Source organism: Dama dama, unplaced genomic scaffold (genome assembly GCF_033118175.1).
Source record: "Dama dama isolate Ldn47 unplaced genomic scaffold, ASM3311817v1 ptg000094l, whole genome shotgun sequence".
Lineage (NCBI taxonomy): Eukaryota > Metazoa > Chordata > Mammalia > Artiodactyla > Cervidae > Dama > Dama dama.
This window is the reverse complement of record NW_026870909.1, coordinates 6,093,847-6,382,204: the sequence shown is the minus strand read 5'-3', so window position 1 is coordinate 6,382,204 and position 288,358 is coordinate 6,093,847.

Here is a 288,358-nt window from a genome sequence, read left to right as displayed (position 1 = left end):
TCTTCATATTTTTCACACGTTTTCACGCTCTTCATGTTTTTCAACACCGCTTCTTGATCCACCTATTTTTCAGACCGTTTCATTCTCCTCATATTTTTGACACGTTTTGAATCTCTTCATATATTTCACACCTTTTCAGGCTCTTCATATATTTGAACAACGCTTCATGCTCCTCCTATTTTTCAGACGGTTTCATCCTCCTCATGTATTTCACTCCTTTTGAAGCTCTTCCTATTTTTCACACCTTTTCAGGCTCTTCATGTTTTTAAACACTGCTTCATGCTCCACCTATTTTTCAGACCGTTTCATTCTCCTCATATTTTTTACACCTTTTGAAGCTCTTCATATTTTTCACATCTTTTCAGGCTGTTCATGTTTTTCAACACAGCTTCATGTTTCTTCTATTTTTCAGACCATTTCTTACCCCTATGTATTTCACACCTTTTGAAGCTCTTCATATTTTTCAAACCTTTTCAGGCCCTTCGTGTTTTTCAAAACCGTTTCATGCTCCTCCTATTTTTCAGACCGTTTCATGCTCCTCATATTTTTGACCTCTTTTGAAGCTCCTAATATTATTCACAACTTTTGAAGCTCTTCATATATTTTACACATTTTCAGGCTCTTCATGTTTTTCAACACCACTTCATGCTCCTCCTATTTTTCAGACCGTTTCATGCTAATCTAATTTTTGATACCTTTTGAAGCTCTTCATGTTTTTCACACCTTTTCAGGGCCTTCATGTTTTTAAACACCGCTTCATGCTCCTCCTATTTTTCAGACCGTTTCATGCTTCTCATGTATTTCACACCTTTTGAAGCTCTTCATTTTTCACACCTTTTCAGGCTCTTCATGTTTTTGACACGGTTTCATGCTCCTCCTATTTTTCAGACCGTTTCATGCTAATCTAAATTTTGACACCTTTTGAAGCTCTTCATGTTTTTCACACCTTTTAAGGCTCTTCATGTTTTTAAACACCGCTTCATGCTCCTCCTATTTTTCGGACCGTTTCATGCTTCTCATGTATTTCACACCTTTTGAAGCTCTTCATATTTTTCACACCTTTTCAGGCTCTTCATGTTTTTCAACACCACTTCATGCTGTTCCTATTTTCCAAACCGTTACGTGCTCCTCAAGTATTTCACAACTTTTGAGGCTCTTCATGTTTTTCAACACCACTTCATGTTCCACCTATTTTTCAGACCGTTTCATGCTCATCTCATTTTTGACACCTTTTGAAGCTCTTCATATTTTTCACACCTTTTGAAGCTCTTCATATTTTTCACAAGTTTTGAGATCTTCATGTTTTTCAACACCGCTTCTTGATCCTCCTATTTTTCAGATTGTTTCATGCTCCTCATATTTTTGACACGTTTTGAAGCTCTTCATATTTTACAAACATTTTCAGGCTTTTCATGTTTTTGAACACCACTTCATGCTCCTCCTAATTTTCACACCTTTTGAAGCACCTCAAATTTTTCACACCTTTTCAGGTTTTCATGTTTTTCAACACTGCTTCATGCTCCTCCTATTTTTCCGACGGTTTCATGCTCCTCATGTATTTCACATCTTTTGAAGCTCTTCATATTTTTCACACCTTTTGAAGCTCTTCATATTTTTCACACCTTTTGAAGCTCTTCATATTTCTCACACCTTTTCATGCTCTTCATGTTTATGAACACCGTTTCATGCTCCTCCTATATTTCAGACCGTTTCATGCTCCACATATTTTTGACACCTTTTGAAGCTCTTTATATTTTTCACCCCTTCTCAGGCTCTTCATGTTTTTCAACACCGCTTCATGCTACTCCTATTTTTCAGACCGTTTCATGCTCATCTCATTTTTGACACCTTTTGAAGCTCTTCATATTTTTTTCACCTTTTCAGGCTCTTCATGTTTATGAACACCGTTTCAAGCTCCTCCTATATTTCAGTCCGTTTCATGCTCCTCATGTTTTTGACACCTTTTGAAGTTCTTCATATTTTTCACACCTTTTCAGGCTCTTCATGTTTTTCAACACAACTTCATGCCCCTCCTATTTTTCAGACCGTTTCATGCTCATCTCATTTTTGACAGCTTTTGAAGCTCTTCATATTTTTCACAACGTTTCAGGCTCTTCATGTTTTTGAACACCGCTTCATGCTCCTCCTATTTTATACACCGTTTCATGCTCCTCATGTATTTCACACCTTTTGTAGCTCTTCATATATTTTACACCTTTTCAAGCTCTTCATGTTTTTGAACAGCGCTTCATGCTCCTCCTATTTTTCAGACAGTTTCATGCTCCTCATGTATTTCACATCTTTTGAAGCTCTTCGTATTTTCCACACCTTTTCAGGATCTTCATGTTTTTGAACATCGCTTCATGCTCCTCCTATTTTTCAAACCGTTACATGCTCCACATATTTTTGACACCTTTTGAAGCTCTTTATTTTTCACACCTTTTCAGGCTCTTCATGTTTTTTCAACACAGCTTCATGCTCCTCCTATTTTTCAGACCGTTTCATGCTCCTCATATTTTTGACACCTTTTGATGCTCTTCATATATTTCACAACATTTCAGGCCCTTCAGGTTTTTCAACACCGCTTCATGATCCTCCTATTTTTCAGACGGTTTCATGCTCCTCATATACTTCACACATTTTGAAGCTCTTCCTATTTTTCACACCTTTTCAGGCTCTTCATGTTTTTGAACACGGCTTCATGCTCTTCCTATTTTTCAGACCGTTTCATGCTCCTCATATTTTTGACACCTTTTGAAGCTCTTCATATTTTTCACACCTTTTCTGGCTCGTCATGTTTGTGAACACCGCTTCATGCTCCTCCTATTTTTCAGATCGTTTCAGGCTCCTCATATTTTTGACACCTTTTGAAGCTCTTCATATTTTTAACACCTTTTCAGGCTCTTCATGTTTTTGAACACCGTTTCATGCTGCTCGTATTTTTCAGACCGTTTCATACTCCTCATAGTTTTGACACCTTTTGAAGCTCTTCATATTTTTCACACCTTTTCAGGCTCTACATGTTTTTCAACACCGCTTCATGCTCCTCCTATTTTTCAACCGTTTCATGCTCCTCAAGTATTTCACACCTTGAGGCTCTTCATATTTTTCACAGCTTTTCAGGCTCTTCATGTTTTTGAACACCGTTTCATGCTCCTCCTATTTTTCAGACCGTTTAATGCTCCTCATATTTTTGACACATTTTGAAGGTCTTCATATTTTTCACAACTTTTCAGGCTCTTCATGTTTTTCAACACCACATCATGCTCCACCTATTTTTCAGACCTTTTCATGCTCATCTCATTTTTGACACCATTTTAAGCTCTTCATATTTTTCACACCTTTTGAAGCTCTTCATATTTTTCACACGTTTTCACGCTCTTCATGTTTTTCAACACCGCTTCTTGATCCACCTATTTTTCAGACCGTTTCATTCTCCTCATATTTTTGACACGTTTTGAAGCTCTTCATATTTTTCACACATTTTCAGGCTCTTCATGTTTTTGAACACGGTTTCCTGCTCCTCCTATTTTTCAGACCGTTTCATGCTCCTAATATTTTTGACACTTTTTGAATCTCTTCATATATTTCACACCTTTTCAGGCTCTTCATATATTTGAACAACGCTTCATGCTCCTCCTATTTTTCAGACGGTTTCATCCTCCTCATGTATTTCACTCCTTTTGAAGCTCTTCCTATTTTTCACACCTTTTCAGGCTCTTCATGTTTTTAAACACTGCTTCATGCTCCACCTATTTTTCAGACCGTTTCATTCTCCTCATATTTTTTACACCTTTTGAAGCTCTTCATATTTTTCACATCTTTTCAGGCTGTTCATGTTTTTCAACACAGCTTCATGTTTCTTCTATTTTTCAGACCGTTTCTTACCCCTATGTATTTCACACCTTTTGAAGCTCTTCATATTTTTCAAACCTTTTCAGGCCCTTCGTGTTTTTCAAAACCGTTTCATGCTCCTCCTATTTTTCAGACCGTTTCATGCTCCTCATATTTTTGAGCTCTTTTGAAGCTCCTAATATTTTTCACAACTTTTGAAGCTCTTCATATATTTTACACATTTTCAGGCTCTTCATGTTTTTCAACACCACTTCATGCTCCTCCTATTTTTCAGACCGTTTCATGCTAATCTAATTTTTGACACCTTTTGAAGCTCTTCATGTTTTTCACACCTTTTCAGGGCCTTCATGTTTTTAAACACCGCTTCATGCTCCTCCTATTTTTCAGACCGTTTCATGCTTCTCATGTATTTCACACCTTTTGAAGCTCTTCATTTTTCACACCTTTTCAGGCTCTTCATGTTTTTGACACGGTTTCATGCTCCTCCTATTTTTCAGACCGTTTCATGCTAATCTAAATTTTGACACCTTTTGAAGCTCTTCATGTTTTTCACACCTTTTAAGGCTCTTCATGTTTTTAAACACCGCTTCATGCTCCTCCTATTTTACGGACCGTTTCATGCTTCTCATGTATTTCACACCTTTTGAAGCTCTTCATATTTTTCACACCTTTTCAGGCTCTTCATGTTTTTCAACACCACTTCATGCTGTTCCTATTTTCCAAACCGTTACGTGCTCCTCAAGTATTTCACAACTTTTGAGGCTCTTCATGTTTTTCAACACCACTTCATGCTCCACCTATTTTTCAGACCGTTTCATGCTCATCTCATTTTTGACACCTTTTGAAGCTCTTCATATTTTTCACACCTTTTGAAGCTCTTCATATTTTTCACAAGTTTTGAGATCTTCATGTTTTTCAACACCGCTTCTTGATCCTCCTATTTTTCAGATTGTTTCATGCTCCTCATATTTTTGACACGTTTTGAAGCTCTTCATATTTTACAAACATTTTCAGGCTTTTCATGTTTTTGAACACCACTTCATGCTCCTCCTAATTTTCACACCTTTTGAAGCACCTCAAATTTTTCACACCTTTTCAGGTTTTCATGTTTTTCAACACTGCTTCATGCTCCTCCTATTTTTCCGACGGTTTCATGCTCCTCATGTATTTCACATCTTTTGAAGCTCTTCATATTTTTCACACCTTTTGAAGCTCTTCATATTTTTCACACCTTTTGAAGCTCTTCATATTTCTCACACCTTTTCAGGCTCTTCATGTTTATGAACACCGTTTCATGCTCCTCCTATATTTCAGACCGTTTCATGCTCCACATATTTTTGACACCTTTTGAAGCTCTTTATATTTTTCACCCCTTCTCAGGCTCTTCATGTTTTTCAACACCGCTTCATGCTACTCCTATTTTTCAGACCGTTTCATGCTCATCTCATTTTTGACACCTTTTGAAGCTCTTCATATTTTTTTCACCTTTTCAGGCTCTTCATGTTTATGAACACCGTTTCATGCTCCTCCTATATTTCAGTCCGTTTCATGCTCCTCATGTTTTTGACACCTTTTGAAGTTCTTCATATTTTTCACACCTTTTCAGGCTCTTCATGTTTTTCAACACAACTTCATGCCCCTCCTATTTTTCAGACCGTTTCATTCTCATCTCATTTTTGACAGCTTTTGAAGCTCTTCATATTTTTCACACCTTTTGAGGCTCTTCATATTTTTCACAGCTTTTCATGCTCTTCATGTTTTCCAACACCGCTTCATGATCCTCCTAATTTTCAGACAGTTTCATGCTCCTCATGTGTTTCACACGTTTTGAAGCCCTTCATATTTTTCACACCTTTTCATGCTCTTCATGTTTTTGAACACCGTTACAGTCCTCCTCCTATTCTTCAGACCATTTCATGCTCCTCATATTTTTCACACCTTTTGAAGCTCTTCATATATTTAACACCTTTTCAGGCTCTTCATGTTTTCAACACCGCTAAATGCTCCTCCTATTTTTCAGACCGTTTCATGCTCCTATTGTATTTCACACCTTTTGAAGCTCTTCATGTTTTTCACACCTTTTCAGGCGCTTCATGTTTTTCATCACCATTTCAATCTCCTCCTATTTTTCAGACCGTTTCAGGCTCCTAATATTTTTGACACATTTTCAAGCTCTTCATATTTTTCACACCTTTAGAGGCTCTTCATGTTTTTAAACAACGCTTCATGATCCTCCTATTTTTCAGGCCGTTTCATTCTCCTCATATTGTTGTCACCTTTTGAAGCTCTTCATATTTTTCACAACTTTTGAATCTCTTCATATATTTCACACTTATTCAGGCTCTTCATGTTTTTCAACACCACTTCATGCTCCTCCTATTTTTCAGACCGTTTCATGCTCATCTCATTTTTGACAGCTTTTGAAGCTCTTCATATTTTTCACACCTTTTGAAGCTCTTCATATTTTTCTCACCTTTTCAGGCTCTTCATGTTTATGAACACCGTTTCATGCTCCTCCTATATTTCAGACCGTTTCATGCTCCACATATTTTTGACACCTTTTGAAGCTCTTCATATTTTTCACCCCTTTTCAGGCTCTTCATGTTTTTCAACACCGCTTCATGCTCCTCCTATTTTTCAGACCGTTTCATGCTCATCTCATTTTTGACACCTTTTGAAGCTCTTCATATTTTTCACACCTTTTGATGCTCTTCATATTTTTCACTCCTTTTCAGGCTCTTCATGTTTTTGAACACCGTTTCATGCTGCTCCTATTTTTCAGACCGTTTCATGCTTCTTATATTTTTGACACGTTTTGAAGCTCTTAATATTTATCACAGCTTTTCATTCTCTTCATGTTTTTCAACACCGCTTCATGATCCTCCTATTTTTCAGACAGTTTCATGCTCCTCATGTGTTTCACACCTTTTGAAGCCCTTCATATTTTTCACACCTTTTCATGCTCTTCATGTTTTTGAACACCGCTACAATCCTCCTCCTATTCTTCAGACCATTTCATGCTCCTCATATTTTTCTCACCTTTTGAAGCTCTTCATATATTTAACACCTTTTCAGGCTCTTCATGTTTTTCAACACCGCTAAATGCTCCTCATATTTTTCAGACCGTTTCATGCTCCTATTGTATATCACACCTTTTGAAGCTCTTCATATTTTTCACACCTTTTCAGGCGCTTCATGTTTTTGATCACCATTTCAATCTCCTCCTATTTTTCAGACCGTTTCAGGCTCCTAATATTTTTGACACATTTTCAAGCTCTTCATATTTTTCACACCTTTACAGGCTCTTCATGTTTTTAAACAATGCTTCATGATCCTCCTATTTTTCAGGCCGTTTCATTCTCCTCATATTGTTGTCACCTTTTGAAACTCTTCATATTTTTCACAACTTTTGAATCTCTTCATATATTTCACACTTATTCAGGCTCTTCATGTTTTTCAACACCACTTCATGCTCCTCCTATTTTTCAGACCGTTTCGTGCTCATCTCATTTTTGACAGCTTTTGAAGCTCTTCATGTTTTTCACACCTTTGAAGCTCTTCATATTTTTCAAACGTTTTCAGGCTCTTCATGTTTTTGAACCCCGCTTCATGATCCTTCAATTTTTCAGACCGTTTCATGCTCCTCATATTTGTGACACCATTTTAAGATTTTCATATTTTCACACCTTTTGAAGCTCTTCATATTTTTCACACGTTTTCACGCTCTTCATGTTTTTCAAGACCGATTCTTGATCCACCTATTTTTCAGACCGTTTCATGCTCCTCATATTTTTGACACGTTTTGAAGCTCTTCATATTTTACACACATTTTCAGGCTCTTCATGTTTTTGAACACCGCTACATGCTCCTCCTTTTTTTAACACCTTTTGAAGCTCTTCATATTTTTCACACCTTTTCAGGCTCTTCATGTTTTTCAACACCGCTTCATGCTCCTCCTTTATTTCAGACAGTTTCATTCTCCTCCCATTTTTCACACCTTTTGAAGCTCTTATTATATTTCACACCTTTTCAAGCTCGTCATGTTTTTGAACACTGCTTCATTCTCCTCCTCTTTTTCTGACCGTTTCATGGTCCTCGTATTTTTGACACCTTTTGAAGCTCTTCATATTTTTCACACCTTTTCAGGCTCTTCATGTTTTTGAACATCGTTTCCTACTCCTCTTATTTTTCAGACCGTTTCATGCTCCTCATATTTCTGTCACATTTTGAAGCTCTTTATATTTTTCACACCTTTTCAGGCTCTTCATGTTTTTGAACATCGTTTCCTACTCCTCTTATTTTTCAGACATTTTCATGCTCCTCATGTGTTTGACACCTTTTGAAGCTCTTCATATTTTTCACACCTTTCCAGGCTCTTCATGTTTTTGAACACCGTTTAATGCTCCTCCTATTTTTCAGACCGTTTCTTGCTCCTCATATTTTTGAACACCGTTTAATGTTCCTCTTATTTTTCAGGCCGTTTCTTGCTCCTCATATTTTTGACACCTTCTGAAGCTATTCATATATTTCACACATTTTCAGGCTCTTCATATTATTGAACACCGCTTCATGCTCCTATTTTTCAGACCTTTTCATGCTCCCCATATTTTTGACAAATTTTGAAGCTCTTCATATATTTCACACCTTTTCAGGCTCTTCATGTTTTTCAACACCGCTTCATGCTCCTCCAATTTTTCAGAAAGTTTCATGCTTCTCATATTTTTAAACATCTTTTGAAACTCTTCATATTTTTCACACCTTTTCATGCTCTTCATCTTTTTCAAAAAAGTTTCATGCTCATCCTATGTTTCATACTGTTTCATGCATCTAATATTTTTGACACCTTCTGAAGCTCTTTATATTTTTCACACCTTTTCAGGCTCTTCATGTTTTGACCACCGCATCATGCTCCTCCTATTTTTCAGTCGTTTCATGCCTCTCATAATTTTTACACCTTTTGAAGCTCTTCATGTTTTTCACACCTTTTCATGCTCTTCATCTTTTTCAAAACCATCTCATTCTCATCCTATTTTAAAGACTGTTTCATGCTCCTCATATTTTTGACACCTTTTGAATCTCTTCATATTTTTCACACTTTTTCAGGCTCTTCATGTTTTTGATCACCGTTTCATGTTCCTCCAATTTTTCAGACCGTTTCATGATCCTCTTAATTTTGACACCTTTTGAAGCTCTTTATATTTTTCACACCTTTTCAGGCTCTTCATGTTTTTGAACACCGTTTCATGCTCCTCCTATTTTTCAGACCGTTTCATGCTCCTCATATTTTTCACACATTTTGAAGCTCTTCATATTTTTCACACCTTTTCAGACTCTTCATGTTTTTCAACACCAGTTCATGCTCCTCATATTTTTCAGACCGTTTTATGCTCCTCATATTTTTGACACCTTTAGAAACTCTTCATATTTTTCACACCTTTTCAGGTTCTTCATGTTTTTCAACACCACTTCATGCTCCTCCTATTTTTCAGACCGTTTCATTCTCATCTCATTTTTGACACCTTGTGAAGGTCTTCATATTTTTCACACCTTTTGAAGCTCTTCATATTTTTCACACGTTTTCAGGCTCTTCATGTTTTTTAACACCGCCTCATGCTCCTCCTATTTTTCAGACCGTTTCATGCAGCTCATATTTTTCACACCTTTTGAAGCTCTTCATATTTTTCACACCTTTTCAGGCTCTTCATGTTTTTGAACACCGCTTCATGCTCCTCCTATTTTTCAGACCGTTTCATGCTCCTCATATTTTTGACACCTTTTGAAGCTCTTCATATTTTTCACACCTTTTCAGGCTCTTCATGTTTTTGAACACCGCTTCATGCTCCTCCTATTTTTCAGACCGTTTCATGCTCCTCATATTTTTGACACCTTTTGAAGCTTTTCATATTTTTCACACCTCTTCAGGCTCTTCATTTTTTTCAACACCACTTCATGCTCCTCCTATTTTTCAGGCCGTTTCAGGCTCATCTAACATTTAACACCATTTGAAGCTCGTCATATTTTTCACACCTTTTGAAGCTCTTCATATTTTTCACACGTTTTCATGCTCTTCATGTTTTTCAACACAGCTTCATTCTCCTCCTGTTTTTCAGACCGTTTCCTGCTCATCTCATTTTGACACCTTTTGAAGCTCTTCATATTTTTCACACTTTTTGAAGCTCTTCATATTTTTCACACGTTTTCAGGCTCTTCATGTTTTTCAACACCGCTTCATGCTCCTCCTATGTTTCAGACCGTTTAATCCTCCTCATGTATTTCACACCTTTTGAATCACTTCATATTTTTCACACCTTTTCAGGCTCTTCATGTTTTTGAACACCACTTCATGCTCTGCCTATTTTTCAGCCCGTTTCATGCTCCTCATCTATTTCACATCTTTTGAAGCTCTTCATATTTTTCACACCTTTTCAGGCTCTTCATGTTTTTGATCACTGTTCCATGTTCCTCCTATTTTTCAGACCGTTTCATGCTCATCATATTTGACACCTTTTGAAGCTCTTCATATTTTTCACGCATTTTCTGGCTGTTCAAGTTTTTCAACACCACTTCATGCTCCTCCTTTTTGCAGACCGTTTCATGCTCCCCATATTTTTTACACCTTTTGAAGCGCTTCATATTTTTCACACGTTTTCAGGCTCTTCATGTTTTTCAAGATCGCTTCATGCTCCTCCTATTTTTCAGAGCCTTTCATGCTCCTCATATTTTTGACACTTTTTGAAGCTCTTCATATTTTTCACACCTTTTCAGACTCTTCATGTTTTTGAACACCACTACATGCTCCTCCTATTTGTCAGAGAGTTTCATGCTCTTCATGTATTTCACACCTTTTGAAGCTCTTCATATTTTTCACACCTTTTCAGGCACTTCATGTTTTTCCACACCACTTCATGCTTCTCCTATTTTTCAGAACGTTTCATGCTCCTCATGAATTTCATGCCTTTGAAGCTCTTCATATTTTTCACACCTTTTCAGGCTCTTCATGTTTCTGATCACCGTTTCATGCTCCTCCTATTTTTCAGAACGTTTCATGCTCATCTCATTTTTGACACCTTTTGAAGTTCTTCATATATTTCACACCTTTTGAAGCTCTTCATATTTTTCACACGTTTGCAGGCTCTTCATGTTTTTCAACACCGTTTCATGCTGCTTCTGTTTTTCGGACGGTTTCATGCTCCTCATATTTTTCACAGCTTTTAAAGCTCTTCATATTTTTCACACCTTTTCAGGCTCTTCATGTTTTTAACACAGCTTCATGCTCCTCCTATTTTTCAGAGAGTTTCATGCTCCTCATGTATTTCACACCTTTTGAAGCTCTTCATATTTTTCACACCTTTTCAGTCTCTTCATGTTTTTCCACACCACTTCATGCTCCGTTTTTTCAGACCGTTTCATGCTCCTCATATTTTTGACACTTTTTGAAGCTCTTCATATTTTCACACCTTTTCAGGCTTTTCATGTTTTTGAACACGTTCATGATCCTCCTATTTTTCAGACCGTTTCATGCTCCTCATATTTTTGACACCTTTAGAAGCTCTTCATATTTTTCACACCTTTTCAGGCTCTTCATGATTTTCACCACCACTTCATGCTCCTCTTATTTTTCAGACAGTTTCATGCTCTTCTCATTTTTGAAACCTTTAGAATCTCTCCGTATTTTTCACACCTTTTCAGGCTCTTCATGTTTTTCAACACCGCTTCATGCTCCTCCTATTATTCAGACCGTTTCATTCTCCTCATATTTTTGACACCTTTTGAAGGTCTTCATATATTCACATCTTTTCAGGCTCTTCTTTTTTTTTCAACTCCACTTCATGCTCCTCTTATTTTTCAGACCGTTTCATGCTCAGCTCATTTTTGACACATTTGAAGCTCTTCATATTTTTCACACCTTTTGAAGCTCTTCATATTTTTCACACGTTTTCAGGCTCTTCATGTTTTTCAACACCGCTTCATGCTCCTCCTATTATTCAGATCGTTTCATTCTCCTCATATTTTTGACACCTTTTGAAGATCTTCATATATTTCACACCTTTTCAGCCTCTTCTTTTTTATCAACACCACTGCATGCTTCTCTTATTTTTCAGACCTTTTCATGTTCATCTCATTTTAGACACATTTGAAGCTCTTCATATTTTTCACACCTTTTGAAGCTCTTCATATTTTTCACAACTTTTCAGGCTCTTCATGTTTTTCAACAACGCTTCATTCTCCTCCTATTTTTCAGACCGTTTCATGCTCCTCATATTTTTGACAATTTTTGAAGCTCTTCATATTTTTCACAACTTTTTAGGCTCTTCATGTTTTTCAACACCGATTCATGCTCCTCCTCTTTTTCAGACCGTTTCATGCTCCTCATATTTTGACACATTTTGAAGCTCTTCATATTTCTCACACCTTTTCAGGCTCTTCATGTTTTTGAACAACGCTTCATGCTCCTCCTATTTTTCAGACCGTTTCATGCTCCTCATGTATTTCACACCTTTTGAAGCTCTTCATATTTTTCACACCTTTTCAGGCTCTTGATGATTTTCAACACCGCTTCATTCTCCTCCTGTTTTTCAGACCGTTTCATGCTCATCTCATTTTGACAATATTTTAAGCTCTTCATAATTTTCACACCTTTTGAAGCTCTTCATATTTTTCACACCTTTTGAAGCTCTTCATATTTTTCATATTTTTGAAGCTCTTCATATTTTTCACACCTTTTCAGGCTCTTCATGTTTTCCACACCACTTCATGCTTCTCCTATTTTTCAGAACGTTTCATGATCCTCATGAATTTCATGCCTATGAAGCTCTTCATATTTTTCACACCTTTTCAAGCTCTTCATGTTTCTGATCACCGTTTCATTCTCCTCCTATTTTTCAGACCGTTTCATGCTCATCTCATTTTTGACACCTTTTGAAGCTCTTCATATATTTCACACCTTTTGAAGCTCTTCATATTTTTCACACGTTTGCAGGCTCTTCATGTTTTTCAACACCGTTTCATGCTGCTTCTGTTTTTCAGACGGTTTCATGCTCCTCATATTTTTCACAGCTTTTAAAGCTCTTCATATTTTTCACACCTTTTCAGGCTCTTCATGTTTTTAACACAGCTTCATGCTCCTCCTATTTTTCAGAGAGTTTCATGCTCCTCATGTATTTCACACCTTTTGAAGCTCTTCATATTTTTCACACCTTTTCAGTCTCTTCATGTTTTTCCACACCACTTCATGCTCCTCCTTTTTTTCAGACCGTTTCATGCTCCTCACATTTTTGACACTTTTTGAAGCTCTTCATATTTTCACACCTTTTCAGGCTTTTCATGTTTTTGAACACCGCTTCATGATCCTCCTATTTTTCAGACCGTTTCATGCTCCTCTTATTTTTGACAGATTTTGAAGCTTTTCATATTTTTCACACCTTTTCAGGCTCTTCTTTTTTTTAAACTCCACTTCATGCTCCTCTTATTTTTCAGACCGTTTCATGCTCATCTCATTTTTGACACATTTGAAGCTCTTCATATTTTTCACACCTTTTGAAGCTCTTCATATTTTTCACAACTTTTCAGGCTCTTCATGTTTTTCAACACTGCTTCATGCTCCTCCTATTTTTCATACCGTTTCATGCTCTTCTCATTTTTGAAACCTTATAACCTCTCCATATTTTTCACACCTTTTCATGCTCTTCATGTTTTTGAACACCGCTTCATGCTCCTCCTATTTTTCAGACCGTTTCATGCTCCGCATATTTTAACCACCTTTTGAAGCTTTTCATATTTTTCACACATTTTCTGGCTGTTCAAGTTTTTCAACACCACTTCATGCTCCTCCTTTTTTGCAGACCTTTTCATGCTCCCCATATTTTTTACACCTTTTGAAGCTCTTCATATTTTTCACACGTTTTCAGGCTCTTCATGTTTTTCAAGATCGCTTCATGCTCCTCCTATTTTTCAGAGCCTTTCATGCTCCTCATATTTTTGACACTTTTTGAAGCTCTTCATATTTTTCACACCTTTTCAGACTCTTCATGTTTTTGAACACCACTACATGCTCCTCCTATTTGTCAGAGAGTTTCATGCTCTTCATGTATTTCACACCTTTTGAAGCTCTTCATATTTTTCACACCTTTTCAGGCACTTCATGTTTTTCCACACCACTTCATGCTTCTCCTATTTTTCAGAACGTTTCATGCTCCTCATGAATTTCATGCCTTTGAAGCTCTTCATATTTTTCACACCTTTTCAGGCTCTTCATGTTTCTGATCACCGTTTCATGCTCCTCCTATTTTTCAGAACGTTTCATGCTCATCTCATTTTTGACACCTTTTGAAGTTCTTCATATATTTCACACCTTTTGAAGCTCTTCATATTTTTCACACGTTTGCAGGCTCTTCATGTTTTTCAACACCGTTTCATGCTGCTTCTGTTTTTCGGACGGTTTCATGCTCCTCATATTTTTCACAGCTTTTAAAGCTCTTCATATTTTTCACACCTTTTCAGGCTCTTCATGTTTTTAACACAGCCTCATGCTCCTCCTATTTTTCAGAGAGTTTCATGCTCCTCATGTATTTCACACCTTTTGAAGCTCTTCATATTTTTCACACCTTTTCAGTCTCTTCATGTTTTTCCACACCACTTCATGCTCCGTTTTTTCAGACCGTTTCATGCTCCTCATATTTTTGACACTTTTTGAAGCTCTTCATATTTTCACACCTTTTCAGGCTTTTCATGTTTTTGAACACGTTCATGATCCTCCTATTTTTCAGACCGTTTCATGCTCCTCATATTTTTGACACCTTTAGAAGCTCTTCATATTTTTCACACCTTTTCAGGCTCTTCATGATTTTCACCACCACTTCATGCTCCTCTTATTTTTCAGACAGTTTCATGCTCTTCTCATTTTTGAAACCTTTAGAATCTCTCCGTATTTTTCACACCTTTTCAGGCTCTTCATGTTTTTCAACACCGCTTCATGCTCCTCCTATTATTCAGACCGTTTCATTCTCCTCATATTTTTGACACCTTTTGAAGGTCTTCATATATTCACATCTTTTCAGGCTCTTCTTTTTTTTTCAACTCCACTTCATGCTCCTCTTATTTTTCAGACCGTTTCATGCTCAGCTCATTTTTGACACATTTGAAGCTCTTCATATTTTTCACACCTTTTGAAGCTCTTCATATTTTTCACACGTTTTCAGGCTCTTCATGTTTTTCAACACCGCTTCATGCTCCTCCTATTATTCAGATCGTTTCATTCTCCTCATATTTTTGACACCTTTTGAAGATCTTCATATATTTCACACCTTTTCAGCCTCTTCTTTTTTATCAACACCACTTCATGCTTCTCTTATTTTTCAGACCTTTTCATGTTCATCTCATTTTAGACACATTTGAAGCTCTTCATATTTTTCACACCTTTTGAAGCTCTTCATATTTTTCACAACTTTTCAGGCTCTTCATGTTTTTCAACAACGCTTCATTCTCCTCCTATTTTTCAGACCGTTTCATGCTCCTCATATTTTTGACAATTTTTGAAGCTCTTCATATTTTTCACAACTTTTTAGGCTCTTCATGTTTTTCAACACCGATTCATGCTCCTCCTCTTTTTCAGACCGTTTCATGCTCCTCATATTTTGACACATTTTGAAGCTCTTCATATTTCTCACACCTTTTCAGGCTCTTCATGTTTTTGAACAACGCTTCATGCTCCTCCTATTTTTCAGACCGTTTCATGCTCCTCATGTATTTCACACCTTTTGAAGCTCTTCATATTTTTCACACCTTTTCAGGCTCTTGATGATTTTCAACACCGCTTCATTCTCCTCCTGTTTTTCAGACCGTTTCATGCTCATCTCATTTTGACAATATTTTAAGCTCTTCATAATTTTCACACCTTTTGAAGCTCTTCATATTTTTCACACCTTTTGAAGCTCTTCATATTTTTCATATTTTTGAAGCTCTTCATATTTTTCACACCTTTTCAGGCTCTTCATGTTTTCCACACCACTTCATGCTTCTCCTATTTTTCAGACCGTTTCATGATCCTCATGAATTTCATGCCTATGAAGCTCTTCATATTTTTCACACCTTTTCAAGCTCTTCATGTTTCTGATCACCGTTTCATTCTCCTCCTATTTTTCAGACCGTTTCATGCTCATCTCATTTTTGACACCTTTTGAAGCTCTTCATATATTTCACACCTTTTGAAGCTCTTCATATTTTTCACACGTTTGCAGGCTCTTCATGTTTTTCAACACCGTTTCATGCTGCTTCTGTTTTTCAGACGGTTTCATGCTCCTCATATTTTTCACAGCTTTTAAAGCTCTTCATATTTTTCACACCTTTTCAGGCTCTTCATGTTTTTAACACAGCTTCATGCTCCTCCTATTTTTCAGAGAGTTTCATGCTCCTCATGTATTTCACACCTTTTGAAGCTCTTCATATTTTTCACACCTTTTCAGTCTCTTCATGTTTTTCCACACCACTTCATGCTCCTCCTTTTTTTCAGACCGTTTCATGCTCCTCACATTTTTGACACATTTTTTGAAGCTCTTCATATTTTCACACCTTTTCAGGCTTTTCATGTTTTTGAACACCGCTTCATGATCCTCCTATTTTTCAGACCGTTTCATGCTCCTCTTATTTTTGACAGATTTTGAAGCTTTTCATATTTTTCACACCTTTTCAGGCTCTTCTTTTTTTTAAACTCCACTTCATGCTCCTCTTATTTTTCAGACCGTTTCATGCTCATCTCTTTTTTGACACATTGAAGCTCTTCATATTTTTCACACCTTTTGAAGCTCTTCATATTTTGCACACGTTTTCAGGCTCTTCATGTTTTTCAACACTGCTTCATGCTCCTCCTATTTTTCATACCGTTTCATGCTCTTCTCATTTTTGAAACCTTATAACCTCTCCATATTTTTCACACCTTTTCAGGCTCTTCATGTTTTTCAACACCGCTTCATGCTCCTCCTATTATTCAGACCATTTCATTCTCCTCATATTTTTGACACCTTTTGAAGGTCTTCATATATTCACATCTTTTCAGGCTCTTCTTTTTTTTTCAACTCCACTTCATGCTCCTCTTATTTTTCAGACCGTTTCATGCTCATCTATTTTTGACACATTTGAAGCTCTTCATATTTTTCACACCTTTTGAAGCTCTTCATATTTTTCACACTTTTTCAGGCTCTTCATGTCTTTCAACACCGCTTCATGCTCCTCCTATTATTCAGAGCGTTTCCTTCTCCTAATATTTTTCACACCTTTTGAAGCTCTTCATATTTTTCACACCTTTTCAGTCTCTTCTTTTTTTTCAACACCACTTCATGCTCCTCCTATTTTTCAGACCGTTTCATGCTCATCTCATTTTTGACACATTTGAAGCTCTTCATATTTTTCACACCTTTTGAAGCTCTTCATATTTTTCACGACTTTTCAGGCTCTTCATGTTTTTCAACACCACTTCATGCTCCTCCAATTTTTCAGACCGTTTCATGCTCCTCATATGTTTGACACTTTTTGTAGCTGTTCATATTTTTCAAACCTTTTCAGGCTCTTCATGTTTTTCAACACCGTTTCATACTCCTCATATTTTTGACACCTTTTGAATCTCTTCATATTTTTCACACCTTTTCAGGCTCTTCATGTTTTTCAACACCTCTTCATGCTCCTCCTATTTTTCGGACCGTTTCATACTCCTCATATTTTTGACACCTTTTGAAGGTCTTCATATATTTCACACATTTTCAGGCTCTTCTTTTTTTTAAACTCCACTTCTTGCTCCTCTTATTTTTCAGACGGTTTCATGCTCATCTTATTTTTGACACATTTGAAGCTCTTCATATTTTTCACACCTTTTGAAGCTCTTCATATTTTTCACACGTTTTCAGGCTCTTCATGGTTTTCAACACTGCTTCATGCTCCTCCTATTATTCAGAACGTTTCATTCTCCTCATATTTTTGACACCTTTTGAAGGTCTTCATATATTACACACCTTTTCAGCCTCTTCTTTTTTTTCAACACCACTTCATGCTCCTCTTATTTTTCAGACCGTTTCATGCTCATCTCATTTTTGACACATTTGAAGCTCTTCATATTTTTCACACCTTTTGAAGCTCTTCATATTTTTCACGACTTTTCAGGCTCTTCATGTTTTTCAACACCACTTCATGCTCCTCCTATTTTTCAGACCGTTTCATGCTCCGCATATTTTAACCACCTTTTGAAGCTTTTCATATTTTTCACACATTTTCTGGCTGTTCAAGTTTTTCAACACCACTTCATGCTCCTCCTTTTTTGCAGACCTTTTCATGCTCCCCATATTTTTTACACCTTTTGAAGCTCTTCATATTTTTCACACGTTTTCAGGCTCTTCATGTTTTTCAAGATCGCTTCATGCTCCTCCTATTTTTCAGAGCCTTTCATGCTCCTCATATTTTTGACACTTTTTGAAGCTCTTCATATTTTTCACACCTTTTCAGACTCTTCATGTTTTTGAACACCACTACATGCTCCTCCTATTTGTCAGAGAGTTTCATGCTCTTCATGTATTTCACACCTTTTGAAGCTCTTCATATTTTTCACACCTTTTCAGGCACTTCATGTTTTTCCACACCACTTCATGCTTCTCCTATTTTTCAGAACGTTTCATGCTCCTCATGAATTTCATGCCTTTGAAGCTCTTCATATTTTTCACACCTTTTCAGGCTCTTCATGTTTCTGATCACCGTTTCATGCTCCTCCTATTTTTCAGAACGTTTCATGCTCATCTCATTTTTGACACCTTTTGAAGTTCTTCATATATTTCACACCTTTTGAAGCTCTTCATATTTTTCACACGTTTGCAGGCTCTTCATGTTTTTCAACACCGTTTCATGCTGCTTCTGTTTTTCGGACGGTTTCATGCTCCTCATATTTTTCACAGCTTTTAAAGCTCTTCATATTTTTCACACCTTTTCAGGCTCTTCATGTTTTTAACACAGCTTCATGCTCCTCCTATTTTTCAGAGAGTTTCATGCTCCTCATGTATTTCACACCTTTTGAAGCTCTTCATATTTTTCACACCTTTTCAGTCTCTTCATGTTTTTCCACACCACTTCATGCTCCGTTTTTTCAGACCGTTTCATGCTCCTCATATTTTTGACACTTTTTGAAGCTCTTCATATTTTCACACCTTTTCAGGCTTTTCATGTTTTTGAACACGTTCATGATCCTCCTATTTTTCAGACCGTTTCATGCTCCTCATATTTTTGACACCTTTAGAAGCTCTTCATATTTTTCACACCTTTTCAGGCTCTTCATGATTTTCACCACCACTTCATGCTCCTCTTATTTTTCAGACAGTTTCATGCTCTTCTCATTTTTGAAACCTTTAGAATCTCTCCGTATTTTTCACACCTTTTCAGGCTCTTCATGTTTTTCAACACCGCTTCATGCTCCTCCTATTATTCAGACCGTTTCATTCTCCTCATATTTTTGACACCTTTTGAAGGTCTTCATATATTCACATCTTTTCAGGCTCTTCTTTTTTTTTTCAACTCCACTTCATGCTCCTCTTATTTTTCAGACCGTTTCATGCTCAGCTCATTTTTGACACATTTGAAGCTCTTCATATTTTTCACACCTTTTGAAGCTCTTCATATTTTTCACACGTTTTCAGGCTCTTCATGTTTTTCAACACCGCTTCATGCTCCTCCTATTATTCAGACCGTTTCATTCTCCTCATATTTTTGACACCTTTTGAAGGTCTTCATATATTCACATCTTTTCAGGCTCTTCTTTTTTTTTCAACTCCACTTCATGCTCCTCTTATTTTTCAGACCGTTTCATGCTCAGCTCATTTTTGACACATTTGAAGCTCTTCATATTTTTCACACCTTTTGAAGCTCTTCATATTTTTCACAACTTTTCAGGCTCTTCATGTTTTTCAACAACGCTTCATTCTCCTCCTATTTTTCAGACCGTTTCATGCTCCTCATATTTTTGACAATTTTTGAAGCTCTTCATATTTTTCACAACTTTATAGGCTCTTCATGTTTTTCAACACCGATTCATGCTCCTCCTCTTTTTCAGACCGTTTCATGCTCCTCATATTTTGACACATTTTGAAGCTCTTCATATTTCTCACACCTTTTCAGGCTCTTCATGTTTTTGAACAACGCTTCATGCTCCTCCTATTTTTCAGACCGTTTCATGCTCCTCATGTATTTCACACCTTTTGAAGCTCTTCATATTTTTCACACCTTTTCAGGCTCTTGATGATTTTCAACACCGCTTCATTCTCCTCCTGTTTTTCAGACCGTTTCATGCTCATCTCATTTTGACAATATTTTAAGCTCTTCATAATTTTCACACCTTTTGAAGCTCTTCATATTTTTCACACCTTTTGAAGCTCTTCATATTTTTCATATTTTTGAAGCTCTTCATATTTTTCACACCTTTTCAGGCTCTTCATGTTTTCCACACCACTTCATGCTTCTCCTATTTTTCAGACCGTTTCATGATCCTCATGAATTTCATGCCTATGAAGCTCTTCATATTTTTCACACCTTTTCAAGCTCTTCATGTTTCTGATCACCGTTTCATTCTCCTCCTATTTTTCAGACCGTTTCATGCTCATCTCATTTTTGACACCTTTTGAAGCTCTTCATATATTTCACAGCTTTTGAAGCTCTTCATATTTTTCACACGTTTGCAGGCTCTTCATGTTTTTCAACACCGTTTCATGCTGCTTCTGTTTTTCAGACGGTTTCATGCTCCTCATATTTTTCACAGCTTTTAAAGCTCTTCATATTTTTCACACCTTTTCAGGCTCTTCATGTTTTTAACACAGCTTCATGCTCCTCCTATTTTTCAGAGAGTTTCATGCTCCTCATGTATTTCACACCTTTTGAAGCTCTTCATATTTTTCACACCTTTTCAGTCTCTTCATGTTTTTCCACACCACTTCATGCTCCTCCTTTTTTTCAGACCGTTTCATGCTCCTCACATTTTTGACACTTTTTGAAGCTCTTCATATTTTCACACCTTTTCAGGCTTTTCATGTTTTTGAACACCGCTTCATGATCCTCCTATTTTTCAGACCGTTTCATGCTCCTCTTATTTTTGACAGATTTTGAAGCTTTTCATATTTTTCACACCTTTTCAGGCTCTTCTTTTTTTTAAACTCCACTTCATGCTCCTCTTATTTTTCAGACCGTTTCATGCTCATCTCTTTTTTGACACATTGAAGCTCTTCATATTTTTCACACCTTTTGAAGCTCTTCATATTTTGCACACGTTTTCAGGCTCTTCATGTTTTTCAACACTGCTTCATGCTCCTCCTATTTTTCATACCGTTTCATGCTCTTCTCATTTTTGAAACCTTATAACCTCTCCATATTTTTCACACCTTTTCAGGCTCTTCATGTTTTTCAACACCGCTTCATGCTCCTCCTATTATTCAGACCATTTCATTCTCCTCATATTTTTGACACCTTTTGAAGGTCTTCATATATTCACATCTTTTCAGGCTCTTCTTTTTTTTTCAACTCCACTTCATGCTCCTCTTATTTTTCAGACCGTTTCATGCTCATCTATTTTTGACACATTTGAAGCTCTTCATATTTTTCACACCTTTTGAAGCTCTTCATATTTTTCACACTTTTTCAGGCTCTTCATGTCTTTCAACACCGCTTCATGCTCCTCCTATTATTCAGAGCGTTTCCTTCTCCTAATATTTTTCACACCTTTTGAAGCTCTTCATATTTTTCACACCTTTTCAGTCTCTTCTTTTTTTTCAACACCACTTCATGCTCCTCCTATTTTTCAGACCGTTTCATGCTCATCTCATTTTTGACACATTTGAAGCTCTTCATATTTTTCACACCTTTTGAAGCTCTTCATATTTTTCACGACTTTTCAGGCTCTTCATGTTTTTCAACACCACTTCATGCTCCTCCAATTTTTCAGACCGTTTCATGCTCCTCATATGTTTGACACTTTTTGTAGCTGTTCATATTTTTCAAACCTTTTCAGGCTCTTCATGTTTTTCAACACCGTTTCATACTCCTCATATTTTTGACACCTTTTGAATCTCTTCATATTTTTCACACCTTTTCAGGCTCTTCATGTTTTTCAACACCTCTTCATGCTCCTCCTATTTTTCGGACCGTTTCATACTCCTCATATTTTTGACACCTTTTGAAGGTCTTCATATATTTCACACATTTTCAGGCTCTTCTTTTTTTTAAACTCCACTTCTTGCTCCTCTTATTTTTCAGACGGTTTCATGCTCATCTTATTTTTGACACATTTGAAGCTCTTCATATTTTTCACACCTTTTGAAGCTCTTCATATTTTTCACACGTTTTCAGGCTCTTCATGGTTTTCAACACTGCTTCATGCTCCTCCTATTATTCAGAACGTTTCATTCTCCTCATATTTTTGACACCTTTTGAAGGTCTTCATATATTACACACCTTTTCAGCCTCTTCTTTTTTTTCAACACCACTTCATGCTCCTCTTATTTTTCAGACCGTTTCATGCTCATCTCATTTTTGACACATTTGAAGCTCTTCATATTTTTCACACCTTTTGAAGCTCTTCATATTTTTCACAACTTTTCAGGCTTTCATGTTTTTCAACAACGCTTCATGCTCCTCCTATTTTTCAGACCGTTTCATGCTCCTCATATTTTGACACATTTTTAAGCTCTTCATATTTTTCACACCTTTTCATGCTCTTCATGTTTTTGAACACCGCTTCATGCTCCTCCTATTTTTCAGACCGTTTCATGCTCCGCATATTTTAACCACCTTTTGAAGCTTTTCATATTTTTCACACATTTTCTGGCTGTTCAAGTTTTTCAACACCACTTCATGCTCCTCCTTTTTTGCAGACCTTTTCATGCTCCCCATATTTTTTACACCTTTTGAAGCTCTTCATATTTTTCACACCTTTTCAGGCTCTTCATGATTTTCACCACCACTTCATGCTCCTCTTATTTTTCAGACAGTTTCATGCTCTTCTCATTTTTGAAACCTTTAGAATCTCTCCGTATTTTTCACACCTTTTCAGGCTCTTCATGTTTTTCAACACCGCTTCATGCTCCTCCTATTATTCAGACCGTTTCATTCTCCTCATATTTTTGACACCTTTTGAAGGTCTTCATATATTCACATCTTTTCAGGCTCTTCTTTTTTTTTCAACTCCACTTCATGCTCCTCTTATTTTTCAGACCGTTTCATGCTCAGCTCATTTTTGACACATTTGAAGCTCTTCATATTTTTCACACCTTTTGAAGCTCTTCATATTTTTCACACGTTTTCAGGCTCTTCATGTTTTTCAACACCGCTTCATGCTCCTCCTATTATTCAGATCGTTTCATTCTCCTCATATTTTTGACACCTTTTGAAGATCTTCATATATTTCACACCTTTTCAGCCTCTTCTTTTTTATCAACACCACTTCATGCTTCTCTTATTTTTCAGACCTTTTCATGTTCATCTCATTTTAGACACATTTGAAGCTCTTCATATTTTTCACACCTTTTGAAGCTCTTCATATTTTTCACAACTTTTCAGGCTCTTCATGTTTTTCAACAACGCTTCATTCTCCTCCTATTTTTCAGACCGTTTCATGCTCCTCATATTTTTGACAATTTTTGAAGCTCTTCATATTTTTCACAACTTTTTAGGCTCTTCATGTTTTTCAACACCGATTCATGCTCCTCCTCTTTTTCAGACCGTTTCATGCTCCTCATATTTTGACACATTTTGAAGCTCTTCATATTTCTCACACCTTTTCAGGCTCTTCATGTTTTTGAACAACGCTTCATGCTCCTCCTATTTTTCAGACCGTTTCATGCTCCTCATGTATTTCACACCTTTTGAAGCTCTTCATATTTTTCACACCTTTTCAGGCTCTTGATGATTTTCAACACCGCTTCATTCTCCTCCTGTTTTTCAGACCGTTTCATGCTCATCTCATTTTGACAATATTTTAAGCTCTTCATAATTTTCACACCTTTTGAAGCTCTTCATATTTTTCACACCTTTTGAAGCTCTTCATATTTTTCATATTTTTGAAGCTCTTCATATTTTTCACACCTTTTCAGGCTCTTCATGTTTTCCACACCACTTCATGCTTCTCCTATTTTTCAGACCGTTTCATGATCCTCATGAATTTCATGCCTATGAAGCTCTTCATATTTTTCACACCTTTTCAAGCTCTTCATGTTTCTGATCACCGTTTCATTCTCCTCCTATTTTTCAGACCGTTTCATGCTCATCTCATTTTTGACACCTTTTGAAGCTCTTCATATATTTCACACCTTTTGAAGCTCTTCATATTTTTCACACGTTTGCAGGCTCTTCATGTTTTTCAACACCGTTTCATGCTGCTTCTGTTTTTCAGACGGTTTCATGCTCCTCATATTTTTCACAGCTTTTAAAGCTCTTCATATTTTTCACACCTTTTCAGGCTCTTCATGTTTTTAACACAGCTTCATGCTCCTCCTATTTTTCAGAGAGTTTCATGCTCCTCATGTATTTCACACCTTTTGAAGCTCTTCATATTTTTCACACCTTTTCAGTCTCTTCATGTTTTTCCACACCACTTCATGCTCCTCCTTTTTTTCAGACCGTTTCATGCTCCTCACATTTTTGACACATTTTTTGAAGCTCTTCATATTTTCACACCTTTTCAGGCTTTTCATGTTTTTGAACACCGCTTCATGATCCTCCTATTTTTCAGACCGTTTCATGCTCCTCTTATTTTTGACAGATTTTGAAGCTTTTCATATTTTTCACACCTTTTCAGGCTCTTCTTTTTTTTAAACTCCACTTCATGCTCCTCTTATTTTTCAGACCGTTTCATGCTCATCTCTTTTTTGACACATTGAAGCTCTTCATATTTTTCACACCTTTTGAAGCTCTTCATATTTTGCACACGTTTTCAGGCTCTTCATGTTTTTCAACACTGCTTCATGCTCCTCCTATTTTTCATACCGTTTCATGCTCTTCTCATTTTTGAAACCTTATAACCTCTCCATATTTTTCACACCTTTTCAGGCTCTTCATGTTTTTCAACACCGCTTCATGCTCCTCCTATTATTCAGACCATTTCATTCTCCTCATATTTTTGACACCTTTTGAAGGTCTTCATATATTCACATCTTTTCAGGCTCTTCTTTTTTTTTCAACTCCACTTCATGCTCCTCTTATTTTTCAGACCGTTTCATGCTCATCTATTTTTGACACATTTGAAGCTCTTCATATTTTTCACACCTTTTGAAGCTCTTCATATTTTTCACACTTTTTCAGGCTCTTCATGTCTTTCAACACCGCTTCATGCTCCTCCTATTATTCAGAGCGTTTCCTTCTCCTAATATTTTTCACACCTTTTGAAGCTCTTCATATTTTTCACACCTTTTCAGTCTCTTCTTTTTTTTCAACACCACTTCATGCTCCTCCTATTTTTCAGACCGTTTCATGCTCATCTCATTTTTGACACATTTGAAGCTCTTCATATTTTTCACACCTTTTGAAGCTCTTCATATTTTTCACGACTTTTCAGGCTCTTCATGTTTTTCAACACCACTTCATGCTCCTCCAATTTTTCAGACCGTTTCATGCTCCTCATATGTTTGACACTTTTTGTAGCTGTTCATATTTTTCAAACCTTTTCAGGCTCTTCATGTTTTTCAACACCGTTTCATACTCCTCATATTTTTGACACCTTTTGAATCTCTTCATATTTTTCACACCTTTTCAGGCTCTTCATGTTTTTCAACACCTCTTCATGCTCCTCCTATTTTTCGGACCGTTTCATACTCCTCATATTTTTGACACCTTTTGAAGGTCTTCATATATTTCACACATTTTCAGGCTCTTCTTTTTTTTAAACTCCACTTCTTGCTCCTCTTATTTTTCAGACGGTTTCATGCTCATCTTATTTTTGACACATTTGAAGCTCTTCATATTTTTCACACCTTTTGAAGCTCTTCATATTTTTCACACGTTTTCAGGCTCTTCATGGTTTTCAACACTGCTTCATGCTCCTCCTATTATTCAGAACGTTTCATTCTCCTCATATTTTTGACACCTTTTGAAGGTCTTCATATATTACACACCTTTTCAGCCTCTTCTTTTTTTTCAACACCACTTCATGCTCCTCTTATTTTTCAGACCGTTTCATGCTCATCTCATTTTTGACACATTTGAAGCTCTTCATATTTTTCACACCTTTTGAAGCTCTTCATATTTTTCACGACTTTTCAGGCTCTTCATGTTTTTCAACACCACTTCATGCTCCTCCTATTTTTCAGACCGTTTCATGCTCCGCATATTTTAACCACCTTTTGAAGCTTTTCATATTTTTCACACATTTTCTGGCTGTTCAAGTTTTTCAACACCACTTCATGCTCCTCCTTTTTTGCAGACCTTTTCATGCTCCCCATATTTTTTACACCTTTTGAAGCTCTTCATATTTTTCACACGTTTTCAGGCTCTTCATGTTTTTCAAGATCGCTTCATGCTCCTCCTATTTTTCAGAGCCTTTCATGCTCCTCATATTTTTGACACTTTTTGAAGCTCTTCATATTTTTCACACCTTTTCAGACTCTTCATGTTTTTGAACACCACTACATGCTCCTCCTATTTGTCAGAGAGTTTCATGCTCTTCATGTATTTCACACCTTTTGAAGCTCTTCATATTTTTCACACCTTTTCAGGCACTTCATGTTTTTCCACACCACTTCATGCTTCTCCTATTTTTCAGAACGTTTCATGCTCCTCATGAATTTCATGCCTTTGAAGCTCTTCATATTTTTCACACCTTTTCAGGCTCTTCATGTTTCTGATCACCGTTTCATGCTCCTCCTATTTTTCAGAACGTTTCATGCTCATCTCATTTTTGACACCTTTTGAAGTTCTTCATATATTTCACACCTTTTGAAGCTCTTCATATTTTTCACACGTTTGCAGGCTCTTCATGTTTTTCAACACCGTTTCATGCTGCTTCTGTTTTTCGGACGGTTTCATGCTCCTCATATTTTTCACAGCTTTTAAAGCTCTTCATATTTTTCACACCTTTTCAGGCTCTTCATGTTTTTAACACAGCTTCATGCTCCTCCTATTTTTCAGAGAGTTTCATGCTCCTCATGTATTTCACACCTTTTGAAGCTCTTCATATTTTTCACACCTTTTCAGTCTCTTCATGTTTTTCCACACCACTTCATGCTCCGTTTTTTCAGACCGTTTCATGCTCCTCATATTTTTGACACTTTTTGAAGCTCTTCATATTTTCACACCTTTTCAGGCTTTTCATGTTTTTGAACACGTTCATGATCCTCCTATTTTTCAGACCGTTTCATGCTCCTCATATTTTTGACACCTTTAGAAGCTCTTCATATTTTTCACACCTTTTCAGGCTCTTCATGATTTTCACCACCACTTCATGCTCCTCTTATTTTTCAGACAGTTTCATGCTCTTCTCATTTTTGAAACCTTTAGAATCTCTCCGTATTTTTCACACCTTTTCAGGCTCTTCATGTTTTTCAACACCGCTTCATGCTCCTCCTATTATTCAGACCGTTTCATTCTCCTCATATTTTTGACACCTTTTGAAGGTCTTCATATATTCACATCTTTTCAGGCTCTTCTTTTTTTTTTCAACTCCACTTCATGCTCCTCTTATTTTTCAGACCGTTTCATGCTCAGCTCATTTTTGACACATTTGAAGCTCTTCATATTTTTCACACCTTTTGAAGCTCTTCATATTTTTCACACGTTTTCAGGCTCTTCATGTTTTTCAACACCGCTTCATGCTCCTCCTATTATTCAGACCGTTTCATTCTCCTCATATTTTTGACACCTTTTGAAGGTCTTCATATATTCACATCTTTTCAGGCTCTTCTTTTTTTTTCAACTCCACTTCATGCTCCTCTTATTTTTCAGACCGTTTCATGCTCAGCTCATTTTTGACACATTTGAAGCTCTTCATATTTTTCACACCTTTTGAAGCTCTTCATATTTTTCACAACTTTTCAGGCTCTTCATGTTTTTCAACAACGCTTCATTCTCCTCCTATTTTTCAGACCGTTTCATGCTCCTCATATTTTTGACAATTTTTGAAGCTCTTCATATTTTTCACAACTTTATAGGCTCTTCATGTTTTTCAACACCGATTCATGCTCCTCCTCTTTTTCAGACCGTTTCATGCTCCTCATATTTTGACACATTTTGAAGCTCTTCATATTTCTCACACCTTTTCAGGCTCTTCATGTTTTTGAACAACGCTTCATGCTCCTCCTATTTTTCAGACCGTTTCATGCTCCTCATGTATTTCACACCTTTTGAAGCTCTTCATATTTTTCACACCTTTTCAGGCTCTTGATGATTTTCAACACCGCTTCATTCTCCTCCTGTTTTTCAGACCGTTTCATGCTCATCTCATTTTGACAATATTTTAAGCTCTTCATAATTTTCACACCTTTTGAAGCTCTTCATATTTTTCACACCTTTTGAAGCTCTTCATATTTTTCATATTTTTGAAGCTCTTCATATTTTTCACACCTTTTCAGGCTCTTCATGTTTTCCACACCACTTCATGCTTCTCCTATTTTTCAGACCGTTTCATGATCCTCATGAATTTCATGCCTATGAAGCTCTTCATATTTTTCACACCTTTTCAAGCTCTTCATGTTTCTGATCACCGTTTCATTCTCCTCCTATTTTTCAGACCGTTTCATGCTCATCTCATTTTTGACACCTTTTGAAGCTCTTCATATATTTCACAGCTTTTGAAGCTCTTCATATTTTTCACACGTTTGCAGGCTCTTCATGTTTTTCAACACCGTTTCATGCTGCTTCTGTTTTTCAGACGGTTTCATGCTCCTCATATTTTTCACAGCTTTTAAAGCTCTTCATATTTTTCACACCTTTTCAGGCTCTTCATGTTTTTAACACAGCTTCATGCTCCTCCTATTTTTCAGAGAGTTTCATGCTCCTCATGTATTTCACACCTTTTGAAGCTCTTCATATTTTTCACACCTTTTCAGTCTCTTCATGTTTTTCCACACCACTTCATGCTCCTCCTTTTTTTCAGACCGTTTCATGCTCCTCACATTTTTGACACTTTTTGAAGCTCTTCATATTTTCACACCTTTTCAGGCTTTTCATGTTTTTGAACACCGCTTCATGATCCTCCTATTTTTCAGACCGTTTCATGCTCCTCTTATTTTTGACAGATTTTGAAGCTTTTCATATTTTTCACACCTTTTCAGGCTCTTCTTTTTTTTAAACTCCACTTCATGCTCCTCTTATTTTTCAGACCGTTTCATGCTCATCTCTTTTTTGACACATTGAAGCTCTTCATATTTTTCACACCTTTTGAAGCTCTTCATATTTTTCACACGTTTTCAGGCTCTTCATGTTTTTCAACACTGCTTCATGCTCCTCCTATTTTTCATACCGTTTCATGCTCTTCTCATTTTTGAAACCTTATAACCTCTCCATATTTTTCACACCTTTTCAGGCTCTTCATGTTTTTCAACACCGCTTCATGCTCCTCCTATTATTCAGACCATTTCATTCTCCTCATATTTTTGACACCTTTTGAAGGTCTTCATATATTCACATCTTTTCAGGCTCTTCTTTTTTTTTCAACTCCACTTCATGCTCCTCTTATTTTTCAGACCGTTTCATGCTCATCTATTTTTGACACATTTGAAGCTCTTCATATTTTTCACACCTTTTGAAGCTCTTCATATTTTTCACACTTTTTCAGGCTCTTCATGTCTTTCAACACCGCTTCATGCTCCTCCTATTATTCAGAGCGTTTCCTTCTCCTAATATTTTTCACACCTTTTGAAGCTCTTCATATTTTTCACACCTTTTCAGTCTCTTCTTTTTTTTCAACACCACTTCATGCTCCTCCTATTTTTCAGACCGTTTCATGCTCATCTCATTTTTGACACATTTGAAGCTCTTCATATTTTTCACACCTTTTGAAGCTCTTCATATTTTTCACGACTTTTCAGGCTCTTCATGTTTTTCAACACCACTTCATGCTCCTCCAATTTTTCAGACCGTTTCATGCTCCTCATATGTTTGACACTTTTTGTAGCTCTTCATATTTTTCAAACCTTTTCAGGCTCTTCATGTTTTTCAACACCGTTTCATACTCCTCATATTTTTGACACCTTTTGAATCTCTTCATATTTTTCACACCTTTTCAGGCTCTTCATGTTTTTCAACACCTCTTCATGCTCCTCCTATTTTTCGGACCGTTTCATACTCCTCATATTTTTGACACCTTTTGAAGGTCTTCATATATTTCACACATTTTCAGGCTCTTCTTTTTTTTAAACTCCACTTCTTGCTCCTCTTATTTTTCAGACGGTTTCATGCTCATCTTATTTTTGACACATTTGAAGCTCTTCATATTTTTCACACCTTTTGAAGCTCTTCATATTTTTCACACGTTTTCAGGCTCTTCATGGTTTTCAACACTGCTTCATGCTCCTCCTATTATTCAGAACGTTTCATTCTCCTCATATTTTTGACACCTTTTGAAGGTCTTCATATATTACACACCTTTTCAGCCTCTTCTTTTTTTTCAACACCACTTCATGCTCCTCTTATTTTTCAGACCGTTTCATGCTCATCTCATTTTTGACACATTTGAAGCTCTTCATATTTTTCACACCTTTTGAAGCTCTTCATATTTTTCACAACTTTTCAGGCTTTCATGTTTTTCAACAACGCTTCATGCTCCTCCTATTTTTCAGACCGTTTCATGCTCCTCATATTTTGACACATTTTTAAGCTCTTCATATTTTTCACACCTTTTCATGCTCTTCATGTTTTTGAACACCGCTTCATGCTCCTCCTATTTTTCAGACCGTTTCATGCTCCGCATATTTTAACCACCTTTTGAAGCTTTTCATATTTTTCACACATTTTCTGGCTGTTCAAGTTTTTCAACACCACTTCATGCTCCTCCTTTTTTGCAGACCTTTTCATGCTCCCCATATTTTTTACATCTTTTGAAGCTCTTCATATTTTTCACACGTTTTCAGGCTCTTCATGTTTTTCAAGATCGCTTCATGCTCCTCCTATTTTTCAGAGCCTTTCATGCTCCTCATATTTTTGACACTTTTTGAAGCTCTTCATATTTTTCACACCTTTTCAGACTCTTCATGTTTTTGAACACCACTACATGCTCCTCCTATTTGTCAGAGAGTTTCATGCTCTTCATGTATTTCACACCTTTTGAAGCTCTTCATATTTTTCACACCTTTTCAGGCACTTCATGTTTTTCCACACCACTTCATGCTTCTCCTATTTTTCAGAACGTTTCATGCTCCTCATGAATTTCATGCCTTTGAAGCTCTTCATATTTTTCACACCTTTTCAGGCTCTTCATGTTTCTGATCACCGTTTCATGCTCCTCCTATTTTTCAGAACGTTTCATGCTCATCTCATTTTTGACACCTTTTGAAGTTCTTCATATATTTCACACCTTTTGAAGCTCTTCATATTTTTCACACGTTTGCAGGCTCTTCATGTTTTTCAACACCGTTTCATGCTGCTTCTGTTTTTCAGACGGTTTCATGCTCCTCATATTTTTCACAGCTTTTAAAGCTCTTCATATTTTTCACACCTTTTCAGGCTCTTCATGTTTTTAACACAGCTTCATGCTCCTCCTATTTTTCAGAGAGTTTCATGCTCCTCATGTATTTCACACCTTTTGAAGCTCTTCATATTTTTCACACCTTTTCAGTCTCTTCATGTTTTTCCACACCACTTCATGCTCCTCCTTTTTTTCAGACCGTTTCATGCTCCTCACATTTTTGACACTTTTTGAAGCTCTTCATATTTTCACACCTTTTCAGGCTTTTCATGTTTTTGAACACCGCTTCATGATCCTCCTATTTTCAGACCGTTTCATGCTCCTCTTATTTTTGACAGATTTTGAAGCTTTTCATATTTTTCACACCTTTTCAGGCTCTTCTTTTTTTTAAACTCCACTTCATGCTCCTCTTATTTTTCAGACCGTTTCATGCTCATCTCTTTTTTGACACATTGAAGCTCTTCATATTTTTCACACCTTTTGAAGCTCTTCATATTTTTCACACGTTTTCAGGCTCTTCATGTTTTTCAACACTGCTTCATGCTCCTCCTATTTTTCATACCGTTTCATGCTCTTCTCATTTTTGAAACCTTATAACCTCTCCATATTTTTCACACCTTTTCAGGCTCTTCATGTTTTTCAACACCGCTTCATGCTCCTCCTATTATTCAGACCATTTCATTCTCCTCATATTTTTGACACCTTTTGAAGGTCTTCATATTTTTCACACTTTTTCAGGCTCTTCATGTCTTTCAACACCGCTTCATGCTCCTCCTATTATTCAGAGCGTTTCCTTCTCCTAATATTTTTCACACCTTTTGAAGCTCTTCATATTTTTCACACCTTTTCAGTCTCTTCTTTTTTTTCAACACCACTTCATGCTCCTCCTATTTTTCAGACCGTTTCATGCTCATCTCATTTTTGACACATTTGAAGCTCTTCATATTTTTCACACCTTTTGAAGCTCTTCATATTTTTCACGACTTTTCAGGCTCTTCATGTTTTTCAACACCACTTCATGCTCCTCCAATTTTTCAGACCGTTTCATGCTCCTCATATGTTTGACACTTTTTGTAGCTGTTCATATTTTTCAAACCTTTTCAGGCTCTTCATGTTTTTCAACACCGTTTCATGCTCCTCATATTTTTGACACCTTTTGAATCTCTTCATATTTTTCACACCTTTTCAGGCTCTTCATGTTTTTCAACACCTCTTCATGCTCCTCCTATTTTTCGGACCGTTTCATACTCCTCATATTTTTGACCTCTTTTGAAGGTCTTCATATATTTCACACATTTTCAGGCTCTTCTTTTTTTTAAACTCCACTTCTTGCTCCTCTTATATTTCAGACCGTTTCATGCTCATCTCATTTTTGACACATTTGAAGCTCTTCATATTTTTCACACCTTTTGAAGCTCTTCATATTTTTCACACGTTTTCAGGCTCTTCATGGTTTTCAACACTGCTTCATGCTCCTCCTATTATTCAGAACGTTTCATTCTCCTCATATTTTTGACACCTTTTGAAGGTCTTCATATATTTCACACCTTTTCAGCCTCTTCTTTTTTTTCAACACCACTTCATGCTCCTCTTATTTTTCAGACCGTTTCATGCTCATCTCATTTTTGACACATTTGAAGCTCTTCATATTTTTCACACCTTTTGAAGCTCTTCATATTTTTCACAACTTTTCAGGCTTTCATGTTTTTCAACAACGCTTCATGCTCCTCCTATTTTTCAGACCGTTTCATGCTCCTCATATTTTGACACATTTTTAAGCTCTTCATATTTTTCACACCTTTTCATGCTCTTCATGTTTTTGAACACCGCTTCATGCTCCTCCTATTTTTCAGACCGTTTCATGCTCCGCATATTTTAACCACCTTTTGAAGCTTTTCATATTTTTCACACATTTTCTGGGTGTTCAAGTTTTTCAACACCACTTCATGCTCCTCCTTTTTTGCAGACCTTTTCATGCTCCCCATATTTTTTACACCTTTTGAAGCTCTTCATATTTTTCACACGTTTTCAGGCTCTTCATGTTTTTCAAGATCGCTTCATGCTCCTCCTATTTTTCAGAGCCTTTCATGCTCCTCATATTTTTGACACTTTTTGAAGCTCTTCATATTTTTCACACCTTTTCAGACTCTTCATGTTTTTGAACACCACTACATGCTCCTCCTATTTGTCAGAGAGTTTCATGCTCTTCATGTATTTCACACCTTTTGAAGCTCTTCATATTTTTCACACCTTTTCAGGCACTTCATGTTTTTCCACACCACTTCATGCTTCTCCTATTTTTCAGAACGTTTCATGCTCCTCATGAATTTCATGCCTTTGAAGCTCTTCATATTTTTCACACCTTTTCAGGCTCTTCATGTTTCTGATCACCGTTTCATGCTCCTCCTATTTTTCAGAACGTTTCATGCTCATCTCATTTTTGACACCTTTTGAAGTTCTTCATATATTTCACACCTTTTGAAGCTCTTCATATTTTTCACACGTTTGCAGGCTCTTCATGTTTTTCAACACCGTTTCATGCTGCTTCTGTTTTTCGGACGGTTTCATGCTCCTCATATTTTTCACAGCTTTTAAAGCTCTTCATATTTTTCACACCTTTTCAGGCTCTTCATGTTTTTAACACAGCTTCATGCTCCTCCTATTTTTCAGAGAGTTTCATGCTCCTCATGTATTTCACACCTTTTGAAGCTCTTCATATTTTTCACACCTTTTCAGTCTCTTCATGTTTTTCCACACCACTTCATGCTCCGTTTTTTCAGACCGTTTCATGCTCCTCATATTTTTGACACTTTTTGAAGCTCTTCATATTTTCACACCTTTTCAGGCTTTTCATGTTTTTGAACACGTTCATGATCCTCCTATTTTTCAGACCGTTTCATGCTCCTCATATTTTTGACACCTTTAGAAGCTCTTCATATTTTTCACACCTTTTCAGGCTCTTCATGATTTTCACCACCACTTCATGCTCCTCTTATTTTTCAGACAGTTTCATGCTCTTCTCATTTTTGAAACCTTTAGAATCTCTCCGTATTTTTCACACCTTTTCAGGCTCTTCATGTTTTTCAACACCGCTTCATGCTCCTCCTATTATTCAGACCGTTTCATTCTCCTCATATTTTTGACACCTTTTGAAGGTCTTCATATATTCACATCTTTTCAGGCTCTTCTTTTTTTTTCAACTCCACTTCATGCTCCTCTTATTTTTCAGACCGTTTCATGCTCATCTCATTTTTGACACATTTGAAGCTCTTCATATTTTTCACACCTTTTGAAGCTCTTCATATTTTTCACACGTTTTCAGGCTCTTCATGTTTTTCAACACCGCTTCATGCTCCTCCTATTATTCAGATCGTTTCATTCTCCTCATATTTTTGACACCTTTTGAAGATCTTCATATATTTCACACCTTTTCAGCCTCTTCTTTTTTATCAACACCACTTCATGCTTCTCTTATTTTTCAGACCTTTTCATGTTCATCTCATTTTAGACACATTTGAAGCTCTTCATATTTTTCACACCTTTTGAAGCTCTTCATATTTTTCACAACTTTTCAGGCTCTTCATGTTTTTCAACAACGCTTCATTCTCCTCCTATTTTTCAGACCGTTTCATGCTCCTCATATTTTTGACAATTTTTGAAGCTCTTCATATTTTTCACAACTTTTTAGGCTCTTCATGTTTTTCAACACCGATTCATGCTCCTCCTCTTTTTCAGACCGTTTCATGCTCCTCATATTTTGACACATTTTGAAGCTCTTCATATTTCTCACACCTTTTCAGGCTCTTCATGTTTTTGAACAACGCTTCATGCTCCTCCTATTTTTCAGACCGTTTCATGCTCCTCATGTATTTCACACCTTTTGAAGCTCTTCATATTTTTCACACCTTTTCAGGCTCTTGATGATTTTCAACACCGCTTCATTCTCCTCCTGTTTTTCAGACCGTTTCATGCTCATCTCATTTTGACAACATTTTAAGCTCTTCATAATTTTCACACCTTTTGAAGCTCTTCATATTTTTCACACCTTTTGAAGCTCTTCATATTTTTCATATTTTTGAAGCTCTTCATATTTTTCACACCTTTTCAGGCTCTTCATGTTTTCCACACCACTTCATGCTTCTCCTATTTTTCAGACCGTTTCATGATCCTCATGAATTTCATGCCTATGAAGCTCTTCATATTTTTCACACCTTTTCAAGCTCTTCATGTTTCTGATCACCGTTTCATTCTCCTCCTATTTTTCAGACCGTTTCATGCTCATCTCATTTTTGACACCTTTTGAAGCTCTTCATATATTTCACACCTTTTGAAGCTCTTCATATTTTTCACACGTTTGCAGGCTCTTCATGTTTTTCCACACCACTTCATGCTCCTCCTTTTTTTCAGACCGTTTCATGCTCCTCACATTTTTGACACTTTTTGAAGCTCTTCATATTTTCACACCTTTTCAGGCTTTTCATGTTTTTGAACACCGCTTCATGATCCTCCTATTTTTCAGACCGTTTCATGCTCCTCTTATTTTTGACAGATTTTGAAGCTTTTCATATTTTTCACACCTTTTCAGGCTCTTCTTTTTTTTAAACTCCACTTCATGCTCCTCTTATTTTTCAGACCGTTTCATGCTCATCTCTTTTTTGACACATTGAAGCTCTTCATATTTTTCACACCTTTTGAAGCTCTTCATATTTTTCACACGTTTTCAGGCTCTTCATGTTTTTCAACACTGCTTCATGCTCCTCCTATTTTTCATACCGTTTCATGCTCTTCTCATTTTTGAAACCTTATAACCTCTCCATATTTTTCACACCTTTTCAGGCTCTTCATGTTTTTCAACACCGCTTCATGCTCCTCCTATTATTCAGACCATTTCATTCTCCTCATATTTTTGACACCTTTTGAAGGTCTTCATATTTTTCACACTTTTTCAGGCTCTTCATGTCTTTCAACACCGCTTCATGCTCCTCCTATTATTCAGAGCGTTTCCTTCTCCTAATATTTTTCACACCTTTTGAAGCTCTTCATATTTTTCACACCTTTTCAGTCTCTTCTTTTTTTTCAACACCACTTCATGCTCCTCCTATTTTTCAGACCGTTTCATGCTCATCTCATTTTTGACACATTTGAAGCTCTTCATATTTTTCACACCTTTTGAAGCTCTTCATATTTTTCACGACTTTTCAGGCTCTTCATGTTTTTCAACACCACTTCATGCTCCTCCAATTTTTCAGACCGTTTCTTGCTCCTCATATGTTTGACACTTTTTGTAGCTGTTCATATTTTTCAAACCTTTTCAGGCTCTTCATGTTTTTCAACACCGTTTCATGCTCCTCATATTTTTGACACCTTTTGAATCTCTTCATGTTTTTCACACCTTTTCAGGCTCTTCATGTTTTTCAACACCTCTTCATGCTCCTCCTATTTTTCGGACCGTTTCATACTCCTCATATTTTTGACCTCTTTTGAAGGTCTTCATATATTTCACACATTTTCAGGCTCTTCTTTTTTTTAAACTCCACTTCTTGCTCCTCTTATTTTTCAGACGGTTTCATGCTCATCTCATTTTTGACACATTTGAAGCTCTTCATATTTTTCACACCTTTTGAAGCTCTTCATATTTTTCACAACTTTTCAGGCTTTCATGTTTTTCAACAACGCTTCATGCTCCTCCTATTTTTCAGACCGTTTCATGCTCCTCATATTTTGACACATTTTTAAGCTCTTCATATTTTTCACACCTTTTCATGCTCTTCATGTTTTTGAACACCGCTTCATGCTCCTCCTATTTTTCAGACCGTTTCATGCTCCGCTTATTTTAACCACCTTTTGAAGCTTTTCATATTTTTCACACATTTTCTGGCTGTTCAAGTTTTTCAACACCACTTCATGCTCCTCCTTTTTTGCAGACCTTTTCATGCTCCCCATATTTTTTACACCTTTTGAAGCTCTTCATATTTTTCACACGTTTTCAGGCTCTTCATGTTTTTCAAGATCGCTTCATGCTCCTCCTATTTTTCAGAGCCTTTCATGCTCCTCATATTTTTGACACTTTTTGAAGCTCTTCATATTTTTCACACCTTTTCAGACTCTTCATGTTTTTGAACACCACTACATGCTCCTCCTATTTGTCAGAGAGTTTCATGCTCTTCATGTATTTCACACCTTTTGAAGCTCTTCATATTTTTCACACCTTTTCAGGCACTTCATGTTTTTCCACACCACTTCATGCTTCTCCTATTTTTCAGAACGTTTCATGCTCCTCATGAATTTCATGCCTTTGAAGCTCTTCATATTTTTCACACCTTTTCAGGCTCTTCATGTTTCTGATCACCGTTTCATGCTCCTCCTATTTTTCAGAACGTTTCATGCTCATCTCATTTTTGACACCTTTTGAAGTTCTTCATATATTTCACACCTTTTGAAGCTCTTCATATTTTTCACACGTTTGCAGGCTCTTCATGTTTTTCAACACCGTTTCATGCTGCTTCTGTTTTTCGGACGGTTTCATGCTCCTCATATTTTTCACAGCTTTTAAAGCTCTTCATATTTTTCACACCTTTTCAGGCTCTTCATGTTTTTAACACAGCTTCATGCTCCTCCTATTTTTCAGAGAGTTTCATGCTCCTCATGTATTTCACACCTTTTGAAGCTCTTCATATTTTTCACACCTTTTCAGTCTCTTCATGTTTTTCCACACCACTTCATGCTCCGTTTTTTCAGACCGTTTCATGCTCCTCATATTTTTGACACTTTTTGAAGCTCTTCATATTTTCACACCTTTTCAGGCTTTTCATGTTTTTGAACACGTTCATGATCCTCCTATTTTTCAGACCGTTTCATGCTCCTCATATTTTTGACACCTTTAGAAGCTCTTCATATTTTTCACACCTTTTCAGGCTCTTCATGATTTTCACCACCACTTCATGCTCCTCTTATTTTTCAGACAGTTTCATGCTCTTCTCATTTTTGAAACCTTTAGAATCTCTCCGTATTTTTCACACCTTTTCAGGCTCTTCATGTTTTTCAACACCGCTTCATGCTCCTCCTATTATTCAGACCGTTTCATTCTCCTCATATTTTTGACACCTTTTGAAGGTCTTCATATATTCACATCTTTTCAGGCTCTTCTTTTTTTTTCAACTCCACTTCATGCTCCTCTTATTTTTCAGACCGTTTCATGCTCATCTCATTTTTGACACATTTGAAGCTCTTCATATTTTTCACACCTTTTGAAGCTCTTCATATTTTTCACACGTTTTCAGGCTCTTCATGTTTTTCAACACCGCTTCATGCTCCTCCTATTTTTCAGACCGTTTCATGCTCCTCATATTTTTCACACATTTTGAAGCTCTTCATATTTTTCACACCTTTTCAGGCTCTTCATGTTGTTCAACACCAGTTCATGCTCCTCACATTTTTCAGACCGTTTCATGCTCCTCATATTTTTGACACCTTGAGAAACTCTTCATATTTTTCACACCTTTTGAAGCTCTTCATATTTGTCACACCTTTTGATGCTCCTCATATTTTTCATATTTTTGTATCTCTTCATATTTTCACACCTTTTCAGGCTCTTCATGATTTTCAACACCGCTTCATGCTCCTCCTATTTTTCAGACCGTATCATGCTCCTCATAGTTTTCACACCTTTTGAAGCTCTTCATACTTTTCATATTTTTGAAGATCTTCATATTTTTGACACGATTTCAGACTCTTCCTGTTTTTCAACACCGCTTCATGCTCCTGCTATTTATCATACCGTTTCATACTTCTCATATTTTTGACACGTTTTGAGGCTCTTCATATTTTTCACACCTTTTCAGTCTCTGCATGTTTTGAACACCGTTTCATGTTCCTCATGTATTTCACACCTTTTGAAGCTCTTCATATTTTGCACACCTTTTCAGGCTCTTCATGTTGTTGAACACCGCTTCATCCTCCTCCTATTTATAAGAGGGTTTCATGCTCGTCATATTTTTGACACATTTTGAAGCTCCTCATATTTTTCACACCTTTTGAAGCTCTTCATACTTTTCAAACCTTTTCAGGCTCTTCATGTTTTTCAACACCACTTCATGTTCCTCCTATTTTTCAGACCCTTTCATGCTAATCTAATTTTTGACACCTTTTGAAGCTCTTCATATTTTTCACACCTTTTGAAGCTCTTCATATTTTTCACACCTTTTCAGGCTTTTCATGTTTTTGAACACCGCTTCATGCTTGTCCTATTTTTCAGACTGTTTCCTGCTCCTCATATATTTGACACCTTTTGAAGCTCTTCATATTTTTCACACCTTTTCAGGCTCTTCATGTTTTTCCACACCATTTCATGCAGCTTCTATTTTTCAGGCCTTTTCATGCTCCTCATATTTTTCACCCCTTTTGAAGCTCTTCATATTTTTCACACCTTTTCAGGCTCTTCATGTTTTTCACACCACTACATGCTTCTTTTTTTCATCTCGTTTCATGCTCCTCATGTATTTCACACGTTTTGAAGCTCTACATATTTTTCACACGTTTTCACTCTCTTCATGTTTTTCAACACCATTTCATGCCGCATCTATTTTTCAGACCGTTTCATGCTCTTCATATTTTTGACACCTTTTGAAGCTTTTCATATTTTTCACACCTTTTCAGGCTCTTCATGTTTTTCCACACCACTTCATGCTTCTCCTATTTTTCAGACCGTTTCATGCTCCTCATGAATTTCACACCTTTTGAAGCTCTTCATATTTTTCACAACTTTTCAGGTTCTTCATGTTTCTGATCACCGTTTCATGCTCCTCCTATCTTTCAGACCGTTTCATGCTTCTCATATTTTTGACACCATTTGAAGCTCTTCATATTTTTCACACCTTTTCAGGCTCCTCATGTTTTTGATCACCGTTTCATGCTCCTTCTATTTTTCAGAACGTTACATGGTCCTCATATTTTTGACACCATTTGAAGCTCTTCATATTTTTCACACCTTTTCAGGCTCTTCATGTTTTTCCACACCACTTCATGCTTCTCATATTTTTCAGACCGTTTCATGCTCCTCATGTATTTCACAACTTTTGAAGCTCTTCATATTTTTCACATCTTTTCAGGCTCCTCATGTTTTGATCACCGCTCATGATCCTCCAAATTTTCAGACCGTTTCATGCTCTTCATATTTTTGACCCCTTTTGGAGCTCTTCATGTTTTTCACACCTTTTCAGGCTCTTCATGTTTTTGAACACCGCTCATGATCCTCCAAATTTTCAGACCGTTTCATGCTCTTCATATTTTTGACACCTTTTGAAGCTCATCATATTTTTCACACCTTTTCAGGCTCTTCATGTTTTTCCACACCACTTCATGCTTCTCATATTTTTCAGACCGTTTCATGCTCCTCATGAATTTCACACCTTTTGAAGCTCTTCATATTTTTCACACCTTTTCAGGCTTCTCATGTTTTTGATCCCCGTTTCATGCTCCTCCTATTTTTCATACCGTTTCATGCTCTTCATATTTTTGACGCCTTTTGAAGCTCTTCATATTTTTCACACCTTTTCAGGCTCTTGATGTTTTCCACACCGTTTCATGCTGCTTCTATTTTTCAGACCGTTTCATGCTCCTCATATTTTGACACCTTTTGCAGCTTTTTATATTTTTCACACCTTTTCAGGCTCTTCATGTTTTTGAACACCGCTTCATGCTCCTCCTATTTTTAGACCGTTTCATGCTCCTCATATTTTTCACACATTTTGAAGCTCTTCATATTTTTCACACCTTTTCAGGCTCTTCATGTTGTTCAACACCAGTTCATGCTCCTCACATTTTTCAGACCGTTTCATGCTCCTCATATTTTTGACACCTTGAGAAACTCTTCATATTTTTCACACCTTTTGAAGCTCTTCATATTTGTCACACCTTTTGATGCTCCTCATATTTTTCATATTTTTGAATCTCTTCATATTTTCACACCTTTTCAGGCTCTTCATGATTTTCAACACCGCTTCATGCTCCTCCTATTTTTCAGACCGTATCATGCTCCTCATAGTTTTCACACCTTTTGAAGCTCTTCATACTTTTCATATTTTTGAAGATCTTCATATTTTTGACACGATTTCAGACTCTTCCTGTTTTTCAACACCGCTTCATGCTCCTGCTATTTATCATACCGTTTCATACTTCTCATATTTTTGACACGTTTTGAGGCTCTTCATATTTTTCACACCTTTTCAGTCTCTGCATGTTTTGAACACCGTTTCATGTTCCTCATGTATTTCACACCTTTTGAAGCTCTTCATATTTTGCACACCTTTTCAGGCTCTTCATGTTGTTGAACACCGCTTCATCCTCCTCCTATTTATAAGAGGGTTTCATGCTCGTCATATTTTTGACACATTTTGAAGCTCCTCATATTTTTCACACCTTTTGAAGCTCTTCATACTTTTCAAACCTTTTCAGGCTCTTCATGTTTTTCAACACCACTTCATGTTCCTCCTATTTTTCAGACCCTTTCATGCTAATCTAATTTTTGACACCTTTTGAAGCTCTTCATATTTTTCACACCTTTTGAAGCTCTTCATATTTTTCACACCTTTTCAGGCTTTTCATGTTTTTGAACACCGCTTCATGCTTGTCCTATTTTTGAGACTGTTTCCTGCTCCTCATATATTTGACACCTTTTGAAGCTCTTCATATTTTTCACACCTTTTCAGGCTCTTCATGTTTTTCCACACCGTTTCATGCAGCTTCTATTTTTCAGGCCTTTTCTTGCTCCTCATATTTTTCACCCCTTTTGAAGCTCTTCATATTTTTCACACCTTTTCAGGCTCTTCATATTTATCCACACCACTTCATGCTTCTCCTATTTTTCAGCCCGTTTCATGCTCCTCATGTATTTCACCCCTTTTGAAGCTCTTCATATTTTTCACACCTTTCAGGCTCTTGATTTTATTCAACACCACTTCATGCTACTCCTCTATTTCAGACCGTTTCATGCTCCTCATATTTTTGACACCTTTAGAAGCTCTTCATATTTTTAACACCTTTTCAGGCTCTTCATGTTTTTCAACACCGTTTCATGATCCTCCTATTTTTCAGACCGTGTCATGCTCCTCATATTTTTGACACCTTTTGAAACTCTTCATATTTTTCACACCTTTTCAGGCTCTTCATGTTTTTCAACACCGTTTCATGATCCTCCTATTTTTCAGACCGTTTCATGCTCATCTCATTTTTGACACCTTTTGAAGCTTTTCATATTTTTCACAACTCTTTAGGCTCTTCAGGTTTTTGAACACCGCTTCATGCTCCTCCTATTTTTCAGGCCTTTTCATGCTCCTCATATTTTTCACCCCTTTTGAAGCTCTTCATATTTTTCACACCTTTTCAGGCTCTTCATGTTTTTCACACCACTACATGCTTCTTTTTTTCAGCTCGTTTCATGCTCCTCATGTATTTCACACGTTTTGAAGCTCTACATATTTTCACACGTTTTCACTCTCTTCATGTTTTTCAACACCATTTCATGCCGCATCTATTTTTCAGACCGTTTCATGCTCTTCATATTTTTGACACCTTTTGAAGCTTTTCATATTTTTCACACCTTTTCAGGCTCTTCATGTTTTTCCACACCACTTCATGCTTCTCCTATTTTTCAGACCGTTTCATGCTCCTCATGAATTTCACACCTTTTGAAGCTCTTCATATTTTTCACAACTTTTCAGGTTCTTCATGTTTCTGATCACCGTTTCATGCTCCTCCTATCTTTCAGACCGTTTCAAGCTCCTCATATTTCTGAAATTTTTGAAGCTCTTCATATTTTTCACACATTGTGAAGCTCTTCATATTTTTCACAACTTTTCAGGCTCTTCATGTTTTTCAACACCGCTTCATGCTCCTCCACTTTGTCAGACCGTTTCATGCTCCTCATATTTTTGGCACCTTTTGAAGCTCTTCATATTTTTCACAACTTTTCAGGTCTTCATATTTTTGAACACCATTTCATGCTCCTCCTATTTTTCAGACCGTTTCATGCTCTTCATATTTTTGGCACCTTTTGAAGCTCTTCATATTTTTCACAGCTTTTCAGGCTCTTCATGTTTTTCAACACCGCCTCATGCTCCTCCTATTTTTCAGACCGTTTTATGCTCCTCATATATTTGACACCTTTTGAAGCTCTTCATAATTTCCACACCTTTTCAGGCTCTTCATGTTTTTGAACACCATTTCATGCTCCTCTTATTTTTTTTTTATTGTTATTTTTTTTAATTTTTTTTTATTTTAATTTTTTTTTCCCAGTCGGTTTTGTCATACATTGATATGAATCAGCCATGGATTTACATGTATTCCCAATCCCAATCCCCCCTCCCACCTCCCTCTCCACCCGATTCCTCTCGGTCTTCCCAGTGCACCAAGCCGGAGCACTTGTCTCGTGCATCCTACCTGGGCTGGTGATCTGTTTCACCATAGATAGCATGCATGCTGTTCTTTTGAAATATCCCAACCTCGCATTCTCCCACAAAGTTCAAAAGTCTGTTCTGTATTTCTGTGTCTCTTTTTCTGTTCTGCATATAGGGTTATCGTTATCACCTTTCTAAATTCCATATACATGTGTCAGCATGCTCTAATGTTCTTTATCTTTCTGGCTTACTTCACTCTGTATAATGGGCTCCAGCTTCATCCATCTCATTAGGACTGATTCAAATGAATTCTTTTTAATGGCTGAGTAATATTCCATGGTGTATATGTACCACAGCTTTCTTATCCATTCATCTGCTGACGGGCATCTAGGTTGCTTCCATGTCCTGGCTATTATAAACAGTGCTGCGATGAACATTGGGGTGCACGTGTCTCTTTCAGACGAACCTATGGACACCTTATCTTTGACAAAGGAGGCAAGGATATACAATGGAAAAAAGACAACCTCTTTAACAAGTGGTGCTGGGAAAACTGGTCAACCACTTGTAAAAGAATGAAAATAGAACACTTTCTAACACCATACACAAAAATAAACTCAAAATGGATTAAAGATCTAAATGTAAGACCAGAAACTATAAAACTCCTAGAGGAGAACATAGGCAAAACACTCTCCGACATAAATCAAAGCAAGATCCTCTATGACCCACCTCCCAGAATATTGGAAATAAAAGCAAAACTAAACAAATGGGACCTAATGAAACTTAAAAGCTTTTGCACTACAAAGGAAACTATAAGTAAGGTGAAAAGACAGCCCTCAAATTGGGAGAAAATAATAGCAAATGAAGAAACAGAGAAAGGATTAATCTCAAAAATATACAAGCAAATCCTGCAGCTCAATTCCAGAAAAATAAATGACCCAATAAAAAATGAGCCAAAGAACTAAACAGACATTTCTCCAAAGAAGACATACAGATGGATAACAAACACATGAAAAGATGCTCAACATCACTCATTATTAGAGAAATGCAAATCAAAACCACAATGAGGTACCATTACATGCCAGTCAGGATGGCTGCTATCCAAAAGTCTACAAGCAATAAATGCTGGAGATGGTGTGGAGAAAAGGGAACCCTCTTACACTGTTGGTGGGAATGCACACTAGTACAGCCCCTATGGAAAACAGTGTGGAGATTTCTTAAAAAACTGGAAATAGAACTGCCATATGACCCAGCAATCCCACTTCTGGGCATACACACTGAGGAAACCAGATCCTCTTATTTTTCAGACCGTTTCAAGCTCCTCATATTTTTTACACCTTTTGAAGCTCTTCATATATTTCACACCTTTTCAGGCTCTTCATGCTTTTCAAATCCGCTTCATGCTCCTCCTATTTTTCAGACTGTTTCATGCTCCTCATATTTTTGACACCTTTTGAAGCTCTTCATATTTTTCACACGTATTCAAGCTCTTCATCTTTTTCAACACCGCTTCATGCTCCTCCTATTTTTCAGACCGTTTCAGGCTTCTCATATTTTTGACACTTTTTGAATATCTTCATATTTTTCACACCTTTTCAGGTTCTTCATGTTTTTGAACACCGCTTCATGCTCCTCCCATTTTTCACACCGTTTCATACTCCTCATATATTTGACACCTTTTGAAGCTCTTCATATTTTTCACAAGTTTTCAGGTTCTTCATGTTTTCAACACCACTTCATGCTCCTCCTATATTTCTGACCGTGTCATGCTCCTCATATTTTTGACATCTTTTGAAGCTCTTCATATTTTTCATGCCTTTTCAGACTCTTCATGTTTTTCTACACCGCTTCATGCTCCTCCTATTTTTGACATCTTTTGAAGGTCTTCATATATTTCACACCTTTTCAGGGTTTTCATGTTTTTGAACACCGTTTCATGCTCCTCATATTTTTCAGACCGTTTCATGCTCCTCATATTTTTGACACCTTTTGAAGCTCTTCATATTTTTCACACCTTTTCAGGCTCTTCATGTTTTTGAACACCGCTCATGATCCTCCAAACTTTCAGACCGTTTCATGCTCGTCATATTTTTAACACCTTTTGAAGCTCATCATATTTTTCACACCTTTTCAGGCTCTTCATGTTTTCCACACCGTTTCATGCTGCTTCTATTTTTCAGGCCGTTTCATGCTCCTCATAATTTTCACACCTTTTGAAGCTCTTTATATTTTTCAAACCTTTTCAGGCTCTTCATGTTTTTGAACACCGTTTCATGCTCCCCGTATTTTTCAGACCGTTTCATCCTCATCTCATTTTTGATACCTTTTGAAGCTCTTCATAATTTTCACACCTTTTCAGGCTCTTCATGTTTTTGAACACTGCTTCATGCTCCTCCTATTTTTCAGAACGTTTCATGCTCCTCCTGTATTTCACACCTTTTGAAGCTCTTTATATTTTTCAACCCTTTTCAGGCTTTTCATGTTTTTGAACACCGTTTCATGCTCCCCCTATTTTACAGACCGTTTCATGCTCTTCATATTTTTGACACTTTTTGAAGCTCTTCATATTTTTGACACCTTTTCAAGCTCTTCATATATTTCACACCTTTTCAGGCTCTTCATGTTTTTCAACACCACTTCATGCTCCTCCTATTTTTCAGACCATTTCATGTTCATCTAATTTTTGACACGTTTTGAAGCTCTTCATATATTTCACAACTTTTGAAGCTCTACATATTTTTCACATTTTTGAACCTTTTCATATTTTTCACACTTTTTCAGGCTCTTCATGTTTTTGAACACCGCTTCATGCTCCTGCTATTTTTCACACCGTTTCATACTCCTCATATTTTTGATACGTTTTGAGGCTCTTCATATATTTCACACCTCTTGAAGCTTTTCATATTTTTCACATTTTTGCAGCTCTTCATATTTTTCACACCTTTTCAGGCTCTTCATGTTTTTCAACACCGCTCATACTCCTCCTATTTTTCAGACCGTTTCATTCTCCTCATATTTTTGACACCTTTTGAAGCTCTTCATATTTTTCACACCTTTTCAGGCTCTTCATGATTTTCAACACCGCTTCATGCTCCTCCTATTTTTCAGACCGTATCATGCTCCTCATAGTTTTCACACCTTTTGAAGCTCTTCATACTTTTCATATTTTTGAAGATCTTCATATTTTTGACACGATTTCAGACTCTTCCTGTTTTTCAACACCACTTCATGCTCCTGCTATTTATCATACCGTTTCATACTTCTCATATTTTTGACACGTTTTGAGGCTCTTCATATTTTTCACACCTTTTCAGTCTCTGCATGTTTTGAACACCGTTTCATGTTCCTCATGTATTTCACACCTTTTGAAGCTCTTCATATTTTGCACACCTTTTCAGGCTCTTCATGTTGTTGAACACCGCTTCATCCTCCTCCTATTTATAAGAGGGTTTCATGCTCATCATATTTTTGACACATTTTGAAGCTCCTCATATTTTTCACACCTTTTGAAGCTCTTCATACTTTTCAAACCTTTTCAGGCTCTTCATGTTTTTCAACACCACTTCATGTTCCTCCTATTTTTCAGACCCTTTCATGCTAATCTAATTTTTGACACCTTTTGAAGCTCTTCATATTTTTCACCCCTTTTGAAGCTCTTCATATTTTTCACACCTTTTCAGGCTCTTCATATTTTTCCACACCACTTCATGCTTCTCCTATTTTTCAGCCCGTTTCATGCTCCTCATGTATTTCACCCCTTTTGAAGCTCTTCATATTTTTCACACCTTTCAGGCTCTTCATGTTTTTCAACACCGTTTCATGATCCTCCTATTTTTCAGACCGTGTCATGCTCCTCATATTTTTGACACCTTTTGAAACTCTTCATATTTTTCACACCTTTTCAGGCTCTTCATGTTTTTCAACACCGTTTCATGATCCTCCTATTTTTCAGACCGTTTCATGCTCATCTCATTTTTGACACCTTTTGAAGCTTTTCATATTTTTCACAACTCTTTAGGCTCTTCAGGTTTTTGAACACCGCTTCATGCTCCTCCTATTTTTCAGAGAGTTTCATGCTCCTAATGTATTTCACTCCTTTTGAAGCTCTTCATATTTTTCACACCTTTTCAGGCTCTTCATGTTTTTCACACCACTACATGCTTCTTTTTTTCAGCTCGTTTCATGCTCCTCATGTATTTCACACGTTTTGAAGCTCTACATATTTTTCACACGTTTTCACTCTCTTCATGTTTTTCAACACCATTTCATGCCACATCTATTTTTCAGACCGTTTCATGCTCTTCATATTTTTGACACCTTTTGAAGCTTTTCATATTTTTCACACCTTTTCAGGTTCTTCATGTTTTTCCACACCACTTCATGCTTCTCCTATTTTTCAGACCGTTTCATGCTCCTCATGAATTTCACACCTTTTGAAGCTCTTCATATTTTTCACAACTTTTCAGGTTCTTCATGTTTCTGATCACCGTTTCATGCTCCTCCTATCTTTCAGACCGTTTCATGCTTCTCATATTTTTGACACCATTTGAAGCTCTTCATATTTTTCACACCTTTTCAGGCTCTTCATGTTTTTCCACACCACTTCATGCTTCTCATATTTTTCAGACCGTTTCATGCTCCTCATGTATTTCACAACTTTTGAAGCTCTTCATATTTTTCACATCTTTTCAGGCTCCTCATGTTTTGATCACCGCTCATGATCCTCCAAAATTTCAGACCGTTTCATGCTCTTCATATTTTTGACCCCTTTTGAAGCTCTTCATGTTTTTCACACCTTTTCAGGCTCTTCATGTTTTTGAACACCCCTCATGATCCTCCAAATTTTCAGACCGTTTCATGCTCTTCATATTTTTGACACCTTTTGAAGCTCATCATATTTTTCACACCTTTTCAGGCTCTTCATGTTTTTCCACACCACTTCATGCTTCTCATATTTTTCAGACCGTTTCATGCTCCTCATGAATTTCACACCTTTTGAAGCTCTTCATATTTTTCACAACTTTTCAGGCTTCTCATGTTTTTGATCCCCGTTTCATGCTCCTCCTATTTTTCAGACCGTTTCATGCTCTTCATATTTTTGACGCCTTTTGAAGCTCTTCATATTTTTCACACCTTTTCAGGCTCTTGATGTTTTCCACACCGTTTCATGCTGCTTCTATTTTTCAGACCGTTTCATGCTCCTCATAATTTTGACACCTTTTGAAGCTTTTTATATTTTTCACACCTTTTCAGGCTCTTCATGTTTTTGAACACCGCTTCATGCTCCTGCTATTTTTCAGACCGTTTCATGCTCCTCATATTTTTCACACATTTTGAAGCTCTTCATATTTTTCACACCTTTTCAGGCTCTTCATGTTGTTCAACACCAGTTCATACTCCTCACATTTTTCAGACCGTTTCATGCTCCTCATATTTTTGACACCTTGAGAAACTCTTCATATTTTTCACACCTTTTGAAGCTCTTCATATTTGTCACACCTTTTGATGCTCCTCATATTTTTCATATTTTTGAATCTCTTCATATTTTCACACCTTTTCAGGCTCTTCATGATTTTCAACACCGCTTCATGCTCCTCCTATTTTTCAGACCGTATCATGCTCCTCATAGTTTTCACACCTTTTGAAGCTCTTCATACTTTTCATATTTTTGAAGATCTTCATATTTTTGACACGATTTCAGACTCTTCCTGTTTTTCAACACCGCTTCATGCTCCTGCTATTTATCATACCGTTTCATACTTCTCATATTTTTGACACGTTTTGAGGCTCTTCATATTTTTCACACCTTTTCAGTCTCTGCATGTTTTGAACACCGTTTCATGTTCCTCATGTATTTCACACCTTTTGAAGCTCTTCATATTTTGCACACCTTTTCAGGCTCTTCATGTTGTTGAACACCGCTTCATCCTCCTCCTATTTATAAGAGGGTTTCATGCTCGTCATATTTTTGACACATTTTGAAGCTCCTCATATTTTTCACACCTTTTGAAGCTCTTCATAGTTTTCAAACCTTTTCAGGCTCTTCATGTTTTTCAACACCACTTCATGTTCCTCCTATTTTTCAGACCCTTTCATGCTAATCTAATTTTTGACACCTTTTGAAGCTCTTCATATTTTTCACACCTTTTGAAGCTCTTCATATTTTTCACACCTTTTCAGGCTTTTCATGTTTTTGAACACCGCTTCATGCTTGTCCTATTTTTCAGACTGTTTCCTGCTCCTCATATATTTGACACCTTTTGAAGCTCTTCATATTTTTCACACCTTTTCAGGCTCTTCATGTTTTTCCACACCGTTTCATGCAGCTTCTATTTTTCAGGCCTTTTCATGCTCCTCATATTTTTCACCCCTTTTGAAGCTCTTCATATTTTTCACACCTTTTCAGGCTCTTCATATTTTTCCACACCACTTCATGCTTCTCCTATTTTTCAGCCCGTTTCATGCTCCTCATGTATTTCACCCCTTTTGAAGCTCTTCATATTTTTCACACCTTTCAGGCTCTTGATTTTATTCAACACTACTTCATGCTACTCCTCTATTTCAGACCGTTTCATGCTCCTCATATTTTTGACACCTTTAGAAGCTCTTCATATTTTTAACACCTTTTCAGGCTCTTCATGTTTTTCAACACCGTTTCATGATCCTCCTATTTTTCAGACCGTGTCATGCTCCTCATATTTTTGACACCTTTTGAAACTCTTCATATTTTTCACACCTTTTCAGGCTCTTCATGTTTTTCAACACCGTTTCATGATCCTCCTATTTTTCAGACCGTTTCATGCTCATCTCATTTTTGACACCTTTTGAAGCTTTTCATATTTTTCACAACTCTTTAGGCTCTTCAGGTTTTTGAACACCGCTTCATGCTCCTCCTATTTTTCAGAGAGTTTCATGCTCCTAGTGTATTTCACTCCTTTTGAAGCTCTTCATATTTTTCACACCTTTTCAGGCTCTTCATGTTTTTCACACCACTACATGCTTCTTTTTTTCAGCTCGTTTCATGCTCCTCATGTATTTCACACGTTTTGAAGCTCTACATATTTTTCACACGTTTTCACTCTCTTCATGTTTTTCAACACCATTTCATGCCGCATCTATTTTTCAGACCGTTTCATGCTCTTCATATTTTTGACACCTTTTGAAGCTTTTCATATTTTTCACACCTTTTCAGGCTCTTCATGTTTTTCCACACCACTTCATGCTTCTCCTATTTTTCAGACCGTTTCATGCTCCTCATGAATTTCACACCTTTTGAAGCTCTTCATATTTTTCACAACTTTTCAGGTTCTTCATGTTTCTGATCACCGTTTCATGCTCCTCCTATCTTTCAGACCGTTTCAAGCTCCTCATATTTCTGAAATTTTTGAAGCTCTTCATATTTTTCACACATTGTGAAGCTCTTCATATTTTTCACAACTTTTCAGGCTCTTCATGTTTTTCAACACCGCTTCATGCTCCTCCACTTTGTCAGACCGTTTCATGCTCCTCATATTTTTGGCACCTTTTGAAGCTCTTCATATTTTTCACAACTTTTCAGGTCTTCATGTTTTTGAACACCATTTCATGCTCCTCCTATTTTTCAGACCGTTTCATGCTCTTCATATTTTTGGCACCTTTTGAAGCTCTTCATATTTTTCACACCTTTTCAGGCTCTTCATGTTTTTCAACACCGCCTCATGCTCCTCCTATGTTTCAGACCGTTTTATGCTCCTCATATATTTGACACCTTTTGAAGCTCTTCATAATTTCCACACCTTTTCAGGCTCTTCATGTTTTTGAACACCATTTCATGCTCCTCTTATTTTTTTTTTTATTGTTATTTTTTTTTAATTTTTTTTTTATTTTTATTTTTTTTTTCCCAGTCGGTTTTGTCATACATTGATATGAATCAGCCATGGATTTACATGTATTCCCAATCCCAATCCCCCCTCCCACCTCCCTCTCCACCCGATTCCTCTCGGTCTTCCCAGTGCACCAAGCCGGAGCACTTGTCTCGTGCATCCTACCTGGGCTGGTGATCTGTTTCACCATAGATAGCATGCATGCTGTTCTTTTGAAATATCCCAACCTGGCATTCTCCCACAAAGTTCAAAAGTCTGTTCTGTATTTCTGTGTCTCTTTTTCTGTTCTGCATATAGGGTTATCGTTATCACCTTTCTAAATTCCATATACATGTGTCAGCATGCTCTAATGTTCTTTATCTTTCTGGCTTACTTCACTCTGTATAATGGGCTCCAGCTTCATCCATCTCATTAGGACTGATTCAAATGAATTCTTTTTAATGGCTGAGTAATATTCCATGGTGTATATGTACCACAGCTTTCTTATCCATTCATCTGCTGACGGGCATCTAGGTTGCTTCCATGTCCTGGCTATTATAAACAGTGCTGCGATGAACATTGGGGTGCACGTGTCTCTTTCAGACGAACCTATGGACACCTTATCTTTGACAAAGGAGGCAAGGATATACAATGGAAAAAAGACAACCTCTTTAACAAGTGGTGCTGGGAAAACTGGTCAACCACTTGTAAAAGAATGAAAATAGAACACTTTCTAACACCATACACAAAAATAAACTCAAAATGGATTAAAGATCTAAATGTAAGACCAGAAACTATAAAACTCCTAGAGGAGAACATAGGCAAAACACTCTCCGACATAAATCAAAGCAAGATCCTCTATGACCCACCTCCCAGAATATTGGAAATAAAAGCAAAACTAAACAAATGGGACCTAATGAAACTTAAAAGCTTTTGCACTACAAAGGAAACTATAAGTAAGGTGAAAAGACAGCCCTCAAATTGGGAGAAAATAATAGCAAATGAAGAAACAGACAAAGGATTAATCTCAAAAATATACAAGCAAATCCTGCAGCTCAATTCCAGAAAAATAAATGACCCAATAAAAAATGAGCCAAAGAACTAAACAGACATTTCTCCAAAGAAGACATACAGATGGATAACAAACACATGAAAAGATGCTCAACATCACTCATTATTAGAGAAATGCAAATCAAAACCACAATGAGGTACCATTACATGCCAGTCAGGATGGCTGCTATCCAAAAGTCTACAAGCAATAAATGCTGGAGATGGTGTGGAGAAAAGGGAACCCTCTTACACTGTTGGTGGGAATGCACACTAGTACAGCCCCTATGGAAAACAGTGTGGAGATTTCTTAAAAAACTGGAAATAGAACTGCCATATGACCCAGCAATCCCACTTCTGGGCATACACACTGAGGAAACCAGATCCTCTTATTTTTCAGACCGTTTCAAGCTCCTCATATTTTTTACACCTTTTGAAGCTCTTCATATATTTCACACCTTTTCAGGCTCTTCATGCTTTTCAAATCCGCTTCATGCTCCTCCTATTTTTCAGACCGTTTCATGCTTCTCATATTTTTGACACCTTTTGAATATCTTCATATTTTTCACACCTTTTCAGGTTCTTCATGTTTTTGAACACCGCTTCATGCTCCTCCCATTTTTCACACCGTTTCATACTCCTCATATATTTGACACCTTTTGAAGCTCTTCATATTTTTCACAAGTTTTCAGGTTCTTCATGTTTTCAACACCACTTCATGCTCCTCCTATATTTCTGACCGTGTCATGCTCCTCATATTTTTGACATCTTTTGAAGCTCTTCATATTTTTCATGCCTTTTCAGACTCTTCATGTTTTTCTACACCGCTTCATGCTCCTCCTATTTTTGACATCTTTTGAAGGTCTTCATATATTTCACACCTTTTCAGGGTTTTCATGTTTTTGAACACCGTTTCATGCTCCTCATATTTTTCAGACCGTTTCATGCTCCTCATATTTTTGACACCTTTTGAAGCTCTTCATAATTTCCACACCTTTTCAGGCTCTTCATGTTTTTGAACACCATTTCATGCTCCTCTTATTTTTTTTTATTGTTATTTTTTTTAATTTTTTTTTTATTTTTATTTTTTTTTTCCCAGTCGGTTTTGTCATACATTGATATGAATCAGCCATGGATTTACATGTATTCCCAATCCCAATCCCCCCTCCCACCTCCCTCTCCACCCGATTCCTCTCGGTCTTCCCAGTGCACCAAGCCGGAGCACTTGTCTCGTGCATCCTACCTGGGCTGGTGATCTGTTTCACCATAGATAGCATGCATGCTGTTCTTTTGAAATATCCCAACCTCGCATTCTCCCACAAAGTTCAAAAGTCTGTTCTGTATTTCTGTGTCTCTTTTTCTGTTCTGCATATAGGGTTATCGTTATCACCTTTCTAAATTCCATATACATGTGTCAGCATGCTCTAATGTTCTTTATCTTTCTGGCTTACTTCACTCTGTATAATGGGCTCCAGCTTCATCCATCTCATTAGGACTGATTCAAATGAATTCTTTTTAATGGCTGAGTAATATTCCATGGTGTATATGTACCACAGCTTTCTTATCCATTCATCTGCTGACGGGCATCTAGGTTGCTTCCATGTCCTGGCTATTATAAACAGTGCTGCGATGAACATTGGGGTGCACGTGTCTCTTTCAGACGAACCTATGGACACCTTATCTTTGACAAAGGAGGCAAGGATATACAATGGAAAAAAGACAACCTCTTTAACAAGTGGTGCTGGGAAAACTGGTCAACCACTTGTAAAAGAATGAAAATAGAACACTTTCTAACACCATACACAAAAATAAACTCAAAATGGATTAAAGATCTAAATGTAAGACCAGAAACTATAAAACTCCTAGAGGAGAACATAGGCAAAACACTCTCCGACATAAATCAAAGCAAGATCCTCTATGACCCACCTCCCAGAATATTGGAAATAAAAGCAAAACTAAACAAATGGGACCTAATGAAACTTAAAAGCTTTTGCACTACAAAGGAAACTATAAGTAAGGTGAAAAGACAGCCCTCAAATTGGGAGAAAATAATAGCAAATGAAGAAACAGACAAAGGATTAATCTCAAAAATATACAAGCAAATCCTGCAGCTCAATTCCAGAAAAATAAATGACCCAATAAAAAATGAGCCAAAGAACTAAACAGACATTTCTCCAAAGAAGACATACAGATGGATAACAAACACATGAAAAGATGCTCAACATCACTCATTATTAGAGAAATGCAAATCAAAACCACAATGAGGTACCATTACATGCCAGTCAGGATGGCTGCTATCCAAAAGTCTACAAGCAATAAATGCTGGAGATGGTGTGGAGAAAAGGGAACCCTCTTACACTGTTGGTGGGAATGCACACTAGTACAGCCCCTATGGAAAACAGTGTGGAGATTTCTTAAAAAACTGGAAATAGAACTGCCATATGACCCAGCAATCCCACTTCTGGGCATACACACTGAGGAAACCAGATCCTCTTATTTTTCAGACCGTTTCAAGCTCCTCATATTTTTTACACCTTTTGAAGCTCTTCATATATTTCACACCTTTTCAGGCTCTTCATGCTTTTCAAATCCGCTTCATGCTCCTCCTATTTTTCAGACTGTTTCATGCTCCTCATATTTTTGACACCTTTTGAAGCTCTTCATATTTTTCACACGTATTCAAGCTCTTCATCTTTTTCAACACCGCTTCATGCTCCTCCTATTTTTCAGACCGTTTCATGCTTCTCATATTTTTGACACCTTTTGAATATCTTCATATTTTTCACACCTTTTCAGGTTCTTCATGTTTTTGAACACCGCTTCATGCTCCTCCCATTTTTCACACCGTTTCATACTCCTCATATATTTGACACCTTTTGAAGCTCTTCATATTTTTCACAAGTTTTCAGGTTCTTCATGTTTTCAACACCACTTCATGCTCCTCCTATATTTCTGACCGTGTCATGCTCCTCATATTTTTGACATCTTTTGAAGCTCTTCATATTTTTCATGCCTTTTCAGACTCTTCATGTTTTTCTACACCGCTTCATGCTCCTCCTATTTTTGACATCTTTTGAAGGTCTTCATATATTTCACACCTTTTCAGGGTTTTCATGTTTTTGAACACCGTTTCATGCTCCTCATATTTTTCAGACCGTTTCATGCTCCTCATATTTTTGACACCTTTTGAAGCTCTTCATAATTTCCACACCTTTTCAGGCTCTTCATGATTTTGAACACCGCTTCATGCTCCTCCTATCTTTCAGACCGTTTCATGCTTCTCATATTTTTGACACCATTTGAAGCTCTTCATATTTTTCACACCTTTTCAGGCTCTTCATGTTTTTGAACACCGCTCATGATCCTCCAAATTTTCAGACCGTTTCATGCTCGTCATATTTTAACACCTTTTGAAGCTCATCATATTTTTCACACCTTTTCAGGTTCTTCATGTTTTTCCACACCACTTCATGCTTCTCATATTTTTCAGACCGTTTCATGCTCCTCATGAATTTCACACCTTTTGAAGCTCTTCATATTTTTCACACCTTTTCAGGCTTCTCATGTTTTTGAACACTGCTTCATGCTCCTCCTATTTTTCAGAACGTTTCATGCTCTTCATATTTTTGACGCCTTTTGAAGCTCTTCATATTTTTCACACCTTTTCAGGCTCTTCATGTTTTCCACACCGTTTCATGCTGCTTCTATTTTTCAGGCCGTTTCATGCTCCTCATAATTTTCACACCTTTTGAAGCTCTTTATATTTTTCAAACCTTTTCAGGCTCTTCATGTTTTTGAACACCGTTTCATGCTCCCCGTATTTTTCAGACCGTTTCATCCTCATCTCATTTTTGATAGCTTTTGAAGCTCTTCATATTTTTCACACCTTTTCAGGCTCTTCATGTTTTTGAACACTGCTTCATGCTCCTCCTATTTTTCAGAACGTTTCATGCTCCTCCTGTATTTCACACCTTTTGAAGCTCTTTATATTTTTCAACCCTTTTCAGGCTTTTCATGTTTTTGAACACCGTTTCATGCTCCCCCTATTTTTCAGACCGTTTCATGCTCTTCATATTTTTGACACTTTTTGAAGCTCTTCATATTTTTGACACCTTTTGAAGCTCTTCATATATTTCACACCTTTTCAGGCTCTTCATGTTTTTGAAAACCGCTTCATGCTCCTGCTATTTTTCACACCGTTTCATACTCCTCATATTTTTGATACGTTTTGAGGCTCTTCATATATTTCACACCTTTTGAAGCTTTTCATATTTTTTACATTTTTGCAGCTCTTCATATTTTTCACACCTTTTCAGGCTCTTCATGTTTTTCAACACCGCTCATACTCCTGCTATTTTTCAGACCATTTCATTCTCCTCATATTTTTGACACCTTTTGAAGCTCTTCATGTTTTTCACACCTTTTCAGGCTCTTCTTTTTTTTCAACACCACTTCATGCTCGTCCTATTTTTTAGACCGTTTCATGCTCATCTCATTTTTGACACCTTTTGAATCTCTTCATATTTTTCACCCTTTTCAGGCTCTTCATGTTCCCTAACACCGCTTCATGCTCCTCCTGTTTTTCAGACCGTTTCGTGCTCCTCCTATTCTTGACAGCTTTTGAAGCTCTTCATATTTTCACACCTTTTCAGGCTCTTCATGCTTTTCAACACCGCTTCATGCTCCTCCTATTTTTCAGACCGTTTCATGCTCCTCATATTTTTGACACCTTTTGAAGCTTTTCATATTTTTCACACATTTCAGGCTCCTCATGTTTTTCAACACCATTTCATGCTCCTCCTATTTTTCAGACCGTTTCATGCTCCTCATATTTCTGACACTTTTTGAAGCTCCTCATATTTTTCACACATTGTGAAGCTCTTCATATATTTCACACCATTTCAGGATCTTCATGTTTTTCAACACCACTTCACGCTCCTCCTATTTTTCAGACTGTTTCATTCTCCTCATATTTTTGACACCTTTTGAAGCTCTTCATATATTTCACACCTTTTCAGGCTCTTCATGTTTTTAACACCAATTCATGCTCCTCCTATTTTTCAGACCATTTCCTGCTCATCGATTTTTGACACCTTTTGAAGCTCTTCATATTTTTCACACCTTTTGAAGCTCTTAATATTTTTCACACCTTTTCAGGCTCTTCATGTTTTTGAACACCGCTTCATGCTCCTCCTATTTTTCAGACCCTTTCATGCTAATCTAATATTTGACACCTTTTGAAGGTCTTCATATTTTTCACACCTTTTGAAGCTCTTCATATTTTTCACACCTTTTCAGGCTCTTCATGTTTTTGAACACCGCTTCATGTTCCTCCCTTTTTTCAGACCGTTTCATGCTCCTCATATTTTTGACACCTTTTGAAGCTCTTCATATATTTTAAACCTTTTCAGGCTCTTCATGTTTTTGAACACAGCTTCATGCTCCTCCTATTTTTCAGACCGTTCCATGCTCCTCATATTTTTGACACCTTTTGAAGCTTTTCATATTTTTCACAACTTTTCAGGCTCTTCATGTTTTTGAACACAGCTTCATGCTCCTCCTATTTTTCAGACCGTATCATGCTCCTCATAGGTTTCACACCTTTTGAACCTCCTCATATTTTTCACACGTTTTCAGCCTCTTCGTGTTTTTCAACACCACTTCATGCTCCTCCTATATTTCAGAGAGTTTCATGCTCCTCATGTATTTCACACCTTTTGAAGCTCTTCATATTTTTCCTACCTTTTCAGGCTCTTCATGTTTTTCAAAACAACTTCATGCTCCTCCTATTTTTCAGACCGTTTCATGCTCATCCCATTTTTGACACCTTTTGAAGCACTTCATATTTTTCACAGCTTTTGAAGCTCTTCATATTTCTCACACGTTTTCAGGCTATTCATGTTTTTCAACACCACTTCTTGCCCCTCCTAATTTTCAGACCGTTTCATGCTCCTCATATTTTTGACACGTTTTGAAGCTCTTTATATTTTTCACACCTTTTCAGGATCTTCATGTTTTTGAACACCGTTTCATGCTGCTCCTATTTTTCAGACCGTTTAATGCTCCTCATATTTTTGACATTTTTTGAAGCTCTTCATATTTTTCACACCTTTTCAGGCTCTTCATGTTTTTGAACACTGCTTCATGCTCCTCCTATTTTTCAGACCGTTTCATGCTCCTCATGTATTTCACACATTTTGAAGCTCTTCATATTTTTCACACCTTTTCAGCCTCTTCATGATTTTGAACACCGCTTCATGATCCTCCTATTTTTCAGAATGTTTCATGCTCCTCATATTTTTGACAACTTTTGATGCTTTTCATATTTTTCACAACTTTTCAGGCTCTTCATGTTTTTGAACAGAGCTTCATGCTCCTCTTATTTTTCAGACCGTATCATACTCGTCATATTTTTCACACCTTTTGAACCTCTTCATATTTTTCACACCTTTTCAGGCTCTTCATGTTTTTCAACACAACTTCATGCTCATCCTATTTTCCAGACCGTTTCATGTTCCTCATGTATTTTACACCTTTTGAAGCTCTTCATAATTTTCTCACCTTTTCAGGCTCTTCATGCATTTGAACACCTTTTCATGCTCCTCCTATTTTTCAGACCGTTTCAAGCTCCTCATAGTTTTGACACCTTTTGAAGCTCTTCATATTTTTCACACCTTTTCAGGTTCTTCATGTTTTTCCACACCGCTTCATGCTCCTCCTATTTTTCAGACCGTTCATGCTCCTCATATTTTTGACACCTTTTGAAGCTCTTAATATATTTCACACCTTTTCAGACTCTTCATGATTTCCAACACCGCTTCATGCTCCTCATATTTTTCAGACCTTTTCATGCTCATCTCATTTTTATCACCTTTTGAAGCTCTTCATATTTTTCACACCTTTTGAAGCTCTTCATATTTTTCACACGTTTTCAGGCTCTTCATGTTTTTCAACACCACTTCCTGCTTCTCCTATTTTTCAGACCGTTTCATGATCCTCATATTTTTGACACATTTTGAAGCTCTTCATATTTTTCACACCTTTTCAGGCTCTTCATGTTTTTCAACACCGCTTCATGCTCCTCCATTTTTTTCAGACCGTTTCATGCTCCTCATATTTTTGACACCTTTTGATGCTCTTCATATTTTTCACACCTTTTCAGACTCTTCATGATTTTCAAAACGGCTTCATCCTCCTCATATTTTCACACCATTTCATGCTCATCTCATTTTTGACACCCTTTGAAGCTCCTCTACTTTTGACCCCTTTAGAAGCTCTTCATATTTTTGACAACTTTTCAGGCTCTTCATGTTTTTCAACACCGCTTCATGCTCCCCCTAATTTTCAGACCGTTTCATGACACTCATATTTTTGACACCTTTGAAGCTCCTCATATATTTCATACCTTTTCAGACTCTTCATGATTTCCAACACCGCTTCATGCTCCTCATTTTTTTCACACCGTTTAATGCTCATCTCATTTTTGACACCTTTTGAAGCTCTTCATATTTTTGACACCTTTAGAAGCTCTTCATATGTTTTACACATTTTCAGGCTCTTCATATTTTTCAACACCGCTTATTGCTCCTCCTATTTTTCAGACCGTTTCATGCTCATCTCATTTTTGACAACTTTTGAAGCTCTTCATATTTTTCACATATTTTGAAGCTCTTCATATTTTACACACCTTTTCAGGCTCTTCATGTTTTTCAACACCGCTTCATGCTCCTCCTATTTTTCAAACCGTTTCATGCTCCTCATATTTTTGACACCTTTGAAGCTCTTCATATTTTTACACCTTTTCAGACTCTTCATGTTTTTCAACACTGCTTCATGCTCCTCCTATTTGTCAGACCGTTTCATGCTCCTCCTATTTTTCAGACCGTTTCATGCTTCTCATATTTTGACACCTTTTGAAGCTCTTCATATTTTTCACAACTTTTCAGGCTCTTCATGTTTTTCAATACCGCTTCATGCTCCTCCACTTTGTCAGACCGTTTCATGCTCCTCATATTTTTGGCACCTTGTGAAGCTCTTCATATTTTTCACACCTTTTCAGGTCTTCATGTTTTTGAACACCATTTCATGCTCCTCCTATTTTTCAGACCGTTTCATGCTCCTCATATTTCTGACACTTTTTGAAGCTCCTCATATTTTTCACACATTGTGAAGCTCTTCATATATTTCACACCATTTCAGGATCTTCATGTTTTTCAACACCACTTCACGCTCCTCCTATTTTTCAGACTGTTTCATTCTCCTCATATTTTTGACACCTTTTGAAGCTCTTCATATATTTCACACCTTTTCAGGCTCTTCATGTTTTTAACACCAATTCATGCTCCTCCTATTTTTCAGACCATTTCCTGCTCATCGATTTTTGACACCTTTTGAAGCTCTTCATATTTTTCACACCTTTTGAAGCTCTTAATATTTTTCACACCTTTTCAGGCTCTTCATGTTTTTGAACACCGCTTCATGCTCCTCCTATTTTTCAGACCCTTTCATGCTAATCTAATATTTGACACCTTTTGAAGGTCTTCATATTTTTCACACCTTTTGAAGCTCTTCATATTTTTCACACCTTTTCAGGCTCTTCATGTTTTTGAACACCGCTTCATGTTCCTCCCTTTTTTCAGACCGTTTCATGCTCCTCATATTTTTGACACCTTTTGAAGCTCTTCATATATTTTAAACCTTTTCAGGCTCTTCATGTTTTTGAACACAGCTTCATGCTCCTCCTATTTTTCAGACCGTTCCATGCTCCTCATATTTTTGACACCTTTTGAAGCTTTTCATATTTTTCACAACTTTTCAGGCTCTTCATGTTTTTGAACACAGCTTCATGCTCCTCCTATTTTTCAGACCGTATCATGCTCCTCATAGGTTTCACACCTTTTGAACCTCCTCATATTTTTCACACGTTTTCAGCCTCTTCGTGTTTTTCAACACCACTTCATGCTCCTCCTATATTTCAGAGAGTTTCATGCTCCTCATGTATTTCACACCTTTTGAAGCTCTTCATATTTTTCCTACCTTTTCAGGCTCTTCATGTTTTTCAAAACAACTTCATGCTCCTCCTATTTTTCAGACCGTTTCATGCTCATCCCATTTTTGACACCTTTTGAAGCACTTCATATTTTTCACAGCTTTTGAAGCTCTTCATATTTCTCACACGTTTTCAGGCTATTCATGTTTTTCAACACCACTTCTTGCCCCTCCTAATTTTCAGACCGTTTCATGCTCCTCATATTTTTGACACGTTTTGAAGCTCTTTATATTTTTCACACCTTTTCAGGATCTTCATGTTTTTGAACACCGTTTCATGCTGCTCCTATTTTTCAGACCGTTTAATGCTCCTCATATTTTTGACATTTTTTGAAGCTCTTCATATTTTTCACACCTTTTCAGGCTCTTCATGTTTTTGAACACTGCTTCATGCTCCTCCTATTTTTCAGACCGTTTCATGCTCCTCATGTATTTCACACATTTTGAAGCTCTTCATATTTTTCACACCTTTTCAGCCTCTTCATGATTTTGAACACCGCTTCATGATCCTCCTATTTTTCAGAATGTTTCATGCTCCTCATATTTTTGACAACTTTTGATGCTTTTCATATTTTTCACAACTTTTCAGGCTCTTCATGTTTTTGAACAGAGCTTCATGCTCCTCTTATTTTTCAGACCGTATCATACTCGTCATATTTTTCACACCTTTTGAACCTCTTCATATTTTTCACACCTTTTCAGGCTCTTCATGTTTTTCAACACAACTTCATGCTCATCCTATTTTCCAGACCGTTTCATGTTCCTCATGTATTTTACACCTTTTGAAGCTCTTCATAATTTTCTCACCTTTTCAGGCTCTTCATGCATTTGAACACCTTTTCATGCTCCTCCTATTTTTCAGACCGTTTCAAGCTCCTCATAGTTTTGACACCTTTTGAAGCTCTTCATATTTTTCACACCTTTTCAGGTTCTTCATGTTTTTCCACACCGCTTCATGCTCCTCCTATTTTTCAGACCGTTCATGCTCCTCATATTTTTGACACCTTTTGAAGCTCTTAATATATTTCACACCTTTTCAGACTCTTCATGATTTCCAACACCGCTTCATGCTCCTCATATTTTTCAGACCTTTTCATGCTCATCTCATTTTTATCACCTTTTGAAGCTCTTCATATTTTTCACACCTTTTGAAGCTCTTCATATTTTTCACACGTTTTCAGGCTCTTCATGTTTTTCAACACCACTTCCTGCTTCTCCTATTTTTCAGACCGTTTCATGATCCTCATATTTTTGACACATTTTGAAGCTCTTCATATTTTTCACACCTTTTCAGGCTCTTCATGTTTTTCAACACCGCTTCATGCTCCTCCATTTTTTTCAGACCGTTTCATGCTCCTCATATTTTTGACACCTTTTGATGCTCTTCATATTTTTCACACCTTTTCAGACTCTTCATGATTTTCAAAACGGCTTCATCCTCCTCATATTTTCACACCATTTCATGCTCATCTCATTTTTGACACCCTTTGAAGCTCCTCTACTTTTGACCCCTTTAGAAGCTCTTCATATTTTTGACAACTTTTCAGGCTCTTCATGTTTTTCAACACCGCTTCATGCTCCCCCTAATTTTCAGACCGTTTCATGACACTCATATTTTTGACACCTTTGAAGCTCCTCATATATTTCATACCTTTTCAGACTCTTCATGATTTCCAACACCGCTTCATGCTCCTCATTTTTTTCACACCGTTTAATGCTCATCTCATTTTTGACACCTTTTGAAGCTCTTCATATTTTTGACACCTTTAGAAGCTCTTCATATGTTTTACACATTTTCAGGCTCTTCATATTTTTCAACACCGCTTATTGCTCCTCCTATTTTTCAGACCGTTTCATGCTCATCTCATTTTTGACAACTTTTGAAGCTCTTCATATTTTTCACATATTTTGAAGCTCTTCATATTTTACACACCTTTTCAGGCTCTTCATGTTTTTCAACACCGCTTCATGCTCCTCCTATTTTTCAAACCGTTTCATGCTCCTCATATTTTTGACACCTTTGAAGCTCTTCATATTTTTACACCTTTTCAGACTCTTCATGTTTTTCAACACTGCTTCATGCTCCTCCTATTTGTCAGACCGTTTCATGCTCCTCCTATTTTTCAGACCGTTTCATGCTTCTCATATTTTGACACCTTTTGAAGCTCTTCATATTTTTCACAACTTTTCAGGCTCTTCATGTTTTTCAATACCGATTCATGCTCCTCCACTTTGTCAGACCGTTTCATGCTCCTCATATTTTTGGCACCTTGTGAAGCTCTTCATATTTTTCACACCTTTTCAGGTCTTCATGTTTTTGAACACCATTTCATGCTCCTCCTATTTTTCAGACCGTTTCATGCTCTTCATATTTTTGGCACCTTTTGAAGCTCTTCATATTTTTCGCACCTTTTCAGGCTCTTCATGTTTTTCAACACCGCTTCATGCTCCTCCTATGTTTCAGACCGTTTTATGCTCCTCATATTTGATACCTTTTGAAGCTCTTCATAATTTCCACACCTTTTCAGGCTCTTCATGTTTTTGAACACCATTTCATGCTCCTCTTTTTTTTTTATTGTTATTTTTTTTTTAATTTTTTTTAAATTATTTTTATTTTTTTTTCCCTGTTGGTTTTGTCATACATTGATATGAATCAGCCATGGATTTACATGTATTCCCAATCCCAATCCCCCCTCCCACCTCCCTCTCCACCCGATTACTCTCGGTCTTCCCAGTGCACCAAGCCAGAGCACTTGTCTCTTGAATCCTACCTGGGCTGGTGATCTGTTTCACCATAGATAGCATACATGCTGTTCTTTTGAAATATCCCAACCTCGCATTCTCCCACAAAGTTCAAAAGTCTGTTCTGTATTTCTGTGTCTCTTTTTCTGTTCTGCATATAGGGTTATCGTTATCTCCTTTCTAAATTCCATATACATGTGTCAGCATGCTCTAATGTTCTTTATCTTTCTGGCTTACTTCACTCTGTATAATGGGCTCCAGCTTCATCCATCTCATTAGGACTGATTCAAATGAATTCTTTTTAATGGCTGAGTAATATTCCATGGTGTATATGTACCACAGCTTTCTTATCCATTCATCTGCTGACGGGCATCTAGGTTGCTTCCATGTCCTGGCTATTATAAACAGTGCTGCGATGAACATTGGGGTGCACGTGTCTCTTTCAGACGAACCTATGGACACCTTATCTTTGACAAAGGAGGCAAGGATATACAATGGAAAAAAGACAACCTCTTTAACAAGTGGTGCTGGGAAAACTGGTCAACCACTTGTAAAAGAATGAAAATAGAACACTTTCTAACACCATACACAAAAATAAACTCAAAATGGATTAAAGATCTAAATGTAAGACCAGAAACTATAAAACTCCTAGAGGAGAACATAGGCAAAACACTCTCCGACATAAATCAAAGCAAGATCCTCTATGACCCACCTCCCAGAATATTGGAAATAAAAGCAAAACTAAACAAATGGGACCTAATGAAACTTAAAAGCTTTTGCACTACAAAGGAAACTATAAGTAAGGTGAAAAGACAGCCCTCAAATTGGGAGAAAATAATAGCAAATGAAGAAACAGAGAAAGGATTAATCTCAAAAATATACAAGCAAATCCTGCAGCTCAATTCCAGAAAAATAAATGACCCAATAAAAAATGAGCCAAAGAACTAAACAGACATTTCTCCAAAGAAGACATACAGATGGATAACAAACACATGAAAAGATGCTCAACATCACTCATTATTAGAGAAATGCAAATCAAAACCACAATGAGGTACCATTACATGCCAGTCAGGATGGCTGCTATCCAAAAGTCTACAAGCAATAAATGCTGGAGATGGTGTGGAGAAAAGGGAACCCTCTTACACTGTTGGTGGGAATGCACACTAGTACAGCCCCTATGGAAAACAGTGTGGAGATTTCTTAAAAAACTGGAAATAGAACTGCCATATGACCCAGCAATCCCACTTCTGGGCATACACACTGAGGAAACCAGATCCTCTTATTTTTCAGACCGTTTCAAGCTCCTCATATTTTTTACACCTTTTGAAGCTCTTCATATATTTCACACCTTTTCAGGCTCTTCATGCTTTTCAAATCCGCTTCATGCTCCTCCTATTTTTCAGACTGTTTCATGCTCCTCATATTTTTGACACCTTTTGAAGCTCTTCATATTTTTCACACGTATTCAAGCTCTTCATCTTTTTCAACACCGCTTCATGCTCCTCCCATTTTTCACACCGTTTCATACTCCTCATATATTTGACACCTTTTGAAGCTCTTCATATTTTTCACAACTTTTCAGGTTCTTCATGTTTTCAACACCACTTCATGCTCCTCCTATATTTCTGAACCGTGTCATGCTCCTCATATTTTTGACATCTTTTGAAGCTCTTCATATTTTTCACGCCTTTTCAGACTCTTCATGTTTTTCTACACCGCTTCATGCTCCTCCTATTTTTGATATCTTTTGAAGCTCTTCATATATTTCACAGCTTTTCAGGGTTTTCATGTTTTTGAACACCGTTTCATGCTCCTCATATTTTTCAGACCGTTTCATGCTCCTCATATTTTTGACACCTTTTGAGCTCTTCATATTTTTCACACCTTTTCAGGCTCTTCATATTTTTCAACAAGGTTTCATGCTCCTCCTATTTTTCAGACAGTTTCATGCCCCTCACATTTTTGACACCTTTTCAAGCTCTTCACATTTTTCAAACCTTTTCAGGCTGTTCATGTTTTTGAACACCGTTTCTTGCACCTCCTATTTTTCAGACCGTTTCATGCTTCTCATATTTTTGACACCTTTTGAAACTCTTCATATTTTTCACAATTTTTCAGGGTCCTCATGTTTTTGAACACCGTTTCATGCTCCTCCTATTTTTCAGACCGTTTCATGCTCCTCATATTTTGACACCTTTTGAAGCTCTTCATATTTTTCACACCTTTTCAGGCTCTTCATATTTTTCAACAAGGTTTCATGCTCCTCCTATATTTCAGACCGTTTAATGCTCCCCTTAATTTTGACACCTTTTGAAGCGCTTCATAATTATCACAGCTTTTCAGGCTCTTCATGTTTTTCAAATCTGCTTCTGCTCCTCCTATTTTTCAGACTGTTTCATGCTCCTCATATTTTTGACACCTTTTGAAGCTCTTCATATTTTTCACACCTTTTCAGGCTCTTCATGTTTTTCAACACCGCTTTATTCTCCTCCTATTTTTCAGACCGTTTCATGCTCCTCATATTTTTGACACCTTTTGAAGCTCTTCATATTTTTCACACTTTTTCAGCCTTCACGTTTTTCAACACCGTTTCATGCTCCTCCTATTTTTTAGACCATTTCATGCTCCACATATATTGACACCTCTTGATGCTCTTCATATTTTTCACAGCTTTTCAGGCTCTTCATGTATTTGAACACCGATTCATGCTCCTCATATTTTTCAGACCGATTCATGCTCCTCATATTTGTGACATCTTTTGAAGCTCTTCATATTTTTCACACCTTTTCAGGCTCTTCATGTTTTTGAACACCACCTCATGCTCCTCATAATATTCAGACCGTTACATGCTCCTCATATATTTGATATCTTTTGAAGCTCTTCATATTTTTCACACATTTTTATGCACTTCATGTTTTCAACACCACATCATGCTCCTTCTATTTTTCAAACCGATTCATGCTCCTCATATTTTGGATATCTTTTGAAGCTCGTCATATTTCTCACACCTTTTCAGGCTCTTCATGTTTTCAACACAGTTTCATGCTCCTCCTACTTTTCAGACCGTTTCGTACTCCTCATATTTTGACTCCTTTTGAAGCTCTTCATATTTTTCACACCTTTTCAGGCTCTTCATGTTTTTCAACACCGCTTCTTGCTCATCCTCTTTTTCAGACCGTTTCATGCCCCTCATATTTTTGACACCTCTTCAAGCTCTTCACATTTTTCAAACCTTTTCAGGCTCTTCATGTTTTTGAACAACGTTTCATGCTCCTCCTATTTTTCAGACAGTTTCATGCCCCTCATATTTTTGACACCTTTTCAAGCTCTTCACATTTTTCAAGCCTTTTCAGGCTCTTCATCTTTCTGAACACCGTTTCTTGCACCTCCTATTTTTCAGAACGTTTCATGCTCCTCATATATTTGACACCTTTTGAAGCTCTTCATTATTTCCCAACTTTTCAGGTTCTTCATGTTTTCAACACCACTTCATGCTCCTCCTATATTTCTGACTGTGTCATGCTCCTCATATTTTAGACACCTTTTGAAGATCTTCATATTTTTCACACCTTTTCAGGCTCTGCATGTTTTTCTACACCTCTTCATGCTCCTCCTATTTTTGACACCTTTTGAAGCTTTTCATATTTCTCAAACGTTTTCAGGCTCTTCATGTTTTTCAACAGCCCTTCATGCTCATCCTATTTTTCAGACCGTTTCATGCTTCTCTCATTTCTGACACATTTTGAAGCTCTTCATATATTTCACACATTTTCAGGATCTTCATGTTTTTCAACACCACTTCATGCTCCTCCTATTATTCAGACCGTTTCATACTCATCTCAATTTTGACACATTTTGAAGCTCTTCATATTTTCCACACCTTTTGAAGCTCTTCATATTTTTCAAACGTTTTCAGGCTCTTAATCTTTTTCAACACCGCTTCTTGCTCCTCCTATTTTTCAGACCGTTTCATGCTCCTCATATTTTTGACACGTTTTGAAGCTCTTCATATTTTTCACACCTTTTCAGGCTCTTCATGTTTTTGAACACCGTTCCATGCTCCTCCTATTTTTCAGACCGTTTCATGCTCCTCATATTTTTGACACCTTTTGAAGCTCTTCATATTTTTCACATCTTTTCAGGCTCTTCATGTTTTTCAAAGCCAATTCATGCTTCTCCTATTTTTCATACCGTTTCATGCTCCTCTCATTTCTGACACCTTTTGAAGCTCTTCATATATTTCACACATTTTCAGGCTCTTCATGTTTTTCAACACCACTTCATGCTCCTCCTATTTTTCAGACCGTTTCATGCTCCTCATGTATTTCACACCTTTTGAAGCTCTTTATATTTTTCACACCTTTTTAGGCTCTTCATGTTTCTGAACACGATTTCAGGCTCCTCCTATTTTTCAGACTGTTTCATGCTCATCTCATTTTTGACACCTTTTGAAGCTCTTCATATTTTTCACACCTTTTGAATCTCATCATATTTCTCAAACGTTTTCAGGCTCTTCATGTTTTTCAACATCCCTTCTTGCTCATCCTATTTTTCAGACCTTTTCATGCTTCTATCATTTCTGACACCTTTTGAAGCTCTTCATATATTTCACACATTTTCACGCTCTTCATGTTTTTCAACACCACTTCATGCTCCTCGGATTTTTCAGACCGTTTCATGCTCATCTAACTTTTGACACATTTTGAAGCTCTTCATATTTTCCACACCTTTTGAAGCTCTTCATATTTTTCAAACGTTTTCAGGCTCTTCATTTTTTTCAACACGGCTTCTTGCTCCTCCTATTTTTCAGATCGTTTCATGCTCCTCATATTTTTGACACGTTTTGAAGCTCTTCACATTTTTCACACCTTTTCAGGCTCTTCATGTCTTTGAACACCGTTTCTTGCTGCTCCTATTTTACAGATCATTTCATGCTCCTCATATTTTTGACAGATTTTGAAGCTCCTCATTTTTTTCACACCTTTTGAAGCTCTTCATATTTTTCACACCTTTTAAGGCTCTTCATGATTTTGAACACCACTTTATCCTCCTCCTATTATTCAGACCGCTTCATTCTCCTCATTATTTTTGACACCTTTTGAAGCTCTTCATATTTTTGAACACCTTTTGAAGCTCTTCATATTTTTCACACTTTTTCAGGCTCTTCATGTTTTTCCACACCGCTTCATGCTCCTCCTATTTTTCAGACAGTTTCATGTGCCTCCTCTTTTTGACACCTTTTTAAGGTCTTCATTTTTTTCACACCTTTTCAGGCTCTTCATGTTTCTCAAAACCGTTTCATGCTCCTCCTATTTTAAAGATAGTTTCATGCTCCTCATATATTTGAAAACTTTTGAAGCTATTCATATTTTTCACACCTTTTCAGCCTCTTCATGTTTCTCAACACCACTTCATGCTCCTCCTGTTTTTCACACCGTTTCATGATCCTCATATTTTTGACACGTTTAGAACCTCTTCATATTTTTCACACCTTTTCAGTCTCTTCATGTTTTTCTACACCACTTCAAAGTCCTCCTATTTTTCAGACCGTTTCATGCTACTCATATTTTTGACACTTTTTGAAGCTCTTCATATTTTTCACACCTTTTCAGGCTGTTCATGTTTTTCAACACCGCTTCATGCTCCTCATATTTTTCAGACCCTTTCATGCTCCTCATATTTTTGACACCTTTTGAAGCTCTTCATATTTTTCACACCTTTTCATGCTCTTCATGTTTTTGAACACCGCTTCATGCTCCTCCTATTTTTCAGACCGGTTCATGCTCCTCATATTTTTGACACCTTTTGAAGCTCTTCATATTTTTCACACCTTTTCATGTTCTTCATGTTTTTCAACACCGCTTCATGCTTCTCCTATTTTTCAGACCGTTTCATGCTCCTCATATTTTTCACATCTTTTGAAGCTCTTCATATTTTTCACACTTTTCAGGCTCTTCATGTTTTTCAAAACCACTTCATGCTCCTCGTATTTTTCAGACCGTTTCATTCTCCTCAAATTTTTGACACCTTTTGAAGCTCTGCATATTTTTCACACCTTTTCAGGCTCTTCATGATTTTCAACACCACTTCATGCTCCTCCTATTTTTCAGACCGTTTCATGCTTATCTCATTTTTGACATCTTTTGAATCTCTTCATATTTTTCACACCTTTTGAAGCTCTTCATAATTTTCATATTTTTGAAGCTCTTCATATTTTTCACACTTTTTCAAGCTCTTCATGTTTTTCAACAAAACTTCAGGCTCCTCCTATTTTTCAGACCCATTCATGCTAATCTAATTTTTGACACTTTTTGAAGCTCTTCATATTTTTTACACCTTTTCAGTCTCTGCATGTTTTTGAACACCGTTTCATGCTCCTCATATATTTCACACCTTTTGAAGCTCTTCATATTTTGCACACCTTTTCAGGCTCTTCATGTTTTTGAACACCGGTTATGCTCCTCCTATTTTTCAGACCGTTACATGCTCCTCATATTTTTGACACCTTTTGAAGCTCTTCATATTTTTCACACCTTTTCAGGCTCTTCATGTTTTTCAAGATCGCTTCATGATCCTGTTATTTTTCGGACCGTTTCATGCTCCTCATATTTTTGACACCTTTTGAAGCTCTTCATATTTTTCACACCTTTTGAAGCTCTTCATATTTTTCACATTTTTGAAGCTCTTCATACTTTTCACACTTTTTCAGACTCTTCATGTTTTTCAACACCGCTTCATGCTCCTGCTATTTTTCTGACCGTTTCATACTCCTCATGCATTTCACACATTTTGAAGCTCTTCCTATTTTTCAGACCGTTTCATTCTCCTCATATATTTGACACCTTTTGAAGCTCTTCAGATATTTCACACCTTTTCAGGCTCTTCATTTTTTTCAACACCAATTCATGATCCTCCTATTTTTCAAATCGTTTCATGCTCATCTCATTTTGACACCTTTAGAAGATCTTCATAGATTTCACACCTTTTGAATCTCTTCATATATTTCACACCTTTTCAGGCTCTTCATATTTTTGAACACCGCTTCATGCTCCTCCTATTTTTCAGACCGTTTCAGGCTCCTCATAATTTTCACACCTTTTGAAACTCTTCATATTTCTCACACCTTTTCAGGCTCTTCATGTTTTTTATCACCACTTCATGCTTCTCCTATTTTTCAGACCGTTTCATGCTCATCTAATATTTGACACTTTTGAAGCTCTTCATATTTTTGACACCTTTTGAATCTCTTCATATATTTCACACCTTTTCAGGCTCTTCATGTTTTTGAACACCGTTTTATTCTACTCCTATTTTTCAGATAGTTTCTTACTCCTCATATTTTTGACACGTTTTGAGGCTCTTCATATTTTTCACTCCTTTTCAGGCTCTTCATGATTTTGAACAACGTTTCATGATCCTCCTATATTTCACAACGTTTCATGTTCCTCATAATTTTGACACCTTTTAAAGCTTTTCATATTTTTCACACCTTTTCAGGCTCTTCATGTTTTTGAACACCACTTCATGCTCTTCCTATTTTTCAGACCGTTTCATGCTCCTCGTATTTTTGACACCTTTTGAAGCTCTTCATATTTTTCACAACTTTTCAGGCTCTTCATGTTTTTGAACACCACTTCATGCTCCTCCTATTTTTCAGACAATTTCATTCTCCTCATATTTTTCACACCTTTTCAGGCTCTTCATGTTTTTGAACACAGCTTCATGCTCCTCCCATTTTTCAGACCGTTTCATGCTCCTCATATTATTGACACCATTTGAATCTCTTCATATTTTTCACACATTTTCAGGCTCTTCATGTTTTTCAACACCGCCTTATGCTCCTCCTTATTTTCAGACTGTTTCATGCTCCTCATGTAATTCACACCTTTTGAAGCTGTTTATATTTTTCACACATTTTCAGGCTCTTCATGTTTTTCAAAACCACTTCATGCTCCTCCTATTTTTCAGACCGTTTCATGCTCATCTAATTTTTAACACCTTTTGAAACTCTTCATATATTTCACACCTTTTGAAGCTCTTCATATTTTTCACATTTTTGAAGCTCTTCATATTTTTCACATGTTTTCAGGCTCTTCATGTTTTTCAACACCATTTCATGCTGCTTCTATTTTTCAGACCGTTTCATGCCCCTAATAGTTTTGACACCTTTTGAAGCTCTTCATATTTTTCACACGTTTTCAGGCTCTTCATGTTTTTGAACAGCGCTTCATGCTCCTCCTATTTTCCAGACCGTTTCATGCTCCTCATATTTTTGACACATTTTGTAGCTCTTCATATTTTTCACACATTTTCAGGCTCTTCACGTTTTTCAACACAACTTCATGCTCTTCCTATTTTTCAGACCGTTTCATCCTCCTCATATTTTTGACACCTTTAGAAGCTCTTCATTATTTCACAACTTTTCAGGCTCTTCATGTGTTTTAGCACCACTTCATGCTCGTCCTATTTTTCAGACCTTTCATGCTCCTCATATTTTTCACACCTTTTGAATCTCTTCATATTTTTCACACCTTTTGAAGCTCTTCATATTTTTCACACCTTTTCAGGCTGTTCATGTTTTTGAACACCTCATCATGCTCTTCCTATTTTTCAGAATGTTTCATGCTCCTCATGTATTTCACACCTTTTGAAGCTCTTCATATTGTTCACACCTTTTCAGGCTCTTCATGTTTTTGAACACCGCATCATGCTCCTCCTATTTTTCAGAATGTTTCATGCTCCTCATGTATTTCACACATTTTGAAGCTCTTCATATTTTTCACACCTTTTCAGGCTCTTCATGTTTTTGAACACCATTTCATGCTCCTCCTATTTTTCATACCGTTACAAGCTCATCTATTTTTTGACACCTTTTGAAGCTCTTCATATTTTTCACACCTTTTGAAGCTCTTCACATTTTTCACACCTTTTCAGGCTCTTCATGTTTTTGAACACCGTTTCATTCTCCTCCTATTTTTCAGACCCTTTCATGCTCCTCATATTTTTTACACCTTTTGAAGCTCTTCATATTTTTGACACCTTTAGAAGCTCTTCATATGTTTTACACATTTTCAGGCTCTTCATATTTTTCAACACCGCTTATTGCTCCTCCTATTTTTCAGACCGTTTCATGCTCATCTCATTTTTGACAACTTTTGAAGCTCTTCATATTTTTCACATATTTTGAAGCTCTTCATATTTTACACACCTTTTCAGGCTCTTCATGTTTTTCAACACCGCTTCATGCTCCTCCTATTTTTCAAACCGTTTCATGCTCCTCATATTTTTGACACCTTTGAAGCTCTTCATATTTTTACACCTTTTCAGACTCTTCATGTTTTTCAACACTGCTTCATGCTCCTCCTATTTGTCAGACCGTTTCATGCTCCTCCTATTTTTCAGACCGTTTCATGCTTCTCATATTTTGACACCTTTTGAAGCTCTTCATATTTTTCACAACTTTTCAGGCTCTTCATGTTTTTCAATACCGATTCATGCTCCTCCACTTTGTCAGACCGTTTCATGCTCCTCATATTTTTGGCACCTTGTGAAGCTCTTCATATTTTTCACACCTTTTCAGGTCTTCATGTTTTTGAACACCATTTCATGCTCCTCCTATTTTTCAGACCGTTTCATGCTCTTCATATTTTTGGCACCTTTTGAAGCTCTTCATATTTTTCGCACCTTTTCAGGCTCTTCATGTTTTTCAACACCGCTTCATGCTCCTCCTATGTTTCAGACCGTTTTATGCTCCTCATATTTGATACCTTTTGAAGCTCTTCATAATTTCCACACCTTTTCAGGCTCTTCATGTTTTTGAACACCATTTCATGCTCCTCTTTTTTTTTTATTGTTATTTTTTTTTTAATTTTTTTTAAATTATTTTTATTTTTTTTTCCCTGTTGGTTTTGTCATACATTGATATGAATCAGCCATGGATTTACATGTATTCCCAATCCCAATCCCCCCTCCCACCTCCCTCTCCACCCGATTACTCTCGGTCTTCCCAGTGCACCAAGCCAGAGCACTTGTCTCTTGAATCCTACCTGGGCTGGTGATCTGTTTCACCATAGATAGCATACATGCTGTTCTTTTGAAATATCCCAACCTCGCATTCTCCCACAAAGTTCAAAAGTCTGTTCTGTATTTCTGTGTCTCTTTTTCTGTTCTGCATATAGGGTTATCGTTATCTCCTTTCTAAATTCCATATACATGTGTCAGCATGCTCTAATGTTCTTTATCTTTCTGGCTTACTTCACTCTGTATAATGGGCTCCAGCTTCATCCATCTCATTAGGACTGATTCAAATGAATTCTTTTTAATGGCTGAGTAATATTCCATGGTGTATATGTACCACAGCTTTCTTATCCATTCATCTGCTGACGGGCATCTAGGTTGCTTCCATGTCCTGGCTATTATAAACAGTGCTGCGATGAACATTGGGGTGCACGTGTCTCTTTCAGACGAACCTATGGACACCTTATCTTTGACAAAGGAGGCAAGGATATACAATGGAAAAAAGACAACCTCTTTAACAAGTGGTGCTGGGAAAACTGGTCAACCACTTGTAAAAGAATGAAAATAGAACACTTTCTAACACCATACACAAAAATAAACTCAAAATGGATTAAAGATCTAAATGTAAGACCAGAAACTATAAAACTCCTAGAGGAGAACATAGGCAAAACACTCTCCGACATAAATCAAAGCAAGATCCTCTATGACCCACCTCCCAGAATATTGGAAATAAAAGCAAAACTAAACAAATGGGACCTAATGAAACTTAAAAGCTTTTGCACTACAAAGGAAACTATAAGTAAGGTGAAAAGACAGCCCTCAAATTGGGAGAAAATAATAGCAAATGAAGAAACAGAGAAAGGATTAATCTCAAAAATATACAAGCAAATCCTGCAGCTCAATTCCAGAAAAATAAATGACCCAATAAAAAATGAGCCAAAGAACTAAACAGACATTTCTCCAAAGAAGACATACAGATGGATAACAAACACATGAAAAGATGCTCAACATCACTCATTATTAGAGAAATGCAAATCAAAACCACAATGAGGTACCATTACATGCCAGTCAGGATGGCTGCTATCCAAAAGTCTACAAGCAATAAATGCTGGAGATGGTGTGGAGAAAAGGGAACCCTCTTACACTGTTGGTGGGAATGCACACTAGTACAGCCCCTATGGAAAACAGTGTGGAGATTTCTTAAAAAACTGGAAATAGAACTGCCATATGACCCAGCAATCCCACTTCTGGGCATACACACTGAGGAAACCAGATCCTCTTATTTTTCAGACCGTTTCAAGCTCCTCATATTTTTTACACCTTTTGAAGCTCTTCATATATTTCACACCTTTTCAGGCTCTTCATGCTTTTCAAATCCGCTTCATGCTCCTCCTATTTTTCAGACTGTTTCATGCTCCTCATATTTTTGACACCTTTTGAAGCTCTTCATATTTTTCACACGTATTCAAGCTCTTCATCTTTTTCAACACCGCTTCATGCTCCTCCCATTTTTCACACCGTTTCATACTCCTCATATATTTGACACCTTTTGAAGCTCTTCATATTTTTCACAACTTTTCAGGTTCTTCATGTTTTCAACACCACTTCATGCTCCTCCTATATTTCTGAACCGTGTCATGCTCCTCATATTTTTGACATCTTTTGAAGCTCTTCATATTTTTCACGCCTTTTCAGACTCTTCATGTTTTTCTACACCGCTTCATGCTCCTCCTATTTTTGATATCTTTTGAAGCTCTTCATATATTTCACAGCTTTTCAGGGTTTTCATGTTTTTGAACACCGTTTCATGCTCCTCATATTTTTCAGACCGTTTCATGCTCCTCATATTTTTGACACCTTTTGAGCTCTTCATATTTTTCACACCTTTTCAGGCTCTTCATATTTTTCAACAAGGTTTCATGCTCCTCCTATTTTTCAGACAGTTTCATGCCCCTCACATTTTTGACACCTTTTCAAGCTCTTCACATTTTTCAAACCTTTTCAGGCTGTTCATGTTTTTGAACACCGTTTCTTGCACCTCCTATTTTTCAGACCGTTTCATGCTTCTCATATTTTTGACACCTTTTGAAACTCTTCATATTTTTCACAATTTTTCAGGGTCCTCATGTTTTTGAACACCGTTTCATGCTCCTCCTATTTTTCAGACCGTTTCATGCTCCTCATATTTTGACACCTTTTGAAGCTCTTCATATTTTTCACACCTTTTCAGGCTCTTCATATTTTTCAACAAGGTTTCATGCTCCTCCTATATTTCAGACCGTTTAATGCTCCCCTTAATTTTGACACCTTTTGAAGCGCTTCATAATTATCACAGCTTTTCAGGCTCTTCATGTTTTTCAAATCTGCTTCTGCTCCTCCTATTTTTCAGACTGTTTCATGCTCCTCATATTTTTGACACCTTTTGAAGCTCTTCATATTTTTCACACCTTTTCAGGCTCTTCATGTTTTTCAACACCGCTTTATTCTCCTCCTATTTTTCAGACCGTTTCATGCTCCTCATATTTTTGACACCTTTTGAAGCTCTTCATATTTTTCACACTTTTTCAGCCTTCACGTTTTTCAACACCGTTTCATGCTCCTCCTATTTTTTAGACCATTTCATGCTCCACATATATTGACACCTCTTGATGCTCTTCATATTTTTCACAGCTTTTCAGGCTCTTCATGTATTTGAACACCGATTCATGCTCCTCATATTTTTCAGACCGATTCATGCTCCTCATATTTGTGACATCTTTTGAAGCTCTTCATATTTTTCACACCTTTTCAGGCTCTTCATGTTTTTGAACACCACCTCATGCTCCTCATAATATTCAGACCGTTACATGCTCCTCATATATTTGATATCTTTTGAAGCTCTTCATATTTTTCACACATTTTTATGCACTTCATGTTTTCAACACCACATCATGCTCCTTCTATTTTTCAAACCGATTCATGCTCCTCATATTTTGGATATCTTTTGAAGCTCGTCATATTTCTCACACCTTTTCAGGCTCTTCATGTTTTCAACACAGTTTCATGCTCCTCCTACTTTTCAGACCGTTTCGTACTCCTCATATTTTGACTCCTTTTGAAGCTCTTCATATTTTTCACACCTTTTCAGGCTCTTCATGTTTTTCAACACCGCTTCTTGCTCATCCTCTTTTTCAGACCGTTTCATGCCCCTCATATTTTTGACACCTCTTCAAGCTCTTCACATTTTTCAAACCTTTTCAGGCTCTTCATGTTTTTGAACAACGTTTCATGCTCCTCCTATTTTTCAGACAGTTTCATGCCCCTCATATTTTTGACACCTTTTCAAGCTCTTCACATTTTTCAAGCCTTTTCAGGCTCTTCATCTTTCTGAACACCGTTTCTTGCACCTCCTATTTTTCAGAACGTTTCATGCTCCTCATATATTTGACACCTTTTGAAGCTCTTCATTATTTCCCAACTTTTCAGGTTCTTCATGTTTTCAACACCACTTCATGCTCCTCCTATATTTCTGACTGTGTCATGCTCCTCATATTTTAGACACCTTTTGAAGATCTTCATATTTTTCACACCTTTTCAGGCTCTGCATGTTTTTCTACACCTCTTCATGCTCCTCCTATTTTTGACACCTTTTGAAGCTTTTCATATTTCTCAAACGTTTTCAGGCTCTTCATGTTTTTCAACAGCCCTTCATGCTCATCCTATTTTTCAGACCGTTTCATGCTTCTCTCATTTCTGACACATTTTGAAGCTCTTCATATATTTCACACATTTTCAGGATCTTCATGTTTTTCAACACCACTTCATGCTCCTCCTATTATTCAGACCGTTTCATACTCATCTCAATTTTGACACATTTTGAAGCTCTTCATATTTTCCACACCTTTTGAAGCTCTTCATATTTTTCAAACGTTTTCAGGCTCTTAATCTTTTTCAACACCGCTTCTTGCTCCTCCTATTTTTCAGACCGTTTCATGCTCCTCATATTTTTGACACGTTTTGAAGCTCTTCATATTTTTCACACCTTTTCAGGCTCTTCATGTTTTTGAACACCGTTCCATGCTCCTCCTATTTTTCAGACCGTTTCATGCTCCTCATATTTTTGACACCTTTTGAAGCTCTTCATATTTTTCACATCTTTTCAGGCTCTTCATGTTTTTCAAAGCCAATTCATGCTTCTCCTATTTTTCATACCGTTTCATGCTCCTCTCATTTCTGACACCTTTTGAAGCTCTTCATATATTTCACACATTTTCAGGCTCTTCATGTTTTTCAACACCACTTCATGCTCCTCCTATTTTTCAGACCGTTTCATGCTCCTCATGTATTTCACACCTTTTGAAGCTCTTTATATTTTTCACACCTTTTTAGGCTCTTCATGTTTCTGAACACGATTTCAGGCTCCTCCTATTTTTCAGACTGTTTCATGCTCATCTCATTTTTGACACCTTTTGAAGCTCTTCATATTTTTCACACCTTTTGAATCTCATCATATTTCTCAAACGTTTTCAGGCTCTTCATGTTTTTCAACATCCCTTCTTGCTCATCCTATTTTTCAGACCTTTTCATGCTTCTATCATTTCTGACACCTTTTGAAGCTCTTCATATATTTCACACATTTTCACGCTCTTCATGTTTTTCAACACCACTTCATGCTCCTCGGATTTTTCAGACCGTTTCATGCTCATCTAACTTTTGACACATTTTGAAGCTCTTCATATTTTCCACACCTTTTGAAGCTCTTCATATTTTTCAAACGTTTTCAGGCTCTTCATTTTTTTCAACACGGCTTCTTGCTCCTCCTATTTTTCAGATCGTTTCATGCTCCTCATATTTTTGACACGTTTTGAAGCTCTTCACATTTTTCACACCTTTTCAGGCTCTTCATGTCTTTGAACACCGTTTCTTGCTGCTCCTATTTTACAGATCATTTCATGCTCCTCATATTTTTGACAGATTTTGAAGCTCCTCATTTTTTTCACACCTTTTGAAGCTCTTCATATTTTTCACACCTTTTAAGGCTCTTCATGATTTTGAACACCACTTTATCCTCCTCCTATTATTCAGACCGCTTCATTCTCCTCATTATTTTTGACACCTTTTGAAGCTCTTCATATTTTTGAACACCTTTTGAAGCTCTTCATATTTTTCACACTTTTTCAGGCTCTTCATGTTTTTCCACACCGCTTCATGCTCCTCCTATTTTTCAGACAGTTTCATGTGCCTCCTCTTTTTGACACCTTTTTAAGGTCTTCATTTTTTTCACACCTTTTCAGGCTCTTCATGTTTCTCAAAACCGTTTCATGCTCCTCCTATTTTAAAGATAGTTTCATGCTCCTCATATATTTGAAAACTTTTGAAGCTATTCATATTTTTCACACCTTTTCAGCCTCTTCATGTTTCTCAACACCACTTCATGCTCCTCCTGTTTTTCACACCGTTTCATGATCCTCATATTTTTGACACGTTTAGAACCTCTTCATATTTTTCACACCTTTTCAGTCTCTTCATGTTTTTCTACACCACTTCAAACTCCTCCTATTTTTCAGACCGTTTCATGCTACTCATATTTTTGACACTTTTTGAAGCTCTTCATATTTTTCACACCTTTTCAGGCTGTTCATGTTTTTCAACACCGCTTCATGCTCCTCATATTTTTCAGACCCTTTCATGCTCCTCATATTTTTGACACCTTTTGAAGCTCTTCATATTTTTCACACCTTTTCATGCTCTTCATGTTTTTGAACACCGCTTCATGCTCCTCCTATTTTTCAGACCGGTTCATGCTCCTCATATTTTTGACACCTTTTGAAGCTCTTCATATTTTTCACACCTTTTCATGTTCTTCATGTTTTTCAACACCGCTTCATGCTTCTCCTATTTTTCAGACCGTTTCATGCTCCTCATATTTTTCACATCTTTTGAAGCTCTTCATATTTTTCACACTTTTCAGGCTCTTCATGTTTTTCAAAACCACTTCATGCTCCTCGTATTTTTCAGACCGTTTCATTCTCCTCAAATTTTTGACACCTTTTGAAGCTCTGCATATTTTTCACACCTTTTCAGGCTCTTCATGATTTTCAACACCACTTCATGCTCCTCCTATTTTTCAGACCGTTTCATGCTTATCTCATTTTTGACATCTTTTGAATCTCTTCATATTTTTCACACCTTTTGAAGCTCTTCATAATTTTCATATTTTTGAAGCTCTTCATATTTTTCACACTTTTTCAAGCTCTTCATGTTTTTCAACAAAACTTCAGGCTCCTCCTATTTTTCAGACCCATTCATGCTAATCTAATTTTTGACACTTTTTGAAGCTCTTCATATTTTTTACACCTTTTCAGTCTCTGCATGTTTTTGAACACCGTTTCATGCTCCTCATATATTTCACACCTTTTGAAGCTCTTCATATTTTGCACACCTTTTCAGGCTCTTCATGTTTTTGAACACCGGTTATGCTCCTCCTATTTTTCAGACCGTTACATGCTCCTCATATTTTTGACACCTTTTGAAGCTCTTCATATTTTTCACACCTTTTCAGGCTCTTCATGTTTTTCAAGATCGCTTCATGATCCTGTTATTTTTCGGACCGTTTCATGCTCCTCATATTTTTGACACCTTTTGAAGCTCTTCATATTTTTCACACCTTTTGAAGCTCTTCATATTTTTCACATTTTTGAAGCTCTTCATACTTTTCACACTTTTTCAGACTCTTCATGTTTTTCAACACCGCTTCATGCTCCTGCTATTTTTCTGACCGTTTCATACTCCTCATGCATTTCACACATTTTGAAGCTCTTCCTATTTTTCAGACCGTTTCATTCTCCTCATATATTTGACACCTTTTGAAGCTCTTCAGATATTTCACACCTTTTCAGGCTCTTCATTTTTTTCAACACCAATTCATGATCCTCCTATTTTTCAAATCGTTTCATGCTCATCTCATTTTGACACCTTTAGAAGATCTTCATAGATTTCACACCTTTTGAATCTCTTCATATATTTCACACCTTTTCAGGCTCTTCATATTTTTGAACACCGCTTCATGCTCCTCCTATTTTTCAGACCGTTTCAGGCTCCTCATAATTTTCACACCTTTTGAAACTCTTCATATTTCTCACACCTTTTCAGGCTCTTCATGTTTTTTATCACCACTTCATGCTTCTCCTATTTTTCAGACCGTTTCATGCTCATCTAATATTTGACACTTTTGAAGCTCTTCATATTTTTGACACCTTTTGAATCTCTTCATATATTTCACACCTTTTCAGGCTCTTCATGTTTTTGAACACCGTTTTATTCTACTCCTATTTTTCAGATAGTTTCTTACTCCTCATATTTTTGACACGTTTTGAGGCTCTTCATATTTTTCACTCCTTTTCAGGCTCTTCATGATTTTGAACAACGTTTCATGATCCTCCTATATTTCACAACGTTTCATGTTCCTCATAATTTTGACACCTTTTAAAGCTTTTCATATTTTTCACACCTTTTCAGGCTCTTCATGTTTTTGAACACCACTTCATGCTCTTCCTATTTTTCAGACCGTTTCATGCTCCTCGTATTTTTGACACCTTTTGAAGCTCTTCATATTTTTCACAACTTTTCAGGCTCTTCATGTTTTTGAACACCACTTCATGCTCCTCCTATTTTTCAGACAATTTCATTCTCCTCATATTTTTCACACCTTTTCAGGCTCTTCATGTTTTTGAACACAGCTTCATGCTCCTCCCATTTTTCAGACCGTTTCATGCTCCTCATATTATTGACACCATTTGAATCTCTTCATATTTTTCACACATTTTCAGGCTCTTCATGTTTTTCAACACCGCCTTATGCTCCTCCTTATTTTCAGACTGTTTCATGCTCCTCATGTAATTCACACCTTTTGAAGCTGTTTATATTTTTCACACATTTTCAGGCTCTTCATGTTTTTCAAAACCACTTCATGCTCCTCCTATTTTTCAGACCGTTTCATGCTCATCTAATTTTTAACACCTTTTGAAACTCTTCATATATTTCACACCTTTTGAAGCTCTTCATATTTTTCACATTTTTGAAGCTCTTCATATTTTTCACATGTTTTCAGGCTCTTCATGTTTTTCAACACCATTTCATGCTGCTTCTATTTTTCAGACCGTTTCATGCCCCTAATAGTTTTGACACCTTTTGAAGCTCTTCATATTTTTCACACGTTTTCAGGCTCTTCATGTTTTTGAACAGCGCTTCATGCTCCTCCTATTTTCCAGACCGTTTCATGCTCCTCATATTTTTGACACATTTTGTAGCTCTTCATATTTTTCACACATTTTCAGGCTCTTCACGTTTTTCAACACAACTTCATGCTCTTCCTATTTTTCAGACCGTTTCATCCTCCTCATATTTTTGACACCTTTAGAAGCTCTTCATTATTTCACAACTTTTCAGGCTCTTCATGTGTTTTAGCACCACTTCATGCTCGTCCTATTTTTCAGACCTTTCATGCTCCTCATATTTTTCACACCTTTTGAATCTCTTCATATTTTTCACACCTTTTGAAGCTCTTCATATTTTTCACACCTTTTCAGGCTGTTCATGTTTTTGAACACCTCATCATGCTCTTCCTATTTTTCAGAATGTTTCATGCTCCTCATGTATTTCACACCTTTTGAAGCTCTTCATATTGTTCACACCTTTTCAGGCTCTTCATGTTTTTGAACACCGCATCATGCTCCTCCTATTTTTCAGAATGTTTCATGCTCCTCATGTATTTCACACATTTTGAAGCTCTTCATATTTTTCACACCTTTTCAGGCTCTTCATGTTTTTGAACACCATTTCATGCTCCTCCTATTTTTCATACCGTTACAAGCTCATCTATTTTTTGACACCTTTTGAAGCTCTTCATATTTTTCACACCTTTTGAAGCTCTTCACATTTTTCACACCTTTTCAGGCTCTTCATGTTTTTGAACACCGTTTCATTCTCCTCCTATTTTTCAGACCCTTTCATGCTCCTCATATTTTTTACACCTTTTGAAGCTCTTCATATTTTTCACAATTTTGAACCTCTTCATATATTTCACACCTTTTCAGGCTCCTCATGTTTTTCATCACCACTTCATGCTTCTTCTATTTTTCAGACCGTTTCATGCTCATCTAATATTTGACACTTTTGAAGCTCTTCATAATTTTGACACCTTTTGAAGCTCTTCACATTTTTCACACCTTTTCAGGCTCTTCATGATTTTGAATACCGTTTCATTCTCCTCCTATTTTTCAGACAGTTTCTTACTCCTCATATTTTTGACACGTTTTGAGGCTCTTCATATTTTTCACTCCTTTTCAGGCTCTTCATGATTTTGAACAACGTTTCATGATCCTCCTATATTTCACAACGTTTCATGTTCCTCATAATTTTGACACCTTTTAAAGCTTTTCATATTTTTCACACCTTTCCAGGCTCTTCATGTTTTTGAACACCACTTCATGCTCTTCCTATTTTTCAGACCGTTTCATGCTCCTCGTATTTTTGACACCTTTTGAAGCTCTTCATATTTTTCACAACTTTTCAGGCTCTTCATGTTTTTGAACACCACTTCATGCTCCTCCTATTTTTCAGACAATTTCATTCTCCTCATATTTTTCACACCTTTTCAGGCTCTTCATGTTTTTGAACACAGCTTCATGCTCCTCCCATTTTTCAGACCGTTTCATGCTCCTCATATTATTGACACCATTTGAATCTCTTCATATTTTTCACACATTTTCAGGCTCTTCATGTTTTTCAACACCGCCTTATGCTCCTCCTTATTTTCAGACTGTTTCATGCTCCTCATGTAATTCACACCTTTTGAAGCTGTTTATATTTTTCACACATTTTCAGGCTCTTCATGTTTTTCAAAACCACTTCATGCTCCTCCTATTTTTCAGACCGTTTCATGCTCATCTAATTTTTAACACCTTTTGAAACTCTTCATATATTTCACACCTTTTGAAGCTCTTCATATTTTTCACATTTTTGAAGCTCTTCATATTTTTCACATGTTTTCAGGCTCTTCATGTTTTTCAACACCATTTCATGCTGCTTCTATTTTTCAGACCGTTTCATGCCCCTAATAGTTTTGACACCTTTTGAAGCTCTTCATATTTTTCACACGTTTTCAGGCTCTTCATGTTTTTGAACAGCGCTTCATGCTCCTCCTATTTTCCAGACCGTTTCATGCTCCTCATATTTTTGACACATTTTGTAGCTCTTCATATTTTTCACACATTTTCAGGCTCTTCACGTTTTTCAACACAACTTCATGCTCTTCCTATTTTTCAGACCGTTTCATCCTCCTCATATTTTTGACACCTTTAGAAGCTCTTCATTATTTCACAACTTTTCAGGCTCTTCATGTGTTTTAGCACCACTTCATGCTCGTCCTATTTTTCAGACCTTTCATGCTCCTCATATTTTTCACACCTTTTGAATCTCTTCATATTTTTCACACCTTTTGAAGCTCTTCATATTTTTCACACCTTTTCAGGCTGTTCATGTTTTTGAACACCTCATCATGCTCTTCCTATTTTTCAGAATGTTTCATGCTCCTCATGTATTTCACACCTTTTGAAGCTCTTCATATTGTTCACACCTTTTCAGGCTCTTCATGTTTTTGAACACCGCATCATGCTCCTCCTATTTTTCAGAATGTTTCATGCTCCTCATGTATTTCACACATTTTGAAGCTCTTCATATTTTTCACACCTTTTCAGGCTCTTCATGTTTTTGAACACCATTTCATGCTCCTCCTATTTTTCATACCGTTACAAGCTCATCTATTTTTTGACACCTTTTGAAGCTCTTCATATTTTTCACACCTTTTGAAGCTCTTCACATTTTTCACACCTTTTCAGGCTCTTCATGTTTTTGAACACCGTTTCATTCTCCTCCTATTTTTCAGACCCTTTCATGCTCCTCATATTTTTTACACCTTTTGAAGCTCTTCATATTTTTCACAATTTTGAACCTCTTCATATATTTCACACCTTTTCAGGCTCCTCATGTTTTTCATCACCACTTCATGCTTCTTCTATTTTTCAGACCGTTTCATGCTCATCTAATATTTGACACTTTTGAAGCTCTTCATAATTTTGACACCTTTTGAAGCTCTTCACATTTTTCACACCTTTTCAGGCTCTTCATGATTTTGAATACCGTTTCATTCTCCTCCTATTTTTCAGACAGTTTCTTACTCCTCATATTTTTGACACGTTTTGAGGCTCTTCATATTTTTCACTCCTTTTGAAGCTCTTCAAAATTTTCACACGTTTTCAGGCTCTTCATGTTATCCAACACCGCATCATGCTCCTCATATATTTCAGACCGTTTCTTGCTCCTCATGTTTTTGACACATTTTGAAGCTCTTCATATTTTTGACAACTTTTCAGGCTCTTCATGTTTATCAACACCGCTTGATGCTCCTCCTATTTTTCAGACCGTTTCATGCTCATCTCATTTTTGAAACCTTTAGAATCTCTTCATATTTTTCACACCTTTTCAGGCTCTTTATGTTTTTCAACACCGCTTGATGCTCCTCCTATTTTTCAGACCGTTTCATGCTCATCTCATTTTTGACACCTTTTCAAACTTTTCATATTTTTCACACCTTTTAAGGCTCTTCATGTTTTTCCATACCACTTCATGCTTCTATTTTTCAGACCGATTCATGCTCCTCATGAATTTCACACCTTTTGAAGCTCTTCAGATTTTTCACACGTTTTCAGGCTCTTCATGATTTTGAAGACCGCTTCATGAACCTCCTATTTTACAGACCGTTTCATGCTCTTTATATTTTTGACCCCTTTTGAAGCTCTTCATATTTTTCACACTTTTTCAGGCTCTTCATATTTTTCAACACCGTTTCATCCTGCTTCTATTTTTCAGGCCGTTTCATGCTCCTCATATTTTTCACACCTTTTGAAGCTCTTCATATTATTCACAGCTTTTCAGGCTCGTCATGTTTTTGAACACCGCTTCATGCTCCTCCTATTTTTCAGACCGTTTCATGCTCCTCACATTTTTGACACCTTTTGAAGCTCTTCATATTTTTCACACCTTTTCAGGCTCTTCATGTTTTTGAAGACCGTTTCATGCTCCTTCTATTTTTCAGACCATTTCTTGCTCCTCATATTTTTGACACCTTTTGAAGCTCTTCATATTTTTCACACCTTTACAGGCTCTTCATGTTTTTGAACACCGCGTCATGCTCCTCCTATTTTTCAGACCTATTCATGCTCCTCATATTTTTGACAACTTTTGAAGCTCTTCATATTTTTCACACCTTTTCAGGCTCTTCACGTTTTTGAACACCGCTTCATGCTCCTCCTATTTTTCAGACTGTTTCATGCTCATCTAATTTTTGACACTTTTTGAAGCTTTTCATATTTTTCACACCTTTTGAAGCTCTTCATATTTTTCACACCTTTTCAGGCTCTTCATGTTTTTGAACACCGCTTCATGCTGCTTCTATTTTTCAGACCGTTTCATGCTCCTCATATTTTTGACACGTTTTGAAGCTCTTCATATTTTCCACACCTTTTCAGGCTCTTCACGTTTTTGAACAACGCTTCATGCTCCTCCTATTTTTCAGACCGTTTCATGCTCCTCGTATTTTTGACACCTTTTGAAGCTCTTCATATTTTTCACAACTTTTCAGGTTCTTCATGTTTTTGAACACCACTTCATGCTCCTCCTATTTTTCAGATAATTTCATGCTCCTCATATTTTTCACACCTTTTCAGGCTCTTCATGTTTTTGAACACAGCTTCATGCTCCTCCCATTTTTCAGACCGTTTCATGCTCCTCATATTATTGACACCTTTTGAATCTCTTCATATTTTTCACACATTTTCATGCTCTTCATGTTTTTCAACACCGCCTTATGCTCCTCCTTATTTTCAGACTGTTTCATGCTCCTCATGTAATTCACACTTTTTGAAGCTGTTTATATTTTTCACACATTTTCAGGCTCTTCATGTTTTTCAAAACCACTTCATGCTCCTCCTATTTTTCAGACCGTTTCATGCTCATCTAATTTTTAACACCTTTTGAAACTCTTCATATATTTCACACCTTTTGAAGCTCTTCATATTTTTCACATTTTTGAAGCTCTTCATATTTTTCACACGTGTTCAGGCTCTTCATGTTTTTCAACACCATTTCATGCTGCTTCTATTTTTCAGACCGTTTCATGCTCCTCATATTTTTGACACCTTTTGAAGCTCTTCATAATTTTCACACCTTTTCAGGCTCTTCATGTTTTTCAACACCACTTCATGCTCCTCGTATTTTTCAGACCGTTTCATGCTCCTAATAGTTTTGACACCTTTTGAAGCTCTTCATATTTTTCACACGTTTTCAGGCTCTTCATGTTTTTGAACACCGCTTCATGCTCCTCCTATTTTCCAGACCGTTTCATGCTCCTCATATTTTTGACACATTTTGAAGCTCTTCATATTTTTCACACATTTTCAGGCTCTTCACGTTTTTCAACACAACTTCATGCTCTTCCTATTTTTCAGACCGTTTCATCCTCCTCATATTTTTGACACCTTTAGAAGCTCTTCATTATTTCACAACTTTTCAGGCTCTTCATGTGTTTTAGCACCACTTCATGCTCGTCCTATTTTTCAGACCTTTCATGCTCCTCATATTTTTCACACCTTTTGAATCTCTTCATATTTTTCACACCTTTTGAAGCTCTTCATATTTTTCACACCTTTTCAGGCTGTTCATGTTTTTGAACACCTCATCATGCTCTTCCTATTTTTCAGAATGTTTCATGCTCCTCATGTATTTCACACCTTTTGAAGCTCTTCATATTGTTCACACCTTTTCAGGCTCTTCATGTTTTTGAACACCGCATCATGCTCCTCCTATTTTTCAGAATGTTTCATGCTCCTCATGTATTTCACACATTTTGAAGCTCTTCATATTTTTCACACCTTTTCAGGCTCTTCATGTTTTTGAACACCATTTCATGCTCCTCCTATTTTTCATACCGTTACATGCTCATCTATTTTTTGACACCTTTTGAAGCTCTTCATATTTTTCACACCTTTTGAAGCTCTTCACATTTTCCACACCTTTTCAGGCTCTTCATGTTTTTGAACACCGTTTCATTCTCCTCCTATTTTTCAGACCCTTTCATGCTCCTCATATTTTTTACACCTTTTGAAGCTCTTCATATTTTTCACAATTTTGAACCTCTTCATATATTTCACACCTTTTCAGGCTCCTCATGTTTTTCATCACCACTTCATGCTTCTTCTATTTTTCAGACCGTTTCATGCTCATCTAATATTTGACACTTTTGAAGCTCTTCATGATTTTGACACCTTTTGAAGCTCTTCACATTTTTCACACCTTTTCAGGCTCTTCATGATTTTGAATACCGTTTCATTCTCCTCCTATTTTTCAGACAGTTTCTTACTCCTCATATTTTTGACACGTTTTGAGGCTCTTCATATTTTTCACTCCTTTTGAAGCTCTTCAAAATTTTCACACGTTTTCAGGCTCTTCATGTTATCCAACACCGCATCATGCTCCTCATATATTTCAGACCGTTTCTTGCTCCTCATGTTTTTGACACATTTTGAAGCTCTTCATATTTTTGACAACTTTTCAGGCTCTTCATGTTTATCAACACCGCTTGATGCTCCTCCTATTTTTCAGACCGTTTCATGCTCATCTCATTTTTGAAACCTTTAGAATCTCTTCATATTTTTCACACCTTTTCAGGCTCTTTATGTTTTTCAACACCGCTTGATGCTCCTCCTATTTTTCAGACCGTTTCATGCTCATCTCATTTTTGACACCTTTTCAAACTTTTCATATTTTTCATACCTTTTAAGGCTCTTCATGTTTTTCCATACCACTTCATGCTTCTATTTTTCAGACCGTTTCATGCTCCTCATGAATTTCACACCTTTTGAAGCTCTTCAGATTTTTCACAACTTTTCAGGCTCTTCATGTTTCTGATCACCGTTTCATGCTCCTCCTATCTTTCAGACCGTTTCATGCTTCTCATATTTTTGACACCATTAGAAGCTCTTCATATTTTTCACACCTTTTCATGCTCCTCATGTTTTTGAACACTGCTCATGATCCTCCGAATTTTCAGACCGTTTCATGCTCTTCATATTTTTGACACCTTTTGAAACTCTTCATATTTTTCACACCTTCTCAGGTTCTTCATGTTTTTCCACACCACTTCATGCTTCTCGTATTTTTCAAACCTTTTCATGCTTCTCATGAATTTCACACCTTTTGAAGCTCTTCATATTTTCACAACTTTTCAGGCTCTTCATGTTTCTGATCACCATTTCATGCTCCTCCTAGCTTTCACACCGTTTCATGCTTCTCATATTTTTGACACCATTTGAAGCTCTTCATATTTTTCACACCTTTTCAGGCTCTTCATGTTTTTGAACACTGATCATGATCCTCCAAAATTTCAGACCGTTTCATGCTCTTCATATTTTTGACAACTTTTGAAGCTATTCATATTTTTCACACCTTTTCAGGCTCTTCATGTTTTTCCACACCACTTCATGCTTCTCATATTTTTCAGACCGTTTCATGCTCCTCATGAATTTCACACCTTTTGAAGCTCTTCATATTTCTCACACCTTTTCAGGCTCCTCATGTTTTTGGTCACCGTTTCATGCTCCTCCTATTTTTCAGAAAGTTTCATGATCCTCATATTTTTGACACTTTTTGAAGTTCTTCATATTTTTCACACGTTTTCAGGCTCTTCATGATTTTGAAGACCGCTTCATGAACCTCCTATTTTACAGACCGTTTCATGCTCTTTATATTTTTGACCCCTTTTGAAGCTCTTCATATTTTTCACACCTTTTCAGGCTCTTCATATTTTTCAACACCGTTTCATCCTGCTTCTATTTTTCAGGCCGTTTCATGCTCCTCATATTTTTCACACCTTTTGAAGCTCTTCATATTTTTCACACCTTTTCAGGCTCGTCATGTTTTTGAACACTGCTTCATGCTCCTCCTATTTTTCAGACCGTTTCATGCTCCTCACATTTTTGACACCTTTTGAAGCTCTTCATATTTTTCACACCTTTTCAGGCTCTTCATGTTTTTGAAGACCGTTTCATGCTCCTTCTATTTTTCAGACCATTTCTTGCTCCTCATATTTTTGACACCTTTTGAAGCTCTTCATATTTTTCACACCTTTTCAGGCTCTTCATGTTTTTGAACACCGCGTCATGCTCCTCCTATTTTTCAGGCCTATTCATGCTCCTCATATTTTTGACAACTTTTGAAGCTCTTCATATTTTTCACAGCTTTTCAGGCTCTTCACGTTTTTGAACACCGCTTCATGCTCCTCCTATTTTTCAGACTGTTTCATGCTCATCTAATTTTTGACACTTTTTGAAGCTTTTCATATTTTTCACACCTTTTGAAGCTCTTCATATTTTTCACACCTTTTCAGGCTCTTCATGTTTTTGAACACCGCTTCATGCTGCTTCTATTTTTCAGACCGTTTCATGCTCCTCATATTTTTGACACGTTTTGAAGCTCTTCATATTTTCCACACCTTTTCAGGCTCTTCACGTTTTTGAACAACGCTTCATGCTCCTCCTATTTTTCAGACCGTTTCATGCTCCTCGTATTTTTGACACCTTTTGAAGCTCTTCATATTTTTCACAACTTTTCAGGTTCTTCATGTTTTTGAACACCACTTCATGCTCCTCCTATTTTTCAGACAATTTCATGCTCCTCATATTTTTCACACCTTTTCAGGCTCTTCATGTTTTTGAACACAGCTTCATGCTCCTCCCATTTTTCAGACCGTTTCATGCTCCTCATATTATTGACACCTTTTGAATCTCTTCATATTTTTCACACCTTTTCAGGCTCTTCATGTTTTTCAACACCGCCTTATGCTCCTCCTTATTTTCAGACTGTTTCATGCTCCTCATGTAATTCACACCTTTTGAAGCTGTTTATATTTTTCACACATTTTCAGGCTCTTCATGTTTTTCAAAACCACTTCATGCTCCTCCTATTTTTCAGACCGTTTCATGCTCCTCATATTTTTGACACCTTTTGAAGCTCTTCATAATTTTCACACCTTTTCAGGCTCTTCATGTTTTTCAACACCACTTCATGCTCCTCGTATTTTTCAGACCGTTTCATGCCCCTAATAGTTTTGACACCTTTTGAAGCTCTTCATATTTTTCACACGTTTTCAGGCTCTTCATGTTTTTGAACACCGCTTCATGCTCCTCCTATTTTCCAGACCGTTTCAGGCTCCTCATATTTTTGACACATTTTGAAGCTCTTCATATTTTTCACACATTTTCAGGCTCTTCACGTTTTTCAACACAACTTCATGCTCTTCCTATTTTTCAGACCGTTTCATCCTCCTCATATTTTTGACACCTTTAGAAGCTCTTCATTATTTCACAACTTTTCAGGCTCTTCATGTGTTTTAGCACCACTTCATGCTCGTCCTATTTTTCTGACCTTTCATGCTCCTCATATTTTTCACACCTTTTGAATCTCTTCATATTTTTCACACCTTTTGAAGCTCTTCATATTTTTCAAACCTTTTCAGGCTGTTCATGTTTTTGAACACCTCATCATGCTCTTCCTATTTTTCAGAATGTTTCATGCTCCTCATGTATTTCACACCTTTTGAAGCTCTTCATATTGTTCACACCTTTTCAGGCTCTTCATGTTTTTGAACACCGCATCATGCTCCTCCTATTTTTCAGAATGTTTCATGCTCCTCATGTATTTCACACATTTTGAAGCTCTTCATATTTTTCACACCTTTTCAGGCTCTTCATGTTTTTGAACACCATTTCATGCTCCTCCTATTTTTCATACCGTTACAAGCTCATCTATTTTTTGACACCTTTTGAAGCTCTTCATATTTTTCACACCTTTTGAAGCTCTTCACATTTTTCACACCTTTTCAGGCTCTTCATGTTTTTGAACACCGTTTCATTCTCCTCCTATTTTTCAGACCCTTTCATGCTCCTCATATTTTTTACACCTTTTGAAGCTCTTCATATTTTTCACAATTTTGAACCTCTTCATATATTTCACACCTTTTCAGGCTCCTCATGTTTTTCATCACCACTTCATGCTTCTTCTATTTTTCAGACCGTTTCATGCTCATCTAATATTTGACACTTTTGAAGCTCTTCATAATTTTGACACCTTTTGAAGCTCTTCACATTTTTCACACCTTTTCAGGCTCTTCATGATTTTGAATACCGTTTCATTCTCCTCCTATTTTTCAGACAGTTTCTTACTCCTCATATTTTTGACTCGTTTTGAGGCTCTTCATATTTTTCACACCTTTTCAGGCTCTTCATGATTTTGAACATCGTTTAATGATCCTCCTATTTTTCAGAACGTTTCATGTTCCTCATAATTTTGACACCTTTTAAAGCTTTTCATATTTTTCACACCTTTTCTGGCTCTTCATGTTTTTGAACAGCGCTTCATGCTCCTCCTATTTTTCAGACCGTTTCATGCTCCTCATATTTTTGACACCTTTTGATGCTCTTCATATTTTTCACACCTTTTGAAGCTCTTTATATATTTCACACCATTTCAGGCTCTTCATGTTTTCAACATCACTTCATGCGCCTCCTATTGTTCAGACCCTTTCATGCTAAACTAATTTTGACACCTTATGAAGCTCTTCATATTTTTCACACCTTTTCAGGCTCTTCATGTTTTTGAACACCGCTTCATGCTCCTCCTATTTTTCAGACCGTTTCATGCTCCTCATAATTTTCACACCTTTTGAAGCTCTTCATATTTTTCACACCTTTTCAGGCTCTTCATGTTTCTGAACAACGCTTCATGCTCCTCCTAATTTTCAGACCTTTTAATGCTCCTCATGTGTTTCACACCTTTTGAAGCTCTTCATATATTTCACACCTTTTCAGGCTCTTCTTTTTTTTCAACACCACTTCATGCTCCTCCTTTTGTTCAGACCGTTTCATGCTCATCTCATTTTTGACACCTTTTGAAGCTCTTCATATTTTTCACTCCTTTTGAAGCTCTTCAAAATTTTCACACGTTTTCAGGCTCTTCATGTTATCCAACACCGCATCATGCTCCTCATATATTTCAGACCGTTTCTTGCTCCTCATGTTTTTGACACATTTTGAAGCTCTTCATATTTTTGACAACTTTTCAGGCTCTTCATGTTTATCAACACCGCTTGATGCTCCTCCTATTTTTCAGACCGTTTCATGCTCATCTCATTTTTGACACCTTTTCAAACTTTTCATATTTTTCACACCTTTTAAGGCTCTTCATGTTTTTCCATACCACTTCATGCTTCTATTTTTCAGACCGTTTCATGGTCCTCATGAATTTTACACCTTTTGAAGCTCTTCAGATTTTTCACAACTTTTCAGGCTCTTCATGTTTCTGATCACCGTTTCATGCTCCTCCTATCTTTCAGACCGTTTCATGCTTCTCATATTTTTGACACCATTTGAAGCTCTTCATATTTTTCACACCTTTTCATGCTCCTCATGTTTTTGAACACTGCTCATGATCCTCCGAATTTTCAGACCGTTTCATGCTCTTCATATTTTTGACACCTTTTGAAACTCTTCATATTTTTCACACCTTCTCAGGTTCTTCATGTTTTTCCACACCACTTCATGCTTCTCGTATTTTTCAAACCTTTTCATGCTTCTCATGAATTTCACACCTTTTGAAGCTCTTCATATTTTCACAACTTTTCAGGCTCTTCATGTTTCTGATCACCATTTCATGCTCCTCCTAGCTTTCACACCGTTTCATGCTTCTCATATTTTTGACACCATTTGAAGCTCTTCATATTTTTCACACCTTTTCAGGCTCTTCATGTTTTTGAACACTGATCATGATCCTCCAAAATTTCAGACCGTTTCATGCTCTTCATATTTTTGACACCTTTTGAAGCTATTCATATTTTTCACACCTTTTCAGGCTCTTCATGTTTTTCCACACCACTTCATGCTTCTCATATTTTTCAGACCGTTTCATGCTCCTCATGAATTTCACACCTTTTGAAGCTCTTCATATTTCTCACACCTTTTCAGGCTCCTCATGTTTTTGGTCACCGTTTCATGCTCCTCCTATTTTTCAGAAAGTTTCATGCTCCTCATATTTTTGACACTTTTTGAAGTTCTTCATATTTTTCACACGTTTTCAGGCTCTTCATGATTTTGAAGACCGCTTCATGAACCTCCTATTTTACAGACCGTTTCATGCTCTTTATATTTTTGACCCCTTTTGAAGCTCTTCATATTTTTCACAACTTTTCAGGCTCTTCATATTTTTCAACACCGTTTCATCCTGCTTCTATTTTTCAGGCCGTTTCATGCTCCTCATATTTTTCACACCTTTTGAAGCTCTTCATATTTTTCACACCTTTTCAGGCTCATCATGTTTTTGAACACCGCTTCATGCTCCTCCTATTTTTCAGACCGTTTCATGCTCCTCACATTTTTGACACCTTTTGAAGCTCTTCATATTTTTCACACCTTTTCAGGCTCTTCATGTTTTTGAAGACCGTTTCATGCTCCTTCTATTTTTCAGACCATTTCTTGCTCCTCATATTTTTGACACCTTTTGAAGCTCTTCATATTTTTCACACCTTTTCAGGCTCTTCATGTTTTTGAACACCGCGTCATGCTCCTCCTATTTTTCAGACCTATTCATGCTCCTCATATTTTTGACAACTTTTGAAGCTCTTCATATTTTTCACACCTTTTCAGGCTCTTCACGTTTTTGAACACCGCTTCATGCTCCTCCTATTTTTCAGACTGTTTCATGCTAATCTAATTTTTGACACTTTTTGAAGCTTTTCATATTTTTCACACCTTTTGAAGCTCTTCATATTTTTCACACCTTTTCAGGCTCTTCATGTTTTTGAACACCGCTTCATGATGCTTCTATTTTTCAGACCGTTTCATGCTCCTCATATTTTTGACACGTTTTGAAGCTCTTCATATTTTCCACACCTTTTCAGGCTCTTCACGTTTTTGAACAACGCTTCATGCTCCTCCTATTTTTCAGACCGTTTCATGCTCCTCGTATTTTTGACACCTTTTGAAGCTCTTCATATTTTTCACAACTTTTCAGGTTCTTCATGTTTTTGAACACCACTTCATGCTCCTCCTATTTTTCAGACAATTTCATGCTCCTCATATTTTTCACACCTTTTCAGGCTCTTCATGTTTTTGAACACAGCTTCATGCTCCTCCCATTTTTCAGACCGTTTCATGCTCCTCATATTATTGACACCTTTTGAATCTCTTCATATTTTTCACACCTTTTCAGGCTCTTCATGTTTTTCAACACCGCCTTATGCTCCTCCTTATTTTCAGACTGTTTCATGCTCCTCATGTAATTCACACCTTTTGAAGCTGTTTATATTTTTCACACATTTTCAGGCTCTTCATGTTTTTCAAAACCACTTCATGCTCCTCCTATTTTTCACACCGTTTCATGCTCCTCATATTTTTGACACCTTTTGAAGCTCTTCATAATTTTCACACCTTTTCAGGCTCTTCATGTTTTTCAACAACACTTCATGCTCCTCGTATTTTTCAGACCGTTTCATGCCCCTAATAGTTTTGACACCTTTTGAAGCTCTTCATATTTTTCACACGTTTTCAGGCTCTTCATGTTTTTGAACACCGCTTCATGCTCCTCCTATTTTCCAGACCGTTTCATGCTCCTCATATTTTTGACACATTTTGTAGCTCTTCATATTTTTCACACATTTTCAGGCTCTTCACGTTTTTCAACACAACTTCATGCTCTTCCTATTTTTCAGACCGTTTCATCCTCCTCATATTTTTGACACCTTTAGAAGCTCTTCATTATTTCACAACTTTTCAGGCTCTTCATGTGTTTTAGCACCACTTCATGCTCGTCCTATTTTTCAGACCTTTCATGCTCCTCATATTTTTCACACCTTTTGAATCTCTTCATATTTTTCACACCTTTTGAAGCTCTTCATATTGTTCACACCTTTTCAGGCTCTTCATGTTTTTGAACACCGCATCATGCTCCTCCTATTTTTCAGAATGTTTCATGCTCCTCATGTATTTCACACATTTTGAAGCTCTTCATATTTTTCACACCTTTTCAGGCTCTTCATGTTTTTGAACACCATTTCATGCTCCTCCTATTTTTCACACCGTTACAAGCTCATCTATTTTTTGACACCTTTTGAAGCTCTTCATATTTTTCACACCTTTTGAAGCTCTTCACATTTTTCACACCTTTTCAGGCTCTTCATGTTTTTGAACACCGTTTCATTCTCCTCCTATTTTTCAGACCCTTTCATGCTCCTCATATTTTTTACACCTTTTGAAGCTCTTCATATTTTTCACAATTTTGAACCTCTTCATATATTTCACACCTTTTCAGGCTCCTCATGTTTTTCATCACCACTTCATGCTTCTTCTATTTTTCAGACCGTTTCATGCTCATCTAATATTTGACACTTTTGAAGCTCTTCATAATTTTGACACCTTTTGAAGCTCTTCACATTTTTCACACCTTTTCAGGCTCTTCATGATTTTGAATACCATTTCATTCTCCTCCTATTTTTCAGACAGTTTCTTACTCCTCATATTTTTGACTCGTTTTGAGGCTCTTCATATTTTTCACACCTTTTCAGGCTCTTCATGATTTTGAACATCGTTTAATGATCCTCCTATTTTTCAGAACGTTTCATGTTCCTCATAATTTTGACACCTTTTAAAGCTTTTCATATTTTTCACACCTTTTCAGGCTCTTCATGTTTTTGAACAGCGCTTCATGCTCCTCCTATTTTTCAGACCGTTTCATGCTCCTCATATTTTTGACACCTTTTGATGCTCTTCATATTTTTCACACCTTTTGAAGCTCTTTATATATTTCACACCATTTCAGGCTCTTCATGTTTTCAACATCACTTCATGCGCCTCCTATTGTTCAGACCCTTTCATGCTAAACTAATTTTGACACCTTTTGAAGCTCTTCATATTTTTCACACCTTTTCAGGCTCTTCATGTTTTTGAACACCGCTTCATGCTCCTCCTATTTTTCAGACCGTTTCATGCTCCTCATAATTTTCACACCTTTTGAAGCTCTTCATATTTTTCACACCTTTTCAGGCTCTTCATGTTTCTGAACAACGCTTCATGCTCCTCCTAATTTTCAGACCTTTTAATGCTCCTCATGTGTTTCACACCTTTTGAAGCTCTTCATATATTTCACACCTTTTCAGGCTCTTCTTTTTTTTCAACACCACTTCATGCTCCTCCTTTTTTTCAGACCGTTTCATGCTCATCTCATTTTTGACACCTTTTGAAGCTCTTCATATTTTTCACTCCTTTTGAAGCTCTTCAAAATTTTCACACGTTTTCAGGCTCTTCATGTTATCCAACACCGCATCATGCTCCTCATATATTTCAGACCGTTTCTTGCTCCTCATGTTTTTGACACATTTTGAAGCTCTTCATATTTTTGACAACTTTTCAGGCTCTTCATGTTTATCAACACCGCTTGATGCTCCTCCTATTTTTCAGACCGTTTCATGCTCATCTCATTTTTGACACCTTTTCAAACTTTTCATATTTTTCACACCTTTTAAGGCTCTTCATGTTTTTCCATACCACTTCATGCTTCTATTTTTCAGACCGTTTCATGCTCCTCATGAATTTCACACCTTTTCAAGCTCTTCAGATTTTTCACATCTTTTCAGGCTCTTCATGTTTCTGATCACCGTTTCATGCTCCTCCTATCTTTCAGACCGTTTCATGCTTCTCATATTTTTGACACCATTTGAAGCTCTTCATATTTTTCACACCTTTTCATGCTCCTCATGTTTTTGAACACTGCTCATGATCCTCCGAATTTTCAGACCGTTTCATGCTCTTCATATTTTTGACACCTTTTGAAACTCTTCATATTTTTCACACCTTCTCAGGTTCTTCATGTTTTTCCACACCACTTCATGCTTCTCGTATTTTTCAAACCTTTTCATGCTTCTCATGAAAATCACACCTTTTGAAGCTCTTCATATTTTCACAACTTTTCAGGCTCTTCATGTTTCTGATCACCATTTCATGCTCCTCCTAGCTTTCACACCGTTTCATGCTTCTCATATTTTTGACACCATTTGAAGCTCTTCATATTTTTCACACCTTTTCAGGCTCTTCATGTTTTTGAACACTGATCATGATCCTCCAAAATTTCAGACCGTTTCATGCTCTTCATATTTTTGACACCTTTTGAAGCTATTCATATTTTTCACACCTTTTCAGGCTCTTCATGTTTTTCCACACCACTTCATGCTTCTCATATTTTTCAGACCGTTTCATGCTCCTCATGAATTTCACACCTTTTGAAGATCTTCATATTTCTCACACCTTTTCAGGCTCCTCATGTTTTTGGTCACCGTTTCATGCTCCTCCTATTTTTCAGAAAGTTTCATGATCCTCATATTTTTGACACTTTTTGAAGTTCTTCATATTTTTCACACGTTTTCAGGCTCTTCATGATTTTGAAGACCGCTTCATGAACCTCCTATTTTACAGACCGTTTCATGCTCTTTATATTTTTGACCCCTTTTGAAGCTCTTCATATTTTTCACACCTTTTCAGGCTCTTCATATTTTTCAACACCGTTTCATCTTGCTTCTATTTTTCAGGCCGTTTCATGCTCCTTATATTTTTCACACCTTTTGAAGCTCTTCATATTTTTCACACCTTTTCAGGCTCGTCATGTTTTTGAACACCGCTTCATGTTCCTCCTATTTTTCAGACCGTTTCATGCTCCTCACATTTTTGACACCTTTTGAAGCTCTTCATATTTTTCACACCTTTTCAGGCTCTTCATGTTTTTGAAGACCGTTTCATGCTCCTTCTATTTTTCAGACCATTTCTTGCTCCTCATATTTTTGACACCTTTTGAAGCTCTTCATATTTTTCACACCTTTTCAGGCTCTTCATGTTTTTGAACACCGCGTCATGCTCCTCCTATTTTTCAGACCTATTCATGCTCCTCATATTTTTGACAACTTTTGAAGCTCTTCATATTTTTCACACCTTTTCAGGCTCTTCACGTTTTTGAACACCGCTTCATGCTCCTCCTATTTTTCAGACTGTTTCATACTCATCTAATTTTTGACACTTTTTGAAGCTTTTCATATTTTTCACACCTTTTGAAGCTCTTCATATTTTTCACACCTTTTCAGGCTCTTCATGTTTTTGAACACCGCTTCATGCTGCTTCTATTTTTCAGACCGTTTCATGCTCCTCATATTTTTGACACGTTTTGAAGCTCTTCATATTTTCCACACCTTTTCAGGCTCTTCACGTTTTTGAACAACGCTTCATGCTCCTCCTATTTTTCAGACCGTTTCATGCTCCTCGTATTTTTGACACCTTTTGAAGCTCTTCATATTTTTCACAACTTTTCAGGTTCTTCATGTTTTTGAACACCACTTCATGCTCCTCCTATTTTTCAGACAATTTCATGCTCCTCATATTTTTCACACCTTTTCAGGCTCTTCATGTTTTTGAACACAGCTTCATGCTCCTCCCATTTTTCAGACCGTTTCATGCTCCTCATATTATTGACACCTTTTGAATCTCTTCATATTTTTCACACCTTTTCAGGCTCTTCATGTTTTTCAACACCGCCTTATGCTCCTCCTTATTTTCAGACTGTTTCATGCTCCTCATGTAATTCACACCTTTTGAAGCTGTTTATATTTTTCACACATTTTCAGGCTCTTCATGTTTTTAAAAACCACTTCATGCTCCTCCTATTTTTCAGACCGTTTCATGCTCCTCATATTTTTGACACCTTTTGAAGCTCTTCATAATTTTCACACCTTTTCAGGCTCTTCATGTTTTTCAACAACACTTCATGCTCCTCGTATTTTTCAGACCGTTTCATGCCCCTAATAGTTTTGACACCTTTTGAAGCTCTTCATATTTTTCACACGTTTTTAGGCTCTTCATGTTTTTGAACACCGCTTCATGCTCCTCCTATTTTCCAGACCGTTTCATGCTCCTCATATTTTTGACACATTTTGAAGCTCTTCATATTTTTCACACATTTTCAGGCTCTTCACGTTTTTCAACACAACTTCATGCTCTTCCTATTTTTCAGACCGTTTCATCCTCCTCATATTTTTGACACCTTTAGAAGCTCTTCATTATTTCACAACTTTTCAGGCTCTTCATGTGTTTTAGCACCACTTCATGCTCGTCCTATTTTTCAGACCTTTCATGCTCCTCATATTTTTCACACCTTTTGAATCTCTTCATATTTTCACACCTTTTGAAGCTCTTCATATTTTTCACACCTTTTCAGGCTGTTCATGTTTTTGAACACCTCATCATGCTCTTCCTATTTTTCAGAATGTTTCATGCTCCTCATGTATTTCACACCTTTTGAAGCTCTTCATATTGTTCACACCTTTTCAGGCTCTTCATGTTTTTGAACACCGCATCATGCTCCTCCTATTTTTCAGAATGTTTCATGCTCCTCATGTATTTCACACATTTTGAAGCTCTTCATATTTTTCACACCTTTTCAGGCTCTTCATGTTTTTGAACACCATTTCATGCTCCTCCTATTTTTCATACCGTTACAAGCTCATCTATTTTTTGACACCTTTTGAAGCTCTTCATATTTTTCACACCTTTTGAAGCTCTTCACATTTTCCACACCTTTTCAGGCTCTTCATGTTTTTGAACACCGTTTCATTCTCCTCCTATTTTTCAGACCCTTTCATGCTCCTCATATTTTTTACACCTTTTGAAGCTCTTCATATTTTTCACAATTTTGAACCTCTTCATATATTTCACACCTTTTCAGGCTCCTCATGTTTTTCATCACCACTTCATGCTTCTTCTATTTTTCAGACCGTTTCATGCTCATCTAATATTTGACACTTTTGAAGCTCTTCATAATTTTGACACCTTTTGAAGCTCTTCACATTTTTCACACCTTTTCAGGCTCTTCATGATTTTGAATACCGTTTCATTCTCCTCCTATTTTTCAGACAGTTTCTTACTCCTCATATTTTTGACTCGTTTTGAGGCTCTTCATATTTTTCACACCTTTTCAGGCTCTTCATGATTTTGAACATCGTTTAATGATCCTCCTATTTTTCAGAACGTTTCATGTTCCTCATAATTTTGACACCTTTTAAAGCTTTTCATATTTTTCACACCTTTTCAGGCTCTTCATGTTTTTGAACAGCGCTTCATGCTCCTCCTATTTTTCAGACCGTTTCATGCTCCTCATATTTTTGACACCTTTTGATGCTCTTCATATTTTTCACACCTTTTGAAGCTCTTTATATATTTCACACCATTTCAGGCTCTTCATGTTTTCAACATCACTTCATGCGCCTCCTATTGTTCAGACCCTTTCATGCTAAACTAATTTTGACACCTTATGAAGCTCTTCATATTTTTCACACCTTTTCAGGCTCTTCATGTTTTTGAACACCGCTTCATGCTCCTCCTATTTTTCAGACCGTTTCATGCTCCTCATAATTTTCACACCTTTTGAAGCTCTTCATATTTTTCACACCTTTTCAGGCTCTTCATGTTTCTGAACAACGCTTCATGCTCCTCCTAATTTTCAGACCTTTTAATGCTCCTCATGTGTTTCACACCTTTTGAAGCTCTTCATATATTTCACACCTTTTCAGGCTCTTCTTTTTTTTCAACACCACTTCATGCTCCTCCTTTTGTTCAGACCGTTTCATGCTCATCTCATTTTTGACACCTTTTGAAGCTCTTCATATTTTTCACTCCTTTTGAAGCTCTTCAAAATTTTCACACGTTTTCAGACTCTTCATGTTATCCAACACCGCATCATGCTCCTCATATATTTCAGACCGTTTCTTACTCCTCATGTTTTTGACACATTTTGAAGCTCTTCATATTTTTGACAACTTTTCAGGCTCTTCATGTTTATCAACACCGCTTGATGCTCCTCCTATTTTTCAGACCGTTTCATGCTCATCTCATTTTTGACACCTTTTCAAACTTTTCATATTTTTCACACCTTTTAAGGCTCTTCATGTTTTTCCATACCACTTCATGCTTCTATTTTTCAGACCGTTTCATGCTCCTCATGAATTTCACACCTTTTGAAGCTCTTCAGATTTTTCACAACTTTTCAGGCTCTTCATGTTTCTGATCACCGTTTCATGCTCCTCCTATCTTTCAGACCGTTTCATGCTTCTCATATTTTTGACACCATTTGAAGCTCTTCATATTTTTCACACCTTTTCATGCTCCTCATGTTTTTGAACACTGCTCATGATCCTCCGAATTTTCAGACCGTTTCATGCTCTTCATATTTTTGACACCTTTCGAAACTCTTCATATTTTTCACACCTTCTCAGGTTCTTCATGTTTTTCCACACCACTTCATGCTTCTCTTATTTTTCAAACCTTTTCATGCTTCTCATGAATTTCACACCTTTTGAAGCTCTTCATATTTTCACAACTTTTCAGGCTCTTCATGTTTCTGATCACCATTTCATGCTCCTCCTAGCTTTCACACCGTTTCATGCTTCTCATATTTTTGACACCATTTGAAGCTCTTCATATTTTTCACACCTTTTCAGGCTCTTCATGTTTTTCCCCACCACTTCATGCTTCTCATATTTTTCAGACCGTTTCATGCTCCTCATGAATTTCACACCTTTTGAAGCTCTTTTTATTTCTCACACCTTTTCAGGCTCCTCATGTTTTTGGTCACCGTTTCATGCTCCTCCTATTTTTCAGAAAGTTTCATGCTCCTCATATTTTTGACCCCTTTTGAAGCTCTTCATATTTTTCACACCTTTTCAGGCTCTTCATATTTTTCAACACCGTTTCATCCTGCTTCTATTTTTCATGCCGTTTCATGCTCCTCATATTTTTCACACCTTTTGAAGCTCTTCATATTTTTCACACCTTTTCAGGCTCGTCATATTTTTGAACACCGCTTCATGCTCCTCCTATTTTTCAGACCGTTTCATGCTCCTCACATTTTTGACACCTTTTGAAGCTCTTCATATTTTTCACACCTTTTCAGGCTCTTCATGTTTATGAACACCGCGTCATGCTCCTCCTATTTTTCAGACCTATTCATGCTCCTCATATTTTTGACAACTTTTGAAGCTCTTCATATTTTTCACACCTTTTCAGGCTCTTCACGTTTTTGAACACCGCTTCATGCTCCTCCTATTTTTCAGACTGTTTCATACTCATCTAATTTTTGACACTTTTTGAAGCTTTTCATATTTTTCACACCTTTTGAAGCTCTTCATATTTTTCACACCTTTTCAGGCTCTTCATGTTTTTGAACACCGCTTCATGCTGCTTCTATTTTTCAGACCGTTTCATGCTCCTCATATTTTTGACACGTTTTGAAGCTCTTCATATTTTCCACACCTTTTCAGGCTCTTCACGTTTTTGAACAACGCTTCATGCTCCTCCTATTTTTCAGACCGTTTCATGCTCCTCGTATTTTTGACACCTTTTGAAGCTCTTCATATTTTTCACACCTTTTCAGGCTCTTCATGTTTTTGAACACCGCTTCATGCTGCTTCTATTTTTCAGACCGTTTCATGCTCCTCATATTTTTGACACGTTTTGAAGCTCTTCATATTTTCCACACCTTTTCAGGCTCTTCACGTTTTTGAACAACGCTTCATGCTCCTCCTATTTTTCAGACCGTTTCATGCTCTTCGTATTTTTGACACCTTTTGAAGCTCTTCATATTTTTCACAACTTTTCAGGTTCTTCATGTTTTTGAACACCATTTCATGCTCCTCCTATTTTTCAGACAATTTCATGCTCCTCATATTTTTCACACCTTTTCAGGCTCTTCATGTTTTTGAACACAGCTTCATGCTCCTCCCATTTTTCAGACCGTTTCATGCTCCTCATATTATTGACACCTTTTGAATCTCTTCATATTTTTCACACCTTTTCAGGCTCTTCATGTTTTTCAACACCGCCTTATGCTCCTCCTTATTTTCAGACTGTTTCATGCTCCTCATGTAATTCACACCTTTTGAAGCTGTTTATATTTTTCACACATTTTCAGGCTCTTCATGTTTTTAAAAACCACTTCATGCTCCTCCTATTTTTCAGACCGTTTCATGCTCCTCATATTTTTGACACCTTTTGAAGCTCTTCATAATTTTCACACCTTTTCAGGCTTTTCATGTTTTTCAACAACACTTCATGCTCCTCGTATTTTTCAGACCGTTTCATGCCCCTAATAGTTTTGACACCTTTTGAAGCTCTTCATATTTTTCACACGTTTTTAGGCTCTTCATGTTTTTGAACACCGCTTCATGCTCCTCCTATTTTCCAGACCGTTTCATGCTCCTCATATTTTTGACACCTTTTGAAGCTCTTCATAATTTTCACACCTTTTCAGGCTCTTCATGTTTTTGAACACCGCATCATGCTCCTCCTATTTTTCAGAATGTTTCATGCTCCTCATGTATTTCACACATTTTGAAGCTCTTCATATTTTTCACACCTTTTCAGGCTCTTCATGTTTTTGAACACCATTTCATGCTCCTCCTATTTTTCATACCGTTACAAGCTCATCTATTTTTTGACACCTTTTGAAGCTCTTCATATTTTTCACACCTTTTGAAACTCTTCACATTTTTCACACCTTTTCAGGCTCTTCATGTTTTTGAACACCGTTTCATTCTCCTCCTATTTTTCAGACCCTTTCATGCTCCTCATATTTTTTACACCTTTTGAAGCTCTTCATATTTTTCACAATTTTGAACCTCTTCATATATTTCACACCTTTTCAGGCTCCTCATGTTTTTCATCACCACTTCATGCTTCTTCTATTTTTCAGACCGTTTCATGCTCATCTAATATTTGACACTTTTGAAGCTCTTCATAATTTTGACACCTTTTGAAGCTCTTCACATTTTTCACACCTTTTCAGGCTCTTCATGATTTTGAATACCGTTTCATTCTCCTCCTATTTTTCAGACAGTTTCTTACTCCTCATATTTTTGACTCGTTTTGAGGCTCTTCATATTTTTCACACCTTTTCAGGCTCTTCATGATTTTGAACATCGTTTAATGATCCTCCTATTTTTCAGAACGTTTCATGTTCCTCATAATTTTGACACCTTTTAAAGCTTTTCATATTTTTCACACCTTTTCAGGCTCTTCATGTTTTTGAACAGCGCTTCATGCTCCTCCTATTTTTCAGACCGTTTCATGCTCCTCATATTTTTGACACCTTTTGATGCTCTTCATATTTTTCACACCTTTTGAAGCTCTTTATATATTTCACACCATTTCAGGCTCTTCATGTTTTCAACATCACTTCATGCGCCTCCTATTGTTCAGACCCTTTCATGCTAAACTAATTTTGACACCTTATGAAGCTCTTCATATTTTTCACACCTTTTCAGGCTCTTCATGTTTTTGAACACCGCTTCATGCTCCTCCTATTTTTCAGACCGTTTCATGCTCCTCATAATTTTCACACCTTTTGAAGCTCTTCATATTTTTCACACCTTTTCAGGCTCTTCATGTTTCTGAACAACGCTTCATGCTCCTCCTAATTTTCAGACCTTTTAATGCTCCTCATGTGTTTCACACCTTTTGAAGCTCTTCATATATTTCACACCTTTTCAGGCTCTTCTTTTTTTTCAACACCACTTCATGCTCCTCCTTTTGTTCAGACCGTTTCATGCTCATCTCATTTTTGACACCTTTTGAAGCTCTTCATATTTTTCACTCCTTTTGAAGCTCTTCAAAATTTTCACACGTTTTCAGGCTCTTCATGTTATCCAACACCGCATCATGCTCCTCATATATTTCAGACCGTTTCTTGCTCCTCATGTTTTTGACACATTTTGAAGCTCTTCATATTTTTGACAACTTTTCAGGCTCTTCATGTTTATCAACACCGCTTGATGCTCCTCCTATTTTTCAGACCGTTTCATGCTCATCTCATTTTTGACACCTTGTCAAACTTTTCATATTTTTCACACCTTTTAAGGCTCTTCATGTTTTTCCATACCACTTCATGCTTCTATTTTTCAGACCGTTTCATGGTCCTCATGAATTTTACACCTTTTGAAGCTCTTCAGATTTTTCACAACTTTTCAGGCTCTTCATGTTTCTGATCACCGTTTCATGCTCCTCCTATCTTTCAGACCGTTTCATGCTTCTCATATTTTTGACACCATTTGAAGCTCTTCATATTTTTCACACCTTTTCATGCTCCTCATGTTTTTGAACACTGCTCATGATCCTCCGAATTTTCAGACCGTTTCATGCTCTTCATATTTTTGACACCTTTTGAAACTCTTCATATTTTTCACACCTTCTCAGGTTCTTCATGTTTTTCCACACCACTTCATGCTTCTCGTATTTTTCAAACCTTTTCATGCTTCTCATGAATTTCACACCTTTTGAAGCTCTTCATATTTTCACAACTTTTCAGGCTCTTCATGTTTCTGATCACCATTTCATGCTCCTCCTAGCTTTCACACCGTTTCATGCTTCTCATATTTTTGACACCATTTGAAGCTCTTCATATTTTTCACACCTTTTCAGGCTCTTCATGTTTTTGAACACTGATCATGATCCTCCAAAATTTCAGACCGTTTCATGCTCTTCATATTTTTGACACCTTTTGAAGCTATTCATATTTTTCACACCTTTTCAGGCTCTTCATGTTTTTCCACACCACTTCATGCTTCTCATATTTTTCAGACCGTTTCATGCTCCTCATGAATTTCACACCTTTTGAAGCTCTTCATATTTCTCACACCTTTTCAGGCTCCTCATGTTTTTGGTCACCGTTTCATGCTCCTCCTATTTTTCAGAAAGTTTCATGCTCCTCATATTTTTGACACTTTTTGAAGTTCTTCATATTTTTCACACGTTTTCAGGCTCTTCATGATTTTGAAGACCGCTTCATGAACCTCCTATTTTACAGACCGTTTCATGCTCTTTATATTTTTGACCCCTTTTGAAGCTCTTCATATTTTTCACACCTTTTCAGGCTCTTCATATTTTTCAACACCGTTTCATCCTGCTTCTATTTTTCAGGCCGTTTCATGCTCCTCATATTTTTCACACCTTTTGAAGCTCTTCATATTTTTCACACCTTTTCAGGCTCATCATGTTTTTGAACACCGCTTCATGCTCCTCCTATTTTTCAGACCGTTTCATGCTCCTCACATTTTTGACACCTTTTGAAGCTCTTCATATTTTTCACACCTTTTCAGGCTCTTCATGTTTTTGAAGACCGTTTCATGCTCCTTCTATTTTTCAGACCATTTCTTGCTCCTCATATTTTTGACACCTTTTGAAGCTCTTCATATTTTTCACACCTTTTCAGGCTCTTCATGTTTTTGAACACCGCGTCATGCTCCTCCTATTTTTCAGACCTATTCATGCTCCTCATATTTTTGACAACTTTTGAAGCTCTTCATATTTTTCACACCTTTTCAGGCTCTTCACGTTTTTGAACACCGCTTCATGCTCCTCCTATTTTTCAGACTGTTTCATACTCATCTAATTTTTGACACTTTTTGAAGCTTTTCATATTTTTCACACCTTTTGAAGCTCTTCATATTTTTCACACCTTTTCAGGCTCTTCATGTTTTTGAACACCGCTTCATGCTGCTTCTATTTTTCAGACCGTTTCATGCTCCTCATATTTTTGACACGTTTTGAAGCTCTTCATATTTTCCACACCTTTTCAGGCTCTTCACGTTTTTGAACAACGCTTCATGCTCCTCCTATTTTTCAGACCGTTTCATGCTCCTCGTATTTTTGACACCTTTTGAAGCTCTTCATATTTTTCACAACTTTTCAGGTTCTTCATGTTTTTGAACACCACTTCATGCTCCTCCTATTTTTCAGACAATTTCATGCTCCTCATATTTTTCACACCTTTTCAGGCTCTTCATGTTTTTGAACACAGCTTCATGCTCCTCCCATTTTTCAGACCGTTTCATGCTCCTCATATTATTGACACCTTTTGAATCTCTTCATATTTTTCACACCTTTTCAGGCTCTTCATGTTTTTCAACACCGCCTTATGCTCCTCCTTATTTTCAGACTGTTTCATGCTCCTCATGTAATTCACACCTTTTGAAGCTGTTTATATTTTTCACACATTTTCAGGCTCTTCATGTTTTTCAAAACCACTTCATGCTCCTCCTATTTTTCACACCGTTTCATGCTCCTCATATTTTTGACACCTTTTGAAGCTCTTCATAATTTTCACACCTTTTCAGGCTCTTCATGTTTTTCAACAACACTTCATGCTCCTCGTATTTTTCAGACCGTTTCATGCCCCTAATAGTTTTGACACCTTTTGAAGCTCTTCATATTTTTCACACGTTTTCAGGCTCTTCATGTTTTTGAACACCGCTTCATGCTCCTCCTATTTTCCAGACCGTTTCATGCTCCTCATATTTTTGACACATTTTGTAGCTCTTCATATTTTTCACACATTTTCAGGCTCTTCACGTTTTTCAACACAACTTCATGCTCTTCCTATTTTTCAGACCGTTTCATCCTCCTCATATTTTTGACACCTTTAGAAGCTCTTCATTATTTCACAACTTTTCAGGCTCTTCATGTGTTTTAGCACCACTTCATGCTCGTCCTATTTTTCAGACCTTTCATGCTCCTCATATTTTTCACACCTTTTGAATCTCTTCATATTTTTCACACCTTTTGAAGCTCTTCATATTTTTCACACCTTTTCAGGCTGTTCATGTTTTTGAACACCTCATCATGCTCTTCCTATTTTTCAGAATGTTTCATGCTCCTCATGTATTTCACACCTTTTGAAGCTCTTCATATTGTTCACACCTTTTCAGGCTCTTCATGTTTTTGAACACCGCATCATGCTCCTCCTATTTTTCAGAATGTTTCATGCTCCTCATGTATTTCACACATTTTGAAGCTCTTCATATTTTTCACACCTTTTCAGGCTCTTCATGTTTTTGAACACCATTTCATGCTCCTCCTATTTTTCACACCGTTACAAGCTCATCTATTTTTTGACACCTTTTGAAGCTCTTCATATTTTTCACACCTTTTGAAGCTCTTCACATTTTTCACACCTTTTCAGGCTCTTCATGTTTTTGAACACCGTTTCATTCTCCTCCTATTTTTCAGACCCTTTCATGCTCCTCATATTTTTTACACCTTTTGAAGCTCTTCATATTTTTCACAATTTTGAACCTCTTCATATATTTCACACCTTTTCAGGCTCCTCATGTTTTTCATCACCACTTCATGCTTCTTCTATTTTTCAGACCGTTTCATGCTCATCTAATATTTGACACTTTTGAAGCTCTTCATAATTTTGACACCTTTTGAAGCTCTTCACATTTTTCACACCTTTTCAGGCTCTTCATGATTTTGAATACCATTTCATTCTCCTCCTATTTTTCAGACAGTTTCTTACTCCTCATATTTTTGACTCGTTTTGAGGCTCTTCATATTTTTCACACCTTTTCAGGCTCTTCATGATTTTGAACATCGTTTAATGATCCTCCTATTTTTCAGAACGTTTCATGTTCCTCATAATTTTGACACCTTTTAAAGCTTTTCATATTTTTCACACCTTTTCAGGCTCTTCATGTTTTTGAACAGCGCTTCATGCTCCTCCTATTTTTCAGACCGTTTCATGCTCCTCATATTTTTGACACCTTTTGATGCTCTTCATATTTTTCACACCTTTTGAAGCTCTTTATATATTTCACACCATTTCAGGCTCTTCATGTTTTCAACATCACTTCATGCGCCTCCTATTGTTCAGACCCTTTCATGCTAAACTAATTTTGACACCTTTTGAAGCTCTTCATATTTTTCACACCTTTTCAGGCTCTTCATGTTTTTGAACACCGCTTCATGCTCCTCCTATTTTTCAGACCGTTTCATGCTCCTCATAATTTTCACACCTTTTGAAGCTCTTCATATTTTTCACACCTTTTCAGGCTCTTCATGTTTCTGAACAACGCTTCATGCTCCTCCTAATTTTCAGACCTTTTAATGCTCCTCATGTGTTTCACACCTTTTGAAGCTCTTCATATATTTCACACCTTTTCAGGCTCTTCTTTTTTTTCAACACCACTTCATGCTCCTCCTTTTGTTCAGACCGTTTCATGCTCATCTCATTTTTGACACCTTTTGAAGCTCTTCATATTTTTCACTCCTTTTGAAGCTCTTCAAAATTTTCACACGTTTTCAGGCTCTTCATGTTATCCAACACCGCATCATGCTCCTCATATATTTCAGACCGTTTCTTGCTCCTCATGTTTTTGACACATTTTGAAGCTCTTCATATTTTTGACAACTTTTCAGGCTCTGCATGTTTATCAACACCGCTTGATGCTCCTCCTATTTTTCAGACCGTTTCATGCTCATCTCATTTTTGACACCTTTTCAAACTTTTCATATTTTTCACACCTTTTAAGGCTCTTCATGTTTTTCCATACCACTTCATGCTTCTATTTTTCAGACCGTTTCATGCTCCTCATGAATTTCACACCTTTTCAAGCTCTTCAGATTTTTCACATCTTTTCAGGCTCTTCATGTTTCTGATCACCGTTTCATGCTCCTCCTATCTTTCAGACCGTTTCATGCTTCTCATATTTTTGACACCATTTGAAGCTCTTCATATTTTTCACACCTTTTCATGCTCCTCATGTTTTTGAACACTGCTCATGATCCTCCGAATTTTCAGACCGTTTCATGCTCTTCATATTTTTGACACCTTTTGAAACTCTTCATATTTTTCACACCTTCTCAGGTTCTTCATGTTTTTCCACACCACTTCATGCTTCTCGTATTTTTCAAACCTTTTCATGCTTCTCATGAAAATCACACCTTTTGAAGCTCTTCATATTTTCACAACTTTTCAGGCTCTTCATGTTTCTGATCACCATTTCATGCTCCTCCTAGCTTTCACACCGTTTCATGCTTCTCATATTTTTGACACCATTTGAAGCTCTTCATATTTTTCACACCTTTTCAGGCTCTTCATGTTTTTGAACACTGATCATGATCCTCCAAAATTTCAGACCGTTTCATGCTCTTCATATTTTTGACACCTTTTGAAGCTATTCATATTTTTCACACCTTTTCAGGCTCTTCATGTTTTTCCACACCACTTCATGCTTCTCATATTTTTCAGACCGTTTCATGCTCCTCATGAATTTCACACCTTTTGAAGCTCTTCATATTTCTCACACCTTTTCAGGCTCCTCATGTTTTTGGTCACCGTTTCATGCTCCTCCTATTTTTCAGAAAGTTTCATGATCCTCATATTTTTGACACTTTTTGAAGTTCTTCATATTTTTCACACGTTTTCAGGCTCTTCATGATTTTGAAGACCGCTTCATGAACCTCCTATTTTACAGACCGTTTCATGCTCTTTATATTTTTGACCCCTTTTGAAGCTCTTCATATTTTTCACACCTTTTCAGGCTCTTCATATTTTTCAACACCGTTTCATCTTGCTTCTATTTTTCAGGCCGTTTCATGCTCCTCATATTTTTCACACCTTTTGAAGCTCTTCATATTTTTCACACCTTTTCAGGCTCGTCATGTTTTTGAACACCGCTTCATGTTCCTCCTATTTTTCAGACCGTTTCATGCTCCTCACATTTTTGACACCTTTTGAAGCTCTTCATATTTTTCACACCTTTTCAGGCTCTTCATGTTTTTGAAGACCGTTTCAAGCTCCTATTTTTCAGACCATTTCTTGCTCCTCATATTTTTGACACCTTTTGAAGCTCTTCATATTTTTCACACCTTTTCAGGCTCTTCATGTTTTTGAACACCGCGTCATGCTCCTCCTATTTTTCAGACCTATTCATGCTCCTCATATTTTTGACAACTTTTGAAGCTCTTCATATTTTTCACACCTTTTCAGGCTCTTCAGGTTTTTGAACACCGCTTCATGCTCCTCCTATTTTTCAGACTGTTTCATACTCATCTAATTTTTGACACTTTTTGAAGCTTTTCATATTTTTCACACCTTTTGAAGCTCTTCATATTTTTCACACCTTTTCAGGCTCTTCATGTTTTTGAACACCGCTTCATGCTGCTTCTATTTTTCAGACCGTTTCATGCTCCTCATATTTTTGACACGTTTTGAAGCTCTTCATATTTTCCACACCTTTTCAGGCTCTTCACGTTTTTGAACAACGCTTCATGCTCCTCCTATTTTTCAGACCGTTTCATGCTCCTCGTATTTTTGACACCTTTTGAAGCTCTTCATATTTTTCACAACTTTTCAGGTTCTTCATGTTTTTGAACACCACTTCATGCTCCTCCTATTTTTCAGACAATTTCATGCTCCTCATATTTTTCACACCTTTTCAGGCTCTTCATGTTTTTGAACACAGCTTCATGCTCCTCCCATTTTTCAGACCGTTTCATGCTCCTCATATTATTGACACCTTTTGAATCTCTTCATATTTTTCACACCTTTTCAGGCTCTTCATGTTTTTCAACACCGCCTTATGCTCCTCCTTATTTTCAGACTGTTTCATGCTCCTCATGTAATTCACACCTTTTGAAGCTGTTTATATTTTTCACACATTTTCAGGCTCTTCATGTTTTTAAAAACCACTTCATGCTCCTCCTATTTTTCAGACCGTTTCATGCTCCTCATATTTTTGACACATTTTGAAGCTCTTCATAATTTTCACACCTTTTCAGGCTCTTCATGTTTTTCAACAACACTTCATGCTCCTCGTATTTTTCAGACCGTTTCATGCCCCTAATAGTTTTGACACCTTTTGAAGCTCTTCATATTTTTCACACGTTTTCAGGCTCTTCATATTTTTCAACACCGTTTCATCCTGCTTCTATTTTTCAGGCAGTTTCATGCTCCTCATATTTTTCACACCTTTTGAAGCTCTTCATATTTTTCACACCTTTTCAGGCTCGTCATATTTTTGAACACCGCTTCATGCTCCTCCTATTTTCCAGACCGTTTCATGCTCCTCATATTTTTGACACATTTTGAAGCTCTTCATATTTTTCACACATTTTCAGGCTCTTCACGTTTTTCAACACAACTTCATGCTCTTCCTATTTTTCAGACCGTTTCATCCTCCTCATATTTTTGACACCTTTAGAAGCTCTTCATTATTTCACAACTTTTCAGGCTCTTCATGTGTTTTAGCACCACTTCATGCTCGTCCTATTTTTCAGACCTTTCATGCTCCTCATATTTTTCACACCTTTTGAATCTCTTCATATTTTCACACCTTTTGAAGCTCTTCATATTTTTCACACCTTTTCAGGCTGTTCATGTTTTTGAACACCTCATCATGCTCTTCCTATTTTTCAGAATGTTTCATGCTCCTCATGTATTTCACACCTTTTGAAGCTCTTCATATTGTTCACACCTTTTCAGGCTCTTCATGTTTTTGAACACCGCATCATGCTCCTCCTATTTTTCAGAATGTTTCATGCTCCTCATGTATTTCACACATTTTGAAGCTCTTCATATTTTTCACACCTTTTCAGGCTCTTCATGTTTTTGAACACCATTTCATGCTCCTCCTATTTTTCATACCGTTACAAGCTCATCTATTTTTTGACACCTTTTGAAGCTCTTCATATTTTTCACACCTTTTGAAGCTCTTCACATTTTTCACACCTTTTCAGGCTCTTCATGTTTTTGAACACCGTTTCATTCTCCTCCTATTTTTCAGACCCTTTCATGCTCCTCATATTTTTTACACCTTTTGAAGCTCTTCATATTTTTCACAATTTTGAACCTCTTCATATATTTCACACCTTTTCAGGCTCCTCATGTTTTTCATCACCACTTCATGCTTCTTCTATTTTTCAGACCGTTTCATGCTCATCTAATATTTGACACTTTTGAAGCTCTTCATAATTTTGACACCTTTTGAAGCTCTTCACATTTTTCACACCTTTTCAGGGTCTTCATGATTTTGAATACCGTTTCATTCTCCTCCTATTTTTCAGACAGTTTCTTACTCCTCATATTTTTGACACGTTTTGAGGCTCTTCATATTTTTCACACCTTTTGAAGCTCTTTATATATTTCACACCATTTCAGGCTCTTCATGTTTTCAACATCACTTCATGCGCCTCCTATTGTTCAGACCCTTTCATGCTAAACTAATTTTGACACCTTATGAAGCTCTTCATATTTTTCACACCTTTTCAGGCTCTTCATGTTTTTGAACACCGCTTCATGCTCCTCCTATTTTTCAGACCGTTTCATGCTCCTCATATTTTTGACACCTTTTGATGCTCTTCATATTTTTCACACCTTTTGAAGCTCTTTATATATTTCACACCATTTCAGGCTCTTCATGTTTTCAACATCACTTCATGCGCCTCCTATTGTTCAGACCCTTTCATGCTAAACTAATTTTGACACCTTATGAAGCTCTTCATATTTTTCACACCTTTTCAGGCTCTTCATGTTTTTGAACACCGCTTCATGCTCCTCCTATTTTTCAGACCGTTTCATGCTCCTCATAATTTTCACACCTTTTGAAGCTCTTCATATTTTTCACACCTTTTCAGGCTCTTCATGTTTCTGAACAACGCTTCATGCTCCTCCTAATTTTCAGACCTTTTAATGCTCCTCATGTGTTTCACACCTTTTGAAGCTCTTCATATATTTCACACCTTTTCAGGCTCTTCTTTTTTTTCAACACCACTTCATGCTCCTCCTTTTGTTCAGACCGTTTCATGCTCATCTCATTTTTGACACCTTTTGAAGCTCTTCATATTTTTCACTCCTTTTGAAGCTCTTCAAAATTTTCACACGTTTTCAGACTCTTCATGTTATCCAACACCGCATCATGCTCCTCATATATTTCAGACCGTTTCTTACTCCTCATGTTTTTGACACATTTTGAAGCTCTTCATATTTTTGACAACTTTTCAGGCTCTTCATGTTTATCAACACCGCTTGATGCTCCTCCTATTTTTCAGACCGTTTCATGCTCATCTCATTTTTGACACCTTTTCAAACTTTTCATATTTTTCACACCTTTTAAGGCTCTTCATGTTTTTCCATACCACTTCATGCTTCTATTTTTCAGACCGTTTCATGCTCCTCATGAATTTCACACCTTTTGAAGCTCTTCAGATTTTTCACAACTTTTCAGGCTCTTCATGTTTCTGATCACCGTTTCATGCTCCTCCTATCTTTCAGACCGTTTCATGCTTCTCATATTTTTGACACCATTTGAAGCTCTTCATATTTTTCACACCTTTTCATGCTCCTCATGTTTTTGAACACTGCTCATGATCCTCCGAATTTTCAGACCGTTTCATGCTCTTCATATTTTTGACACCTTTCGAAACTCTTCATATTTTTCACACCTTCTCAGGTTCTTCATGTTTTTCCACACCACTTCATGCTTCTCTTATTTTTCAAACCTTTTCATGCTTCTCATGAATTTCACACCTTTTGAAGCTCTTCATATTTTCACAACTTTTCAGGCTCTTCATGTTTCTGATCACCATTTCATGCTCCTCCTAGCTTTCACACCGTTTCATGCTTCTCATATTTTTGACACCATTTGAAGCTCTTCATATTTTTCACACCTTTTCAGGCTCTTCATGTTTTTCCACACCACTTCATGCTTCTCATATTTTTCAGACCGTTTCATGCTCCTCATGAATTTCACACCTTTTGAAGCTCTTTTTATTTCTCACACCTTTTCAGGCTCCTCATGTTTTTGGTCACCGTTTCATGCTCCTCCTATTTTTCAGAAAGTTTCATGCTCCTCATATTTTTGACACTTTTTGAAGTTCTTCATATTTTTCACACGTTTTCAGGCTCTTCATGATTTTGAACACCGCTTCATGAACCTCCTATTTTACAGACCGTTTCATGCTCTTTATATTTTTGACCCCTTTTGAAGCTCTTCATATTTTTCACACGTTTTCAGGCTCTTCATATTTTTCAACACCGTTTCATCCTGCTTCTATTTTTCAGGCCGTTTCATGCTCCTCATATTTTTCACACCTTTTGAAGCTCTTCATATTTTTCACACCTTTTCAGGCTCGTCATATTTTTGAACACCGCTTCATGCTCCTCCTATTTTTCAGACCGTTTCATGCTCCTCACATTTTTGACACCTTTTGAAGCTCTTCATATTTTTCACACCTTTTCAGGCTCTTCATGTTTATGAACACCGCGTCATGCTCCTCCTATTTTTCAGACCTATTCATGCTCCTCATATTTTTGACAACTTTTGAAGCTCTTCATATTTTTCACACCTTTTCAGGCTCTTCACGTTTTTGAACACCGCTTCATGCTCCTCCTATTTTTCAGACTGTTTCATACTCATCTAATTTTTGACACTTTTTGAAGCTTTTCATATTTTTCACACCTTTTGAAGCTCTTCATATTTTTCACACCTTTTCAGGCTCTTCATGTTTTTGAACACCGCTTCATGCTGCTTCTATTTTTCAGACCGTTTCATGCTCCTCATATTTTTGACACGTTTTGAAGCTCTTCATATTTTCCACACCTTTTCAGGCTCTTCACGTTTTTGAACAACGCTTCATGCTCCTCCTATTTTTCAGACCGTTTCATGCTCCTCGTATTTTTGACACCTTTTGAAGCTCTTCATATTTTTCACAACTTTTCAGGTTCTTCATGTTTTTGAACACCACTTCATGCTCCTCCTATTTTTCAGACAATTTCATGCTCCTCATATTTTTCACACCTTTTCAGGCTCTTCATGTTTTTGAACACAGCTTCATGCTCCTCCCATTTTTCAGACCGTTTCATGCTCCTCATATTATTGACACCTTTTGAATCTCTTCATATTTTTCACACCTTTTCAGGCTCTTCATGTTTTTCAACACCGCCTTATGCTCCTCCTTATTTTCAGACTGTTTCATGCTCCTCATGTAATTCACACCTTTTGAAGCTGTTTATATTTTTCACACATTTTCAGGCTCTTCATGTTTTTAAAAACCACTTCATGCTCCTCCTATTTTTCAGACCGTTTCATGCTCCTCATATTTTTGACACCTTTTGAAGCTCTTCATAATTTTCACACCTTTTCAGGCTCTTCATGTTTTTCAACAACACTTCATGCTCCTCGTATTTTTCAGACCGTTTCATGCCCCTAATAGTTTTGACACCTTTTGAAGCTCTTCATATTTTTCACACGTTTTTAGGCTCTTCATGTTTTTGAACACCGCTTCATGCTCCTCCTATTTTCCAGACCGTTTCATGCTCCTCATATTTTTGACACATTTTGAAGCTCTTCATATTTTTCACACATTTTCAGGCTCTTCACGTTTTTCAACACAACTTCATGCTCTTCCTATTTTTCAGAACGTTTCATCCTCCTCATATTTTTGACACCTTTAGAAGCTCTTCATTATTTCACAACTTTTCAGGCTCTTCATGTGTTTTAGCACCACTTCATGCTCGTCCTATTTTTCAGACCTTTCATGCTCCTCATATTTTTCACACCTTTTGAATCTCTTCATATTTTCACACCTTTTGAAGCTCTTCATATTTTTCACACCTTTTCAGGCTGTTCATGTTTTTGAACACCTCATCATGCTCTTCCTATTTTTCAGAATGTTTCATGCTCCTCATGTATTTCACACCTTTTGAAGCTCTTCATATTGTTCACACCTTTTCAGGCTCTTCATGTTTTTGAACACCGCATCATGCTCCTCCTATTTTTCAGAATGTTTCATGCTCCTCATGTATTTCACACATTTTGAAGCTCTTCATATTTTTCACACCTTTTCAGGCTCTTCATGTTTTTGAACACCATTTCATGCTCCTCCTATTTTTCATACCGTTACAAGCTCATCTATTTTTTGACACCTTTTGAAGCTCTTCATATTTTTCACACCTTTTGAAGCTCTTCACATTTTTCACACCTTTTCAGGCTCTTCATGTTTTTGAACACCGTTTCATTCTCCTCCTATTTTTCAGACCCTTTCATGCTCCTCATATTTTTTACACCTTTTGAAGCTCTTCATATTTTTCACAATTTTGAACCTCTTCATATATTTCACACCTTTTCAGGCTCCTCATGTTTTTCATCACCACTTCATGCTTCTTCTATTTTTCAGACCGTTTCATGCTCATCTAATATTTGACACTTTTGAAGCTCTTCATAATTTTGACACATTTTGAAGCTCTTCACATTTTTCACACCTTTTCAGGCTCTTCATGATTTTGAATACCGTTTCATTCTCCTCCTATTTTTCAGACAGTTTCTTACTCCTCATATTTTTGACTCGTTTTGAGGCTCTTCATATTTTTCACACCTTTTCAGGCTCTTCATGATTTTGAACATCGTTTAATGATCCTCCTATTTTTCAGAACGTTTCATGTTCCTCATAATTTTGACACCTTTTAAAGCTTTTCATATTTTTCACACCTTTTCAGGCTCTTCATGTTTTTGAACAGCGCTTCATGCTCCTCCTATTTTTCAGACCGTTTCATGCTCCTCATATTTTTGACACCTTTTGATGCTCTTCATATTTTTCACACCTTTTGAAGCTCTTTATATATTTCACACCATTTCAGGCTCTTCATGTTTTCAACATCACTTCATGCGCCTCCTATTGTTCAGACCCTTTCATGCTAAACTAATTTTGACACCTTTTGAAGCTCTTCATATTTTTCACACCTTTTCAGGCTCTTCATGTTTTTGAACACCACTTCATGCTCCTCCTATTTTTCAGACCGTTTCATGCTCCTCATAATTTTCACACCTTTTGAAGCTCTTCATATTTTTCACACCTTTTCAGGCTCTTCATGTTTCTGAACAACGCTTCATGCTCCTCCTAATTTTCAGACCTTTTAATGCTCCTCATGTGTTTCACACCTTTTGAAGCTCTTCATATATTTCACACCTTTTCAGGCTCTTCTTTTTTTTCAACACCACTTCATGCTCCTCCTTTTTTTCAGACCGTTTCATGCTCATCTCATTTTTGACACCTTTTGAAGCTCTTCATATTTTTCACTCCTTTTGAAGCTCTTCAAAATTTTCACACGTTTTCAGGCTCTTCATGTTATCCAACACCGCATCATGCTCCTCATATATTTCAGACCGTTTCTTGCTCCTCATGTTTTGACACATTTTGAAGCTCTTCATATTTTTGACAACTTTTCAGGCTCTTCATGTTTATCAACACCGCTTGATGCTCCTCCTATTTTTCAGACCGTTTCATGCTCATCTCATTTTTGACACCTTTTCAAACTTTTCATATTTTTCACACCTTTTAAGGCTCTTCATGTTTTTCCATACCACTTCATGCTTCTATTTTTCAGACCGTTTCATGCTCCTCATGAATTTCACACCTTTTGAAGCTCTTCAGATTTTTCACATCTTTTCAGGCTCTTCATGTTTCTGATCACCGTTTCATGCTCCTCCTATCTTTCAGACCGTTTCATGCTTCTCATATTTTTGACACCATTTGAAGCTCTTCATATTTTTCACACCTTTTCATGCTCCTCATGTTTTTGAACACTGCTCATGATCCTCCGAATTTTCAGACCGTTTCATGCTCTTCATATTTTTGACACCTTTTGAAACTCTTCATATTTTTCACACCTTCTCAGGTTCTTCATGTTTTTCCACACCACTTCATGCTTCTCGTATTTTTCAAACCTTTTCATGCTTCTCATGAATTTCACACCTTTTGAAGCTCTTCATATTTTCACAACTTTTCAGGCTCTTCATGTTTCTGATCACCATTTCATGCTCCTCCTAGCTTTCACACCGTTTCATGCTTCTCATATTTTTGACACCATTTGAAGCTCTTCATATTTTTCACACCTTTTCAGGCTCTTCATGTTTTTGAACACTGATCATGATCCTCCAAAATTTCAGACCGTTTCATGCTCTTCATATTTTTGACACCTTTTGAAGCTATTCATATTTTTCACACCTTTTCAGGCTCTTCATGTTTTTCCACACCACTTCATGCTTCTCATATTTTTCAGACCGTTTCATGCTCCTCATGAATTTCACACCTTTTGAAGCTCTTCATATTTCTCACACCTTTTCAGGCTCCTCATGTTTTTGGTCACCGTTTCATGCTCCTCCTATTTTTCAGAAAGTTTCATGATCCTCATATTTTTGACACTTTTTGAAGTTCTTCATATTTTTCACACGTTTTCAGGCTCTTCATGATTTTGAAGACCGCTTCATGAACCTCCTATTTTACAGACCGTTTCATGCTCTTTATATTTTTGACCCCTTTTGAAGCTCTTTATATTTTTCACACCTTTTCAGGCTCTTCATATTTTTCAACACCGTTTCATCCTGCTTCTATTTTTCAGGCCGTTTCATGCTCCTCATATTTTTCACACCTTTTGAAGCTCTTCATATTTTTCACACCTTTTCAGGCTCGTCATGTTTTTGAACACCGCTTCATGTTCCTCCTATTTTTCAGACCGTTTCATGCTCCTCACATTTTTGACACCTTTTGAAGCTCTTCATATTTTTCACACCTTTTCAGGCTCTTCATGTTTTTGAAGACCGTTTCATGCTCCTTCTATTTTTCAGACCATTTCTTGCTCCTCATATTTTTGACACCTTTTGAAGCTCTTCATATTTTTCACACCTTTTCAGGCTCTTCATGTTTTTGAACACCGCGTCATGCTCCTCCTATTTTTCAGACCTATTCATGCTCCTCATATTTTTGACAACTTTTGAAGCTCTTCATATTTTTCACACCTTTTCAGGCTCTTCACGTTTTTGAACACCGCTTCATGCTCCTCCTATTTTTCAGACTGTTTCATACTCATCTAATTTTTGACACTTTTTGAAGCTTTTCATATTTTTCACACCTTTTGAAGCTCTTCATATTTTTCACACCTTTTCAGGCTCTTCATGTTTTTGAACACCGCTTCATGCTGCTTCTATTTTTCAGACCGTTTCATGCTCCTCATATTTTTGACACGTTTTGAAGCTCTTCATATTTTCCACACCTTTTCAGGCTCTTCACGTTTTTGAACAACGCTTCATGCTCCTCCTATTTTTCAGACCGTTTCATGCTCCTCGTATTTTTGACACCTTTTGAAGCTCTTCATATTTTTCACAACTTTTCAGGTTCTTCATGTTTTTGAACACCACTTCATGCTCCTCCTATTTTTCAGACAATTTCATGCTCCTCATATTTTTCACACCTTTTCAGGCTCTTCATGTTTTTGAACACAGCTTCATGCTCCTCCCATTTTTCAGACCGTTTCATGCTCCTCATATTATTGACACCTTTTGAATCTCTTCATATTTTTCACACCTTTTCAGGCTCTTCATGTTTTTCAACACCGCCTTATGCTCCTCCGTATTTTCAGACTGTTTCATGCTCCTCATGTAATTCACACCTTTTGAAGCTGTTTATATTTTTCACACATTTTCAGGCTCTTCATGTTTTTCAAAACCACTTCATGCTCCTTCTATTTTTCAGACCGTTTCATGCTCCTCATATTTTTGACACCTTTTGAAGCTCTTCATAATTTTCACACCTTTTCAGGCTCTTCATGTTTTTCAACAACACTTCATGCTCCTCGTATTTTTCAGACCGTTTCATGCCCCTAATAGTTTTGACACCTTTTGAAGCTCTTCATATTTTTCACACGTTTTTAGGCTCTTCATGTTTTTGAACACCGCTTCATGCTCCTCCTATTTTCCAGACCGTTTCATGCTCCTCATATTTTTGACACATTTTGAAGCTCTTCATATTTTTCACACATTTTCAGGCTCTTCACGTTTTTCAACACAACTTCATGCTCTTCCTATTTTTCAGACCGTTTCATCCTCCTCATATTTTTGACACCTTTAGAAGCTCTTCATTATTTCACAACTTTTCAGGCTCTTCATGTGTTTTAGCACCACTTCATGCTCGTCCTATTTTTCAGACCTTTCATGCTCCTCATATCTTTCACACCTTTTGAATCTCTTCATATTTTCACACCTTTTGAAGCTCTTCATATTTTTCACACCTTTTCAGGCTGTTCATGTTTTTGAACACCTCATCATGCTCTTCCTATTTTTCAGAATGTTTCATGCTCCTCATGTATTTCACACCTTTTGAAGCTCTTCATATTGTTCACACCTTTTCAGGCTCTTCATGTTTTTGAACACCGCATCATGCTCCTCCTATTTTTCAGAATGTTTCATGCTCCTCATGTATTTCACACATTTTGAAGCTCTTCATATTTTTCACACCTTTTCAGGCTCTTCATGTTTTTGAACACCATTTCATGCTCCTCCTATTTTTCATACCGTTACAAGCTCATCTATTTTTTGACACCTTTTGAAGCTCTTCATATTTTTCACACCTTTTGAAGCTCTTCACATTTTTCACACCTTTTCAGGCTCTTCATGTTTTTGAACACCGTTTCATTCTCCTCCTATTTTTCAGACCCTTTCATGCTCCTCATATTTTTTACACCTTTTGAAGCTCTTCATATTTTTCACAATTTTGAACCTCTTCATATATTTCACACCTTTTCAGGCTCCTCATGTTTTTCGTCACCACTTCATGCTTCTTCTATTTTTCAGACCGTTTCATGCTCATCTAATATTTGACACTTTTGAAGCTCTTCATAATTTTGACACCTTTTGAAGCTCTTCACATTTTTCACACCTTTTCAGGCTCTTCATGATTTTGAATACCGTTTCATTCTCCTCCTATTTTTCAGACAGTTTCTTACTCCTCATATTTTTGACACGTTTTGAGGCTCTTCATATTTTTCACACCTTTTCAGTCTCTTCATGATTTTGAACATCGTTTAATGATCCTCCTATTTTTCAGAACGTTTCATGTTCCTGATAATTTTGACACCTTTTAAAACTTTTCATATTTTTCACACCTTTTCAGGCTCTTCATGTTTTTGAACAGCGCTTCATGCTCCTCCTATTTTTCAGACCGTTTCATGCTCCTCATATTTTTGACACCTTTTGATGCTCTTCATATTTTTCACACCTTTTGAAGCTCTTTATATATTTCACACCATTTCAGGCTCTTCATGTTTTCAACATCACTTCATGCGCCTCCTATTGTTCAGACCCTTTCATGCTAAACTAATTTTGACACCTTATGAAGCTCTTCATATTTTTCACACCTTTTCAGGCTCTTCATGTTTTTGAACACCGCTTCATGCTCCTCCTATTTTTCAGACCGTTTCATGCTCCTCATAATTTTCACACCTTTTGAAGCTCTTCATATTTTTCACACCTTTTCAGGCTCTTCATGTTTCTGAACAACGCTTCATGCTCCTCCTAATTTTCAGACCTTTTAATGCTCCTCATGTGTTTCACACCTTTTGAAGCTCTTCATATATTTCACACCTTTTCAGGCTCTTCTTTTTTTTCAACACCACTTCATGCTCCTCCTTTTGTTCAGACCGTTTCATGCTCATCTCATTTTTGACACCTTTTGAAGCTCTTCATATTTTTCACTCCTTTTGAAGCTCTTCAAAATTTTCACACGTTTTCAGACTCTTCATGTTATCCAACACCGCATCATGCTCCTCATATATTTCAGACCGTTTCTTACTCCTCATGTTTTTGACACATTTTGAAGCTCTTCATATTTTTGACAACTTTTCAGGCTCTTCATGTTTATCAACACCGCTTGATGCTCCTCCTATTTTTCAGACCGTTTCATGCTCATCTCATTTTTGACACCTTTTCAAACTTTTCATATTTTTCACACCTTTTAAGGCTCTTCATGTTTTTCCATACCACTTCATGCTTCTATTTTTCAGACCGTTTCATGCTCCTCATGAATTTCACACCTTTTGAAGCTCTTCAGATTTTTCACAACTTTTCAGGCTCTTCATGTTTCTGATCACCGTTTCATGCTCCTCCTATCTTTCAGACCGTTTCATGCTTCTCATATTTTTGACACCATTTGAAGCTCTTCATATTTTTCACACCTTTTCATGCTCCTCATGTTTTTGAACACTGCTCATGATCCTCCGAATTTTCAGACCGTTTCATGCTCTTCATATTTTTGACACCTTTCGAAACTCTTCATATTTTTCACACCTTCTCAGGTTCTTCATGTTTTTCCACACCACTTCATGCTTCTCTTATTTTTCAAACCTTTTCATGCTTCTCATGAATTTCACACCTTTTGAAGCTCTTCATATTTTCACAACTTTTCAGGCTCTTCATGTTTCTGATCACCATTTCATGCTCCTCCTAGCTTTCACACCGTTTCATGCTTCTCATATTTTTGACACCATTTGAAGCTCTTCATATTTTTCACACCTTTTCAGGCTCTTCATGTTTTTGAACACCGATCATGATCCTCCAAAATTTCAGACCGTTTCATGCCCTTCATATTTTTGACACCTTTTGAAGCTATTCATATTTTTCACACCTTTTCAGGCTCTTCATGTTTTTCCACACCACTTCATGCTTCTCATATTTTTCAGACCGTTTCATGCTCCTCATGAATTTCACACCTTTTGAAGCTCTTTTTATTTCTCACACCTTTTCAGGCTCCTCATGTTTTTGGTCACCGTTTCATGCTCCTCCTATTTTTCAGAAAGTTTCATGCTCCTTATATTTTTGACACTTTTTGAAGTTCTTCATATTTTTCACACGTTTTCAGGCTCTTCATGATTTTGAACACCACTTCATGAACCTCCTATTTTACAGACCGTTTCATGCTCTTTATATTTTTGACCCCTTTTGAAGCTCTTCATATTTTTCACACCTTTTCAGGCTCTTCATATTTTTCAACACCGTTTCATCCTGCTTCTATTTTTCAGGCCGTTTCATGCTCCTCATATTTTTCACACCTTTTGAAGATCTTCATATTTTTCACACCTTTTCAGGCTCGTCATGTTTTTGAACACCGCTTCATGCTCCTCCTATTTTTCAGACCGTTTCATGCTCCTCACATTTTTGACACCTTTTGAAGCTCTTCATATTTTTCACACCTTTTCAGGCTCTTCATGTTTTTGAAGACCGTTTCATGCTCCTTCTATTTTTCAGACCATTTCTTGCTCCTCATATTTTTGACACCTTTTGAAGCTCTTCATATTTTTCACACCTTTTCAGGCTCTTCATGTTTTTGAACACCGCGTCATGCTCCTCCTATTTTTCAGACCTATTCATGCTCCTCATATTTTTGACAACTTTTGAAGCTCTTCATATTTTTCACACCTTTTCAGGCTCTTCACGTTTTTGAACACCGCTTCATGCTCCTCCTATTTTTCAGACTGTTTCATGCTCATCTAATTTTTGACACTTTTTGAAGCTTTTCATATATTTCACACCTTTTGAAGCTCTTCATATTTTTCACATCTTTTCAGGCTCTTCATGTTTTTGAACACCGCTTCATGCTGCTTCTATTTTTCAGACCGTTTCATGCTCCTCATATTTTTGACACGTTTTGAAGCTCTTCATATTTTTCACACCTTTTCAGCCTCTTCACGTTTTTGAACAACGCTTCATGCTCCTCCTATTTTTCAGACCGTTTCATGCTCTTCGTATTTTTGACACCTTTTGAAGCTCTTCATATTTTTCACAACTTTTCAGGTTCTTCATGTTTTTGAACACCACTTCATGCTCCTCCTATTTTTCAGACAATTTCATGCTCCTCATATTTTTCACACCTTTTCAGGCTCTTCATGTTTTTGAACACAGCTTCATGCTCCTCCCATTTTTCAGACCGTTTCATGCTCCTCATATTATTGACACCTTTTGAATCTCTTCATATTTTTCACACCTTTTCATGCTCTTCATGTTTTTCAACACCGACTTATGCTCCTCCTTTTCATCAGACTTTTTCATGTTCCTCATGTAATTCACACCTTTTGAAGCTCTTTATATTTTTCACACCTTTTCAGGCTCTTCATGTTTTTGAACACAGCTTCATGCTCCTCCCATTTTTCAGACCGTTTCATGCTCCTCATATTTTTCACACCTTTTGAAGCTCTTCATATTTTTCACACCTTTTCAGGCTCTTCAAGTTTTTGAACACAGCTTCATGCTCCTCCCATTTTTCAGACCGTTAAATGCTCCTCATATTATTGACACCTTTTGAATCTCTTCATATTTTTCACACCTTTTCAGGCTCTTCATGTTTTTCAACACCTCCTTATGCTCCTCCTTTTCATCAGACTTTTTCATGTTCCTCATGTAATTCACACCTTTTGAAGCTCTTTATATTTTTCACACCTTTTCAGGCACTTCATGTTTTTGAACACAGCTTCATGCTCCTCCCATTTTTCAGACCGTTTCATGCTCCTCATATTTTTCACACCTTTTGAAGCTCTTCATATTTTTCACACCTTTTCAGGCTCTTCATGTTTTTCAAAACCGTTTCATGCTGCTTCTATTTTTCAGACCGTTTCATGCTCCTCATATTTTTCACACCTTTTGAAGCTCTTCATATTTTTCACACATTTTCAGGCTCTTCATGTTTTTCAACACCATTTCATGCCGCATCTATCTTTCAGACCGATTCATTCTTCTCATATTTTTGAAACCATTTGAAGCTCTTCATATTTTTCACACCTTTTCAGGCTCTTCATGTTTTTGAACACCGCTTCATGCTCCTCCTATATTTCAGACCGTTTCATGCTCCTCATTTATTTCACACCTTTTGAAGCTCTTCATATTTTTCACACCTTTTCAGGCTCTTCATGTTTTTGAACACCGCGTCATGCTCCTCCTATTTTTCAGACCTATTCATGCTCCTCATATTTTTGACAACTTTTGAAGCTCTTCATATTTTTCACACCTTTTCAGGCTCTTCACGTTTTTGAACACCGCTTCATGCTCCTCCTATTTTTCAGACTGTTTCATGCTCATCTAATTTTTGACACTTTTTGAAGCTTTTCATATTTTTCACACCTTTTGAAGCTCTTCATATTTTTCACACCTTTTCAGGCTCTTCATGTTTTTGAACACCGCTTCATGCTGCTTCTATTTTTCAGACCGTTTCATGCTCCTCATATTTTTGACACGTTTTGAAGCACTTCATATTTTCCACACCTTTTCAGGCTCTTCACGTTTTTGAACAACGCTTCATGCTCCTCCTATTTTTCAGACCGTTTCATGCTCTTCGTATTTTTGACACCTTTTGAAGCTCTTCATATTTTTCACAACTTTTCAGGTTCTTCATGTTTTTGAACACCACTTCATGCTCCTCCTATTTTTCAGACAATTTCATGCTCCTCATATTTTTCACACCTTTTCAGGCTCTTCATGTTTTTGAACACAGCTTCATGCTCCTCCCATTTTTCAGACCGTTTCATGCTCCTCATATTATTGACACCTTTTGAATCTCTTCATATTTTTCACACCTTTTCAGGCTCTTCATGTTTTTCAACACCGCCTTATGCTCCTCCTTTTCATCAGACTTTTTCATGTTCCTCATGTAATTCACACCTTTTGAAGCTCTTTATATTTTTCACACCTTTTCAGGCTCTTCATGTTTTTGAACACAGCTTCATGCTCCTCCCATTTTTCAGACCGTTTCATGCTCCTCATATTTTTCACACCTTTTGAAGCTCTTCATATTTTTCACACCTTTTCAGGCTCTTCATGTTTTTGAACACAGCTTCATGCTCCTCCCATTTTTCAGACCATAAAATGCTCCTCATATTATTGACACCTTTTGAATCTCTTCATATTTTTCACACCTTTTCAGGCTCTTCATGTATTTCAACACCGCCTTATGCTCCTCCTTTTCATCAGACTTTTTCATGTTCCTCATGTAATTCACACCTTTTGAAGCTCTTTATATTTTTCACACCTTTTCAGGCACTTCATGTTTTTGAACACAGCTTCATGCTCCTCCCATTTTTCAGACCGTTTCATGCTCCTCATATTTTTCACACCTTTTGAAGCTCTTCATATTTTTCACACCTTTTCAGGCTCTTCATGTTTTTCAACACCGTTTCATGCTGCTTCTGTTTTTCAGACCGTTTCATGCTCCTCATATTTTTCACACCTTTTGAAGCTCTTCATATTTTTCACACCTTTTCAGGCTCTTCATGTTTTTCAACACCATTTCATGCCGCATCTATCTTTCAGACCGTTTCATTCTTCTCATATTTTTGAAACCATTTGAAGCTCTTCATATTTTTCACACCTTTTCAGTCTCTTCATGTTTTTCAACACAACTTCATGCTCATCCTATTTTCCAGACCGTTTCATGTTCCTCATGTATTTTACACCTTTTGAAGCTCTTCATATTTTTCACACCTTTTCAGGCTCTTCATGCATTTGAACACCCTTTCATGCTCCTCCTATTTTTCAGACCGATTCATGCTCCTCATATTTTTGACACCTTTTGAATCTCTTCATATTTTTCACACCTTTTCATGCTCTTCATGTTTTTGAACACCACTTGTGTTCCTCCTATTTTTCAGACCGTTTCATGCTCCTCATATTTTTGACACCATTTGAAGCTCTTCATATATTTCACACGTTTTCAGACTCTTCATGTTTTTCAACACCACTTCATGCTTCTCCTATTTTTCAGACCGTTTTATGCTCCTCATATTTTTCACACCTTTTGAAGCTCTTCATATTTTTCAACCTTTTTACTCTCTTCATGTTTTTGAACACGCTTTCATGCTCCTCCTATTTTTCAGACTGTTTCATGCTCCTCCTATTTTTGACACCTTTTGAACCTCTTCATATTTCACACCATTTCAGGCTCTTCATGTTTTTGAACACCGTTTAATGCTCCTCCTATTTTTCAGACCGTTTCATGCTCCTCATATTTTAGACACCTTTTGAAGCTCTTCATTTTCTCCCACCTTTTCAGGCTCTTCATATTTTTCAACACCGTTTCATGCTCCTCATGTATTTCCAACCGGTTGAAGCTCTTCATATTTTTCACAACTTTTCAGGCTCTTCATGTTTTTGAACACGGTTTCATGCTCCTCATATTTTTCAGACCGTTTCATGCTCCTCATATTTTTGACACCTTTTGAAGCTCTTCATATTCTCCCACCTTTTCAGGCTCTTCATATTTTTCAACACCGTTTCATGCTCCTCATGTATTTCCAACCGTTTGAAGCTCTTCATATTTTTCACAACTTTTCAGGCTCTTCATGTTTTTGAACACGCTTTCATGCTCCTCCTATTTTTCAGATCGTTTCATGCTCCTCATATTTTTGACACCTTTTGAAACTCTTCATATTTTTCACACCTTTTCAGGCTCTTCATATTTTTGAACACCACTTGTGTTCCTCCTATTTTTCAGACCGTTTCATGCTCCTCATATATTTGACACCTTTTGAAGCTCTTCATATATTTCACAGGTTTTCAGGCTCTTCATGTTTTTCAACACCACTTCATGCTTCTCCTATTTTTCAGACCTTTTAAGCTCCCCTTTTTTTCACACCTTTTGAAGCTCTTCATATTTTTCAACCTATTTAGGCTCTTCATGTTTTTGAACACGGTTTCATGCTCCTCCTATTTTTCAAACTGTGTCATGCTCATCTCATTTTTAACAACTTTTGAAGCTCTTCATATTTTTCACACCTTATGAAGCTCTTCATATTTTTTAAACGTTTTCAGGCTCTTCATGTTTTTCAACACCCCTTCTTGCTCATCCTATTTTTCAGACCGTTTCATGCTTCTCTCATTTCTGATACATTTTGAAGCTCTTCATATATTTCACACATTTTCAGGCTCCTCATGTTTTTCAACACCAATTCATGCTCCTCCTATTTTTCAGACCATTTCATACTCATCTCGCTTTTGACACATTTTGAAGCTCTTCATATTTTCCACACCTTTTGAAGCTCTTCATATTTTTCAAACGTTTTCAGTCTCTTAATTTTTTCAACACCGCTTCTTGCTCCTCCTATTTTTCAGACCGTTTCATGCTCCTCATATTTTTGACGCCTTTTCAAGCTCCTGATATTTTTCACACCTTTTCAGGCTCTTCATGTTTTTCCACACAACTCCATGCTTCTCCTATTTTCAGCCCGTTTCATGGTCCTCATGTATTTCACACCATTTGAAGCTCTCCATATTTTTCACACCTTTTCAGGCTCTTCATGTCTTCGAACACCGTTTCATGCTGCTCCTATTTTTCAGATCTTTTCATGCTCCTCATATTTTTGACTCATTTTGAAGCTCTTCATTTTTTTCACACCTTTTGAAGCTCTTCATATTTTTCACACCTTTTCAGGCTCTTCATGTTTATTACACCGCTTCATGCTGCTCCTATTTTTCAGACCGTTTCATGCTCCTCCTATTTTTGACACCTTTTGAAGGTCTTCATATCTTTCACACCTTTTCAGGCTCTTCATGTTTTTTACACCGCTTCATGCTCCTCCTATTTTTCAGACTGTTTCATGCTCCTCCTACTTTTGACACCTTTTGAAGCTCTTCATATTTCACACCATTTCAGGCTCTTCATGTTTTTGAACACCGTTTAATGCTCCTCCTATTTTTCAGACCGTTTCATGCTCCTCATATATTTGACACCTTTTGAAGCTCTTCATATTTTACCCACCTTTTCAGGCTCTTCATGTTTTTCAACACCGTTTCATGCTCATCATGTATTTCCAACCGTTTGAAGCTCTTCATATTTTTCACAACTTTTCAGGCTCTTCATGTTTTTGAACACGGTTTCATGCTCCTCCTATTTTTCAGACCGTTTCATGCTCCTCATGTATTTCACACCTTTTAAAGCTCTTCATATTTTTCACACCTTTTCAGGCTCCCCATGTTTTTCAACACCGCTTCATGCTCGTCCTATTTTCCAGACCATTTCATGCTCGTCTCATTTTTGACACCTTTTGAAGCTCTTCATATTTCTCACAACTTTTAAGCTTTTCATGTTTTTCACACGTTTTCAGGCTCTTCATGTTTTTCAACACCGCTTCATGCTCCTCCCATTTTTCAGACAGTTTCATGCTCCTCATATTTTTGACACCTTTTGAAGCTCTTCATATTTTTCACACCTTTTCATGCTCTTCATGTTTTTGAACACCGCTTCATGCTCCTCCTGTTTTTCAGACAGGTTCATGCTCCTCATATTTTGAAACCTTTTGAAGCTCTTCATATTTTTCACACCTTTTCATGTTCTTCATGTTTTTCAACACCGCTTCATGCTTCTCCTATTTTTCAGACCGTTTCATGCTCCTCATATTTTTGACACCTTTTGAAGCTCTTCATATTTTTCACACATTTTCAGGCTCTTCATGTTTTTCAACACCGATTCATGCTCCTCATATTTTTGACACCTTTTGAAACTCTTCATATTTTTCACACCTTTTCAGGCTCTTCATGTTTTTGAACACCACTTGTGTTCCTCCTATTTTTCAGACCTTTTCATGCTCCTCATATATTTGACACCTTTTGAAGCTCTTCATATATTTCACACGTTTTCAGGCTCTTCATGTTTTTCAACACCACTTCATGCTTCTCCTATTTTTCAGACCTTTTAAGCTCCCCTTTTTTTCACACCTTTTGAAGCTCTTCATATTTTTCAACCTATTTAGACTCTTCATGTTTTTGAACACGGTTTCATGCTCCTCCTATTTTTCAAACTGTGTCATGCTCATCTCATTTTTAACAACTTTTGAAGCTCTTCATATTTTTCACACCTTATGAAGCTCTTCATATTTCTCAAACGTTTTCAGGCTCTTCATGTTTTTCAACACCCCTTCTTGCTCATCCTATTTTTCAGACCGTTTCATGCTTCTCTCATTTCTGACACATTTTGAAGCTCTTCATATATTTCACACATTTTCAGGCTCCTCATGTTTTTCAACACCATTTCATGCTCCTCCTATTTTTCAGACCTTTTCATACTCATCTCAATTTTGACACATTTTGAAGCTCTTCATATTTTCCACACCTTTTGAAGCTCTTCATATTTTTCAAACGTTTTCAGGCTCTTAATTTTTTCAACACCGCTTCTTGCTCCTCCTATTTTTCAGACCGTTTCATGCTCCTCATATTTTTGACACCTTTTCAAGCTCCTCATATTTTTCACACCTTTTCAGGCTCTTCATGTTTTTCCACACAACTCCATGCTTCTCCTATTTTCAGCCCGTTTCATGCTCTTCATGTATTTCACACCATTTGAAGCTCTCCATATTTTTCACACCTTTTCAGGCTCTTCATGTTTTTCATCACTGTTTCATGCTCCTCCTATTTTGCAGACCGTTTCATTCTCCTCATATTTTTGACACCTTTTGAAGCTCTTCATATTTGTCACACCTTTTGAAGTTCTTCATATTTTTCATATTTTTGAAGCTCTTCATATTTTCACACGTTTTTAGATTCTTCATGTTTTTCAACACCGCTTCATGATCCTGCTATTTTTCAGACCGTTTCATGCTCCTCATATATTTCACACCTTTTGAAGCTCTTCATAATTTTCACATGTTTTCACGCTCTTCATGTTTTTCAACACAACTTCTAGCTCCTCCTATTTTTCAGACCGATTCATGTTCCTCATATTTTTGACACGTTTTGAGGCTCTTCATATTTTTCACACCTTTTCAGGGTTTCATGTTTTTGAACACCGTTTCATGCTCCTCTTTTTTTTCAAACCTTATCATGCTCCTCATATTTTTGACACCTTTTGAAGCTCTTCATATTTTTCACAGCTTTTCAGGCTCTCCATGTTTTGAACACCACTTCATGCTCCTCCTATTTTTCAGACCGTTCATGTTCCTCATATTTTTGACACCTTTTGAGCTCTTCATATTTTTCACACCTTTTCAGGCTCTTCATGTTTTTCCACACCACTCCATGCTTCTCCTATTTTCAGCCCGTTTCATGCTCCTCATGTATTTCACACCATTTGAAGCTCTCCATATTTTTCACACCTTTTCAGGCTCTTCATGTTTTTCATCACTGTTTCATGCTCCTCCTATTTTTCAGACCTTTTCATGCTCCTCATATTTTTGAAACCTTTTGAAGCTCTTCATATTTTTCACACCTTTTCATGCTCTTCATGTTTTTGAACACCGCTTCATGCTCCTCCTATTTTTTAGACCGTTTCATGCTCCTCATATTTTTGACACCTTTTGAAGCTCTTCATATTTTTCACACCGTTTCCGGCTCTTTATGTTTTTCCACACCGTTTCATGCTCCTCCTTTTTTCCAGTCCGTTTCATGTTTCTCATATTTTTGACACCTTTTGAAGCTCTTCATATTATTCACACCTTTTCAGTCTCTTCATGTTTTTGAACACCGTTTCATGTCGCTCCTATTTTTTAGATCGTTTCATGCTCCTCATATTTTTGACAACTTTTGAAGCTCTTCATATTTTTCACACCTTTTCAGGCTCTTCAAGTTTTTCAACACCACTTCATGCTCCTCCTATTTTTCAGACTGTTTCATGCTCCTCATATTTTTGACACCTTTTGAAGCTCTTCATATTTTTCACATGTTTTCACGCTCTTCACGTTTTTCAACACAACTTCTAGCTCCTCCTATTTTTCAGACCGATACACGTTCCTCATATTTTTGACACGTTTTGAGGCTCTTCATATTTTTCACACCTTTTCAGGCTCTTCATGTTTTTGAACACCTTTTCATTCTCCTCCTATTTTGCAGACCGTTTCATGCTCCTCATTTTTTTGACACCATTGAAGCTCTTCATATTTTTCACACCTTCTCAGGCTCTTCACGTTTTTGAACACCGCTTCATGCTACTCATATTTTTCAAAACGTTTCATGCTCTTCATATATTTGACACCTTTTGAAGCTCTTCATATTATTCACAAATTTTCAAGCTCTTCATGTTTTTCAACACCGTTTCATGCTCCTCTTATTGTTCAGACCGTTTCATGCTCCTCATATTTTTTCCCCTTTGAAGCTCTTCATATTTTTCACAGCTATTCAGGCTCTTCATGCTTTTCAACACCGTTTCATGCTCCTCGTATTTTCAGACTGTTTCATGCTGCTATATTTTTGACACCTTTTGAAGCTCTCCATATTTTTCACACATTTTCAGGCTCTTCATGCTTTTCAACACCGTTCCATGCTCCTCCTATTTTCAGACTGTTTAATGCTCCTCTTATTTTTGACACCTTTAGAAGCTATTCATATTTTTCACATCTTTTCATGCTCTTCATGTTTTTCAACACCATTTCATGCTCCTCCTATTTTTCAGACTATTTCATGCTCCTCATATTTTTGACACCTTTTGAAGCTCTTCATATATTTCACAACTTTTAAGGCTCTTCATGTTTTTGAACACCGCTTCATGCTCCTCCTATATTTTTCAGACCGTTTCATGCTTCTCAAATTTTTGACACCTTTTGAAGCTCTTCATATTTTTCACACCTTTTCATGCTCTTCATGTATTTGAAAACCGTTTCATTCTGCTCCTATTTTTCAGACCGTTTCATGCTCCGCATATTTTTCACACCTTTTGAAGATCTTCAAATTTTTCACACCTTTTTAGACGCTTCATGTTTTTCAACACCGCTTCATGCTCCTCCTGTTTTTCAGACCGTTCATGCTCCTCATATTTTTGACACCTTTTGAAGCTCTTCGTATTTTTCACACCTTTTCAGGCTCTTCATGATTTCAACACAGTTTCATGCTCCTCCTATTTTTCACACCGTTTCATGCTTCTCATATTATTGACACCTTTTGAAGCTCTTCATATTTTTCACACCTTTTGAGGATCTTCATGTTTTTGAACATTATTTCATGCTGCTCCTATTTTTCAGACCGTTTCATGCTCCTCATATTTTTGACACGTTTTGAGGCACTTCTTATTTTTCATACTTTTCAGGCTCTTCAAATTTTTGTCACCGCTTCATGCTCCTTCTATTTATCAGACCGTTTCATGCTCCTCATATTTTTGACACCTTTTGAAGCTCTTCCTATTTTTCACACCTTTTCATGCTCTTCATTTTTCTCAACACCGTTTCATGCTCCTCCTATTATTCAGACCTTTTCATGCTCCTCATATTATTGACACCTTTTGAAAGTCTTTATATTTGTCACACCTTTTCAGGCTCTTCATGTTTTTCAACACCGCTTCATGCTCCTCCTGTTTTTCACACCTTTTCATGCCTCTCCTTTTTTTCAGACCGTTTCATGCACCTCTTATAATTGACACTTTTTGAAGCTCTTCATATTTTTCACAACTTTTCAGGCTCTTCATGTTTTTCCACAGAACTTCATGCTTCTCCTATTTTTCAGAGCGTTTCATGCTCCTCATATTTTTGACACCTTTTGAAGCTGTTCATATTTTTCACACATTTTCATGCTCTTCATGTGTTGAACACCTTTTCAAGCTCCTCATATTTTTGACACGTTTTGAAGCTGTTCATATTTTTCACACCTTTTCATGCTCTTCATGTTTTTCAACACCGTTTCATGCTCCTTCTATTTTCAGACTGTTTCACGCTCCTCATATTTTTGACACCTTTTGAAGCTCTTCATATATTTCACACCTTTTCATGTTCTTCATGTTTTTGAACAAAGCTTCATGCTTCTCCTATTTTTCACATCTATTGAAGCTCTTCATATATTTCACACCTTTTCAAGCTCCTCATATTTTTGACACGTTTTGAAGCTCTTCATATATTTCACACCTTTTCATGCTCCTCATACTTTTGACACCTTTTGAAGCTCTTCATATATTTCACACCTTATCAGGCTTTTCATGTTTTTGAACACCGCTTTTTGTGCCTCCTATTTTTCACACCTTTTGAAGCTCTTAGTATATTTCATACCTTTTCAAGCTCTTCATGTTTTTGAACACCACTTCATTCTCCTCATATTTTTCACACCTTTTGAAGCTCTTCATATTTTTCACACATTTTCAGGCACTTCATGTTTTTGAACACCTTTTCATGCTCCTCCTATTTTTCAGACCGTTTCATGCTCCTCATATTTTTGACACCTTTTGACGCTCTTCATATTTTTCACACACTTTCAGGCTCTTCATTTTTTTCAACACCGTTTCATGCTCCTTCTATTTTCAGACCGTTTCATGCTCCTCATATTTTTCACACCTTTTGAAGCTCTTCATATTTTTCACACCTTTTGAAGCTCTTAATAATTTTCACATTTTTTCAGTCTCTTCATGTTTTTGAACACCATTTCATGCTCCTTTTATTTTTCAGACAGTTTCATGCTCCTCATATTTTTGACACCATTTGAAACTCTTCTTATTTTTCACACATTTTCATGCTCTTCATGATTTTGAACACCTTTTCAAGCTCCTCATATTTTTGACACCTTTTGAAGCTCTTCATATTTTTCACACCTTTTCAGGCTCTTCATGTTTTTGAACACCGATTCGTGCTCCTCCTATTTTTCAGACCGTTTCATGCTCCTCAGATTTTTGACACCTTTTGAAGCTCTTCATATTTTTCACACCTTTTCATGCTCTTCATGTTTTTCAACACGGTTTCATCCTCCTCCTATTTTCAGAGCGTTTCATGCTCCTCATACTTTTGACATCTTTTGAAGCTTTTCATATATTTCACACTTTTTCAGGCTTTTCATGTTTTTGAACACCGCTTCATGCTCCTCCTATTTTTCACACCTTTTGAAGCTCTTCGTATATTTCACACCTTTTCAGGCTCTTCATGTTTTTGAACACCGATTCGTGCCCCTCCTATTTTTCAGACCGTTTCATGCTCCTCATATTTTGCACACCTTTTGAAGCTCTTCATATTTTTCACAGGTTTTCAGTCTCTTCATGTTTTTGAACATCATTTCATGCTCCTCCTATTTTTCAGACCGTTTCATGCTCTCATATTTTTGACACCATTTGAAACTCTTCATATTTTTCATACATTTTCATGCTCTTCATGTTTTTGAACCCTTTTCAAGCTCCTCATATTTTTGACACCTTTTTAAGCTGTTCATATTTTTCACACCTTTTCACGCTCTTCATGTTTTTGAACACCATTTCATCCGCCTCATATTTTTGACACCTTTGAAGCTCTTCATATTGTTCACAACTTTTCAGACTCTTCATGTTTTTCAACATCGCTTCATGCTCCTCCTATTTTTCAGACCGTTTCATGCTCCTCATATTTTTGACACCTTTTGACGCTCTTCATATTTTTCACACCTTTTCAGGCTCTTCATGTTTTTCAACACCGCTTCATGCTCCTCCTATTTTTCAGACCGTTTCATGCTCCTCGTGTATTTCACACCTTTTGAAGCTCTTCATATTTTTCACAACTTTTCAGGCTCTTCAGGTTTTTGAACACAATTTCATGCTCCTCATATTTTTCAGACCGTTTCTTGCTCCTCATATTTTTGACACCTTTTGAAGCTCTTCATATTTTTCACACCTTGTCAGGCTCTTCTAGTTTTTGAACACCATTTCATGCTGCTCCTATTTTTCAGACCGTTTCATGCTCCGCATATTTTTGACACGTTTTGAGGCTCTTCATATTCTTCACACCTTTCCAGGCTCTTTATGTTTTGGAACACCGTTTCATGCTCCTCATATTTTTGAAACCTTTTGAAGCTCTTCATATTTTTCATACCTTTTCGGGCTCTCCATGTTTTTGAACACCGCTTCATTCTCCTCCTATTTCTGAGACCGTTTCATGCTTCTCATATTTATGACACCTATTGAAGCTCTTCATATTTGTCAAACATTCTCAGGCTCTTCATGTTTTTCAACACCGCTTCATGCTCCTTCTATTTTTCAGACCGTTTCATGCTCCTCCTATTTTTCACTGTTTCATGCACCTCCTATTATTGACACCTTTTGAAGCTCTTCATATTTTTCACACCTTTTCAGGCTCTTCAGGTTTTTCAACACCACTTCTTGCTCCTCCTACTTTTCAGACCGTTTCATGCTCCTCATAAATTTGACACCTTTTGAAGCTCTTCATAATTTTCACACCTTTTCAGGGTCTTCATATTTTCCAACACCGCTTCATGCTCCATCTATATTTCAGACCGTTTCATGCTCTGCTTATTTTTCACACCTTTTGAAGCTCTTCATATATTTCACACATTTTCGGGGTCTTCATATTTTCCAACACCGCTTCATGCTCCATCTATATTTCAGACCGTTTCATGCTCTGCATATTTTTCACACCTTTTGAAGCTCTTCATATTTTTCACACCTTTTCAGGCTCTTCATGTTTTTCAACACAGCTTCATGCTCCTCCAATTTTTCAGAAGGTTTCATGCTCTTCATATATTTGACACCTTTTGAAGCTTTTCATATTTTTCACACATTTTCAGGCGCTTCATGTTTTTCAACACTGCTTTATGCTCCTCCTATTTTTCAGACCGTTTCCTGCTCCACATATTTTTAACACATTTTGAAGCTCTCCATATTTTGCACACCTTTTCATGCTCTTCATGTTTTTCAACAGCGCTTCATGCTCCTCCTATTTTTGAGACCTTTTCATTCTCCTCATATTTTTGACACCTTTTGAAACTCTTCATGATTTTCACACCTTTTCAGGCTCTTCATCTTTGCAACACCGCTTCATGCTCCTCCTATTTTTCAGACCGTTTCATGCTCCTCATATTTTTGAAACCTTTTGAAGCTCTTCATATATTTCACACATTTTCCGTTGCTTCATGTTTTTCAACACCACTTCATGCTCCACCTATTTTTCAGCCCGTTTCCTGCTCCTCATAATTTTCACACCTTTTGAAGCTCTTCCTTTTTTTCACAACTTGTCAGGCTCTTCATGTTTTTCAACACCACTTCACGCTCCTACAATTTTTTCAGATCGTTTATTGCTCCTCATAATTTTGACACGTTTTGAAGCTCTTCATATTTTTCACACCTTTTCAGGCTCTTCTTGTTTTTGAACACCGTTTCATGCTCCTCCTATTTTTCAGACCGTTTCATGCTCCTCATATTTTTCACACCTTTTCAGGCTCTTCATGTTTTTCAACACCGCCTCATGCTCCACCTATTTTTCAGACCGTTTCTTGCTCCTAATATTTTTCACACCTTTTCAGGCTTCATGTTTTTCAACGCCGTTTCATTCTCCTCCTATTTTTCAGACCGTTTCATGCACCTCATATTTTTGACACCTTTTGAAGCTCTTCATGTATTTCACACTTTTTCAGGCTCTTCATATTTTCCATCACTGCTTCATGCTCCACCTATTTTTCAGACCGTTTCATGCTCCTCATATTTTTGACACCTTTTGAAGCTCTTCATTTATTTCACTCTTTTCCGGCTCTTCATGTTTTTCAACACCGTTTCATGCTCCTCATATTTTTGACACTTTTTGAGTCTCTTCAAATTTTTCACACCTTTTCAGGCTCTTCAAGTTTTTCAACACCGCTTTGTGCTCCTCCTATTTTTCAGACCGTTATATACTCCTCATATTTTTGACAACTTTTGAAGCTCTTCATATTTTTCACACCTTTTCAGGTCTTCTTGTTTTTCAACACCACTTCATGCTCCTCCTATTTTTGAGACCGTTTCATGCTCTTCATATTTTTCACAACTTTTGAAGCTCTTCATATATTTCACACCTTTTCAGGCTCTTCATATTTTTAAACAACATTTCATGCTTTTCCTATTTTTCAGACCGTTACATGCTTCTCATATTTTTGACAACTTTTGAAGCTCTTCATATTTTCCACAGCTTTTCATGTGCTTCATCTTTTTCAAAACAGTTTCTTTCTCATTCTATTTTTCAGACTGTTTCATTCTCCTCATATTTTTGACACCTTTTGAAGCTCTTCATATTTTTCACACATTTTCTGGCCCCTCATGTTTTTCAACTCAGCTTCATGCTCCTGCTATTTTTCATGCCGTTTCATGCTCCTCATATTTTTCACACATTTTGAAGCTCTTCATATACTTCACACATTTACAGGTGCTTCATGTTTTTCATCACCACTTCATGCTCCTCATATTTTTGACACCTTTTGAAGCTCTTCATTTATTTCACTCTTTTCCGGCTCTTCATGTTTTTCAACACCGTTTCATGCTCCTCATCTTTTTGACACCTTTTGTAGCTCTTCATATTTTTCACATCTTTTCAGGCTCTTCGTGTTTTTGAATACCGTTTCATTCTCCTCATATTTTTTACACGTTTTGAAGCTCTTCATATATTTCACACCTTTTCAGGCTCTTCATGTTTTTCACAACCGCTTCATGCTCCACCTATTTTTAAGACCGTTTCATGCTCCTAATATTTTTAACACCTTTTCAGGCTCTTCATGTTTTTCAACACCGCTTCATGCTCCTCCAATTTTTCAGACCGTTTTATGCTCCTAAAATTTTTGACACCTTTTGAAGCTCTTCATATATTTCACACATTTTCAGGTCTCATGTTTTTGAACACCGCTTCATGCTTCTCCTTTTTTTCAGACCGTTTCATGCTCCTCATATTTTTCACACTCTTTGAAGCTCTTCATATTTTTCACACCTGTCAGGCTCTTCATGTTTTTGAACACCGCTTCATGCCACTCCTATTTTTCAGGCCGTTTCATGCTCCTCATATTTTTGACACCTTTTGAAGCTCTTCATGTTTTTCACACCTTTTCAGGCTGTTCATGTTTTTCAACACCGCTTCATGCTCCTCCTTTTTTTCAGCCCGTATCATTCTCCTCATATTTTTCACATCTTTTGAAGCTCTTCATATATTACACAACTTTTCAGGCTCTTCATGTTTTTCAACCCCGCTTCATTCTCCTCCTATTTTTCAGAACGTTTCATGTTCCTCATATTTTTGGCACCTTTTGAAGCTCTTCATATATTTCACTCTTTTCAGGCTCTTCATGTTTTTCAACACCGTTTCATGCTCCTCCTATTTTTCAGACCGTTTCATGCTCTTCATATTTTTGACACTTTTTGAAGCTCTTCATGTTTTTCACACCTTTTCAGGCTTTTCAAGTTTTTCAACACCGCTTCATGCGCCTCCTATTTTTCAGACCGTTTCAGGCTCCTAATATTGTTAACACCTTTCCAGGCTCTTCATATTCTGCAACACCGCTTCATTTTCCTCCTGTTTCTCAGAGAGTTTCAGGTTCCTCATATATTTAACGCCTTTTTAAGCTCGTCATATATTTCACACCTTTTCAGGCTCTTCATATGTTTCAACACCAATTCATTCTCCTCCTGTTTCTCAGAGCGTTTCAGGTTCCTCATATATTTCCCGCCTTTTTAAGCTCTTCATATATTTCACACTTTTCAGGCTCTTCATATTTTTCAACACCGCTTCATGCTCCTCAAATATTAGACACTTTTTGAATCTCTTCATATTTTTCACACCTTTTCAGGCAATTCTTTTTTTTGAACACCGCTTCATTCTCCTCCTTTTTTTCAGACCGTTTCATGCTCCTCATATTTTTGACACCTTTTGAAGCTCTTCATATTTTTCACACTTTTTCAGGGAATTAATGTCTTTCAAGACTGATTCATTGTCCTCCAGTTTTTCAGATTATTTCATGCTCCTCATATTTTTGACACTTTTTGAAGCTCTTCATGTTTTTCACACCTTTTCAGGCTTTTCAAGTTTTTCAAGACCGCTTCATGCGCCTCCTATTTTTCAGACTGTTTCAGGCTCCTAATATTGTTAACACCTTTTCAGGCTCTTCAAGTTTTTCAACACCACTTCATGCTCCACCTATTTTTCAGAACGTTTCATGCTCCTAATATTTTTAACACCTTTTCAGGCTCTTCATATTTTTCAACACCGCTTCATGCTCCTCCTATCTTTCAGACCGTATCATGCTCCTCAAATTTTAACACCTTTTGAAGCTCTTCATATATTTCACACTTTTTCAGTCTCGTCATGTTTTTCAGCAGCGCTTCATGCTCCACCTATTTTTCAGACCGTTTCATGCTCCTAATATTTTTAACACCTTTTCAGGCTCTTCAAGTTTTTCAACACCGCTTCATGACCCACCTATTTTTCAGATCGTTTCATGCTCCTCATATTTTTGACACCTTTTGAAGCTCTTCATATATTTCACTCTTTTCAGGCTCTTCATATTTTTCACACCTTTTCAGGCTCTTCAAGTATTTCAACACCGCTTCATGTTCCCTCTATTTTTCATACCGTTTCATGCTCCTCATATTTTTGACAAATTTTGAAACTCTTCATATGTTTCACACCTTTTCAGGCTCTTCATGTTTTTGAACACCTCTTCATGCTCCTCCTATTTTTCAGACCGTTTCATGCTCCTCATATTTTTGACACTTTTTGAAGCTCTTCATATTTTTCACACCTTTTCAGAATCTTCATGTTTTTCAACACCGTTTCATGTTCCTCCTATTTTTCAGACCGTATCATGCTCCTCAAATTTTAACACCTTTGAAGCTCTTCATGTATTTCACACTTTTTCAGGCTCTTCATGTTTTTCATCACCCTTCATGCTCCACCTAGTTTTAAGACCGTTTCCTGCCCCTCATATTTTCGACACCTTTGAAGCTCTTCATTTATTTCACTCTTTTCAGGCTCTTCATGTTTTTCAACACCGTTTCATGCTCCTCATATTTTTGACACTTTTTTAAGCTCTTCATATTTTTCACACCTTTTCAGGCTCTTCATGTGAACACCGCTTCATGCTCCACCTATTTTTCACACCGTATCATGCTCCTCATATTTTTCCCACCTTTTCAGGCCCTTCATATTTCTGAACACCGCTTCATGCTCCTCCTATTTTTCTGGCCGTTTCATGCTCCTCATATTTTTGACACCTTTTGAAGCTCTTCATGTTTTTCACACCGTTTCAGGCTGTTCATGTTTTTCAACACCGCTTCATGCTCCTCCTTCTTTTAAGCCCGTATCATTCTCCTCATATTTTTCACATCTTTTGAAGCTCTTCATATATTACACAACTTTTCAGGCTCTTCATGTTTTTCAACCCCGCTTCATGCTCCTCCTATTTTTCAGACCGTTTCATGTTCCTCATATTTTTGACACCTTTTGAAGCTCTTCATATATTTCACGTCTTTTCAGGCTCTTCATGTTTTTGAATACTGTTTCATGCTTCTCATATTTTTGACACGTTTTGAAGCTCTTCATATATTTCATACCTTTTCAGGCTCTTCATGTTTTTCACAACCGCTTCATGCTCCACCTATTTTTAAGACCGTTTCATGCTCCTAATATTTTTAACACCTTTTCAGGCTCTTCATGTTTTTCAACACCGCTTCATGCTGCCCCTATTTATCAGACTGTTTCATTCTCTTCAAATTTTTGACACCTTTTGAAGCTCTTCATAATTTTCACACCTTTTCAGGCTCTTCACGTTTTTCAACACCGCTTCATGCTCCTCCTATTTTTCAGACTGTCATGCTCCTCATTTTTTTGACACCTTTTGAAGCTCTTCATATTTTTCACACCTTTTCAGGCTCTTCATGTTTTTCAACACCGTTTCATGCTCCTCCTATTTTTCAGAATTTTTCATGCTTCTCATATTTTTGACACGTTTTGAAGCTCTTCATATTTTTCACACCTTTTCAGGCTCTTCATGTTTTTGCACACCGTTTCATTCTCCTCCTTTCTTTCAGAACGTTTCATGCTCCTCATATTTTTGACACCTTTTGAAGCTCTTCATATTTTTCACACTTTTTCAGGGAATTAATGTCTTTCAAGACTGATTCATTGTCCTCCAGTTTTTCAGATTATTTCATGCTCCTCATATTTTTGACACTTTTTGAAGCTCTTCATGTTTTTCACACCTTTTCAGGCTTTTCAAGTTTTTCAAGACCGCTTCATGCGCCTCCTATTTTTCAGACTGTTTCAGGCTCCTAATATTGTTAACACCTTTTCAGGCTCTTCAAGTTTTTCAACACCACTTCATGCTCCACCTATTTTTCAGAACGTTTCATGCTCCTAATATTTTTAACACCTTTTCAGGCTCTTCATATTTTTCAACACCGCTTCATGCTCCTCCTATCTTTCAGACCGTATCATGCTCCTCAAATTTTAACACCTTTTGAAGCTCTTCATATATTTCACACTTTTTCAGTCTCGTCATGTTTTTCAGCAGCGCTTCATGCTCCACCTATTTTTCAGACCGTTTCATGCTCCTAATATTTTTAACACCTTTTCAGGCTCTTCAAGTTTTTCAACACCGCTTCATGACCCACCTATTTTTCAGATCGTTTCATGCTCCTCATATTTTTGACACCTTTTGAAGCTCTTCATATATTTCACTCTTTTCAGGCTCTTCATATTTTTCACACCTTTTCAGGCTCTTCAAGTATTTCAACACCGCTTCATGTTCCCTCTATTTTTCATACCGTTTCATGCTCCTCATATTTTTGACAAATTTTGAAACTCTTCATATGTTTCACACCTTTTCAGGCTCTTCATGTTTTTGAACACCTCTTCATGCTCCTCCTATTTTTCAGACCGTTTCATGCTCCTCATATTTTTGACACTTTTTGAAGCTCTTCATATTTTTCACACCTTTTCAGAATCTTCATGTTTTTCAACACCGTTTCATGTTCCTCCTATTTTTCAGACCGTATCATGCTCCTCAAATTTTAACACCTTTGAAGCTCTTCATGTATTTCACACTTTTTCAGGCTCTTCATGTTTTTCATCACCCTTCATGCTCCACCTAGTTTTAAGACCGTTTCATGCTCCTCATATTTTCGACACCTTTGAAGCTCTTCATTTATTTCACTCTTTTCAGGCTCTTCATGTTTTTCAACACCGTTTCATGCTCCTCATATTTTTGACACTTTTTTAAGCTCTTCATATTTTTCACACCTTTTCAGGCTCTTCATGTGAACACCGCTTCATGCTCCACCTATTTTTCACACCGTATCATGCTCCTCATATTTTTCCCACCTTTTCAGGCCCTTCATATTTCTGAACACCGCTTCATGCTCCTCCTATTTTTCTGGCCGTTTCATGCTCCTCATATTTTTGACACCTTTTGAAGCTCTTCATGTTTTTCACACCGTTTCAGGCTGTTCATGTTTTTCAACACCGCTTCATGCTCCTCCTTCTTTTAAGCCCGTATCATTCTCCTCATATTTTTCACATCTTTTGAAGCTCTTCATATATTACACAACTTTTCAGGCTCTTCATGTTTTTCAACCCCGCTTCATGCTCCTCCTATTTTTCAGACCGTTTCATGCTCCTCATATTTTTGACACTTCTTGAAGCTCTTCATGTTTTTCACACCTTTTCAGGCTTTTCAAATTTTTCAACACCGCTTTATGCGCCTCCTATTTTTCAGACCGTTTCAGGTTCCTAATATTGTTAACACCTTTTAAGGCTCTTCAAGTTTTTCAACACCGCTTCATGCTCCTCCTATTTTTCTGGCCGTTTCATGCTCCTCATATTTTTGACACTTTTGAAGCTCTTCATGTTTTTCACACCTTTTCAGGTTGTTCATGTTTTTCAACACCGCTTCATGCTCCTCCTATTTTTCAGACCGTTTCAGGCTCCTAATATTGCTAACACCTTTTCAGGCTCTTCAAGTTTTTCAACACAACTTCATGCTCCACCTATTTTTCAAACCGTTTCATGCTCCTAATATTTTTAACACCTTTTCAGGCTCTTCATGTTTTTCAACACTGCTTCATGATCCTCCTATCTTTCAGACCGTATCATGCTGCTCAAATTTTAACACCTTTTGAAGCTCTTCATATATTTCACACTTTTTCAGTCTCGTCATGTTTTTCAGCACCGCTACATGCTCCACCTATTTTTCAGACCATTTCATGCTCCTAATATTGCTCACACCTTTTCAGGCTCTTCAAGTATTTCAACACCATTTCATGTTCCCTCTATTTTTCAGACCGTTTCATGCTCCTCATATTTTTGACAAATTTTGAAACTCTTCATATGTTTCACACCTTTTCAGGCTCTTCATGTTTTTGAACACCTCTTCATGCTCCTCCTAATTTTCAGACCGTTTCATGCTCCTCATATTTTTGACACTTTTTGAAGCTCTTCATATTTTTCACACTTTTTCAGGGAATTAATGTCTTTCAAGACTGATTCATTGTCCTCCAGTTTTTCAGATTATTTCATGCTCCTCATATTTTTGACACTTTTTGAAGCTCTTCATGTTTTTCACACCTTTTCAGGCTTTTCAAGTTTTTCAAGACCGCTTCATGCGCCTCCTATTTTTCAGACTGTTTCAGGCTCCTAATATTGTTAACACCTTTTCAGGCTCTTCAAGTTTTTCAACACCACTTCATGCTCCACCTATTTTTCAGAACGTTTCATGCTCCTAATATTTTTAACACCTTTTCAGGCTCTTCATATTTTTCAACACCGCTTCATGCTCCTCCTATCTTTCAGACCGTATCATGCTCCTCAAATTTTAACACCTTTTGAAGCTCTTCATATATTTCACACTTTTTCAGTCTCGTCATGTTTTTCAGCAGCGCTTCATGCTCCACCTATTTTTCAGACCGTTTCATGCTCCTAATATTTTTAACACCTTTTCAGGCTCTTCAAGTTTTTCAACACCGCTTCATGACCCACCTATTTTTCAGATCGTTTCATGCTCCTCATATTTTTGACACCTTTTGAAGCTCTTCATATATTTCACTCTTTTCAGGCTCTTCATATTTTTCACACCTTTTCAGGCTCTTCAAGTATTTCAACACCGCTTCATGTTCCCTCTATTTTTCATACCGTTTCATGCTCCTCATATTTTTGACAAATTTTGAAACTCTTCATATGTTTCACACCTTTTCAGGCTCTTCATGTTTTTGAACACCTCTTCATGCTCCTCCTATTTTTCAGACCGTTTCATGCTCCTCATATTTTTGACACTTTTTGAAGCTCTTCATATTTTTCACACCTTTTCAGAATCTTCATGTTTTTCAACACCGTTTCATGTTCCTCCTATTTTTCAGACCGTATCATGCTCCTCAAATTTTAACACCTTTGAAGCTCTTCATGTATTTCACACTTTTTCAGGCTCTTCATGTTTTTCATCACCCTTCATGCTCCACCTAGTTTTAAGACCGTTTCCTGCCCCTCATATTTTCGACACCTTTGAAGCTCTTCATTTATTTCACTCTTTTCAGGCTCTTCATGTTTTTCAACACCGTTTCATGCTCCTCATATTTTTGACATTTTTTTAAGCTCTTCATATTTTTCACACCTTTTCAGGCTCTTCATGTGAACACCGCTTCATGCTCCACCTATTTTTCACACCGTATCATGCTCCTCATATTTTTCCCACCTTTTCAGGCCCTTCATATTTCTGAACACCGCTTCATGCTCCTCCTATTTTTCTGGCCGTTTCATGCTCCTCATATTTTTGACACCTTTTGAAGCTCTTCATGTTTTTCACACCGTTTCAGGCTGTTCATGTTTTTCAACACCGCTTCATGCTCCTCCTTCTTTTAAGCCCGTATCATTCTCCTCATATTTTTCACATCTTTTGAAGCTCTTCATATATTACACAACTTTTCAGGCTCTTCATGTTTTTCAACCCCGCTTCATGCTCCTCCTATTTTTCAGACCGTTTCATGTTCCTCATATTTTTGACACCTTTTGAAGCTCTTCATATATTTCACGTCTTTTCAGGCTCTTCATGTTTTTGAATACTGTTTCATGCTTCTCATATTTTTGACACGTTTTGAAGCTCTTCATATATTTCATACCTTTTCAGGCTCTTCATGTTTTTCACAACCGCTTCATGCTCCACCTATTTTTAAGACCGTTTCATGCTCCTAATATTTTTAACACCTTTTCAGGCTCTTCATGTTTTTCAACACCGCTTCATGCTGCCCCTATTTATCAGACTGTTTCATTCTCTTCAAATTTTTGACACCTTTTGAAGCTCTTCATAATTTTCACACCTTTTCAGGCTCTTCACGTTTTTCAACACCGCTTCATGCTCCTCCTATTTTTCAGACTGTCATGCTCCTCATTTTTTTGACACCTTTTGAAGCTCTTCATATTTTTCACACCTTTTCAGGCTCTTCATGTTTTTCAACACCGTTTCATGCTCCTCCTATTTTTCAGAATTTTTCATGCTTCTCATATTTTTGACACGTTTTGAAGCTCTTCATATTTTTCACACCTTTTCAGGCTCTTCATGTTTTTGCACACCGTTTCATTCTCCTCCTTTCTTTCAGAACGTTTCATGCTCCTCATATTTTTGACACCTTTTGAAGCTCTTCATATTTTTCACACTTTTTCAGGGAATTAATGTCTTTCAAGACTGATTCATTGTCCTCCAGTTTTTCAGATTATTTCATGCTCCTCATATTTTTGACACTTTTTGAAGCTCTTCATGTTTTTCACACCTTTTCAGGCTTTTCAAGTTTTTCAAGACCGCTTCATGCGCCTCCTATTTTTCAGACTGTTTCAGGCTCCTAATATTGTTAACACCTTTTCAGGCTCTTCAAGTTTTTCAACACCACTTCATGCTCCACCTATTTTTCAGAACGTTTCATGCTCCTAATATTTTTAACACCTTTTCAGGCTCTTCATATTTTTCAACACCGCTTCATGCTCCTCCTATCTTTCAGACCGTATCATGCTCCTCAAATTTTAACACCTTTTGAAGCTCTTCATATATTTCACACTTTTTCAGTCTCGTCATGTTTTTCAGCAGCGCTTCATGCTCCACCTATTTTTCAGACCGTTTCATGCTCCTAATATTTTTAACACCTTTTCAGGCTCTTCAAGTTTTTCAACACCGCTTCATGACCCACCTATTTTTCAGATCGTTTCATGCTCCTCATATTTTTGACACCTTTTGAAGCTCTTCATATATTTCACTCTTTTCAGGCTCTTCATATTTTTCACACCTTTTCAGGCTCTTCAAGTATTTCAACACCGCTTCATGTTCCCTCTATTTTTCATACCGTTTCATGCTCCTCATATTTTTGACAAATTTTGAAACTCTTCATATGTTTCACACCTTTTCAGGCTCTTCATGTTTTTGAACACCTCTTCATGCTCCTCCTATTTTTCAGACCGTTTCATGCTCCTCATATTTTTGACACTTTTTGAAGCTCTTCATATTTTTCACACCTTTTCAGAATCTTCATGTTTTTCAACACCGTTTCATGTTCCTCCTATTTTTCAGACCGTATCATGCTCCTCAAATTTTAACACCTTTGAAGCTCTTCATGTATTTCACACTTTTTCAGGCTCTTCATGTTTTTCATCACCCTTCATGCTCCACCTAGTTTTAAGACCGTTTCATGCTCCTCATATTTTCGACACCTTTGAAGCTCTTCATTTATTTCACTCTTTTCAGGCTCTTCATGTTTTTCAACACCGTTTCATGCTCCTCATATTTTTGACACTTTTTTAAGCTCTTCATATTTTTCACACCTTTTCAGGCTCTTCATGTGAACACCGCTTCATGCTCCACCTATTTTTCACACCGTATCATGCTCCTCATATTTTTCCCACCTTTTCAGGCCCTTCATATTTCTGAACACCGCTTCATGCTCCTCCTATTTTTCTGGCCGTTTCATGCTCCTCATATTTTTGACACCTTTTGAAGCTCTTCATGTTTTTCACACCGTTTCAGGCTGTTCATGTTTTTCAACACCGCTTCATGCTCCTCCTTCTTTTAAGCCCGTATCATTCTCCTCATATTTTTCACATCTTTTGAAGCTCTTCATATATTACACAACTTTTCAGGCTCTTCATGTTTTTCAACCCCGCTTCATGCTCCTCCTATTTTTCAGACCGTTTCATGCTCCTCATATTTTTGACACTTCTTGAAGCTCTTCATGTTTTTCACACCTTTTCAGGCTTTTCAAGTTTTTCAACACCGCTTTATGCGCCTCCTATTTTTCAGACCGTTTCAGGTTCCTAATATTGTTAACACCTTTTAAGGCTCTTCAAGTTTTTCAACACCGCTTCATGCTCCTCCTATTTTTCTGGCCGTTTCATGCTCCTCATATTTTTGACACTTTTGAAGCTCTTCATGTTTTTCACACCTTTTCAGGTTGTTCATGTTTTTCAACACCGCTTCATGCTCCTCCTATTTTTCAGACCGTTTCAGGCTCCTAATATTGCTAACACCTTTTCAGGCTCTTCAAGTTTTTCAACACAACTTCATGCTCCACCTATTTTTCAAACCGTTTCATGCTCCTAATATTTTTAACACCTTTTCAGGCTCTTCATGTTTTTCAACACTGCTTCATGATCCTCCTATCTTTCAGACCGTATCATGCTGCTCAAATTTTAACACCTTTTGAAGCTCTTCATATATTTCACACTTTTTCAGTCTCGTCATGTTTTTCAGCACTGCTACATGCTCCACCTATTTTTCAGACCATTTCATGCTCCTAATATTGCTCACACCTTTTCAGGCTCTTCAAGTATTTCAACACCATTTCATGTTCCCTCTATTTTTCAGACCGTTTCATGCTCCTCATATTTTTGACAAATTTTGAAACTCTTCATATGTTTCACACCTTTTCAGGCTCTTCATGTTTTTGAACACCTCTTCATGCTCCTCCTAATTTTCAGACCGTTTCATGCTCCTCATATTTTTGACACTTTTTGAAGCTCTTCATATTTTTCACACCTTTTCAGGCTCTTCATGTTTTTCAACACTGCTTCATGCTCCTCTTGTTTTTCAGACCGTTTCATGCTCCTCATATTTTTCACACCTTCTGAAGTGGTTCATATTTTTCACACATTTACAGGCTCTTCATGTTTTTCATCACCGCTTCATGCTCCACCTATTTTTCAGACTGTTTCATGCTCCTCATATTTTTGACACCTTTTGAAGCTCTTCATTTATTTCACTCTTTTCAGGCTCTTCATGTTTTTCAACACCGTTTCATGCTCCTCATATTTTTCACACTCTTTGAAGCTCTTCATATTTTTCACACCTGTCAGGCTCTTCATGTTTTTGAACACCGCTTCATGCTCCACCTATTTTTCAGACCGTATCATGCTCCTCATATTTTCCCCACCTTTTCAGGCTCTTCATATTTTCGAACACCGCTTCATGCTCCTCCTATTTTTCAGGCCGTTTCATGCTCCTCATATTTTTGACAACTTTTGAAGCTCTTCATGTTTTTCACACCGTTTCAGGCTGTTCATGTTTTTCAACACCGCTTCATGCTCCTCCTTCTTTTCTGCCCGTATCATTCTCCTCATATTTTTCACATCTTTTGAAGCTCTTCATATATTACACAACTTTTCAGGCTCTTCATGTTTTTCAACCCCGCTTCATGCTCCTCCTATTTTTCAGACCGTTTCATGTTCCTCATATTTTTGACACCTTTTGAAGCTCTTCATATATTTCACTCTTTTCAGGCTCTTCATGTTTTTCAACACCGTTTCATGCTCCTCCTATTTTTCAGACCGTTTCATGCTCCTCATATTTTTGACACTTTTGGAAGCTCTTCATGTTTTTCACACCTTTTCAGGCTTTTCAAGTTTTTCAACACCGCTTTATGTGGCTCCTATTTTTCAGACCGTTTCAGGCTCCTAATATTGTTAACACCTTTTCAGGCTCTTCAAGTTTTTGAACACCACTTCATGCTCCAGCTATTTTTCAAACCGTTTCATGCTCCTAATATTTTTAACACCTTTTCAGGCTCTTCATGTTTTTCAACAACGCTTCATGCTCCTCCTATCTTTCAGACCGTATCATGCTCCTGAAATTTTAACACCTTTTGAAGCTCTTCATATATTTCACACTTTTTCAGTCTCGTCATGTTTTTCAGCACCGCTTCATGCTCCAGCTATTTTTCAGACCGTTTCATGCTCCTAATATTTTTAACACCGTTTCAGGATCTTCAAGTTTTTCAACACCGCTTCATGACCCACCTATTTTTCAGATCGTTTCAATCTCCTCATATTTTTGACACCTTTTGAAGCTCTTCATATATTTCACTCTTTTCAGGCTCTTCATATTTTTCACACCTTTTCAGGCTCTTCAAGTATTTCAACACCGCTTCTTGCTCCTCCTATTTTTCAGACCGTTTCATGCTCCTCATAATTTTGACACCTTTTGAAGCTCTTCATATTTTTCACAACTTTTCAGGCAATTCTTGTTTTTGAACACCGCTTCATGCACCTCCTATTTTTGAGACCGTTTCATGCTCCTCATATTTTTGACACTTCTTGAAGCTCTTCATGTTTTTCACACCTTTTCAGGCTTTTCAAGTTTTTCAACACCGCTTTATGCGCCTCCTATTTTTCAGACCGTTTCAGGTTCCTAATATTGTTAACACCTTTTAAGGCTCTTCAAGTTTTTCAACACCGCTTCATGCTCCTCCTATTTTTCTGGCCGTTTCATGCTCCTCATATTTTTGACACTTTTGAAGCTCTTCATGTTTTTCACACCTTTTCAGGCTGTTCATGTTTTTCAACACCGCTTCATGCTCCTCCTATTTTTCAGACCGTTTCAGGCTCCTAATATTGCTAACACCTTTTCAGGCTCTTCAAGTTTTTCAACACAACTTCATGCTCCACCTATTTTTCAAACCGTTTCATGCTCCTAATATTTTTAACACCTTTTCAGGCTCTTCATGTTTTTCAACACCGCTTCTTGATCCTCCTATCTTTCAGACCGTATCATGCTGCTCAAATTTTAACACCTTTTGAAGCTCTTCATATATTTCACACTTTTTCAGTCTCGTCATGTTTTTCAGCACCGCCACATGCTCCACCTATTTTTCAGACCGTTTCATGCTCCTAATATTGCTAACACCTTTTCAGGCTCTTCAAGTATTTCAACACCATTTCATGTTCCCTCTATTTTTCAGACCGTTTCATGCTCCTCATATTTTTGACGAATTTTGAAACTCTTCATATGTTTCACACCTTTTCAGGCTCTTCATGTTTTTGAACACCTCTTCATGCTCCTCCTATTTTTCAGACCGTTTCATGCTCCTCATATTTTTGACACTTTTTGAAGCTCTTCATATTTTTCACACCTTTTCAGAGTCTTCATGTTTTTCAACCCCGCTTCATACTCCTCCTATTTTTCAGACCGTATCATGCTCCTCAAATTTTAACACCTTTGAAGCTCTTCATGTATTTCACACTTTTTCAGGCTCTTCATGTTTTTCATCACCCTTCATGCTCCACCTATTTTTCAGACCGTTTCATGCTCCTCATATTTTTGACACCTTTTGAAGCACTTCATTTATTTCACTCTTTTCAGGCTCTTCATGTTTTTCAACACCGTTTCATGATCCTCATATTTTTGACACTTTTATAGCTCTTCATATTTTTCACACCTTTTCAGGCTCTTCATGTTTTTGAACACCGCTTCATGCTCCACGTATTTTTCAGACCGTATCATGATCCTCATATTTTTCCCACCTTTTCAGGTGCTTCATATTTCTGAACACCGCTTCATGCTCCTCCTATTTTTCTGGCCGTTTCATGCTCCTCATATTTTTGACACCTTTTGAAGCTCTTCATGTTTTTCACACCTTTTCAGGCTGTTCATGTTTTTCAACACCGCTTCATGCTCCTCCTGCTTTTCAGCCCGTATCATTCTCCTCATATTTTTCATATCTTTTGAAGCTCTTCATATATTACACAACTTTTCAGGCTCTTCATGTTTTTCAACCCCGCTTCATGCTCCTCCTATTTTTCAGACCGTTTCATGTTCCTCTTTTTTTTGAACACCTTTTGAAGCTCTTCATGTTTTTCACACCTTTTCAGGCTCTTCATGTTTTTGCACACCGTTTCAGCTCCTCCTTTTTTTCAGACCGTTTCATGCTCCTCATATTTTGACACCTTTTGAAGCTCTTCATATTTTTCACACCTTTTCAGGCTCTTCATATTTTTCAACATAGCTTCATCATCCTACTATTTTTCAGACCGTTTCAGGCTCCTCATATTTTTGACACCTTTTGAAGCTCTTCATGTTTTTCACACTTTTTCAGGGAATTAATGTCTTTCAAGACCGATTCATGGTCCTCGAGTTTTTCAGACTGTTTCATGCTCCTCATATTTTTGACATCTTTTGAAGCTCTTCATATTTTTGACACCATGTCAGGGTATTCATGTCTTTCAAGACGGCTTCATGCTCCTCCAAATTTTCAGACCGTTTCATGCTCCTCATATTTTTGATACCTTTTGAAGCTCTTCATATATTTCACAACTTTTCAGGCTCTTCATGCTTTTAAACAGCGCTTCATGCTCCTCCTATTTTTCAGAACGTTCCATACTACTAACTTTTTTGACACCTTTTTAAGCTCTTCATATATTTCACACCTTTTCAGGCTCTTCATGTTTTTCAACACCGCTTCTTGCTCCTCCTATTTTTCAGACCGTTTCATGCTCCTCATAATTTTGACACCTTTGGAAGCTCTTCATATTTTTCACAACTTTTCAGGCAATTCTTGTTTTTGAACACCGCTTCATGCGCCTCCTATTTTTGAGACCGTTTCATGCTCCTCATATTTTTGACACTTCTTGAAGCTCTTCATGTTTTTCACACCTTTTCAGGCTTTTCAAGTTTTTCAACACCGCTTTATGCGCCTCCTATTTTTCAGACCGTTTCAGGTTCCTAATATTGTTAACACCTTTTAAGGCTCTTCAAGTTTTTCAACACCGCTTCATGCTCCTCCTATTTTTCTGGCCGTTTCATGCTCCTCATATTTTTGACACTTTTGAAGCTCTTCATGTTTTTCACACCTTTTCAGGCTGTTCATGTTTTTCAACACCGCTTCATGCTCCTCCTATTTTTCAGACCGTTTCAGGCTCCTAATATTGCTAACACCTTTTCAGGCTCTTCATGTTTTTCAACACCGCTTCTTGATCCTCCTATCTTTCAGACCGTATCATGCTGCTCAAATTTTAACACCTTTTGAAGCTCTTCATATATTTCACACTTTTTCAGTCTCGTCATGTTTTTCAGCACCGCTACATGCTCCACCTATTTTTCAGACCGTTTCATGCTCCTAATATTGCTAACACCTTTTCAGGCTCTTCAAGTATTTCAACACCATTTCATGTTCCCTCTATTTTTCAGACCGTTTCATGCTCCTCATATTTTTGACGAATTTTGAAACTCTTCATATGTTTCACACCTTTTCATGCTCTTCATGTTTTTGAACACCTCTTCATGCTCCTCCTATTTTTCAGACCGTTTCATGCTCCTCATATTTTTGACACGTTTTGAAGCTCTTCATATTTTTCACACCTTTTCAGAGTCTTCATGTTTTTCAACACCGCTTCATGCTCCTCCTATTTTTCAGACCGTATCATGCTCCTCAAATTTTAACACCTTTGAAGCTCTTCATGTATTTCACACTTTTTCAGGCTCTTCATGTTTTTCATCACCCTTCATGCTCCACCTATTTTTCAGACCGTTTCATGCTCCTCATATTTTTGACACCTTTTGAAGCACTTCATTTATTTCACTCTTTTCAGGCTCTTCATGTTTTTCAACACCGTTTCATGATCCTCATATTTTTGACACTTTTATAGCTCTTCATATTTTTCACACCTTTTCAGGCTCTTCATGTTTTTGAACACCGCTTCATGCTCCACGTATTTTTCAGACCGTATCATGATCCTCATATTTTTCCCACCTTTTCACGTGCTTCATATTTCTGAACACCGCTTCATGCTCCTCCTATTTTTCTGGCCGTTTCATGCTCCTCATATTTTTGACACCTTTTGAAGCTCTTCATGTTTTTCACACCTTTTCAGGCTGTTCATGTTTTTCAACACCGCTTCATGCTCCTCCTGCTTTTCAGCCCGTATCATTCTCCTCATATTTTTCATATCTTTTGAAGCTCTTCATATATTACACAACTTTTCAGGCTCTTCATGTTTTTCAACCCCGCTTCATGCTCCTCCTATTTTTCAGACCGTTTCATGTTCCTCTTTTTTTTGAACACCTTTTGAAGCTCTTCATGTTTTTCACACCTTTTCAGGCTCTTCATGTTTTTGCACACCGTTTCAGCTCCTCCTTTTTTTCAGACCGTTTCATGCTCCTCATATTTTGACACCTTTTGAAGCTCTTCATATTTTTCACACCTTTTCAGGCTCTTCATATTTTTCAACGTAGCTTCAGCATCCTACTATTTTTCAGACCGTTTCAGGCTCCTCATATTTTTGACACCTTTTGAAGCTCTTCATGTTTTTCACACTTTTTCAGGGAATTAATGTCTTTCAAGACCGATTCATGGTCCTCGAGTTTTTCAGACTGTTTCATGCTCCTCATATTTTTGACATCTTTTGAAGCTCTTCATATTTTTGACACCATGTCAGGGTATTCATGTCTTTCAAGACGGCTTCATGCTCCTCCAAATTTTCAGACCGTTTCATGCTCCTCATATTTTTGATACCTTTTGAAGCTCTTCATATATTTCACAACTTTTCAGGCTCTTCATGCTTTTAAACAGCGCTTCATGCTCCTCCTATTTTTCAGAACGTTCCATACTACTAACTTTTTTGACACCTTTTGAAGCTCTTCATATATTTCACACCTTTTCAGGCTCTTCATGTTTTTCAACACCGCTTCATGCTTCTCCAATTTTTCAGACCGTTTCATGCTCCTCATATTTTTGATACATTTTGAAGCTCTTCATATATTTCACACCTTTTCAGGCTCTTCATGTTTTTCAACACCACTTCATGCTCCTAACATTTTTGACACCTTTTGAAGCTCTTCATATATTTCACACGTTTTCAGACTCTTCATGTTTTTCAAACCTTTTCAGGCTCTTCATGTTTTTTAACACTGCTTCTTGCTCCTCCTATTTTTCAGACCGTATCATGCTCCTCAAATTTTAACACCTTTGAAGCTCTTCATGTATTTCACACTTTTTCAGGCTCTTCATGTTTTTCATCACCGCTTAATGCTCCACCTATTTTTCAGACTGTTTCATGCTCCACATATTTTTGACACCTTTTGAAGCTCTTCATTTATTTCACTCTTTTCAGGCTCTTCATGTTTTTCAACACCGTTTCATGCTCCTCATATTTTTGACACTTTTTTAAGCTCTTCATATTTTTCACACCTTTTCAGGCTCTTCATGTGAACACCGCTTCATGCTCCAACTATTTTTCAGAACGTATCATGCTCCTCATATTTTTCCCACCTTTTCAGGCGCTTCATATTTCTGAACACCGCTTCATGCTCCTCCTATTTTTCTGGCCGTTTCATGCTCCTCATATTTTTGACACCTTTTGAAGCTCTTCATGTTTTTCACACCTTTTCAGGCTGTTCATGTTTTTCAACACCGCTTCATGCTCCTCCTTCTTTTCTGCCCGTATCATTCTCCTCATATTTTTCACATCTTTTGAAGCTCTTCATATATTACACAACTTTTCAGGCTCTTCATGTTTTTCAACCCCGCTTCATGCTCCTCCTATTTTTCAGACCGTTTCATGTTCCTCATATTTTTGACACCTTTTGAAGCTCTTCATATATTTCACTCTTTTCAGGCTCTTCATGTTTTTCAACACCGTTTCATGCTCCTCCTATTTTTCAGACCGTTTCATGCTCCTCATATTTTTGACACTTTTGGAAGCTCTTCATGTTTTTCACACCTTTTCAGGCTTTTCAAGTTTTTCAACACCGCTTTATGTGGCTCCTATTTTTCAGACCGTTTCAGGCTCCTAATATTGTTAACACCTTTTCCGGCTCTTCAAGTTTTTGAACACCACTTCATGCTCCAGCTATTTTTCAAACCGTTTCATGCTCCTAATATTTTTAACACCTTTTCAGGCTCTTCATGTTTTTCAACAACGCTTCATGCTCCTCCTATCTTTCAGACCGTATCATGCTCCTCAAATTTTAACACCTTTTGAAGCTCTTCATATATTTCACACTTTTTCAGTCTCGTCATGTTTTTCAGCACCGCTTCATGCTCCAGCTATTTTTCAGACCGTTTCATGCTCCTAATATTTTTAACACCGTTTCAGGTTCTTCAAGTTTTTCAACACCGCTTCATGACCCACCTATTTTTCAGATCGTTTCAATCTCCTCATATTTTTGACACCTTTTGAAGCTCTTCATATATTTCACTCTTTTCAGGCTCTTCATATTTTTCACACCTTTTCAGGCTCTTCATGTTTTTGAACACCGCTTCATGCTCCACGTATTTTTCAGACCGTATCATGATCCTCATATTTTTCCCACCTTTTCAGGTGCTTCATATTTCTGAACACCGCTTCATGCTCCTCCTATTTTTCTGGCCGTTTCATGCTCCTCATATTTTTGACACCTTTTGAAGCTCTTCATGTTTTTCACACCTTTTCAGGCTGTTCATGTTTTTCAACACCGCTTCATGCTCCTCCTGCTTTTCAGCCCGTATCATTCTCCTCATATTTTTCATATCTTTTGAAGCTCTTCATATATTACACAACTTTTCAGGCTCTTCATGTTTTTCAACCCCGCTTCATGCTCCTCCTATTTTTCAGACCGTTTCATGTTCCTCTTTTTTTTGAACACCTTTTGAAGCTCTTCATGTTTTTCACACCTTTTCAGGCTCTTCATGTTTTTGCACACCGTTTCAGCTCCTCCTTTTTTTCAGACCGTTTCATGCTCCTCATATTTTGACACCTTTTGAAGCTCTTCATATTTTTCACACCTTTTCAGGCTCTTCATATTTTTCAACATAGCTTCATCATCCTACTATTTTTCAGACCGTTTCAGGCTCCTCATATTTTTGACACCTTTTGAAGCTCTTCATGTTTTTCACACTTTTTCAGGGAATTAATGTCTTTCAAGACCGATTCATGGTCCTCGAGTTTTTCAGACTGTTTCATGCTCCTCATATTTTTGACATCTTTTGAAGCTCTTCATATTTTTGACACCATGTCAGGGTATTCATGTCTTTCAAGACCGCTTCATGCTCCTCCAAATTTTCAGACCGTTTCATGCTCCTCATATTTTTGATACCTTTTGAAGCTCTTCATATATTTCACAACTTTTCAGGCTCTTCATGCTTTTAAACAGCGCTTCATGCTCCTCCTATTTTTCAGAACGTTCCATACTACTAACTTTTTTGACACCTTTTTAAGCTCTTCATATATTTCACACCTTTTCAGGCTCTTCATGTTTTTCAACACCGCTTCTTGCTCCTCCTATTTTTCAGACCGTTTCATGCTCCTCATAATTTTGACACCTTTGGAAGCTCTTCATATTTTTCACAACTTTTCAGGCAATTCTTGTTTTTGAACACCGCTTCATGCGCCTCCTATTTTTGAGACCGTTTCATGCTCCTCATATTTTTGACACTTCTTGAAGCTCTTCATGTTTTTCACACCTTTTCAGGCTTTTCAAGTTTTTCAACACCGCTTTATGCGCCTCCTATTTTTCAGACCGTTTCAGGTTCCTAATATTGTTAACACCTTTTAAGGCTCTTCAAGTTTTTCAACACCGCTTCATGCTCCTCCTATTTTTCTGGCCGTTTCATGCTCCTCATATTTTTGACACTTTTGAAGCTCTTCATGTTTTTCACACCTTTTCAGGCTGTTCATGTTTTTCAACACCGCTTCATGCTCCTCCTATTTTTCAGACCGTTTCAGGCTCCTAATATTGCTAACACCTTTTCAGGCTCTTCAAGTTTTTCAACACAACTTCATGCTCCACCTATTTTTCAAACCGTTTCATGCTGCTAATATTTTTAACACCTTTTCAGGCTCTTCATGTTTTTCAACACCGCTTCTTGATCCTCCTATCTTTCAGACCGTATCATGCTGCTCAAATTTTAACACCTTTTGAAGCTCTTCATATATTTCACACTTTTTCAGTCTCGTCATGTTTTTCAGCACCGCTACATGCTCCACCTATTTTTCAGACCGTTTCATGCTCCTAATATTGCTAACACCTTTTCAGGCTCTTCAAGTATTTCAACACCATTTCATGTTCCCTCTATTTTTCAGACCGTTTCATGCTCCTCATATTTTTGACGAATTTTGAAACTCTTCATATGTTTCACACCTTTTCATGCTCTTCATGTTTTTGAACACCTCTTCATGCTCCTCCTATTTTTCAGACCGTTTCATGCTCCTCATATTTTTGACACGTTTTGAAGCTCTTCATATTTTTCACACCTTTTCAGAGTCTTCATGTTTTTCAACACCGCTTCATGCTCCTCCTATTTTTCAGACCGTATCATGCTCCTCAAATTTTAACACCTTTGAAGCTCTTCATGTATTTCACACTTTTTCAGGCTCTTCATGTTTTTCATCACCCTTCATGCTCCACCTATTTTTCAGACCGTTTCATGCTCCTCATATTTTTGACACCTTTTGAAGCACTTCATTTATTTCACTCTTTTCAGGCTCTTCATGTTTTTCAACACCGTTTCATGATCCTCATATTTTTGACATTTTATAGCTCTTCATATTTTTCACACCTTTTCAGGCTCTTCATGTTTTTGAACACCGCTTCATGCTCCACGTATTTTTCAGACCGTATCATGATCCTCATATTTTTCCCACCTTTTCAGGTGCTTCATATTTCTGAACACCGCTTCATGCTCCTCCTATTTTTCTGGCCGTTTCATGCTCCTCATATTTTTGACACCTTTTGAAGCTCTTCATGTTTTTCACACCTTTTCAGGCTGTTCATGTTTTTCAACACCGCTTCATGCTCCTCCTGCTTTTCAGCCCGTATCATTCTCCTCATATTTTTCATATCTTTTGAAGCTCTTCATATATTACACAACTTTTCAGGCTCTTCATGTTTTTCAACCCCGCTTCATGCTCCTCCTATTTTTCAGACCGTTTCATGTTCCTCTTTTTTTTGAACACCTTTTGAAGCTCTTCATGTTTTTCACACCTTTTCAGGCTCTTCATGTTTTTGCACACCGTTTCAGCTCCTCCTTTTTTTCAGACCGTTTCATGCTCCTCATATTTTGACACCTTTTGAAGCTCTTCATATTTTTCACACCTTTTCAGGCTCTTCATATTTTTCAACATAGCTTCAGCATCCTACTATTTTTCAGACCGTTTCAGGCTCCTCATATTTTTGACACCTTTTGAAGCTCTTCATGTTTTTCACACTTTTTCAGGGAATTAATGTCTTTCAAGACCGATTCATGGTCCTCGAGTTTTTCAGACTGTTTCATGCTCCTCATATTTTTGACATCTTTTGAAGCTCTTCATATTTTTGACACCATGTCAGGGTATTCATGTCTTTCAAGACGGCTTCATGCTCCTCCAAATTTTCAGACCGTTTCATGCTCCTCATATTTTTGATACCTTTTGAAGCTCTTCATATATTTCACAACTTTTCAGGCTCTTCATGCTTTTAAACAGCGCTTCATGCTCCTCCTATTTTTCAGAACGTTCCATACTACTAACTTTTTTGACACCTTTTGAAGCTCTTCATATATTTCACACCTTTTCAGGCTCTTCATGTTTTTCAACACCACTTCATGCTCCTAACATTTTTGACACCTTTTGAAGCTCTTCATATATTTCACACCTTTTCAGACTCTTCATGTTTTTCAAAACTTTTCAGGCTCTTCATGTTTTTTAACACTGCTTCTTGCTCCTCCTATTTTTCAGACCGTATCATGCTCCTCAAATTTTAACACCTTTGAAGCTCTTCATGTATTTCACACTTTTTCAGGCTCTTCATGTTTTTCATCACCGCTTCATGCTCCACCTATTTTTCAGACTGTTTCATGCTCCACATATTTTTGACACCTTTTGAAGCTCTTCATTTATTTCACTCTTTTCAGGCTCTTCATGTTTTTCAACACCGTTTCATGCTCCTCATATTTTTGACACTTTTTTAAGCTCTTCATATTTTTCACACCTTTTCAGGCTCTTCATGTGAACACCGCTTCATGCTCCAACTATTTTTCAGAACGTATCATGCTCCTCATATTTTTCCCACCTTTTCAGGCGCTTCATATTTCTGAACACCGCTTCATGCTCCTCCTATTTTTCTGGCCGTTTCATGCTCCTCATATTTTTGACAACTTTTGAAGCTCTTCATGTTTTTCACACCGTTTCAGGCTGTTCATGTTTTTCAACACCGCTTCATGCTCCTCCTTCTTTTCTGCCCGTATCATTCTCCTCATATTTTTCACATCTTTTGAAGCTCTTCATATATTACACAACTTTTCAGGCTCTTCATGTTTTTCAACCCCGCTTCATGCTCCTCCTATTTTTCAGACCGTTTCATGTTCCTCATATTTTTGACACCTTTTGAAGCTCTTCATATATTTCACTCTTTTCAGGCTCTTCATGTTTTTCAACACCGTTTCATGCTCCTCCTATTTTTCAGACCGTTTCATGCTCCTCATATTTTTGACACTTTTTGAAGCTCTTCATGTTTTTCACACCTTTTCAGGCTTTTCAAGTTTTTCAACACCGCTTTATGTGGCTCCTATTTTTCAGACCGTTTCAGGCTCCTAATATTGTTAACACCTTTTCAGGCTCTTCAAGTTTTTGAACACCACTTCATGCTCCAGCTATTTTTCAAACCGTTTCATGCTCCTAATATTTTTAACACCTTTTCAGGCTCTTCATGTTTTTCAACAACGCTTCATGCTCCTCCTATCTTTCAGACCGTATCATGCTCCTCAAATTTTAACACCTTTTGAAGCTCTTCATATATTTCACACTTTTTCAGTCTCGTCATGTTTTTCAGCACCGCTTCATGCTCCAGCTATTTTTCAGACCGTTTCATGCTCCTAATATTTTTAACACCGTTTGAGGATCTTCAAGTTTTTCAACACCGCTTCATGACCCACCTATTTTTCAGATCGTTTCAATCTCCTCATATTTTTGACACCTTTTGAAGCTCTTCATATATTTCACTCTTTTCAGGCTCTTCATATTTTTCACACCTTTTCAGGCTCTTCAAGTATTTCAACACCGCTTCTTGCTCCTCCTATTTTTCAGACCGTTTCATGCTCCTCATAATTTTGACACCTTTTGAAGCTCTTCATATTTTTCACAACTTTTCAGGATCTTCATGTTCTTCAACACCAATTGATGCTCCTCCTATTTTTCAGACCGTTTCATGCTCCTCATATTTTTCACACCTTTTGAAGCTCTTCATATATTTCACAACTTTTCAGGCTCTTCATGCTTTTCAACAGCGCTTCATGCTCCTCCTATTTTTCAGAACGTTCCATACTCCTCACTTTTTTGACACCTTTTGAAGCTCTTCATATATTTCACACATTTTCAGGCTCTTCATGTTTTTCAACACCGCTTCATGCTCCTAACATATTTGACACCTTTTGAAGCTATTCATATATTTCACACCTTTTCAGACTCTTCATGTTTTTCAAACCTTTTCAGGCTCTTCATGTTTTTCAACACTGCTTCTTGCTCCTCCTATTTTTCAGACCGTATCATGCTCCTCATATTTTTCAAACCTTTTGTAGCTCTTCATATATTTCACACCTTTTCAGACTCTTCATGTTTTTCACAACTTTTCAGGCTCTTCATGTTTTTCAACACCGCTTCATGCTCCTCCTATTTTTCAGACCGTATCATGCTCCTCAAATTTTAACACCTTTGAAGCTCTTCATGTATTTCACACTTTTTCAGGCTCTTCATGTTTTTCATCACCCTTCATGCTCCACCTATTTTTCAGACCGTTTCATGCTCCTCATATTTTTGACACCTTTTGAAGCTCTTCATTTATTTCACTCTTTTCAGGCTCTTCATGTTTTTCAACACCGTTTCATGCCCCTCATATTTTTGACACTTTTTTAAGCTCTTCATATTTTTCACACCTTTTCAGGCTCTTCATGTGAACAACGCTTCATGCTCCACCTATTTTTCAGACCGTATCATGCTCCTCATATTTTTCCCACCTTTTCAGGCGCTTCATATTTTTCAAAACCGATTCATTCTCCTCCTGTTTCTCAGAGCGTTTCAGGTTCCTCATATATTTCCCGCCTTTTTAAGCTCTTCATATATTTCACACCTTTTCAGGATCTTCATATTTTTTAACACCGCTTCATGCTCCTCCAATTTTTCAGAATGTTTCATGCTCCTAAATTTTTTGACACCTTTTGAAGCTCTTCATATATTTCACAACTTTTCAGGCTCTTCATATTTTTCAACACCGCTTCATTCTCCTCCTGTTTTTCAGAGCGTTTCAGGTTCCTTATATATTTCATGCCTTTTTAAGCTCTTCATATATTTCACACCTTTTCAGGCTCTTCATTTTTTTCACAACCGCTTCATGCTCCACCTATTTTTAAGACCGTTTCATGCTCCTCATAATTTTGACACCTTTGGAAGCTCTTCATATTTTTCACAACTTTTCAGGCAATTCTTGTTTTTGAACACCACTTCATGCGCCTCCTATTTTTGAGACCGTTTCATGCTCCTCATAAATTTGACACCTTTTGAAGCTCTTCATATTTTTCACAACTTTTCAGGATCTTCATGTTCTTCAACACCAATTGATGCTCCTCCTATTTTTCAGACCGTTTCATGCTCCTCATATTTTTCACACCTTTTGAAGCTCTTAATATATTTCACACCTTTTCAGGCTCTTCATGTTTTTCACAACCGCTTCATGCTCCACCTATTTTTAAGACCGTTTCATGCTCCTAATATTTTTAACACCTTTTCAGGCTCTTCATGTTTTTCAACACTGCTTCATGCTGCTCCTATTTATCAGACTGTTTCATTCTCATCAAATTTTTGACACCTTTTGAAGCTCTTCATAATTTTCACACCTTTTCAGGCTCTTTACGTTTTTCAACACCACTTCATGCTCCTCCTATTTTTCAGACTGTCATGCTCCTCATTTTTTTTGACACCTTTTGAAGCTCTTTATATTTTTCACACCTTTTCAGGCTCTTCATGTTTTTCAACACCGTTTCATGCTCCTCCCATTTTTCAGACTTTTTCATGCTTCTCATATTTTTGACACTTTTTGAAGCTCTTCATATTTTTCACACCTTTTCAGGCTCTTCATGTTTTTGAACACCGTTTCATGCTCCTCCTTTTTTTCAGACCGTTTCATTCTCCTCATATTTTTGACACCTTTTGAAGCTCTTCATATTTTTCACACTTTTTCAGGGAATTAATGTCTTTCAAGACCGATTCATTTTCCTCCAGTTTTTCAGACTGTTTCATGCTCCTCATATTTTTGACACCTTTTGAAGCTCTTCATATATTTCACAACTTTTCAGGCTCTTCATGTTTTTCAACACCGTTTCATGCTCCTCCCATTTTTCAGACTTTTTCATGCTTCTCATATTTTTGACACTTTTTGAAGCTCTTCATATTTTTCACACCTTTTCAGGCTCTTCATGTTTTTGAACACCGTTTCATGCTCCTCCTTTTTTTCAGACCGTTTCATTCTCCTCATATTTTTGACACCTTTTGAAGCTCTTCATTTTTTTCACACTTTTTCAGGGAATTAATGTCTTTCAAGACCGATTCATTTTCCTCCAGTTTTTCAGACTGTTTCATGCTCCTCATATTTTTGACACCTTTTGAAGCTCTTCATATATTTCACAACTTTTCAGGCTCTTCATGCTTTTCAACAGCGCTTCATGCTAATCCTATTTTTCAGAACGTTCCATACTCCTAACTTTTTTGACACGTTTTGAAGCTCTTCATATATTTCACACTTTTTCAGGCTCGTCATGTTTTTCAACACCGCTTCTTGCTCCGCCTATTTTTCAGAGCGTTTCATGCTCCTCCTATTTTGACACCTTTTGAAGCTCTTCATATATTTCACTCTTTTCATGCTTTTCATGTTTTTCAACACTGCTTCATGCTCCTCCAGTTTTTCAGACCGTTTCATGCTCCTCATATTTTTGACACCTTTTGAAGCTCTTCATATTTTTCACACTTTTTCAGGCTCTTCATATTTTTAAACAGCGCTTCATGCTCCTCATATTTTTGATACATTTTGAAGCTCTTCATATTTTTCACATCTTTTCAGGCTCTTCATGTTTTTCAACACCACTTCATGCTCCTATCATATTTGACACCTTTTGAAGCTATTCATATATTTCACACCTTTTCAGACTCTTCATGTTTTTCAAACCTTTTCAGGCTCTTCATGTTTTTCAACACTGCTTCTTGCTTCTCCTATTTTTCAGACCGTATCATGCTCCTCATATTTTTCAAACCTTTTGAAGCTCTTCATATATTTGACACATTTTCAGACTCTTCATGTTTTTCACACCTTTTCAGGCTCTTCATGTTTTTGAACACCGCTTCATGCTCCTCCTATTTTTCTGGCCGTTTCTTGCTCCTCATATTTTTGACACCTTTTCAGGGGCTTCATATTTTTGAACACAGCTTCATGCTCCTCCTATTTTTCTGGCCGTTTCATGCTCCTCATATTTTTGACACCTTTTGAAGCTCTTCATGTTTTCACACCTTTTCAGGCTGTTCATGTTTTTCAACACCGCTTCATGCTCCTCCTTCTTTTCAGCCCGTATAATTCTCCTCATATTTTTCACATCTTTTGAAGCTCTTCATATATTACACAACTTTTCAGGCTCTTCATGTTTTTCAACCACGCTACATGCTCCTCCTATTTTTCAGACCGTTTCATGCTCCTCATATTTTTGACACTTTTGAAGCTCTTCATGTTTTTCACACCTTTTCAGGCTTTTCAAGTTTTTCAACACCGCTTCATGCTCCACCTATTTTTCAGACCGTTTCATGCTCCTAATATTTTTAACACCTTTTCAGGCTCTTCATGTTTTTCAACACTGCTTCATGCTGCTCCTATTTATCAGACTGTTTCATTCTCATCAAATTTTTGACACCTTTTGAAGCTCTTCATAATTTTCACACCTTTTCAGGCTCTTTACGTTTTTCAACACCACTTCATGCTCCTCCTATTTTTCAGACTGTCATGCTCCTCATTTTTTTTGACACCTTTTGAAGCTCTTCATATTTTTCACACCTTTTCAGGCTCTTCATGGTTTTCAACAGCGCTTCATGCTCCTCCAATTTTTCAGACCGCTTCATTATCATCTCATTTTTGACACCTTTTGAAGCTCTTCATATATTTCACACCTTTTCAGACTCTTCTTGTTTTTCAACACAGCTTCTTGCTCCTCCTATTTTTCAGACCGTTTCATGCTCCTCATATTTTTGACACCTTTTGAAGCTCTTCATATTTTTCACACTTTTTCATGCTCTTCATGTTTTTCAACACCATTTCATGCTCCTCCTGTTTTTCAGAGCGTTTCAAGCTCCTCATATATTTCACACCTTTTAAAGCTCTTCATATTTTTCACACCTTTTCAGGCTCTTCATGTTTTTCAACACGGCTTCATGAACCACTTAATTTTCAGACCGTTTCCTGCTTCACATAATTTTCATATCTTTTGAAGCTCTTCATATATTTCACACCTTTTCAGGCTCTTCAAGATTTTCAACACCGCCTCATGCTCCTCCTATTTTACAGACCTATTCCTTCTCCTCATGTATTTCAACCTTTTGAAGCTCTTCCTATTTTTCACAACTTTTCAGGCTCTTCATGTTTTCAACACCGTTTCATGATCCTCCTAATTTTCAGACTTTTTCCTGCTCCTCATATTTTTCACACCTTTTGAAGCTCTTCATATTTTTCACACCTTTTCAGGCTCTTCATGTTTTACAACAATGCATCATGATCCTCCTATTTTTCAGATTGTTTCATGCTCGTCATATTTTTGACACCTTTTGAAGCTCTTCATATTTTTCACACGTTTTCAGGCTCTTCATGTTTTTGACCACCGCTTCATGCTCCTCCTATTTTTCAGACAGTTTCATTGTCCTCATCTTTTTGACACCTTTGAAGCTCTTCATATATTTCACACCTTTTCAGGCTCTTCATTTTTATCAACACCTCTTCATGCTCCTCCTATTTTTCGGTCATTTCATGCTTCTCATATTTTTGACACTTTTTGAAGCTCTTCATAATTTTCACACCTTTTCATTCTATTCATCTTTTTCAAAACCGTTTCATGCTTATCCAATTTTTCAGGCTGTTTGAGGCTTCTCATATTTTTGACGCCTTTTGAAGCTCTTCATATTTTTCACACCTTTTCATGCCCTACTTCTTTTAGAAAACCGCTTCATGCTCCTCCTATTTTTCCGACCGTTTCATGCTCCTCATAATTTTGACACCTTATTAAGCTCTTCAGATTTTTCACAGTTTTTCAGGCTCTTCATGTGTTTCAACACTGCTTCATTCTCCTCCTATTTTTCAGACCGTTCCATTCTCCTCATATTTTTGACACCTTTGAAGCTCTTCATATATTTCAAACCTTTTACAGCTCTTCATGTTTTTCAACAACTCTTCATGCTCCTCCTATTTTTCAGACCGTTTTATGCTCCTCCTAATTTTAACACCCTTGAAGCTCTTCATATTTTTCACACCTTTTCAGGCTCTTGATGTTTTTGAACACCGCTTCATGCTCCTCCTATTTGTCAGACCGATTCATGCTCCTCATATTTTTGAAACCTTTTGAAGCTTTTCATATTTTTCACACCTTTTCAGGGTTTCATGTTTTGAACACCGCTTCATGCTCCTCCTATTTTTCAGACTGTTTCATGCTCCTCATATATTTGACACCTTTTGTAGCTCTTCAGATATTTCACACCTTTTCAGGCTCTTCATGTTGTTTAACACCGCTTTTTGCTCCTCTATTTTTCAGATAGTTTCATGTTCCTCCTATTGTGCAGACCGTTTCATCCACCTCATATTTTTCACACCTTTTGAAGCTCTTCATATTTTTCACACCTTTTCAGGCTCTTCATGTTTTTCAACACTGCTTCATGGTCCTCCTATTTTTCAGACCATTTCATGCTCCTCATATGTTTGACACGTTTTGAAGCTCTTCATATTTTTCACACTTTTTCAGGCTCTTCATGTTTTTCAACACCGTTTCATGCTCCTCCTAATTTTCAGACTCTTTCATGCACCTCATTTTATTGACACCTTTTGAAGCTCTTCATATTTTTCACACTTTTTCAGGCTTTTCATATTTTTCAACACCGTTTAATGAGCCTCCTATTTTTGAGAACGTTTCATGCTCCTCATAGTTTTGAGACCTTTTGAAGCTCTTCATAATTTTGACACCTTTTCAGGCTCTTAATTTTTTTCAACACCGCTTCATGCTCCTCCTATATTTCAGACCGTTTCATGCTCCTCATATTTTTAACACTTTTTAAGCTCTTCATATATTTCAAACCTTTTCAGGCTCTTCATGTTTTTCAACACCGCTTCATGCTCCTCCTATTTTTCAGTCGTTTCATGCTTCTCATATTTTTGACACCTTTTAAGCTCTTCATATTTTTCACACATTTTCATGCTCTTCATCTTTTTCAAAACCGTTTCATGCTCATCCTATTTTTCAGGCTGCTTCATGCTCCAAATATTTTGACACCTTTTGAAGCTCTTCATATTTTTGACACCTTTTCAGGCTCTTCATGTTTTTGTAAACCTCTTCATGCTCCTCCTATTTTTCAGACCGCTTCATGCTCCTCATGTATTTCACACCTTTTGAAGCTCTTCATATTTTTCACATCTTTTCAGGCTCTTCAAATTTTTCAACACCGCTTCATGCTCCTCCTATATTTCAGACCGTTTCATGCTCCTCATATTATTGACACGTTTTGAACCTCTTCGTATTTTTCACACCTTTTCAGGCTCTTCATGTTTTTCAACACCGCTTCATGCTCATCCTATTTTTCAGACCGTTTCATGCTCCTCATGTATTTCACACGTTTTGAAGCTCTTCATATTTTTCACACCTTTTCAGGCTCTTCTTGTTTTTCAAACCACTTCATGCTCGTCCTATTTTCCAGACCATTTCATGCTCCTCATATTTTTGAAACCTTTTGAATCTCTTCGTATATTTCACACCTTTTGAGGCTCTTCATGTTTTTCAACACCACTTATTACTCCTCCTATTTTTCAGTCCTTTTCATGCTCATCTCATTATTCACACCTTTTGAAGCACTTCATATTTTTCACACGTTTTCAGTCTCTTAATGTTTTTCAATGCCACTTCATGCTCCTCATATTTTTTAGACCGTTTCATGCTCCTCATATTTTTGACACCTTTTGAAGCTCTTCATATTTTTCACAGCTTTTCAGGCTCTTCATGATTTTGAACACCTTTTCATGCTCCTCCTATTTTTCTGACCGTTTCATGCTCCTCATAAGTTTATACCTTTTGAAGCTCTTCATATTTTTCACTCCTTTTCCGGCTCTTCATATTTTTGAACACCACTTCATGCTCCTCCTATTTTTCAGACCGTTTCATGTTCCTCATATTTTTGACACGTTTTGAAGCTCTTCATATTTTTCACCCTTTTTCAGGCTCTTCATGTTTTTGAAGACCGCTTCATGCTCCTCCTATTTTTCAGACCGTTTCATGCTCCTCATGAATTTCACACCCTTTGAAGCTCTTCATATATTTCACACCTTTTCAGGCTCTTCATGTTTTTCAACACCGTTTTATGATCCTCCTATTTTTCATACCGTTTCATGCTCCTCTTGTATTTCCCACCTTTTGAAGGTCTTCATATTTTTCACAACTTTCCAGGCTGTTCATGTTTTTGAACACCACTTCATGCTCCTCCTATTTTTCATACCGTTTCATGCTCCTCTTGTATTTCCCACCTTTTGAAGGTCTTCATATTTTTCACAACTTTCCAGGCTCTTCATGTTTTTGAACACCACTTCATGCTCCTCCTATTTTTCAGACCGTTTCATGCTCCTCATGTATTTCACACTTTTTGAAGCTCTTCATATTTTTCACACCTCTTCAGCCTCTCATGTTTTTGAACACAGCTTCTTGCTCCTCCTATTTTTCAGACCGTTTCATGCTCCTCTTATATTTCACACTTTTTGAAGCTCTTCATATTTTTCACACCTTTTCATGCTCTTCATCTTTTAAAAAACCGTTTCATGCTCATCCTATTTTTCAGACTGTTTCATGCTCCTCATAAGTTTTACCCCTTTTGAAGCTCTTCATATTTTTCACACCTTTTCAGGCTCTTCATGTTTTTGAGGACCGCTTCATGCTCCTCCTATTTTTCCGACCGTTTCATGCTCCTCATAATTTTGACACCTTATTAAGCTCTTCAGATTTTTCACAGTTTTTCAGGCTCTTCATGTGTTTCAACACTGCTTCATTCTCCTCCTATTTTTCAGACCGTTCCATTCTCCTCATATTTTTGACACCTTTGAAGCTCTTCATATATTTCAAACCTTTTACAGCTCTTCATGTTTTTCAACAACTCTTCATGCTCCTCCTATTTTTCAGACCGTTTTATGCTCCTCCTAATTTTAACACCCTTGAAGCTCTTCATATTTTTCACACCTTTTCAGGCTCTTGATGTTTTTGAACACCGCTTCATGCTCCTCCTATTTGTCAGACCGATTCATGCTCCTCATATTTTTGAAACCTTTTGAAGCTTTTCATATTTTTCACACCTTTTCAGGGTTTCATGTTTTGAACACCGCTTCATGCTCCTCCTATTTTTCAGACTGTTTCATGCTCCTCATATATTTGACACCTTTTGAAGCTCTTCAGATATTTCACACCTTTTCAGGCTCTTCATGTTGTTTAACACCGCTTTTTGCTCCTCTATTTTTCAGATAGTTTCATGTTCCTCCTATTGTGCAGACCGTTTCATCCACCTCATATTTTTCACACCTTTTGAAGCTCTTCATATTTTTCACACCTTTTCAGGCTCTTCATGTTTTTCAACACAGCTTCATGCTCCTCCTATTTTTCAGACCGTTTCATGCACCTCATATTTTTCACACCTTTTCAGGCTCTTCATGTTTTTGAACACCGCTTCATGATCCTCCTATTTTTTAGACCGTTTCATGCTCCACATATTTTTGACACCTTTTGAAGCTCTTTATTTTTTTCACATCTTTTCAGGCTCTTCATGTTTTTCAACACCGCTTCATGCTCCTACTATTTTTCAGACCGTTTCATGCTCCTCATGTATTTCACACGTTTTGAAGCTCTTCATATTTTTCACACCTTTTCAGGCTCTTGATGTTATTAAACACCGTTTCATGCTGCTCCTACTTTTCAAACCGTTTCATACTCCTCATATTTTTGACACATTTTGAAGCTCTTCATATATTTCACACCTTTTCAGGCTCTTCATGTTTTTCAACACCACTTCATGCTCCTCCTATTTTTCAGATTGCTTCATGCTCATCTCATTTTTGACACCTTTTGAAGCTGTTCATATTTTTCACACCTTGTGAAGCTCTTCATATTTTTCACAAGTTTTCAGGCTCTTCATGTTTTTGAACACCGCTTCATGCTCCTCCTATTTTTCAGACCGTTTCAGGCTCCTCATATTTTTGACACCATTTGAAGCTCTTCATATTTTTCACACCTTTTCAGGCTCTTCATGTTTTTGAACACCACTTCATGCTCCTCCTATTTTTCAGACCGTTTCATGCTCCTCATGTATTTCACACTTTTTGAAGCTCTTCATATTTTTCACACCTCTTCAGCATCTCATGTTTTTGAACACAGCTTCTTGCTCCTCCTATTTTTCAGACCGTTTCATGCTCCTCTTATATTTCACACTTTTTGAAGCTCTTCATATTTTTCACACCTTTTCATGCTCTTCATCTTTTAAAAAAACGTTTCATGCTCATCCTATTTTTCAGACTGTTTCATGCTCCTCATAAGTTTTACCCCTTTTGAAGCTCTTCATATTTTTCACACCTTTTCAGGCTCTTCATGTTTTTGAGGACCGCTTCATGCTCCTCCTATTTTTCCGACCGTTTCATGCTCCTCATAATTTTGACACCTTATTAAGCTCTTCAGATTTTTCACAGTTTTTCAGGCTCTTCATGTGTTTCAACACTGCTTCATTCTCCTCCTATTTTTCAGACCGTTCCATTCTCCTCATATTTTTGACACCTTTGAAGCTCTTCATATATTTCAAACCTTTTACAGCTCTTCATGTTTTTCAACAACTCTTCATGCTCCTCCTATTTTTCAGACCGTTTTATGCTCCTCCTAATTTTAACACCCTTGAAGCTCTTCATATTTTTCACACCTTTTCAGGCTCTTGATGTTTTTGAACACCGCTTCATGCTCCTCCTATTTGTCAGACCGATTCATGCTCCTCATATTTTTGAAACCTTTTGAAGCTTTTCATATTTTTCACACCTTTTCAGGGTTTCATGTTTTGAACACCGCTTCATGCTCCTCCTATTTTTCAGACTGTTTTATGCTCCTCATATATTTGACACCTTTTGAAGCTCTTCAGATATTTCACACCTTTTCAGGCTCTTCATGTTGTTTAACACCGCTTTTTGCTCCTCTATTTTTCAGATAGTTTCATGTTCCTCCTATTGTGCAGACCGTTTCATCCACCTCATATTTTTCACACCTTTTGAAGCTCTTCATATTTTTCACACCTTTTCAGGCTCTTCATGTTTTTCAACACAGCTTCATGCTCCTCCTATTTTTCAGACCGTTTCATGCACCTCATATTTTTCACACCTTTTGAAGCTCTTCATATTTTTCACACCTTTTCAGGCTCTTCATGTTTTTGAACACAGCTTCATGCTCCTCCTATTTTTCAGACCGTTTCATGCTCCACATATTTTTGACACCTTTTGAAGCTCTTTATATTTTTCACATCTTTTCAAGCTCTTCATGTTTTTCAACACCGCTTCATGCTCCTACTATTTTTCAGACCGTTTCATGCTCCTCATGTATTTCACACGTTTTGAAGCTCTTCATATTTCTCACACCTTTTCAGGCTCTTCATGTTTTTCAACATTGCTTCATGGTCCTCCTATTTTTCAGACCATTTCATGCTCCTCATATGTTTGACACGTTTTGAAGCTCTTCATATTTTTCACACTTTTTCAGGCTCTTCATGTTTTTCAACACCGTTTCATGCTCCTCCTAATTTTCAGACTCTTTCATGCACCTCATTTTATTGACACCTTTTGAAGCTCTTCATATTTTTCACACTTTTTCATGCTCTTCATGTTTTTCAACACCGTTTAATGAGCCTCCTATTTTTCAGACCGTTTCATGCTCCTCATATTTTTGAGACCTTTTGAAGCTCTTCATAATTTTGACACCTTTTCAGGCTCTTAATTTTTTTCAACACCGCTTCATGCTCCTCCTATTTTTCAGACGGTTTCATGCTCCTCATATTTTTAACACTTTTTAAGCTCTTCATATATTTCAAACCTTTTCAGGCTCTTCATGTTTTTCAACACCGCTTCATGCTCCTCCTATTTTTCAGTCGTTTCATGATTCTCATATTTTTGACACCTTTTAAGCTCTTCATATTTTTCACACATTTTCATTTTCTTCATCTTTTTCAAAACCGTTTCATGCTCATCCTATTTTTCAGGCTGTTTCATGCTCCAAATATTTTGACACCTTTTGAAGCTCTTCATATTTTTGACACCTTTTCAGGCTCTTCATGTTTTTGTAAACCTCTTCATGCTCCTCCTATTTTTCAGACCGCTTCCTGATCCTCATAATTTTCACACCTTTTGAAGCTCTTCATATTTTTCACACCTTTTCAGGCTCTTCATGTTTTTGAACACCGCTTCATTCTCCTCCTATTTTTCAAACAGTTTCATGCTCCTCATATTTTTGACACCTTTTGATGCTCTTCATATTTTTCACACCTTTTCAGGCTCTTCATGTTTTTCAACACCGCTTCATGCTCCTCGTATTTTTCAGACCGTTTCATGCTTCTCATAATTTTGACACCTTTTCTAGCTCTTCATATATTTCACACCTTTTCATGCTCTTCATGTTTTTCAACACCGTTTCATGCTCCTGCTATTTTTCATACGTTTATATCCTACTCATATTTTTGACTCGTTTTGAAGCTCTTCATATTTTTCACACCTTTTCAGGCTCTTCATGTTTTTCAACACCGCTTCATGCTCCTCGTATTTTTCAGACCGTTTCATGCTTCTCATAATTTTGACACCTTTTCTAGCTCTTCATATATTTCACACCTTTTCATGCTCTTCATGTTTTTCAACACCGTTTCATGCTCCTGCTATTTTTCATACGGTTTTATCCTACTCATATTTTTGACTCGTTTTGAAGCTCTTCATATTTTTCACACCTTTTCAGGCTCTTCATGTTTTTCAACACCGCTTCATGCTCATCCTATTTTTCAGACCGTTTCATGCTCCTCATATGTTTGACTACTTTTGAAGCTCTTCATATTTTTCACACCTTTTCATGCTCTTCATCTTTTTGACCACCGCTTCATGCTGCTCCTATTTTTCAGACTGTTTCATGCTCCTCATATTTTTGACACCTTTTGAAGCTCTTCATATTTTTGACACCTTTTCAGGCTCTTCAAGTTTTTGAACAACGTTTCATGCTCCTCCTATTTTTCAGACCGTTATATGCTCCTCATATTTTTGAAACCTTTTGAAGCTCTTCATATTTTTCACAACTTTTCAGGCTCTTCATGTTTTTCAACACCGCTTCATGCTCATCCTATTTTTCAGACCGTGTCATGCTCCTCATATTTTTCCCACCTTTTGAAGCTCTTCATATTTTTACAACTTTTCAGACTCTTCATGTTTTTGAACACCGCTTCATGCTCCTCCTATTTTTCAGACAGTTTCATTCTCCTCATGTATTTCACACCTTTTGAAGCTCTTCATATTTTTCACACGTTTTCAGGCTCCTCAAGTTTTTGAACACAGCTTCATGCTCCTCCTATTTTTCAGACCGTTTCATACTCCTCATGTATTTCACACCTTTTGAAGCTCTTCATATTTTTCAAACCTTTTCAAGCTCTTCCTGTTTTTGAACACCGTTTCATGCTCCTCCTATATTTCAGACTGTTTCATGCTCCTCATATTTTTCACACCTTTTGAAGCTCTTCATATTTTTGAACACCGCTTCATGCTCCTCTTCTTTTTCAGACCGTTTCACGCTCCTCATATTTTTCACACCTTGTGAAGCTCTTCATATTTTTCACAACTTTCCAGGCTGTTCATGTTTTTGAACACCTCTTCATGGTCCTACTATTTTTCAGACCGTTTTTGCTCCTCATATATTTCACACCTTTTGAAGCACTTCATATGTTTAACACATTTTCAGGCTCTTCATGCTTTGAACACCGCTTCATGCTCCTCTATTTTTCAGACCGTTTCATGCTCTTCTTATTGTAGACACCTTTTGAAAGTCCTCATGTATTTCACACTTTTTCAGGCTCTTCAAGTTTCTGAACACCGCTTCACGCTCCTCCTATTTTTCAGATCATTACATGCTCCTCATATTTTTGTCATCTTTTGAAGCTCTTCATATTTTTCACACCTTTTCAGGCTCTTCATGATTTTGAACACTGCTTCATGCTCCTACTATTTTCAGACCGTTTCAGGCTCCTCATGTATTTCACACCTTTTGAAGCTCTTCATATTTTTCACACCTTTTCAGGCTCTTGATGTTATTAAACACCGTTTCATGCTGCTCCTACTTTTCAAACCGTTTCATACTCCTCATATTTTTGACACATTTTGAAGCTCTTCATATATTTCACACCTTTTCAGGCTCTTCATGTTTTTCAACACCACTTCATGCTCCTCCTATTTTTCAGATTGCTTCATGCTCATCTCATTTTTGACACCTTTTGAAGCTGTTCATATTTTTCACACCTTGTGAAGCTCTTCATATTTTTCACAAGTTTTCAGGCTCTTCATGTTTTTGAACACCGCTTCATGCTCCTCCTATTTTTCAGACCGTTTCAGGCTCCTCATATTTTTGACACCATTTGAAGCTCTTCATATTTTTCACACCTTTTCAGGCTCTTCATGTTTTTGAACACCACTTCATGCTCCTCCTATTTTTCAGACCGTTTCATGCTCCTCATGTATTTCACACTTTTTGAAGCTCTTCATATTTTTCACACCTCTTCAGCATCTCATGTTTTTGAACACAGCTTCTTGCTCCTCCTATTTTTCAGACCGTTTCATGCTCCTCTTATATTTCACACTTTTTGAAGCTCTTCATATTTTTCACACCTTTTCATGCTCTTCATCTTTTAAAAAACCGTTTCATGCTCATCCTATTTTTCAGACTGTTTCATGCTCCTCATAAGTTTTACCCCTTTTGAAGCTCTTCATATTTTTCACACCTTTTCAGGCTCTTCATGTTTTTGAGGACCGCTTCATGCTCCTCCTATTTTTCCGACCGTTTCATGCTCCTCATAATTTTGACACCTTATTAAGCTCTTCAGATTTTTCACAGTTTTTCAGGCTCTTCATGTGTTTCAACACTGCTTCATTCTCCTCCTATTTTTCAGACCGTTCCATTCTCCTCATATTTTTGACACCTTTGAAGCTCTTCATATATTTCAAACCTTTTACAGCTCTTCATGTTTTTCAACAACTCTTCATGCTCCTCCTATTTTTCAGACCGTTTTATGCTCCTCCTAATTTTAACACCCTTGAAGCTCTTCATATTTTTCACACCTTTTCAGGCTCTTGATGTTTTTGAACACCGCTTCATGCTCCTCCTATTTGTCAGACCGATTCATGCTCCTCATATTTTTGAAACCTTTTGAAGCTTTTCATATTTTTCACACCTTTTCAGGGTTTCATGTTTTGAACACCGCTTCATGCTCCTCCTATTTTTCAGACTGTTTTATGCTCCTCATATATTTGACACCTTTTGAAGCTCTTCAGATATTTCACACCTTTTCAGGCTCTTCATGTTGTTTAACACCGCTTTTTGCTCCTCTATTTTTCAGATAGTTTCATGTTCCTCCTATTGTGCAGACCGTTTCATCCACCTCATATTTTTCACACCTTTTGAAGCTCTTCATATTTTTCACACCTTTTCAGGCTCTTCATGTTTTTCAACACAGCTTCATGCTCCTCCTATTTTTCAGACCGTTTCATGCACCTCATATTTTTCACACCTTTTGAAGCTCTTCATATTTTTCACACCTTTTCAGGCTCTTCATGTTTTTGAACACAGCTTCATGCTCCTCCTATTTTTCAGACCGTTTCATGCTCCACATATTTTTGACACCTTTTGAAGCTCTTTATATTTTTCACATCTTTTCAAGCTCTTCATGTTTTTCAACACCGCTTCATGCTCCTACTATTTTTCAGACCGTTTCATGCTCCTCATGTATTTCACACGTTTTGAAGCTCTTCATATTTCTCACACCTTTTCAGGCTCTTCATGTTTTTCAACATTGCTTCATGGTCCTCCTATTTTTCAGACCATTTCATGCTCCTCATATGTTTGACACGTTTTGAAGCTCTTCATATTTTTCACACTTTTTCAGGCTCTTCATGTTTTTCAACACCGTTTCATGCTCCTCCTAATTTTCAGACTCTTTCATGCACCTCATTTTATTGACACCTTTTGAAGCTCTTCATATTTTTCACACTTTTTCATGCTCTTCATGTTTTTCAACACCGTTTAATGAGCCTCCTATTTTTCAGACCGTTTCATGCTCCTCATATTTTTGAGACCTTTTGAAGCTCTTCATAATTTTGACACCTTTTCAGGCTCTTAATTTTTTTCAACACCGCTTCATGCTCCTCCTATTTTTCAGACGGTTTCATGCTCCTCATATTTTTAACACTTTTTAAGCTCTTCATATATTTCAAACCTTTTCAGGCTCTTCATGTTTTTCAACACCGTTTCATGCTCCTCCTAATTTTCAGACTCTTTCATGCACCTCATTTTATTGACACCTTTTGAAGCTCTTCATATTTTTCACACATTTTCATTTTCTTCATCTTTTTCAAAACCGTTTCATGCTCATCCTATTTTTCAGGCTGTTTCATGCTCCAAATATTTTGACACCTTTTGAAGCTCTTCATATTTTTGACACCTTTTCAGGCTCTTCATGTTTTTGTAAACCTCTTCATGCTCCTCCTATTTTTCAGACCGCTTCCTGATCCTCATAATTTTCACACCTTTTGAAGCTCTTCATATTTTTCACACCTTTTCAGGCTCTTCATGTTTTTGAACACCGCTTCATTCTCCTCCTATTTTTCAAACAGTTTCATGCTCCTCATATTTTTGACACCTTTTGATGCTCTTCATATTTTTCACACCTTTTCAGGCTCTTCATGTTTTTCAACACCGCTTCATGCTCCTCGTATTTTTCAGACCGTTTCATGCTTCTCATAATTTTGACACCTTTTCTAGCTCTTCATATATTTCACACCTTTTCATGCTCTTCATGTTTTTCAACACCGTTTCATGCTCCTGCTATTTTTCATACGTTTATATCCTACTCATATTTTTGACTCGTTTTGAAGCTCTTCATATTTTTCACACCTTTTCAGGCTCTTCATGTTTTTCAACACCGCTTCATGCTCCTCGTATTTTTCAGACCGTTTCATGCTTCTCATAATTTTGACACCTTTTCTAGCTCTTCATATATTTCACACCTTTTCATGCTCTTCATGTTTTTCAACACCGTTTCATGCTCCTGCTATTTTTCATACGGTTTTATCCTACTCATATTTTTGACTCGTTTTGAAGCTCTTCATATTTTTCACACCTTTTCAGGCTCTTCATGTTTTTCAACACCGCTTCATGCTCATCCTATTTTTCAGACCGTTTCATGCTCCTCATATGTTTGACTACTTTTGAAGCTCTTCATATTTTTCACACCTTTTCATGCTCTTCATCTTTTTGACCACCGCTTCATGCTGCTCCTATTTTTCAGACTGTTTCATGCTCCTCATATTTTTGACACCTTTTGAAGCTCTTCATATTTTTGACACCTTTTCAGGCTCTTCAAGTTTTTGAACAACGTTTCATGCTCCTCCTATTTTTCAGACCGTTATATGCTCCTCATATTTTTGAAACCTTTTGAAGCTCTTCATATTTTTCACAACTTTTCAGGCTCTTCATGTTTTTCAACACCGCTTCATGCTCATCCTATTTTTCAGACCGTGTCATGCTCCTCATATTTTTCCCACCTTTTGAAGCTCTTCATATTTTTACAACTTTTCAGACTCTTCATGTTTTTGAACACCGCTTCATGCTCCTCCTATTTTTCAGACAGTTTCATTCTCCTCATGTATTTCACACCTTTTGAAGCTCTTCATATTTTTCACACGTTTTCAGGCTCCTCAAGTTTTTGAACACAGCTTCATGCTCCTCCTATTTTTCAGACCGTTTCATACTCCTCATGTATTTCACACCTTTTGAAGCTCTTCATATTTTTCAAACCTTTTCAAGCTCTTCCTGTTTTTGAACACCGTTTCATGCTCCTCCTATATTTCAGACTGTTTCATGCTCCTCATATTTTTCACACCTTTTGAAGCTCTTCATATTTTTGAACACCGCTTCATGCTCCTCTTCTTTTTCAGACCGTTTCACGCTCCTCATATTTTTCACACCTTTTGAAGCTCTTCATATTTTTCACTCCTTTTCAGGCTCTTCATGTTTTTCAACACCGCTTCTTGCTCCTCCTCTTTTTCAGACCGTTTCATGATCCTCATATTTTTGACACCTGTTGAAGCTCTTCATATTTTTCACACGTTTTAAAGCTCTTCATATTTTTCACACCTTTTCAGGCTCTTCATGTTTTTCAACACCGCTTCATGCCCTCCTATATTTCAGACCGTTTCATGCTCATCTAATTTTTGACACCTTTTGAAGCTCTTCATATTTTTCACACCTTTTGAAGCTCTTCATATTTTTCACACTTTTTCAGGCTCTTCATGTTTTTCAACAGCGTTTCATGCTGCTTCTATTTTTCAGACCGTTTCATGCTCATCTCATTTTGACACCTTTTGAAGCTCTTCATATTTTTCACATCTTTGAAGCTCTTCATATTTTTCACGCCTTTCACGCTCTTCATGATTTTCAACACTGCTTCATGCTCCTTGTATTTTTCAGACCGTTTCATGCTCATCTCATTTTTGACACCTTTTGAAGCTCTTCATATTTTTCACACCTTTTGAAGCTCTTCATATTTTTGAAGCTCTTCATACTTTCACACGTTTTCAGACTCTTCATGTTTTTCAACACCGCTTCATGCTCCTCCTATTTTTCAGACCGTTTCATGCTCCTCATATTTTTGACAACTTTTGGAACTCCTCATATTTTTCACACCTTTTCAGGCTCTTCATGTTTTAGAACACGGTTTCATGCTCCTCCTATTTTTCAGACCGTTTCATGCTCCTCATATTTTTCACACCTTTTGAAGCTCTTCATATTTTTGAACACCGCTACATGCTCCTCCTCTTTTTCAGACCGTTTCACGCTCCTCATATTTTTCACACCTTTTGAAGCTCTTCAAATTTTTCACACCTTTTCAGGCTCTTCATGTTTTTGAACACCGTTTCATGCTCCTCCTGTTTTTCAAACCATTTCATGCTCCTCATATTTTTGACACCTTTTGAAGCTCCTCATATTTTTCACACCTTTTGAAGCTCTTCATATATTTCACACTTTTTCAGGCTCTTTATGTTTTTCAACACCGCTTCATGCTCCTCCTATTTTTCAGACCGTTTCATGCTCATCTCTTTTTTGACAGCTTTTGAAGCTCATGATATTTATCACACCTTTTGAAGCTCTTCATATATTTCACACCTTTTCATGCTCTTAATGTTTTCATCACCGACTCGTGCTCCTCCTATTTTTCAGACCGTTTCATGCTCCTCATATTTTTCACACTTTTTGAAGTTCTTCATATTTTTCACGCCTTCTGAGGCTCTTCATGTTTTTGAGCACAGCTTCATGCTCCTCCTATATTTCAGACCGTTTCATGCTCCTCATGTATTTCAAACCTTTTGAAGCTCTTCATATATTTCACACCTTTTCAGTCTCTTCATGATTTTCAACACCACTTCATGCTCCTCGTATTTTTAAGACCGTTACATGCTCCTCATATTTTTGACTCCTTTAGAAGCTCTTCATATTTTTCACACCTTTTCAGGCTCTTCATGTTTTTCAATACCACTTCATGCTCCTCCTCTTTTTCAGACCGTTTCATGCTCCTCATATTTTTGACAACTTTTGAAGCTCTTCATATTTCTCACACCTTTTCAGGTTCTTCATGTTTTTCAACACCGCTTCATGATCCTACTATTTTTCAGACCGTTTCATGCTCATCTCATTTTTGACACCTTTTGAAGCTCTTCATATTTTTCACATCTTTTGAAGCTCTTCATATTTTTCACACGTTTTCAGGCTCTTCATGTTTTTCAACACCCTTTCTTGCTCCTCCTTTTTTTAAGACCCTGTCATGCTCCTCATATTTTTGACACCATTTGAAGCTCTACATATTTCTCAAACCTTTCAGGCTGTTCATGTTTTTCAACACCGCTTCATGCACCTCCTATTTTTCAGAAAGTTTCATGCTCATCTCATTTTTGACAACTTTTGAAGCTTTTCATATTTTTCACAACTTTTCAGGCTCTTCAGGTTTTTGAACACCGCTTCATGCTAATCCTATTTTTCAAACCATATCATGCTCCTCATATTTCTCACACCTTTTGAAGCTCTTCATATTTTTCACACCTTTTCAGGCTCTTCATGTTTTTGAACACCACTTCATGCTCCTTCTATTTTCCAGAGAGTTTCATGCTCCTCATGTATTTCACACCTTTTCAAGCTCTTCATATTTTTCACACCTTTTCAGGCTCTTCAGGTTTTTCCACACCACTTCATGCTTCTCCTATTTTTCAGCCCGTTTCATGCTCCCCATGTATTTCACACCTTTTGAAGCTCTTCATATTTTTCACACCTTTTCTGGCTCTTCATGTTTTTTGTCACCGTTACATGCTCCTCCTATTTTTCAGACCGTTTCATGCTCCTCATATTTTTGACACCTATTGAAGCTCTTCATATTTTTCACACCTTTTCAAGCTCTTCATGTTTTTGAAAACCGCTTCATGTTCCTCCTATTTTTCAGACCGTTTCATGCTCCTCATATTTTTGACACCTTTTGAAGCTCTTCATATTTTTCGCACCTTTTCATGCTCTTCATGTTTTTCAACACCACTTCATGCTCCTCCTATTTTTCAGACCGTTTAATGCTCCTCATATTTTTGCCACCTTTTGAAGCTCTTCATATATTTCACACCTTTTCAGGCTCTTCATGTTTTTCAACACCACTTCATGCTCCTCCTATTTTTCAGACCGTTTCATACTCATCTCATTTTTGACACCTTTTAAAGCTCTTCATATTTTTCATACCTTTTGAAGCTCTTCATATTTTTCACACCTTTTCAGGCTCTTCATGTTTTTCAACACCGCTTCATGCTCCTCCTATTTTTCAGACCGTTTCATGCTCCTCATATTTTTGACACCTTTTGAAGCTCTTCATATTTTTCACAGCTTTTCAGGCTCTTCATGTTTTTGAACAACGCTTCATGCTCCTCCTATTTTTCAGACCGTTTCATGCTCCTCATATATTTCACACCTTTTGAAGCTCTTCATATTTTTCAACACCGCTTCATGCTCCTCTTCTTTTTCAGACAGTTTCTCGCTCCTCATATTTTTCACACCTTTTGAAGCTCTTCATATTTTTGAACACCGCTTCATGCTCCTCCTCTTTTTCAGACCGTTTCACGCTCCTCATATTTTTCACACCTTTTGAAGCTCTTCATATTTTTCACACCTTTTCAGGCTCTTCATGTTTTTGAACACCGTTTCATGCTCCTCCTGTTTTTCAAACCATTTCATGCTCCTCATATTTTTGACACCTTTTGAAGCTCCTCATATTTTTCACACCTTTTGAAGCTCTTCATATATTTCACACTTTTTCAGGCTCTTCATGTTTTTCAACACCGCTTCATGCTCCTCCTATTTTTCAGACCGTTTCATGCTCATCTCTTTTTTGACAGCTTTTGAAGCTCATGATATTTATCACACCTTTTGAAGCTCTTCATATATTTCACACCTTTTCATGCTCTTAATGTTTTCATCACCGACTCATGCTCCTCCTATTTTTCAGACCGTTTCATGCTCCTCCTATTTTTCAGGCCGTTTCTCGCTCCTCATATTTTGACAACTTTTGAAGCTCTTCATGTTTTTCAAACACCGCTTCATGCTCCTCCTCTTTTTCAGACCGTTACATGCTTCTCATATTTTTAACACCTTTAGAAGCTCTTCATATTTTTCACACCTTTTCAGGCTCTTCATGTTTTTCAACACCACTTCTTGCTCCTCCTCTTTTTCAGACCGTTTCATTCTCCTCATATTTTTGACACCTGATGAAGCTCTTCATATTTCTCACAACTTTTCAGGTTCTTCATGTTTTTCAACAACGCTTCATGCTCCTCCTGTTTTTCAGAGCGTTTCTTGCTCATCTCATTTTTGACTCCTTTTGAAGCTCTTCATATTTTTCACATCTTTTGAAGCTCTTCATATTTTTCGCACCTTTTCATGCTCTTCATGTTTTTCAACACCACTTCATGCTCCTCCTATTTTTCAGACCGTTTAATGCTCCTCATATTTTTGCCACCTTTTGAAGCTCTTCATATATTTCACACCTTTTCAGGCTCTTCATGTTTTTCAACACCACTTCATGCTCCTCCTATTTTTCAGACCGTTTCATGCTCATCTCATTTTTGACACCTTTTAAAGCTCTTCGTATTTTTCATAACTTTTGAAGCTCTTCATATTTTTCACACCTTTTCAGGCTCTTCATGTTTTTCAACACCGCTTCATGCTCCTCCTATTTTTCAGACCGTTTCATGCTCCTCATATTTTTGACACCTTTTGAAGCTCTTCATATTTTTCACAGCTTTTCAGGCTCTTCATGTTTTTGAACAACGCTTCATGCTCCTCCTATTTTTCAAACCGTTTCATGCTCCTCATGTATTTCACAATTTTTGAAGCTCTTCATACTTTTCACACCTTTTCAGGCTCTTCATGTTTTAGAACACGGTTTCATGCTCCTCCTATTTTTCAGACCGTTTCATGCTCCTCATATTTTTCACACCTTTTGAAGCTCTTCATATTTTTCAACACCGCTTCATGCTCCTCTTCTTTTTCAGACCGTTTCTCGCTCCTCATATTTTTCACACCTTTTGAAGCTCTTCATATTTTTGAACACCGCTTCATGCTCCTCCTCTTTTTCAGACTGTTTCACGCTCCTCATATTTTTCACACCTTTTGAAGCTCTTCATATTTTTCACAGCTTTTCAGGCTCTTCATGTTTTTCAACACCACTTCATGCTCCTCCTATTTTTCACACCGTTTCATGCTCCTCATATTTTTGACACCTTTTCAAGCTTCTCATATATTTCACACATTTTCAGGCTCTTCATGTTTTTCAACACCGCTTCATGCTCCACCTATATTTTCAGACAGTTTAATGCTCCTCATATTTTTGACACCTTTTCAAGCTTCTCATATATTTCACACATTTTCAGGCTCTTCATGTTTTTGAACACCGCTTCATGCTCCTCCTATTTTTCAGACCATTTCATGCTCCTCATGTATTTCACACCTTTTGAAGCTCTTCATATTTTTTACACCTTTCAGTCTCTCATGTTTTTGAACACAGCTTCATGCTCCTCCTATTTTTCAGACCGTTTCATGCTCCTCGTATTTTTGACACCTTTAGAAGCTCTTCATATTTATCACACCTTTTCAGGTTCTTCATGTTTTTGAACAACGTTTCATGCTCCTCCTATTTTTCAGACGTTTTCATGCTCCTCATATTTTTCACACTTTGAATCTCTTCATATTTTTCACACCTTTTCAGGCTCTTCATGTTTTGAACACCTTTTCATGCTCCTCCTATTTTGCAGACCGTTTCATGCTCTTCATATTTTTGACACTTTTTGAAGCTCCTCATATTTTTCACATCTTTTGAACCTCTTCTTATATTTCACACCATTTCAGGCTCTTCATGTTTTTCAGCAACACTTCATGCTCCTCCTATTTTTCAGACCGTTTCATGCTCCTCATAATTTTGACACATTTAGAAGCTCTTCATATTTTTCACACCTTTTCAGGCTCTTCATGGTTTTCAACACCGCTTCATGCTCCTTCTGTTTTTCAGACAGTTTCATTCCTCTCATGTATTTCACACCTTTTGAAGCTCTTCATATTTTTCACACCTCTTGAGCCTCTTCATGTTGTTGAACACCACTTCATGCTCCTCCTATTTTTCAGACAGTTTCATGCTCCTCATGTATTTTATACCTTTTGAAGCTCTTAATATTTTTCACACCTTTTCAGGCTCTTCATGTTTTTCTACACAACTTCATGCATCTCCTATTTTTCGGACCCTTTCATTCTCCTCATGTTTTTCAAACTTTTGAAGCTCTTCATATTTATCACACCTTTTCATGCTCTTTATTTGTTTGAACACCATTTCATGCTCCTCCTATTTTTCAGACCGTTTCATGCTCCTCATATTTTTGACACATTTTGAAGCTCTTCATATTTTTCACACCTTTTCAGGTTCTTCATGTTTTTCAACACCGCTTCATGATACTCCTATTTTTCACACCGTTTCATGCTCCTCATATTTTTGACACCTTTTCAAGCTTCTCATATATTTCACACATTTTCAGGCTCTTCATGTTTTTCAACACCGCTTCATGCTCCTCCTATATTTTCAGACAGTTTAATGCTCCTCATATTTTTGACACCTTTTCAAGCTTCTCATATATTTCACACATTTTCAGGCTCTTCATGTTTTTGATCACCGCTTCATGCTCCTCCTATTTTTCAGACCATTTCATGCTCCTCATGTATTTCATACCTTTTGAAGCTCTTCATATTTTTTACACCTTTCAGTCTCTCATGTTTTTGAACACAGCTTCATGCTCCTCCTATTTTTCAGACCGTTTCATGCTCCTCGTATTTTTGACACCTTTAGAAGCTCTTCATATTTATCACACCTTTTCAGGTTCTTCATGTTTTTGAACAACGTTTCATGCTCCTCCTATTTTTCAGACGTTTTCATGCTCCTCATATTTTTCACACTTTGAAACTCTTCATATTTTTCACACCTTTTCAGGCTCTTCATGTTTTGAACACCTTTTCATGCTCCTCCTATTTTGCAGACCGTTTCATGCTCTTCATATTTTTGACACTTTTTGAAGCTCCTCATATTTTTCACATCTTTTGAACCTCTTCATATATTTCACACCATTTCAGGCTCTTCATGTTTTTCAGCAACACTTCATGCTCCTCCTATTTTTCAGACCGTTTCATGCTCCTCATAATTTTGACACATTTAGAAGCTCTTCATATTTTTCACACCTTTTCAGGCTCTTCATGGTTTTCAACACCGCTTCATGCTCCTTCTGTTTTTCAGACAGTTTCATTCCTCTCATGTATTTCACACCTTTTGAAGCTCTTCATATTTTTCACACCTCTTGAGCCTCTTCATGTTGTTGAACACCACTTCATGCTCCTCCTATTTTTCAGACAGTTTCATGCTCCTCATGTATTTTATACCTTTTGAAGCTCTTAATATTTTTCACACCTTTTCAGGCTCTTCATGTTTTTCTACACAACTTCATGCATCTCCTATTTTTCGGACCTTTTCATTCTCCTCATGTTTTTCAAACTTTTGAAGCTCTTCATATTTATCACACCTTTTCATGCTCTTCATTTGTTTGAACACCATTTCATGCTCCTCCTATTTTTCAGACCGTTTCATGCTCCTCATATTTTTGACACATTTTGAAGCTCTTCATATTTTTCACACCTTTTCAGGTTCTTCATGTTTTTCAACACCGCTTCATGATACTCCTATTTTTCACACCGTTTCATGCTCCTCATATTTTTGCCACCTTTTCAAGCTCCTCATATATTTCACACATTTTCAGGCTCTTCATGTTTTTCTACACCGCTTCATGCTCCTCCTATATTTTCAGACCATTTAATGCTCCTCATATTTTTGACACGTTTTGAGGCTCTTCATTTTTTTCACACATTTTCAGGCTCTTCATGTTTTTGAACACCGCTTCATGCTCCTCCTATTTTTCAGACCGTTTCATGCTCCTCATGTATTTCACTCCTTTTGAAGCTCTTCATATTTTTCACACTTTTCAGTCTCTCATGTTTTTGAACACAGCTTCATGCTCCTCCTATTTTTCAGACCGTTTTATGATCCTCCTATATTTGACACATTTTGAAGCTCTTCATATTTTTCTCACATTTTCAGGCTATTCATGTTTTAAAACACCGCTTCATGCTCCTACTATTTTTCAGACCGTTTCATGCTCCTCATAATTTTGACAACTTTTGAAGCTCTTCATATATTTCACACCTTTTCAGGCTCTTCATGTTTTTCAACACCAATTTAGGCTTCTCCTATTTTTCAGACCGTTTAATGCTCATCTCATTTTTGACATCTTTTGAAGCTCTTCATATATTCCACAACTTTTCAGGCTCTTCATGTTTTTGAACATTGCTTCATGCTCCTCCTACTTTTCAGACCGTTTCATGCTCCTCATGTATTTCACACCATTTGAAGCTCTTTATTATTTTCCCACCTTTTCAGGCTCTTCATGTTTTTGAACACGGTTTCATGCTCCTCCTATTTTTCAGACAGTTTCATGCTCCTCATATTTTTGACACCTTTAGAAGCTCTTCATATTTTTCCCACCTTTTCAGGCTCTTCATGTTTTTGAACACGGTTTCATGCTCCTCCTATTTTTCAGACCGTTTCATGCTCCTCATAATTTTGACACATTTTGAAGCTCTTCATATTTTTCACACCTTTTCAGGCTCTTCATGTTTTAGAACACCGCTTCATGCTCCTCCTATTTTTCGGACCGTTTCATGCTCCTCATGTATTTAACACCTTTTGAAGCTCTTCCTATTTTTCACACCTTTTCAGGCTCTTCATGTTTTTGAACACCTTTTCATGCTCCTACTATTTTGCAGACCGTTGCATGCTCCTCATATTTTTGACGCTTTTTGCAGCTCCTCATATTTTTCACACCTTTTGAACCTCTTCATATATTTCACACCATTTCAGGCTCTTAATGTTTTTCAACAACACTTCATGCTCCTCCTATTTTTCACACCGTTTCATTCTCCTCATAATTTTGACACCTTTAGAAGCTCTTTATATTTTTCACACCTTTTCAGGCTCTTCATGTTTTTCAACACCGCTTCATTCTCCTTCTATTTTTCAGACAGTTTCATTCCTCTCATGTATTTCACACCTTTTGAAGCTCTTCATATTTTTCACACCTTTTGAGGCTCTTCATGTTGTTGAACACCACTTCATGCTCCTCCTATTTTTCAGACAGTTTCATGCTCCTCATGTATTTTATACCTTTTGAAGCTCTTCATATTTTTCACACCTTTTCAGGCTCTTCATGTTTTTCAACACAACTTCATGCATCTCCTATTTTTCAGACCGTTTCATGCTCCTCATGTTTTTCAAACCTTTTGAAGCTCCTCATATTTTTCACACCTTTTCAGGCTCTTCATATTTTTCAACACCGCATCATGCTACTCCTATATTTAAGACCGATTCATTCTCCTCATATTTTTGACTCCTTTTGAAGCTCTTCATATATGTCACACATTTTCAGGCTCTTCATTTTTTTCAACACCACTTCAGGCTCCTCCTATATTGCAGACCCTTTCATGCTCATCTCATTTTGACAACTTTTGAAGCTCTTCATAATTTCACACCTTTTGAAGCTCTTCATATTTTTTCACACCTTTTCAGTCTCTTCATGATTTTCAAAACCGCTTCATGCTCCTCCTATTTTTCCAGACTGTTTCATACTCATCTCATTTTTGACACCTTTTGAAGCTCTTCATATTTTTCACACCTTTTGAAGCTCTTCTTATTATTCACATTTTTGAAGCTCTGCATATTTTTCACACGTTTTCAAACTCTTCATGTTTTTCAACACAGCTTCATTCTCCTGCTATTTTTCAGACCGTTTCATACTCCTCAAATTTTGACACCTTTTGCAGCTCTTCCTATTTTTCACACCTTTTCAGGCTCTTCGTGTTTTTCAACATCGCTTCATGCTCCTCCTATTTTTCCGACCGTTTCATGCTCCTCATATTTTTGACACCTTTTGAAGCTCTTCATATTTTTCACACCTTTTCAGGCTCTTCATGATTTTCAACACCGCTTCATGCTCCTCCTATTTTTCAGACCGTTTCATGCTCCTCTCATTTTTGACATCTTTTGAAGCTCTTCATATTTTTCACACCTTTTGAAGCTCTTCATATTTTTCATATTTTTGAAGCTCTTCATATTTTTCACACGTTTTCAGGCTCTTCATATTTTTCTACACCAATTGATGCTCCTCCTATTTTTGAAACCGTTTCATGCTCCTCCTATTTTTTACACTTTTGAAGCTCTTCATATATTTCACACCTTTTGTAGCTCTTCATATTTTTCACATCTTTTGAGGCTGTCCATGTTTTTGAACACCGCTTCATGCTCTTCCTATTTTTCAGACCGTTTCATGCTCCTCATATTTTTGACACCTTTTGAAGCTCTTCATATTTTTCAAACCTTTTCAGGCTCTTCATGTTTTTCAACACCGCTTGATGATCCTTCTATTTTTCGGACCGTTTCATACTCCTCATATTTTTGAAACCTTTTAAAGCTCTTCATATTTTTCACACCTTTTCAGGCTCTTCATGTTTTTCAACACCACTTCATGCTCCTCATATTTTTCAGACCGTTTAATTCTCCTCATATTTTTGAAACCTTTTGAAGCTCTTCATATTTTTCACACCTTTTCAGGCTCTTCATGATTTTCAGCACCGCTTCATGCTACTCCTATTTTTCAGACCGTTTCATGCTCATCTCATTTTTGACATCTTTTGAAGCTCTTCATATTTTTCACACCTTTTGAAGCTCTTCATTTTTTTCATATTTTTGAAGCTCTTCTTATTTTTCACACGTTTTCAGGCTCTTCATGTTTTTCTACACCACTTGATGCTCCTCCTATTTTTAAACTGTTTCATGCTCCTCCTATTTTTTACACCTTTTGAAGCTCTTCATATTTTTCACACCTTTTCACTCTCTGCATTTTTTTGAACACCGCTTCATGCTCCTCCTATTTTTCAGACCGTTTCATGCTCCTCATATATTTCACACCTTTTGAAGCTCTTTATATTTTGCACACATTTTCAGGCTCTTCATGTTATTCACAACCACTTCATGCTCCTCCTATATTTCAGACCATTTCATGTTCCTCATATTTTTACACCTTTAGAAACTCTTCATATTTTTCACACCTTTTCAGGCTCTTCATGTTTTTCAACACCGCTTCATGCTTCTCCTCTTTTTCAGACCGTTTCATGCTCCTCATGTATTTCACATCTTTTGAGCTCTTCATAATTTGCACACCTTTACAGGCTCTTCATGTATTTCAACACCACTTCATGCTCCTCCTATTTTTCAGTTCGTTTCATGCACTTCTCATTTTTGACACCTTTTGAAGCTCCTCATATATTTCACACCTTTTCAGGCTCTTCATGTTTTTGAACACCGCTTCATGCTCCTCCTATTTTTCAGACCGTTTCATGCTCATCTCATTTTTGAAACCTTTTGAACCTCCTCATATATTTCACACCTTTTCAGGCTCTTCATGTTTTTGAACACCACTTCATGGTCCTCCTATTTTTCAGACCATTTCTTGCTCCTCATATTTTTGACACTTTTTGAAGCTCTTCATATTTTTCACACCTTTTAAGGCTCTTCATATTTTTGAACACCGCTTCATGCTCCTCTTATTTTTCAGACCGTTTCATGCTCCTCATATTTTTGACACCTTTTGAAGTTTTCATATTTTTCACACCTTTTCAGGCTCTTCATGTTTTTCAACACCACTTCATGCTCCTCCTTTTTTGCAGACCATTTCATGCTACTCATATTTTTGACACCTTTTGAAGCTCTTCATATTTTTCACACCTTTTCAGGCTCTTCATGTTTTTCAACACCGCTTCATCCTCCTCCTTTTTTTCAGACCGTTTCATGCTCCTCATATTTTGACACCTTTTAAATCTCTTCGTATATTTTACACCTTTTCAGGGTCTTCATGTTTTTCAACACTGTTTCATGATCCTCCTATTTTTCAGACCGTTTCATGCTCCTCATATTTTTGACACCTTTTTTAGCTCTTCATATTTTTCACACCTTTTCAGGCTCTTCATGTTTTTGAACACAGCTTCATGCTCCTCCTTTTTTTCAGACCGTTTCATGCTCCTCATATTTTTGACACCTTTTAAAGCTCTTCATATATTTTACACCTTTTCAGGGTCTTCATGTTTTTCAACACCGTTTCATGATCCTCCTATTTTTCAGACCGTTTCATGCTCCTCATATATTTGACACCTTTTGAAACTCTTCATATATTTCCCACATTTTCAGGCTCTTCATGTTTTTGAACACCGCTTCATGCTCCTCCTATTTTTCAGACCGTTTCATGCTCCTCATATTTTTAACACCTTTAGGAGCTCTTCATATTTTTCACAACTTTTCAGGCTCTTAATGTTTTTCAACACCGCTTCTTGCTCCTCCTCTTTTTCAGACCGTTTCATGGTCCTCATATTTTTGACACCATTTGAAGCTCTTCATATTTCTCACACCTTTTCAGGCTCTTCATGGTTTTCAACACTGTTTCATGCCCCTGTGTTTTTCAGACAGTTTCATGCTCCTCATTTTTTTCAAACCTTTTGAAGCTCTTCATATATTTCACACCTTTTCAGTCTCTTCATGTTTTTCAACACCACTTCATGTTCCTCCTATTATTCAGACCGTTTCTTGCTGATCTCATTTTTGACACCTTTTGTAGCTGTTCATATTTTTCACACCTTTTGAAGCTCTTCAGATTTTTCACACGTTTTCAGGCTCTTCATGTTTTTCCACCCCGCTTCAGGCTCCTCCTATTTTTCAGACCATTTCATGCTCCTCATATTTTTCACACGTTTTGAAGCTCTTCATGTTTCACACCTTTTCAGGCTCTTCATGTTTTTTTAACACAGCTTCATGCTCCTCCTATTTTTCAGACCGTTTCATGCTCCTCATATTTTGACACCTTTTGAATCTCTTCATATATTTCACACCTTTTCAGGCTCTTCATGTTTTTCAGCACCACGTCATGCTTCTCTTATTGTTCAGACCGTTTCATGTTCATCTCATTTTTGACACCTTTTGAAGCTCTTCATATTTTTCACACACTTTGAATTTCTTCATATTTTTCACACGTTTTCAGGCTCTTCATGATTTTCAACACCGCTTTTTGCTCCTCCTATTTTTCAGACCGTTTAAAGTTCCTCATGTATTTCACACCTTTTGAAGCTCTTCATATTTTTCACACTTTTTCAGGCTCTTCATGTTTTTCAACACCGCTTCATGATCCTCCTATTTTTCAGACCTTTCATGCTCCTCATGTATTTCACACCTTTTGAAGCTTTTCATATTTTTCATTCCTTTTGAAGCTCTTCATGTATTTCACACTTTTTCAGGCTCTTCATGTTTTTGAACACCGTTTCATGCTCCTCCTATTTTTCAGACAGTTTCATGCTCATCTCATTTTTGACACCTTTTGAAGCTCTTCATATTTTTCACACCTTTTGATGCTGCCAGTTTTATTTAAGACTTTACATATCTGAATAATCAGGTAAAAAGCAAATGTTCATTTTTAGAGTTGCACAAAAGGAAAATAATAGCGAAAGTGATGGCTGGCTTATGATGTGGGGCCAATTTCCATAAGTTATATAAAAACTCTAAGTTTTAGAACCCGGGGCTCTAAACATAGCACTTGTAATTAATACTGTTCTTCAGATTCATAGTTTAAGGAATTCACTACATTTTATTGCTTGATGTTATAGATTTAACAACATATTGGTAGCAACATGTATCTTCTCACATGGATTAGACATCAAGAGACCAGTTTATGTATATAAACTTAAACACTGAAAATGAATACATTCAGCTATTATGGAACTTATAGCAAATACAAACTTGTTAACAACTTTCCAAAAGGCACAAAACACAGTGTTAATAAAGAGTGGTCTTTTGCATCATTTTCAAAAATTCTTCCTTGTTTATTTCTCCATCCCCATCATGATCAGCCTCATCAAGCATTTCCTGAAGTTCATCATCTGTTAAATTTTCCCCTAGATCCTTAGCAACCCTCTTGATATTGTTCAATGATATACTTCCTGTATCATCATCATCAAATAGTTTGAAAGCCTTCAATATTTCTTCTTTTTCATCCTTTTCACTCATTTTTACACTCATTATGGCAAAAAAATTCTTCAAAATTACTGGTGCCAATTCCTTCTTTGCCAGTTTCAGCTATCATCTTTTTAATTTCTTCTTTCTTTGGATCAAATCCTAAGGCCCACATTGCAATCATGTCTCCAATCGGCGCCCCCGGCCGGGACCTCTCAGCTTTACCCGCCAGCCTGATGCTCTTCATATTTTTGACACGTTTTCCGGCTTTTCATGTTTTTCAACACCATTTAATGAGCCTCCTATTTTTCAGACCGTTTCATGCTCCTCATATTTTTGACACCTTTTGAAGCTCTTCATATATTTCACACCTTTTAAGGCTCTTCATTTTTTTCAACACCACATCATGCTCCCCCTATTTTTCAGACCGTTTCATGCTCATCTCATTTTTGACACCTTTTGAAGCTCTTCATATATTTCACACCTTTACAAGCTCTTCATATTTTTCACACCTTTTCAGGCTCTACATGTTTTTCAACACCTCTTCATGCTCCTCCTATTTTTCAGGCTGTTTCATGCTCCTCATATTTTTGACACCGTTTGAAGCTTTCATATTTTTCACACCTTTTCAGGCTCTTCATTTTTTTCAACACTTCTTCTTGCTCCTCCTATATTTCACACCGTTTCATGCCCATCTAATTTCTGACACATTTTGAAGCTCTTCATATTTTTCACACCTTTTGAAGCTCTTCATATTTTTCACACGTTTTCATGCTCTTCATGTATTTCAACACCGCTTCATGCTCCTTCTATTTTTCAGAGAGTTTCATGCTCCTCATGTATTTCACACCTTTTGAAGCTCTTCATATTTTTCACAACTTTTCAGGCTCTCCATGTTTTTCAACACCACTTCATGCTTCTCCTATTTTTCAGCCCGTTTCATGCTCCTCATGTATTTCACACCTTTTGAAGCTCTTCATATTTTTCACAACTTTTCAGGCTCTTCATGTTTTTCAACACCGCTTCATCCTCCTCCTATTTTTCAGACCGTTTCATGCTCATTTCATTTTTGACACCTTTTGAAGCTTTGCATATTTTTCACAACTTTTCAGGCTCTTCATGTTTTTGAACACCGCTTCATGCTCCTCCTATTTTTCAGAGAGTTTCATGCTCCTCATGTATTTCACACCTTTTGAAGCTCTTCATATTTTTCACACCTTCTCAGGCTCTTCATGTTTTTCAACACCGCTTCATGCTCCTCCTATTTTTCAGACCGTTTCATGCTCATCTCATTTTTGACACCTTTTGAAGCTCTTCGTATTTTTCACATCTTTTGAAGCTCTTCATATTTTTCACACGTTTTCAGGCTCTTCATGTTTTTCAACACCCTTTCTTGCTCCTGCTATTTTTCAGACCATTTCATTCAAATCTCATTTTGACACTTTTTGAAGCTCTTCAAATTTTTCACACCTTTTGAAGCTCTTCATATTTTTCATATTTTTGAAGCTCTTCATATTTTCACACGTTTTCATACTCTTCATGGTTTTCACCACCACTTCATGCTCCTCGTATTTTTCAGACCGTTTCATGCTCCTCATATTTTTCACACCTTTAGAAGCTCTTCATATTTTTCACACCTTTTCAGGCTCTTCATGTTTTTCAACACAGCTTCATGCTCCTCCTATTTTTCACACCCTTTCATTCTCCTCATATTTTTGACACCTTTTGAAGCTCCCCATATATATCACACCTTTTCAGTCTCTTCTTTTTTTTCAACACCACTTCATGCTCCTCCTATTTTTCAGACCGTTTTATGCTCATCTCATTTTTGACACCTTTTGAAGCTCTTCATATTTTTCACACCTTTTCAGGATTTTCATGTTTTTGAACACCACTCATGCTCCTCCTATTTTTCAGACCGTTTCATGCTCCTCATATATTTGACACCTTTTGAAGCTCTTCATATTTTTCACAACTTTTCAGGCTCTTCCCGTTTTTCAACACCGTTTCATGCTCCTCCTATTTTCAGACCATTTAATGCTCCTTATGTATTTCACACCTTTTGAAGCTCTTCATATTTTTCACACCTTTTAAGGCTCTTCATATTTTTGAACACAGCTTCATGCTTCTCTTATTTTTCAGACCGTTTCATGGTCATATCATTTTTGACACCTTTTGAAGCTCTTCATATTTTTCACACCTTTTCAGGCTCTTCATGTTTTTCTACACCGTTTCATGATCCTCCTATTTTTAAGACATTTTCATGCTCATCTCATTTTTGACACCTTTTGAAGCTTTTCATATTTTGCACAAATTTTCAGGCTCTTCATGTTTTTGAACACCGCTTCATGCTTCTCTTATTTTTCAGAGATTTTCATGCTCCTCATGTATTTCACACCTTTTGAAGCTCTTCATATTTTTCACAACTTTTCAGGCTCTTCATGTTTTTCCACACCACTTCATGCTTCTCCTATTTTTCAGCCCGTTTCATGCTCCTCATGTATTTCACACCTTTTGAAGCTCTTCACATTTTTCACACCTTTTCAGGCTCTTCATGTTTTTGAAGACCGCTTCATCCTCCTGCTATTTTTCAGACCGTTTCTTGCTCCTCATATTTTTGACACTTTTTGAAGCTCTTCATATTTTTCACACCTTTTCAGGTTCTTCATGTTTTTGAACACCGCCTTATGATCCTCCTATTTTTCAGACGGTTTCATGCTCCTCATATATTTGACACCTTTTGAAGCTCTTCATATTTTTCACACCTTTTCAGGCTCTTCATGTTTTTCAACACCACTTCATGCTCCTCCTATTTTTCAGACAGTTTCATGCTCCCTATATTTTTCACACCTTTAGAAGCTCTTCATATTTTTCACACCTGTTCAGGCTCTTCATGTTTTTCAACACAGCTTCATGCTCCTCCTATTTTTCAGACCCTTTCATTCTCCTCATATTTGTGACAGCTTTTGAAGCTCTTCATATATTTCACACCTTTTCAGTCTCTTCTTTTTTTTCAACACCACTTCATGCTCCTCCTATTTTTCAGACTGTTTCATGCTCATCCTATTTTGCAGACTGTTTCATGCACCTCTTATTATTGACACCTTTTGAAGCTCTTCATATTTTTCACACCTTTGCATGCTCTTCATGTTTTTCAATACGGCTTCATGCTCCTCCAATTTTCAGACCGTTTCATGCTCATCTCTTTTTTGACACCTTTTTGAAGGTATTCACATTTTTCACACCTTTTGAAGCTCCTCTTATTTTTCACTCGTTTTCAGGCTCTTCATGTTTTTCAACAACGCTTCATGATCCTCCTGTTTTTCAGACCGTTTCATGCTCCTCATATTTTTGACACCTTTTGAAGCTCTTCATCTTTTTCACACCTTTTCAGGCTCTTCATGTTTTTCAACACCGCTTCATGCTCCTCCTATGTTTCAGACCATTTCATGCTCATCATATTTTTCACACCTTTTGAAGCTCTTCAAATTTTTCACACCTTTTCAGGCTTTTCATATTTTTGAACACCGCTTCTTGCTCCTCGTATTTTTTAGAACTTTTGAAGCTCTTCATATTTTTCACAACTTTTCAGGCTCTTCATGTTTTTGAACACTGCTTCCTGCTCCTTCTATTTTGTAGACCGTTTCATGCTCCTAATAATTTGACACCTTTTGAAGCTCTTCCTATTTTTCACACCTTTTCATGCTCTTCATGTATTTCAACTCCGTTTCATGCTCCTCCTATTTTTCAGACCGTTTCATGCTCTTCATATATTTCACACCCCTTGTAGCTCTTCATATTTTTCACAGCTTTTCACGGTCTTCTTGTTCTTGAACACCGTTTCTTGCTCCTCCTATTTTTCAAACCGGTTCATTCTCCTCCTATTTTTGACACCTTTTGAAGCTCTTCATATTTTTCATACCTTTTCAGGCTCTCCACGTTTTTGAACACCGCTTCTTGCTCCTCTTATTTTTCAGACCGTTTCATGCTCCTCATATTTTTCACACCTTTTGAAGCTCTTCATATTTTTCACACCTTTTCTGGCTCTACATGTTTTTGAAAACCGCTTTATGCTCCTCCTATTTTTCAGACCGTTTCATGCTCCTCATATTTTTCACACCTTTTGAAGCTCTTCATATTTTTCACACGTTTTCAGGCTCTTCAAGTTTTTCCACACCACTTCATGATTCTCCTATTTTTCAGACCGTTTCATGCTCCTCATGTGTTTCACACCTTTTGAAGCTCTTCATATTTTTCACACCTTTTCAGGTATTCAAGTTTTTTATCACCGTTTCATGCTCCTCCTATTTTTCAGACCGTTTCATGCTCCTCCTATTTTTCAGACAGTTTCATGCTCCTCCTATTTTTCAGAATGTTTCATGCAGCTCTTATTATTGACACCTTTTGAAGCTCTTCATATTTTTCACACCTTTTCAGGCTATTCATGTTTTTCGACACCGCTTCATGCTCCTCCAATTTTTGAGACCGTTTCATGCTCCTCATATTTTGGACACCTTTTGAAGCTCTTCATATTTTTCACATCTTGCTTCACGCTCCTCCTATTTTTGAGACCGTTTCTTGCTCCTCTTATTTTTGACACCTTTTGAAGCTCTTCATATTTTTCACATCTTGCTTCACGCTCCTCCTATTTTTGAGACCGTTTCTTGCTCCTCATATTTTGGACACCTTTTGAAGCTCTTCATATTTTTCACATCTTGCTTCACGCTCCTCCTATTTTTGAGACCGTTTCTTGCACCTCTTATTTTTGACACCTTTTGAAGCTCTTCATATTTTTCACACCTTCTCAGGCTGTTTATGTTTTTGAACACCGCTTCATGCTCCTCCTATTTTTCAGACCGCATCTTGCTCCTCATATATTTCACACCATTTGAAGCTCTTCTTATATTTCACACCTTTTCAGGCTCTTCATGTTTTTCAACACCACTTCATGCTCCTCCTATTTTTCAGACAGTTTCATGCTCCTCATATTTTTCACACCTTTAGAAGCTCTTCATATTTTTCACACCTGTTCAGGCTCTTCATGTTTTTCAACACAGCTTCATGCTCCTCCTATTTTTCAGACCCTTTCATTCTCCTCATATTTGTGACATCTTTTGAAGCTCTTCATATTTTTCACACCTTTTGAAGCTCTTCATTTTTTTCATATTTTTGAAGCTCTTCTTATTTTTCACACGTTTTCAGGCTCTTCATGTTTTTCTACACCACTTGATGCTCCTCCTATTTTTAAACTGTTTCATGCTCCTCCTATTTTTTACACCTTTTGAAGCTCTTCATATTTTTCACACCTTTTCACTCTCTGCATTTTTTTGAACACCGCTTCATGCTCCTCCTATTTTTCAGACCGTTTCATGCTCCTCATATTTTGACACCTTTTAAATCTCTTCGTATATTTTACACCTTTTTAGGGTCTTCATGTTTTTCAACACTGTTTCATGATCCTCCTATTTTTCAGACCGTTTCATGCTCCTCATATTTTTGACACCTTTTTTAGCTCTTCATATTTTTCACACCTTTTCAGGCTCTTCATGTTTTTGAACACAGCTTCATGCTCCTCCTTTTTTTCAGACCGTTTCATGCTCCTCATATTTTTGACACCTTTTAAAGCTCTTCATATATTTTACACCTTTTCAGGGTCTTCATGTTTTTCAACACCGTTTCATGATCCTCCTATTTTTCAGACCGTTTCATGCTCCTCATATATTTGACACCTTTTGAAACTCTTCATATATTTCCCACATTTTCAGGCTCTTCATGTTTTTGAACACCGCTTCATGCTCCTCCTATTTTTCAGACCGTTTCATGCTCCTCATATTTTTAACACCTTTAGGAGCTCTTCATATTTTTCACAACTTTTCAGGCTCTTAATGTTTTTCAACACCGCTTCTTGCTCCTCCTCTTTTTCAGACCGTTTCATGGTCCTCATATTTTTGACACCATTTGAAGCTCTTCATATTTCTCACACCTTTTCAGGCTCTTCATGGTTTTCAACACTGTTTCATGCCCCTGTGTTTTTCAGACAGTTTCATGCTCCTCATTTTTTTCAAACCTTTTGAAGCTCTTCATATATTTCACACCTTTTCAGTCTCTTCATGTTTTTCAACACCACTTCATGTTCCTCCTATTATTCAGACCGTTTCTTGCTGACCTCATTTTTGACACCTTTTGTAGCTGTTCATATTTTTCACACCTTTTGAAGCTCTTCAGATTTTTCACACGTTTTCAGGCTCTTCATGTTTTTCCACCCCGCTTCAGGCTCCTCCTATTTTTCAGACCATTTCATGCTCCTCATATTTTTCACACGTTTTGAAGCTCTTCATGTTTCACACCTTTTCAGGCTCTTCATGTTTTTTTAACACAGCTTCATGCTCCTCCTATTTTTCAGACCGTTTCATGCTCCTCATATTTTGACACCTTTTGAATCTCTTCATATATTTCACACCTTTTCAGGCTCTTCATGTTTTTCAGCACCACGTCATGCTTCTCTTATTGTTCAGACCGTTTCATGTTCATCTCATTTTTGACACCTTTTGAAGCTCTTCATATTTTTCACACACTTTGAATCTCTTCATATTTTTCACACCTTTTCATGCCATTCATCGTTTTCAAAACCTTTTCATTTTCATTCTATTTTTCAGACGGTTTCATGCTCCTCATATTTTTGACACCTTTTGAAGCTCTTCATATATTTCACACCTTTACAGGCTCCTCATGTTTTTCAACATTGCTTCATGCTCCTCCTATTTTTCAGACCGTTTCATGCTCCTCATATTTTTGACACCTTTTGAAGCTCTTCATATATTTCACACCTTTACAGGCTCTTGATGTTTTTCAACACCGCTTCATGCTCCTCCGATTTTTCAGACCGTTTCATGCTCCTCATATTTTTGACACCTTTTGAAGCTCTTCATATTTTTCACACATTTTGAAGTTCTTCATATATTTCACACCTTCTCAGGCTCTTCATTTTTTTGAACACCACTTCATGTTCCTCCTATTTTTCAGACCGTTTCATGATTATCTCATTTTTGATACCTTTTGAAGCTCTTCATATTTTTCACACCTTTTGAAGCTCTTCATATTTCTCACACGTTTTCAGGCTCTTCATGTTTTTCAACACCACTTCATGCTTCTCCTATTTTCAGACCATTTCATGCTCCTCATATTTTGACACCTTTTGAAGGTCTTCATATATTTCACAGCTTTTCAGGCTCTTCTTATTATTGAACACCCCTTCATGCTCCTCATATTTTTCAGACCGTTTCATGCTCCTCATATTTTTGATACCATTTGAAGCTCTTCAAAATTTTCACAACTTTTCAGGCTCTTCTTATTTTTGAACACCGCTTCATGCTCCTCATATTTTTCAGACCGTTTCATGCTCCTCATATTTTTGACACCATTTGAAGCTCTTCATATTTTTCACACATTTTCAGGCTCTTCATGTTGTTGAATACCACTTCATGCTACTAATATTTTTAAAACCGTTTCATGCTCTTCATATTTTTGACACCTTTTGAAGCTCTTCATATTTTTCACACCTTTTGAAACTCTTCATATGTTTCACACCTTTTCAGGCTCTTCATTTTTTTGAACACCACTTCATGCTCCTCCTTTTTTTCAGACCGTTTCATGCTCATCTCATTTTTGACACCTTTTGAAGCTCTTCATATTTTTCACACCTTTGAAGCTCTTGATATTTTTCACACGTTTTCAGGCTCTTCATGTTTTTCAACACCACTTCATGCTTCTCCTATTTTTCAGACCGTTACATGCTCCTCATATTTTTGACACGTTTTGAAGCTCTTCATATTTTTCACACCTTTTCAGGCTCTTCATATTATTGAACACAGTTTCATGCTCCTCGTATTTTTCAGACCGTTTCATGCTCCTCATATTTTTGACACCTTTAGAAGCTCTTCATATTTTTCACACCTTTTCAGGCTCTTCTTTTTTTGAACACCGCTTCATGCTCCTCATATTTTTCTGACCGTTTCATTCTCCTCATATTTTTGACACCATTTGAAGCTCTTAATATTTTTCACACCTTTTCAGGCTCGTCATGTTGTTGAACACCACTTCATGCTCCTAATACCTTTAAAACCGTTTCATGCTCATCTCATTCTTGACACCTTTGGAAGCTCTTCATATTTTTCACAAGTTTTCAGGCTCTTCATGTTTTTTGTTTATATATTTTTTTATTTATTTTTATATTTTTTCATGTTTTTGAACACCGCTTCATGCTCCTCCTATTTTTCAGACCATTTCATGCTCCTCATATTTTTCACACCATTTGAAGCTCTTCATATTTTTCACACCTTTTCAGGCTCTTCATGTTTTTCAACACCGCTTCATGCTCCTCCTATTTTTCAGATTGCTTCATGCTCATCTCATTTTTGACACCTTTTGAAGCTGTTCATATTTTTCACACCTTGTGAAGCTCTTCATATTTTTCACAAGTTTTCAGGCTCTTCATGTTTTTGAACACCGCTTCATGCTCCTCCTATTTTTCAGACCGTTTCAGGCTCCTCATATTTTTGGCACCATTTGAAGCTCTTCATATTTTTCACACCTTTTCAGGCTCTTCATGTTTTTGAACACCACTTCATGCTCCTCCTATTTTTCAGACCGTTTCATGCTCCTCATGTATTTCACACTTTTTGAAGCTCGTCATATTTTTCACACCTCTTCAGCCTCTCATGTTTTTGAACACAGCTTCTTGCTCCTCCTATTTTTCAGACCGTTTTATGCTCCTCTTATATTTCACACTTTTTGAAGCTCTTCATATTTTTCACACCTTTTCATGCTCTTCATCTTTTAAAAAACCGTTTCATGCTCATCCTATTTTTCAGACTGTTTCATGCTCCTCATAAGTTTTACCCCTTTTGAAGCTCTTCATATTTTTCACACCTTTTCAGGCTCTTCATGTTTTTGAGGACCGCTTCATGCTCCTCCTATTTTTCCGACCGTTTCAAGCTCCTCATAATTTTGACACCTTATTAACCTCTTCAGATTTTTCACAGTTTTTCAGGCTCTTCATGTATTTCAACACTGCTTCATTCTCCTCCTATTTTTCAGACCGTTCCATTCTCCTCATATTTTTGACACCTTTGAAGCTCTTCATATATTTCAAACCTTTTACAGCTCTTCATGTTTTTCAACAACTCTTCATGCTCCTCCTATTTTTCAGACCGTTTTATGCTCCTCCTAATTTTAACACCCTTGAAGCTCTTCATATTTTTCACACCTTTTCAGGCTCTTGATGTTTTTGAACACCGCTTCATGCTCCTCCTATTTGTCAGACCGATTCATGCTCCTCATATTTTTGAAACCTTTTGAAGCTTTTCATATTTTTCACACCTTTTCAGGGTTTCATGTTTTGAACACCGCTTCATGCTCCTCCTATTTTTCAGACTGTTTCATGCTCCTCATATATTTGACACCTTTTGAAGCTCTTCAGATATTTCACACCTTTTCAGGCTCTTCATGTTGTTTAACACCGCTTTTTGCTCCTCTATTTTTCAGATAGTTTCATGTTCCTCCTATTGTGCAGACCGTTTCATCCACCTCATATTTTTCACACCTTTTGAAGCTCTTCATATTTTTCACACCTTTTCAGGCTCTTCATGTTTTTCAACACAGCTTCATGCTCCTCCTATTTTTCAGACCGTTTCATGCACCTCATATTTTTCACACCTTTTCAGGCTCTTCATGTTTTTGAACACCGCTTCATGATCCTCCTATTTTTTAGACCGTTTCATGCTCCACATATTTTTGACACCTTTTGAAGCTCTTTATATTTTTCACATCTTTTCAGGCTCTTCATGTTTTTCAACACCGCTTCATGCTCCTACTATTTTTCAGACCGTTTCATGCTCCTCATGTATTTCACACGTTTTGAAGCTCTTCATATTTCTCATACCTTTTCAGGCTCTTCATGTTTTTCAACACTGCTTCATGGTCCTCCTATTTTTCAGACCATTTCATGCTCCTCATATGTTTGACACGTTTTGAAGCTCTTCATATTTTTCACACTTTTTCAGGCTCTTCATGTTTTTCAACACCGTTTCATGCTCCTCCTAATTTTCAGACTCTTTCATGCACCTCATTTTATTGACACCTTTTGAAGCTCTTCATATTTTTCACACTTTTTCAGGCTTTTCATATTTTTCAACACCGTTTAATGAGCCTCCTATTTTTGAGAACGTTTCATGCTCCTCATAGTTTTGAGACCTTTTGAAGCTCTTCATAATTTTGACACCTTTTCAGGCTCTTAATTTTTTTCAACACCGCTTCATGCTCCTCCTATATTTCAGACCGTTTCATGCTCCTCATATTTTTAACACTTTTTAAGCTCTTCATATATTTCAAACCTTTTCAGGCTCTTCATGTTTTTCAACACCGCTTCATGCTCCTCCTATTTTTCAGTCGTTTCATGCTTCTCATATTTTTGACACCTTTTAAGCTCTTCATATTTTTCACACATTTTCATGCTCTTCATCTTTTTCAAAACCGTTTCATGCTCATCCTATTTTTCAGGCTGCTTCATGCTCCAAATATTTTGACACCTTTTGAAGCTCTTCATATTTTTGACACCTTTTCAGGCTCTTCATGTTTTTGTAAACCTCTTCATGCTCCTCCTATTTTTCAGACCGCTTCATGCTCCTCATGTATTTCACACCTTTTGAAGCTCTTCATATTTTTCACATCTTTTCAGGCTCTTCAAATTTTTCAACACCGCTTCATGCTCCTCCTATATTTCAGACCGTTTCATGCTCCTCATATTATTGACACGTTTTGAACCTCTTCGTATTTTTCACACCTTTTCAGGCTCTTCATGTTTTTCAACACCGCTTCATGCTCATCCTATTTTTCAGACCGTTTCATGCTCCTCATGTATTTCACACGTTTTGAAGCTCTTCATATTTTTCACACCTTTTCAGGCTCTTCTTGTTTTTCAAACCACTTCATGCTCGTCCTATTTTCCAGACCATTTCATGCTCCTCATATTTTTGAAACCTTTTGAATCTCTTCGTATATTTCACACCTTTTGAGGCTCTTCATGTTTTTCAACACCACTTATTACTCCTCCTATTTTTCAGTCCTTTTCATGCTCATCTCATTATTCACACCTTTTGAAGCACTTCATATTTTTCACACGTTTTCAGTCTCTTAATGTTTTTCAATGCCACTTCATGCTCCTCATATTTTTTAGACCGTTTCATGCTCCTCATATTTTTGACACCTTTTGAAGCTCTTCATATTTTTCACAGCTTTTCAGGCTCTTCATGATTTTGAACACCTTTTCATGCTCCTCCTATTTTTCTGACCGTTTCATGCTCCTCATAAGTTTATACCTTTTGAAGCTCTTCATATTTTTCACTCCTTTTCCGGCTCTTCATATTTTTGAACACCACTTCATGCTCCTCCTATTTTTCAGACCGTTTCATGTTCCTCATATTTTTGACACGTTTTGAAGCTCTTCATATTTTTCACCCTTTTTCAGGCTCTTCATGTTTTTGAAGACCGCTTCATGCTCCTCCTATTTTTCAGACCGTTTCATGCTCCTCATGAATTACACACCCTTTGAAGCTCTTCATATATTTCACACCTTTTCAGGCTCTTCATGTTTTTCAACACCGTTTTATGATCCTCCTATTTTTCAAACCGTTTCATGCTCCTCTTGTATTTCCCACCTTTTGAAGGTCTTCATATTTTTCACAACTTTCCAGGCTGTTCATGTTTTTGAACACCTCTTCATGGTCCTACTATTTTTCAGACCGTTTTTGCTCCTCATATATTTCACACCTTTTGAAGCACTTCATATGTTTAACACATTTTCAGGCTCTTCATGCTTTGAACACCGCTTCATGCTCCTCTATTTTTCAGACCGTTTCATGCTCTTCTTATTGTAGACACCTTTTGAAACTCCTCATGTATTTCACACTTTTTCAGGCTCTTCAAGTTTCTGAACACCGCTTCACGCTCCTCCTATTTTTCAGATCATTACATGCTCCTCATATTTTTGTCATCTTTTGAAGCTCTTCATATTTTTCACACCTTTTCAGGCTCTTCATGATTTTGAACACTGCTTCATGCTCCTACTATTTTCAGACCGTTTCAGGCTCCTCATGTATTTCACACCTTTTGAAGCTCTTCATATTTTTCACACCTTTTCAGGCTCTTGATGTTATTAAACACCGTTTCATGCTGCTCCTACTTTTCAAACCGTTTCATACTCCTCATATTTTTGACACATTTTGAAGCTCTTCATATATTTCACACCTTTTCAGGCTCTTCATGTTTTTCAACACCACTTCATGCTCCTCCTATTTTTCAGATTGCTTCATGCTCATCTCATTTTTGACACCTTTTGAAGCTGTTCATATTTTTCACACCTTGTGAAGCTCTTCATATTTTTCACAAGTTTTCAGGCTCTTCATGTTTTTGAACACCGCTTCATGCTCCTCCTATTTTTCAGACCGTTTCAGGCTCCTCATATTTTTGACACCATTTGAAGCTCTTCATATTTTTCACACCTTTTCAGGCTCTTCATGTTTTTGAACACCACTTCATGCTCCTCCTATTTTTCAGACCGTTTCATGCTCCTCATGTATTTCACACTTTTTGAAGCTCGTCATATTTTTCACACCTCTTCAGCATCTCATGTTTTTGAACACAGCTTCTTGCTCCTCCTATTTTTCAGACCGTTTCATGCTCCTCTTATATTTCACACTTTTTGAAGCTCTTCATATTTTTCACACCTTTTCATGCTCTTCATCTTTTAAAAAACCGTTTCATGCTCATCCTATTTTTCAGACTGTTTCATGCTCCTCATAAGTTTTACCCCTTTTGAAGCTCTTCATATTTTTCACACCTTTTCAGGCTCTTCATGTTTTTGAGGACCGCTTCATGCTCCTCCTATTTTTCCGACCGTTTCATGCTCCTCATAATTTTGACACCTTATTAAGCTCTTCAGATTTTTCACAGTTTTTCAGGCTCTTCATGTGTTTCAACACTGCTTCATTCTCCTCCTATTTTTCAGACCGTTCCATTCTCCTCATATTTTTGACACCTTTGAAGCTCTTCATATATTTCAAACCTTTTACAGCTCTTCATGTTTTTCAACAACTCTTCATGCTCCTCCTATTTTTCAGACCGTTTTATGCTCCTCCTAATTTTAACACCCTTGAAGCTCTTCATATTTTTCACACCTTTTCAGGCTCTTGATGTTTTTGAACACCGCTTCATGCTCCTCCTATTTGTCAGACCGATTCATGCTCCTCATATTTTTGAAACCTTTTGAAGCTTTTCATATTTTTCACACCTTTTCAGGGTTTCATGTTTTGAACACCGCTTCATGCTCCTCCTATTTTTCAGACTGTTTTATGCTCCTCATATATTTGACACCTTTTGAAGCTCTTCAGATATTTCACACCTTTTCAGGCTCTTCATGTTGTTTAACACCGCTTTTTGCTCCTCTATTTTTCAGATAGTTTCATGTTCCTCCTATTGTGCAGACCGTTTCATCCACCTCATATTTTTCACACCTTTTGAAGCTCTTCATATTTTTCACACCTTTTCAGGCTCTTCATGTTTTTCAACACAGCTTCATGCTCCTCCTATTTTTCAGACCGTTTCATGCACCTCATATTTTTCACACCTTTTGAAGCTCTTCATATTTTTCACACCTTTTCAGGCTCTTCATGTTTTTGAACACAGCTTCATGCTCCTCCTATTTTTCAGACCGTTTCATGCTCCACATATTTTTGACACCTTTTGAAGCTCTTTATATTTTTCACATCTTTTCAAGCTCTTCATGTTTTTCAACACCGCTTCATGCTCCTACTATTTTTCAGACCGTTTCATGCTCCTCATGTATTTCACACGTTTTGAAGCTCTTCATATTTCTCACACCTTTTCAGGCTCTTCATGTTTTTCAACATTGCTTCATGGTCCTCCTATTTTTCAGACCATTACATGCTCCTCATATGTTTGACACGTTTTGAAGCTCTTCATATTTTTCACACTTTTTCAGGCTCTTCATGTTTTTCAACACCGTTTCATGCTCCTCCTAATTTTCAGACTCTTTCATGCACCTCATTTTATTGACACCTTTTGAAGCTCTTCATATTTTTCACACTTTTTCATGCTCTTCATGTTTTTCAACACCGTTTAATGAGCCTCCTATTTTTCAGACCGTTTCATGCTCCTCATATTTTTGAGACCTTTTGAAGCTCTTCATAATTTTGACACCTTTTCAGGCTCTTAATTTTTTTCAACACCGCTTCATGCTCCTCCTATTTTTCAGACGGTTTCATGCTCCTCATATTTTTAACACTTTTTAAGCTCTTCATATATTTCAAACCTTTTCAGGCTCTTCATGTTTTTCAACACCGCTTCATGCTCCTCCTATTTTTCAGTCTTTTCATGCTTCTCATATTTTTGACACCTTTTAAGCTCTTCATATTTTTCACACATTTTCATGCTCTTCATCTTTTTCAAAACCGTTTCATGCTCATCCTATTTTTCAGGCTGTTTCATGCTCCAAATATTTTGACACCTTTTGAAGCTCTTCATATTTTTGACACCTTTTCAGGCTCTTCATGTTTTTGTAAACCTCTTCATGCTCCTCCTATTTTTCAGACCGCTTCCTGATCCTCATAATTTTCACACCTTTTGAAGCTCTTCATATTTTTCACACCTTTTCAGGCTCTTCATGTTTTTGAACACCGCTTCATTCTCCTCCTATTTTTCAAACAGTTTCATGCTCCTCATATTTTTGACACCTTTTGATGCTCTTCATATTTTTCACACCTTTTCAGGCTCTTCATGTTTTTCAACACCGCTTCATGCTCCTCGTATTTTTCAGACCGTTTCATGCTTCTCATAATTTTGACACCTTTTCTAGCTCTTCATATATTTCACACCTTTTCATGCTCTTCATGTTTTTCAACACCGTTTCATGCTCCTGCTATTTTTCATACGGTTATATCCTACTCATATTTTTGACTCGTTTTGAAGCTCTTCATATTTTTCACACCTTTTCAGGCTCTTCATGTTTTTCAACACCGCTTCATGCTCCTCGTATTTTTCAGACCGTTTCATGCTTCTCATAATTTTGACACCTTTTCTAGCTCTTCATATATTTCACACCTTTTCATGCTCTTCATGTTTTTCAACACCGTTTCATGCTCCTGCTATTTTTCATACGGTTTTATCCTACTCATATTTTTGACTCGTTTTGAAGCTCTTCATATTATTCACACCTTTTCAGGCTCTTCATGTTTTTCAACACCGCTTCATGCTCATCCTATTTTTCAGACCGTTTCATGCTCCTCATATGTTTGACACCTTTTAAAGCTCTTCGTATACTTCACACCATTTCAGGCTCTTCATGTTTTTCAACACCACTACATGCTTCTCGTATATTTCAGACTGTTTCATACTCATCTCTTTTTTTACACCTTTTGAAGCTCTTAATATGTTTCACACCTTTTGAAGCTGTTCATGTTTTTCAACACCGCTTCATGCTCCTCCTATTTTTCAGACCGTTTCATGCTCCTCATATATTTGACACCTTTTGGAGCTCTTCATATTTTTCACAACTTTTCAGGCTCTTCATGTTTTGAACACCGCTTCTTGCTCCTCCTATTTTACAGACCTTTTCATTCTCCTCATATATTTCAACCTTTTGAAGCTCTTCCTATTTTTCACAACTTTTCAGGCTCTTCATGTTTTTCAACACCGTTTCATGATCCTCCTATTTTTCAGACTTTATCCTGCTCCTTATATTTTTCACACATTTTGAAGCTCTTCACATTTTTCACACCTTTTCAGGGTTTCATGTTTTGAACACCGCTTCATGCTCCTCCTATTTTTCAGACTGTTTCATGCTCCTCATATATTTGACACCTTTTGAAGCTCTTCAGATATTTCACACCTTTTCAGGCTCTTCATGTTGTTTAACACCGCTTTTTGCTCCTCTATTTTTCAGATAGTTTCATGTTCCTCCTATTGTGCAGACCGTTTCATCCACCTCATATTTTTCACACCTTTTGTAGCTCTTCATATTTTTCACACCTTTTCAGGCTCTTCATGTTTTTCAACACAGCTTCATGCTCCTCATATTTTTCAGACCGTTTCATGCACCTCATATTTTTCACACCTTTTGAAGCTCTTCATATTTTTCACACCTTTTCAGGCTCTTCATGTTTTTGAACACAGCTTCATGCTCCTCCTATTTTTCAGACCGTTTCATGCTCCACATATTTTTGACACCTTTTGAAGCTCTTTATATTTTTCACATCTTTTCAGGCTCTTCATGTTTTTCAACACCGCTTCATGCTCCTACTATTTTTCAGACCGTTTCATGCTCCTCATATTTTTGAGACCTTTTGAAGCTCTTCATAATTTTGACACCTTTTCAGGCTCTTAATTTTTTTCAACACCGCTTCATGCTCCTCCTATATTTCAGACCGTTTCATGCTCCTCATATTTTTAACACTTTTTAAGCTCTTCATGTATTTCAAACCTTTTCAGGCTCTTCATGTTTTTCAACACCGCTTCATGCTCCTCCTATTCTTCAGTCGTTTCATGCTTCTCATATTTTTGACACCTTTTAAGCTCTTCATATTTTTCACACATTTTCATGCTCTTCATCTTTTTCAAAACCGTTTCATGCTCATCCTATTTTTCAGGCTGTTTCATGCTCCAAATATTTTGACACCTTTTGAAGCTCTTCTTATTTTTGACAACTTTTCAGGCTCTTCATGTTTTTGTAAACCTCTTCATGCTCCTCCTATTTTTCAGACCGCTTCCTGATCCTCATAATTTTCACACCTTTTGAAGCTCTTCATATTTTTCACACCTTTTCAGGCTCTTCATGTTTTTGAACACCGCTTCATTCTCCTCCTATTTTTCAAACAGTTTCATGCTCCTCATATTTTTGACACCTTTTGATGCTCTTCATATTTTTCACACCTTTTCAGGCTCTTCATGTTTTTCAACAACGCTTCATGCTCCTCGTATTTTTCAGACCGTTTCATGCTTCTCATAATTTTGACACCTTTTCTAGCTCTTCATATATTTCACACCTTTTCATGCTCTTCATGTTTTTCAACACCGTTTCATGCTCCTGCTATTTTTCATACGGTTTTATCCTACTCATATTTTTGACTCGTTTTGAAGCTCTTCATATTTTTCACACCTTTTCAGGCTCTTCATGTTTTTCAACACCGCTTCATGCTCCTCGTATTTTTCAGACCGTTTCATGCTTCTCATAATTTTGACACCTTTTCTAGCTCTTCATATATTTCACACCTTTTCATGCTCTTCATGTTTTTCAACACCGTTTCATGCTCCTGCTATTTTTCATACGGTTTTATCCTACTCATATTTTTGACTCGTTTTGAAGCTCTTCATATTTTTCACACCTTTTCAGGCTCTTCATGTTTTTCAACACCGCTTCATGCTCATCCTATTTTTCAGACCGTTTCATGCTCCTCATATGTTTGACTACTTTTGAAGCTCTTCATATTTTTCACACCTTTTCATGCTCTTCATCTTTTTGACCACCGCTTCATGCTGCTCCTATTTTTCAGACTGTTTCATGCTCCTCATATTTTTGACACCTTTTGAAGCTCTTCATATTCTTCACACCTTTTCATGCTCTTCATGTTTTTCAACACTGGTTCATGCTCCTCTTATTTTTCAGACCGCTTCATCTTCCTTCTATTTTTCAGACCGCTTCATGCTCCTCCTATTATTCAGACCATTTCATGCTCATTCATTTTTGACAACGTTTGAAGCTCTTCATATTTTTGACACCTTTTGAATCTCTTCATATTTTTCACACGTTTTCAGGCTCTTCATGTTTTTCAACACTGCTTCATGCTCATAATATTTTGAAAAACGTTTCATGCTCATCTCATTTTTGACACCTTTTCAAGCTCTTCATATTTTCCACACCTTTTGAAGCTCTTCATATGTTTCACACGTTTTCAGGCTCTTCATGTTTTTCAACACCGCTTCTTGCTCCTCCTATTTTTCAGACCGCTTCATGCTCCTCCTATTTTTCAGACTGCTTCATGCTCCTCATATTTTTGACACCTTTTGAAGCTCTTCATATTTCTCACACGTTTTCAGGCTCTTCATGTTTTTCAACACCGCTTCATGCTCCTCCGATTTTTCAGACCGTTTCATGCTCCTCATATTTTTGACACCTTTTGAAGCTCTTCATATTTCTCACATGTTTTCAGGCTCTTCATGTTTTTGAACACCGCTTCATGCTCCTCCTATTTTTCAGACCGTTTCATGCTCCTCCTATTTTTCAGACCGCTTCATGCTCCTCCTATTTTTCAGACTGCTTCATGCTCCTCATATTTTTGACACCTTTTGAAGCTCTTCATATTTCTCACACGTTTTCAGGCTCTTCATATTACTGAACACCGCTTCATGCTCCTATTTTTCAGACGGTTTCATGCTCCTCATATTTTTCACACTTTTTGAAGTTCTTCATATTTTTCACGCCTTCTGAGGCTCTTCATGTTTTTGAGCACAGCTTCATGCTCCTCCTATATTTCAGACCGTTTCATGCTCCTCATGTATTTCAAACCTTTTGAAGCTCTTCATATATTTCACACCTTTTCAGTCTCTTCATGATTTTCAACACCACTTCATGCTCCTCGTATTTTTAAGACCGTTACATGCTCCTCATATTTTTGACTCCTTTAGAAGCTCTTCATATTTTTCACACCTTTTCAGGCTCTTCATGTTTTTCAATACCACTTCATGCTCCTCCTCTTTTTCAGACCGTTTCATGCTCCTCATATTTTTGACAACTTTTGAAGCTCTTCATATTTCTCACACCTTTTCAGGTTCTTCATGTTTTTCAACACCGCTTCATGATCCTACTATTTTTCAGACCGTTTCATGCTCATCTCATTTTTGACACCTTTTGAAGCTCTTCATATTTTTCACATCTTTTGAAGCTCTTCATATTTTTCACACGTTTTCAGGCTCTTCATGTTTTTCAACACCCTTTCTTGCTCCTCCTTTTTTTAAGACCCTGTCATGCTCCTCATATTTTTGACACCATTTGAAGCTCTACATATTTCTCAAACCTTTCAGGCTGTTCATGTTTTTCAACACCGCTTCATGCACCTCCTATTTTTCAGAAAGTTTCATGCTCATCTCATTTTTGACAACTTTTGAAGCTTTTCATATTTTTCACAACTTTTCAGGCTCTTCAGGTTTTTGAACACCGCTTCATGCTAATCCTATTTTTCAAACCATATCATGCTCCTCATATTTCTCACACCTTTTGAAGCTCTTCATATTTTTCACACCTTTTCAGGCTCTTCATGTTTTTGAACACCACTTCATGCTCCTTCTATTTTCCAGAGAGTTTCATGCTCCTCATGTATTTCACACCTTTTCAAGCTCTTCATATTTTTCACACCTTTTCAGGCTCTTCAGGTTTTTCCACACCACTTCATGCTTCTCCTATTTTTCAGCCCGTTTCATGCTCCCCATGTATTTCACACCTTTTGAAGCTCTTCATATTTTTCACACCTTTTCTGGCTCTTCATGTTTTTTGTCACCGTTACATGCTCCTCCTATTTTTCAGACCGTTTCATGCTCCTCATATTTTTGACACCTATTGAAGCTCTTCATATTTTTCACACCTTTTCAAGCTCTTCATGTTTTTGAAAACCGCTTCATGTTCCTCCTATTTTTCAGACCGTTCCATGCTCCTCATATTTTTGACACCTTTTGAAGCTCTTCATATTTTTCGCACCTTTTCATGCTCTTCATGTTTTTCAACACCACTTCATGCTCCTCCTATTTTTCAGACCGTTTAATGCTCCTCATATTTTTGCCACCTTTTGAAGCTCTTCATATATTTCACACCTTTTCAGGCTCTTCATGTTTTTCAACACCACTTCATGCTCCTCCTATTTTTCAGACCGTTTCATACTCATCTCATTTTTGACACCTTTTAAAGCTCTTCGTATTTTTCATACCTTTTGAAGCTCTTCATATTTTTCACACCTTTTCAGGCTCTTCATGTTTTTCAACACCGCTTCATGCTCCTCCTATTTTTCGGACCGTTTCATGCTCCTCCTATTTTTCAGGCCGTTTCATGCTCCTCATATTTTGACAACTTTTGAAGCTCTTTATATTTTTCACACCTTTTCAGGCTCTTCATGTTTTTCAACACCGTTTCATGCTCCTCCTCTTTTTCAGACCGTTACATGCTCCTCATATTTTTGACACCTTTAGAAGCTCTTCATATTTTTCACACCTTTTCAGGCTCTTCATGTTTTTCAACACCGCTTCTTGCTCCTCCTCTTTTTCAGACCGTTTCATTCTCCTCATATTTTTGACACCTGTTGAAGCTCTTCATATTTCTCACAACTTTTCAGGTTCTTCATGTTTTTCAACACCGCTTCATGCTGCTCATATTTTTCAGAGCGTTTCTTGCTCATCTCATTTTTGACTCCTTTTGAAGCTCTTCATATTTTTCACATCTTTTGAAGTTCTTTATATTTTTCACACATTTTCAGGCTCTTCATCTTTTTCAACACCCCTTCTTGCTCCTCCTCTTTTTCACACCGTTTCATGCTCCTCATATTTTTGACACCTTTAGAACCTCTTAATATTTTACACACCTTTTCAGGCTCTTCATGTTTTTCAACACCGCTTCATACTCCTCCTCTTTTTCAGACCGTTTCATGCTCATCTCATTTTTGACACCTTTGAAAGCTCTTCATATTTTTCACATCTTTTGAAGCTCTTCGTATTTCTCACACGGTTTCAGGCTCTACATGTTTTTCAACACTGCTTCTTGCTCCTCCTATTTTTCAGACCTTTCATGCTCCTCATATTTTTAACAACTTTTGAAACTCTTCATATTTTTCACACCTTCTCAGGCTCTTCATGTTTTTGAACACGGTTTCATGCTCCTCCTATTTTTCAGACCGTTTCATGATCCTCATATTTTTGACACGTTTTGAAGCTCTTCATATTTTTCACACCTTTTCAGGCTCTTCATGTTTTTGAACACCGCTTCTTGCTCCTCCTATTTTTCAGACCGTTTCATGCTCCTCATATTTTTCACACCTTTTGAAGCTCTTCATATTTTTCACACCTCTTCTGGCTCTTCATGTTTTTGAACACCGCTTCATGCTCCTCCTATTTTTCAGACCATTTAATCCTCCTCATGTATTTCACAACTTTTGAAGCTCTTCATATTGTTCACACCTTTTCATGCTCTTCATGTTTTTGAACACTATTTCATGCTCCTCCTATTTTGCAGACCGTTTCATTCTCCTCATATTTTTGAAACCTTTTGAAGCTCTTCATATATTTCACACCTTTTCAGGCTTTTCATTTTTTTCAACACCATTTCATGCTCCTCCTATTTTTTAGACCGTTTCATGCTCATCTCATTTTGACACCTTTTGAAGCTCTTCATATTTTTCACGCATTTTCAGGCTCTTCATGATTTTCAACACCGCTTCATGCTCCTCGTATTTTTCAGACCATTTCATGCTCCTCATATTTTTGACACCTTTAGAACCTCTTAATATTTTACACACCTTTTCACTCTCTTCATGTTTTTCAACACCGCTTCATACTCCTCCTCTTTTTCAGACCGTTTCATGCTCCTCATATTTTTGACAGGATTTGAGGCTTTTCATATTTTTCACACATTTTCACGCTCTTCATGTTTTTCAACTCCACTTCATTCTCCTCGTATTTTTAAGACCGTTTCATGCTCCTCATATTTTTGACACCTTTAGAACCTCTTAATATTTTACACAACTTTTCAGGCTCTTCATGTTTTTCAACACCGCTTCATACTCCTCCTCTTTTTCAGACCGTTTCATGCTCCTCAAATTTTTGACAACTTTTAAAGCTCTTCATATTTTTCACACCTTTTCAGTCTCTTCATGTTTTTCAAAAACGCTTCATGCCCTCCTATATTTCAGACCGTTTCATGCTCCTCATGTATTTCAAACCTTTTGAAGCTCTTCATATATTTCACACCTTTTCAGGCTCTTCATGATTTTCAACACCACTTCATGCCCTCCTATATTTCAGACCGTTTCATGCTCATCTAAATTTTGACACCTTTTGAAGCTCTTCATATTTTTCACACCTTTTGAAGCTCTTCATATTTTTCACACTTTTTCAGGCCCTTCATGTTTTTCAACACCGTTTCATGCTGGTTCTATTTTTCACACCGTTTCATGCTCATCTCATTTTGACACCTTTTGAAGCTCTTCATATTTTTCACGCCTTTTCAGGCTCTTCATGATTTTCAACACCGCTTCATGCTCCTCGTATTTTTCAGACCGTTTCATGCTCATATCATTTTTTACACCTTTTGAAGCTCTTCATACTTTTCACACCTTTTGAAACTCTTCATATTTTTCATATTTTTGAAGCTCTTCATACTTTCACACGTTTTCAGACTCTTCATGTTTTTCAACACCGCTTCATGCTCCTCCTATTTTTCAGACCGTTTCATGCTCATCTTATTTTTGACAACTTTTGGAACTCTTCATATTTTTCACACCTTTTCAGGCTCTTCATGGTTTTCAACACCGTTTCATGCTCCTCCTATTTTTCAGACCTTTTCATGCTCCTCATATTTTTGAAAATTTTGAAGTTCTTCATATTTTTCACACGTTTTCAGGCTCTTCATATTACTGAACACCGCTTCATGCTCCTATTTTTCAGACGGTTTCATGCTCCTCATATTTTTCACACTTTTTGAAGTTCTTCATATTTTTCACGCCTTCTGAGGCTCTTCATGTTTTTGAGCACAGCTTCATGCTCCTCCTATATTTCAGACCGTTTCATGCTCCTCATGTATTTCAAACCTTTTGAAGCTCTTCATATATTTCACACCTTTTCAGTCTCTTCATGATTTTCAACACCACTTCATGCTCCTCGTATTTTTAAGACCGTTACATGCTCCTCATATTTTTGACTCCTTTAGAAGCTCTTCATATTTTTCACACCTTTTCAGGCTCTTCATGTTTTTCAATACCACTTCATGCTCCTCCTCTTTTTCAGACCGTTTCATGCTCCTCATATTTTTGACAACTTTTGAAGCTCTTCATATTTCTCACACCTTTTCAGGTTCTTCATGTTTTTCAACACCGCTTCATGATCCTACTATTTTTCAGACCGTTTCATGCTCATCTCATTTTTGACACCTTTTGAAGCTCTTCATATTTTTCACACCTTTTGATGCTGCCAGTTTTATTTAAGACTTTACATATCTGAATAATCAGGTAAAAAGCAAATGTTCATTTTTAGAGTTGCACAAAAGGAAAATAATAGCGAAAGTGATGGCTGGCTTATGATGTGGGGCCAATTTCCATAAGTTATATAAAAACTCTAAGTTTTAGAACCCGGGGCTCTAAACATAGCACTTGTAATTAATACTGTTCTTCAGATTCATAGTTTAAGGAATTCACTACATTTTATTTCTTGATGTTATAGATTTAACAACATATTGGTAGCAACATGTATCTTCTCACATGGATTAGACATCAAGAGACCAGTTTATGTATATAAACTTAAACACTGAAAATGAATACATTCAGCTATTATGGAACTTATAGCAAATACAAACTTGTTAACAACTTTCCAAAAGGCACAAAACACAGTGTTAATAAAGAGTGGTCTTTTGCATCATTTTCAAAAATTCTTCCTTGTTTATTTCTCCATCCCCATCATGATCAGCCTCATCAAGCATTTCCTGAAGTTCATCATCTGTTAAATTTTCCCCTAGATCCTTAGCAACCCTCTTGATATTGTTCAATGATATACTTCCTGTATCATCATCATCAAATAGTTTGAAAGCCTTCAATATTTCTTCTTTTTCATCCTTTTCACTCATTTTTACACTCATTATGGCAAAAAAATTCTTCAAAATTACTGGTGCCAATTCCTTCTTTGCCAGTTTCAGCTATCATCTTTTTAATTTCTTCTTTCTTTGGATCAAATCCTAAGGCCCACATTGCAATCATGTCTCCAATCGGCGCCCCCGGCCGGGACCTCTCAGCTTTACCCGCCAGCCTGATGCTCTTCATATTTTTGACACGTTTTCCGGCTTTTCCTGTTTTTCAACACCGTTTAATGAGCCTCCTATTTTTCAGACCGTTTCATGCTCCTCATATTTTTGACACCTTTTGAAGCTCTTCATATATTTCACACCTTTTAAGGCTCTTCATTTTTTTCAACACCACATCATGCTCCCCCTATTTTTCAGACCGTTTCATGCTCATCTCATTTTTGACACCTTTTGAAGCTCTTCATATATTTCACACCTTTACAAGCTCTTCATATTTTTCACACCTTTTCAGGCTCTACATGTTTTTCAACACCTCTTCATGCTCCTCCTATTTTTCAGGCTGTTTCATGCTCCTCATATTTTTGACACCGTTTGAAGCTTTCATATTTTTCACACCTTTTCAGGCTCTTCATTTTTTTCAACACTTCTTCTTGCTCCTCCTATATTTCACACCGTTTCATGCCCATCTAATTTCTGACACATTTTGAAGCTCTTCATATTTTTCACACCTTTTGAAGCTCTTCATATTTTTCACACGTTTTCATGCTCTTCATGTATTTCAACACCGCTTCATGCTCCTTCTATTTTTCAGAGAGTTTCATGCTCCTCATGTATTTCACACCTTTTGAAGCTCTTCATATTTTTCACAACTTTTCAGGCTCTCCATGTTTTTCAACACCACTTCATGTTTCTCCTATTTTTCAGCCCGTTTCATGCTCCTCATGTATTTCACACCTTTTGAAGCTCTTCATATTTTTCACAACTTTTCAGGCTCTTCATGTTTTTGAACACCGCTTCATGCTCCTCCTATTTTTCAGAGAGTTTCATGCTCCTCATGTATTTCACACCTTTTGAAGCTCTTCATATTTTTCACACCTTCTCAGGCTCTTCATGTTTTTCAACACCGCTTCATGCTCCTCCTATTTTTCAGACCGTTTCATGCTCATCTCATTTTTGACACCTTTTGAAGCTCTTCGTATTTTTCACATCTTTTGAAGCTCTTCATATTTTTCACACGTTTTCAGGCTCTTCATGTTTTTCAACACCCTTTCTTGCTCCTGCTATTTTTCAGACCATTTCATTCAAATCTCATTTTGACACTTTTTGAAGCTCTTCAAATTTTTCACACCTTTTGAAGCTCTTCATATTTTTCATATTTTTGAAGCTCTTCATATTTTCACACGTTTTCATACTCTTCATGGTTTTCACCACCACTTCATGCTCCTCGTATTTTTCAGACCGTTTCATGCTCCTCATATTTTTCACACCTTTAGAAGCTCTTCATATTTTTCACACCTTTTCAGGCTCTTCATGTTTTTCAACACAGCTTCATGCTCCTCCTATTTTTCACACCCTTTCATTCTCCTCATATTTTTGACACCTTTTGAAGCTCTCCATATATTTCACACCTTTTCAGTCTCTTCTTTTTCTTCAACACCACTTCATGCTCCTCCTATTTTTCAGACCGTTTTATGCTCATCTCATTTTTGACACCTTTTGAAGCTCTTCATATTTTTCACACCTTTTCAGGATTTTCATGTTTTTGAACACCACTCATGCTCCTCCTATTTTTCAGACCGTTTCATGCTCCTCATATATTTGACACCTTTTGAAGCTCTTCATATTTTTCACAACTTTTCAGGCTCTTCCCGTTTTTCAACACCGTTTCATGCTCCTCCTATTTTCAGACCATTTAATGCTCCTTATGTATTTCACACCTTTTGAAGCTCTTCATATTTTTCACACCTTTTAAGGCTCTTCATATTTTTGAACACAGCTTCATGCTTCTCTTATTTTTCAGACCGTTTCATGGTCATATCATTTTTGACACCTTTTGAAGCTCTTCATATTTTTCACACCTTTTCAGGCTCTTCATGTTTTTCAACACCGTTTCATGATCCTCCTATTTTTAAGACATTTTCATGCTCATCTCATTTTTGACACCTTTTGAAGCTTTTCATATTTTGCACAAATTTTCAGGCTCTTCATGTTTTTGAACACCGCTTCATGCTTCTCTTATTTTTCAGAGATTTTCATGCTCCTCATGTATTTCACACCTTTTGAAGTTCTTCATATTTTTCACAACTTTTCAGGCTCTTCATGTTTTTCCACACCACTTCATGCTTCTCCTATTTTTCAGCCCGTTTCATGCTCCTCATGTATTTCACACCTTTTGAAGCTCTTCACATTTTTCACACCTTTTCAGGCTCTTCATGTTTTTGAACACCGCTTCATCCTCCTGCTATTTTTCAGACCGTTTCTTGCTCCTCATATTTTTGACACTTTTTGAAGCTCTTCATATTTTTCACACCTTTTCAGGTTCTTCATGTTTTTGAACACCGCCTTATGATCCTCCTATTTTTCAGACGGTTTCATGCTCCTCATATATTTGACACCTTTTGAAGCTCTTCATATTTTTCACACCTTTTCAGGCTCTTCATGTTTTTCAACACCACTTCATGCTCCTCCTATTTTTCAGACAGTTTCATGCTCCCTATATTTTTCACACCTTTAGAAGCTCTTCATATTTTTCACACCTGTTCAGGCTCTTCATGTTTTTCAACACAGCTTCATGCTCCTCCTATTTTTCAGACCCTTTCATTCTCCTCATATTTGTGACAGCTTTTGAAGCTCTTCATATATTTCACACCTTTTCAGTCTCTTCTTTTTTTTCAACACCACTTCATGCTCCTCCTATTTTTCAGACTGTTTCATGCTCATCCTATTTTGCAGACTGTTTCATGCACCTCTTATTATTGACACCTTTTGAAGCTCTTCATATTTTTCACACCTTTGCATGCTCTTCATGTTTTTCAATACGGCTTCATGCTCCTCCAATTTTCAGACCGTTTCATGCTCATCTCTTTTTTGACACCTTTTTGAAGGTATTCACATTTTTCACACCTTTTGAAGCTCCTCTTATTTTTCACACGTTTTCAGGCTCTTCATGTTTTTCAACAACGCTTCATGATCCTCCTGTTTTTCAGACCGTTTCATGCTCCTCATATTTTTGACACCTTTTGAAGCTCTTCATCTTTTTCACACCTTTTCAGGCTCTTCATGTTTTTCAACACCGCTTCATGCTCCTCCTATGTTTCAGACCATTTCATGCTCATCATATTTTTCACACCTTTTGAAGCTCTTCAAATTTTTCACACCTTTTCAGGCTTTTCATATTTTTGAACACCGCTTCTTGCTCCTCGTATTTTTTAGACCTTTTGAAGCTCTTCATATTTTTCACAACTTTTCAGGCTCTTCATGTTTTTGAACACTGCTTCCTGCTCCTTCTATTTTGTAGACCGTTTCATGCTCCTAATATTTTGACACCTTTTGAAGCTCTTCCTATTTTTCACACATTTTCATGCTCTTCATGTATTTCAACTCCGTTTCATGCTCCTCCTATTTTTCAGACCGTTTCATGCTCTTCATATATTTCACACCCCTTGTAGCTCTTCATATTTTTCACAGCTTTTCACGGTCTTCTTGTTCTTGAACACCGTTTCTTGCTCCTCCTATTTTTCAAACCAGTTCATTCTCCTCCTATTTTTGACACCTTTTGAAGCTCTTCATATTTTTCATACCTTTTCAGGCTCTCCACGTTTTTGAACACCGCTTCTTGCTCCTCTTATTTTTCAGACCGTTTCATGCTCCTCATATTTTTCACACCTTTTGAAGCTCTTCATATTTTTCACACCTTTTCTGGCTCTACATGTTTTTGAAAACCGCTTTATGCTCCTCCTATTTTTCAGACCGTTTCATGCTCCTCATATTTTTCACACCTTTTGAAGCTCTTCATATTTTTCACACGTTTTCAGGCTCTTCAAGTTTTTCCACACCACTTCATGATTCTCCTATTTTTCAGACCGTTTCATGCTCCTCATGTGTTTCACACCTTTTGAAGCTCTTCATATTTTTCACACCTTTTCAGGTATTCAAGTTTTTTATCACCGTTTCATGCTCCTCCTATTTTTCAGACCGTTTCATGCTCCTCCTATTTTTCAGACAGTTTCATACTCCTCCTATTTTTCAGAATGTTTCATGCAGCTCTTATTATTGACACCTTTTGAAGCTCTTCATATATTTCACACCTTTTCAGGCTCTTCATGTTTTTTTAACACAGCTTCATGCTCCTCCTATTTTTCAGACCGTTTCATGCTCCTCATATTTTGACACCTTTTGAATCTCTTCATATATTTCACACCTTTTCAGGCTCTTCATGTTTTTCAGCACCACGTCATGCTTCTCTTATTGTTCAGACCGTTTCATGTTCATCTCATTTTTGACACCTTTTGAAGCTCTTCATATTTTTCACACACTTTGAATCTCTTCATATTTTTCACACTTTTTCAGGCTCTTCATCCTTTTCCACACCACTTCATGCTTCTCCTATTTTTCAGACCATTTCATGCTCCTCATGTATTTCAACCTTTTGAAGCTCTTTATATTTTTCACACCTTTTCAGGCTCTTCATGTATTTGATCAGCGTTTCATGCTCCTTTATATTTCAGACCGTTTCATGCTCCTCATATATTTGACACCTTTTGAAGCTCTTCATATTTTTCACACCTTTTCAGGCTCTTCATGTTTTTGAACACCGCTTCATCTCCTCCTATTTTTCAGAGCGTTTCATGCTCATCTCATTTTTGACACCTTTTCAAGCTCTTCATATTTTTCACAGCTTTTGAAGCTCCTCAAATTTTTCACACCTTTTCAGGCCTTCATGTTTTTGAACAGCGGTTCATGCTCCTCATATATTTCAGACAGTTTCATGCTCCTCATATTTTTCACACCTTTTGAAGCTCTTCATATTTTTCACGCCTTTTCAGGCTCTTCAGGTTTTTCAACATCACTTCATGCTCCTCCTATTTTTCAGACGGTTTCATGCTCCTCAGATTTTTGACACCTTTTGCAATCTTCATATACTTCACACTTTTTCAGGCTCTTCATTTTCTTGAACACAACTTCATGCTCCTCCTATTTTTCAGACCGTTTCATGCTCATCTCTTTTTTGACACCTTTTGAAGCTCTTCATATTTTTCACACCTTTTCAGGTATTCATGTTTTTGATCACCGTTTCATGCTCCTACTATTTTCCAGACAGTTTCATGCTCATCTCATTTTTGACGCCTTTAGAAGCTTTTCATATTTTTCACACATTTTCAGGCTCTTCATGTTTTTCCACACCACTTCATGCTTCTCCTATTTTTCAGACCGTTTCATTCTCCTCATATTTTTGACACCTTTTGAAGCTCTTCATATTTCTCACACCTTTTCAGGCTCTTCCTGCTTTTCAACACCGCCTCATGATCCTCCTGTTTTTCAGACCGTTTCAGACTCACCTCATTTTTGACACCTTTGGCAGCTCTTCATATTTTTCACACCTTTTGAAGCTCTTCATATTTTTCACACCTTTTCAGGCTCTTCATGTTTTTCAATACCACTTCATGCTCCTCCTATTTTAAAGACAGTTTCATGCTCATCTCATTTTTGACACCTTTTCAAGCTCTTCATATTTTTCACACCTTTTGAAGCTCTTCATATTTTTCACACCTTTTCAGGCTCTTCATGTTTTTCAACACCGCTTCATGCTCCTCCTATTTTTCAGACCGTTTCATTCTCCGCATATTTTTGACACATTTTGAAGCTCTTCATATTTTTCACACCTTTTGAAGCTCTTCATATTTTTCACACTTTTTCAGGCTCTTCAAGTTTTTCCACACCACTTCATGATTCTCCTATTTTTCAGACCGTTTCATGCTCCTCATGTGTTTCACACCTTTTGAAGCTCTTCATATTTTTCACACCTTTTCAGGTATTCAAGTTTTTTATCACCGTTTCATGCTCCTCCTATTTTTCAGACCGTTTCATGCTCCTCCTATTTTTCAGACAGTTTCATGCTCCTCCTATTTTTCAGAATGTTTCATGCAGCTCTTATTATTGACACCTTTTGAAGCTCTTCATATTTTTCACACCTTTTCAGGCTATTCATGTTTTTCGACACCGCTTCATGCTCCTCCAATATTTGAGACCGTTTCATGCTCCTCATATTTTGGACACCTTTTGAAGCTCTTCATATTTTTCACATCTTGCTTCACGCTCCTCCTATTTTTGAGACCGTTTCTTGCTCCTCTTATTTTTGACACCTTTTGAAGCTCTTCATATTTTTCACATCTTGCTTCACGCTCCTCCTATTTTTGAGACCGTTTCTTGCTCCTCATATTTTGGACACCTTTTGAAGCTCTTCATATTTTTCACATCTTGCTTCACGCTCCTCCTATTTTTGAGACCGTTTCTTGCTCCTCTTATTTTTGACACCTTTTGAAGCTCTTCATATTTTTCACACCTTTTCAGGCTGTTTATGTTTTTGAACACCGCTTCATGCTCCTCCTATTTTTCAGACCGCATCTTGCTCCTCATATATTTCACACCATTTGAAGCTCTTCTTATATTTCACACCTTTCAGACTCTTCATGTTTTTCAAAACCGCTTCATGCTCCTCCTATTTTTCAGACAGTTTCATGCACCTCCTATTTTTCAGAATGTTTCATGCAGCTCTTATTATTGACACCTTTTGAAGATCTTCATATATTTCACACCTTTTCAGGCTCTTCATGTTTTTCAATACCACTTCATGCTCCTCCTATTTTACAGACAGTTTCATGCTCATCTCATTTTTGACACCTTTTCAAGCTCTTCATATTTTTCACACCTTTTGAAGCTCTTCATATTTTTCACACGTTTTCAGGCTCTTCATGTTTTTCAACACCGCTTCATGCTCCTCCTATTTTTCAGACCGTTTCATGCTCCGCATATTTTTGACACATTTTGAAGCTCTTCATATTTTTCACACCTTTTGAAGCTCTTCATATTTTTCACACGTTTTCAGGCTCTTCATGTTTTTCAACACCGCTTCATGCTCCTCCTATTTTTCAGACCGTTTCATGCTCCGCATATTTTTGACACCTTTTCAAGCTCTTCATATATTTCACACCTTTTCAGGCTCTTCATGTTTTTAACACCACTTCATGCTCTCCTGTTATTCAGACCATTTCCTGCTCATCGATTTTTGACACGTTTTGAAGCTCTTCATATATTTCACACCATGTCAGGCTCTTCACGTTTTTCAACACCTCTTCATGCTCCTCATGTTTTTCAGACCGTTTCATGCTCCTCATATATTTCACTCCTTTTGAAGCTCTTCATATTTTTCACACTTTTTCAGGCTCTTCATCCTTTTCCACACCACTTCATGCTTCTCCTATTTTTCAGACCATTTCATGCTCCTCATGTATTTCAACCTTTTGAAGCTCTTTATATTTTTCACACCTTTTCAGGCTCTTCATGTATTTGATCAGCGTTTCATGCTCCTTTATATTTCAGACCGTTTCATGCTCCTCATATATTTGACACCTTTTGAAGCTCTTCATATTTTTCACACCTTTTCAGGCTCTTCATGTTTTTCAATACCACTTCATGCTCCTCCTATTTTAAAGACAGTTTCATGCTCATCTCATTTTTGACACCTTTTCAAGCTCTTCATATTTTTCACACCTTTTGAAGCTCTTCATATTTTTCACACCTTTTCAGGCTCTTCATGTTTTTCAACACCGCTTCATGCTCCTCCTATTTTTCAGACCGTTTCATTCTCCGCATATTTTTGACACATTTTGAAGCTCTTCATATTTTTCACACCTTTTGAAGCTCTTCATATTTTTCACACGTTTTCAGGCTCTTCAAGTTTTTCCACACCACTTCATGATTCTCCTATTTTTCAGACCGTTTCATGCTCCTCATGTGTTTCACACCTTTTGAAGCTCTTCATATTTTTCACACCTTTTCAGGTATTCAAGTTTTTTATCACCGTTTCATGCTCCTCCTATTTTTCAGACCGTTTCATGCTCCTCCTATTTTTCAGACAGTTTCATGCTCCTCCTATTTTTCAGAATGTTTCATGCAGCTCTTATTATTGACACCTTTTGAAGCTCTTCATATTTTTCACACCTTTTCAGGCTATTCATGTTTTTCGACACCGCTTCATGCTCCTCCAATTTTTGAGACCGTTTCATGCTCCTCATATTTTGGACACCTTTTGAAGCTCTTCATATTTTTCACATCTTGCTTCACGCTCCTCCTATTTTTGAGACCGTTTCTTGCTCCTCTTATTTTTGACACCTTTTGAAGCTCTTCATATTTTTCACATCTTGCTTCACGCTCCTCCTATTTTTGAGACCGTTTCTTGCTCCTCATATTTTGGACACCTTTTGAAGCTCTTCATATTTTTCACATCTTGCTTCACGCTCCTCCTATTTTTGAGACCGTTTCTTGCTCCTCTTATTTTTGACACCTTTTGAAGCTCTTCATATTTTTCACACCTTTTCAGGCTGTTTATGTTTTTGAACACCGCTTCATGCTCCTCCTATTTTTCAGACCGCATCTTGCTCCTCATATATTTCACACCATTTGAAGCTCTTCTTATATTTCACACCTTTCAGACTCTTCATGTTTTTCAAAACCGCTTCATGCTCCTCCTATTTTTCAGACAGTTTCATGCTCCTCCTATTTTTCAGAATGTTTCATGCAGCTCTTATTATTGACACCTTTTGAAGATCTTCATATATTTCACACCTTTTCAGGCTCTTCATGTTTTTCAATACCACTTCATGCTCCTCCTATTTTACAGACAGTTTCATGCTCATCTCATTTTTGACACCTTTTCAAGCTCTTCATATTTTTCACACCTTTTGAAGCTCTTCATATTTTTCACACGTTTTCAGGCTCTTCATGTTTTTCAACACCGCTTCATGCTCCTCCTATTTTTCAGACCGTTTCATGCTCCGCATATTTTTGACACATTTTGAAGCTCTTCATATTTTTCACACCTTTTGAAGCTCTTCATATTTTTCACACGTTTTCAGGCTCTTCATGTTTTTCAACACCGCTTCATGCTCCTCCTATTTTTCAGACCGTTTCATGCTCCGCATATTTTTGACACCTTTTCAAGCTCTTCATATATTTCACACCTTTTCAGGCTCTTCATGTTTTTAACACCACTTCATGCTCTCCTGTTATTCAGACCATTTCCTGCTCATCGATTTTTGACACGTTTTGAAGCTCTTCATATATTTCACACCATGTCAGGCTCTTCACGTTTTTCAACACCTCTTCATGCTCCTCATGTTTTTCAGACCGTTTCATGCTCCTCATATATTTCACTCCTTTTGAAGCTCTTCATATTTTTCACACTTTTTCAGGCTCTTCATCCTTTTCCACACCACTTCATGCTTCTCCTATTTTTCAGACCATTTCATGCTCCTCATGTATTTCAACCTTTTGAAGCTCTTTATATTTTTCACACCTTTTCAGGCTCTTCATGTATTTGATCAGCGTTTCATGCTCCTTTATATTTCAGACCGTTTCATGCTCCTCATATATTTGACACCTTTTGAAGCTCTTCATATTTTTCACACCTTTTCAGGCTCTTCATGTTTTTGAACACCGCTTCATCTCCTCCTATTTTTCAGAGCGTTAAATGCTCATCTCATTTTTGACACCTTTTCAAGCTCTTCATATTTTTCACAGCTTTTGAAGCTTCTCAAATTTTTCACACCTTTTCAGGCCTTCATGTTTTTGAACAGCGGTTCATGCTCCTCATATATTTCAGACAGTTTCATGCTCCTCATATTTTTCACACCTTTTGAAGCTCTTCATATTTTTCACGCCTTTTCAGGTTCTTCATGTTTTTCAACATCACTTCATGCTCCTCCTATTTTTCAGACGGTTTCATGCTCCTCAGATTTTTGACACCTTTTGCAATCTTCATATACTTCACACTTTTTCAGGCTCTTCATTTTCTTGAACACAACTTCATGCTCCTCCTGTTTTTCAGACCGTTTCATGCTCATCTCTTTTTTGACACCTTTTGAAGCTCTTCATATTTTTCATACCTTTTAAAGATCTTCATATTTTTCACACGTTTTCAGGCTCTTCATATTTTTCAACACTGTTTCATGCTCCTCCTATTTTTCAGACCGTTTCATGCTCCTCATATTTTTGACACCTTTTGAAGCTCTTCATATTTTTCACACCTTTTCAGGCTATTCATGTTTTTCAACACTGTTTCATGCTCCTCCTATTTTTCAGACAGTTTCATGCTCCTCATAATTTTGACACCCTTTGAAGCTCTTCTTATATTTCACACCTTTTCAGACTCTTCATGTTTTTGTACACCGCTTCAATGCCCTCTTTTTATCGAGCATTTCATGCTCTTCATATTTTTGACACCTTTTGAAGTTCTTCATATTTTTCACACCTTTTCAGGCTCTTCATGTTTTTCAACACAGCTTCATGCTCCTCCTTTTTTTGAGACCGTTTTATGCTCCACATGTATTTCACAGCTTTTGAATCTCTTCATATTGTTCACACCATTTCAGGCTCTTCATGTTTTTCAACATCACTTCATACTCCTCCTATTTTTTATACCGTTTCATGATACTCATATTTTTCACACCTTTTGAAGCTCTTCATATTTTTCACAACTTTTCAGGCTCTTCATGTTTTTGAACACCACTTCATGTTCCTCCTATTTTTCAGAGTGTTTCATGCTCCTCATGTATTTCACACCTTTTGAAGCTCTTCATATTTTTCACACCTTTTCAGGTATTCATGTTTTTCCACACCACTTCATGCTTCTCCTATTTTTCAGACCGTTTCATGCTCCTCATGTGTTTCACACCTTTTGAAGCTCTTCATATTTTTCACACCTTTTCAGGTATTCATGTTTTTGATCACCGTTTCATGCTCCTCCTATTTTCCAGACAGTTTCATGCTCATCTCATTTTTGACGCCTTTAGAAGCTTTTCATATTTTTCACACATTTTCAGGCTCTTCATGTTTTTCCACACCACTTCATGCTTCTCCTATTTTTCAGACCGTTTCATTCTCCTCATATTTTTGACACCTTTTGAAGCTCTTCATGTTTCTCACACCTTTTCAGGCTCTTCATGCTTTTCAACACCGCCTCATGATCCTCCTGTTTTTCAGACCGTTTCAGACTCATCTCATTTTTGACACCTTTTGCAGCTCTTCATATTTTTCACACCTTTTGAAGCTCTTCATATTTTTCACACCTTTTCAGGCTCTTTATGTTTTTCAATACCACTTCATGCTCCTCCTATTTTACAGAAAGTTTCATGCTCCTCTCATTTTTGACACCTTTTCAAGCTCTTCATATTTTTCACACCTTTTGAAGCTCTTCATATTTTTCACACCTTTTCAGGCTTTTCATGTTTTTCAACACCGCTTCATGCTCCTCCTATTTTTCAGACCGTTTCATGCTCCGCATATTTTTGACACATTTTGAAGCTTTCATATTTTTCACACCTTTTGAAGCTCTTCATATTTTTCACACGTTTTCAGGCTCTTCATGTTTTTCAACACCGCTTCATGCTCCTCCTATTTTTATACCGTTTCATGCTCCGCATATTTTTGACACCTTTTCAAGCTCTTCATATATTTCACACCTTTTCAGGCTCTTCATGTTTTTAACACCATTTCATGCTCTCCTGTTATTCAGACCATTTCCTGCTCATCGATTTTTGACACGTTTTGAAGCTCTTCATATATTTCACACCATGTCAGGCTCTTCACGTTTTTCAACACCTCTTCATGTTCCTCATATTTTTCAGACCGTTTCATGCTCCTCATATATTTCACACCTTTTGAAGCTCTTCATATTTTTCACACTTTTTCAGGCTCTTCATCCTTTTCCACACCACTTCATGCTTCTCCAATTTTTCAGACCGTTTCATGCTCCTCATGTATTTCAACCTTTTGAAGCTCTTTATATTTTTCACACCTTTTCAGGCTCTTCATGTATTTGATCAGCGTTTCATGCTCCTTTATATTTCAGACCGTTTCATGCTCCTCATATTTTTGACACCTTTTGAAGCTCTTCATATTTTTCACACCTTTTCAGGCTCTTCATTTTTTTCAACACCTCTTCATGCTCCTCGTATTTTTAAGACCGTTTCATGCTCCTCATATTTTGACACATTTTGAAGCTCTTCTTTTTTTTCACACCTTTTCAGGCTCTTCATGATTTTGAACACCGCTTCATGCTCCTCCTATTTTTCAGAGCGTTTCATGCTCATCTCATTTTTGACACCTTTTGAAGCTCTTCATATTTTTCACAGCTTTTGAAGCTCCTCAAATTTTTCACAATTTTTCAGGCCTTCATGTTTTTGAACAGCGGTTCATGCTCCTCATATATTTCAGACCGTTTCATGCTCCTCATATTTTTCACACCTTTTGAAGCTCTTCATATTTTTCATGCCTTTTCAGGCTCTTCATGTTTTTCAACATCACTTCATGCTCCTCCTATTTTTCAGACGGTTTCATGCTCCTCAGATTTTTGACACCTTTTGCAATCTTCATATACTTCACACCTTTCCAGGCTCTTCATTTTCTTGAACACAACTTCATGCTCCTCCTATTTTTCAGACCGTTTCATGCTCATCACTTTTTTGACACCTTTTGAAGCTCTTCATAATTTTCATACTTTTTAAAGATCTTCATATTTTTCACACTTTTTCAGGCTCTTCATATTTTTCAACACCGCATCATGCTTCTCCTATTTTTCAGACCGTTTCATACTCCTCATATTTTTGACACGTTTTGAAGCTCTTCATATTTTTCACACCTTTACAGGCTCTTCATGTGTTTCAACACTGTTTCATGCTCCTCCTATTTTTCAGACAGTTTCATGCTCCTCATAATTTTGACACCCTTTGAAGCTCTTCTTATATTTCACATCTTTTCAGACTCTTCATGTTTTTGAACACCGCTTCAAGGTCCTCCTTTTTTTCGAGCGTTTCATGCTCCTCATATTTTTGACACCTTTTGAAGCTCTTCATATTTTTCATGCCTTTTCAGGCTCTTCATGTTTTTCAACATCACTTTTTGCTCCTCCTATTTTTCAGACGGTTTCATGCTCCTCAGATTTTTGACACCTTTTGCAATCTTCATATACTTCACACCTTTCCAGGCTCTTCATTTTCTTGAACACAACTTCATGCTCCTCCTATTTTTCAGACCGTTTCATGCTCATCTCTTTTTTGACACCTTTTGAAGCTCTTCATAATTTTCATACCTTTTAAAGATCTTCATATTTTTCACACTTTTTCAGGCTCTTCATATTTTTCAACACCGCATCATGCTCCTCCTATTTTTCAAACCGTTTCATGCTCCTCATATTTTTGACACGTTTTGAAGCTCTTCATATTTTTCACACCTTTTCAGGCTCTTCATGTTTTTCAACACTGTTTCCTGCTCCTCCTAATTTTCAGACTGTTTCATGCTCCTCATAATTTTGACACCCTTTGAAGCTCTTCTTATATTTCACATCTTTTCAGACTCTTCATGTTTTTGAACACCGCTTCAAGGTCCTCCTTTTTTTCGAGCGTTTCATGCTCCTCATATTTTTGACACCTTTTGAAGCTCTTCATATTTTTCACACCTTTTCAGGCTCTTCATGTTTTTCAACACCGCTTCATGCTCCTCCTATTTTTGAGACCGTTTCATGCTCCTCATGTATTTCAACCTTTTGAAGCTCTTTATATTTTTCACACCTTTTCAGGCTCTTCATGTATTTGATCAGCGTTTCATGCTCCTTTATATTTCAGACCGTTTCATGCTCCTCATATTTTTGACACCTTTTGAAGCTCTTCATATTTTTCACACCTTTTCAGGCTCTTCATTTTTTTCAACACCTCTTCATGCTCCTCGTATTTTAAAGACCTTTTCATGCTCCTCATATTTTTGACACATTTTGAAGCTCTTCATATTTTTCACACCTTTTCAGGCTCTTCATGTTTTTGAACACCGCTTCATGCTCCTCCTATTTTTCAGACCATTTCATGCTCCTTATATTTTTGACACTTTTTGAAGCTCCTCATATGTTTCACACATTTTGAAGCTCTTCATATATTTCACACCATTTCAGCATCTTCATGTTTTTCTACACCACTTCATGCTCCTCCTTTTTTTCAGACCGTCTCATGCTCCTCATAATTTTGACACCTTTTGAAGCTCTTCATATTTTTCACGCTTTTGAAGCTCTTCATATTTTTCACACCTTTTCAGGCTCTTCATGTTTTTGAACACCGCTTCTTGGTTCTCCTATATTTCAGACAGTTTCATGCTACTCATGTATTTCACACCTTTTGAAGCTCTTCATATTTTTCACACCTTTTCAGGCTCTTCATGTTTTTCAACACCACTTCATGCTCCTCCTATTTTTCAGACCGTTTCATGTTCATCTACTTTTTGACACATTTTGAAGCTCTTCATATTTTTCACACCTTTTCAGGCTCTTCATTTTTTTCAACACCTCTTCATGCTCCTCGTATTTTTCAACACTACTTCTTGCTCCTCCAATTTTTCAGACCGTTTCATGCTCATCTAATTTTTGACACCTTTTGAAGCTATGCGTATTTTTCACAACTTTTCAGGCTCTTCATGTTTTTGAACACCACTGCATGCTCCTCCTATTTTTCAGACAGTATCATGCTATTCATATTTTTCACACCTTTTGAAGCTCTTCATATTTTTCACATCTTTTCAGGCTCTTGATGTTTTTGAACACCACTTCATGCTCCTCCTATTTTACAGAGAGTTTCATGATCCTCATGTATTTCACACCTTTTGAAGCTCTTCATATTTTTCACACCTTTTCAGGCTCTTCATGTTTTTCACACCACTTCATGCTTCTCCTATTTTTCAGCCCGTTTAATGCTCCTCATATATTTCACATATTTTGAAGCTCTTCATTTATTTCACACCTTTTCAGGCTCTTCAAATTTTTCCACACCACTTCATGCTTCTCCTATTTTTCAGCCCGTTTCAAACTCCTCATGTATTTCACACCTTTTGAAGCTCTTCATGTTTTTGATCACCATTTTATGCTCCTCCTATTTCTCAGCCCATTTCATGCTCCTCATATTTTTGACACCTTGTGAAGCTCTTCATATTTTTCACACCTTTTCAGGCTCTTCATGTTTTTGATCACCGCTTCATGCTCCTCCTATTTTTCAGACCGTTTCATGCTCCTCATATTTTTGACACCTTTTGAAGCTCTTCATATTTTCACACCTTTTCTGGCTCTTCATGTTTTTCAACACCACTTCATGCTCCTCCTATTTTTCAGACCGTTTCATGCTCCTCATATTTTTGACACCTTTTCAAGCTCTTCATATTTTTCACACCTTTTCCTGCACTTTATGTTTTTCAACACCACTTCATGCTCCTCCTATTTTTCACACCGTTTCATTTTCCTCATATTTTTTACACCTTTTGAAGCTCTTCATATATTTTACACCTTTTCAGGCTCTTCATTTTTTTCAACACCACTTCATGCTCCTCCTATTTTTCAGACCGTTTCATGCTCATCTCATTTTGACACCTTTTGAAGCTTTTCATATTTTTCACACCTTTTGAAGCTGTTCATATTTTCCACAACTTTTCAGGCTCTTTATGATTTTCAACACCGCTTAATGCTCCTCCTATTTTTCAGACCGTTTAATGCTCATCTCATTTTGACACCTTTTGAAGCTCTTCATATTTTTCACACCTTTTAAGGCTCTTCATGTTTTTGAGCCCAGCTTCATGCTCTTCCTATTTTTCAGGCCGTTTCATGCTCCTCATATATTTCACACCTTTTTAAACGCTTCATATTTTTCACACCTTTTCAGGCTCTTCATGTTTTTGATCACCGTTTTATGCTGCTTTTATTTTTCACTCCGTTTCCTGTTACTAATATTTTTGACACCTTTTTAAGCTGTTCATATTTTTCACACCTTTTCAGGCTCTTCATGTTTTTCAACACCGCTTCATGTTCCTCCTATTTTTCAGACCGTTTCATGCTCCTCATATTTTTGACACTTTTTGAAGCTCTTCATATATTTCACACCTTTTCAGGTTCTTCATGTTTTTCAACACCACTTCGTGCTCCTCCTATTTTTCAGACCGTTTCTTGCTCATCTCATTTTTGACACCTTTTGAAGATCTTCATATTTTTCACAGCTTTTGAAGCTGTTTATATTTTTCACACTTTTTCAGGATCTTCATGTTTTTAACACCGTTTCATGCTTCTCCTTTTTTTCAGAACGTTTCATGCTCCTCATATTTTTGACACCTTTTGAAGCTTCATATTTTTCAGACCTTTCAGGCTCTTCATATTTTTGAACACCGATTCATGCTCCTCCTATTTTTCAGACCGTTTCATGCTCCTCATATTTTTCACACGTTTTATAGCTCTTCCTATTTTTCCACACCTTTTCAGGCTCTTCATGTTTTTCCACACCGTTTAATGCTCCTCCTATTTTTCAGACCGTTTCATGCTCATCTAATTTTTGACACCTTTTGAAGCTCTTCATATTTTTCACACCTTTTCAGGGTCTTCATGATTTTCAACACAGCTTAATGCTCCTCCAATTTTTCAGACCGTTTCATGCTCATCTCGTTTTTGACACCTTTTGAAGCTCTTCATATTTTTCACAAATTTTGAAGCTCTTCATATTTTTCACACATTTGCAGGCTCTTCATGTTTTTCAACACCGCTTCTTGCTCCTCCTATTTTTCAGACCGTTTCATGCTCCTCATATTTTTGACACGTTTTGAAACTCTTCATATTTTTCACACCTTTTCAGGCTCATCATGTTTTTGAACACCATTTCATCCTCCGCCTATTTTTCAGACCATTTCATTCTCCTCATATTTTTGACACCTTTTGAAGCTCTTCATATTTTTCACACCTTTTGAAGCTCTTCATATTTTTCACACCTTTTCAGGCTGTTCATGTTTTTCAACACCGCTTCATGCTCCTGCTATTTTCCGACCGTTTCATACTCCTCATATTTTTGACATTTTTTAAGGCTCTTCATATTTTTCACACCTTTTCAGGCTCTTCATGTTTTTGAACACGGTTTCATGATCCTCCTATTTTTCAGAAAGTTTCATGCTCCTCATAATTTTGAAACCTTTTAAACCTCTTCATATTTTTCACACCTTTTCAGGCTCTCCATATTTTTGAACACCGCTTCATGCTCCTCCTATTTTTGAGACCGTTTCATGCTCCTCATAATTATGACACCTTGTGAAGCTCTTCATATTTGTCACACCTTTTCAGGCTCTTCATGTTTTTCAACACCGCTTCATGCTCCTCCTATTTTTGAGACCGTTTCATGCTCCTCATATTTTTGACACCTTTTCAAGCTCTTCAAAATTTTCACACCTTTTCAGGCTCTTCATGTTTTTCAACACCGCTTCATGCTCCTCCTATTTTTCAGACCGTTATATGCACCTCATATTTTTCACACTTTTTGAAGCTCTTCATATTTTTCACACCTTTTCACGCTCCTCATGTTTTTCAACACCGCTTCATGCTCCTCCTATTTTTCAGACCGTTTCATGCTCCTCTTATTCTTGACTCCTTTTGAATCTCTTCATATTTTTCACACCTTTTGAAGCTCTTCATAATTTTCACACCATTTCAGGATCTTCATGTTTTTCAACACCACTTCATGCTCCTCCTATTTTTCAGACCGTTTCATTCTCCTCATATTTTTGATACCTTTTGAAGCTCTTCATATATTTCACACCTTTTCAGGCGTTTCATGTTTTTAACACCACTTCATGCTCTCCTGTTATTCAGACCATTTCCTGCTCATCGATTTTTGACACGTTTTGAAGCTCTTCATATTTTTCACACCATTTCAGGCTCTTCAGGTTTTTCAACACCACTTCATGCTCCTCATACTTTTCAGACCGTTTCATGCTCCTCATATATTTCACTCCTTTTGAAGCTCTTCATATTTTTCACACTTTTTCAGGCTCTTCATCTTTTTCCACACCACTTCATGCTTCTCCTATTTTTCACACCGTTTCATGCTCCTCATGTATTTCAACCTTTTGAAGCTCTTTATATTTTTCACACCTTTTCAGGCTCTTCATGTATTTGATCAGCGTTTCATGCTCCTTTATATTTCAGACCGTTTCATGCTCCTCATATTTTTGACACCTTTTGAAGCTCTTCATGTTTTTCACACCTTTTCAGGCTCTTCATTTTTTTAAACACCTCTTCATGCTCCTCTTATTTTTAAGACCGTTTCATGCTCCTCATATTTTTGACACATTTTGAAGCTCTTCATATTTTTCACACCTTTTCAGGCTCTTCATATTTTTGAACACCGCTTCATGCTCCTCCTAATTTTCAGACCATTTCATGCTCCTCATATTTTTGACACTTTTTGAAGCTCCTCATATGTTTCACACATTTTGAAGCTCTTCATATATTTCACACCATTTCAGCATCTTCATGTTTTTCTACACCACTTCATGCTCCTCCTTTTTTTCAGACCGTCTCATGCTCCTCATAATTTTGACACCTTTTGAAGCTCTTCATATTTTTCACGCTTTTGAAGCTCTTCATATTTTTCACACCTTTTCAGGCTCTTCATGTTTTTGAACACCGCTTCTTGGTTCTCCTATATTTCAGACAGTTTCATGCTACTCATGTATTTCACACCTTTTGAAGCTCTTCATATTTTTCACACCTTTTCAGGCTCTTCATGTTTTTCAACACCACTTCATGCTCCTCCTATTTTTCAGACCGTTTCATGCTCATCTACTTTTTGACACATTTTGAAGCTCTTCATATTTTTCACACCTTTTCAGGCTCTTCATTTTTTTCAACACCTCTTCATGCTCCTCGTATTTTTCAACACTACTTCTTGCTCCTCCAATTTTTCAGACCGTTTCATGCTCATCTAATTTTTGACACCTTTTGAAGCTATGCGTATTTTTCACAACTTTTCAGGCTCTTCATGTTTTTGAACACCACTGCATGCTCCTCCTATTTTTCAGACAGTATCATGCTATTCATATTTTTCACACCTTTTGAAGCTCTTCATATTTTTCACATCTTTTCAGGCTCTTGATGTTTTTGAACACCACTTCATGCTCCTCCTATTTTACAGAGAGTTTCATGATCCTCATGTATTTCACACCTTTTGAAGCTCTTCATATTTTTCACACCTTTTCAGGCTCTTCATGTTTTTCACACCACTTCATGCTTCTCCTATTTTTCAGCCCGTTTAATGCTCCTCATATATTTCACACATTTTGAAGCTCTTCATTTATTTCACACCTTTTCAGGCTCTTCAAATTTTTCCACACCACTTCATGCTTCTCCTATTTTTCAGCCCGTTTCAAACTCCTCATGTATTTCACACCTTTTGAAGCTCTTCATATTTTTCACACCTTTTCAGGCTCTTCATGTTTTTGATCACCATTTTATGCTCCTCCTATTTCTCAGCCCATTTCATGCTCCTCATATTTTTGACACCTTGTGAAGCTCTTCATATTTTTCACACCTTTTCAGGCTCTTCATGTTTTTGATCACCGCTTCATGCTCCTCCTATTTTTCAGACCGTTTCATGCTCCTCATATTTTTGACACCTTTTGAAGCTCTTCATATTTTCACACCTTTTCTGGCTCTTCATGTTTTTCAACACCACTTCATGCTCCTCCTATTTTTCAGACCGTTTCATGCTCCTCATATTTTTGACACCTTTTCAAGCTCTTCATATTTTTCACACCTTTTCCTGCACTTTATGTTTTTCAACACCACTTCATGCTCCTCCTATTTTTCACACCGTTTCATTTTCCTCATATTTTTTACACCTTTTGAAGCTCTTCATATATTTTACACCTTTTCAGGCTCTTCATTTTTTTCAACACCACTTCATGCTCCTCCTATTTTTCAGACCGTTTCATGCTCATCTCATTTTGACACCTTTTGAAGCTTTTCATATTTTTCACACCTTTTGAAGCTGTTCATATTTTCCACAACTTTTCAGGCTCTTTATGATTTTCAACACCGCTTAATGCTCCTCCTATTTTTCAGACCGTTTAATGCTCATCTCATTTTGACACCTTTTGAAGCTCTTCATATTTTTCACACCTTTTAAGGCTCTTCATGTTTTTGAGCCCAGCTTCATGCTCTTCCTATTTTTCAGGCCGTTTCATGCTCCTCATATATTTCACACCTTTTTAAACGCTTCATATTTTTCACACCTTTTCAGGCTCTTCATGTTTTTGATCACCGTTTTATGCTGCTTTTATTTTTCACACCGTTTCCTGTTACTAATATTTTTGACACCTTTTTAAGCTGTTCATATTTTTCACACCTTTTCAGGCTCTTCATGTTTTTCAACACCGCTTCATGTTCCTCCTATTTTTCAGACCGTTTCATGCTCCTCATATTTTTGACACTTTTTGAAGCTCTTCATATATTTCACACCTTTTCAGGTTCTTCATGTTTTTCAACACCACTTCGTGCTCCTCCTATTTTTCAGACCGTTTCTTGCTCATCTCATTTTTGACACCTTTTGAAGATCTTCATATTTTTCACAGCTTTTGAAGCTGTTTATGTTTTTCACACTTTTTCAGGATCTTCATGTTTTTAACACCGTTTCATGTTTCTCCTTTTTTTCAGAACGTTTCATGCTCCTCATATTTTTGACACCTTTTGAAGCTTCATATTTTTCAGACCTTTCAGGCTCTTCATATTTTTGAACACCGATTCATGCTCCTCCTATTTTTCAGACCGTTTCATGCTCCTCATATTTTTCACACGTTTTATAGCTCTTCCTATTTTTCCACACCTTTTCAGGCTCTTCATGTTTTTCCACACCGTTTAATGCTCCTCCTATTTTTCAGACCGTTTCATGCTCATCTAATTTTTGACACCTTTTGAAGCTCTTCATATTTTTCACACCTTTTCAGGCTCTTCATATTTTTGAACACCGCTTCATGCTCCTTCTAATTTCAGACCGTTTCATGCTCATCTAATTTTTGACACCTTTTGAAGCTCTTCATATTTTTCACATTTTTGAAGCTCTTCATATTTTTCACACCTTTTCAGGGTCTTCATGATTTTCAACACAGCTTAATGCTCCTCCAATTTTTCAGACCGTTTCATGCTCATCTCGTTTTTGACACCTTTTGAAGCTCTTCATATTTTTCACAAATTTTGAAGCTCTTCATATTTTTCACACATTTTCAGGCTCTTCATGTTTTTCAACACTGCTTCTTGCTCCTCCTATTTTTCAGACTGTTTCATGCTCCTCATATTTTTGACACGTTTTGAAACTCTTCATATTTTTCACACCTTTTCAGGCTCATCATGTTTTTGAACACCATTTCATGCTCCGCCTATTTTTCAGACCATTTCATTCTCCTCATATTTTTGACACCTTTTGAAGCTCTTCATATTTTTCACACCTTTTGAAGCTCTTCATATTTTTCACACCTTTTCAGGCTGTTCATGTTTTTCAACACCGCTTCATGCTCCTGCTATTTTCCGACCGTTTCATACTCCTCATATTTTTGACATTTTTTAAGGCTCTTCATATTTTTCACACCTTTTCAGGCTCTTCATGTTTTTGAACACGGTTTAATGATCCTCCTATTTTTCAGAAAGTTTCATGCTCCTCATAATTTTGACACCTTTTAAACCTCTTCATATTTTTCACACCTTTTCAGGCTCTCCATATTTTTGAACACCGCTTCATGCTCCTCCTATTTTTGAGACCGTTTCATGCTCCTCATAATTATGACACCTTGTGAAGCTCTTCATATTTGTCACACCTTTTCAGGCTCTTCATGTTTTTCAACACCGCTTCATGCTCCTCCTATTTTTGAGACCGTTTCATGCTCCTCATATTTTTGACACCTTTTCAAGCTCTTCATATTTTTCACACCTTTTCAGGCTCTTCATGTTTTTCAACACCGCTTCATGCTCCTCCTATTTTTCAGACCGTTATATGCACCTCATATTTTTCACACTTTTTGAAGCTCTTCATATTTTTCACACCTTTTCACGCTCCTCATGTTTTTCAACACCGCTTCATGCTCCTCCTATTTTTCAGACCGTTTCATGCTCCTCTTATTCTTGACTCCTTTTGAATCTCTTCATATTTTTCACACCTTTTGAAGCTCTTCATAATTTTCACACCATTTCAGGATCTTCATGTTTTTCAACACCACTTCATGCTCCTCCTATTTTTCAGACCGTTTCATTCTCCTCATATTTTTGATACCTTTTGAAGCTCTTCATATATTTCACACCTTTTCAGGCGTTTCATGTTTTTAACACCACTTCATGCTCTCCTGTTATTCAGACCATTTCCTGCTCATCGATTTTTGACACGTTTTGAAGCTCTTCATATTTTTCACACCATTTCAGGCTCTTCAGGTTTTTCAACACCACTTCATGCTCCTCATACTTTTCAGACCGTTTCATGCTCCTCATATATTTCACTCCTTTTGAAGCTCTTCATATTTTTCACACTTTTTCAGGCTCTTCATCTTTTTCCACACCACTTCATGCTTCTCCTATTTTTCACACCGTTTCATGCTCCTCATGTATTTCAACCTTTTGAAGCTCTTTATATTTTTCACACCTTTTCAGGCTCTTCATGTATTTGATCAGCGTTTCATGCTCCTTTATATTTCAGACCGTTTCATGCTCCTCATATTTTTGACACCTTTTGAAGCTCTTCATGTTTTTCACACCTTTTCAGGCTCTTCATTTTTTTAAACACCTCTTCATGCTCCTCTTATTTTTAAGACCGTTTCATGCTCCTCATATTTTTGACACATTTTGAAGCTCTTCATATTTTTCACACCTTTTCAGGCTCTTCATATTTTTGAACACCGCTTCATGCTCCTCCTATTTTTCAGACCATTTCATGCTCCTCATATTTTTGACACTTTTTGAAGCTCCTCATATGTTTCACACATTTTGAAGCTCTTCATATATTTCACACCATTTCAGCATCTTCATGTTTTTCAACACCACTTCATGCTCCTCCTTTTTTTCAGACCGTCTCATGCTCCTCATAATTTTGACACCTTTTGAAGCTCTTCATATTTTTCACGCTTTTGAAGCTCTTCATATTTTTCACACCTTTTCAGGCTCTTCATGTTTTTGAACACCGCTTCATGGTTCTCCTATATTTCAGACAGTTTCATGCTACTCATGTATTTCACACCTTTTGAAGCTCTTCATATTTTTCACACCTTTTCAGGCTCTTCATGTTTTTCAACACCACTTCATGCTCCTCCTATTTTTCAGACCGTTTCATGCTCATCTACTTTTTGACACATTTTGAAGCTCTTCATATTTTTCACACCTTTTCAGGCTCTTCATTTTTTTCAACACCTCTTCATGCTCCTCGTATTTTTCAACACTACTTCTTGCTCCTCCAATTTTTCAGACCGTTTCATGCTCATCTAATTTTTGACACCTTTTGAAGCTATGCGTATTTTTCACAACTTTTCAGGCTCTTCATGTTTTTGAACACCATTCCATGCTCCTCCTATTTTTCAGACAGTATCATGCTATTCATATTTTTCACACCTTTTGAAGCTCTTCATATTTTTCACATCTTTTCAGGCTCTTCATGTTTTTGAACACCACTTCATGCTCCTCCTATTTTACAGAGAGTTTCATGATCCTCATGTATTTCACACCTTTTGAAGCTATTCATATTTTTCACACCTTTTCAGGCTCTTCATGTTTTTCACACCACTTCATGCTTCTCCTATTTTTCAGCCCGTTTCATGCTCCTCATATTTTTGACACCTTTTGAAGCTCTTCATTTATTTCACACCTTTTCAGGCTCTTCAAATTTTTCCACACCACTTCATGCTTCTCCTATTTTTCAGCCCGTTTCAAACTCCTCATGTATTTCACACCTTTTGAAGCTCTTCATATTTTTCACACCTTTTCAGGCTCTTCATGTTTTTGATAACCGTTTTATGCTCCTCCTATTTCTCAGCCCGTTTCATGCTCCTCATATTTTTGACACCTTGTGAAGCTCTTCATATTTTTCACACCTTTTCAGGCTCTTCATGTTTTTGATCACCGCTTCATGCTCCTCCTATTTTTCAGACCGTTTCATGCTCCTCATATTTTTGACACCTTTTGAAGCTCTTCATATTTTCACACCTTTTCTGGCTCTTCACGTTTTTCAACACCACTTCATGCTCCTCCTATTTTTCAGACCGTTTCATGCTCCTCATATTTTTGACACCTTTTCAAGCTCTTCATATTTTTCACACCTTTTCATGCACGTCATGTTTTTCAACACCACTTCATGCTCCTCCTATTTTTCACACCGTTTCATTTTCCTCATATTTTTTACACCTTTTGAAGCTCTTCATATATTTTACACCTTTTCAGGCTCTTCATTTTTTTCAACACCACTTCATGCTCCTCCTATTTCGCAGACCGTTTCATGCTCATCGCATTTTTGACACCTTTTGACGCTCTTCATATTTTTCACACCTTTTGAAACTCTTCATCTTTTTCACACTTTTTCAGGCTCTTCATGTTTTTCAACACCGCTTAATGCTCCTCCTATTTTTCAGACCGTTTCATGCTCATCTCATTTTGACACCTTTTGAAGCTTTTCATATTTTTCACACCTTTTGAAGCTGTTCATATTTTCCACAATTTTTCAGTCTCTTTATGATTTTCAACACCGCTTAATGCTCCTCCTATTTTTCAGACCGTTTAATGCTCATCTCATTTTGACACCTTTTGAAACTCTTCATATTTTTCACACGTTTTCAGGCTCTTCATCTATTTCAACACCGCTTCATGCTGCTTCTATTTTTCAGACCGTTTCCTGCTCCTCATATTTTTGACACCTTTTGAAGCTCTTCATATTTTTCACACCTTTTCAGGCTCTTCATGTTTTTGAACACCGTTTCATGTTCCTCGTATTTTTCAGGCCATTTCATGCTCGTCATGTATTTCACACCTTTTGAAGCTCTTCATATTATTCACACGTTTTCAGGCTCTTCATCTATTTCAACACCGCTTCATGCTCCTCCTATTTTTCAGACCATTTAATGCTCATCTCATTTTGACACCTTTTGAAACTCTTCATATTTTTCACACGTTTTCAGGCTCTTCATCTATTTCAACACCGCTTCATGCTGCTTCTATTTTTCAGACCGTTAGATGCTCCTCATATTTTTGACACCCTTTGAAACTCTTCATAGTTTTCACACCTTTTCAAGCTCTTCATGTTTTTCCACAACCCTTCATGCTGCTCCAATATTTCAGACTGTTTCATGCTCCTCATATATTTCACATCTTTTGAAGCTCTTCATATTTTTCACACCTTTTTAGGCTCTTCATATTTTGAACACGGCTTCATGCTCCTCCTATTTTTCAGACCGTTTTATGCTTCTCATATTTTGACATATTTTGAAGCTCTTCATATCTTTCACACCTTTTCAGGCTCTTAATGTTTTTCAACACGACTTCGAGCTCCTCATGTTTTTCAGACCGTTTCATGCTCATCTCATTTTTGACACCTTTTGAAGCTCTTCATATTTTTCACACCTTTTGAAGCTCTTCATATTTTTCACACCTTTTGAAGCTCTTCATATTTTTCACACCTTTTCAGGCTCTTCCTGTTTTAGAACACCACTTCATGCTCCCCCTATTTTTCAGACCGTATCATGCTCCTCATATTTTTGACAACTTTTGAAGCTCCTCATAATTTTCACACCTTTTCAAGCTCTTCTTGTTTTTGAACACCGCTTCATGCTCCTCCTATTTTTCAGACCGTTTCAAACTCCTCATATTTTTGACACCTTTTGAAGCTCTTCATATTTTCCCACCTTTTCAGGCTCTTCATGTTTTTCAACACCGCTTCATGCTCCTCCTATTTTTCAGACCGTTTCAAACTCCTCATATTTTTGACACCTTTTGAAGCTCTTCATATTTTCCCACCTTTTCAGGCTCTTCATGTTTTTCAACACCATTTCATGCTCCTCCTATTTTTCAGACCGTTTCAAACTCCTCATGTTTTTGACACCTGTTGAAGCTCTTCACATTTTTCACACCTTTTCAGGCTCTTCACGATTTTCAACACCGCTTCATGATTCTCCTGTTTTTCAGACCGTTTCATGCTCTTCCTATTTTTGAGACTGTTTCAGGCTCCTCATATTTTTGACAGGTTTTGAAGCTCTTCATATGTTTCACACCTTTTCAGGCTCTTCATGTTTTTCAACACCGCTTCCTGCTCCTCCTATTTTACAGACCGTTTCATGCTCCTCTCATTATTCACACCTTTTGAAGCTCTTCATATTTTTCACACCTTTTCAGGCTCTTCATGTTTTTGAACACCGCTTCATGCTCCTCCTATTTATCAGACCATTTCATGTTACTCTTATTTTTCAGAACGTTTCAAGCTCCTCATATATGTGACACCTTTTGAAGCTCTTCATATTTTTCACAGCTTTTCAGGCTCTTCATGTTTTTCAAGACTGGTTCATGCTCCTCCTATTTTTCAGACCGTTTCATGCTCCTCATGTGTTTCACACCTTTTGAAGCTCTTCATATTTTTGACACGTTTTCAGACTCTTCATGTTTTTCAACACCGTTACATGCTCCTCCTATTTTTCAGACCGTTTCCTACTCCTCATAATTTTGACACCTTTTGAAGCTCTTCATATTTTTCACACCTTTTAAGGCTCTTCATGTTTTTGAGCCCAGCTTCATGCTCTTCCTATTTTTCAGGCCGTTTCATGCTCCTCATATATTTCACACCTTTTTAAACGCTTCATATTTTTCACACCTTTTCAGGCTCTTCATGTTTTTGATCACCGTTTTATGCTGCTTTTATTTTTCACTCCGTTTCCTGTTACTAATATATTTGACACCTTTTTAAGCTGTTCATATTTTTCACACCTTTTCAGGCTCTTCATGTTTTTCAACACCGCTTCATGTTCCTCCTATTTTTCAGACCGTTTCATGCTCCTCATATTTTTGACACTTTTTGAAGCTCTTCATATATTTCACACCTTTTCAGGTTCTTCATGTTTTTCGACACCACTTCGTGCTCCTCCTATTTTTCAGACCATTTCTTACTCATCTCATTTTTGACACCTTTTGAAGATCTTCATATTTTTCACAGCTTTTGAAGCTGTTTATATTTTTCACACTTTTTCAGGATCTTCATGTTTTTAACACCGTTTCATGCTTCTCCTTTTTTTCAGAACGTTTCATGCTCCTCATATTTTTGACACCTTTTGAAGCTTCATATTTTTCAGACCTTTCAGGCTCTTCATATTTTTGAACACCGATTCATGCTCCTCCTATTTTTCAGACCGTTTCATGCTCCTCATATTTTTCACACGTTTTATAGCTCTTCCTATTTTTCCACACCTTTTCAGGCTCTTCATGTTTTTCCACACCGTTTAATGCTCCTCCTATTTTTCAGACCGTTTCATGCTCATCTAATTTTTGACACCTTTTGAAGCTCTTCATATTTTTCACACCTTTTCAGGCTCTTCATATTTTTGAACACCGCTTCATGCTCCTTCTAATTTCAGACCGTTTCATGCTCATCTAATTTTTGACACCTTTTCAAGCTCTTCATATTTGTCACACCTTTTCAGGCTCTTCATGTTTTTCAACACCGCTTCATGCTCCTCCTATTTTTGAGACCATTTCATGCTCCTCATATTTTTGACACCTTTTCAAGCTCTTCATATTTTTCACACCTTTTCAGGCTCTTCATGTTTTTCAACACCGCTTCATGCTCCTCCTATTTTTCAGACCGTTATATGCACCTCATATTTTTCACACTTTTTGAAGCTCTTCATATTTTTCACACCTTTTCACGCTCATGTTTTTCAACATCGCTTCATGCTCCTCCTATTTTTCAGACCGTTTCATGCTCCTCATATTCTTGACTCCTTTTGAATCTCTTCATATTTTTCACACCTTTTGAAGCTCTTCATAATTTTCACACCATTTCAGGATCTTCATGTTTTTCAACACCACTTCATGCTCCTCCTATTTTTCAGACCGTTTCATTCTCCTCATATTTTTGATACCTTTTGAAGCTCTTCATATATTTCACACCTTTTCAGGCTCTTCATGTTTTTAACACCACTTCATGCTCTCCTGTTATTCAGACCATTTCCTGCTCATCGATTTTTGACACGTTTTGAAGCTCTTCATATTTTTCACACCATTTCAGGCTCTTCAGGTTTTTCAACACCACTTCATGCTCCTCATACTTTTCAGACCGTTTCATGCTCCTCATATATTTCACTCCTTTTGAAGCTCTTCATATTTTTCACACTTTTTCAGGCTCTTCATCTTTTTCCACACCACTTCATGCTTCTCCTATTTTTCACACCGTTTCATGCTCCTCATGTATTTCAACCTTTTGAAGCTCTTTATATTTTTCACACCTTTTCAGGCTCTTCATGTATTTGATCAGCGTTTCATGCTCCTTTATATTTCAGACCGTTTCATGCTCCTCATATTTTTGACACCTTTTGAAGCTCTTCATGTTTTTCACACCTTTTCAGGCTCTTCATTTTTTTAAACACCTCTTCATGCTCCTCTTATTTTTAAGACCGTTTCATGCTCCTCATATTTTTGACACATTTTGAAGCTCTTCATATTTTTCACACCTTTTCAGGCTCTTCATATTTTTGAACACCGCTTCATGCTCCTCCTATTTTTCAGACCATTTCATGCTCCTCATATTTTTGACACTTTTTGAAGCTCCTCATATGTTTCACACATTTTGAAGCTCTTCATATATTTCACACCATTTCAGCATCTTCATGTTTTTCAACACCACTTCATGCTCCTCCTTTTTTTCAGACCGTCTCATGCTCCTCATAATTTTGACACCTTTTGAAGCTCTTCATATTTTTCACGCTTTTGCAGCTCTTCATATTTTTCACACCTTTTCAGGCTCTTCATGTTTTTGAACACCGCTTCATGGTTCTCCTATATTTCAGACAGTTTCATGCTACTCATGTATTTCACACCTTTTGAAGCTCTTCATATTTTTCACACCTTTTCAGGCTCTTCATGTTTTTCAACACCACTTCATGCTCCTCCTATTTTTCAGACCGTTTCATGCTCATCTACTTTTTGACACATTTTGAAGCTCTTCATATTTTTCACACCTTTTCAGGCTCTTCATTTTTTTCAACACCTCTTCATGCTCCTCGTATTTTTCAACACTACTTCTTGCTCCTCCAATTTTTCAGACCGTTTCATGCTCATCTAATTTTTGACACCTTTTGAAGCTATGCGTATTTTTCACAACTTTTCAGGCTCTTCATGTTTTTGAACACCATTCCATGCTCCTCCTATTTTTCAGACAGTATCATGCTATTCATATTTTTCACACCTTTTGAAGCTCTTCATATTTTTCACATCTTTTTAGGCTCTTCATGTTTTTGAACACCACTTCATGCTCCTCCTATTTTACAGAGAGTTTCATGATCCTCATGTATTTCACACCTTTTGAAGCTCTTCATATTTTTCACACCTTTTCAGGCTCTTCATATTTTTCACACCACTTCATGCTCCTCCTATTTTTCAGGCGTTTCATGCTCCTCATATATTTCACACCTTTTGAAGCTCTTCATTTATTTCACACCTTTTCAGGCTCTTCAAGTTTTTCCACACCACTTCATGCTTCTCCTATTTTTCAGCCCGTTTCAAACTCCTCATGTATTTCACACCTTTTGAAGCTCTTCATATTTTTCACACCTTTTCAGGCTCTTCATGTTTTTGATAACCGTTTTATGCTCCTCCTATTTCTCAGCCCGTTTCATGCTCCTCATATTTTTGACACCTTGTGAAGCTCTTCATATTTTTCACACCTTTTCAGGCTCTTCATGTTTTTGATCACCGCTTCATGCTCCTCCTATTTTTCAGACCGTTTCATGCTCCTCATATTTTTGACACCTTTTGAAGCTCTTCATATTTTCACACCTTTTCTGGCTCTTCACGTTTTTCAACACCACTTCATGCTCCTCCTATTTTTCAGACCGTTTCATGCTCCTCATATTTTTGACACCTTTTGAAGCTCTTCATATTTTCACACCTTTTCTGGCTCTTCACGTTTTTCAACACCGCTTCATGCTCCTCCTATTTTTCAGACCGTTTCATGCTCCTCATATTTTTTACACCTTTTGAAGCTCTTCATATATTTTACACCTTTTCAGGCTCTTCATTTTTTTCAACACCACTTCATGCTCCTCCTATTTCGCAGACCGTTTCATGCTCATCGCATTTTTGACACCTTTTGACGCTCTTCATATTTTTCACACCTTTTGAAACTCTTCATCTTTTTCACACGTTTTCAGGCTCTTCATGTTTTTCAACAACGCTTAATGCTCCTCCTATTTTTCAGACCGTTTCATGCTCATCTCATTTTGACACCTTTTGAAGCTTTTCATATTTTTCACACCTTTTGAAGCTGTTCATATTTTCCACAACTTTTCAGGCTCTTTATGATTTTCAACACCGCTTAATGCTCCTCCTATTTTTCAGACCGTTTAATGCTCATCTCATTTTGACACCTTTTGAAACTCTTCATATTTTTCACACGTTTTCAGGCTCTTCATCTATTTCAACACCGCTTCATGCTGCTTCTATTTTTCAGACCGTTTCCTGCTCCTCATATTTTTGACACCTTTTGAAGCTCTTCATATTTTTCACACCTTTTCAGGCTCTTCATGTTTTTGAACACCGTTTCATGTTCCTCGTATTTTTCAGGCCATTTCATGCTCGTCATGTATTTCACACCTTTTGAAGCTCTTCATATTATTCACACGTTTTCAGGCTCTTCATCTATTTCAACACCGCTTCATGCTCCTCCTATTTTTCAGACCGTTTAATGCTCATCTCATTTTGACACCTTTTGAAACTCTTCATATTTTTCACACGTTTTCAGGCTCTTCATCTATTTCAACACCGCTTCATGCTGCTTCTATTTTTCAGACCGTTTCCTGCTCCTCATATTTTTGACACCTTTTGAAGCTCTTCATATTTTTCACACCTTTTCAGGCTCTTCATGTTTTTGAACACCGTTTCATGTTCCTCGTATTTTTCAGGCCATTTCATGCTCCTCATATATTTCACACCTTTTGAAGCTCTTCATATTTTTCACACCTTTTTAGGCTCTTCATATTTTGAACACGGCTTCATGCTCCTCCTATTTTTCAGACCGTTTTATGCTTCTCATATTTTGACATATTTTGAAGCTCTTCATATCTTTCACACCTTTTCAGGCTCTTAATGTTTTTCAACACGACTTCGAGCTCCTCATGTTTTTCAGACCGTTTCATGCTCATCTCATTTTTGACACCTTTTGAAGCTCTTCATATTTTTCACACCTTTTGAAGCTCTTCATATTTTTCACACCTTTTGAAGCTCTTCATATTTTTCACACCTTTTCAGGCTCTTCCTGTTTTAGAACACCACTTCATGCTCCCCCTATTTTTCAGACCGTATCATGCTCCTCATATTTTTGACAACTTTTGAAGCTCTTCATAATTTTCACACCTTTTCAAGCTCTTCTTGTTTTTGAACACCGCTTCATGCTCCTCCTATTTTTCAGACCGTTTCAAACTCCTCATATTTTTGACACCTTTTGAAGCTCTTCATATTTTCCCACCTTTTCAGGCTCTTCATGTTTTTCAACACCATTTCATGCTCCTCCTATTTTTCAGACCGTTTCAAACTCCTCATGTTTTTGACACCTGTTGAAGCTCTTCACATTTTTCACACCTTTTCAGGCTCTTCACGATTTTCAACACCGCTTCATGATTCTCCTGTTTTTCAGACCGTTTCATGCTCTTCCTATTTTTGAGACTGTTTCAGGCTCCTCATATTTTTGACAGGTTTTGAAGCTCTTCATATGTTTCACACCTTTTCAGGCTCTTCATGTTTTTCAACACCGCTTCCTGCTCCTCCTATTTTACAGACCGTTTCATGCTCCTCTCATTATTCACACCTTTTGAAGCTCTTCATATTTTTCACACCTTTTCAGGCTCTTCATGTTTTTGAACACCGCTTCATGCTCCTCCTATTTATCAGACCATTTCATGTTACTCTTATTTTTCAGAACGTTTCAAGCTCCTCATATATGTGACACCTTTTGAAGCTCTTCATATTTTTCACAGCTTTTCAGGCTCTTCATGTTTTTCAAGACTGGTTCATGCTCCTCCTATTTTTCAGACCGTTTCATGCTCCTCATGTGTTTCACACCTTTTGAAGCTCTTCATATTTTTGACACGTTTTCAGACTCTTCATGTTTTTCAACACCGTTACATGCTCCTCCTGTTTTTCAGACCGTTTCCTGCTCCTCATAATTTTGACACCTTTTGAAGATCTTCATATTTTTGAAATCTTTTCTGGCTCTTTATGTATTTGAACACCATTTCTTGCTCCTACTATTTTTCAGACCGTTTCATGCTCCTCATATTTTTGACACGTTTTGAAGCTCTTCATATTTTTCACACCTTTTCAGGCTCTTCATGTTTTTCAACACCACTTCATGCTCCTCCTATTTGTCAGACGGTTCATGCTCCTGATATTTTTGACAACTTTTGTAGCTCTTCATATTTCTCACATATCTTCTGGCTCTTCATGTTTTTGAACTCCGTTTCTTGCTCTTCCAATTTTTCAGACCGTTTCATGCCCCTCATATTTTTGACACCTTTTGAAGCTCTTCATATTTTTCACACCTTTTCAGCCTCTACATGTTTTTGAACACCGTTTCATGCTCCTCCTATTTTTCAGACCGTTTCATGCTCCTCGTTATTTTCACACCTTTTGAAGCTCTTCATATTTTTCACACCTTTTTCGGTTCTTCATGTTTTTGAACACTGCTTCATGCTCCTCCTATTTTTCAGACCGTTTCATGCTCCTCTTGTATTTCACACCTTTTGAAGCTCTTCATAATTTTCACACCTTTTCAGGCTCTTCATGTTTTTGAACACCGTTTCATGCTCCTCCTATTTTTCAGACCGTTTCATGCTCCTCATATTTTTGACACCTTTTGAAGCTGTTCATATTTTTCACACCTTTTCCGGCTCTCGATGTTTTTCAACGCGGCTTCATGATCCTCCTGTTTTTCAGACCGTTTCATGCTCCTCATATTTTTGACACGTTTTGAAGCTCTTCATATTTTTCATACCTTTTTAGGCTCTTCATGTTTTTCACACCACTTCATGCTCCTCCAATTTTTCAGATCGTTTCATGCTCCTCATATTTTTGACACTTTTTGAAGCTCTTCATATTTTTCACACCTTTTCTGGCTCTTCATGTTTTTCAACACCGCTTCATGCTCGTCCTACTTTCCAGACCGTTTCATGCTCGTCTCATTTTTGACACCTTTTGAAGCTCTTTATATTTCTCACAACTTTTAACCTCTTCATGTTTTTCACACGTTTTCAGGCTCTTCATTTTTTTCAACACCGCTTCATGCTCCTCCCATTTTTCAGACCGTTTCATGCTCCTCCTATTTTTCAGAACGTTTCATGCTCTTCATATTTTTTACACCTTGAAGCTCTTCATATTTTACCCACCTTTTCAGGCTCTTCATGTTTTTCAACACCGGTTCATGCTCCTCCTATATTTCAGACAGTTTCATGCTCCTCATATTTTGACACCTTTTGAAGCTCTTCATATTCTTCACACGTTTGCTGGCTCTTCATGTTTTTGAACTCCGTTTCTTGCTCCTCCAATATTTCAGACCGTTTCATTCTCCTCATATTTTTCACACCTTTTGAAGCTCTTCATATTTTTCACACCTTTTCAGGCTCTTCATGTTTTTGAACACCGTTTAATGCTCCTCCTATTTTTCAGACCGTTTCATGCTCTTCATATTTTTGACACCTTTTGAAGCTCTTCATATTCTTCACACGTTTGCTGGCTCTTCATGTTTTTGAACTCCGTTTCTTGCTCCTCCAATATTTCAGACCGTTTCATTCTCCTCATATTTTTCACACCTTTTGAAGCTCTTCATATTTTTCACACCTTTTCAGGCTCTTCATGTTTTTGAACACCGTTTAATGCTCCTCCTATTTTTCAGACCGTTTCATGCTCTTCATATTTTTGACACCTTTTAAAGCTCTTCATATTTTACCCACCTTTTCAGCTGTTCATGTTTTTCAACACCGCTTCATGCTCCTCCTATATTTCAGACCGTTGCATGCTCCTCATGTATTTCCAACCTTTTGAAGCTCTTCATATTTTTCACACCATTTCAGGCTCTTCATGTTTTTGAACACCGTTTCATGCTCCTCCTATTTTTCAGACCGTTTCATGCTCCTCATATTTTTGACACCTTTTAAAGCTGTTCATATTTTTCACACCTTTTCCGGCTCCCGATGTTTTTCAACGCGGCTTCATGATCCTCCTGTTTTTCAGACCGTTTCATGCTCCTCATATTTTTGACACGTTTTGAAGCTCTTCATATTTTTCACACCATTTCAGACTCTTCATGTTTTTCACAACAGTTTCATGCCCTCATATTTTTCAAACCGTTTCATGCTCTTCCTATTTTTGAGACCGTATCATGCTCCTCATATTTTTGACACGTTTTGAAGCTCTTCATATTTTTCACACCTTTTCAGGCTCTCCATGTTTTTCATCAGCGATTCATGCTCCTCCTATATGTGAGGCCGTTTTATGCTCCTCATATTTTTGACACGTTTTGAAGCTCTTCATGTTTTTTAACACCTTTTCATTCTCCTCATATATTTCAGACAGTTTCATGCTCCTCATATTTTGACACCTTTTGAAGCTCTTTATATTTTTCACACTTTTTCAGACTCTTCATGTTTTTCAACACCGCTTCATGCTCCTCCTATTTTTCAGACGGTTCTTGCTCCTCATATTTTTGACAACTTTTGTAGTTCTTCATATTTTTCACATCTCTTCTGGCTCTTCATGTTTTTGAACTCCGTTTCTTGCTCTTCCAATTTTTCAGACCGTTTCATGCCTCTCATATTTTTGACACCTTTTGAAGCTCTTCATATTTTTCACACCTTTTCAGGCTCTTCATATTTTTGAAGACCGCTTCATGCTCCTCCTGTTTTTCAGACCGTTTCAGGCTCCTCATATTTTGACACATTTTGAAGCTCTTTATATTTTTTACAACTTTTCAGGCATTTCATGTTTTTGAACACCTCTTCATGCTCCTCCTATTTTTCACACCTTTTGAAGCTCTTCACATTTTTCACACCATTTCAGGCTCTTCATGTTTTTTAACACCTTTTCATGCTCCTGCTATATTTCAGACAGTTTCATGCTCCTCATATTTTTGAAAACTTTTGAAGCTCTTCATATTTTTCACACCTATCAGGCTGTTCATGTTTTTCAACAACTCTTCATGATCCTCCTATTTTTCAGACCGTTTCATGCTCCTCAAGTATTTCACACCTTTTGAAGCTCTTCATATTTTTCACACCTTTTCAGGCTCTTCATGTATTTCAACACCGCTTCATGCTCCTCCTGTTTTTCAGACCATTTCATGCTCCTCTTAATTTTGACACCTTTTGAAGCTCTTCATATTTTCCGCATCTTCTCAGGCTCTTCATGTTTTTGAACACTGCTTCATTCTCATTCTCTTTTTCAGACCGTTCATGCTCCTCATATTTTTCACACCTTTTGAAGCTCTTCATATTTTTCACACCTTTTCAGGCTCTTCAAGTTTTTCAACACCGTCTCATGCTCCTCCTATTTTCAGACAGTTTCATGCTCTAATGTATTTCACATCTTTTGAAGCTCTTCATATTTTTCACACCTTTTCAGGCTCTTCATGTTTTTGAACACCGCTTCATGCTCCTCCTATTTTATACACCGTTTCATGCTCCTCATGTATTTCACACATTTTGTAGCTCTTCATATTTTTTACACCTTTTCAAGCTCTTCATGTTTTTCAACAGCGCTTCATGCTCCTCCTTATTTTCAGACAGTTTCATGCTCCTCATGTATTTCACACCTTTTGAAGCTCTTCGTATTTTTCACACCATTTCAGGATCTTCATGTTTTTGAACACCGCTTCATGCTCCTCCTATTTTTCAAACCGTTACATGCTCCACATATTTTTGACACCTTTTGAAGCTCTTTATTTTTCACACCTTTTCAGGCGCTACATGTTTTTCAACACGGCTTCATGCTCCTCCTATTTTTCAGACCGTTTCATGCTCCTTATATTTTTGACACCTTTTGATGCTCTTCATATATTTCACAACTTTTCAGGCCCTTCAGGTTTTTTAACACCGCTTCATGCTCCTCTTATTTTAGACCGTTTCATGCTCCTCATATACTTCACAGCTTTTGAAGCTCTTCTTTTTTTTCACATCTTTTCAGGCTCTACATGTTTTTGAACACCGCTTCATGCTTCTCCTACTTTTCAGACCGTTTCATGCTCTTCATATTTTTCACATTTTTGAAGCTCTTCATATATTTCACACCTTTTCAGGCTCTTCATATTTTTCACACCACTTCATGCTCCTCCTATTTTTCAGGCGTTTCATGCTCCTCATATATTTCACACCTTTTGAAGCTCTTCATTTATTTCACACCTTTTCAGGCTCTTCAAGTTTTTCCACACCACTTCATGCTTCTCCTATTTTTCAGCCCGTTTCAAACTCCTCATGTATTTCACACCTTTTGAAGCTCTTCATATTTTTCACACCTTTTCAGGCTCTTCATGTTTTTGATAACCGTTTTATGCTCCTCCTATTTCTCAGCCCGTTTCATGCTCCTCATATTTTTGACACCTTGTGAAGCTCTTCATATTTTTCACACCTTTTCAGGCTCTTCATGTTTTTGATCACCGCTTCATGCTCCTCCTATTTTTCAGACCGTTTCATGCTCCTCATATTTTTGACACCTTTTGAAGCTCTTCATATTTTCACACCTTTTCTGGCTCTTCACGTTTTTCAACACCACTTCATGCTCCTCCTATTTTTCAGACCGTTTCATGCTCCTCATATTTTTGACACCTTTTGAAGCTCTTCATATTTTCACACCTTTTCTGGCTCTTCACGTTTTTCAACACCGCTTCATGCTCCTCCTATTTTTCAGACCGTTTCATGCTCCTCATATTTTTTACACCTTTTGAAGCTCTTCATATATTTTACACCTTTTCAGGCTCTTCATTTTTTTCAACACCACTTCATGCTCCTCCTATTTCGCAGACCGTTTCATGCTCATCGCATTTTTGACACCTTTTGACGCTCTTCATATTTTTCACACCTTTTGAAACTCTTCATCTTTTTCACACGTTTTCAGGCTCTTCATGTTTTTCAACAACGCTTAATGCTCCTCCTATTTTTCAGACCGTTTCATGCTCATCTCATTTTGACACCTTTTGAAGCTTTTCATATTTTTCACACCTTTTGAAGCTGTTCATATTTTCCACAACTTTTCAGGCTCTTTATGATTTTCAACACCGCTTAATGCTCCTCCTATTTTTCAGACCGTTTAATGCTCATCTCATTTTGACACCTTTTGAAACTCTTCATATTTTTCACACGTTTTCAGGCTCTTCATCTATTTCAACACCGCTTCATGCTGCTTCTATTTTTCAGACCGTTTCCTGCTCCTCATATTTTTGACACCTTTTGAAGCTCTTCATATTTTTCACACCTTTTCAGGCTCTTCATGTTTTTGAACACCGTTTCATGTTCCTCGTATTTTTCAGGCCATTTCATGCTCGTCATGTATTTCACACCTTTTGAAGCTCTTCATATTATTCACACGTTTTCAGGCTCTTCATCTATTTCAACACCGCTTCATGCTCCTCCTATTTTTCAGACCGTTTAATGCTCATCTCATTTTGACACCTTTTGAAACTCTTCATATTTTTCACACGTTTTCAGGCTCTTCATCTATTTCAACACCGCTTCATGCTGCTTCTATTTTTCAGACCGTTTCCTGCTCCTCATATTTTTGACACCTTTTGAAGCTCTTCATATTTTTCACACCTTTTCAGGCTCTTCATGTTTTTGAACACCGTTTCATGTTCCTCGTATTTTTCAGGCCATTTCATGCTCCTCATATATTTCACACCTTTTGAAGCTCTTCATATTTTTCACACCTTTTTAGGCTCTTCATATTTTGAACACGGCTTCATGCTCCTCCTATTTTTCAGACCGTTTTATGCTTCTCATATTTTGACATATTTTGAAGCTCTTCATATCTTTCACACCTTTTCAGGCTCTTAATGTTTTTCAACACGACTTCGAGCTCCTCATGTTTTTCAGACCGTTTCATGCTCATCTCATTTTTGACACCTTTTGAAGCTCTTCATATTTTTCACACCTTTTGAAGCTCTTCATATTTTTCACACCTTTTGAAGCTCTTCATATTTTTCACACCTTTTCAGGCTCTTCCTGTTTTAGAACACCACTTCATGCTCCCCCTATTTTTCAGACCGTATCATGCTCCTCATATTTTTGACAACTTTTGAAGCTCTTCATAATTTTCACACCTTTTCAAGCTCTTCTTGTTTTTGAACACCGCTTCATGCTCCTCCTATTTTTCAGACCGTTTCAAACTCCTCATATTTTTGACACCTTTTGAAGCTCTTCATATTTTCCCACCTTTTCAGGCTCTTCATGTTTTTCAACACCATTTCATGCTCCTCCTATTTTTCAGACCGTTTCAAACTCCTCATGTTTTTGACACCTGTTGAAGCTCTTCACATTTTTCACACCTTTTCAGGCTCTTCACGATTTTCAACACCGCTTCATGATTCTCCTGTTTTTCAGACCGTTTCATGCTCTTCCTATTTTTGAGACTGTTTCAGGCTCCTCATATTTTTGACAGGTTTTGAAGCTCTTCATATGTTTCACACCTTTTCAGGCTCTTCATGTTTTTCAACACCGCTTCCTGCTCCTCCTATTTTACAGACCGTTTCATGCTCCTCTCATTATTCACACCTTTTGAAGCTCTTCATATTTTTCACACCTTTTCAGGCTCTTCATGTTTTTGAACACCGCTTCATGCTCCTCCTATTTATCAGACCATTTCATGTTACTCTTATTTTTCAGAACGTTTCAAGCTCCTCATATATGTGACACCTTTTGAAGCTCTTCATATTTTTCACAGCTTTTCAGGCTCTTCATGTTTTTCAAGACTGGTTCATGCTCCTCCTATTTTTCAGACCGTTTCATGCTCCTCATGTGTTTCACACCTTTTGAAGCTCTTCATATTTTTGACACGTTTTCAGACTCTTCATGTTTTTCAACACCGTTACATGCTCCTCCTGTTTTTCAGACCGTTTCCTGCTCCTCATAATTTTGACACCTTTTGAAGATCTTCATATTTTTGAAATCTTTTCTGGCTCTTTATGTATTTGAACACCATTTCTTGCTCCTACTATTTTTCAGACCGTTTCATGCTCCTCATATTTTTGACACGTTTTGAAGCTCTTCATATTTTTCACACCTTTTCAGGCTCTTCATGTTTTTCAACACCACTTCATGCTCCTCCTATTTGTCAGACGGTTCATGCTCCTGATATTTTTGACAACTTTTGTAGCTCTTCATATTTCTCACATATCTTCTGGCTCTTCATGTTTTTGAACTCCGTTTCTTGCTCTTCCAATTTTTCAGACCGTTTCATGCCCCTCATATTTTTGACACCTTTTGAAGCTCTTCATATTTTTCACACCTTTTCAGCCTCTACATGTTTTTGAACACCGTTTCATGCTCCTCCTATTTTTCAGACCGTTTCATGCTCCTCGTTATTTTCACACCTTTTGAAGCTCTTCATATTTTTCACACCTTTTTCGGTTCTTCATGTTTTTGAACACTGCTTCATGCTCCTCCTATTTTTCAGACCGTTTCATGCTCCTCTTGTATTTCACACCTTTTGAAGCTCTTCATAATTTTCACACCTTTTCAGGCTCTTCATGTTTTTGAACACCGTTTCATGCTCCTCCTATTTTTCAGACCGTTTCATGCTCCTCATATTTTTGACACCTTTTGAAGCTGTTCATATTTTTCACACCTTTTCCGGCTCTCGATGTTTTTCAACGCGGCTTCATGATCCTCCTGTTTTTCAGACCGTTTCATGCTCCTCATATTTTTGACACGTTTTGAAGCTCTTCATATTTTTCATACCTTTTTAGGCTCTTCATGTTTTTCACACCACTTCATGCTCCTCCAATTTTTCAGATCGTTTCATGCTCCTCATATTTTTGACACTTTTTGAAGCTCTTCATATTTTTCACACCTTTTCTGGCTCTTCATGTTTTTCAACACCGCTTCATGCTCGTCCTACTTTCCAGACCGTTTCATGCTCGTCTCATTTTTGACACCTTTTGAAGCTCTTTATATTTCTCACAACTTTTAACCTCTTCATGTTTTTCACACGTTTTCAGGCTCTTCATTTTTTTCAACACCGCTTCATGCTCCTCCCATTTTTCAGACCGTTTCATGCTCCTCCTATTTTTCAGAACGTTTCATGCTCTTCATATTTTTTACACCTTGAAGCTCTTCATATTTTACCCACCTTTTCAGGCTCTTCATGTTTTTCAACACCGGTTCATGCTCCTCCTATATTTCAGACAGTTTCATGCTCCTCATATTTTGACACCTTTTGAAGCTCTTCATATTCTTCACACGTTTGCTGGCTCTTCATGTTTTTGAACTCCGTTTCTTGCTCCTCCAATATTTCAGACCGTTTCATTCTCCTCATATTTTTCACACCTTTTGAAGCTCTTCATATTTTTCACACCTTTTCAGGCTCTTCATGTTTTTGAACACCGTTTAATGCTCCTCCTATTTTTCAGACCGTTTCATGCTCTTCATATTTTTGACACCTTTTGAAGCTCTTCATATTCTTCACACGTTTGCTGGCTCTTCATGTTTTTGAACTCCGTTTCTTGCTCCTCCAATATTTCAGACCGTTTCATTCTCCTCATATTTTTCACACCTTTTGAAGCTCTTCATATTTTTCACACCTTTTCAGGCTCTTCATGTTTTTGAACACCGTTTAATGCTCCTCCTATTTTTCAGACCGTTTCATGCTCTTCATATTTTTGACACCTTTTAAAGCTCTTCATATTTTACCCACCTTTTCAGCTGTTCATGTTTTTCAACACCGCTTCATGCTCCTCCTATATTTCAGACCGTTGCATGCTCCTCATGTATTTCCAACCTTTTGAAGCTCTTCATATTTTTCACACCATTTCAGGCTCTTCATGTTTTTGAACACCGTTTCATGCTCCTCCTATTTTTCAGACCGTTTCATGCTCCTCATATTTTTGACACCTTTTAAAGCTGTTCATATTTTTCACACCTTTTCCGGCTCCCGATGTTTTTCAACGCGGCTTCATGATCCTCCTGTTTTTCAGACCGTTTCATGCTCCTCATATTTTTGACACGTTTTGAAGCTCTTCATATTTTTCACACCATTTCAGACTCTTCATGTTTTTCACAACAGTTTCATGCCCTCATATTTTTCAAACCGTTTCATGCTCTTCCTATTTTTGAGACCGTATCATGCTCCTCATATTTTTGACACGTTTTGAAGCTCTTCATATTTTTCACACCTTTTCAGGCTCTCCATGTTTTTCATCAGCGATTCATGCTCCTCCTATATGTGAGGCCGTTTTATGCTCCTCATATTTTTGACACGTTTTGAAGCTCTTCATGTTTTTTAACACCTTTTCATTCTCCTCATATATTTCAGACAGTTTCATGCTCCTCATATTTTGACACCTTTTGAAGCTCTTTATATTTTTCACACTTTTTCAGACTCTTCATGTTTTTCAACACCGCTTCATGCTCCTCCTATTTTTCAGACGGTTCTTGCTCCTCATATTTTTGACAACTTTTGTAGTTCTTCATATTTTTCACATCTCTTCTGGCTCTTCATGTTTTTGAACTCCGTTTCTTGCTCTTCCAATTTTTCAGACCGTTTCATGCCTCTCATATTTTTGACACCTTTTGAAGCTCTTCATATTTTTCACACCTTTTCAGGCTCTTCATATTTTTGAAGACCGCTTCATGCTCCTCCTGTTTTTCAGACCGTTTCAGGCTCCTCATATTTTGACACATTTTGAAGCTCTTTATATTTTTTACAACTTTTCAGGCATTTCATGTTTTTGAACACCTCTTCATGCTCCTCCTATTTTTCACACCTTTTGAAGCTCTTCACATTTTTCACACCATTTCAGGCTCTTCATGTTTTTTAACACCTTTTCATGCTCCTGCTATATTTCAGACAGTTTCATGCTCCTCATATTTTTGAAAACTTTTGAAGCTCTTCATATTTTTCACACCTATCAGGCTGTTCATGTTTTTCAACAACTCTTCATGATCCTCCTATTTTTCAGACCGTTTCATGCTCCTCAAGTATTTCACACCTTTTGAAGCTCTTCATATTTTTCACACCTTTTCAGGCTCTTCATGTATTTCAACACCGCTTCATGCTCCTCCTGTTTTTCAGACCATTTCATGCTCCTCTTAATTTTGACACCTTTTGAAGCTCTTCATATTTTCCGCATCTTCTCAGGCTCTTCATGTTTTTGAACACTGCTTCATTCTCATTCTCTTTTTCAGACCGTTCATGCTCCTCATATTTTTCACACCTTTTGAAGCTCTTCATATTTTTCACACCTTTTCAGGCTCTTCAAGTTTTTCAACACCGTCTCATGCTCCTCCTATTTTCAGACAGTTTCATGCTCTAATGTATTTCACATCTTTTGAAGCTCTTCATATTTTTCACACCTTTTCAGGCTCTTCATGTTTTTGAACACCGCTTCATGCTCCTCCTATTTTATACACCGTTTCATGCTCCTCATGTATTTCACACATTTTGTAGCTCTTCATATTTTTTACACCTTTTCAAGCTCTTCATGTTTTTCAACAGCGCTTCATGCTCCTCCTTATTTTCAGACAGTTTCATGCTCCTCATGTATTTCACACCTTTTGAAGCTCTTCGTATTTTTCACACCATTTCAGGATCTTCATGTTTTTGAACACCGCTTCATGCTCCTCCTATTTTTCAAACCGTTACATGCTCCACATATTTTTGACACCTTTTGAAGCTCTTTATTTTTCACACCTTTTCAGGCGCTACATGTTTTTCAACACGGCTTCATGCTCCTCCTATTTTTCAGACCGTTTCATGCTCCTTATATTTTTGACACCTTTTGATGCTCTTCATATATTTCACAACTTTTCAGGCCCTTCAGGTTTTTTAACACCGCTTCATGCTCCTCTTATTTTAGACCGTTTCATGCTCCTCATATACTTCACAGCTTTTGAAGCTCTTCTTTTTTTTCACATCTTTTCAGGCTCTACATGTTTTTGAACACCGCTTCATGCTTCTCCTACTTTTCAGACCGTTTCATGCTCTTCATATTTTTCACATTTTTGAAGCTCTTCAAATTTTTCACACGTTTTCAGGCTCTTCATGTTTTTGAACACCGCTTCATGCTCCTCATATATTTCAGACCGTTTCATGCTCCTCATATTTGTGACACCTTTTGAAGCTCTTCGTATTTTTCACACATTTTCAGGCTCTTCATGTTTTTCAACATGACTTCATGCTCCTCCTAATTTTCAGACCGTTTCATGCTCCTCATATTTGTGACATCTTTTGAAGCTTTTCATATTTTTCACACCTTTTAGGCTCTTCATGTTTTTCACAGCATTTCAGAACTTCAGAAAACCCAAGATCACTATTTCAAGTCTAGAGGGATCCTGAGATCACTGGAGCAACATGAAAGGGCTCCGTGGACCCCAAATCAAAACGAGATGCGAGCTTAGTCCCTGGCTTCGACTCAAGAGGAATGCCAACTTTCCACAAGCACCTCAAGAGGAGGCTTCTCTCAGCTACAGGTATGTGAGAGGGACCCTGAGTTTGTGGCCTCAAGTGGAATGGACACCGAGATGCTCTGACTGGAGGTAAGGCCGGATATCCCTGCAGTGAATTGAATGCAGGCTCCTCTTGCATCTCCAAAGACGAAGGGATGTCTGAAACCCCTGTGGTGACCACAGAGAAAGACCTAGTTCTCCGCTTCATCGCGACCGGAGACCTCACATCCTTTGAAAACTTGAGAGGTCCGCAGAGATCAATGCTTCCAAAGGTGACGGTGCCTGACTCCTCTTGAAAATGAATAGGAGTCCCAGGATCCCTGTGGCACGTGGAAAGGGACCCTGGGTCTCCCGCCTCATGTGGAGACGCGTCCCAATTGCCATGCCAAGACTCGATGAGAATCCCGAGGTGTCCCTCGCACCTAGGCAGGAGTCCTGACGTCGCTGAACAAACACGTTTCTGGAAGGGCCCTCCCCGTCGTAACTCGAGAATTTACCCCAGGTTCCGTCCGCAACTCGAGAAAAACCATGACACTTCCCCCTCGCCGCGAGATGAGGCCCAATTCCCCTGCACTGCGTGCAGAGCAATTCCGTGTTCCACATCAAACGTGAAAGGAGCCTTGATTTCCTTGATGGCACTCCAGAGAAAACCCAAGATCACTGTCTCAAGTCGAGAGGGATCCTGAGGTCACTGGAGCAACACGAAAGGGCTCTGTGGACCGCAAGTCAACTCGAGATGAGAGCTTAGTCCCTGGCTTCGACTCAAGAGGAACACAAACTTTCCACAAGCACCTCAAGAGGAGGCTTCTCTCAGCTACAGGTATGTGATAGGGACCCTGAGTTTGCGGCCTCAAGTGGAATGGACACCAAGATGCTCTGACTCGAAGTAAGGCCGGATATCCCTGCAGTGAATTGAATGCAGGCTCGTCTTGCATCTCCCAAGACGAAGGGTTGTCTGAATCCCCTGTGGAGACCACAGAGAAAGTCCAATTCCTCCGCCTCAACGCGAACGGAGGCCTCACATCCTTTGAAAACTCGAGAGGTCCGCGGAGATCAATGCTTCCAAAGGAGACGATGCCTGACTCCTTTTGAAAATGGATAGGAGACCCAGGATACCTGTGGCACTTGGAAAGGGACCCTGGGACTCCCGCCTCACGTGGAGACGCGTCCCAATTGCCATGCCAAGACTCGAGGAGAATCCCGAGGTGTCCCTCGCACCTAGGCAGGAGTCCTGACGTCGCTGAACAAACACGTGTCTGGAAGGGCCCTCCCCGTCGTAACTCGAGAATATACCACAGGTTCTGGCCGCAACGTGAGAAACACCATGAGACTTCCCCCTCGCCGCGAGATGAGGCCCGATTCCCCTGCACTGTGTGCAGAGCAATTCCGTGTTCCACATCAAACGTGAAAGGATCCTTGATTTTCTTGATGGCACTCCAGAGAAAACCCAAGATCACTGTCTCAAGTCTAGAGGGATCCTGAGGTCACTGGAGCAACAAGAAAGGGCTCTGTGGACCCCAAGTCAACTCGAGATGAGAGCTTAGACCTTGGCTTCGACTCAAGAAGAACACCAACTTTCCACAAGCACCTCAAGAGGAGGCTTCTCTCAGCTACAGGTATGTGAGAGGGACCCTGAATTTGTGGCCTCAAGTGGAATGGACACCGAGATGCTCTGACTCGAAATAAGGCCGGATATCCCTGCAGTGAATTGAATGCAGGCTCGTCTTGCATCTCCCAAGATGAAGGGTTGTCTGAATCCCCTGTGGAGACCACAGAGAAAGACCTAGTCCTCCGGCTCAACGCGAACGAGTGCCTCACATCCTTTGAAAACTCGAGAGGTCCGCGGAGATCAATGCTTCCAAAGGAGACGATGCCTGACTCCTTTTGAAAATGGATAGGAGTCCCAGGATCGCTGTGGCACGTGGAAAGGGACCCTGGGTCTCCCGCCTCACGTGGAGACGCGTCCCAATTGCCATGCCAAGAATCGAGGAGAATCCCGAGGTGTCCCTCGCACCTAGGCAGGAGTCCTGACGTCGCTGAACAAACACGTGTCTGGAAGGGTCCTCCCCGTCGTAACTCGAGAATATACCCGAGGTTCCGGCCGCAACTCGAGAAAAACCATGAGACTTCCCCCTCACTGCGAGATGAGGCCCGCTTCCCCTGCACTGCGCGCAGAGCAATTCCGTGTTCCACATCAAACGTGAAAGGAGCCTTGATTTCCTTGATGGCACTCCAGAGAAAACCCAAGATCACTGTTTCAAGTCTAGAGGGATCCTGAGGTCACTGTAGCAACAGGAAAGGGCTCCGTGGACCCCAAATCAACTCGAGATGAGAGCTTAGTCCCTGGCTTCGACTCAAGAGGAATACCAACTTTCCACAAGCACCTCAAGAGGAGGCTTCCCTCAGGTATAGGTATGTGAGACGGACCCTGAGTTTGTGGCCTCAAGTGGAATGGACACCGAGATGCTCTGGCTCGAAGTAAGGCCGGATATCCCTGCAGTGAATTGAATGCAGGCTCGTCTTGCATCTCGCAAGACGAAGGGATGTCTGAATCCCCTGTGGAGACCACAGAGAAAGACCTAGTTTTCCACCTCATCGCGACCGGAGGCCTCACATCCTTTGAAAACTTGAGAGATCTGCGGAGATCAATGCTTCCAAAGGAGACGATGCCTGACTCCTCTTTAAAATGGATGGGAGCCCCAGGATACCTGTGGCACGTGGAAAGGGACCCTGTGTCTCCCGCCTCACGTGGAGACGCATCTCAATTGCCATGCCAAGACTCGAGGAGAATCCCGAGGTGTCCCTCGAACCTAGGCAGGAGTCCTGACGTCGCTGAACAAACACGTGTCTGGAAGGGCCCTCCCCATCGTAACTCCAGAATATACCCCATGTTCTGGCCGCAACTTTAGAAAAACCATGAGAATTCCCCCTCGCCGGGAGATGAGGCCTGATTCCCCTGCACTGCGTGCAGAACAATTCCGTGTTCCACATCAAAAATGAAAGGAGCCTTGATTTCCTTGATGGCACTCCAGAGAAAACCCAAGATCACTGTCTCAAGTCTAGAGGGATCCTGAGGTCACTGTAGCAACAGGAAAGGGCTCCGTAAACCCCAAATCAACTCGAGATGAGAGCTTAGTCCCTGGCTTCGACTCAAGAGGAATACCAACTTTCCACAAGCACCTCAAGAGGAGGCTTCTCTCACCTACAGGTATGTGAGAGGGACCCTGAGTTTGTGGCCTCAAGTGGAATGGACACCGAGATGCTCTGACTCGAAGTAAGGCCGGATATCCCTGCAGTGAATTGAATGCAGGCTCCTCTTGCATTTCCAAAGACAAAGGAATGTCTGAATCCCCTGTGGTGACCACAGAGAAAGACCTAGTTCTCCGCTTTATCGCGACCAGAGGCCTCACATCCTTTGAAAACTCGAGAGGTCCGCGGAGATCAATGCTTCCAAAGGAGACGGTGCCTGACTCCTCTTGAAAATGGATAGGAGTCCCAGGATCCCTGTGGCACGTGGAAAGGGACCCTGCGTCTCCCGCCTCATGTGGAGACGCGTCCCAATTGCCATGCCAAGACTCGATGAGAATCCCGAGGTGTCCCTCGCACCTAGGCAGGAGTCCTGACGTCGCTGAACAAACACGTGTCTGGAAGGGCCCTCCCCTCGTAACTCGAGAATATCCCCCAGGTTCAGGCCGCAACTCAAAAAAAACCATGAGACTTTCCCCTCGCCGCGAGATGAGGCCCGATTCCCCTGCACTGCGTGCAGAGCAATTCCGTGTTCCACATTAAACGTGAAAGGAGCCTTGATTTCCTTGATGGCACTCCAGAGAAAACCCAAGATCACTGTCTCAAGTCTAGAGGGATGCTGAGGTCACTGTAGCAACACGAAAGGGCTCCGTGGACCCCAATCACCTCGAGATGAGAGCTTAGTCCCTGGCTTCGACTCAAGAGGAATACCAACTTTCCACAAGCACCTCAAGAGAAGGCTTCTCTCAGCTACAGGTATGTGAGAGGGAAACTTAGTGTGTGGCCTCAAGTGGAATGGACACCGCGATGCTCTGACTGAAAGTAAGGCCGGATATCCCTACAGTGAATTGAATGCAGTCTCCTCTTGCATCTCCCAAGACGAAGGGATGTCTGAATCCCCTGTGGAAACCACAGAGAAAGACCTCGTTCTCCGCCTCATCGCGACCGGAGGCCTCACATCCTTTGAAAACTCGAGAGGTCCGCAGAGATCAATGCTTCCAAAGGAGACGATGCCTGACTCCTCTTGAAAATGGATAGGAGTCCCAGGATCCCTGTGGCACGTGGAAAGGGACACTGGGTCTCCCGCCTCACGTGGAGACGCGTCCCAATTGCCATGCCAAGACTCGTGGAGAATCCCGAGGTGTCCCTTGCACCTAGGCAGGAGTCCTGACGTCGCTGAACAAACACGTGTCTGGAAGGGCCCTCCCCATCGTAACTCGAGAATATACCCGAGGTTCCGGCCGCAACTCGAGAAAAACCATGAGACTTCCCCCTCGCCGGGAGATGAGGCCCGATTCCCCTGCACTGCGTGCAGAGCAATTCCGTGTTCCACATCAAACGTGAAAGGAGCCTTGATTTCCTTGATGGCACTCCAGAGAAAACCCAAGATCACTGTCTCAAGTCTAGAGGGATCCTGAGGTCACTGGAGCAACATGAAAGGGGTCTGTGGACCCCAAGTCAACTCGAGATGAGAGCTTAGTCCTTGGCTTCGACTCAAGAGGAACACCAACTTTCCACAAGCACCTCAAGAGGAGGCTTCTCTCAACTACAGGTATGTGAGAGGGACCCTGAGTTTGTGGCCTCAAATGGAATGGACACCGAGATGCTCTGACTCGAAGTAAGGCTGGATATCCCTGCAGTGAATTGAATGCAGGCTCGTCTTGCATCTCCCAAGACGAAGGGATGTCTGAATCCCCTGTGGAGACAACAGCGAAAGATCTAGTTTTCCGCCTCATCGCGACCGGAGGCCTCACATCCTTTGAAAACTCGAGAGGTCCGCGGAGATCAATGCTTCCAAAGGAGACGATGCCTGACTCCTCTTGAAAATGGATAGGAGCCCCAGGATCCCTGTGGCTCCTGGAAAGGGACACTGGGTCTCCCGCCTCACGTGGAGACGCGTCTCAATTGCCATGCCAAGACTCGAGGAGAATCCCGAGGTGTCCCTCGCACCTAGGCAGGAGTCCTGACGTCGCTGAACAAACACGTGTCTGGAAGGGCCCTCCCCGTCGTAACTCGACAATATACCACAGGTTCCGGCCGCAACTCGAGAAAAACCATGAGACTTCCCTCTAGCCCCGAGATGAGGCCCGATTCCCCTGCACTGTGTGCAGAGCAATTCCGTGTTCCACATGAGACGTGAAAGGAGCCTTGATTTCCTTGATGGCACTCCAGAGAAAACCCAAGATCACTGTCTCAAGTCTAGAGGGATCCTGAGGTCATTGGAGCAACACGAAAGGCATCCGTGGACCCCAAATCAACTCGAGATGAGAGCTTAGTCCCTGGCTTCGACTCAAGAGGAATACCAAGTTTCCACAAGCACCTCAAGAGGAGGCTTCTCTCAGCTACAGGTATGTGAGAGGGACCCTTAGTTTGTGGCCTCAAGTGGAATGGACACCGAGATGCTCTGACTCGAAGTAAGGCCGGATATCCCTGCAGTGAATTGAATGCAGGCTCGTCTTGCATCTCCCAAGAGGAAGGTATGTCTGAATACCCTGTGGAGACCACAGAGAAAGACCTAGTCCTCCGCCTCATCGCGAACGGACGCCTCACATCTTTGAAAATTCGAGAGGTCCGCGGAGATCAATGCTTCCAAAGGAGACGATGCCTGACTCCTCTTGAAAATGGATAGGAGCCCCAGGATCCCTGTGGCACGTGGAAAGGGACACTGGGTCTCCCGCCTCACGTGGAGACGCGTTTCAATTGCCATACCAAGACTCGAGGAGAATCCCGAGGTTTCCCTCACACCAAGGCAGGAGTCCTGACATCGATGAACAAACACGTGTCTGGAAGGGCCCTCCCCATCGTAACTCCAGAATATACCCCAAGTTCTGGCCGCAACTTGAGAAAAACCATGAGAATTCCCCCTCGCCGCGAGATGAGGCCCGATTCCCCTGCACTGCAAGCAGAGCAATTCCGTGTTCCACATCAAACGTGAAAGGAGCCTTGATTTCCTTGATGGCACTCCAGAGAAAACCCAAGATCACTGTCTAGAGTCTAGAGGGATCCTGAGGTCACTGGAGCAACACGAAAGGGCTCCGTGGACCCCAAATCAACTCGAGATGAGAGATTAGTCCCTGGCTTAGACTCAAGAGGAATACCAACTTTCCACAAGCACCTCAAGAGGAGGCTTCTCTCTGCTACAGGTATGTGAGAGGGACCCTGAGTTTGTGGCCTCAAATGGAATGGACACCGAGATGCTCTGACTCGAAGTAAGGCCGAATATCCCTGCAGTGAATTGAATGCAGGCTCGTCTTGCATCTCCCAAGACGAAGGGATGTCTGAATCCCCTGTGGAGACCACAGCGAAAGACCTAGTTTTCCGCCTCATCGCGACCGGAGGCCTCACATCCTTTGAAAACTCGAGAGGTCCGCGGAGATCAATGCTTCCAAAGGAGACGATGCCTGACTCCTCTTGAAAATGGATAGGAGTCCCAGGATCCCTGTGGCTCCTGGAAAGGGACACTGGGTCTCCCGCCTCACGTGGAGACGCGTCCCAATTGCCATGCCAAGACTCGAGGAGAATCCCGAGGTGTCCCTCGCACCTAGGCAGGAGTCCTGAGGTCGATGAACAAACACGTGTCTGGAAGGGCCCTCCGCGTCGTAACTCGAGAATATACCCCAGGTTCCGACCGCAACTCGAGAAAAACCATGAGACTTCCCCCTCGCCGCGAGAGGAGGCCCGATTCCCCTGCACTGTGTGCAGAGCAATTCCGTGTTCCACATCAAACGTGAAAGGAGCCTTGATTTCCTTGATGGCACTCCAGAGAAAACCCAAGATCACTGTCTCAAGTCTAGAGGGATCCTGAGGTCACTGGAGCAACACCAAAGGGCTCCGTGGACCCCAAATCAACTCGAGATGAGAGCTTAGTCCCTGGCTTCGACTCAAGAGGAATACCAACTTTTCACAAGCACCTCAAGAGGAGGCTTCTCTCAGCTACAGGTATGTGAGAGGGCCCCTGACTTTGTGGCCTCAAGTGGAATGGACACCGAGATGCTCTGACTCGAAGTAAGGCCGGATATCCCTGCAGTAAATTGATAGCAGGCTCGTCTTGCATCTCCCAAGACGAAGGGATGTCTGAATCCCCTGTGGAGACAACAGAGAAAGACCTAGTTCTCCTCCTCATCGAGACTGGAGGCCTCACATCCTTTGAAAATTCGAGAGTTCCGCGGAGATCAATGCTTCCAGAGGAAACGATGCCTGACTCTTGTTGACAATGGATAGGAGTCCCAGGATCACTGTGGCATGTGGAAAGGGACCCTGGGTCTCCCGCCTCACGTGGAGACGCGTCCCAATTGCCATGCCAAGACTCGAGGAGAATCCCGAGGTGTCCCTCGCACCTAGGCAGGACTCCTGACGTCGCTGAACAAACACGTGTCTGGAAGGGCCCTCCCCGTCGTAACTCGAGAATATACCCCAGGTTCCGGCCGCAACTCGAGAAAAACCATGAGACTTCCCCCTGGCCGCGAGATGAGCCCGATTCCCCTGCACTGCGTGCAGAGCAATTCCGTGTTCTGCATCAAATTTGATAGGAGCCTTGATTTCCTTGATGGCACTCCAGAGAAAACCCAAGATCACTGTCTGAAGTCTAGAGGGATCCTGAGGTCACTGGAGCAACATGAAAGGTCTCCGTGGACCCCATATCAACTCGAGATGAGAGCTTAGTCCCTGGCTTCGACTCAAGAGGAATACCAACTTTCCACAAGCACCTCAATAGGAGGCTTCTCTCAGCTACAGGTATGTGAGAGGGACCCTGAATTTGTGGCCTCAAGTGGAATGGACACCGAGATGCTCTGACTCGAAGTTATTCCGGATATCCCTGCAGTGAATTGAATGCAGGCTCGTCTTGCATCTCCCAAGACGAAGGGATGTCTGAATCCCCTGTGGAGACCACAGAGAAAGACCTAGTCCTCCGCCTCATCGCGTCCGGAGGCCTCACATCCTTTGAAAACTCGAGAGGTACGCGGAGATCAATGCTTCCAAAGGAGACGATGCCTGACTCCTCCAGAAAATGGATAGGAGTCCCCGGATCCCTGTGGCACGTGGAAAGGGACCCTGGGTCTCCCGCCTCACGTGGAGACGCGTCCCAATTGCCATGCCAAGACTCGAGGAGAATCCCGAGGTGTCACTCGCACCTAGGCAGGAGTCCTGACGTCGCTGAACAAACACGTGTCTGGAAGGGCCCTCCCCGTCGTAACTCGAGAATATACCCCAGGTTCCGGCCCCAACTCGAGAAAAACCATGAGACTTCCCCCTCCCCGCGAGATGAGGCCCAATTCCGCTGCACTGCATGCAGAGCAATTCCGTGTTCCACATTAAACGTGAATGGAGCCTTGATTTCCTTGATGGCACTCCAGAGAAAACCCAAGATGACTGTCTCAAGTCTAGAGGGATCCTGAGGTCACTGGAGCAACCCCAAAGGGCTCCGTGGACTCCAAATCAACTCGTGATGAGAGATTAATCACTGTCTTCTACTCAAGAGGAATACCAACTTTCCACAAGCACCTCAAGAGGAGGCTTCTCTCAGCTACAGGTATGTGAGAGGGACCCTGAGTTTGTGGCCTCAAGTGGAATGGACACCGAGATGCTCTGACTCGAAGTTATTCCGGATATCCCTGCAGTGAATTGAATGCAGGCTCGTCTTGCATCTCCCAAGACGGAGGGATGTCTGAATCCCCTGTGGAGACCACAGAGAAAGTCCTAGTCCTCCACCTCATCACGACCGGAGGCCTCACATCCTTTGAAAACTCGAGAGGTCCGCGGAGATCAATGCTTCCAAAGGAGACGATGCCTGACTCCTCTTGAAAATGGATAGGAGTCCCAGGATATGTGTGGCACGTGGAAAGGGACACTGGGTCTTCCGCCTCACGTGGAGACACGACCCAATTGCTATGCCAAGACTCGAGGAGAATCCCGAGGTGTCCCTCGCACCTAGGTAGGAGTCCTGACGTCGCTGAACAAACACGTGTCTGGAAGGGCCCTCCCCGTCGTAACTCGAGAATATACCCCAGGTTCCGGCCGCAACTCGAGAAAAACCATGAGACTTCCCCCTCGCCGCGAGATGAGGCCCAATTCCCCTGCCCTGCGGGCAGAGCAATTCCGTGTTCCACATCAAACATGATAGGAGCCTTGATTTCCTTGATGGCACTCCAGAGAAAACCCAAGATCACTGTCTCAAGTCTAGAGGGATCCTGAGGTCACTGGAACAACACGAAAGGGCTCCTTGGACGCCAAATCAACTCGAGATGAGATCTTAGTCCCTGGCTTCGACTCAAGAGGAATACCAACTTTCCACAAGCACCTCAAGAGGAGGCTTCTCTCAGCTACAGGTATGTGATAGGGACCCTGAGTTTGTGGCTTCAAGTGTAATGGACACCGAGATGCTCTGACTCGAAGTAAGGCCGGATATCCCTGCAGTGAATTGAATGCAGGCTCGTCTTGCATCTCCCAAGACGAAGGGATGTCTGAATATCCTGTGGAGACCACAGAGAAAGACCTAGTCCTCCGCCTCATCGCGAACGGACGCCTCACATCCTTTGAAAACTCGAGAGGTCCGCGGAGATCAATGCTTGCAAAGGAGACGATGCCTGACTCCTCTTGAAAATGGATAGGAGTCCCAGGATCCCTGTGGCACTTGGAAAGGGACACTGGGTCTCCCGCCTCACGTGGAGACGCGTCCCAATTGCCATGCCAAGACTCGAGGAGAATCCCGAGGTGTCCCTCGCACCTAGGCAGGAGTCCTGACGTCGCTGAACAAACACGTGTCTGGAAGGGCCCTCCCCGTCGTAACTCGAGAATATACCCCAGGTTCCGGCCGCAACTCGAGAAAAACCATGAGACTTCCCCCTCGCTGCAAGATGAGGCCCGATTCCCCTGCAATGCGTGCAGAGCAATTCCGTGTTCCACATCAAACGTGAAAGGAGCCTTGATTTCCTTGATGGCACTCCAGAGAAAACCCAAGATCACTGTCTCAAGTCTAGAGGGATCCTGAGGTCACTGTAGCAACACGAAAGGGCTCCGTGGACCCCAAATCAACTCGAGATGAGAGCTTAGTCCCTGGCTTCGAGTCAAGAGGAATACCAACTTTCCACAAGCACCTCAAGAGGAGGCTTCTCTCAGCTACAGGTATATTTGAGGGACCCTGAGTTTGTGGCCTCAAGTGGAATGGACACCGAGATGCTCTGACTCGAAGTAAGGCTGGATATCCCTGCAGTGAATTGAATGCAGGCTCGTCTTGCATCTCCCAAGACGAAGGGTTGTCTGAATCCCCTGTGGAGACCACAGAGAAAGACCTAGTTCTCCGCCTCATCGCGACCAGAGGCCTCACATCCTTTGAAAACTCGAGAGGTCTTCGGAGATCAATGCTTCCAAAGGAGACGATGCCTGACTCCTCATGAAAATGGATAGGAGTCCCAGGATCCCTGTGGCACGTGGAAAGGGACCCTGGGTCTCCCGCCTCACGTGGAGACGCGTCCCAATTGCCACGCCAAGACTTTACGAGAATCTGGAGGTGTCCCTCCCACCTAGGCAGGATTGCGGACGTCGCTGAACAAACACGTGTCTGGAAGGGCCCTCCCCGTCGTAACTCGAGAATATACCCTAGGTTCCGGCCGCAACTCGAGAAAAACCATGAGACTTCCCCCTCGCCACGAGATGAGGCCCGATTCCCCTACACTGCGTGTCGAGAAATTCCGTGTTCCACATCAAACGTGAAAGGAGCCTTGATTTCCTTGATGTCACTACAGAGAAAAGCCAAGATCACTGTCTCAAGACTAGAGGGATCCTGAGGTCACTGTAGCAACAAGAAAGGGCTCCGTGGACCCCAAATTAACTCGAGATGAGAGCTTAGTCCCTGGCTTCGACTCAAGGGGAATACCAACTTTCCACAAGCACCTCAAGAGGAGGCTTCTCTCACCTACAGGTATGTGAGAGGGACCCTGAGTTTGTGGCCTCAAGTGGAATGGACACCGAGATGCACTCATTCGAAGTAAGGCCAGATATCCCTGCAGTGAATTGAATGCAGGCTCGTCTTGCATCTCCCAAGACGAAGGGATGTGTGAATCCCCTGTGGAGACCACAGAGAAAGACCTTGTTCTCCACCTCATCGCGACCGGAGACATCACATCCTTTGAAAACTCGAGAGGTCTGTGGAGATCAATGCTTCCGAAGGAGACGACGCCTGACTCCTCTTGAAAATGGATAGGAGTCCCAGGATCCCTCCGGCACAAGGAAAGGGATGCTGGGTCTCCCGCCTCACGTGGAGACGCGTCCCAATTGCCATGCCAAGACTCGAGGAGAATCCCGAGGTGTCCCTCGCACCTAGGCAGGAGTGCTGACGTCGCTGAACAAACACGTGTCTGGAAGGGCCTTCCCCGTCGTAACTCGAGAATATACCCCAGGTTCTGGCTGCAACTAGAGAAAAACCATGAGACTCTCCCCTCGCCTCGAGATGAGGCCCGATTCCCCTGGACTGGCTGCAGAGCAATTCCGTGTTCCACATCAAAAGTGAAAGAAGCCTTGATTTCCTTGATGGAACTCCAGAGAAAACCCAAGATCACTGTCTCAAGTCTAGAGGGATACTGAGGTCACTGGAGCAACACGAAAGGGCTCCGTGGAACCCAAATCAACTCGAGATGAGAGCTTAGTCCCTGGCTTCGCCTCAAGAGGAATACCAACTTTCCACAAGCACCTCAAGAGGAGGCTTCTCTCAGCTACATCTATGTGAGAAGGACCCTGAGTTTGTGGCCTCAATTGGAATGGACACCGAGATGCTCTGACTCGAAGTAAGGCCAGATATCCCTGCAGTGAATTGAATACAGGCTCGTCTTGCATCTCACAAGACAAAGGGATGTCTGAATCCCCTGTGGAGACCACAGCGAAAGACCTAGTTTTCCGCCTCATAGCGACCGGAGGCCTCGCATCCTTTGAAAACTCGAGAGGTCCGCGGAGATCAATGCTTCCAAAGGTGATGATGCCTGACTCCTCTTGAAAATGGATAGGAGTACCAGGATCCCTGTGGCATGTGGAAAGGGGCTCAGGGTCTCCCGCCTCACGTGGAGACGCGTCCCAATTGCCATGCCAAGACTCGAGGAGAATCCCGAGGTGTCCCTCGCACCTAGGCAGGAGTCCTGACGTCGCTGAACAAACACGTGTCTGGAAGGGCCCTCCCCGTCGTAACTCGAGAATATACCCCAGGTTCCGGCCGCAACTCGAGAAAAACCATGAGTCTTCCCCCTCGCAGGGAGATGAGGCCCGATTCCCCTGCACTGGGTGCAGAGCAATTCCGTGGTCCACATCAAACGTGAAAGGAGCCTTGATTTCCTTGGTGGCACTCCAGAGAAAACCCAAGATCACTGTCTCAAGTCTAGAGGGATCCTGAGGTCACTGGAGCAACACGAAAGGGCTCCGTGGAATCCAAATCAACTCGAGATGAGAGCTTAGTCCCAGGCTTCGACTCAAGAGGAACACCAACTTTCCACAAGCACCTCAAGAGGAGGCTTCTCTCAGCTACAGGTATGTGAGAGGGACCCTGAGTTTGTGGCCTCAAGTGGAATGGACACCGAGATGCTCTGACTCGAAGTAAGGCCGGATATCCCTGCAGTGAATTGAATGCAGGCTCGTCTTGCATCTCCCAAGACGAAGGGATGTCTGAATCCCCTGTGGAGACCACAGAGAAAGACCTAGTCCTCCGCCTCATCGCGACCGGAGTCCTCACATCCTTTGAAAACTCGAGAGGTCTGCGGAGATCAATGCTTCCAAAGGAGACGATGCCTGACTCCTCTTGAAAATGGATAGGCGTCCCAGGATCCTTGTGGCACGTGGAAAGGGACTCTGGGTCTCCCGCCTCACGTGGAAACGCGTCCCAATTGCCATGCCAAAACTCGAGGAGAATCCCGAGGTGTCCCTCGCACCTAGACAGGAGTCCTGACGTCGGTGAAAAAACACGTGTCTGGAATGGCCCTCCCCGTCGTAACTCGAGAATATACACCAGGTTCCAGCCGCAACTCGAGAAAACCATGAGATTTCCCCCGCCCCGCGAGATGAGGCCCGGTTCCGCTGCAACGTGCAGAGCAATTCCGTGTTCCACATCAAACGTGAAAGGAGCCTTGATTTCCTTGATGGCACTCCAGAGAAACCCCAAGTTCACTGTCTCAAGTCTAGAGGGATCCTGAGGTCCCTGGAGTAACACGAAAGGGCTCCGTGGACCACAAATCAACTCGAAATGAGAGCTTAGTCCCTGGTTTCGACTCAAGAGGAATACCAACTTTCCACAAGCACCTCAAGTGGAGGGTTCTCTCAGCTACAGGTATGTGAGAGGGCCCCTGAGTTTTCGGCCTCAAGTGGGATGGACACCGAGATGCTCTGACTCGAAGTAAGGCCAGATATCCCTGCAGTGAATTGAATGCAGGCTCGTCTTGCATCTCCCAAGACGAAGGGTTGTCTGAATCCCCTGTGGAGACCACAGAGAAAGACCTCGTTCTCCGCCTCATCGAGACCAGATGCCTCACATCCTTTGAAAACTCGAGAGGTCCTCGGAGATCAATGCTTCCAAAGGAGACGATGCCTGACTCCTCTTGAAAATGGATAGGAGTCCCAGGATCCCTGTGGCACGTGGAAAGGGACCCTGGGTGTCGCGCCTCACGTGGAGACGCATCCCAATTGCCATGCCAAGACTCGAGGAGAATCCCGAGGTGTCCCTCGCACCTAGGCAGGAGTCCTGACGTCGCTGAACAAACACGTGTCTGGAAGGGCCCTCCCCGTCGTAACTCGAGAATATACCCCAGGTTCCGGCCTCAACTCGAGAAAAACCATGAGACTTCCCCCTCGCCGCGAGATGAGGCCCGATTCCTCTGCACTGCGTGCAGAGCAATTCCGTGTTCCACATCAAACGTGAAAGGAGCCTTGATTTCCTTGATGGCACTCCAGAGAAACCCCAAGTTCACTGTCTCAAGTCTAGAGGGATCCTGAGGTCCCTGGAGTAACACGAAAGGGCTCCGTGGACCACAAATCAACTCGAAATGAGAGCTTAGTCCCTGGTTTCGACTCAAGAGGAATACCAACTTTCCACAAGCACCTCAAGTGGAGGGTTCTCTCAGCTACAGGTATGTGAGAGGGCCCCTGAGTTTGTGGCCTCAAGTGGAATGGACACCGAGATGCTCTGACTCGAAGTAAGGCCAGATATCCCTGCAGTGAATTGAATGCAGGCTCGTCTTGCATCTCCCAAGACGAAGGGTTGTCTGAATCCCCTGTGGAGACCACAGAGAAAGACCTCGTTCTCCGCCTCATCGAGACCAGAGGCCTCACATCCTTTGAAAACTCGAGAGGTCCTCGGAGATCAATGCTTCCAAAGGAGACGATGCCTGACTCCTCTTGAAAATGGATAGGAGTCCCAGGATCCCTGTGGCACGTGGAAAGGGACCCTGGGTCTCCCGCCTCACGTGGAGACGCGTCCCAATTGCCATGCCAAGACTCGAGGAGAATCCCGAGGTGTCCCTCGCACCTAGGCAGGAGTCCTGACGTCGCTGAACAAACACGTGTCTGGAAGGGCCCTCCCCGTCGTAACTCGAGAATATACCCCAGGTTCCGGCCGCAACTCGAGAAAAACCATGAGACGTCCCCCTCGCCGCGAGATGAGGCCCGATTCCCCTGCATTGCGGGCAGAGCAATTCCGTGTTCCACATCAAAAGTGAAAGGAGCCTTGATTTCCTTGATGGCACTCCAGAGAAAACCCAAGATCACTGTCTCAAGTCTAGAGGGATCCTGAGGTCACTGGACCAACAGGAAAGGGCTCCGTGGATGCCAAATCAACTCGAGATGAGAGCTTAGTCCCTGGCTTCGACTCAAGAGGAATACCAACTTTCCACAAGCACCTCAAGAGGAGGCTTCTCTCAGCTACAGGTATGTAAGAGGGACCCTGTGTTTGTGGCCTCAAATGGAAAGGACACCGAGATGCTCTGACTCGAAGTAAGCCCGGATATCCCTGCAGTGAATTGAATGCAGGCTCGTCTTGCATCTCCCAAGACGAAGGGATGTCTGAATCCCCTGTGGAGACGACAGAGAAAGACCTAGTCCTCCGCCTCATCGCGACCAGAGGCCTCACATCCTTTGAAAACTCGAGAGGTCCGCGGAGATCAATGCTTCCAATGGAGACGATGCCTGACTCCTCTTGAAAATGGATAGGAGTCCCAGGATCCCTGTGGCACGTGGAAAGGGACCCTGGGTCTCCCGCCTCACGTGGAGACACGACCCAAATGCCATGCCAAAACTCGAGGAGAATCCCGAGGTGTCCCTCGCACCTAGGTAGGAGTCCTGACGTCGCTGAAGAAACACGTGTCTCGATGAGCCCTCCCCGTCGTAACTTGAGATTATACCCCAGGTTCCGGCCGCAACTCGAGAAAAACCATGAGACTTCCCCCTCGCCGCGAGATGAGGCCCGATTCCCCTGCACTGCGTGCAGAGCAATTCCGTGTTCCACATCAAACGTGAAAGGAGCCTTGATTTCCTTGATGGCACTCCAGAGAAAACACAAGATCACTGTCTCAAGTCTAGAGAGATCCTGAGGTCACTGGAGCAACACGAAAGGGCTCCGGGGACCCCAAATCAACTCGAGAAGAGAGCTTAGTCCCTGGCTTCGACTCAAGAGGAACACCAACTTTCCACAAGCACCTCAAGAGGAGGCTTCTCTCAGCTACAGGTATGTGAGAGGGACCCTGAGTTTGTGGCCTCAAGTGGAATGGACACCGAGATGCTCTGACTCGAAGTAAGGCCGGATATCCCTGCAGTGAATTGAATGCAGGCTCGTCTTGCATCTCCCAAGACGAAGGGATGTCTGAATCCCCTGTGGAGACCACAGAGAATGTCCTAGTCCTCCGCCTCAACGCGACCGGAGGCCTCACATCCTTTGAAAACTCGAGATGTCTGCGGAGATCAATGCTTCCAAAGGAGACGATGCCTGACTCCTCTTGAAAATGGATAGGACTCCCAGGATCCCTGTGGCACGTGGAAAGGGACCCTCGGTCTCCCGCCTCACGTGGAGACGCGTCCCAATTGCCATGCCAAGACTCGAGGAGAATCCCGAGGTGTCCCTCGCACCTAGGCAGGAGTCCTGACGTCGCTGAACAAACACGTGTCTGGAAAGGCCCTCCCCGTCGTAACTCAAGAATATACCCCAGGTTCCGATCACATCTCGAGAAACACCATGAGACTTCCCCCTCGCTGCAAGATGAGGCCCAATTCCCCTGGACTGCGTGCAGAGCAATTCCGTGTTCCACATCAAACGTGAAAGGAGCCTTGATTTCCTTGATGGCACTCTAGAGAAAACCCAAGATCACTGTCTCAAGTCTAGAGGAATCCTGAGGTCACTTTAGCAACACGAAAGGGCTCCGTGCACCCCAAATCAACTCGAGATGAGAGCTTAGTCCCTGGCTTCGCCTCAAGAGGAATACCAACTTTCCACAAGCACCTCAAGAGGAGGCTTCTCTCATCTACAGGTATGTAAGAGGGACCCTGAGTTTGTGGCCTCAAATGGAAAGGACACCGAGATGCTCTGATTCGAAGTAAGCCCGGATATCCCTGCAGTGAATTGAATGCAGGCTCGTCTTGCATCTCCCAAGACGAAGGGATGTCTGAATCCCCTGTGGAGACGACAGAGAAAGACCTAGTCCTCCGCCTCATCGTGACCAGAGGCCTCACATCCTTTGAAAACTCGAGAGGTCCGCGGAGATCAATGCTTCCAAAGGAGACGATGCCTGACTCCTCTTGAAAATGGATAGGAGTCCCAGGATCCCTGTGGCACGTGGAAAGGGACCCTGGGTCTCCCGCCTCACGTGGAGACGCATCCCAATTGCCATGCCAAGACTCGAGGAGAATCCCGAGGTGTCCCTCGCACCTAGGCAGGAGTCCTGACATCGCTGAACAAACACGTGTCTGGAAGGGCCCTCCGCGTCGTAACTCGAGAATATACCCCAGGTTCTGGCCGCAACTCGAGAAAAACCATGAGATTTCCCCTTCACCGCGAGATGAGGCCCGATTCCCCTGCACTGCGTGCAGAGCAATTCCGTGTTCCACATTTAACTTGAAAGGAGCCTTGATTTCCTTGATGGCAGTCCAGAGAAAACCCAGATCACTGTCTCAAGTCTAGAGGGATCCTGAGGTCACTGGAGCAACACGAATAGGCTCCGTGTACCCCAAATCAACTCGAGATGATATCTTAGTCCCTGGCTTCGACTCAAGAGGAATACCAACTTTCCACAAGCACCTCAAGAGGAGGCTTCTCTCAGCTACATGTATGTGAGAGGGACCCTGAGTTTGTGGCCTCAAGTGGAATGGACACCGAGATCCTCTGACTCGAAGTAAGGCCGGATATCCCTGCAGTGAATTGAATGCAGGCTCGTCTTGCATCTCCCAAGACGAAGGGATGTCTGAATCCCGTGTGGAGACCATAGAGAAAGACCTAGTTCTCCGCCTCCTCGCGACCGGAGGCCTCACATCCTTTGAAAATTCTAGAGGTCCGCGGAGATCAATGCTTCCAAAGGAGACGATGCCTGACTCCTCTTGAAAATGGATAGGAGTCCCAGGATCCCTGTGGCATGTGGAAAGGGACACTGGGTCTCCTGCCTCACGTGGAGACACGACCCAATTGCCATGCCAAAACTCGAGGAGAATCCCGAGGTGTCCCTCGCACCTACGCAGGAGTCCTGACGTCGCTGAAGAAACACGTGTCTCGAAGAGCCCTCCCCGTCGTAACTCGAGATTATACCCCAGGTTCCGGCCGCAACTCGAGAAAAACCATGAGACTTCCCCCTCGCCGCGAGGTGAGGCCCGATTCCCCTGCAGTGCGTGCAGAGCAATTCCGTGTTCCACATCAAACGTGAAAGGAGCCTTGATTTCCTTGATGGCACTCCAGAGAAAGCCCAAGATCACTGTCTCAAGTCTAGAGGGATCCTGAGGTCACTGGAGCAACACGAAAGGGCTCCGGGGACCCCAAATCATCTCGAGATGAGAGCTTAGTCCCTGGCTTCGACTCAAGAGGAATACCAATTTCCACAAGCACCTCAAGAGGAGGCTTCTCTCAGCTACAGGTATGTGAGAGGGACCCTGAGTTTGTGGCCTCAAGTGGAATGGACACCGAGATGTTCTGACTCGAAGTAAGGCCGGATATGCCTGCAGTGAATTGAATGCAGGCTCGTCTTGCATCTCCCAAGACGAAGGGATGTCTGAATCCCCTGTTGAGACCACAGAGAAAGTCCTAGTTCTCCGCCTCATCGCAACCGGAGGCCTCACATCCTTTGAAAACTCGAGAGGTGGGCGGAGATCAATGCTTCCAAAGGAGACAATGCCTGACTCCTCTAGAAAATGGATAGGAGTCCCAGGAACACTGTGGCACGTGGAAAGGGACCCTGGGTCTCCTGCCTCACGTGGAGACGCGTCCCAATTGCCATGCCAAGACTCGAGGAGAATCCCGAGGTGTCCCTCGCACCTAGGCAGGAGTCCTGACGTCGCTGAACAAACACGTGTCTGGAAGGGCCCTCCCCGTCGTAACTCGAGAATATACCCCAAGTTCCGGCCGAAACTCGAGAAAAACCATGAGACTTCCCCCTCGCCGCGAGATGAGCCCGATTCCCCTGCACTGCGTGCAGAGCAATTCCGTGTTCCACATCAAACATGATAGGAGCCTTGATTTCCTTGATGGCACTCCAGAGAAAACCAAGATCACTGTCTCAAGTCTAGAGGGATCCTGTGGTCACTGGAGCAACACAAAAGGGCTCCGGGGACCCCAAGTCAACTAGAGAAGAGAGCTTAGTCCCTGGCTTCGCCTCAAGAGGAATACCAACTTTCCACAAGCACCTCAAGAGGAGGCTTCTCTCAGCTACAGGTATGTGAGAGGGACCCTGAGTTTGTGGCCTCAAGTGGAATGGACACCGAGATGCTGTGACTCGAAGTAAGGCCGGATATCCCTGCAGTGAATTGAATGCAGGCTTGTCTTGCATCTCCCAAGACGAAGGGATGTCTGAATCCCCTGTGGAGACCACAGAGAATGTCCTAGTCCTCCGCCTCAACGCGACCGGAGGCCTCACATCCTTTGAAAACTCGAGATGTCTGCGGAGATCAATGCTTCCAAAGGAGACGATGCCTGATTCCTCTTGAAAATGGATAGGAGTCCCAGGATCCCTGTGGCACGTGGAATGGGACGCTCGGTCTCCCGCCTCACGTGGAGACGCGTCCTAATTGCCATGCTAAGACTCGAGGAGAATCCCGAGGTGTCCCTCCCACCTAGCCAGGAGTCCTGACGTCGCTGAACAAACACGTGTCTGGAAGGGCCCTCCCCGTCGTAACTCGACAATATACCCCAGGTTCCGGCCGCAACTCGAGAAAAACCATGAGACTTCCCCCTCGACGCGAGATGAGGCCCGATTCCCCTGCACTGCGTGCAGAGCAATTCCGTGTTCCACATTAAACGTGAAAGGAGCCTTGATTTCCTTGATGGCACTCCAGAGAAAACCCAAGATCACTGTCTCAAGTCTAGAGGGATCCTGAGGTCACTGGAGCAACACGAAAGGGCTCCGTGGACCCCAAATCAACTCGAGATGAGAGCTTAGTCCCTGGCTTCGCCTCAAGAGGAATACCAACTTTCCACAATCACCTCAAGAGGAGGCTTCTCTCAGCTACAGGTATGTGAGAGGGACCCTGAGTTTGTGGCCTCAAGTGGAATGGACACCGCGATGCTCTGACTCGAAGTAAGGCCGGATATCCCTGCAGTGTATTGAACGCAGGCTCGTCTTGCATCTCCCAAGACGAAGGGTTGTCTGAATCCCCTGTGGAGACTGCAGAGAAAGACCTTGTTCCCCGCCTCCTCGCGACCGGAGGCCTCACATCCTTTGAAAACTCCAGAGGTACGCGGACGTCAGTGCTTCAAAAGGAGACGATGCCTGACACCTCTTTAATATGGATGGTAGTCCCAGGATTCCCATGGCAAGTGGAACGGGACCCCTGGTCTCCCCCCTCAGCTGGAGAGGCATCCCAATTGCCCTGCCAAGCCTCGAGGAGAGTCCCGAGGTGTCACTCGCATCTAGGCACAAGTCCTGACGTCGCTCTTCACGCTCTTCATATTTTTCAGACCTTTTCATTCTCTTCATATGTTTCACACCTTATCATGCTCTTCATTTTTTTCACACCTTTTCATGCTGTTAATATTTTTCACACCTTTTTATGCTCCTCATATTTAACACACCTTTTCATGCTCTTCTTATTTTTCAGACCTTTTCATGCTCCTTATATTTTTCAGACCTTTTCATGCTCTTCGTATTGTTCACAACTTTTCCTGCTCCTCGTATTGTTCACACCATTTCATGCTCCTCGTATTGTTCACACCGTTTCATGCTCCTCATAATTTTCACACTTTTTCATGCTCTTCATATTTTTCACAGCATTTCATGCTCTTCATATTTTTCACACTTTTTCAATCACTTCATATTTTTCAGATCTTTTCATGCTCTTAAAATTTTTCAGACCTTTTCATGCTCTTCATAGTTTTCAGACTGTTTCATGCTCCTCGTATTTTTCTGACCTTTTCATGCTCTTCTTATTTTTCAGATCTTTTCATGCTCCTCGTATTTTTTAGACCTCCTCATGCTCTTAGTATTTTTCAGACCTCTTCATGCTCCTCTGATATTTCAGACCTATTCATGCTCTTCGTATTTTTCAGAACTCTTCATGCTACTCGTATTTTTCAGAAATTTTCATGCTCTTCATACTGTTCACACATTTTCATGCTCTTCGTATATTTCAGACCTTTTCAAGTTCTTGATATTTTTCAGACCTTTTCATGCTCTTCGTATTTTTCAGACCATTTCATTCTCCTCATATTTTTCACACCTTTTCATGCTCTTTGTAATATTTCACACCTGTTCATGCTCTTCGTGTTTTTGACACCTTTTCATACTCCTCATATTTTTCACACCTGTTTATGCTCCTTCTATTTTTCAGACCTTTTCATGCTCCTCGTATTTTTCACACCGTTTAATGCTGTTCATATTTTTCACACCTTTTCATGCTCTTCGTATTTTTCACACCTTTTCCTGCTCTTTTTATTTTTCACATCTTTTCATGGTCTTCGTAATTTTTTACAACTTTTCCTGCACTTCGTAATTTTTCACACCTTTTCATGCTCTTCGTATATTTCACACCTTTTCATGCTACTCGTATTTTTCAGACCTTTGCAAGCTCCTCGTATTTTTCAGACCTTTGCATGCTCCTCGTATTTTTCAGAACTTTTCACGCTCCTCGTGTTTTTCACAGCTTCTCATGCTCCTCACATTGTTCACACCTTTTCATACTCCTCATATTATTCACACCTTTTTATGCTCCTGGTATTTTTCAGACCTTTTCATGCTCCTCCTATTTTTCAGAACTTTTCATTCTGCTCGTAAATCATAGCTTTTTATGCTCCTGGTATTTTTCACACCTTTTCATGCTCTTCATATTTACACACCGTTTCATGCTCTTCATATTTTTCACACCATTTCATGAACCTCATATTGTTCACAACTTTTCATGCTCTTCATAGTTTTCAAACCTTTGCATGCTCTTCGTATGTTTCAGAATTTTTCATGCTCTTCGTATTGTTCACAGCTTTTCATGCTCCTGGTATTTTTCACACCTTTTCATGCTCTTCATATTTTTCAGAACTTTTCAAGCTCTTCCTATTTTTCACAGCGTTTCATGCACTTTGTATTTTTCACACCGTTTAATGCTCTTCATATTTTTCACACCTTTTCATGCTCTTCGTACTTTTCACAGCTTTTCATGCTCTTTGTATTTTTCACATCTTTTCATGGTCTTCGTAATTTTTCACAACTTTTCATGCACTTCATAATTTTTCACACCTTTTCATGCTCTTTGTATATTTCACACCTTTTCATGCTTTTTGTATTATTCACACCTTTTCATGCTCCTTGTATGTTTTAGACCCTTTCATGCTCCTCGTATTATTCACACCTTTTCATGCTCCTCGTATATTTTAGACCTTTTCATGCTACTCGTATTTTTCAGACCTTTGCAAGCTCCTCGTATTTTTTAGACCTTTGCATGCTCCTCGTATTTTTCAGAACTTTTCACGCTCCTTGTGTTTTTCACAACTTCCCATGCTCCTCATATTGTTCACACCTTTTCATACTCCTCATATTATTCACAACTTTTTATGCTCCTGGTATTTTTCAGACCTTTTCATGCTCCTCGCATTTTTCACACCTTTTCATGCTCCTCCTATTTTTCAGAACTTTTCATTCTCCTCGTAAATCACAGCTTTTCATGCTCCTGGTATTTTTCACACCTTTTCATGCTTTTCATACTTTACACACCGTTTCATGCTCTTCATATTTTTCACACCATTTCATGAACCTCATATTGTTCACAACTTTTCATGCTCTTCATAGTTTTCAGACCTTTACATGCTCTTTGTATTTTTCACAGCTTTTCATGCTCCTGGTATTTTTCACACCTTTTCATGCTCTTCATATACTTCAGAACTTTTCAAGCTCTTGATATTTTTCAGACTTTTTCAAGCTCTTCATAGTTTTCATAACCTTTCATGCTCTGCACATTTTTCACACCGTTTCAGGCTCTTCATATGTTTCACACCTTTTCATGCAGTTCGTGTTTTTCACAACTTTTCATGCTCTTCGTATTTTTCACACCTCTTCAGGCTCTTCGAAATTTTTCACACTTTTTCATGCTCTTCATATTTTTCACACATTTTCATCCTCTTCTCATTTTTCACACCGTTTCATGCTCAATGTATTTTTTAGACCTTTTCATGCTGTTTGTATTTTTCAGACCTTTTCATGCTCCTCGTATTTTTCAGACCTTTGCATGTTCCTCATATTTTTCTGAACTTTTCACGCTCCTCGTATTTTTCACAACTTCTCATGCTCCTCATATTGTTCACACCTTTCATACTCCTCATATCATTCACAACTTTTCATGCTAATTATATTTTTCACACCTTTTCAGCTCTTCATATTTTTCAGAAATTTTCATGCTCTTCATGCTCTTCGTATTTTTCAGACCTTTTCATGCTCTTCGTATTTTTCAGAACTTTTCATGCTCTTCGTATTTTTCACACCTTTTCATGCTCTTGATATTTTTCAGAAGTTTTCATGTTCTTGATATTTTTCAGACCTTTTCATGCTCTTCAATTTTTCACAACTTTTCATGCCTTTCATATTTTTCAGACCTTTTCAATCTCTTGATATTTTTCAGACCTTTTCATGCTCTTCGTATTTTTCAGACCTTTTCATGCTCTTCATATTTTTTACAGCTTTTCATGCTCTTCTTATTTTTCACACCATTTCATGCTCCTCATATATTTCACATCTTTTCATGAGCTTCATGTTGTCACACCGTTCCATGCTCCTCAGATTTTTCACACCTTTTCATGCTCTTCATATTTTTCAGACCTTTTCATGCTCCACATATTTTTCACACATTTACATGCTCTTCATATTTTACACAACTTCTCATGCTCTTCTTATTTTTTAAACCTTTTCTTGCTCTTCTTATTTTTCACACCGTTTCATGCTCTTCTTATTTTTCACACCTTGTCATGCTTTTCAAATTTTTCACACCTTTTCATGCTCTTCGTATTTTTTAAACCTTTTCTTGCTCCTCATATTTTACACAACTTTTCATGCTCTTCATATTTTTTAAACCTTTTCTTGCTCTTCATATTTTACACACCGTTTCATGCTCTTCATATTTTTCACACCTTGTCATGCTTTTCAAATTTTTTACACCTTTTCATGCTCTTCGTATTTTTCAGGTTTTATCATTCTCTTCGTATTTTTCAGATCTTTTCATGCTCTTTGTATTTTTCACACCGTTTCATGCTCTTCGTATTTATCAGATGTTTTCATGATCTTCTTATTTTTCACACCGTTTCATGCTTTTCGTATTTATCAGAACTTTTCGTGATCTCCATATTTTTCAGAACTTTTCATGCTCTTCGCATTTTTCACACCGTTTCATGCACTTCATATTTTTCACACCTTTTCATGCTATTCATATTTTTCACACTGTTTCATAATCTTCATATTTTTCACTTCTTTTCATGCTCTTCATATATTTCACACTGTTTCATGCTCTTCATATGTTCACACCATTACATGCTCCTCATATTTATCATAGTTTCATGCTCTTCAAATTTTTCACACCTTTACATGCTCCTCATATTTTTGACACCATTTCTTGCTCCTCGTATTTTTCAGAACTTTTCATGCTCTTCATATTTTTCACACCTTTACATGCTCCTCATATTTTTGACAACTTTTCTTGCTCCTCATATTTTTCACACTGTTTCATGCTCTTCATATTTTTCACACCTTTTCCTGCTCTTCATATTTTTCATACCGTTTCATGCTCTTCATATTCTCACACTGTTTCATGCTCCTCATATTTTTCAGACCTTTTCATGGTCCTCGTATTTTTCAGACCTTTTCATGCTCCTCATAATTTTCAGACCTTGGCATGCTCCTCATATTTTCCAGACCTTTTCATCCTCCTCATATTTTTCACACCTTTTCACGCTCTTCGTATTTTTCAGGCCTTTGCATGCTCCCTGTATTTTTCACACATTTTCATGCTCCTCGTATTTTTCAGAACTTTTCATGCTCCTCATATTTTGCACACCTTTTCATGTTCTTCGTATTTTTCAGACGTTTGCATGCTCTTCGTATTTTTCAGACCTTTTCATGCTCTTGATAGTTTTGAAACCTTTTCAGGCTCCTCGTATTTTTCAGACCTTTTCATGCTCCTCGTATTTTTCACACATTTCCATGCTCCTCGTATTTTTCACACCTTTTCACGACCCTTGTATTTTTCAGACCTTTCCATGCTCCTTGTATTTTTCACACCGTTTCATGCTCTTCATATTTTCAGATAGTTTCATGCTCCTCATATTTTTCACACGTTTCATGCTCTTCATATTTTTCAGAAAGCTCTTTGCATTTTTCAGACTTTTTCATGTTCTTGGTAATTTTTCACATCTTTTAATGCTCTCTGAATTTTTCACAACTTTTCATGCTTTTCGTGATTTTTCACAACGTTTCATGCTCTTCATATTTTTCACACCGTTTGATGCGTTTGTACTTTTCACACTTTTTCATGCTCTTTGTATTTTTCACACATTTTAATGCTCTTCATATATTTCACACCTTTTCATGCACTTCGTATGATTCACACCTTTTCATGCTCTTCATATTTTTCACACCGTTTCATGCTCTTCATATTTTTCACACCTTTTCATGCTCTTCATATTTTTCACACCATTTCATGCTCTTCATATTTTTCACACTGTTTCATACTCTTCGTATTTTTGACACTTTTTCATGCTCTTCGTATATTTCACACCTTTTCATGCTCTTTGTATATTTCACACCTCTTCATGCTCTTCATATTTTTCACACCGTTTCATGCTGTTCATATTGTTCACAACTTTTCAGGCTCCCCGTATTTTTCAGACCTTTTCATGCTCCTTGTGTTTTTCAGACCTTTTCATGCTCCTCGTATTTTTCAGACCTTTTCATCCTCCTCGTATTTATCAGACCTTTTCATGCTTCTCGTATTTTTCACACCTTTTCATGCTCCTCGTATTTTTCACACTTTTTCATGCTCCTCGTATTTTTCACACCTTTATATGCTCTTTGTATTTTTCACACCTTTT